Here is a 243793-nt window from a genome sequence, read left to right as displayed (position 1 = left end):
TTAGAAGATGGTGGGTTATATGCTACGTATATCTCATACAAATAAAGCTGCTTTTCACCATTCAGGTCTGCCTCTAAGCAGCATCTGCCTTGAAAGAACCATTTTCTGAGAATCTTTTTCTTCTGTCAGCCAAGGGGATTATACCGCATGATATCTGTCAAGGATAAACGTTAGTTAATTCTTAATTGATAGCTCAGCCACTACAATTGGTTCCATTCTACAGTAATTATTCTCATGTGGTTTGTGGAACTCAATTGTGAGGTCCCTCCTTCCTCCACCCTTTTCAGTGTGTGCATTGAAACAGCAGCCTTAAGGTCTTTAAACGGGTAAATACATTTTTCTTGCTTCAGAGATTCAATTTTACTTGCCCGAGAAGCTTGTGTGGTGTGATTTTCATCGCTAAAAGCAACAGCAGCCACATGGCTGACAACACCACCACTTAACAATTCAAAGCTCGGTCACCGTTTTCAGGAGTCTCTTCCAAATCTTTCTGAAGTGCTTTTGAAGTTCTACATTCCCCGTCTAAGGGAACACCCAGCAGTCCCAGGATAAAAGGGCAGAAGGGTGAGCTGACGTTTTCCTTTATTTGCATGGCTTAAAGCTAGCCATTTTCTACACCACGCGCCGCCGGGCTTGTACATGCCCGTGTGCCTGTGACACCGAGGCAATTGTTTCTCCTTAAAAAGGGGGTTCGCGTGGGTTAGTTTCGTTTCTGATCTGGAATCTCAGTAACTACAAGAAAAGTTTAAAACTCGACCCGCCAGGTTCTTCCCCATCGTATTATCTCCGTTCCTTACAGATAGCAGGAAGGGCAGCATTTTCTTCCATCCACCCACTTCCAGCCCTAGTCTGGCTCAGCGAGGAATGTATAAAATTAGTGGACTCCTCTGAGTGACGTTCCCCGGCTCCAATCAGCGGGCGCGCAGGCGCCCCCGGCCCCGCCCCACTGCTGACTCTCTTTGGCTGATTCCTGCAGGGAGGGAGGAGAGAAGGGCGGCAGTGGGAGGGGGAGGTACCTGGAACTGGGAGTGATGTCAGCTCCCAGCTCGGTGCCTGCCCGGATTCCTGACATGGTGTAGTGCAGGCAGGGTGGGGAAAGGACGGGGAAGGACTCGTGTGCTGCGAGCTGGCGGCCGGGCCGGAGTGCTGGGGCTTTGAACTCCGAGAGGAGGTGGACCAGAACTTTTGGAACTAGTGCCGGCGGCTCTCCACCCCCCAGGTAAGGGCGTTTTGCTCTACTCCGAGACGGGAGGGAAGTGGCACCGTTGTGTGGCTGCAGCTGGCTGTTGCAGCTGCTCCTCCTCTTTCCCGGGTCGATTTTCTTGTGCAACTCACTCCTGTTTCCCAATGGGAACGGGCACTTTTTGGGGGTGGTGGGGGTGGAGGGGTAGGGCTTAACTCCTGGGGCTCCGACCGAGCTTGTACGTGAAGAATACTCCAGGATTGGACGTTTAAGTCTTGTCTGTATCCTTAGACTCCCACACCCTAGGCTCCCGGTAATACCTGAGAACCCCAACCAGAGGGGCGTGTGTGTCTCTCTGTCTGTGTGTATTGGGGCATTTAAAAATGCCACAAAAAATTATGGATCATCGACTCAAAAATTATGCTCGTTGAAAAGAAAAAAAAGTTTTGTATTTTTTTGTCTCCTTGTGGCCTATTATATATTAAAAGAATATCAATGTTAGTCTTATATATCAATGTAAAATATCCTTTTGTGTAATCCAGTCAGGATGTGAGAAATTCACTTGGGGTGTTTATTAATTATGAGCTTGTGGGAAAACTCGTCTCTTGGGGGCACACTTCTAAAACTGCAACTAGTATTCACTCATTTTAACCGAGAAATCCCTTCAGCTGCCAGCTTTATATCTGGAGGGGTTAGGATGGCTGCTGAGAATCTTCAGACCTGTTTCCTGTGGCTGCTTGAGGGGCGGGCTGGTAGTTGTGTTTTCAGGGATCTTTTTTAGAGAAGGGAGTTTTAACAGGGAAACGCGGTGGAAGGCGTGGCATATAAACTCTTAATTATAGGGACGTGAAGTTTTCAACATGTGGGACCAAAACAAATCCTTGCTTTCAGTAAGAACTGCGGAGAGCAATAGAAGGAGAACTTGATTTCAAAGTCCAAGTTTGGTATTTTGAGAAAGCAATTGCGGGAGGAAAAAGATACTTTTAAGAAGTGAAAGAATAGAATTCTGATTTTTGTTTATTTCCTATTTCAAACCCTGTCTTTTTCCTATGTGGAGATTTTGTGTGCCCAGGTCACTAACTGGGTGTGATTGACTTTCTCGAGGGGACGGGGAAATTGACTCCATACACTGATTCAGGACCCTCTCATCAGTGCTTTAAGGCTCTCTTCTGGAGCAGGAAGGGAAAAAAAAAAAAAAAAAAAAAAAAAGTAAGCGCTGAGATTCCTGAGTCAAGTTTCCCCTTTCCTTCACCGAAGTTCCTCCTCAGCAGTGAGGATCCTACTGTTGCCAGGTCTGGAGGAAATGGGAGTGGACTTCATTGTGAGTCAAAATCCATATCCCAGGCCCCTGAAGGGAAAAGGCATTTCCAGGAGATGGAGAAAGAAAGAAGCCACAACAGTAGGTCTAGTAAACCCAAGTCAGGAAATGGGATAGAGGACTATAGATGGGGTTCTCTATCTTTCTAGCCAAATGATCATTAGGTTTCAGAACTAGAAAGAAGTGTTTGGTTGTGCTGTTGTTTATGACATACCTGGGTCTGTATTGTTGTTAGTTCCTGAAAAAATTAAATAGAGTGGATAAAATAGCAGGCTTTTTGAGAAAGGAAAATTCGCTTTATTGGAAAGACAACATTTTAATTTTGGTTTGTATTTTGGCTTAAGACACAGAAATTGCAAATGGCTCTGCAATAATGGTGAACAAGTCTTTTCTATTTATGTTCTATGGGGAGTACATAAAACATACTGTATTTTCCAGTGTACTTTTTCAGTAGGATAGAGCTGTGGGGTGGAGTTCCTGTGGGCTAATGTGAACTCACTGTAGTGTTCCTTGGCTGATAGTGTTCCAACTGCATTTGTAATACCAAAAGATGGGGCTGCAAAAGCCAGACGGTTAAGTAAAGAAGAGTATCTTTAGGATGTTATCCTTATGTGCCAAATTCAGATTTACACTTTCTTTCCAAGAAACTAGTCCTAGTTTAGGGACTTGAATATACCAAAACTCTAAATTTGATTCACAGTTTGAATAATAGCAGTAATTTTACATACTTAATTTAAACCAATATTTCTCTTTCTCAGTCCATGTTTATGAGGCAGATACGGTGTAGGAAAACACGGAATACTTAAAAGATGTTTGAGTTATTGAGAAAGGTAGGATCAGTTTTTGGTTAAATTCCTGTGACCAACAACTGTCATATTTCCAAGAGCAACTTTAAAAATTAAGGTCGGCCAGGCTTGGTGGCTCACGCCTGTAATCCAAGCACTTTAGGAGGCTGAGGCACGCAGATCACCTGAGGTCAGGAGTTCGAGACCAGCCTGGCTAACATGGTGAAACCCCATTTCTACTAAAAATACAAAAAAATTGCCGGGTGTGGTGGTGGGCGCCTGTAATCCCAGCTACTTGGGAGGCTGAGGCAGGAGAATCACTTGAACCCAGGAGGCGGAGGTTGCAGTGAGCTGAGATCTTGTTATTGCACTCCAGCCTGGGCGACTAGAGCAAAACTCCATCTCAAAAATAAATAAATAAAATAAAAATTAAGGTCATCTGGCCTTAATGGATAAATGTTGATTTGAAATCCAGGACACACCGAAGTTCCAGATCAATAGTGCCTAATTTCAAGGGCATCACTGACATTTTTTTGGGAACAAGTTCACCGAGGGACAGTTAATTAACTGTTTATGTAGTCTTTTTGTTGCTCCCTGTTCCACCGTGAGATAAATCAGAACAAGGTCATTTTTCCCCTCAGTTACTGACTAGCTGACTTCTTTTAAAACCTTTCCTATTCATAAAATATTTGTATAAGTAAATTTAGATTATGTTGATAATTTGTTACATTAAAATTAACTTTTCGTTTATATCCCAAACCAGCATAATTTTCAAACTGTTAACTGAAAGAAGACCTCATTCAGCACTCTGTCTTTTCTTTTTTCTTTTTTTTTTTTAGACAGGGTCTCGCTCTGCCGCCCTGGATGGAGTGCAGTGGTGCAGTCTCGGCTCACTGTAGCCTCTGCCTCCCAGGTTCAAATGATCCTCCCACCTCAGCCTTCCCTGGGACTACAGTCATGCACCAACATGCCCGGTTAATTTTTGTATTTTTAGTAGAGGCGGGTTTTCGCCATGTTGCTCAGGCTTGTCTTGAACTCCTGGGCTCAAGCAGTCGACCCACCTTGACCTCCCAAAGTGCTAGGATTACATGAGTGAGCCATGGGTGCCCAGCCTGTCTTTTCAAAGATGTTATTACGTGTCTCTGGCCTAGTTTGAATTACCTTTTCAAAACAATGAAGGAGTGAATTAATGAATGCATATTCATTCATGTTTGGGTCTGTGTCTTGATTCTTTATTAAAGAAACGTCGCTTCAAGGCGAAAACATAGGCAAGAAATGTTGCATAATGACGTTTTTATTTTCAGAGATTTCCTTAGAAAGTCATATTAGCTCCAAAATTAAGAAAAAAAAATCACAGTTGAGCAGCCAGTTGTGAAATCTTTCAGGGAGCCATAATCATAACTATCATGATTATTTTGTTATTTTTAACTGTGGCCAAACAGATGGATTTAAATATGCGAGTCAAAGCTGTTAGGGTTACTGTCTCATTTTGATGCAGGGTATTCTTTGCTTATTTGTTTGTTTGTTTGTTTTTGAGACAGAGTCTCTCTCTGTTGCCCGGGCTGGAGTGCAGTGGCGTGATCTTGCCTCGCTGCAACCTCTACCTCCCGGGTTCAAATGATTCTCATGCCTCAGGGTCCCAGTTAGCTAGGATTACAGGTGTATACCACAACGCCTGGCTAATTTTTGTATTTTTAGTAGAGACGGGGTTTCACCATGTTAGCCAGGCTGGTCTTGAACTCCTGACCTCAGGTGATCTGTCTGCCTCAGCCTCCCAAAGTGCTGGGATTATAGGAGTGAGCCACCGCGCCTGGTTATGCAGGGTATTCTTTGTGAATAAAGGGAACAAAATGTCTTCTGGCCAGCATTTTCTGTTCAACTAAAGGTGGATAACTTCACAATTAAATCAGTTATCAAACTGTCCAAAAACTGCTCTGGGCTCTTGTAATTCAGTGCATCAGTAGTGTGTTAATGTCAGTTATTTTTCAAATTTATTGCAGTGCACGTCAGAACCTTCTTCCTAGTAAAAAACAAAACAAAACCCTACAGCTTTTGTCATATATGTCACTGCCGCAAAAATTGATGCTGCGTTAAATGGAGCTCATAAATTTAAAACTAAACTGAATTATTCCACCCTACAAAATACATAGAATCTTTCTTTTACACCCTTCATTTTAGATATAATAATTACTGATGCTCAATTGGTGTTCAGTGATAATGTTTCCAGAAGCCAAGTGGTGAGCATTTTTTTTCCACTTCAAAAAAAAACCTAACATACCAGACAACTGGATTTTAGATAAAAGAAATATGGGTTCTTCTAGGAGTTTTAAGTTTACGCACTTTTTAGGCAGTTTGGGGGAGGAGGAGAGAGAACCTGAGGTAAATACGTACCAGTCTAAACCCACTGAAGAGTGTCTATTTCTGAAAGGTGGGTTTGGACTCTGAGTGGTCCAAGTGGACGTGTTGTCACAGTTTGTGAGTGCTCTTTGGTTATGCTTCTCCCTGGAACTTGATGGGACTCACATTTTGACTGGCCCACACACACATCCTTGTTTTTGTTGGCAAGTGTAATGAGTTCAGAATAGAAAGATCATGTAGTGGTTTTATGTACAGGGGTGCACCTAACAATGTCCATGCCTGAAGGAATTGTATAAACTCAAATTGCACTGAGTATCCGTCATTCTGGCCAAGGGTCATGTCTTAAATATGGATCATGTAGGAGGAAGATCAAGTACCACCATCACGTTTGGGGCTGGCCCTAGATTTTATGGACACCCTCTGGACTCCACAACAGGCCTGGATATTTTCACCTCTCCTTTAATTTAGAGAAATTATTCATTTGACATGAAAAGACAAGTTCAGAAGAGTAGGTGTGCTCATTCTTAGTGTGTCTTTGTTAAGAGGTGAAACTTCATTTCACCTGGTGAAAGAGGGACTAAGGCTTTTTTCAGTGGCAAGTCTATTCCTAAAGAAGTGGCCAGGCTGGATGCGATGGCTCATGCCTGTAATCCCAGCACTTTGGGAGGCTGAGGTGGATGGATCACTTGGGGTCAGGAGTTCGAGACCAGCCTGGCCAACATGGCAAAACCCCGTCTCTACTAAAAATACAAAAATTGGCCGGGTGTGGTGGCGCATGCCTGTGGTCCCAGCTACTCAGGAGGCTGAGGCAGGAGAATTGCTTGAAGCCGGGAGGCGGAGGTTACAGTGAGCTGAGATCGCGCCACTGCACTCCAGCCTGGGCAACAGAGCAAGACTCTGTCTAAAATAATAATAATAGTAAGTTGCCAAATTTTAATTTTTCCTTTTAGCAATAATAGCTGAACTCTTAAGAAGTGGCCAGATTCTTCAGGCCAGCGAGGTGGTTTTGGGGAAGAACTAGGTAGGCCCATTGGGAAGAGTGTGGACTCTTTTATGGTATGCAGTAATACTGTACCATATCACTAAATGTGCCTGTGTTTTCTTGTATTTCTGTGCCTAGGATCAAGCTCACTGATGTCCTTTTGCTGGCACTTTGTTATCCTTCTCTTCATCCATAGTACTCTACACAAATATTATCTTACTACCACAGAATTGCAAAATTTTTCATGAGGAAAGTTTGTTGTATTTACTTTATTTAGAAAAAAATGAAAACAAGGTTGAAACTCTGTGGTCTACTTTTTTCATCTAGTGACTTGACAGGGCGGCTGCTATTGCATAAAGAATGCCTTTGCAACCGTTATCTTTTTCTAAAGATGCTGCCTCTTATAACAACACAGTGTAGAATTTTCTTTTGTTTGCATTGGAATTTGAATACATCTACTTTTTCTTGTGAATGATGGAAGAGTCGAATGAACCTGTGGGTTCTCGAAATTAACTCTGGGAAGTGAGAGGGTGGAAGGGAAACAGTGACGACTCACAGGAGACACGCTGGTTGAACCTGTGATCTTGCCAGGGCCATTTGTGTGAAGTCACCTGAATCTCGGTGTTTTTCCTCTGGATCAGCTGCCTGGATGGTTTTGTCAAACTTTCAGATCCTTCCATCCTCCACCCCCATCAATGTGTGACTTTGCATAACTGAGAAAGCTACTAAACACAGAATTAAGTTTCTTTTATTGTTTTTCTCTACTAAGGGAATTTGATTCTCTAGGATGACTTGCACTTCGTGTGGGAAAGACACAGCTGGATGCCCAACTGATATCCATCCCCCCTCCTTTTCTGTAACTGAACGCATTTTGTTTAATTCACCACTATGTCCAGTTAAGTGCTAGATTTCCCAGAATCCCTTGCAGCTGGGAGGTGGTTCAGTGACAGTAGTCCTGGCTGATGAGATGTAAATAGCTGGATGCCCCGTTCCCCAAAGCTCTTAAAAGGGGAAGCCTCTGTGAGCTTGCCTGTTAAGCCTTTTGCTCTTTGTACTTCTTCCCTGGAGAAAGTAAGCAGGCCATCGCGTGACCAAAGACAAGATGCTTGAGGGTTAAGGATGAGTGGGTGGAAGGTTAGAAGGAGGCTGAGAAGCTGATAGCATTCTGCAACTGCTCTACTGGACCCATTTCTTGACTCTGTGAGAAAAATAAAATCTCTACTTGGTTAAACCACAGAACTTGGGTCAGTTACTTGCAGCCAAATGTGATCTTAACTGAGTCTAGATGTCTAAAAATCATAGTTCATCTTTTCTTTAAAAATAAAAACGTGTTATTTTGTACGAGAAAAACAGGACTTTGGAGCCATGCAGATCCTCAACTTGAATCCTGGCTTTGCTATTTATTACAGTCTAATATTGGCAAGTAATTTAACCTCTCTGGGTCTCAGCTTTCTCATCTATAAAATGGTAGCTCTGATATATGTGCCATAGCATTGTTTTAAGGATTAGAAATAATTAGAAATTATTATTATTATTTTTTTGAGACAGTCTCGTGCTGTCACCCAGGCTGGAGTGCAGTGTTGCAATCTCGGCTCACTGCAACCTCCACCTCCTGGGTTCAAGCGATTCTCCAGCCTCAGCCTCCCAGGTAGCTGGGATTGCAGGTCCCCACCAGCATGAGCAGCTAATTTTTTTTTTTTTTTTGTATTTTTAGTAGAGACAGGGTTTCACCATCGTGGCCAGGCTGGTCTCAAACTCCTGATCTCAGCTGATCTGCTGGCCTTAGCCTCCGAAAGTGCTGGGATTACAGGCATGAGCCACCACGTCCGGCCAGAAATTATTAATAGGAATAATAATGGCATATTCAGCACATGGAAGATCTTCAACAAATGGTGGCACTGTTACCAAAGGGAAGTGTAGTGGGGAGTCTGAAAGGGGGAGGCAAAGAATTCAGCTCTTTCTCCTAGAAGGTTCTTGGTAGGTTTATAGCTACAATCCCTTGACTCCATCTACTTGGCATTTATTCCACCTCCTGTCTCTTATCCTCATTCCCACCTGCCCACACCAGACTACTTGGAACTTTTCTGTTTTCCAGCTTTGGTTTATAAGGATGTCCTTATAAAAATTTTATTAACTATAGCATAGGGATGAAGGGTGGGGACTCCAGAGTCAGACAGATGTGGATTAGAATCCCCTGTTGTTACTAGCTGTGTGATTTTGGTTAAGTCTTCTGTGAAATGGGAATAATTGGGTGGTTATGAAGATTACATCTGATAATGTATGTGAAGCACTAACAGCTGGTTTCTTGGCACACGACATGCACTGCTTTGATGACAGATATTGTTGTTACTATTTCATTAAGCATGTGTTAAGCAATTCCCAGCCTTGGTACAAGATCCTCTTGGAGACGGAAAGACAAACAAAACATGATCTTTACCTTAAGAGTATTCACATACAGGAGATGGGGGCAGAAAGAGATGGCACACCTTATTCATAACTGTAATAAAATGCAGATTTAGAAAACTGTTTAGCCGTTAAAAAGATTGAATATACTGACTTGTACAGATGTCTATTATATATATTTTAAGAAGTAAAAAACCAAGCACACGTGTATGGTTTACATTTGTCAGTGCATGAAAAACTGCTAAGTGGGATGGCTTATGGGAGTTGGGATGAAGGGAACTTTGTATTTTTTTTTTTTTTACAGTACATTACATCTATGTTACATTACTTGAGAAATACAAAATATGTTAAAATTTTAAACATCTATTTATTGGTCCTTTTGGAGGTTGGTTGGGGAAGAGCATACTGTGAACTAGACTAGTCACCAGAGCAAAGGAAGAGACTGGGTTTCTTGAGGTTTCATTAGAAGAGGTGGGATTTGATTGGGTCTTAAAGGGTGGGGAGGAGATTTTGAGGAGGCAGTGGGGACAGATGAGCATACTTGGGTTTGGAGCAAAATGTAGAATAGAGTGAGATTCGATTTAGAGAAAAGAGAGAACAATATTGTTTGAAAAGACGTAAGCTATATTGGGGCAAATCTTACAGGGTTTTAAAGAGAGTGACAAGTTTATACCTTAAAACAGGATGTTTTTAAGAAAAGAAGAAGTAAGGGAACTATTGTTTTATAAAAATGACTCTGGAAATAGCAGATTGGGTATTTCTAGTGGGTATATATGGGCAAGGGGAGGGAGAAGGACAGAACACCCTAAATCAAGAATGGCCTGTATACAAAAGTTAATTTTCTTTTAAAGATGATGTTTTGCTATGTTGCCCAGGCTGGAGAGCAGTGGCTATTCACAGTTGTGATCATTGTGCACTCATGGGCTCAAGCAATCCTCCTGACTCAGCCTCCCGAGTAGCTGGAACTACAGGCACATGCCTCCATGCCTGGCTAAGTGAAAGTTGAATTTTAGTGGGAAATATGGGTTAAGATTTGAACATCTGGAGTTTGAAATTCCATCATGACCCACATTATCCTTAATTTTCTAATTGTATAAATGGATAAAATAATAATACCTATCTTATCAGGTTTTTAGGAGAATAACAATAATAATAGGTAACACTTACCTGGTAGGTTATACTTTTTATGTACCAAGCACTACTCTAAGCACCTTAAATATTTCAACCTAGATTAATCCCATATTACAGATGAGGAATCTGAGGCACAAGGAGGCTAAATAACTTTCCCAGGGTCACACAGATTATGTGTGTCAGACTCAGAATTTGAACTCAGGCAAGTGCAGCTCCAGGGGTATCTTCAGCCTCTTCATAGTCCTACCTCTGGCATGGTTCTGTACTTGGGGTGTTAAAAGCCAGTATGAACTGTTAGTTGACATTATTCATATGAAGATGTTAAGCAAGAATTTAGAAATTTAGGCTTGGAGTTTAGGCCAAAGCCTGGACTAATGGATCATCTCTATAGGGCTGTTATGTAAAGAGTGAGAATGGTTGAGCTCCCTGAACAAGAGTATGTAGAGTAAAAAGAGAAGCAAGCATACAGTCTTCAGGGGACTCCTGATATTTAGAAATGGTCAGGCAAAAAAGAAGTTAGGAGAGGAGATAGAGCAGGATCTGCAGAGAAGTGGAGGATGATGGTGGCCAAGGGAAGAAGCACAACGTAAGTGAACTAATCATGCCATCCAGTGCAACAGACTTGTTACAAAGCTGCATCCAACAGACTGTCCCTGGTCCTGCTGTCAGGTCAGTTCATGAACCTGGAATCCAGAATGCAAAAAATTGAGGACTACACGGGAGCTGATGAACTGCAGGTGGCCTGGTTAGTTCATCCTTTCAAGGAACTGATCCGAGAGAGACATGGTAGATAGCTTGGGTTTGAGGAAGGCTCAGGTAGAGAGGAGGATATTAAAAGAAGGAAAAGGGAGGAAGGAATGAGTGCATGGTCCAGGGTAGAGAGATGGGGCTAGACCCAAAATCAAGTGGAGGGCAGTGGGTTAGCCTCGAAATCCATAAGAACCCTTCTTCTGATGCGATGGGAGAGAGGATAGGGGAAATGGAAAAAAAAAAAGATGTGATCAGAAGGGATACGAATTGAGTAAGTTCACTGCAGGCGGTCTGCATTGATTTATCAGTAGAGTAGGAAGCAGTGAAAGGAAATTCACAGACAAGTAACTCGGGCTCCTGAGAGGATGGCTCTGGGGATTATTGTTATGGAGGAAAAATTTGAAAGAATGACAGAAGTCTCTCATCTGAACAATACAAACTGACACATTTGCCAGAATGTGTCTCGAGGCAGGAAGTTGGTTTATTGAAGTGGAAAGTAGTGGTTATAAAAAAAAAAAGAGAGAGAGAATGAAATTAGACAAAGGGAAACTTGACTGTCTTTGAAGGAGGAATTTTTAGACAACCAGACTTGATGGTTCACAGGCCAACTTCTTGGGGGAAACCTGAGCTCTGAGTGGTGAGAAACAACTGGTTTTGGAGCCCATAGCTAGGGTTTGGTTAAAACAGATACATCAAAGCACCAGGAAATACTCTGTAGAAAGGAGTTGTCCAACAGAGACAGCACTGGATTAAATTCTCCTCCTGATAAGGTGGTCTCTGATCTTCAGTTTACTTATTTCTAGAAAGATCTTTAGTTGAAAAGACATAGGCTTGTGGCATTTCAGCAGATTTGTTGTGGTAATGACATTAGGGGTATGTGAGAAAAGGATTGAAGAATGCAATAATTAAGAATGTGGTACTGAAAACCACTACCCCATCAGTCCATTGGTGGGTCTTATGGTGGTTGCTTTGAAAGATGTCAGTAAAGGCTTGTTCAAGTGTGTGCAGTATAAATTGATAGACATAATATTCTTGAGTTCAATGGTTTTCAGCTGGGCCAACTATAGAATCCGTGGAGCCTGTTGCAAAATGAAAATGTGTGACCCCTTATTCAAAAGGCAAGAAAAAAGTGCTGTTAAAGGTACTAAAATATGAAGCTTCTTTCCTTTCTCATACAGTTTTTTTCTCTTGACTTGTCATAGTATTGGCTACTTGTCATTCTATGTGAAGAAAAATTAAAAATTAAAATTACAGCGTGAATTCAATTTAAAAATTAAAAAACTAAGCATTGAAGTTTTTAGCATGAATTTACTCTTCATCTTTGTATTATACAATGTTGTTTTTGTTGTTGTTGTTTGTTTTGTTTTGTTTTGTTTTTTGAGACAGGATCTCACTCTGTCACCCAAGCTACAGCGAGGTGGTGTGGTCACGGCTCATTGCAGCTTCTACTTTCTGGGCTCAGGTGATCCTCCCCCTCAGCCTCCCAAGTAGCTGGAACTACAGATGCGTGCCTGGCAATTTTTTTTGTAGAGACAGGATCTCACCATGTTGCTCAGGCTGGTCTTGAAATCCTGGACTCAAGCAATCCTCTTGCCTTGGCTTCCCAAGATGCTGGTATTGCAGGCGTGAGCCACTGCGCCCAGTGCAATGCTGGCTTTAAATGAAAATATAGAGCATTGAATTCATATGCAGAATTACTGAAGTTGTCGACGCATATGTATATTGTTATGAGAACAGTAGAAACACTGCACAAAACTAAACTACTTTTATTTCACTTCTTGACATGTGCACATTCTACTGACACCTACCTACCTTTGGCTTATGGTGTGTAATGAAGGACTGAAAGGAGAAGCAACTATGAGTTGCCTTATCTTTCCTTTTACTTTTGTGCCATCATTTTCAGCGTAAGTGGTTGGCTAATATGGTTAAGTAACATGAGAAAGAGATAAAACACTAAGGCTCCTTGGTCATTTGTGTTTCTTAGAAAGACATTTCTGTATGCAATCAAGTTCTGGTTCAAATGGAAGTCATTGCCTCTTTGGGCAGTCAGCACCCACCTGCCTGCTTACTCAGTTGTATTGGTAACACAGTTACCTTGCACTCGCTTTAAGTCTTGCTAAACTCCCACGCACCAGGAGTTCACGGGAATTCTGAGCTCATGGTGCATTGGGAAAACTGTGTGAATAGAGAGGCCAGGAATGGTGGCTGTACATATTACGTGGTATGTTAGGCTGTTTTGCATTGCTATAAAGGAAAACTAGGACTGGGTAATTTATGAAGAAAAAAGGTTTATTTGGCTCACGGTTCTGCAGGCTGTACGTGAAGCATATTGCCAGCATCTGCTTCTGGCGAGGCCCCCAGGAAGCTTCCGATCATGGCAGAAGGCAAGGGGAACCAGCTTGTCACACGGTGAGATAGGGAGCAAAAGAGACAGAAGGGAGAGGCCCCAGACTCTTAAACAACCAGATCTCCCATGAACTAATTGAGCAAGATTCACCAAGGGGATGGTGCTAAACCATTCATGAGGGATCCGCCCCCATGATCCAGTCACCTCCCACCAGGCCCCACACCCAACAGTGGGAATCTCATTTCAACATGAGATTTGGAGGGGCCAAACATCCAAATCATATCACATCGTTCTCCTCTGCTCACTTGTGGGCTCCATTGTCCCATTGGACCTGACTTACAAAACACAAATTCAAAATTATTATCATTCTCAAGATGGTGACAGTAGAGTATTAAACCAACCATGGGTCTTTTCTGAGCATGGGGTCCTGTGTTACTGCCCAGGTCACAGGTCCATGAAGATGTCTCAGAAGTCAAAGAGCTCACTTTTGAGGCTAAGTTTCCCTTGGTCCTAACGCCTCAGCTTCATTATTAAAGTTTGCAATGTATCAGGTTTGTGGGTGGTAGCCTAGGGGACCCTCTTCTGGCCATCAGCAAGGTCATTTTTGCCTTTCAATAATTTTTTAATCACTCTTCATTCCCCCTACCAGTATATCTGGGTTCGCATCCTCCTCCTCTCTGATACAGACCTTGCCGTTGTCTCCTACTGGAGCCCTGCAGGTAGTCCCTTCTCTCTCTCTCTCTCTTTTTTTTTTTTGAGACGGAGTCTCTCACGGTCACCCAGGCTGGAGTGCAATGGTGTGATCTCAGCTCACTACAACCTCTGCCTCCCTGGTTCAAGTGATTCTCCTGCCTCAGCCTCCTGAGTAGCTGGGATTACAGATGCCTGCCATCATGTCCAGCTAATTTTTTGTGTTTTTAGTAGAGATGGGGTTTCACTATGTTGGCCAGGCTGGTCTCAAACTCCTGACCTCGTGATCCGCCGGCCTCGGCCTCCCAAAGTGCTGGGATTACAGACGTGAGCCACCGCGCCCGGCCCGCCGTTTCCTTATTCTGCACCTTACTGCCAGACAAATTTTCCAAGTAAGTTTGGTTCCAGGCCACCCTGCCTACTCCAAAGCTTTCTTTGACCTCCTGTGAGCCATGGCTTACAGCAGAGTTCTCATCCTGTGTTCCTGGGGTGGAGACTGCATGGAGACAGGGTTGGTTTGGCCTGCGTGTTATTAATAAAGAAGTTTCAGCCAACACTTGCTTTGGGAGGGTTTACTTACTGAAATTCACCTATTGAAATTCAGATTTTAAAAAGAGGTCTGGCCACTGTGGGCTCTTGTTTCCTTGTGCTGTGCTGGTGCCTTAAAGAACAAGATGGACTGGGCATGGGGAGAAAGATGCCCAGTCCATCTTGTTATTGGGTTTACTCTTAAGGCAGAGTGATTCTTTGCTGTGGCAAAATCTTCACTTTTAGCTATGTAAATGGAAAGCAGGTATCTGGCTATTCTTAAGAATGGTGTGAAGCAACCTGAATATTGATCTTTTAGTCTGAGAAATTAAATTCCCCGTTCATAACGGAAATTGGGTGTATGCTTTGTAGCAGCCTTTGGTTGCTTTTTTTAGGAGAAATATTTCTTAAGTCTCGCCTGGCTATTATTACCACTGTGTCATCTTGTGACCTCATCTGATCTTGACCTTTCTCCAAGCTTGCCTTTCCCTGCTCTTCTGTGCAGAGGACTCCGGCTCCAATCCCTGGATGGCTTTAAGTCCAGCAAACCTTTCTGTTTTTCCTATTGCTCTTCTCTTTGCTTAACCTCTCCTCTTTCCTCCAGACCCACTTAAAAGCAGTTCATCAGGAAAACTTAGCTGAGAGTCTCAGTCAGAACTCACTCGTGCAGGAACTTTGCAGGAAGCAGGTAATCAAATTTTGGGGTTTTAACTGCTCAAGTACCAATTGGGTGGTGAGTTAAGGTTGTCTTTGAAGGTTCCTTCCAGCCCAGTGATTTTGAGATCTGGCATCTACTTGTTATTTGAAATTGTACTTTGTGATAGGAACTTTACTTGCAGTATCTCAGTTAATTATGACGCAGCACTAGCATTACCTCCATTTTACAGATGAGGAAACTGAGAATTTTTTCCAGCACTGACTCTCAAAATGGCTCTTTTCTGGATTTGTCTTATTTCTTCAAATAGATTATGGACTAGTTGAAGACCATGATTGCCTTTGTTGACAATGCTTGCTACCCCGTAGGAACTCAGTAAATATGTGATGAGATGATTGGTTCATTCAACCAATATGCATTAGGCCTATACCAGGCTTCATGGAGATGCAAAGATGCCCCAGCTAGAAAATGCAGTATTAGTTATACTCTAAGCTTGGCCTCCTACCTGGGCACGAAGGTAGTATGGAATGGTGGATCTTGGGCTCTGGAGTTAGATGGACCTCATTTGTCAAATAGGGGCAGTAATACTGTATACTTTTGTAGCAGTAGTTTTCAATTGCAGTGATTTTGACCTGTAGCAGTCATTTGGCAATGTCAAGAGACATTTTTTGTGTCACAACCTGGGGGTGGGGGTGCTGCTGGCATTTGGTGGGTACGTTCCAGGGATGTGGCTAACCATCCTACAATGCACAGGACAGCCCCCCACCAATGAAGAATTATCCTGCCTCTAAGTATCAGTAGTGCTGAGGTTGAGAAATGCTGCTTTAAAGAGTTGTGAAGATGAAACAAGATAATGACTGCGAAGAGTTTGGTGTAGTTAGCTGTTACTCCAAGAAAGCCATCCCAAAGACTGCAAAATCATACTTTGAAAGGCAAACACCAAAAGGCTTAATTTCATCAGCATCAGTGATTCTTGCCAGTGAGAAGCCTTATGCTAAGGATTTCATGCTGTCCTGTTTAGGAGTGGTGACAGACTCACTGGAGATTGTTTATGTTACACTGTGTACTACCATGAGCTGGCGTGGGTTTATCAGAGCTGTAAAAGCCATTATTAGTTTTTAGGATATTCCTGGTAAACTTCCTGCTTGCTTTACTAGTTTGTTCTGTGGAGATAATTTTGGTGTGTGGGTTTAAATCTTCTGATGGAAAATGTTTTGACTATCAAATTCCCAAAACCTGTTTTGATACGTGAGACATGAAACGTTTTGGTTTTCACATCAAGAAGCCCTATGTTTTTCTAGCCTTGGATTTTAAACAAAGCAGCTTTCCCTGCTGTTTACTGCCTTACCTGCGTATCTGTGGGAGTAGAAGGGTGGAGAGCTAGCTGCTGGATTTCCATCTATTGTTTATTGTGGATTTATATTTGAAATTGTTAAACTTTTTTTGTAATTATAAAGGTAATATATGTATCTTATAGAAAATTTGAGTAACATAGAAAAAATAGAGAAGACACAGTTAAAAAAAGGCATCAGTAATACTTTCACATGAAGGTATAATTAGCTTTGGTGTGTTGGTGTGTTTTCTTCTTTTTCTATTCATATATTTTTTCCATAGATGAAATATTCTGCGTATGTAATTTTGTGTCCCACTATTTTTAAAACTTCACATTGTTTTATTTTCATTTCCTTACACTACTAAAATGTCTGTAAATATTTCTAAGGACTGTAAAACATTCCATCTGTGGGTGTTTCATTATTTAATCCCATTGTAAAAATATAAAATATAGCCTATTTTCAATTTTTTTTTTTTTTTTTTTTTTTTTTTAGAGACAGGGTCTTCCTCTGTCACCCAGGCTGGAGTGATGTGATTATAGCTTACTGCAGCCTCAAAATACTAGGCCCAAGTGATCCTCCTGCCTCAGCCTCCCATGTAGTAGGATTATAGGCATGTGCCACCATGTCTGGCTAATTTTTTTTTTTTTTTGTAGAGACTCTGTCTCAAAATATCAGTAGTACTGAGGTTGAGAAACGCTGCCTTGAAGGGTTGTAAAGATGAAACAAGATAATGAATGCAAAGAGTTTGGCGTAGTTAGCTGGTACCCCGAGAAAGCCATCCCAAAGACTGCAAAATCATCCTTTGAAAGGCAAACACCAAAAGTCTTAATTTCATCAGCATCAGTGATTCTTGCCAGTGACCCTGTCTCTACAAAAAAAAAAAAGTGATCTTCAGCCTCACAAAGTGTTGGGATTACAGGCATGGGCTATTGCACCCAGCCTATTTTCAATTTTGACGAGCATTTGTGCATTCAGTATTTTCTGTATTTCAGATCATTCCTGTCTATACAATAGATGATCACATGTGGAACAAAAGGATTGGATATGTGTGGATATTTTGATTAGTATTGTTGTCAGCTGCCCCAAAGCTTCTACTAATTTTTGCTCCTGTTAGCACAGTGATGTTCTCATATTAGTAGCATTTGATAATTTTCTAGGAGAAAATAAATTTTGTTTTTCTTTTTAATGTATTTGATATTATTGAGCTAAATCATGTTCATATGACTATTGGCTGTTTCTTAACAAACTGTTCATGTTCTCTGCCCATTTATTGGGAATTAGTATTTTTCTCATTTGTCATAAACTCTAGTTCATGTATTTCACTTATGAATCCTGTATCATAGTTGCTGCAAATATTTTCACCTGCTGTTTCTAATTTTTTAATTCGATTTGTCTTTTATTTTTGTTAGTGATATAGAGGTTTAAAATGTTTATGCAGGCTAATCTATTGATTGTCTTTTGCACTTGCGGTTCTCCAACTTTCCTCTGTCTATACTAAAATGAACCCTTACTGCTCTGGAAGTCTCTATTCTGAATAATCAGTGTTTAAAATTATATCCCAAAGTAGGGTATCACAGGGTTTCCTGATGAGGATAAATGGGCCTGAAGTGCTTATGGGCACCCACTATGTATTATGAGAAAACTTGCACGTGTGTGTGTGTGTGTGTGAGAGAGAGAGAAAAAAAAAAATAGAGAAAGTTGGTGAGAAAAGGGGAGGCTGTTTTTGGGCCGAGGGTTGTTTGTTTGGCTTTTTCATTTCTTTTCCCTTGATAGAAGTGAGCTTACTGAAGGCAGCGGGGCTTCCATAGATTCCTGAAACATCTGAGTGACTGAAACCAGCGGCTTGCTGAGCGAGCTGTGACTACACCTGGCAAGGGGTGTGTTAGGCATGTGGTGAGTCTGTGAGAAGGCAGGCGGAGCAGAGACTCAGGCCACATCCCATCCAGTTCTCACCCGTTAAGTTTTGCTCTTTGAGGCTGCAGGCTGTTGCTCAGCCTCACCCAGGTTGAGTCCTGTGGGAGGACTCATAGGAGCCCACAGCCCTATTGCAGCTCACCAGCTGCACTAACTGTAGCTTGAAGACGAAGGTAGCAACTAGCACTTACCTGGCACTTAGCTGTTTTGCAAAACCCTTTCACTAGGGCTTTTATAGATGCTTCTCACCTCAACCTTATGGGCTTAAATACTGTTTCCATCTCCATTAATTTGGAGGAAACCACCACTCAATAGATGCATCATTAAAATCCAGAGCTTCCGACTCCAGGGCTGACCTGCTCTGCTTCAGAAAGAATTCCGTCATTGTATTTTCTGGTCGTAGTTTCTTGGTGGTACTATTAGGCAGAGGGTGGCACCAACTGTTTTAGGTTTTGGAGTCAGACATATCTTGACTGGAATCCCTACATAGCCCTATCTTGGCACTGTGACTTTGTTACTTACCCATCCTGAACCCTGGTTTTCTCATCTGTAAAATGGAAATAACAATGTGTACCTTGTAGGAATATGGTAGACCCTCTGGATCTGAGGGTTCCACATCTGGGGATTCAACCAATAGCAGATGGAATATATTTGAAAAAACAAAATAACCATACAACAATAAAAATACAAATAAAAAATACAATGCAACAACTATTTACATAGCATTTACGTTGTATTAGGTCTTAAGTAATCCAGAGATGATTTAAAGTATATGAGAGAATGGGAGGATGTGTGTAGGTTATATATGAATATGTAAGGAACTTTAGCATCTGCGGATTTGGGTATGTGTGTGGGTATCCTGGAAACCAATTCCCCATGGATGCTGAGGGACAACTGTATTAAAAAGATTAAGTTGAGATTGGTGCAAAAGTAATTGCGGTTTTTGCCATTACTTGCAATGCCAAAACAGCAATTACTTTTGTGCCCACCTAGTATATGCAAGATGCCTAGTGCAGCACCACTGTGCTCATTCATTGTAGAAGCTCAGTAATGATTGTTTCTGAATCTCAAAGCTGAAAATGCTGCTGTTCTTTTTTTGTTTGTTTAAAAGTTTTAGAATTGTTGGTAGATCTGCACAGACTTGGGAAATTCTAGTGAATATCACTATATTTAGATGCTAGAAACACTTCTTTATCTGATCTATTTATTTTTCTGTTGAGTAGACTTTCTTTTCTGTTGTGGATAAGTCATCTGCATCTCTCAAATCCTTCTGCTTAGAGAATTGCGTGATGACTCCTCAGCTTAGGATTGTGCTCGTAGGCAAAACATGTTTTGTCTACGTGTTCATGTAAAAAGCACAGACGGCTCTCTTGAAGGGCAATAACCCTTCTCTTACACATAGTTGAGATTTTTGGCATCATTCATGGAGTTGTTACTTGCCCAGGCTTCATAAACATTCAGGTACCAGAGCAACATTAAAAAAGAAGATTGTAGAAACTCATGAGAAAAGACAAATCTGTTACATAACCCAGGGGAGGCAAGTTGCTAAGTAAATTTTTATTTTTCATGCCATTTAAAAGTTAGGTTAGATTTGATTGGTCTTTATGCCAGACCTTGTTCAACCACATAAAAAAAGCTCCCTGAAATTAAATCATTTTTGCCTGAAGAATTTCAACATGAGGTTGTCTTGCCATTTAATGTATAATGTGTGTTTATTTAGGCTTTTTCATTTTAATAAATTGAGCCAAGTAACTACTATAAATACTTTAATTTAGAATTATAATCCAATGCAGTCTTTTTTCTACGGAGTTAAAAATACCCTTTGGGAATCCTCTTTAAATGTGTCCTGGACCTTCTTATTTTTTTTATCCCTGCTACCATGGTTGCATTTTCAATAAGAAATCAACATAGTATTAGAATACGAAGTTATGCTAATGTAAGTGGGGCTTTATTGGGTTAAGGGTTAACATTCTTACATCTGTTCTGGGAACTTTAGATCTGTTGCCCTATGGTTTTTTCATTTTTTCCACCTTTTGGTAGGAAGGGAGAGACAATGAGGAGAAAGTCTTTTTTATATGATTTATACAAGTTTATAAATTAGAGTTTTAATATAATTCATGCCATGTATATGCTTCACCTAAAACATAGATACAGTTAAGGTCAGTGATTATGTGAAATTTACATGATTTCTAAGTTTCCTGTCATGTTTAGAGTTCAAGGATCAAATTGAGCATACCGTTGGCTAAATCTTATAACGTTTGCAAGCTGAGTGCAGGACGTTGTGAAATGCCTCACCCAATTGTAATAGTCAGTAGGAAATTCTTTTCCTAAAATTTCAAGCCTGTTGCTTGTCTTTTTTTCCCAGCCCCCCACCCCGCCCCCGCTTTTTTTTTTTTTTTTTTTTAAGACAAGGTCTCACTCTGTTGTCCAGGCTGGAGTGCAGTGTCGTGATCATAGCTCACTGCAGCCTCAACCTCCTAGGCTCAAGCTATCCTCCCACCTAAGCCTCTCAAGTAGCTGGGATTACAGATGCACACCACCATGCCCAACTAATTTTTTGATTTTTTAATTAGACATAAGGTCTGGCTGTATTATCCAGGCTGGTTTCAAATTCCTGGGCTCAAGTGATCCTTCTGTCTCAGCCTCCCAAAGTGCTGAAATTATAGGCCATCATGTCCCCCCTGATTTTTAAATTTGCAGCCAAAATGGACATTTGGAGGCAGAGTGTTTGTGGTGATAATGGTTAGGAGAGAACGGACAAACAAACTTGGTACTGACTTGACTATTAACTGACAGGATACAAAGGACTAAAAAATATGCCTAGTGATGGGCAAAGACTTCATGACTAAAACACCAAAAGCAATGGCAACAAAAGCCAAAATTGACAAATGGGATCTAATTAAACTAAAGATCTTCTGTACAGCAAAATAAACTGTCGTCGGAGTGAACAGGCAACCTACAGAATGGGAGAAAAGTTTTGCCATCTATCCATCTGACAAAGGGCTAATATCTAGAATCTACAAAGAACTTCAACAAATTTACAAGAAAAAAACAAACAACCCCATCAAAAAGTGCGCAAAGGATGTGAACAGACACTAATCAAAAGAAGACATTTATGTGGTCAACAAACATATGAAAAAAAGCTCATCATCACTGATCATTAGAGAAATGCAGATGAAAACCACAATGAGATACCATCTCACGCCCGTTAGAATGGCAATCATTAAATAGTCTGGAAACAACAGATGCTGGAGAGGATGTGGAGAAATAGGAACGCTGTTGGTGGGAGTGTAAATTAGTTCAACCATTGTGGAAGACAGTGTGGCGATTCCTCAAGGATCTAGAACTAGAAATACCATTTGACCCAGCAATCCCATTACTGGGTATATACCCAAAGGATTATAAGTAATTTTACTATAAAGATACATGCACACGTATGGTTATTGCAGCACTATTCACAATAGCAAAGACTTGGAACCAACCCAAATGCCCATCAATGATAGACTAGATAAAGAAAATGTGGCACATACACAACATGGAATACTATGCAGCCATAAAAAAGAATGAGTTCATGTCCTTTCAGGGACATGGATGAAGCTGGAAACCATCATTCTCAGCAAACTAACACAGGAACAGAAAACCAAACACCACATGTTCTCACTCATAAGTGGAAGTTGAACAATGAGAACATATGGGCACAGGGAGGGGAACATCACACATTGGGGCCTGTTGGAGGGGTGGGGGGCAAAGGGAGGGATAGCATTAGGAGAAATACCTAATGTAGATGACAGGTTGATGGGTGCAGCAAATCACCATGGCACATGTATGCCTATGTAACAATCCTGCACGTTCTGCACATGTATCCCAGAACTTAAGTATAATAATAAAAAAAAAAAGCCTAGTGATCCTGAGATAACAATCCAGTTGGGTAGCCTCATGCTGATCCCTTCAAATCATTTTGTCACCAGCCCTTTGAAACAGAGCCAGGATAGTACATATGAGAACCCAGCAAGTTTCACCAGGGATTTCTTGTTGCTGGCTGGTTGGCTCAGGGAGTAAATAGAGTAATTAGTGCTCATTAGCACTCCCACGAGCTATAATGCATCTACCTGAGGCAGAGAGATGCTTGCCTGTATTCCTGAAGCATAGAAATCTCCATGTGATCTCTTCAGTCCAGACATTTTTGCACTGCAGAAACAAATGCCAACTTGGCAAGAGTAAAATCCTCCAAGTGCCTCAAATAACAGTAGGCAAAACCTGTGGACTAGGGACAGAAGGCTTTCCTAGGAACGGTTAGTGTGTCTAAGAAATTGGTGTGCTGTTTAAAGCTTTCTCTTCTCCCCCAACCGGCCGCCTCTCAGTGTATGCGACTGAGGTGAACCAGATTAGTCAGAGATGTTGGACACGGTAGTCATATAACTTGATCCCTCAGCCTCTTGTCAGCTGTACTTCAGAAGCTATAGTCTCCATTAATGGAGGGTCTGGATTGTAGAGTCATTGAGACAGAAGAGAGAGCAACCTTTGACGGTGATCTGCGGCCCTGTCCAGGACCTTGTGCCATTGATAGTTCTTGTTCCTGTGAAATATTAATCTGTGGTATGAAGGTGGGAGTCACAAAGGGAGGAGGGAGCCAAGTTTTGGGGGCTTGGTACACATGCCTGGAGAAACATGTAGATAAGTTGCGAGTTGGCAGATTGTTGTGGGAAAGAAGCCTCAACTAAGAATCTGGCACTCTGATCCCTACATTGATTAGCTGTGTGATATTGGGCAAGTCACTTAAGCAGTTATAAAATTGTTAGAACGATACCAGCCCAGCCCTCACTGGGAGGGCTTTAAGGATCAAATGAGATCACATGTAAAATGCTGTAAAAAATTAAATAATAGTATGATTTTTGAGTTTTTATATGGAGTACATTAGCTACATTTTAGACATCCTCACCCAAACCTCTGGTAAAAGCACCTGCTTTTCCACTGACTTCCAGGCCTGTGACTCTAATTCCATCCCTGTACCCTAAACTAGATTGGAGCCTGTTTGGATGCCAGGTAGTTCCCTTGAAGTTTTTTGGAAGATAGTGCTGTCTCCTGGGCAAGACAATAGCAGGAGCTCCTGATTCCTGCTTTGGCCTGTCTGCAATCCCCTTTCTTGGGAATGCAGTAAATTCTACAAAGTCATCGTTCATCTATCAGTTCCACAGGAATTGTTCCCTGTTATTAAAAGTTTGGAACATTGGCTGGCTGCAGTGGTTCATGCCTGTAATCCCAGCATTTTGGGGAGGCTGAGGTGGGTGGATCACTTGAGCCCAGGAGTTCGAGACCAGCCTGGGCAACATGGTGAAACCCCATCTCTACAAAAAATGCAAAAAACTGGCCAGGCATGGTGGTCCCAGCTACCAGGGAGGATGAGGTGGGAAGATCACTTGAGCTCAGGAGGTTGAGGCTACAGTGAGCCACGATTGCACCACTGTACTCCAGCCTGGGAGACAGAGTGAGACCCTGCCTCAAAAAACAAAAACAAATAACCAGTTTGGAATGTTATGAATAAAGTGTTTAGGACTCAGTTTCATACTTAGGTGGAACTGTTCTTGCTGGGTAGCTTTAGAATGAAGATTTGCTAGGATTTGAGGTTATAAAGTAAATATGTCTTTTGTGGGCAGCCATACTCTGATGGTTAAGGTTGGGAACCCCAGCTGTGGCCTCCTTGGCTCTGGTGGCAGTTTTCAATGCCACATGATGTTGGGACAAGCAAATCACTACCTTTGCTAGGTCTCGCCGCCTTTACTTGTGAACTTGCTGTATTCCTGTGCATTAACTCCTGTCCCTGTTGACTGGGTTGGTGTTCAGACAGTGATCTGAGCTGAATATCAGAAATGTGTAGTTTTTAAACTGAGTGGCTGTATGATGAGTATTTTTCGAAGACTGTTATCAGCCTTTGTACGGCCTCTGAAGGAGCCTGTGACTTCCTCGTACAATTAGAAAAATAATGCTCTGCATTAGTTATCTTAGAAAACTGCTGCTGGTCTTAAATTAGGTTCCCTAGAAGCAGACTCTGAGACCAGGAGTGGGGTGCTGAAGGATTTTGGGGGTGAGCTCTCAGGAGACACCTGTAAGGAAGGAACAAGGCAAGATTGGGCAGAGGAGAAGCTGACTGGCAAATGTGGTTGCATCTGAGACCCCAGCCACTTCTATGGAGAGCGCTGGATGGTTCTTCAGAGCTGTCCCCATTTGAGCAAGGGGCTGGACTTTTGTTTGCCTACATCAGCTAATTCCTGGCAACTGGCCACCCCTTCTGGGATATCACTTTGGGTGAGGCTATGTCCTGCAGCTGGCTGAGGACCTTCCTTGTGAACCATCAGCAGCTGGGGATGGGTGCATTGGCCCTAAAAAGGAAGTCTGGGTGGAGCAATATAGTGTCTACTATACTGTCCCAAAGAATCTAACCCTTTGAGAAATAAACAAGTGGGTAGCGCCAAATGCCTGGCATATGGCAAGTCCCTTTATATGGAAAGTTAGAAAGTTTGGATCCCTTAGCAAAACCGAAGGAAGAGATTATAACTGCTTTGTGAACTATTAAATAAACAGATCTCCAGCCTCTTGGAAGTTTATGAGATCCTTGGAAAATATGTACACCTGATTACGGTGTAACAGGGCTTAGCCTCTATATTTGTGAAATGACTGACCCATAATTGAATAATTTTCCCCAAGCATGAATTACTGCATGTTCAGAATATTCATCCTATGTGTATATAAATGCAGTTGAATGGGTCGCCGTAACAAAAGGCAAGCAAGTGAGTGAGGCACACAAACTCAGACTTAGAACCTTCCAGGGGGCCCTGGGGATGGAGGGCAAATATAGGAGGTTATAGCTTTGGTTCCTGAATCACCTTATGTGATATTTCAGTCATAGTCGAGGATAATGATTTAGGAGTTAAATTGCCAAAGGATAAGTCAATATGCTTTGGCGGGGGGGAGGGAAGAATCAATTTTCTGGCATTTCCAAAAGCCAGTTGCACTGAACAAATGTCTAAAACTGGCATGGTTTGTTGTATAAGTGGGATGAGTAGACAAAGCCAAAGTTATACCTAATCTCTTTCCCAACTGCAGATTAAGTCATATCTGTAAAAGGCAACATGGTTTTTCTTCTGCATTTTCTGCCTTCTAGTAAGTGAAGGAGGCAATGGGTTGTGCTCCTCCATCATCTGAGTAGTTTGAGTGTATTGTGGGGACTGGAGGTGGGGAAGCCTGATGACTTCGTCATGGCATAGAGCAAAGGTGATCGGGGGTGTGTGTTCAGACCATGGACTTCGCTTCCCAGTGAGCCCCCTGGACTCTGTGAATTCTTTGCCTTTATCTGCATTGCCACCTGGAAGCTCTGTAATGTCAAGTCCTGGAAGATGTTACTAACCTGTTTCCATTATGGGTGTAGTGGAAGCATAAGTAGGTCACTGTTCCTAATTCAGAAACTGAACAGAGTCAAGCTGCCATGGTGACAGGTTCTGTATAAAAACACCCACCTCTGAACCTCTTGGAGAGATGTGATGATTTGGTCATTGGATGTGAAGGGGATAATCTACCAGCTGGTTTATTGCATTGGCTAGAAATAGGAGATGCAGAAACTAAAACGCTCTCAAGAAGTCATCAGATGAGAAGGAAATTAATGTAGCATAGTGATTCTGCTGTAGAGGAAAGGCTAAAGGTGAGACTCTTGAATATGTGCACCATTTCTTCTGCAGCTCTTGACTTGGATGATTCTTCTCAGTGTGATCCCACGAGTGTTTGGTGATGATCTGATAGTAGAAAGGGCAGAGCGATTTAACTTTGTGCACATCTTCCTCTGACTTCTCCATCTTTCTAACATGCCTGTACGTGTGCCTTTATCATTGGCATTCTGGAGTTAGGGACATGACCTTTTCTACAGTCCGGATGAGGAATCTCCAACTATGACTTTTCAATGTGACTCACGTCTGCAAAGAATGAATAAAGAAGAATTTGTTGGCCAGGAAGTGTGTACTATGCAGAGAGAAATAATTGTTGTTGGGAAAGAAACTTTTGAAGAACCAGAATTAAAAAAAAAAAAAAAAAAAAAAAGAATGAAGGAAGTCTATCAAGAAAAGGAAGAACCAGAAGTGATCTGCAGGGTGTTGCCTGGAGATATGGGAAATAAATCAAGAACAGAGAAATGGGAAAAGATAAAATAAAAAACATTGCCGGTTAGGACCAGCTGGGGTCCTAGGAAAGTGGCAGTTCCAGCGGGGCTTGGAAAGCTACTGAACCACTCACTTATGCACACACAACTGCCCCGCCCTCTCCCCTTCTTTGGCCCCCATTCACCTGGTGTAGGAGGGTCTGACACCCTCACCAGGGAGGGTGCTATTTGGCTGTTTTGAAGGCGAGACCTTGAAGCGTGGGAGAGCTTTGCCTCTTTCGTAAGCTGATGTTGCGTAACCTCCCGGAAAGTCAGGACATAGTGGTTAAGGACACAGGCTTTGAAGCCAGGCAGATAGGGTGTGACTTAAATGCTGGACCTCAGAAAAATGGCTTATTGTGAAGGGTTTAATGGAGCATAATGAAGTAAGTGCTCAAAACTGTTGTTAATATATGCCAAGAGTTATAACTAAATTTGTAAAAAGCACCTTCTTATACTCTCAGGCAAACTTTGAACCCGAGCTCGGCTTCAACAGGGAGCTGGACTCTATCAGTGGCCCCATGGGGGAGCTGGGCAGTAATCCAAGGCTCCGGGTGGGGTGTTTGAAGCAGCTGCAGATCCTCGTGAAGGGCTCTGGGTGCCCATACATTGTCCCTATGGAGTTTCTGTACTTAAAGCCCCTGATTTTTTTTTTAAGCTGCTCCAGCTGGGATGTCTGCACACTCACACATGTTAACCTAGAATGGATTCAGGAACTATTTTAACATTTACATGGATAATGGGTTGCTTTGTTAAGTCATATGTAAATTTTTATTTAGCTCCTAACCATCTCCTGTACACAAGACACTGGACTCACAGGAGTGCAAAATGCAATGGTGTTAGGGGTTTGTATGGATGTGTTATTCGTGCTTTATGACAACTCAGAGAGAGGTAGGTAATATTACCAGTTTTACAGAGATTAAATAACTTTTCCAAGATCAAACAGAGATTATACCTTACTACATGGACTCTGTGCCACCGCGAATTGTAAGACACATTCCAATATTGGAGATGTTAAATTAACCTTTAAAATTAACGAAATGTGGTAAGTCACAGAGCCTCGATTCTACCCCATACTTGGCTGATTTCAAAGTTTGTGGTTTTTTCCCTCATCACATATAAGGGCTTGCAATCCTGTCTAACTGGTGAACATAAAACAAACACAAATAAGGGGACAATTAACATTTGTAAGACTTGAAAGGGTGGCATTAATAATAACAATAATGGTTGGTGTTTATCGCTCACTTACTCTATGGCAGTGCTTTCATGTGCTTTGTTTGGGGGTGGGCACTAATTTTATATATTATATATATATATATATTTTTTTAACAAACGTGAAAACTGAGATAGGTACTCTTATTCCCATCTTCTAAAGAGAAAACTGAAACAAAGATTAGTTATGTGACCTTGGGAGATCTTCTCCAAGATCACATAGCTTGTATTAAAAGTCAATCTGCACCATGGTAGTTAAGAGTTCAAGTTTATTTATAACCACGACAGACCTGGTTTGGGTTCCAGAAGAGTGTGATCTGATAAAACAGGTGCTCAGTGCTCCAGGAGCACCTAACCCAGCCTTGTGGGGGTCTGCAGGCACTCCCAAAGTGGACGGCACCTAAACTGAGAAGGCAGTGTCCATCTCTCTATCGCAGGCCACCGTGCTGCTAAAAATAATCATGGTTGCCCTATGTTACTGACCTCCACTAGTACTACAAAGGTCTAAACCTGGCATTAGCTAGTAGGAACTGGCTTTATTTATAGTTTACATCCTTTCCACTTCCCAAGAGCAACAGAAGAGGTTTGAAAGGAACATTGTAAATTAGACAGTTGCTGAGAACCAGGATGATGGCTACATAAAAGGTCTTGGAAATCCAAAAAAATAGAAAAAAAATTATTTGATGTTCCATTGTGTAATGTAAGTCTCTGGAGATGAACAGCTAGGTATTTATTCTTCCTACAACTTTTAGGCTACGGCGTGTTGTCTCCGGTGCCAAGAGAGCTCACACACTGGCCAGCCAAAGTCTCTGTAACAACTCAATCACTTGGCTTTTCATGTTCCTCTTAATTCTTTTTACAGAATTAATGATTTTTATTTTGAGTTAACATATTGCTAAAGGATGTGAAGATTGTGTGTCAAGCTGGCATCTTGAAATAAAACAGTATGTTTACAAATGGATAGATATCCTGTCATTAAAAATAAATTTTGACAGACTGTGGTTCATAAGGAGACCCATATTAGAAGACACTGAAAGAGCCTTCAGAACATCGAATCATAATTGCTGAGTAGCAGACTGTGTTCCAGGTCCGTTTCTGCCCCTTCAAGAACATCTGACCCCTAGTTTCCTCATCTTTAAAACAAGGGGGATGGGTTAGATATTCCCAGATTTCTTGAGCTCTAAAATTTGTTTGACTCAAACATTTCTAATGAATTCTAACACAGCGTTTGTTCTGACTAATTCATCAGGGTGCCTGCCTAACAGTAAATGTTGAATTTGTTGGTCTCCGAGTTCTGTTGTCAATGAATTGAAATGGGTGTTATATTTTAAATTCTGATTGTCCACTGATTGCATGTCAAAGAGAATGTATTGCGGGCATTCCTCCTGCATGTCTTTGGAATAGAGAAATTTATTGTTAATGAAGAGAATTGAACCGCTATCAGGTTAGGGGTCAAGAAACCTTTTGGCTGCAGTAATCCCGGACAGTCGACTCCAGAGCCACCGGCCAGCCAAGTTGTCTTGAACTGCAGTCAGAAACGCTGACACTGGATCAAAAGGCAACTGTTTTGGTTAGTTTGAGAGAGGTTCTGCTACAATGGAACTTTGAGGGTGGGACTAAGGAAAAGGCAGGGCTGAGGATGGGAGAGAAAAATTGTACCCACTGTTATGTACCAGAGGTGGAATTCTAGTTGTGATTCCAAATTGATGTTTCTCAGGGAGAAAAAGCTCTTCTCTTTTTCTCTGGTTCAAGACCATCTGACAACACGGAACATAACTCGTTTGATAACTCTGAACTTAAGTTAAAGAAAACATTATTCAATGATACTTGTTAAAGCATGGAACAAAGGATCATTGCTACAGGGCTTTGCAGTGGGGGAGAGAGATTGCGTTTGGTTCTGAATATTGCATGGACAAGTGGGCATTTATAGCCAAGGATCAGGGTGGGAGTCAGTGGATGGAAAAATACTAAGAGGAATGTTGGGGTAAGGGGGATTCTGGCTAAATTAACCTAATAGGATTCTTGCTGAAGATAGGCCAGGGTGATCGGACACCTGGGGGATGGTGGAGGATGAGGAGACTGATCAGATACCAAGAGTGGGAGGTTCTTGCTAAACTGACTTAGCAGGGTTCTTTGCTAAACTTGGATTTTACAAGGAAGTGCACGCAGGGGCCTAGGAGAAGATTTATGAGCCTGACTAAAGTTTGGCCAGAAAAAGAATCTTTGCTACATAACTCATTTGATAACTGAACTTAACTCATTGCCAGATGACCCCATATACTGCCCAGGCTGGGGATAGAGGGTGACTGAAAATAAAGACGAACTCAAGCTTACGATGACATGAAGAGAGTGAAACTACAAGTCTGATCTCTCCCCAGGCCCTCAACAATGCCACCACTGTCACCACTCAGTCCAGCTGGGCCGGGGATGGTGCTCACCCGCACTCTGGATGAATGCTGTTTTGTGCTCTGCTGTGTTGGTTCTTCTGCAGCCCTTTCTGGCTTACCGATAGGTTGCCCCTGCCCCGCAGGAGCCAAGAGTGCCCAGTGAGGCTTTCTCTGTGGATGGGACTGATACACACCATGACATGTGTTGGGAAAGTCCCTGGTGCTGGATGAGTTCTCCTTCAATAGCTTTGAAGTTATGTGGCTGACCCTGTAGGAGTAATTGGTTTCTTATGAGTGATGACCTATGAATTAAATAGGAAGCAATTCTTGTCTACAAAGTTTATCTCTAGTGATAAGGAAAAGACCCCCAAGGAAGCTCATCGATATTCGGGGACTCAGCATTCACAACTGCAGGGGGCACCATTCATACCATTCATGTGGCCCTAATTCAATGCTCTTGTAATTCTTCATACTTCTTAGAACATTTTTGGGTGATCCTCTATTAGAACAGGCAGATGGAGTTAAGCTGGCTGCAGCCAACGATCAAATGGTTCCTCAAGTATTCCTACTTTTCTTCCCTCCTCTTTATCTTCCAATTGAGTAAATAGATGCTTTCTGAATTATACATGTTATTTAAAAAACTGATTAAAGAAGCAGTTTATAAGCAACTCTTGCTAAGTGCCTTGGGTAAACCTGCTGTCTCACGGAATTGAGCAGGGCAGAAAAAGGCATCTTTTGGAATGCCAGTGTTTCATCTAAGTTTAATTTGATACCAAGGGCTGCTTGACAGCACCCATCTGGTTAACACTGAGTGCTTAGATGTATATTACGGTAAATGGCTTAAAACTGGCAACTTCTAGACATTAGCTCACAATCCCGTTAAGATTCCTGTTAAGCCCTGGGGATAATGCACAGCCTGGTGTAATCAAGAAAACTGTAGCAGTTACACTCATCCCAACATCCCAATTATTCCTAACTTAAATGTTGCCATCCGCCAGATTTCTCAGCCTAGTGAAGCTGTTCCCTCCATTTAAAACAATTGCTTTCTGAAAATTTGTGTTTCTTTGGTAAAAAATATACACTAGGAGGAAATGATTTGGAATTTAGAAGTGCTCACTACAGGGTTCTTATTCAGTATTTTTATCAGTGACTGGGAGTTGCAGTTGAAACCAGGCTGGGAGAGACAGCCGATGACAGTCAGAACCCAGAAAATAATCCGTACAAACGATGACAATGGTAAACTGAAGCTGATAATGCTTTAAATAACAAAGCTGTATGTCACACTGTGAATATACTTGAAAAAAAATCAACTGAAAACTGACATGACTTGGTTTGGTAAAAACTCCCTGGAGGTTTGTAGTTCAGCAGAAGCCAAATTTGTGATATTGCTGTGAATGGAAAGTTCATCTAACCATGTTTAGCAAATTTAATGCAAGTTAGTGTCCAGTTTCTGGAGATAATGGTCCCTTTGTGCACCTTTCAGAGACCCTACATCTGGAGTCTTGTGCTTGACTCCATACACTTTAAGAGGGATGTTGCCAAACTGGAATGTTCCCAGTGTTGGGGTGTGGAGATCGTGCTGACACCAGAGGTCTGGAAATTGTGTCCCCTTCGGAGTGGTTTGAAGAACCGGGGCTGTGATGTCCTAGGAAGTTAAGGGAGACAGGGCTGCTATTATAAAACATTCGCCTGCTTGCCAAGCAGAAGAAGGAATAGGCTTGTATTTTTTGATCCCTGAGGACGGACCTCAAATGGCAACAGAGGCTGGGGTGGGGCGTGCATTCTGGTTCCTTCATGGAAGGCAGGCTCTTCCAGTAAGCAAACGAGCCAAGCTGTTGACAGGAGGTGGCAAGATTTATGGAGATGCCTCAGAAAATATTCGGGCTTTCAGCCTAGATGTTGGCTCAGGTCCCCTTCAACAATAAGGTTCTATGGTTTTGTAAAATAGCTAGCACCCCTGGTTCTTTTCAAAAATTATTTTCTTCAGAGAGATAGAATGGTGGAAGAAAGGCACTCTCTGCTGTGGCATAGATCATAGAAAGCACAATAACTGCTTGTTTCTCATGAGAGCTGAAAATGCTCTGGAGATTTCTCTAAATGTGGCTTTTCTTGTTCTTTATTTTCTGCAGATCCTGTCAGGACTATAGATTCCTTATTCCTTTATTTGATTTGGTGTTTCACTCGAGTGGGCTAAATAACAGTGATTATTATATGCAAAAAAGGTTGCTACAGTTATTTTTCCCCCTGATATGAAAGCTAAGCCTTGTTTTCCTCTTCTTGGCAGAAATTGTGCTTTTCTTTGGAGGAAATCATAAATCATGATTGAAAGCAAAAGCTGTTTTGACCCAACTCTTCCCCTTTTCTCTATGGAGAAACAGTCACTTGGCGATGATATAGCACGTACGAGACAGATGATCAGAATTAAATTCTTTTATCTGTTAACAAGCTCATCTTTTCATTGACTCAAATCCTTTCAAGAAATATTATTTTGGGGGAAAAAGCCCCCATTTTGTGTTAATTTTTCTGATCCTTTGACAAATATGTTTATTATTCTTTTAAGCAAGTTGGGCACCATTTTACATAAAATTATAGCTTAAATCAGAGCCTTATGATTGAAAGAGACTTTGCATAAAAAAAGCAATTACTTATTTGTCCATGTTAAACTTAGATGCAGTGTTTAGAACTTAAACTGTGAAGTTTAAGTTGAATTATGAGTAATGAATACAGAATATTTTGGAATTAACAATTAGCCTACTGAATAAAGCTGCTTCCTGAATACGTCTATTGCTTTTGAAGTCAAGTATTTTCTTGGCATCACAACAGGCCAGTTTTGAGTAACCTTGTTGTGGTTGATATGCTAGTTTCAAAATCTGCTGGAGAAATCAAAGCTCGGTGTGGTTTTCTGACTTCCCACATGATTAACTGTAAGATCCCTGCCATATAGATGGCTAATAATATTTTCCATAGTCACCTGGGAGTAACAAAGAGCATTAACATTCATTACTGCATGTTAATGAAACACATAAATATTGAAAATAAATATTGTATGACTTGAATCTTTAGCAAGGTTTCTATTCTTTGCCAGTGATAACGTTTGTTATCATAGAGTGAAAAACCAGTTTCAGGCGTCACACCAAACAGGAGCTATCATGGTAATACCCAGAAAATGTGACAAAAGGCTAACTGTTGTGGACTTAGCTTGCGTTGTTAGTTATACAGATTTTTTGCAGAGATTTGATATGAAGTTGGGTTTATAGGAATTAGGAATTCATGATGGAGTCTCATGTTTATTGCTTCTTGGTCCGCATTGGGAAAGTTGTCAGTTACTGAGGGAACAGGAAATTTCCATTGTGCTTTGCTGCTGGCAGTCTGGATTTGTGTTGTTTTAGAAGTTTTCCTGCTGTAAGCTACTTTTAAGCCAACACACCCCTAATATTCAAGCGTTCAGCAGGAGAGAGCAAGTTAGAAGACTGTCTCTCAGAATTACTAACAAGTCATCTCACCTGTCTGCTTTAAGCTTCAAACAGGTTAATCCTTGGAATTGTTGGGGGCTAATAAATTAACATATGTAGGCCTGTACTTTTAAGGGGAGTGATTATTTTACATTTGCTCAAACATATATGTTTGAAGGGAAGGAGAGAGGGGGATTAAGCTTCCTAAAATCTCAATAAAGACCCCACCCCTCAAAAACAAAACCTCAAAATCTTGAAATAGGTCTTACTGATATGTCTAAGTGGCTTGGATTTTGTTTAATTTCAAAATCTGAAATTGCTTTGAGTCTTTTTATTTGAAAATCCTTCATGACTGGTTTCCATATGTGTTTTAGGAAAAAGAAGGGGGTGTCAGCTTTAGAAATCTCTTCATGGCTTGATTTATTTTGAAATTAATGAAGAACAAGATTTTCTCTCCTTCTGCTGACCTTTTTTGTATCAAGCTAAAGTTTTTAGGAGTAATACCATGGTAACAATTTTTTTTTTTTTTTTGTGACGGAGTCTTGCTGTGTTGCCCAGGGTGGAGTGCAGCAGCGAGATCTCGGCTCTCTGAGAGCTCCACCTCCTGGATTCAAGCGATTCTCCTGTCTCAGCCTCCCGAGTAGCTGGGACTACAGGTGCCCGCCACCACGCCTGGCTAATTTTGTGTATTTTTAGTAGAGATGGGGTTTCACAATGTTAGCCAGGATGGTCTCAATCTCCTGACCTCGTGATCCACCCGCCTTGGCACACGCCTGCTGGGATTACAGGCATGAGCCACCACGCCCGGCTACATCATGGTAACAATATTTAACTTTTAATCTGAAAAATTAAAACTGTGGTGTTTCCCAGGAACCCTAAAAGTCTATAGAATGATATTTAATATAGATGTTGGCATGAGTACATTTACAATATAAAAGAAGTCTGTCTTTTGAACATCAGCTTTTATACTCATGGTATTTTTACCTTTAAGTCAGATCATGAAAAGTCTCCAACACTGTTGGCATAGTACATTTTGTCTATTTAAGTGCTAAATGCCTCCCTATAGGGGTTTTATTTGAAAAATGAGTGATGCAGATGTATTGGGGACAAACCTGGAATTACTGGAATGTGAACTTCCTTCTTATATTTATTTTCAAGCACTCAGGAAAATTCTCTGTCTCTTAGATCTAAATAAATTCTCTAGTTTTGTTTCCTGATAATCCTGGGAGCAGATCACTTGGTTGTTTAAGGGATTCTGTTTTATTTGAAGCTCTATTCCTTTATTTCCAAGAGTCAGTTCTTTTCTTCAACATAGCCTTATCGTACTCCACAAGACTTTGGGTATATGTAGAAAGTGTTCTTTCTACATATGTGGTTCTTAGGACTTTTGTAATCCAGTGGATATATTTGGGTGGAAGTGGATGAGAAATAGTTTGGAATACAATTATTAGACATTTTATGGTTTACAAATGCTTTATTAGTATGCTCACATATTGTCTTTCTTATACCTTTTTCTTTTCCCTAAAGACCTTATGGTTGTTTTTTTTTTAAGATTATTTGGTGCTTGAGACCTGTAACTATGATTTTGAATGAACAGGGCTACTTCCAGTAATTAGATCATATAATGAAGATTTGAAAGTGCTTATTTTCATTTTATCTCCTGCCCTTCCCACAATGGATGCAGTACAGAAAATCAAGACTATATGTAATTACACAGTATGTTACACACACACACACACACACACACACACACACGATATTCTATATAGATCAAGAAATGTCTTACTTCTTTGTGGGCATTGGGGAAAATAGTTTAGGTATATATACTCTTCCTTCCTGCCCCCACCTCTCCACCAACACACACACACACACATACAAACATACACACACGCTGCCTAGAGTTAATTATAAATTATGCGTATGTTTGATCTTCAGCAAAGTGGAAGCATAAAGAATGGTGTTTAAATGCACTGTAGGGCCCCAATTCGGAAGTTGTGTTATTGCAAAGCTTTATTAGCATGCAAAGCCTAATTAGGTTAAACTTACTTAACCTAAACTTGCCATTAACCTATTTTTCTGGATATAAACCATAGCCATAACAGTGATTATTTTTCTTTTTATTTATTTTTATAGAGGAAGGGTCTTGCTCTATTACCCAGGCTGGAGTGCAGTGGCGTGACCACACTCACTTGAAGTTTTGGGCTCAGATGATCATCCTGTCTCAGCCTCCCAACTCTAATAGGTGGGACTACAGACATGTGCCACCACACCTGGCTAAGTTTTTTATTTTTTATTTTTGTAGAAACGGGGCCTCACTCTATTGCCCAGGCTGGTCTCAAACTCCTGGCCTCAAGCGATCCTCCTGCCTTAGCCTCCCAAAGTGCTGGGTTTATAGCCATTAGCCACAACATCAGGCCCTTAATAGTGATTTTTTTTTTTAGACAGAGTCTCGCTCTGTTGCCCAGGCTGGAGTGTAGTGCAGTCTCAGCTCACTGCAAGCCCCGCCTCCCAGGTTCATGCCGTTCTCCTGCCTCAGCCTGCTGAGTAGCTGGGACTACAGGTGCCCACCACCACGCCTGGCTAATTTTTGTATTTTTAGTAGAGACGGGGTTGCACCATGTTGGTCAGGCTGGTCTCGAACTCCTGACCTCGTGATCCGTCCACCTCGGCCTCCCAAAGTGCTGGGATTACAGGCGTGAGCCACCGCGCCCGACCCATAATAGTGATTTTTCAACATCAATGAGTATGTATGATATTCTCATCAGTGCTAAATACTGATATCAGCTGTATTCGCTTAATTCTTTATTTACAAAACAACTTTTTAACTAGAAGATTTTCTCTTGTTTCCTAAGGTTTCAGGAATGTAATGGTTCAAGGGGAAAAAACGCCAACCCAATAACACAGTACCAAAACTCTCTGTGATTTTACAATTGGATCATAAGGATACCTGTGGTATTTGAAAACCTAATTATAGTTATACCTCTTGGCGTAATTATAAGCTCCTCTCCTTCCAGACACAAAAATTAAATGGTGAAATTTTTATGTACATACATAGCACCAATGTGGAATAAACCCTGCTATTTCTCTACATGAAAAATAAATGTAATTGGGCTAAGTTGACATTTTCTAGAGAGGACATATAGGCTAGGAGATGCTGAAGCTGTTTCTTTCTCCCCTCAGAAACAAAACACTGTGATTGTGATTTGAATTAGAATGTACCATGCCAGGGACTGAGGCTTTCTTTAACGATAAAATACAATCTACGTAATGTTCTTCTGTGGAGAGAATTTGTGTTGACAGGTAAGTATTACACATGGACAACTTTACTCAAATGTTTTTAAAATGTACACCCAGAAGTTTTGTCTTTGTGTAAAATATATTACTGCTTTTTTGTCTTTGAAATGCCGAGGTTTTCCCCTGTGTTCTCGGATAGCAGTCAGTAATCCTGCACTTTAAATTCAAATTATTGGCTGGCTTAGATCCTGACTAAAAATTTGGGAGGAATAAAGGATCATGGATTTGCCTGAGGAAAGATGAGTTCACAAAACCTCAGGAATGAATTAAATGCAAAATGAGTCTGTTTTTTTCGGTGGTTTGGATTTGGGGTTCTTTGTAGCAAAACCTCATGGATTCTATCAGTTTGGATTTTGGAAATTAAATTAGATGGGACTAGTATTGTCTTTGAGAGAGACTTGTTGAGGACAGACTGAAGAGGAAAAGCTCAGGTGAACACATGATTTGCATCCAGTACATGTTGTAAATTATTGGCATATTTTGGCTGTTCCTCAAAGCAGGCCTGGCTGCATCTGTGCTTAGAGGTAAAACTAATAGAGGACCACATTTTGGTTCTTCCTGTGAGCTCAGTACTGGGTGAGTGAGTTACTTACATCAACACAGCCATGTGAGTTGAGTATTATTATTACTTCTATTTTAAGATGGGTAGATAGAGGTTGAGAGGGCTTGGGTAATTTGAAAGGGCACAAAGTCAGGATCTAAATCCAGCCCTCCTGGTCCAGAGGTTTATCCTTGTGATCCTGACCATTCTACCCCACAGGAGCTGCTGTTAGCTTTATTTCTCTGTTGTTGAAAACTAACTTAATATCCTATGTACTAAACCTTTTCTTTTAATAACACATAAAACTGGAAAACAAAAGTTCAGAAATAATCACCTCACCTGAAGAGATGATTTTTGCTAGATTTTGTGTATTGTGGAGGAATATTTTTCCTCTAACCTCTTAAGATCCTGTGGGCCTAAGAATTAAAACAACAAAAGACAGAATAACAGAAAAAAGTCTGTGTGTAAGAAGCTTGCCAACTGGTTAAAGCCAGAGACATGTATACCTAACATAGTGGGGTATAGGGAGGGAATAGTGAGGAGAGAGAAAAGGCCTCCGGGAGGGACCACTGGGTTTCTTTATGGAAGGGGAAGGGGTTTCTAGAGATAAGCAAGTTTGTTCTTGCAATTGTGAGTGGTCTTTTGGTCTTTCTGTCTTCTTCATGGTCACAAAAATCCCTGGAGAGGGGATTTATGGTAGGTTTACTCTTGGCCTCCTTTCTGGGGGTAAAAGCCACCTTAAGAGGAAAATTATGGCAGCCTCATTTTCTTTAAATTTCTGCTTCTAGTCCAGTAAAGGAAGCTCCAAGAAAGCTGCTTTTTGTGTCGGTTGAATCTCAGATATCTTTAGCGTAAAATAATCTTTATAACAACTATGGAGTTCTGAGTGGGTCTCTCTGTAGGTGTTTTGATCTTCTATTTTGTATCGTTGGATAAAATGTGTCATTTTCCTTGCCCTCAGAACCCTCTGATGGCGTCTCTTTTCCCTCAAAAGGAAATCAGTCTTTAAAATGGCACAGAAGTTATGCATGGTCTCTCCTCTCCAGCTTCTCCGACCTCTCCTGATCATCTCAACCTTGTTCAGTTTGCTCCAGCCACAGCTGCCTGCTTTCGTTTCTGTAGTTCTCCGAGCACTCCTCTGCCTCTGCACATTTGCACTTGCTCTTCTCTCTGCTTGGGATGCTTTCCCCCAGAGAGCTGCAGAGCTCACTCATTTCCATCACAGCCTTCCCTGGCTAGCTTATGTAAAGCAACAACACCAGGCTGGGCAACATTGTGATAGCCCATCTGTACAAAAAAAAATTAAAATTAAAAATTAGCTGGGCATGTGGTGTGTGCCTGTTGTCTCAGCTACTTGGGAGATTGAAGTGGGAGGTTCACTTGAGCCCAGGAGTTGGAGGATGCAGTGAGCCGTGATTGCCACAGCACTCCAGTCTGGGCAACAGAGTGGTACCCTGTCTTAATCAAATAGTTAATCAACAAAATGAACTAGCGACCCTCCTCTCTGAGCTCTCTTTTTCCCAACTCTGCATTGTTCTCTCCATAGTATCACTGTCTCTTGTATTTTCACTTGTTTATTTATTTATTTGCTGTTCCTAGGCAGTGACTGTGTTTTGTTTATTGCTATATCCTCAGCAACTAGATGAGTGTCTGGCACATAGAAGATGCTCCATAAATATTTGTTGAATAAAAGAAAGAAATGAACATGTGTGAAATCTACACAGACATGCCTGTGCACACACAAACATGCACAATATCATACATGGTATTATGTAGCCTGCTTTGCATTATATCAGGACTAGTATTACATTGTATGGCTATTTTTGTAATTTTTACAATTATTAAGACTTTTGACAGTATAAATTATCTTGGTAAAAATTATTGAGATTTAATTGGAGCTACATAATTTGTTAACCTGGGCTTGTCCTGTAAATGTTAGTTGGCCATGATTTTATTTTTTCCTTTATCTTTAATTTACAAAGCCAGTTAGTTGATAATCCTGTTAGCAACTTTAAACATCAATATTCCCTACTCCCATTACTACTAAGTCACTCTTTTTAAAAGTCATTATTGTGCCATACTTTTAGAAATATTAAAGAAAATGAGCTTTTTAGACTGCTAAAACTGGGTTTAATTCTGATTCTCCCATTGCCAGCTCTTGTGTTCCTGGGCAAGTTATTTGACTTCTGAACCACAATATTGTTGGTTGTTAAGACGGTTATGATAATATTTAACAGAGTCATTTGCAGATTTAATTGAAATAATTCATATAAAAGCAGTGCCAGTTCATGGTTATATCCTGAAAAATAACTGCCAGGCAGATTGGAATACTTGAATCTGTGTTTTTTAACCTCAGAATATAAATGGATATTGTGTGCATAATTCTAAAGATGTCTCCCCACGCAGCCTGTCTTCTGGTTGTTCAAACGCTAATCTAGGCACTGCTGTGAAGGAACTTTGCAGATGGAATTAAGGTTACTAATCAGCTGACCTTAGGTTGGGGATAGTTTTTTGAATGATCTAGGTGGGCCGTATGTAAATAATTACCTAAGCTTTTAAAAGCAGACAATTCAGGCCAGGTGTGGTGGCTCGCACCTTTAATCCCAGCACTTTGGGAGGCTGAGGTAGGCAGATCACGAGGTCAAGAGATCAAGACCATCCTGGCTAACACGGTGAAACCCCATCTCTACTGAAAAAAAAAAAAAAAAAAAATTAGCTGGGTGTGGTGGCCTGCGCCTGTGGTCCCAGCTACTCAGGAGGCTGAGGCAGGAGAATTGCTTGAACCTGGGAGGCGGAGTTTGCAGTGAGCTGAGATAGTGCCACTGCACTCCAGTCTGGGCAACAGAGTGAGACTCCATCTCAAAGAAAAAGGAAAAAAAAGCAGACAACTCAGAGATGAGGCAGAAGAGGGAACCAGTGGAGAGACCGGGCACAAAGAGAAAAGACTTGTAGGGTAAGAGGAGACTCCACCTGCCATTGCCGACTTTGAAGGGACCATAAGCCAAGGAATGCAGGTGATGCCTTGAAGTTGAGAACAACCCCCACAGCCAGCAAGGAAATAATGATAAAGCCTCAAGTTCCCCCATCATGGATCCTGGTGGCACTACTCCCTCCTTAGTGTCTTTCCCCAGGCTGTCAGTCAGAGTTATTCCCTGCATTTAATATGTCATTGTGCATATGTGGGGTTTTTTTTGTTTTTAACATAAAGGGACTTAAGGAATATGCAGACCCCAAAGACTCAGCACTGGGCAAGCCAGCCATAAACACTTCCCTTTTTTTTTTTCTTTTTTGAGACGGAGTCTCTCTCTGTCACCCAGGCTGGAGTGCAATGGTGCGATCTCGGCTCACTGCAACCCCCGCCTCCTGGGTTCAAGCGATTCTCCTGCCTCAGCCTCCTGAGTAGCTGGGACTACAGGCGCGTGCCACCACGACTGGCTAATTTTTGTATTTTTAGTAGAGACAGAGTTTCACCATATTGGCCAGGCTGGTCTCGAACTCCTGACCTTGTGATCCGCCTGCCTCGGCCTCCCAAAGTGCTGGGATTACAGGCGTGAGCCACCGTGCCTGGCCAATGCTTACCTTTTTACATGAATTCAACCTGTGAGACAGTGAGAAATTACTTAACTTTGAACTTTTGTTCTTTCTTCTTCAAAACTTGAGATAATATATACAGTCCTCTGCATGTAAGAAGACAGAATGAGTGTACTTTTTATCTCCAAAATTGTATGTAAGGATATTTGAAAGGGAGTCAAGTGTGTAGTTTAGAAATAGTCTTCTTAAACATTCACATAGCTCCTTTCACAAAAATAAAATTCTCTGAGCCCTTTTCGTTATGATTTACCAAGTCTGGTCTTGTTTTCACTGTTGTTGTTGTTGTTTAAAGAAAATTCTTTTCTAGTTGATTTCTGGAAGTTGAATGGCAGGGAGATGAAGGTACCTTAAAGGTAAATTTTTGCATGACTAACTTGTCCCTCTTTTGCTAATTATACGTGCCTTCATTTTTCTCCAACAGTCTCCAAGTTCATCTTCCCTCTGGCCTTCGATGTGTGTCTGTCAGCTAATATGTTTATACAGATAATATTTTCGAGTTCCTGCCAGAAGAATTCCAGGGAAAACTTTCTCATCTTGCTTTCCAGGTCTCTCCTGCCTCTCTCCCTCCCTCTTCCTAATCTGCTCTTTGTTCTCATGATGTCCTCTCCTATTTTCCCAGGCCACCAGCCCCTTTGACTCCCCGTCAAGGCCAGGTGCTGGCCAGTCACCTCACCGAGGACCCTGGTAGCCCCCAGAACCCTTTGTCTTCCTGTCTTATGCCATGACTGCCCTGTGACCGCTGCTTCCAGGCTGTAGGGCACTGCTAGAAAAAATGATGAATCACTGCTGTCTCTTCAGCAGACTAATTAATAGACAGCAGTCCTTTGATTCTTCATCTCCTGTTGACTTCCCAACCCATTTCCTTCAATAGCTCTTAGAATGCTTTTTACACAGTTTTTAAGTCCCAGTCTGCAGTCTCCACTCAATCTCTAAGGATGACATCACTACCTTATTTTATTGAGAAGATCTGGGTCAGGGGACACAATTCAAATGTCAACAGGGGCCATCGAAATTATTGAAATGAAAGGGTTGTTAGGCAGGGGCTGTTGTAGACTTGCAGGATGCTGGCCTTGCCCAAGGAGGGGCAGCACTCACTGGAGTCCGGGGAAAGCTGGGCTCAGTATTGCCCCATCTTCTGTTTTCTCTAGAAAAATCAAATATCTGGTTTTCTAGTGAAATCTCTACATGTTGAAGTCACATTTTTGGAAATACTGTGTGGGCTAGAACAAAACACATCTGGGAGCTAGTCATCTTGATTCTAGGGCTTCTTTCTTTTTTCACCTCATCATATTTCTCCATATTCATTTGCCAGCATTTCTTTGTCTCCAGGGTCACTTCTTTTCCTTCCTGTCTCACGTGTCCAGTTGTTTTCTCTCTACCTTTTATCTGCATAAAAACATTCAGGATGTCCCCCTTCCTAAGCACATAGCTAATGACTCCTCCTTCTGTGCTACTGCCGGTGTCCTGTCTTTTCTTCATTCTTTCATACTGAGTTTATAAACAGTGAAGGGGTCTACGTTCATTGCTCTTACTTCTTCACTCCTTTTAACACCTACAATCATTTGTCTTCACGACTTCTCTGAAGCTGTCTCATTCCCTGGACCCTATGATTGTACTAACCCGAATTTTCCTCTCTGAACACTACTTTGCCGTCTGTTTTCACCAGTTCATCTTGCTACATCCTAACCATGTTATTTTTCCATCTTACTCACTTTTCCTTCTTAAATAGCCCCCATAACTACCCTTAATTATAAGTTATTTTTTCCTAGTATTTCATCTGCCCATCTCATGTGACAGCCATACCATATTATGTTAGATTACATTATAGGTCATTAATATGCTTCTCCTAATGGATCAAGAAATTTTTTTTTCCCAGAAAGAGACTTTACCTTATTATTAAGTTTTTTTGGTTCCCTATACCATGTAGCCCAGTGGTAGGTATCGAATACATTTTTTAAATGATAACTTTCACATTATTAATAATTAAAACCTAAGACCATAGGATACCTCTGATACCGCCACCACCAAGCCCAGCAGATTAGAACTTATGAAGGTTTTTTTGCCACATGCTAGGTTTGGCCCACGATAGTCAAAGAAAAAACTTTGTCTCTCACTTGAATGCTTCTTCCACAGAAGATTAGCTCTGTGATTGTATTCCAGGACAGCTGACTCCACCTGCTGTTTGCAAAATATGGAAGGTATATTATTTGCATAGCAAGGATGGGTTTTCTTCAGAAGTACTGTTCTAGATAGAAACTGGTAAAAACTCAAGTGAATCAAAAGCCTTTAGGATAAAACCCCATTTAGAATAGTGATGGGGGGCAGGGGTGAAGAAAAGAGGTAGTTCCTCAAAGTTAAGCTTTAGTTTGAGGAGGAGATTTTAACTTTTAATTACAGATAACAACTACTAAAAATGGATAATAATGAGGACTTTTGGGGCAGTGGGTGAGGGCTTATTGTTTGCTAAGCTCTCTATGTGAATTACATCACTTAATTCTCACACAGTAAGTGGGAATTATGGAATCTCCATTTTATAGATAAGGACCCTGAAGCACAGAGAAGTTAAGTCAGCTTGTTTAAGGCCACACGGTCAGCAAGTACTGGAGCTGGGATTCAGCCAAATCCCAGAGCCCATCCTACTAACCGCTCTGTACCAGAAAAGGGAGTTGAGGAGGGAAAGAAAGGATCAGTCTGGAACATCTGTTTCCTACCCCTGTTCCTAGGATCTAAATACTACTTTATAATAAGTCTGTTCCTGCCCCAAAGGCAATTTTGTGGCACCTTTGCACATTGTGCCTCAGTTTATCTTCCATATTACTCAGTGTTAGCAGAAGAGGAAAGCACACTGGTTTTGTTCTGTCTGTCTTTCTAATCTATATCAATAAAGGGCAGAATATCAATAAGGAAAAATTAACCTACGTGAATTTTAAAGGTGAACTGGAATGTATTAAATTGTACCTGCAAATACAATTCAGACCATGGGGTACTCTACAGGCCCAATAACTCAGTTTCTTCAATGAATAACTTGGAAGGAAAAAGAAAAAAGATGAAGAAGGAACCTGTAGATTGAAACATTGTTTAAAGATCTATCAACCAACCACAGTGGTGGGTCCTAATGAAACCCTAATTTAAACAAATGGTTTTTAGATACAACTTTTATAAAATAATTGGGAATGTGATCACTGACTAGAACTGGGGTGATGCTGGCATAGAAATTCCTCTCCCTAACAATAGGAATTATTGCTAATTTGGGGGAATATGATAATAGTCTTACAATTACCTTTTAGACTTATATACTAAAATATTCATAGAACAAATGATAGGATTTCTTGGATTTGCTGCAAGATAATATGGGAGTGTGGGTGGCGGGAGGATAGATGGAACCAGATTGGCATGGGTGCTGATTATTGAAGCTGGTCATGGGTACTTGGCACTTCGTTGTCTTAATCTACTTATGTTGGTACATCTTTGACATTTTCCATAATGAAAGTTTCAGGAAAAAAAATAAACTGGTAAATCCAACTTAAGCAATAAATTGTTTTAAAACTTAAAATACTTAAGGTATTTTAAAGTCTGGAAAGGTTGTTTAGTCTCAGTGAAGTTTAATCCTGGCTCAGCATTCAGATCAAGTAGATATTGTCGGGACACTGATTGAAACCAAAGATAAGTTTATATCCCATATCATTAAGGAGACATTCTGGACTTAAAAAAGTTTAAGAGATGGGGTATTGCTATGTTGCCCCGGCTGGCCTCAAACTCCTGGGCTCAAGCAATCCTCCTGCCTCAGCCTCCCAAGTAGATGGGATTGCAGGCTCTCACCACGGTGCCCAGCCAGACTTTTTAATTTTTAAGGGTAACGGGAAAAGAATAAAATTTGCCTTTAATCTAACTCATCTTTCCTCTTAAGAGACTACATGGCATGGACCCATAGTGGCCTCAAAAAGCTACAGCCCTTGATGGTGCTGTGAAGAAGAAGGGTCATGGGATCTCATAAGAAAGAGAAGTTGTCATTAATGCTGGTCAGGCAGTTAGGCAAATGTAGCCACAGTAATCTTAGAAGTTATTTTTTCATGTTTTCTGGTTCATTAGGGAGATTTTGCTTTTAATCTCAAAAAGTACTGCTGTATTCTTTTTTGTATTGGTTGACTATTTAAAAATCAAAGTTTGCAGGGGAGAGTGTTCTTTTTCTAGAATGTCTTGATATATTAAGCTTAGGATAGTGTGTTTAATTACTGATTTCTGTAGAAGTTAAGAATGCCAGTGTTACATCTTTCTTCACCAAGCCCATCTCATTCAGCTTCCAACTGTGTAAGGATGAGGGATGGAAGTGGAGGGGCCTTGTTTTGCTTTGGAAGCAGATATGATGCCAGGATGTTCTCAATCACGGAGTGCTTGTGGGTATAGTGGGTCACTTAACAGAGCCGGCTTCCCTAGCCAGCCTTCTCCTTCCAGCCTCTCCCAGACTTCTCCCGCCTTCTAGAAACTTCCTTCCTAAAATTATTTAATGGCTTTGCTTCCATGACCTGTGTTCTTTCCCAGTGAATTTATCAATAACCCATCTTGTTGCTGACCACTTTTAAACGGATGAAGTTCAACCATGAATGAACCCAGGGATTTTTACTAAACTTTCTGGACCTGTTTTTCCAACTACATTGTATATGTATTCACCAAGAGGTTCCATAGGCTTTTTGAACTCAAATGTGATAAAAATTTAACTATGCACCCCCTGCCACTTTATTTTATGTCTTCTGAATTCTCTGTTACCACAGAGAAAAAGATCAGAAACCAGAGTCATAGAGTCATCAGTGATGTCTGCTTCTTCATGCCCCAACTGAATCCCCTAAATGCTTTTCTCAGTTTTACTCTTCCCTGCATTCTCACTGCTAGTTCATGGCCCTGAAACCATAATTGCATCCCCTGCCTCCAAATTCATCCTCTGGTGTGGTCTCCAGAATGATCTTTTTGAAATTCTAATTTGATGTTGATTTTTCTTCCGCTTTAAAGCCTTCTGCAGTGGGCTCTGAACCTTTTTCATCAGGGTACTGCTGTCATCAAACTTGTGAGCATCTCCTTCAGTATGTATATTTATTATAAATAATACACACATTATTGCACTGATACATTAAATACTGTAAACACACCTACAAAGTAGAAGTCTCGTATTATCTTTCATACAACATAAATAGTTGTATGGCTATACATAAATAGTTGGATGGCTGACTATGCCTTCTGGTCTGACTGCTGAGGCACTCTTTAATTCACCCCTCTGCTTTCCTGCCCACTGGCTCTCTGTCAAAAAGTCTCCCCTCCTCATTCCCACATGTTCCTACTCACCTCAGTCATTCCTGTGCATATATCTACAATTTTTTGTTTGTTTGTTTTTGAGACGGAGTCTTGCCCTGTTGCCCAGGCTGGAGTGCAATGATACAATCTCGGCTAACTGCAACCTCTGCCTCCCAGGGGGTTCGAGCAATTCTCCTGCCTCAGCCTCCCGAGTAACTGGGATTACAGGCACTGGCTACCATGCCCAGCTACTTTTTTGTATTTTTTAGTAGAGACAGGGTTTCACCATATTGGACAGGCTGGTCTCAAACTCCTGACCTCATGATCCACCTGCCTCGGCCTCCCAAAGTGCTGGGATTACAGGTGTGAGCCACCGCGTCCAGCCTACATTTTATACAGTTTCCAAGTTTAGATATTTTAGATCCTGTTCTCCATGGTCTTTAGCATTATAGCCTTGATAATTTCTTAATTTTATTGCTTTGACTTCCCCAAATTAATTAAACCATTTACCATCCCTCTAATAATGGATATTCAGATATTTCCAATTACTTATTGTTATTTAGAGTTCTACAACATCGCCACTGGTTAGAGTTAGGATTTTTTGTGTGTTTTGGTATATGTAAAATGGTAACTCATGGCTGTTTAATATGCATTTTTGGTTGCCATTGCAGATGAAATTTTCACCATATATTTATTTTCTTTCCCAATAAGACTAGGATTTCAATTTTTTTCTTAAAATATATACACTTAAATAAAGTTGTATTTTACATACTATATGGTAATCATTCCTTTATCGAATATGCAGTTCTGTTAGCTTCCCTAATAATAAAATAGCTGGATACTATTCTGCCTATTTGTTGGATGAGAAAACTTGAGGCTTAGCTAGGCTAAGTAACTTGACAGATCATATAGCTGAAAGTTGTGGACATGGGGTATTAAAAGTCAGGCTGATTGATTTCAAATTCTACCCTCTAAGTCATCTTGCTTGCTTCCTTTGACAAAAACAATACCTAATGTTTACAATAAAATTATAAAATACAGATAAAATGAAAAATTAAATCACATTAATCTGAAATCCTGCCACACAGTAACAACCACTGTCAACATGTTGTTATAGGATAGCATACCTCAGAGGGAGACACAAGACCCACTGACTGGAGGTGGGAAGGGTTTTGAAAAAATGTACATAAGGCCAAAGTGGGCAGATCATGAGGTCAGGAGATCGAGACCATCCTGGCTAACACAGTGAAACCCTGTCTCTACTAAAAATACAAAAAAAAATTAGCCGGTTGTGGTGGCGGGCGCCTGTAGTCCCAGCTACTCGGGAGGCTGAGGCAGGAGAATGGCGTGAACCCGGGAGGCAGAGCTTGCAGTTAGCCGAGATGGCACCACTGCACTCCAGCCTGGGCGACAGTGAGACTCTGTCTCAAAGAAAAAAATAAAAATAAAAAAATAAAAATAAAAAATGTGCATATACCTCTCCTTTCATCTCCCCTCCCACATCTCTCTCTAATTAAAGATGTTACTGGTAGTAGACTGCTCTGGGATCTGTGATGAAGGGGAAGAAGAAAGTGTTGAAAACCATATTCTTCCTGACTTTTATGTGTGTGTATATTTATGAAAAAGCAGATCCTTTAGTATATTATGAGTGTCCTTCTGTGTCATGAATTATTGGTAACCACTCCTGTAACCTGGTTCTGCTTAATATTCTGATGGATGTACCTCAGTGTACAAACATTGGATTGTTTCCATTTTTTAATTATAAATATTATAACATTCTTGTGAAAGGAGTATATATTCATCGTTGCTCATTTTTCCAGGTTTTTCTTGTAAGTCTAATAAATGTAGAATGAAGGGCCAAAGGCTATTATATTTTTAGGGCTTTTGATGAGCATTGTCAATTGCCAATTTACCCACCGAAAAAGCATGTATCAATCTGGTCCATGGTAAAATGAGGGGGAAAATGGGGGAGGAGATGAACCCACCAATCCGTTTTTTTTTCCCTCAAACACACATGATGCAGAGATCATGGTTGTAATCTGACAATGAAAATGTGCCTATTCCATGTGGGGCATTTTATGGGAAAGAGTCTCTACTGTTCTTGCTGGGTCAGTAATGATAGAATTCATAATGAGCCAACCCACTTTTCAGACCTATGATGACCTCACTGGGGTATGTTAGTTCCTGCAGTTCTACTGACATGATAAAGTGTTATATACCAGTGGGCTGAAGTCATTGTTTTTATTCAATCACTATACAAATTTCACATTAGTTCAGAATGGCCTTTCACAATGCTTGTGGGATCTCAGTGGTTTGACTTCATATTTTTTGAGTGATATTTGCGGTAACACATTGGTTAGTGATTTAGTGGAAATACTTGATTTTACAGGATTTCTTAGGTATGGGTGCCTGAATTTTGAGAGTGGCGCAGTCATTTCTCTCACATTTTCAAAAAGATAGAACATATTTCAGGACATTTATAGAATGCTTTTTTCCTCTGAGGACATGATGACTGACTGTAATCCGCAATCTCTGATTTCTACCCTGATGCTTCAAGAAATGTACAAATAATGAGAACATCTACTCTAAAGTTCTTGCCCCCAACTGAATTGAAACCCACTGTTTAAATATATTGTTATGTAATTTTTACGCTATAATTCATATTTTTATATAGTTTTAATACATTGTTATGTAAAATTTTGCACTTCAGTCCATATTATTCTCATATAAAATAAAGTTTTAAAGTATTTGCCACAAAGAAAAATTGGTATATAATTGGTATACCAGGAAGCTGAACCATGTTCTTTCCTTCACTAGGCTGCCAGTACAGTCTCACACAGCATATTACTCTACATATGTTTACTTTTATATAAAACTTGATGGCAGACTTTAATCATTTCAGTCAATTCAGTCAAAATTTTCAAAGAATGACAACTTTTGAATTCCACAATTGCTCAGAATCTTTGAATTAGGATTTTACTGTGGAAAATAAAAATAATTTGGCAGTATTGGCAAAGAAAGCAAGCCATTACTAAACACTTCAAATATGATTGCAAAGCAACATGTTAATTTAAAAACATGTGGGCCTGTTTGATGTAATATGTCAATAGATATTGCAAATACTAAAATTTTGCAACCTCGAGGGAAATTGACTACATTGACTTTTATTTTGGCATGGAAAATGGGTTCACTGAGGACTTTGGGACATGGGATTATCAGATTATTCATTGAGCTAGTATTTACAGCACAGTGCTTAGTACTGTGGGAACACAGAAAAAACTGCACACTAAACCCTTTAAAGCATAAGGCATGAATCCCAAGCCCTCATCCATCCTCAGATTTGCGGATATACCATAACATGTAATTTCTTCATCTCTTTAATGTCTATTTATTTTATTGGCTAAGGGCTATCACTTCCTTGTACCACTTGATCTTCACTTTCATTGCTAGGACTGACCGCTGGCTTTTTTCTAACAATCCCACAAAGAAATAAGTTTGAAGTTTGCTCATAAGAGTTACTAGATAGTCAGAAAACAAAGCTTTCTTGGAATGCAGATGTTTATTGGTTGGCTGGGCTCCATGTAACTAACACAGCCCAAGCTTGTGATTTGAATTTGCTTCTCAGCTAAGTTAGCTCTACTTGTCAAGGACTCTTCATCTACAATTTGAAAATGCCAAGCATCTATTTGAAAGAATCTGTTATTTGAGAAACAATGTCTTATTGAGAAAGCAAAACAGACTTTTGGAATATTTAAACAGTGAACATTAATACATGATTAAATACCCGAATGAATGGGTGGTGGAAATAGTGACGGGTGTTGGCAATGAGAGAAAAGGAAGACTACATAGGGACATAATATGAAAAGGCTTCATGATTTGGGCAAGATCTAAGAAGCCAAAACCATATTTGAGCCACAAATATGGTTTTGAGTGTGTTGCTAGTATAGGTTTTGATGTTGGTAGTAGAGGAGAAAATAGGGTCTTTAACAAAGCGTACAGAATGAGTATGGCCTCAGAAACAGGAGTAGGTATGATATACTGAAGAAAAAGCCGGCCATCCTGGAGGCATGAAGACCAAACATGGAAGGAGATGAGGTTGGAAAAGTTAGAAAGACAAGATGTGGAAGGTCTTTAAAGTCAAACTCAAGGATCTAGACTTTACTCTGCAGACATTGAAAACCAGTTGGAGACTAGCGTGATTAAAAAGAAGGTTAAAGGCTGGCGGGTGCGGTGGCCCATGCCTGTAATCCCAGCATTTTGGGAGGCTGAGGTGGAAGGACTACTTGAAACCAGGAGTTAGAAACCAGCCTGGGTTACAAAGTGAGACCTCATCAGTACAAAAAAATAAAATAATAAACTAGTCAAGCTTGCACACCTGTATTCCTAGCTACTCAGGAGACTGAAGCAAGAGGATTGCTGGAGCCCAGGCTTTCGAGGCTGTAGTGAGTTGTGATTGTACCACTGCACTCCAGCTTGGATGACAAAGTGAGACCCTGTCTCTTAAAAAAAAAAAAAAAAGCCCAAAACAACAAAAAGGTTAAGACCATCTCTGCACATGACTTGGTGATGAGTAATTTAGTGCTATATTTTCTCTCTATTTATTTGGAATCATATAAACCTATCTTTCAGTACAGAAGGGCACTGAGTCACATTTAGGTGACATATTTCCTCCCAAAATCCCAGAGAACTTCAGGAAGTGGTGGGGGTGATTCAGCAAGGGGACATCTTCCTGACCATGTGATGGTTGTGGCTGGATAGAGCTCTTTTTGCCAGGCTATGAGAACAATCTTTCCGTAAAGTCTGTTGATGCTTACTCAACGTTTTCGCAGATGGAAACTTGGTGGGGGGTAAGACTAGATGGGAACAAACTTGGAAGATTTAGAGTCTCTCTGCTAAGTCTTCCTCCTGAAGCCTTTCTGAAGGGCCTGAACTTCCTGGAGAGGCCTTACTTACCAAGGAAAAGATAGATATTGGTCAGTTAGCTTGATTCTTTGATTACTTATGCTAAAAAATAAAGAATGATAAGCTTTTATATTCCCAGTACCCCAAGATTAGCTCTAATCTTAGATGGGTCTTAAAAGTCCATGGAAGTCCATGTATAGTCTTATTTTAGGTATCTTAACCTAAATTATGCAGAGGTATATTTTATTGGATTGACCTAACATAACTAACAGACCTTTTGAGATTTTATTTTGTATAATTTATAAAATGGAAAGTATTATCAATGTAGCATAAAGATTAAGAAATGAGCTCTGGAGCTGGACTGCCTGGGTTCTGGTCCTGATTTCTCCACTACTTAACCTTGGACAAGTTATTTAACCCCTCTGCCTTGATTATCTCATTTAGAAGGTGGAAATAATTTACTTCTTTCCTAGGATATTTGTCAGAATTAAATGAACAGATTTGTTGTTTATTTACTAAGAGCAAAGCTCTTAAAATATTCCCTGGTATATAAGTTCCCAACGAATATCACAATTAGTGTATCATAAATGAAAAAATTAAAGCAGTTAAAGGTTAAGTGACTTAGGTAATTATCCAGCAACATGACTACACCAGGATTAGCATTCCTTATTTTAAGACAGTCCACTGAAGTAGCAGGCGTTTTAGATCAGAGGTCAGCAAATCTTTTCTTAAAAGGCCAGATATAAACATTTTATACTTGTGGATCTTATGGTCTCTGTTGCTACTACTCAACTCTGTCATTGTGTCTTGGAAAAATCAACCACAGACAAAATGTAAATGTATGGGTGTGGCTGTGTTCCAATGAAATTTTACTTACAAAAACAGGTGGCAGACCCACATTTGGCCTTCCTACAGACCCTTGCTTTAGACACTTAAGTCATATCGGAAAGGAGACTATAGATTCCATTTCGTTTTGAAGGCTGAAATATGGCATTATGTATTGTAATAAACAGAAACTTTGATTTTTAATGATTGTTTAACATGTTAGTTTCATGATGGTCATACTTTAGGATAGCAAAGGGATTTAGAAAATAAGCAATAGTAACAAATGTGTTTTTTATCTCAAAGAGATCCATAGAAATCACTTATTTAACAGTTGGAGAATTATCTTGGAATTTGAGACCTGAGGTTGTGGGCAGGATGTTAAGAGTTTGTTTGATTAAATGGACCCAAATATAGACTGGTTTCTTTTTTGCTTCTCTATGTATGGGATAGGTTTGTGAGTCAAATAAAAAGCTATTTGTATTTATGCTTGTCATTTCACTAAGGGTTTTTCTTCTAGAAATGCTGTTTGCATGGGTTTGGATTTTTTTATGGCTTACTTTTCAGTTCGATAATGTGTTCTTGTTTTCAAATTAAACTTGTCATTGAGATTTTTTGCGAGTGGCTATGTTGGTTAGTTAGTATTTATAGCTTAAGTCTGTTTCTGAGGAAATGACTAAAGTCTCTTTTCATTTGATCAAAACTGTAGAACAAAGAACATCTTTGACTTACTTAAACAAGTCCTATGATGAAAACTCAAAAAATATAATGGTTCATGTTTATAAATGTTTTTGTGTATTCAGTCCTGGTTAGGCCAAATAATCAGAGCTCTGTGCTGAGGGAGGGATTGAATATACTCAGTGCCTGTTAGTTAATGTGAATTTCTCTGGAGCACATTCAGGCAATGCTTATTTTCTCATAATCCTCCTCCCATCTCTGCCCCATCCCCCGCCGCTTTTTTTTTCATTTAACATATTGTTTTGAATTGGATTTTATAGAACATAGGTTTTTGTCTTCTTCTTCTTTTTAAACTATTCTACCAATTTTCTCCTTTCTTATTCCTAGCCAAGAGCCCTGATCCAGGTGAAGCGTGTAAACCTTGCACATGGAATTCCCAGCAAAGAGGCTGGTGGGGATCGGGACAGGGCCTGGGAAGTGACTGACTTGCAGAAACCCGCCATGTCTTGTTCTCTGCTGGAGACCTTTGCTTATCCATCTTGTGAACATCTGCAGCCTCCCCCTGCAGCCTAATCTTGCCCTCTTACTGTTGACTCAGTCCTCATGGAAGTATAGGTGCCCTTCCTTCTGCTCATTACGTTCCAGAGCAGGAGATGAGGGGGCTAAGTAGGGAAGAAGAGAAGGCCCAGCTCCTGTCTGCTCAGACCCAGGCTGACCTCTGCCCTGGGACTCAGGCTGGGACTTGTATTTTACCATAAAGGCCCTATGACAGGTGGCGGTTGGATTTTGGTGTTCGATCAGCTGTGTTGTGGACTGACTGGGATTTTCTGCACTAGATTTTAATCTAATTATTCTTTGGTAACATTGATTGTTTCAGCTCTTCATAAGCAACTCAAGGCACCACTTCTCCAACTAAATCTTGGGTCTAAGTGTCTAAGTCTGAAACAGATGAAAGTGAAATCGCTGTGCCCATGGCTGCACATCCACTCACTTCTGCCTCTGCTCTCTGAAGCATCTTAGGGTGGGAGTCCTAGGAGCTCACTTTGAAAACTGCTTATTAACATGACTGTTTACTTTCAGAGCGCACCCTATCCTTAAAATTGAGCTTGCCTGTTTACATATAATAAGTTGCTTAAAATTTGCTGGGATTGGTGTGTATATATGGGCCATATATGAAGCCAGTGGTAGGAGAAAGCAGAATGGACAGATACTTACCTGATGTGATTTGATGGGGTGTTGAGAAATTCCACGATGAAAATCCACACCCCCATTCATTCCTGAAATGCCATAGCCAGTAATGCATTTTATTTCACTGTTAAGCACCTGCCTTTTCTGAAGCTTTTTTTTTTTTTAATAAAAAATGTCCTCATGAAGGATATCCATTAAGTTGTTGCAACCTTGGAGCTGATCCTTTTGCTTCCCTACTTGATTAAACATCTGGGGTTAATGAATCCTCACAAGGACAGATAGAAGGAAGGAAACAGCCACATCCATACGTCATAATTTTGTCTAGAACTGGCCCTGACTCTTTATGCATTTGTAAAACATGTATGGGAATATCTCTGGTATTTAACTTGGAGACACCTTGCTTTCTCCTTTGGATGCAGTTAGTTCTGAAGTATTTGAAGAGAGGGCATCTCAAAAGGAACGTTCACTGTTCTTAAATATTCTTTTAGTACCAAAATATATTTTATTACTGTATCATGGTGAGGATATATGTTCCTGTATATACTAGTGGGGATTTTCCCCTAAGTATGAGTTATTCAAGAGATAAGAGAATCAGAAACGCAAGTCTGAAAAATAGTGTATGTATTTCTACATATTTTATACAACTTGTTCCTGTTGGACAACAAAATAATAAATTGTGGACATTTCCCATTTTTTTTTTTACCTTAACGACAAAATATTGCAAAACCGTGGTTCATTCATTTACTCAACAAACATTCATAGAGTACCTACCGTGTGCTACTACTACTTTGTGCTATAAAAATTAATGATGGTGGCTTCAGCAGAAAAATTAGTCATCAGGGAATATTTGAGGTTGTCCAGTAACTGAGGAAGGAAGGGAGAGAAGGGTGGAGTGCTGGACGGGGAAGAAGGAAGAAGGAGGATAGGAGAGAAAGGATGGATGGAAGGAAGTCCTTAACACGTTTTGTTGTTTTTAATTACACTCATGTTATCTAGTTTAATATTCTTTATATACTCAGCCATTTGCCACTTTTATTTTTTCTGATGTGCTATAATTTTAACTTGTCGTTTTTGTATTTGTTTCTTTTCAGTATAAAAGAACGTGTGGATCACTTTGCTAAGTACATCCAAGATTTGAAGAACTGAAATAAATCAGCTTTAAACCTGCTTTTTAAAAATGTAAGTGAACTCACTTCTGGCCATGGTTCATTTCAGACTCTCTAAAGCCTGCAATTACCTCTCAGTGTATGTGAATTTTTTTCCAGGAGTAAAGTTACTTGACTCTAGTGAGTCTACTCAGTAAGTCTAGGAGTGTTTGTATCTGCTCGCCCTTTTAAAACCTGTAAATTCTAAGAGTAGTATGAATAACATAGGTGGCTGTAGGATTTAGACCCGGCGTGGCAGGCAGTGAGCAAATCTTCATTTGGCACTGAGAAGGAAAATACAGAATTGGTGGAACATAAAATAAAAAGCACAGCCCTCTTCTCAAGTCCTTCATCACTCTTCACCTCACAGACCATTTCACTACCTTATCTACACCAGCGAGAATTGCTAGTTGACCCACTGATGGCCCAGTAGGCTTAGAATATGAGGTGTTAGCTGCCCACAAGCATATTTACCCACTTCCTCCCTATTTCTCTTGCTCAGTAATAATAACTACTATTAATTGAGCTTCTACCAAGTGACAAGCATTTGATTAATTCAATTCCATATTCATTCTACAAATAGTGTTTCTGAATGCTTGCCGTGTACCAGGCATGGCCCTGACACTACTTATTACCTTATCTTCAGGGCACCCTTGCAGGGTAACAGTTAACACTTCAGTGATCTGGATGAGGATACGAGAGAGGTAAGGAGCGTGCTGACAGTCACCTAGCCAGTGAGTGTGAACTGTCTGACTTTCTCTGATTTGCCATATCCTAAAGCGTGCTTAGATGCTTTTCCTGGCATGGATGTCAATAAGAGATTGGAACCTTCTGGATCGTATTCATAATAGGACTGTGATTCTCACCCTTTAAAACCTTGGCTGGAGTCACAGGAAGGAAGTTAGAGAAACATCCTGTCACACAGCTTTGGTACCTGTGTGGGGAGCTAAGAGATCTGATGTCCAGTTCCAGTCCTTTCAGGAATTTCCTCTGTGTCCATGAGCTATCTAAGGTCCATGGGAAACAGTTGATCTTATGCAAACCAAAGGGCACGGACCAGATGCTCTCAAGGGTCTGTCTCAGTGAGCTCTTTGCTGAAGGACCTTATGTGTAGAGGAAAGTGCACACATCATTAAGTGGATAGCTTGAGGGAATAAATGTCACAAAGTGAACACACCTCTTCAATCAGCACCTTGATGAGTAGAAAATTACCAGCACCTCAGAGCCTTCCTCCCCTCATGCTCCAGAAGCAACCGGTATCCTGCCTTGTGATGCCTGTGTTTAGTTTGTCTTTATGAATAGAATCATACAGTGAATATTCTTTTGTGTCTAGCTTGTTTTGCTTATTATGTTTGTGAAATCTACAATATTATGTACAATATTTTTTGCATTCTCTTTGCTCTAATGCTATTCAATTGTATACCTATTTTACAGTTGCTGGACATTTAGATGGTCTCTTGTTTGGGTGTATTACTAATAGCGCTCCTATGAATGTGTTGTGCATATCTTTTGGTGATGATTCTATTTTGTTTGTTCAGGTACTAAAGTCATTTTAATTCGTGGCACTTTGGAATGATGTTGAACTTTAGGTAGCCAAGTGATCTGTCTGCTTCAATGTGATGTTCCAAGCTGCTTACTCAACAGGAACAGATGAAGATGTTTTTGTAGATTACTCTTGTGGGGTGTGGCCAGGTGGAAGCCCTCTCTGATATGTGAGTGATGTGGTGGGGCTTATTGTCCTGGCAGAGAAGGGTTTTGATTGCATGGTACAGGAAGGGACTATGTAGGGGAAGAGGAAATAGATCCAGAAAAGAGATGTGTCTGGATTCCCATAGAAACTGTCAGGATATCTTACCAATCAGATCAAGAACCTGGCTGGAAAAGTAAGAGCCCCAGGGAAGACTCAGCTTGTGAGACCCGATGTGTCTAGGGAGACGAATAGAGAAAGAAAAATTGAGGCAGGCCTGAGCTCAGAAGGAGCTCTCAAAGAATTTTCTGAACAAATTCATTAAGCCTAACTTGTTTTAAGGAAGCTTTGAAAAACCAGTCCCTAAAAGTATGAATCTTGAGCCCAGAATGAACTTAAAAGTATAGAACTAGGAAAAAATGTATTTTCCCAAACAAATATGGGATGTGAGCATATGGGCTTTGCCTTAAGACCTTTCTGCATTCAGATCACAATTCCACCACTTTGTCTCGTGACCTTTCTGGATCAGCTTCCACATCTGTAAAATGGGGATGGTAAAATCTCCGCCTCTAAGATGCCCCCAAAATCTGCTGTAACAATTGACTACAATAGTGTTAGTATTATGCTTCAGGGCACATAGACCTAGCACTAAAAATGATAGTCATTTTATTTCTCATTCTTGTTACTAAGATTACCCATTTGTATCTGATACTTTATGAGCGTTTTCAGTTCACTTTTTAAAAATATGAGACTTCGGTTTTTAATTTAAGTGTAGTGAATACTAACAAAAAAGATTTTTCTACTTGCCTCACCTTAGACTGAAACTCAGAGGAAGGATGCAAGGAAACATTTGTCCATGTGTCCTTGACATGTCCCTCCCCAGGGTGAGTCAGTGAAGACACTCTTGGTTGTCTGAACTGGTTTACTTGTTCAAAAAGAGACCAGTGGAGCTGAGATTTGTGGGAAACTAGGGTCATTTTGCACAAAGGAAATTTGTACTTTTATACATTATACTCTTTTTTTTTTCTTTTAAGAGACAGGGTCTCGGTTTGTTGCCCAGGCTGGAGTACAGTGATGTGATCCTTGCTCACTGGGCTCAAGTGATCCTCCCACGTCAGTCTCCTGAGTAACTGGGACTACAGGCGTGTGCCATCATGCCCGGCTAGTTTTTAAATTTTTTGTGGAGACAGAGTCTTGTTTTATTGCCAAGGCTGGTCTTGAACTTCTGGCTTCAAGTGATCTTCCCACCTTGGCTTCCCACAGTGCTGAGATTATAAGCGTGAGCCACTGCTCCCAGCTGTACTTTCAGTCTTAGGTGTTCTGGCAGGTGGCACGTATATGAAATTTCGTTTGCCTAAGAGTGCAAGCAACACCCTAGTCTCTCCTCTGTGCCAGTGGTCCTTGAGTTCATGGATGATAGTGGTGAATGCTGTCTGGTTGTACCACTTTTGAGGCTGAATGGACCCAGGTACAAGAATGAGGTGGGAGCCACTTGTCCAGCTTCATCTCCGTCTTCTCTGCATTAGGCCAAGGAAGGCTGTGGGACTGTATGGTTAGCTATTCACTCAGGCTTGCCTGTATCATCACTCCACCCTGTAGTGTAGTGGTTTGTAAGTAGGCAATTTGTAGCCACTGAGATAATGTCATCCCCAAAGAAAAGCATCTACTGTGGATTTGTCCTTTGCGCCCTTTTCTCTGTACCCTTTTTGCAGTCTTTGAAATCACTTTCATTATTATGTGGGGATTGGGGTTTTCTATCTCCTGACTGTCTTTTGTGAACTAAATCTTATTTTATGCAATTTGTACTAAAAATTATAAAAATACTGCTTGGGGATGGCAGTCTTATTTGGGATTGTGTCACATGTTGTTTGTTTTGTGCTTAATTGGTTCATGATAACTGGACAATATATAAATGATCTTGGTTTCATCATGTAACTCACAAAATGTTTTCTTTTCCATTTTTTTTTCTTTAGTGCTTTCTCCTTTTCCTACCAAATATCTAGGCTCACTTTTACCATCAGATAGAGATTTAGTTGGGCTTTTAGAACTCTCTCTTCAAGCAGATGCTTTGCGTGTGTGTGTGTGCGTATGTGTGTGTGTGTGTGTGTATGGAGTTTGTGGGCTGTTAGAAGCTATTTGCTCATCTTGTCAAAGCCATAGCAGTCTTTTCATTCTCAGTTGCTTTGCTTTCTCCTCACCTCTTAGGAAATTGGCAGCCAGTGACTTTGATTTTTTTTTTCCTTTATGAGACAGATATGCTAGTGTGTAACTGTAGACAGAGGAAGAGTTTGCACATTTAGCAAATGATCAAATAAGTGGCGTGTGTATGTGTGTGTGCATACATGCTGTCTCTATAACTGAGCAAGTGTTGTTTTTTTCTCTGAAGTCTCCATGCATTTATACATTTAATTAGGAGGCTCAAGTATCTCTGATGACTTTTAAATATATAGCCTCAACAGTTTTTTAAGAAGAGGGGAGAGGGTCCAAGACATTTTTTACACCTATTTAGTGGATGTGTGGTTTAATGTTATGGTATTTTGGGGAAACCTGGGTTCTAACTCCATCGTTTCAGTGAGCCATGGTTTCCCATTGCTTCAGGAGTAGAGAAATGGGGGAAGGCATTTCAATAGTTCTTAAATCTATTATTTAGCAGTAGCTCAAGGCTGTATGCATGGTAATCAAAGAAATGAGATTGGGTTCCCTGGATGTGGTCTGCATTCCTTCTGTACTGTAGCGCTGTTCTAGTCTCCTGGTCAAATCACAGCCCAGAGCTGCTTCAGCCAAGAGGAGACTTAAATTAGGGATGTGCAATTTACAGCCATTGTAGCAGGATCCACTTAGTCCCTAGGCAGAAGATAACATGTGCTATCACTGTAGAAATTATAGCAGCTTTCCGATTGAAATAGCCCTGAGAGTTTCTTGTGACTATTACCTTGAGCTGAGGTGTAATCCCTTACCAGTGGTGTAATCCTAACTACAATACAACAGTTAATTGTCTTCTGTGTTCTTATTTGTGGTTCAGAACACAAATTGTTATTTCCCCATCAGCTTTTCTTGCTTGTTGTTTGTTTTTTACGTAATTCCTTTCCTGTTGTAGTAGTTGTTATATGCTTGGCTTGACATAGTTAGGCTATTTGGTACTGTGATATTAAGATATTTTAGAGGAAAAGGTCATCAGCTGTCTTTCTGGGCTATTCTGGGCATTTTGTACTCTATTTTGGATGTAACTTTTCTTGCTCTTGATTTCTGATTAGCTGTTCTTCCTCCTTGCTTTGGCCTCTCAACTTGCTTGGAAGCTTTTCAACAAATCTGCACTTGGATGACGGCTTTGTTCAACAAATAAACATTATCTCAACCTTGGGGAAGAGTTAAGGAGACACAGGATGGAACACTGTTAGATGCTTCTGGTTCTAAGCATGGAATTCCTGGAACAGGGAAGCTAGCTTCCAATACATTGAAGTCCGGAAGTTGTTTTCCTGCTCGAGGAGGTCACATTTCTACCAAGAGAAATGTGAATTCTAAGGCATTTTCAAAAGTTTTGGATGATTTGGTGAGATTTAAATTGTCTTATTTTTGATAAATTTTTAGAAATTAAAGAATGCATTATTTGCTTAGAAGAGTGGGATTTTTGGTTCTTCATGGTCTATATTGGTCCTTCCTGAGGTCGCACAGAGGCCTTTGAACAAGATTGGGCCTGCTGTGTGGTTGGGATAGTTGAAAGCCAAGTATCAAGCAGGAAATAAGAGTAGCAGACCTTAAAGTATTAGACTTCTCATAAGGGAAAACAGCAACACCCAAGAAAAATCCATTTACATTTACCCACAGTCCTTCTGGCCTGTGGACCTCTTTTCTCCTCTTGTTAGCCAGCAGAACAGCAATCTCTTCTTTGCAAGACTGTGAGTAATTCAAGGGGGACAGAAAAGGACAGAAAACACCAAGTACCTCTATCCAGAGGGTGACTTTTGTTTCCTCACTTTGTGGCCCCACTGAATTCACAGAAGGTAAAGCTGAAAGAACTCAGGGTATATGGCTGGTTTTTTGCACTCTTTACTTGATAAAATCAGTTGATTCTTGTTTTTTGTGGTAGTTGTGCTCTGAAGTGATTGTGAACACTGAATGACCAAATACTTTTCCTAGGGGAAATGCAGAGGGAGGGTCCTGCGAGCCTTTGACCACAGTGTTTTTGCCAACTGATCAATACACAACCTTATTTTATGTGTGTTTCTGTTTAGATACCATTTTCACAAATGTTGTTGAATCATTAACACTGACACACACCCAACAGCTTTGTAACTCAGGCCTGAAGGAAGCTGACCTCACACACTGGTTTTGTCCTTGAGGCACGGCCTCATTACCTCAGGAACACCAGGCAGCGCTTCCACACTGTGCTTGGAGCCATTTTAAACAGCACAAGGGTTGATCGACAAGTACAAACGTGTGAAAAATGTGGCACAGAATAGACCATGAAAAGGACACTTTATGGCAGGAGGGCTGAACTGATGCAGGAAAGTGGAGCATCGTCTTGTTCAACCTGAGCTGGGAACTCTGCCATGGTGACCGAGAATTCTTGCTCCTTTGCATGTGTCTGTGAATGAGTGTGAAGGTACTAATGTGGGGGTTGCAAACAAATTTTAGCAAGTGGGCCAATTCACATGTGTCAACTGTATAATAGAAGCAAAATAATCCCAATTATTGTGGCCAGAAACTTTCCCAGTCCCACTGTGTGGTTCATGTAGAAAACCAATAATTTAAGGTAAAAATGAACTGTAAGCTGGTATAGCCAGACCAATGTTTTTAAATAGGCTCTTGTGAGATGAAGACAGGCAAGGAAAATGTGCCCAAGAAATTGTCATTTGTTGTTGAACAAACGATAATTAGCCCTGCTGCCAGGCTTTGAACATTTAGAGAATGGGAACAACATCACGTGTCCCCATGTCCTTGCCATGAAAGGTAGTAATGGTCAGCACCTAGGGGCACCTCAGCAAGTGAATGAATCCTAAATAAATGAATGAAAGAGCAGGGGGAATTCTTAGTGATGCCTGATGGCCCACCTTAGGGCATCTTAGGAACCTCATGCATCGTTTTAGCCTAGATATATCATTTCCTGCCCACTGTGTTCCTTAAATTAACTTGCATAAATGTGTATCAATGAGCAGAAACAGTAGTGTCTGACTGTGAAAGGTAATCATGTGACACAGAGGTTATGTATCATGCTCATTTTCGTGCACAGCCCCTGGCACGTTAATGTTCATTAAATGAATTTGAATGAATGAATGAATTTAAACATCTAGAATATTTAGAAATGCAATGGCTTTAAAAAATCTTTTTAAATTTAAAGCAGAGGTGACTTTGTAAGTCACTTTGTACTATAAGTCTGTACTCAGAGAAGTAGAAAGATGTGGATATTCTTTTGTTAACCAGCTTTGTCTATTGTATAAAACTGAGCTTTTCCACTCAGGAAACATCTACGCTGCGCTGTGTCTCCCTGCACCCCCCTCATATAAATATCCAGGGATGAGAGTTAATTAAAGTAGAAGCTAGTTAGGTTTTCTGAAAGGAAATGACATTCAATTTCAGATGTTATCCGTTTAAATTATTTCCTGCAGATTAACTGTTCATTTTACGAATTATTTATCATGGAGCTACTGTGTACAAGAAACTGGGCCAGGGGCTTTGGAGCATGCAAAGATAAGCAGAACATAGGGTCTTTTGTCTAGTGGGAGGGAAAGACATAAGTGCACATTTTTGTAAGTCTGGATAAAATGTACACTAACTACAGGTAAAAGTGAAGTCCTGTGGTGGCACAAGGCAGAGTGAGGTTAATTCCAACCTGCTCTGTTCTACGGAGGAGCTTCAATATAACCTGGGTCTTGAATGCCCATTTGGGAGTGGGTGGGCAGCAGGGTAGACTGGAGAAGTAGCACATTAGGGCAGTTCCAAGAAGAGGTGGCAAAAGCATTGGAGCACGAAGGTACAAGGAACAAGTAACATAAAGGTTCTGGAGTGTGAGGGGCAGTGGGGGAGTATTGTGAAATAAGACTAGAAAATTGCCTCAGGATCCGATTATAGAGAGATTCAATGGTAGTTTGCTTGGACTTTATTCTGTAGTCATTAGGAACAATAGCAGATTTTAAAATAGAGGAATCGTGTGACAGCAACTAGCAGCAGCTAAAATTTGTAAGCACTTGTTATGTGCCAGGTACTAATTCTTACCACAGCCTTTTGAGGCTAATACTGTTAGTATTGCAGTTTGTAGATGAGGAAACAGCACAGAGAAGTTAAGTAACTTCCCCAGGATCCACAGCAAATAAGTGGTGGACTGAGAATTGAAGCCAGGAAGTCAAACTTAAGAACCTGGGTTTTTAACCTGGGATGGAAGAATAGGATTTGGAGAGTCTTTGAACTTTTTAAATTATTTGCCAAGTGGTCAGTATATATGAATATGTGCATTAGTTTAAGAGAGGATCTATGGCTTTAATCATGTAAGAGATACATGCTTAAAATGTTAATAAAGACTATATAGGGCAGGCATGGCAGCTCAGGCCTGTAATCCCAGCACTTTGGGAGGCCAAGGTGGGCAGATCACTTGAGGCCAGGAATTCACGACCAGTCTGGCCAGCATGGTGAAACCCTGTCTCTGCTAAAAATATTAGAGTTAGCCTGTGTGGTTGTGTACGCCTATAGTCCCAGCTACTTGGGACACTGAGGCATGAGAATCACTTGAACCCAGGAGGCAGAGGTTGCAGTGAGCAGAGATCATGCCACTGCACCCCAGCCTGGGCGACACAGTGAGACTCTGTCTCAAGAAAAAAAAAAGCCTATAAGAGCACCCTCTTTCACTCTCAGAAGTCCCCCAGAATGCACAATACATTATATAGTGACTATGCCTGTTCTTCTTGTTAGGTAGGAAGAAGCAGAACAATCTGTCACGGCTCAAAATAAAAGAAAATGTCCAAACAATTTGAAGAAATTATTAGTATTGTAAGTGTCAGGCTGTTCTTGATTTGTGAGAAACAAAAAATTTAAAAGATGGTATTTTGAAGGTAGACATCAGATATTCAGGCTTTGAAACTTGCAAAAATTTCAAACGGCAGAGGACCTATCTCCCCATTCGGCAAAAATTATTCTTTTTCATCTCAGCAAAAGCTAGATAAACTCCTGAAATCTTACAAGTTCTGGAAAAATACCTAGATGCTAGTCTGCTTTCAACTGAACCAATTTGCCTTTTTACAGTTAGGACTTGAAGGATGAATATTTACCAATCTATGAGACTGAAAATTCTTTGCAGCCAGCTGTGAACCCAAAGGCAGGTGCCAGAATGAATGAAGGAATCCAGATTAAAGAATTGTCCAGTTTACATCACTTGAGAAGTCAAATTAATATCTAAGTTTTATTTAGAGTAAATGTTTTAATGTTTTAAATATATATAATCTCATAAGATATTACTGTTGGCCAGGCGCAGTGGCTCACGCCTGTAATCCCAGCACTTTGGGAGGCCGAGGTGGGCAGATCACGAGGTCAGGAGATAGAGACCATCCTGGCTAACATGGTGAAACCCCGTCTCTACTAAAAATACAAAAAAAATTAGCTGGGCGTGGTGGCGGGTGCCTGTAGTCCCAGCTACTCGGGAGGCTGAGGCAGGAGAATGGCTTGAACCCGGGAGGCAGAGCTTGCAGTGAGCCAAGATCGCACCACTGCACTCCAGCCTCAGGGACAAAGCGAGACTCCGTCTCAAAAAAAAAAAAAAAAAAAAGATAATACTGTCATACAAGTGTAACAGATGTAATACTTTAATAGAGATCTATACTACTTATTTACTAGAGCTTTTCTTTATATTTTCCCCATCTTTGTTTTCTCTCTGTCTTTTTTTTCCTGGACTATTTGAAAGTAAGTTGCAGATATCATGACACTTCTACCCTTAAATATTTCAGCCTAAATTTCCTAAGAACCTAGTCCACATTCAAAACCAAAATATCCTTTACTATAGTTTTTGTTTTGCTTTTGGTTTTGATCAAAGATTCCATCAAAAATCACAAATAGCAATTGGTTGTCATGTTTCTTTCATCTCTTTTATGAACTCTCTTGTCTCCTGTCTTTTTTGTGTTTCCTTATTTTTTTGTGTTTCATGATGTTAACATGTTTTAAAAGTCAAAGACAGTTGTCTGGTAAAATATCGTATAGTCTAGATTCATCTAACTGTTGGTGTCCTCATAATTAGATTCAAATTAAACATTGCTAGCAAGTGTACATGGCTTCTCTTCAGAAGGTGCATGATATTAGCTAGGCTGAGTTTAATCACTTGGCTAAGTTGGTGTTGACCAGACCTTTCCATTGTAAAGGTGCCTAATCCTCTTGATAACTAAGAAGGCACCTGTGGGGTAATCTTAGAGCGCATGTGCATGTTTTTTTCCCTGACAGTGATTCACCCAATGGTTTTAGCATCTATTTTATGATTCATCTATTATGAATCAATTATTAAGTTGCTGGTTGCAATATGGTACTAACTTGATTTCCAAAGTCATTTTACTGAAGAAAAATTCTCCTTTCCATCCCATGTCCTGCTTGGGGAAAATCTTGGCCCAAAAGACGCATGACAGAAGGATCGATGAAAGTGAAACTTGAAAACAACTATCCAAACACACATTAACTATGAAGATGTTTGAAGGGTTTTCTTTTCCTTTCTGAGTGGGTATGCAGGAAACCTGTACCCTAGGGTGAGAGCTCTTTATTTTAAAGATTTGTACTTAAAATAATCTTTATTGATGCAGGTGAGGAAAAACTAAATAAATTGCTATTTATTTTCTTCTGGACTGAGAGAATTCAGTAGCAATGAGATGAATTTTCTTTCAGTGCCACAATCTGAAAAGCTATGATGTTTACCATACCATTTGAAAATGTCTTAGAAGTAGTTCCTTATAAAGCATATTATATTGAAATCAAATGGGCATTAAAGCCATGGAATTCCTTTGAAAGGTGGAATAAAGCGGAAATTGTTTTGTCTTGGTACTTCTTGATCTAGACTAATAATCCTTTGGGGGAATTTATCCTGAGGCTTTTTACCAATTGTGCTCATGACTGGCTCCCTCAGTGAGTGTTATCTGATGAAGGTCTTATTTCACTTCTGAAAGCACAGCGTTGTTCTATTTGTTTGAGGTATTAGTAGGTAGCAGGAAAAGATCGACTCCAGGTAATGCAATATAAAACCCACCCGTCCATCTTGAAATTGGAGGTTGTCCTGCATGCTATATAAGTTCTCCCACTTGCAATATATAATGAGGAGACATATTTTTGAAGCAATTAACTGTTCCTTCAAAATTGTTCTTTATTGTTGGTGTAAGGACTTTAGCACTCTCTAGGAAATCGTCTATAACTTGCGTCATTTTTCTTTTGTTTTGTAAGAGGATTTTAGACTCTATTCTTGTGGCCCATTAGACTTGGATCCGTGCATCCTCTTGAGCCGTGAATTTTCTGATCTCAAAGTCCCAGGCTCAAGCGATCTTTGCGCCTCGGCCTTCCAAAGTGCTGAGGTTATAGGCATGAGCCACCGCACCTGGCTGATAATGTATTTGACACTATAATTAAGAGATACTGAGATATTTCCTATTTTAAAATACTTCGCCCTGCTTTCTAATATATAGCATGACACCCAACCTCAGAGGGTATGGAAAGCTTACTTTACTGTAAAGGCTTGCAAAGTACATTGCTTATATTTTAGGGACAGGTTCATACCTGCCAAGCAGGTTTATGAAACACTGATGAATAAACACAAGTATGTCAGAAATCTTACTAAAGAACAGTGCATCTTATTCAGTGTAGACAGTCTTCTAAAGTATTTTGGTTGAGTTCGTCCTAGAGCTTAATTACTAGAGTAAGAATTAAAATAATAAAACTGGTTGCAAGTCTTTTGAGAGTAAGATATGTCATCTTTCTTTCAGGCCTATCATAGTGTCTAGTCTAAAGCAACAGTAAGGCTCCTTGCATATTTGTTGAATTAAATTTTCAATTTAGTTTCTGAATTCCTTGGTCCTAATAGATTTCTCAATCGATAGGTTGCCATCTCACTTGACGTCTACTTGATGGCCATGTTCTCTTCTTGTCTGCCTCCCTTTTCACTCCTATTCTTGACCCTACTGACCAGTCTCTTTTGACTTAAAGAATAGCAACTCTTTAAGCTGTTGTATTTCACTTTTTAAAAATTACATGGACAGGGTACATTAAAAACATTTAAAGAATTACATAGAGTCAGAGAGATAGATTACTTTGTACTAAATGCTGTGTTAGGATTTTGTTTTTTTTGTTTTTTTGAGATGGAGTCTCGCCCCATTGCCCAGGCTGGAGTGCAGTGGTGCCATCTCTGCTCACTGCACCCTCTGCCTCCTGGGTCCAAATGATCCTCCGGCCTCAGCCTCCTGAGTAGCTGGGATTACAGGCCCCTGCCACCATACCTGGCTAATTTTTGTATTTTTAGTACAGACAGGGTTTTACCATGTTGCCCAGGCTGGTCTCAAACTCCTGACCTCAAGTGATCTACCCACCTCGGCCTCCCAAAGTGCTGAGATTACAGGTGTGAGCCACCACGTGCAGCCCACTCTGTTAGGATTTGCAATATAAAGGAACTAAGACCTGGTGGTTGCCTTTAGATCTCACAGTCTACAGGTAAAATAGATCTATAAAGAGGGCTGAAAAGTACAAGTCATGGCAAGAAGGTGGCAGAGCAGGGACTAGGGGACAGCTAAAGGAGGGTCATGATGCTTTTGCCTGAGGGATCAATATTGCCCAATAGTAACCCTAGAGCAAGTTCTTTAAGGATGAGTTTCCCAGGCAGTCAGGAAATGGAGAGGGAAATCCCTGCGGTTTTGTGTGTTGGCCCCAGTGAGAAGCAAGTGTGTCCCCTTCAGGAACTTGATGAGTATAGATTTTAAAAAATATCTGGGAGAAGAGAAAGGCAAGGCATGGCAGATGTTACTAGATGTGGTAGACATGCCAAGTTTGGGTAGGAGGTATATGGGTTGGATCTAGAGGGAAGCGGTTAGAAGTTGGGGAACAGGAAGCCTTTTACAACCAACCTCCCCTTGCTGAATGGATTATTACTTCATTAGAACTCAATGTTTACCTACTACAGAATATTATCACTCATAGTCTTTATAGTCATATGTTTGCCTGATTTTATCTCTTAAATAAGGCAATTGAGCCTAAAGATCGAGACTTTTTTTTTTTTTTTTGGACAAGCTAGAAAGGTATCTGACACTCCTATTTGCTAAATATTTGTAGAAGGAAGGAAGAAGAGAGGAAGGAGAGGGATAAGGGAATTGAAATTGAGGAAAGGAAGGAATTTGAAACTGAAGAGTCATATGCTTTGCCACATAAACTCTGAAGGTCACACAGGATGGTAGTGCCAGCAGAAGAAGGAGGACGTTGAGTGAAACTGTGATTGAATGAGGAGGATGGTAGAGATGCTGGGGAGGAGAGAGTCAGGACAAGAAGGCTGAGGGCACCTTCCTCAAAGAAGTTGACATTTAGTGGAACGTTCAATGACAATTGCAAAGGAGTTTCAGAGGGCAGAATGGAATGGATTGGGAGAGGACTTGGTTAAGATTTGCTGAAAACCCTGAACTTTTGGTAAATACTGCTCTGTGTGGGAAATGTTTCAATGAGAATTGACTCTTAATTAACTCTCACTCTTGGATATCCCTTGAACAAGTTGTCTGGAGAGTTCCTCAGGAGAATGTCTACTTGCAACAACAGTAATAATATTTATCAAGTGCTTGTGTTACCTCATAAACTCTCACACTAACCCTGTGAGGTATGTATTATTATCTTCCACATCTTTTGAATGAAGACAGCTAGACTTAGAGTGGTTAAGAAGTGTTCACAGTCGTCACATTGCTCCTAAGTGGGCCACTACTACAGCCAAGGCAACACATGCTAGAACCTGTCAGGTACCTGGGGAATATCGGAACTGCTGTCTGATCTCTGAAATTGAAATTAATTTCCTCAGTGACTCAATACCCACTGCCACTCACTCAAGCCCTGCGAGTTCAAGCCAAATCATCCTGCCACCGCAGGAATCTGATGGGTCACGCGGCTGCCTACTGAAAATGGGGATTTGGGTTAATGATAAAATAGGTTAAAACACATAAAATAGATAAACTAGAGTAAAATACAGTAAGAATGGGTGAGAGGAGAGAAAAAGAATACTTCAGTTTAGGAAGCATACTACTACTTAAAATTTCCTGAGAAAGAATTTCTTCCCTTGGAAGTGCATCTTCCCAGGAGGTTGTGTCCTCACAGGGGGTGTCCTCACACGGGAAATAGCCCACAGAGAGGCTCAGGTTGGAATTGGATTTGGAGCTGTCGTCCTTTATGTCACTGTTAGAGGATGAATATGCAATGGAGTTCAAAGGCACAAATCTCTCTCAACTTGAGAAGCTTCAAAAAAGAACAGCACATATGCTTTCAATGTGAGTCAAGATGGTGTGCTGGAAGAGGAAGACATGGGTAACAAGAACGTTTATTTTGTTTATTGAGGAAAAAATAAACTATTGGGGATTATCAGTGGAATCCTATCTTATGGATTATTTTCAACTTTCCAAAAAGTTTAAAAATCTGTCTATATAGGATGTCCTAATTCAAGGGTTTCTTGAGGTTGAATTCTCTTGCCTCTGTGAAAGAATCGTTTCCTTGGTGCTGGCTGACGGGGACTCTTGGTGGCATTCACAGGGTGATCCCTCCTCAGCAGAGGGGAGAGGATATGCTGCCTCAGCCAGCTGAAGGCCCACCCAAAGTTCAGGCAGCACTGGGCCTGTGTGTGGGAAGGAGTGTCATCCTTCTCCGGCTGCTCTGACAGGATTGAGATCTCTGGAGCACTTGTTCTTTGGCTGGCAGTTGCCTGGCTTATCATCTGCCAAGAAAATAAAGAATATGTTAGGTAGGCGTAACCATGACAGCAGCCAAGTCAACATTTACTCATTTATGGAACTCACATCCTTTTAGCAAAAGTAGGCCCAAGTAGGCCGGGTGCGATGGCTCACACCTGTAGTATCAGCACTTTGGGAGGCCGAGGCATGTGGATCACTTGAGGTCAGGAGGTCGAGACAAGCCTGGCCAACATGGTGAAACCCTGTCTCTACTAAAAATACAAAAGTTGGGTTAGCGGACGCCTATAATCCCAGCTACTCAGGAGGTTGAGGCAGGAGAATCACTTGAACGTGGGAAGTAGAGGTTGCAGTGAGCCGAGATCACACCACTGCACTCCAGCCTGGGCAACGGAGAAAGAATCTGTCTCAAAAAAAAAAAAAAAAAGCCCAAGTGTCAATGCAAAGCTTCAATGTAGATACAGATTTTAGTCCTTCTCCTTGCTTGCTACCCTCTTGTTTCCCTCAGCATTCCTCAGTCTTTTCCCTAAAACTCCACCCTGACTCCTTTCTTCGTTGTCTGTCTCCCACTGGTATCACCTCGGGCCCCTTGGGACCTGCTTCCTAGTGGTCGTAAGATTCTGTGGTTCAACCCAGGCCTATCCATTCCTGTCCTGTGAGGCATCTCTGTGCTCACCTCAGCCAGCTCATGTTCCTTAAGCCTTAGAGGAGTCTGTGGAGACTACATAACATCTTTATTTTCTGGTGGTTTGCACTTGGGCAGGTCTTGACAAGCATCATGTTCTTGATGACTGACCTGAACCATTTCCGGAGGGGAGCTGCCGGACAGCTGGAAATCTGAGTAGTTTCAGGAAACACAGCGTCATCATCTTCATTGTCTTTCAGATTTTCTAGAAATGTCTGAAACTCTTGCACAAGATTATTCAGTTTGCTGACAGATAGTTTTGTCCTCTCTTTTGGGAACTTGTTTATCCACAGGTTGTCTCCATTTAGAAGCCTATTAGCTATTGAGTCTGTGTTGTCAGAGCCAACATCCATGTCCCAGGCCAGGAAGATGCTCAGTTTGCAAAACTGTCTGGTTCGTCCTGAATTTGGTATTGTCTCTTCATGTGTTTCCTTATCCTTTCAGTCCCCCATGCCCCTTGGATGGGAGGGAGAAAGTGGATGGAAGGACCCTTGGAAGGTGCGTCTTCCCAGGAGGTTGTGTCCTCACAGGGGGTGTCCTCACAGGGGAAATAGCCCACAGAGAGGCTCAGGTTGGAATTGGATTTGGAGCTGTCATCCTCTATGTCGCTGTTAGAGGATGAATATGCCATGGAGTTCAAAGGCACAAATCTCTCTCAACTTGAGAAGCTTCAAAAAAAGAAAAGAAGAAAAAAGAAAAAGTAGGTGGGACTGGGGAGAAGAGAATCATGGTACTTAAGCAAAAACATTATCCATCCCCTTTTCTATTTTTTTTTTTTTTTTTTTTTGGGATGGAGTCTCACTCTGTCATCCAGGCTGGAGTGCAGTGGTGTGATCTCTGCTCACTGCAACCTCCACCTCCTGGGTTCAAGTGATTCTTCTGCCTCAGCCTCCCAAATAGTTGGGATTATAGGCACCCGCCACAATGCCCAGCTAATTTTTGTATTTTTAGTGGAGATGGGGTTTCACCATGTTGCCCAGGCTGGTTTTGAACTCCTCACCTCAGGTGATCCACCCACCTTGGCCTCCCAAAGTGCTGGGATTACAGGAATGAGCCACCACGCCCAGCCCCATTCCCTTTTCTATTCAGAACTACCCCATTTAGATTGAAGTCTTATCCTATTTTTATAATCTCCCAGTGAAGGGCAGAAGAGGCAGCCCTCTGCCTTTCAAAACTTACTTCATTGTGTTATAATCCTCTCTACTAAGCATCTCCACCTCTCATCATTTGTCCTATTACAGTTTTAAGATCTTGTATCATAAAAGAAAAAGATCATTATATAAAATTGGAAAAATATAGAAAAGTATGAAGACAAAAACAAACATGCCATGGTCCTACCTTCTAAAGGTAATAACTGTCAAAACATTTTGATGGACTTCCTTTTCTATTTATATAAACACACACATATATATCTGTACATTTATACAATATATCCACATATCCATATATGTGAATGTGGCTATCACATCAGTTGAAACAGATTATTTTATGGCATAGCCTACAACAAACATATATATGGTTACTCTGCAATTTTTAATTCTTATTAATGACCATTAGGTGGTAGTTATTGTTTTACTAAATAAATCTGTAGTAAACCTGCTTTTCCATAAATCTTTGACTATGACCCTTATTTTTCTATGTGTAGGATTAATGGACCAAACATCACAAATATATTACAGTCTTCTGCTAGTTGATACCAAATTACTTTCCAGAAAGGTTTTGCTGTTTAGATGCCCATCCTCCCATCATCTGATGACACTTTTTAGTCCAGCTTTTTCCGTGAAGCCCCGGAAAGCAAGTAGGGCTGGAAGAATGCGTGCACACGCACGCGTGCACAAACACACACACGCGCATACACACATGCGTGTGCTCACACACACGCACGCAAGACTGTCACACCCTGCTCTGGTGGCTGCCCACATGGAAGAAGTGCTGCTAACTCCTGAGGCAAAAAGGGGAGATATGAGAAATCCTTCACATCCCGAGTCTCAGTGGCTAAAAGTCCAGCTATCAGAAGTCTGTGTTCTGAGACTGTTGGTTACCATGGCAACAGAAAGACCTGAATTAGAGCCAGGAATGTGGAGAGAGAAAAGGAAAAACGGGGATAGAAAGCCACAGAATTATCCCTTTTGCTTCCAAAATATTCTATGCCCTAGGCCGGGCGCAGTGGCTCACGCTTATAATCCCAGCACTTTGGGAGGCTGAGGTGGGCGGATCACCTGAGGTCCGGAGTTTGAGACCAGCCTGACCAACATGGAGAAACCCCATCTCTACTAAAAATACAAAATTAGCCGGGTGTGGTGGCCCATGCCTGTAATCCCAGCTACTCAGGAGGCTGAGGCAGGAGAATCACTTGAACCCAGGAGGCAGAGGTTGTGGTGAGCGGAGATCGCGCCATTGCACTCCAGCTTGGGCAACAACAGCGACACTCTGATCAACAACAACAACAAAAATTGAAGAGGATTGAAGAGGATTCCTCTTGAGGGTAGAAGGACGAATGCATGGAGGTTACTTATCTCTTGTCAGGTGGCTAAGGTGTTTCCCGTCCTTAGGAGATTTAGAGCTCTAAATAAGGGGCATGGGTATAAATACACACACACACACACACACACACACACACACACACACACGCTTACAAATGGCAAAAAGCCAAGAAACACTTATCTGACCTAAAAGAACCTCAACGCATTGGAATCTATCAATTTCTAAAGATCTTTTCCAAATATTTGTCTCCATTTCTGCTTAACAAGATTACAGTTAAAGTTTGCCATGACTCAGTCTCACTTTTTTCACTGTAGAACTGGCTTAAATTCGTTTGTTCTGTTAAATAAGATGTTTAAGGAATTCTGATGACATGATAGAAGAAATAGGCAGAGTTAGAGTTAGAAAGAAGCAGATTCTACTACCCAATAGATGCAGCCTGGCAGGTACCCACAGACTGCCCACAACTTCCCTGAGTGATTGTGGACCTGGATTAATCCTGGAGGCTGTTTAAGTCAGAAGTAACATGTTCCCCAGCATTTATTTTATTTTGTTTTATTATTATGTTTTATTTTTAGAGACAGGGTCTCACTCTGTTGCCCAGGCTGGAGTACAATGATGCCATCATAACTCACTGCAGCCTCAAACTCCTGGCCTCAAGCAAACTTCCTCAGCCTCCCAGGTAGCTAAGACTACAGGTGTATATCACCATGCCTGGCTAGTTTTCCCTAGCACTTATTTAACACTTATTATATGCCAGATCTTATACTAAACACTTTACATGTGTCATTTTTTAATCCTCACAGCAACTCAATCAGTTAAGTATCATCATTTGCCCCGTTCAATAGAAGGAGGAACCAAGGCATGAATGGTTGTATAACTCTCTCACATTCCCTGATCCTAAACCCAGAACCTAGATTCAAACATAGCCAGATTCAAACATAGGTAGTCTGGCTTCAGAGCCCATATCCTAACCTCTACACACTCTTCTCTCAGGAGGCTGACCACCCACCTCCTCCCTGGAAGATTCCTGGGGGAATTGATCCAGGCCAAAATAAACCCTTGTTCTGGTTTCTTGGAAGAAAATCCATTGAGGGGAACAGCATGTTCTAAAAGTACTTGCAAGAGGTACATATGGTATACAGGACTGGCTAACAATGGTGTCCATATTTGGGGCAGGCCAAAATGAGATTGATTTATTATTTATTTATTTATTTATTTATTTATTTATTTATTTTTGAGACAGAGTCTCACTCTGTCGCCCAGGCTGGAGTGCAGTGGCACGATCTCGGCTCACTGCAACCTCCGCCTCCTGGGTTCAAGCAATTCTCCTGCCTCAGCCTCCTGAGTAGCTGGGATTACAGGTGCCCAGCTAATTTTTGTATTTTTAGTAGAGACGGGGTTTCACCATGTTGGTCAGGCTGGTCCCGAACCCCGACCTCGTGATCCACCCACCTTGGCTCCCCAAAGTGCTGGGATTACAGGCGTGAGCCACCGCGACCGGCCGCCAAAATGAGATTTAAAATAAGTATTCAGCTTTCTCTTTGGCCTAATGGGATCTGGAGTCCTCTCTCTAGCTTTTCATAAAAAGTTGGTGACTGCCTTCCAGAACTCTGGGGGCCTAAAAAACAATTCATAAGTAGCTTCTTCTCCATGCCGCTGGAGTAGAGGCGGAGGAGAAACTATGTTTTGTCATTACTCATGGAAATGGAGCACTTTGAACTGAATATAAACATTTAAGGAAAAAATGATTTCCCAGCGTAAACCACCAAAGTTTAGAGTGATCCCGAGGATAGAAGAGCTTCAAAGGGAGGCAGCCTCAGAGAAAACTTTAAATTTTATTTATTTATTTATTTATTTTTGAGATGGAGTTTTGCTCTTGCTGCCCTGGCTGGAGTGCAGTGGCACGATCTCCAGCTCACTGCAACCTCTGTCACCCGGGTTCAAGGGATTCTCATGCCTCAGCCTCCCAGGTCGCTGGGATTACAGGCATGTGCCACCACACCTGGCTAATTTTCGTACTTTTAGTAGAGACGGGGTTTCACCATGTCAGCCAGGCTGGTGTCAAACTTGTGACCTCAGGCGATCCACCCACCTCAGCCTCCCAAAGTGCTAGGATTACAGGCATGAGCCACTATGCCCAGCTAGAAGTTTTACTTATTTGTACCATTTCTCTACGATATATTTGTAGAGATACTGTATTAGTCCATTCTCATGCTGCTAATAAAGACATACCCAAGACTGGGTAATTAATAAAGAAAAAAAACTTTAATGGACTCGCAGTTACATGTGGCTGGGAAGGCCTCAAAATCGTGGCAAAAGGCAAAGGAGCAGCAAAGGCACATCTTACATGGTGGCAGGCAAGAGAGAGAGCATGTGCAGGGGAACTCCCCTTTATAAAACCATCAGATCTCATGAGACTTATTCACTGTCATGAGAACAGCATGGGAAAGACCCACCCCCCATGATTCAGTTACCTCCGACTGGGTCCCTCCCACAACACCAGAGAATTATGGGAGCTATAATTTGAGATTTGGGTGAGGACATAGCCAAACCGTATCTGATATATTCTCTATAATCTCTGTGTGTGTGTGTGTGTGTGTGTACACAACTTTGAAAATATACAACTCAGGTAGTGAAAGTACCTGAAACACAATTTCTTGCTCTAGAAAAATATATGATCATTTAGGTTTTTCTTTCTGAAGCATCATAGAAATAGCAATGACACGCATCATCCTTAGGATGCCATGCTGAGGAATGTAGTCACTTCTAAATGGTAACTCCACTTTCACCTCCAAAAGAAGGTCAGGGGATTTGGGGGTCCTCATTAACAATACGGCTCATGTTAATTTTTTTCTTAGGGCCTTAATTAGACTTGCAGATCTAGCTTCCCTTGGATTACAATTTTACATCGTCTAAGTAGTATAAGCTGCCTTTTCTCTTGAAGCAAGATCAACTGTAATAAAGCTTCTTGAAGTTTTAGAAATGATAGTATGTTGTGGATTTATAATGTTTTAGGCCTGAAGCCAATAATAACTAAGAATTGGAACACTTCCTAAGATCCATTTGACTTGATGGGATTTGGAACCTAAATATACAGAGTAGGAAGTTTCTAATTTGGAAGTTAAGCTGTTATGATGCTTAATTTTATGTTTCATCTTGGCTAGGCCATGTGGTGCTCAGATATTTGTTCAACATTATTCTGGAGGTGTCCATGAGGGTATTTCTGTATGGACTAGTATTTGAATCAGTAGACCCAGGAAAGCAGATTGCCCTTCCCAGTGTGGGTGGATATCATCCTATCCATTGAGGCCTGAGTAAAACAAAACACTGAGTAAAGGAGATTTTGCACAGTCCTTCCCTGCTCCTGGAATCAGACTGGCACTTACACTATCAGCCCTCCTGCTTCTCAAGCCTTCAGACTCAGACTGGAGCTATACCCTTGGGTTTTCTGGGTCTCCAGCTTGCAGTTAGCAGATCTTGGGACTTCTCAGCCTACATAAATGCATGAGCCAATTCCTTAAAATCTCTCTCCTTTCTCTTTCTCTCCTTCCCTCCTGCCTCCCTTCCTTCCTTTTTCTTTCATCTTTCTCCTTCCTTCCTTTCATCCATTCATTTCCTATTGGTTCTGTATCTCTACAGAACCTAGACTAATACAGCTATTTATTTTTCATTAATTGAAATTTCATTAATTGAATTAAGCGTACAAAAAAGAGATATCCTGAACGTGTGACGGGATGCACTGAGGGCACAGCATCGTTTCTGTGGTATTCTTGCCAACAATGTATAATCTCAATCATGAGAAAATATCTGACAAACTCCATTTGTGGGACATTTGACAGAGTTTCTGACAAGTGTCAGGTCAAGAAAGGCAAGGAAAGACTGAGGTGCTGTCACAGACTACAAGAGACTAAGGAGAAGGAACCACTAAATGGAATATGTGATTCTAGATAGGATTGTAGAATAAAAAAAGGACGTTAGTGAAAAAACGGGAAATTCCAGTACCATCTTTGTTTTAGTTAATCATGCTGTATCCAAGTTAATATCCTGGTGTGATCATTGTGCTATGGCTGTGTAAGAGGTTAACGTTAGTGGTGTAAGCTGAGAGGTATATGCATACCCTGTACTATGTTTGCAACTACTCTGTAAGTCTAAAATTAGGTCAAAATAAAGAGTTAAAAGAAGGGCTGGGCGCGGTGGCTCATGCCTATAATCCTAGCATTTTGGGAGGTCGAGGCAGGTGGATCACCTGAGGTCAGGAGTTTGAGACCAGCCTGGCCAATGGTGAAACCCCATCTCTACTAAAATACAAGAAATTAGCCGGGTATGGTGGCGCACGCCTGTAGTCCCAGCTACTTGGGAGGCTAAGGCAGGGGAATCACTTGAACCCGGGAGGCAGAAGTTGCAGTGAGCTGAGATCGGACCACTGCACTCCAGCCTGGGCAACAAGAGCGAAACTCCATCTCAAAAAAAAAAAAAATGTTAGAAGAATACATTAACATACAGAAAATGATATGACAAACGCCTGTGTACTTAAGTCTCAGTTTGATCAAGTCTTAGCATTTTGCCATATTTCATTGTATCTTTGAAAAAAAAACATAGATAAAACTTAAGCCCCCTTTTATTTCTTTCCTGAACACCTTCTTTCCCTGCTTCCCTCATGAGCATTATTCTGAATTTGATGTTAATCGTGTGCATGTTTAAATGCTCTTTTACATATTAGTATATCGTTTTACCTTTGAGGACAAAAGCTTATGGAAATTTGAGTTAATACTTAGTATTACAGAGTAGTATATACTTAGTACTTAATACTACTGAACTGTACAGTTAAAAATGATTAAAATTGTATTCTTTTTCTTTTATTAAAGTTATTTTTAATTGACATGTTTGTTTATGGGGTACAATGTCATATTTGGATACATATATATTGTGGAATGGTCATAGCAAGCTAATTAGCATAGCCATTGCTTGAAATATTTATCATTTTTTTGTGGTGAGAACTTTTAAAATCATTTCTTTCAGCTATTTTTAAGTATACAGTACATTATTATTAACTGTCATCACCTTGCTATGCAGTAGAGCACCAGACTTATTCCTCTTGTCTAACTAAAACTTTGTACCTGTTGACAAACATCTTCCCTTTCCCTCTTTACTCCCCAAAATGGTAAATTTTATATGTATTTTACCAGTAAAAACAAGGGGGAAAAAAGAGCCAATGTAAATGGGCTTCAAGTGATGCTCCTCAGAAAGAAGGAAGTTGCCTCATTTCAATTGCTTATTTTGCTTTATAAGAATTATTGTGACAAGGACTTCCTTCTTCCAAACCAAATTCTTAGCTGAAATATTTATAACGTTTATTTTCAGGGGCAGGGAGAGGATGGGTATGATTTCCTATGCTCTGTTTGCATGTTCATTCCCAAACAGATACAACCTTATCAAGGCTCATGCACTTAATTAAAGTGGGGGGCAGGTGGTGAAAATAGAGTGTTTTGGTGTACACAAGGTTAAACTGCATCATACCGCTGCCAAAGGCTACACACTCTGCTTGATGCTTTCCCGTGGTTGATAATTTAATTTTATGACAGTCTCTGAGTTATGTATTTTCATTCTAATATTAAGTTGTGCAATTCAGAGGACCTAGATTTGCCTCCAGAGTCCAGGACTCCCTGCAGCCATGCTGCCTCTTTTGAGAACTGACCTCAGCTGAGTTGTTTATGCATCATGAGTTGACATAGTCCACAGTGCTAATAGAAGGGAACTACAGGTTCCCTCTCCCACAACTTTACCATCTAGCACAGCCATGAACACAACTTACAGACTGAATTCTGCCACACATATAAACATTTAATGGCCAGCAGGCACAAAAACATCACACAACCTTGTTCTGTAAGCTCCCAAACTGCCGTGCAACAGGATGGCCACTAGCCACATGCGGCTACTAAAATTTAAATGGAATTAAACAAAAATTGATTCTTCAGTCACATTAGCCACATTTCAAGTGGTTAGTGACCACCTGAACTAGTGGCTACCTTATTAGTCAGGCGAACAAAATATTTATGTCATCTCAGAAAGTCCTGTTGGAGAGAGCTGCTCTAGACAGTCCCTGTGCTCTGTCCTTTGGTTGGGTCTGGAGAACACTGAACAAAAAGTTTCATTAGAAGCAGATGGGACAATATTCTAGCATCAGGATTGCGCTAACTTTCTTGACAGCATCAGGTGACTAAATTTCCTCCAAAGCATCTAGAAACAGGACTGAAGAGGGTCTTCAGCTGAGGACACCATTTCCCCCTCCCCACCCAGCTTTATTGAGGCATAATTGACAGATAAAAATTGTATATATTTAAGGTATACAGTGTGATGATTTCATGTATGCATACACTGTGAAATGATTACCACAATCAAGTTTATTAACACATATTAACACATCTATCACCTCACTGTGTGTGTGTGTAAAATCTATATTGTAGCAGATTTCAAGTATATAAAAGAATATTAACTATAGTCACCATGCTGTACATCAGATCCCCAGAACTTCAAGGTCTGAGGGCACCCTTTGAAAGACGTAGACAACTGAGCTAGATAGACTCTTATTTTCAGGTTATGCAAGAGTGAGAAAGTCTACAATACTTAGAGCCCATTATGAACACTGAAAAATCATTTGGAGCATTCATTATTCTAAGTAACAACCCTCTGGTATTCATCAGAGATAAACATGGTTGACTTGGTTTTCTGTTTACATGAGCTTTTGATTAGTCATTCAAATGCTAACTACCCCAGGGTATAGGTTAAAAATAATTACTACCCTTGTATCACAAAAATACCCATGTTGTAATGTTTTGAAAAATTGCAGACAATATGATTGCCTGTGTATAGATGGCCTCATTTAGTTTTTGCAACAACCCTTTCCAGTAGAAATTGCAGGTATTAATCTCATTTTTGTCTCTATTGAATTCTCCAATATCCTGTGGCCAGGCTATTGCATGATGGAACCAGTTGCTAAAGAAATTCAAATTGTTCGTATAGCTGCCAAACATACAGCCTTTCTTATTGTATTTTATAATGTCAAGGCTCCTACATACTTGGGGCCAAGCCTGATGGTGCTTCATGCAACACCAAATACAGGCAACCTACAGTCCTCTCCTCGCTCTCTGTTGGAATATTTTCTGTATTTTTCAAATCGTTATTAATTCAGCAACTGTGTGCATACCAGTTGAGTGCCTATCAGGTTCCAGGCCCTGCATCCTGCCACTTCTAGCAGCAGCAGGTTCATTTTTAACCTGGCTTTGCTGCATCTATAAAATAGAGATGATAATGTTGTCTTTGCAGAGTTTTTGAAATGATTATATATGTGAGATGTTCTGTAAATGGTTTATTTTTATTGCATAATTGAGGAGACAAACTCCTTCCTCTCACTTTCCTTGGCAATACCCTTCTGGGAAAAATGTTTGTATTTTATTCTAAAATGTCAGACATAGACTACTTTCCAAACTTGATTCCATATCAAAATCATGTGTGCACACAATAATTATACTTGGATTTATGTGATTATCTGACTATCTCCCCCACTGGATTGGAGCCTCCACCAGGGCAAGGTGGATCCAAGTCATTCTAGGAAGTGTCAGCATCTGCCAACATGGTGCCTGACCAACAAACCCCTCCTGGATTCTGGCCATCATGGTTAGGGAACCACCAGAGTTAGCATCCTTTTGCAATGTTTCAATTGCATGAGAGCCACACTGGAGACCATTTCTAGTGCATCTCTAGTTGGGGTGGAAATGCCCAGAAGGGATCCTTTTGGGCTAAGCAGAGGTTTGGTGAAATGAGTGTCATCTAATCTGGATGTTCAGAGTCAACAGTTGTTCTCCTTTTGGCACCATTCTAAATTGGGCAGACAACCCCCTTGGTGGGAAGAATTTTGCACAAAATATGTTTGTGGGGAAGGAGGAGAGACATAGACTCCCTGGGTACTGTTACTTACATCAGAGGAAACAAGAAAGTACAGATCAAAGAGCAGAGTTGGCATTTTACTACTTATCCTTAAAGGACTAGAAGTCAAGTGATCAAAATGTGAAGACCTTTGTTCTAGTTCTCTAGGGGACTATAAAGAAAAGTGGGGATGGGGTGGAAGTAAGAGGTGGAAATGCTCAAGGTTGATTCTCTAAGTGGGACCCCAAGGGTTCAGAGGCAGACTGACTGGCGTCCAGCTCCAGACTAACCCAGTTGGAGAAAATGGAGATAGGAGGTAGCCTACAGTGTTTTTATTATATTATGGAAAATCAGAAGGATGATATATAGTATCTGAGTGAGTGAAGAATGAATGTAAATAGCAGCAGTAAATGTGAATGCCTGTTATAATTAGTAATTAACTTTAATTTAATTAGAGAATTGAGGATGAGCAGAACCGCAACAGGTGAGTCTGGATTGAGGGGTGGGGTGAGATGAGGGTTGGATGTCTCTTGGCATCTCTCTGGCTATTCTCATCAGTCATCACAGAGTTCCCATTAGTAGACCTGCCTGCGGGCCAAAACCTCCTGCCCTGCTCCTCCTGCCTGTAAATGATTTTGCTGATTTAGTGCTTTATATTTCTGTCCATCCTATTCTTAGCATAAATAAAGCTTTCTCTGCACTTCCCTGAAGCTAAATAAAATTAAGCTATGGGAGGCTCCCTGCCTCTCACATGGATCTCCCAGAGCATCTGTGAATAGAAGCTGTTGTGTGTGCACACAATGGTCTCCATTCAATTAGGAACCACTTGTGTACATCTCCTCTAGGAAGAGAGCTCTTTACCTATATTAGTCTGTTTTCACACTGCTGATAAAGACACACCCAAGACTGGGAAATTTACAAAAGGAAGAGGCTTAATGGGACTTAACAGTTCCATGTGGCTGGGGAGGCCTCACAATCTTGACAGAAGGCAAGGAGCAACAAGTCACATCTTACATGGATGGCGGGAAGAAAAGAGAGAGCTTGTGCAGGGAAACTCCCATTTTTAAAACCATCAGATCTCATGAGACCCATTCACTATCACAAGAACAGCATGGGAAAGACCCACCTCCATGATTCAATCATCTCCCACCAGGTCCCTCCCACAACACATGGGAATTGTGGGAGCTACAAGATGAGATTTGGGTGGGGACACAGAGTCAAACCATATCATTACCCAGAAAGCATTTATGGTGGCCTACCAGCTTGGGAAGTGGTTAACGAAAATGACATTGGTTAATGAAAACTATAGTCAAGGCTTTGAAAAATCTTGTAATGTAAAAACAACTTTAAAAAATTATAAAAACAATACAGTATGGGAAAATTAGAAGCTATAAGACAAAAGGGGGCAATATTTTTTAAAACCTACCAAGAGCAAAACTTTAGAGGTAGAAATTAGATCAGTGGTTGCCAGGAGCCCCTGGGGGTAGGGAAATGGTATAGGCTGCAGAAGGGTAAGGGGAGCACTGTGAGGGACAGAAATAATCCACGTCAGCACTGTCCAATAAAAATGTAATTTGAGCCACAAGTGGGAACCATTAACTTTTATTTTTCTATAGGTAAATTTTTAAAAAGAAAGAGACATGGGAATAGGTAAAATTAATTTTTTGATGTTTTATTTAACTTAATATATAAAATATAATTTCACTCTAAAATAAATATAAAATTATTACATATTTTTGCACTTTACACTTATGACACATTTGATTTTGTGCTGGCCACATTTCAAGGAGCCGTGTGTGGCAGGTCTGTGGGCCACACAATTCAACGCAGTTTTGGTGGTGGTTTCATGGCTGTATACATTTGTCAAAGCCTATCAACTATATGTCTTAAAGAGTCACTTTTATTATGTGTACAGTATATCAATTTTTTTAAAATTCCTGATAGCCATTATAAGCCAATGTATGTTCCATCCTTATATTAAAATTATTATCTTGAAATGAATTTCAGAAATGCAATTTGACAATTCCATTGTCAAATTCCAAAATAAAGTTAAGATCATACATTAGAATCACCTAAGGCTAGTGATTTTCATAGACTTCATGGGGGTGTGGGTGTGTGTGTGTTTCCATTACACAGCTTAGTTTAGAAAGGTCTAGTGAAAATTTAATTAGACATTGCAATTTAATAAGAAAGGATTAATAATTAATTAATAAGAAAAGGATTTGCATATGTTTGGCAAGATAAAGATGAACCCAAATTGCTTTGACAAAGACAGTGCTATTTTAAGAAAGCTTGTCATTTTCTCTTTTGTTTTATGGCTACTTCTCTTGCAGCAGTATTAAAAATCACTGTCTCTTGACTTCCTTCTGTTTCTATTGTATAATGTGTTTTGCAGTAACTGTTTTGACAGTGGATCTGTCTGCAGGCATTTTTGGGGTATGGGGGAGGATGAGTCTCATGTACCCACTTGGTAAGAGAAGGTTGTCGGGGAGTAAGTTTAACTTTCATCACTAAAGCTAGGAAATTTTTTTAGCTCTACGACTGTGTATTAGTAGTTACAAATAATATTGTTTGCCATTTGATAGCTATTTTGATGTTTTCTTTTTTTCCACCAGAAAGTCCATGTTTAAGTTTTGCTGATGCTTACATAAACTTTGACAATTTACAAATGAATACATCTAGGAGAAATAGGCCAAAGGATATCTTCGAAATGGTTTTGAAGCCCAGATGTCTGGGCTGAAAATAAAAACATAAAATTTGTTAGGGTTGAAAAATCAATTCCATAAGTTTGGGCTGGGGAAGACCCAACTGGTAAGAAAATTATCCCACAATATTCGTAGACTAAATCTTAGAGCACAAAATGTGATATAGTTGTTTGAGAACTTCATAACCCGCAGCGTACATTTAACAAGTGGGCCACAGATTAGGCACAAGGTAAACCCTTATCAGGTTATTTCACCTTAGCTTAGAGTTTAGTTCGGTGCTCTGTTAGTTCAAGAAGCAGTTACTCCATCCGTACTTGCTATCAGGATGAATTTTATATATAGCAATGAAAATCAGATTTCAATGTGCATTGAAAATGTAAATCCCTGTGCCCCATTTGTAGGAATTTCTGGTTTAATAAGCAAAGAATGGGGCCTAGAATCTGCACTCTCAGCATGCATTCCATGTGATTCTTATGCCAGCAGACTCCACCCTGAAAAACTCTAATCTTCAACAACCTGTTAAACTTTTACCAGGTTTTCTGTACAGATTAGGCACTGTGATAAATTCAAACAAAAGGCAATTTCTTTGTCATGAACCTGCTAACGTAACTTACAAGGTGGTATGCTGGGAGTGGTACAGCCAGTGCAAATGGGAAGGAGCTCAGAGCCAGGGGCCAATGCCACCAACAATTGATTCAGGTATACAAAAGTGCATGTCCACCTCGTGGGAAATAGCATGAGCTCCAAAAGGGAGAATGGCATTACTAGGGGAAGCAGCTGCACTTAGATATGGACTGCAATGTTGTTGAAGCACTTAGGAAATTTTAACAAGAAAATTGACTATGACAATTAAGAAGCAGATGTGAAAGAAATGCATTTGATCATTGTCAGAGGTTCTTAAACTTGAGTGCACATTAGAATCACCTGGAGGACTTGTTAAAATACAGATTTCTGGGTCCCATACTCAAAGTTCCTGATTCAGTAGGTGTGGGGTGGAGCCTGAGAATTTGCATTTTTCTGACAAGTTCTCAAGTTATGCTGGTCTGGGGGCCACACTTTGAGACCCACTGCTCTTAATGAATTTGGTGTCTTGATTTACCAAAAATCCATAGATGATGATGACGGGTGCAAATTGTTGGGGCAAGAATGGGGAAGCGATGATTATCAGGGCGTGACCTTGAACTCCCACTCATAGGCTATGTTCCTCCCCGCTTTTTTTTCCTTCTATGACTTTTTTACTCTCAGAGCAACTGGTCTAACCAAAAATACTCTGGGGGTGGGGACAGGAATGTGGCTATGGAGAATAATTTGAGAACTATAAATCAGTTTTTTTCTTTCCTAATTGAGGTTTTATTGGTTGTGTTGAGGATCAGTACACAGACATTCCAATTTGTACAAAATTATGTACTGAAACTCTAAAAAGCTATTTTAATTCTTTTTAAATTCATTGCAGTTCTTTTTAAAAGTTATTCCAATGACTCTCCAGCTTAAAATTTGGAAGCAAATTTTCCTTAAGAGGATATCAAGTACTAGTATCTTCAAATGTTGATAAGCTGTTACATATATCATACCAATTCACAATTTAATAACATATACACTGCATACTCAAATTTCAGTCTTTCACAGCATAATGCATTTAGGAAAACAGGACTACCACAAACAAAGATGCTACAGACAGCACACTGTTCTGACAGGGGGAGCCATGACCAAAGAGTAGTATTTTTTAGGAAACAATTCTACTAAAAGCCAACATGAAAATAGAAATAATCACAAATATTCGAGACATTAAATGCAGGACTGTGACTCCATATTGCCATTTACTGTGTGCTTTCTGTTATAGGATATGGAAACTAATCCCCCATCTTTAGAATGTTAAGCGGACTCCCAAGACAGTCAAAGCCTGCCATAATTCAATATCCCACACTATCTTCTGATTGTACCAGAAAATAAAATAAACAACCAGCAAATGATTTCACCTCTTAAGTAAAAGCATTTACCCTTAAAAAATGGGTGAGTTAGGATTCCCTCCTTCTTAAAAATATTTCTAGAACTACTAAAAAACTTGCATTTACAAAATAGTAGATAAAAATATTCCTCTGGATTGTACAAGAAGGGAGACAGGGACACCGATAAAACATAGTGTATGATATCAGTCAGACTTAGTGTCTTTCTCTGTGGCTTCATCCGAGGCTGGACTCTCCTTGTTTTCAGTGTCTCCATTTTCTGCAGATAAATCTTTAGTTTCTTGATCAGCCACTTCAGCCTGTTTTTCTTTTCCTCCTTTTTCCGCTTTCGTTTGTTTTTTTGTTTTGTTTTGTTTTGTCTGAAGATTTATCCTTTCCTGCTGCCTTTTTGGGCTTTGTTTCGCTTTGTAGGAGCAGGTTTAGTGGACCACCTTGCAGATCTCTTCTTGGGGGTCTCCCTTCACCGACACTTCAGCTGAGCTGACCTTCCTCCTGGACATCTTGGCGGCGTGGAGGGTGTGGGCTGGGTGTCTGCAGCCTGTGGTGCACCGAGAGCCTTCCCGAAACTGGGCTGCCTGGCCACAGCTGCTGCATCCGAGAACTACAAATCTTATATTCAGCATGTAGCCAAGTACTTCTAAAACTCTGATCAGAACTGCATGTCTCAGATTTTATTTTAGAAAACCATAGGTATCCACTACTTTATAGAAATCTCAAATCTAAAACTGTACTCATGACGTTAATCCCCAAACTTGCTCCTCCTCCAGTGTTCTTTAGAAATGGCATCCTCATCTGCTCATCTTTTCAGTACCACAGGCTGGCCTTATCCTGGACGTCATTCCTTCTCTCACACACTTTCATTCCTGCATACAGTCACTCAGAAAGTCCCATCAGTCCCATCTCCTAACATATGTTACATCTGTCTACTTCTGTTGCCTTCACTACCTCCACCTTGTCCAGTCTACCAACTCCCAACTGGCTCTTCCCACATCTTCTCGGGATCCCTTCTGGTTATTATTGTATAGGAGGCAGAGAGATTTTTTTTAGAAACACAGATCACATCAAGTCAACCCTGTACTTAAGACCCTTCAATGGCATCCCACTGTTTTTAGGATAATCCTTCAGTTCTCAAAATGGTCCCATGGGCCCTGCATAACATGGCCTCACCCACATTTTCAGCCTCATTTGCTGCCATTTTCCCTTTTGTTCTCTACACTCCAGTCCCACTGACTGTTTCACTTCCTGAACTAAAGGTGTTTAAAGCCACTGCTCTTCACTGAGATAATCCTAGACGAATATCCCAGGGGTATCCATAGAGAAGAGGGTGAATGTGACACTTGCAGATGACATTTTTATTGAGATTAAAACTGACAAATGGCCCTAGTCTATTACTTTTTGTAAACAAGGTCTTGGGGGAAAGAACCACTACTTGTCCTTAGCGAGCCTGTGCAATTTAGAAAATGGTGCCCCTCCAGGTGAATGCAGCCCCCGAGCTGCGTGGATTGGATTTCGGTGTCTATGCACCCAGGGTGAGGTACTCTGTGAAGGACATGACCTGCACAGCCAGAATGGTGACTTTCTCTGGAGATATCAGTTGGTTCGCTTCCAAATTAAAACAGGTCTAAATAGGTTTGTCTTATTTAGAAGCTGAACGATTATGGACAACTTCTGGAACTCCCTGGTAGCCCAGTAGTGATTTTATAATAATAATTAATATGAAAAGCTTTTACAATGAGGCTGTAAAAGTTGTTCTTTGCATGACTAGGATGACATTGTATGTTTACCTTTCCAAGCCAGCATGGTTGTGTCTACACTGCTAGCTCTGTAGCTGTTTTTCAGAGTTGAAGACCAAGTGTGATTTACAACCCAGAATGTCTCTAGCTGCTGGCATCTAAGTTTGGCACTGAGCACTTAAAGCGCCCAGACTATGGTGTTTTACTGTGTGGAGGAAGGCCTCATTGGAGAGGCACAACATTTTTTCATCTGACATGTTTGCTCTTGTGCAAATGGCTTGAATTGAGTCCTGGCAGCAGAAAACATGGGAGGAGACTTAAGTCTTGCTGAGCATGAATCATCCTATACAAATTAAAACTGATCACTTTTAAAAGCAGATTCATTGCTGGTATAAAACTATCCATCAATCATTAGATTGCTTTGATGTGTATATCATATATCTGTGTGTTGCTGCCAGGATCCTAGCATGAACCTCTCCCTGAACAAACACTGAATAAATATTGCCATGATTTTGCTTATTACTTATACTTTTGTCTTTGACTTAGAGACAGTTTAGTTTCTCGTTTTTAACTCCATGTTGAATATGAGTTCAGTTATTTTTCTTTTTTCTTTTTGTATCTATGGAAGTGCCTAAATTTTACTAGGGATGAGGTGGGGAAAATAGGAAAGGTATGAAAAACAACCACACATGCACAATTCCTTTGTAATTTCAAACTTTAATGGACACTCTCTGGAGGTCATTGCCAGATCTCTCAGCAGGAACAGAATTTGAATCTGGGAGCAAGTAATCACTCTGTAAATGTTTGTTATGATACTGGAATTGCCAAATATGCTGTATCTAATTGAATTTCATTACTGGGGCATGAAAGGCAGTTGGTTGAATGTTGTCACTGAAAAGAATATATTGTGGCCAGCAGATTGTTGCCTATATAGTGCTGTAGCTGGGTTTTTCAGGCCAGCTGCACTTTGAAAAGTTCTGGATGCTGAAAGTATTGGAAAGGTTGGGTCCTTCTGAGGGCCAGGAGGGAAGGATCTGTTCCAGGCTTCTCCCCTTGGCTTGTACATGGCTGTCTTCTTTTGCATTCACATCATCTTGAAGTTTGGACACATATTTCTGTGTCCAAATTTCCCCTTTTTGTAAGGATTCCAGTCATACTGGAATTAGGGCCCATCCGAATAATCTTGTTTAAATTGATTATAAAGACCCTATATCCAAATAAGGTCACATGCTGAGGTCCTGGGGCTTAGGATTTCAACATATAAATTTTGAAAGGACATAATTAAACCCATCACATCATCCGTAGTTGAACCGCAACACAAATTAGCCTCAGATATCAAGCTGTATTTATTTTGTGTTTTGTTTTTATTTGCTTTTTAGCTATACTTATTTTGGAATTGTCTATAAACTGAACCAATTTCCATAAAGTAGTTGAATTTTATTTCTTTTTCCCAGATCCGACCCACCAGAGGGCCATGGTATTGGTTCTGCAGTCAACACTGCGCTCACTCTCTCTCTCTCTCTCTCTCTCTCTCTCATTCTTTCGTGCACTCTGTCTCTCATTTGTTTCATGAGTCATTAGGCCAAAAAATGTTAGGTAAATGAAAGCAAATATGACAGCAGTACCTTGAACAAGGGGACCACTTCTTTCCCCCTCAAGTCCATGACGTGTAACATGTCTAACATTCTAGTTCTGAGGATTTTAAATGTAATTCGTTGATCTGTAGTGTGCTTTCACTGGACACCTTGCTTTAGTTACACCATTCTTGCATATCCTTCATTTTCCACATTAGCTTTGTTTAGTTGTGCAGTTTTGACATTCATAGCTCTCCAGTGCTTTGGACTGAATGTTTATTGCAAGAACTTGCAGCTGACTTTCTATCAGGTCATTCTGATGTTGTCCAGGGATGCCATCAGAGGTACAGGTTCTTGAAGCATCTTTTATGCTATCTTCCTTTTCTACTCTGGGCCTTTCCCAGTTTCTGGGAGGTCAAGGTATCTCCCACGCCTCTCTCTCTGCAGCACACTGGCATCAGTCATACTTGTATGCTCCATCTGTACTTTATTGGTGTTTTTTTTTTTTTTTTTTGAGACAGGGTCTCACTCTGTCACCCAGGCTGAAGTGCAATGGTGCAATCACAGCTCACTGAAGCCTCAACCTCCCAGACTCAAGTGATCCTCCAAGTAGCTGGGATCACTTGATCCTCCTGAATAGCCGGGACTACAGATGTGTGCCACCACACCCAGCTAACTGTTTGTTTGTTTTAATAGAGACAAGGTCTCACTATGTTGCCTGGCTGATCTTGAAACTCCTGGGCTTAAGCGATCCTCCCGTCTCAGCCTCCGAAAGTGCTGGAATTACAGGTGTGAGCCACAGCTCCCGGCTCCACCTGTACTTCAAAACTCACCCCACTCCCTGTTCCCGCAGCATGTCATGTGCTAATGTGACTGCTACGTACCCTCTTAGGCTTCTGGGCCCTGAAATACAATCCTATTTTGTTCCCCCTATCCTAACAGATCAGGTGGAATGGAAGATTTTCTCCCTTTTGTATTAAATGGGTCAAATTTTGTCTCTCCTCAAGTATATTCCAAAATATAAGTAATCTGTTAATAAAACGGCTTATCCCTTCAGAAAACAGAATTTAGGGTGGGTTAGATAATACACATAATCTTCATCATCATCATCATCATCATCCATACCTCTCTAAGCCTGTAGCAGGGTGGAATAGCATGAGCTATTGATTGTATCTGAGCAGAGGAACGCCTGGAACCCCATCTCTCCAGAAGAAATTAGGTGGTTTGAGAGCATCTCTTAGATCTGAATAATTTAAGTGCCAAAGACCAAAACCCCTTCATAAGCTGCTATTAGACTCTCCCTGATTGCCATGCCTGGCTTCTGTTGGAGAAAATCCTAGAGGAAACTCCCAAGGAGCTGGGTAGCCAAGAGAGGAGCCCAGACCTTCCATCTTCCATCTGGTGACCTGATGGTTCTGGCATTTGACCTCTCTGAAGGTAAGAAACCCTGGGTATTACACATAAATTCCAATATCTGAATTGACAAAAGTACTCTCTCCAGGGTAGATATGCTATCAGAGCTTAGATGTAAGGATGTTTTAAAAATTTCATTCAGAGATCAGGCGCAGTGGCTCATGCCTATAATCCCAGCACTTTGGGAGACCGAGGCAGTGGATCACCTGAGGTCAGGAATTCGAGACCAGCCTGGCCAACATGGCAAAACCCCATCTCTACTAAAAATACAAAAATTAGCAGGGCATGGTGGCATGCGCCTGTAATCCCAGCTGCTTGGGAGGCTGAGGCAGGAGAATCGCTTGAACCTGGGAGGCAGAGGTTGCAGCGAGCCCAGATCTCACCACTGCACTCCAGCCTGGGCAACAGAGCAAGACTCCATCTCAAAAAAAAGAAAAAAAAAGAAAAAAAAAATACTCACTCAGAGACCTGAAGTGTCAGGCCCAGCAGTAGTTCAGTAGTTCTTTGGCCCTTGACGTCAGTCCTGTGAGCTAGCTCTCCAGCACTAGGGACTTTCTTGTGTTTAGTTTCACCTCCTCTCTTCTTGGGGTAGATCATAATCAAATAGCTCCCATTTCCATCGTTTGGGAAGACAATGACCTTGCCTTCCCCACACACATCCATACAGCACTACTCCTTGGACTCCACACCCCAGGTCCAGAATAGTCAGGGTGGGTACTCTAGGACTAATCTCTCTTCCTATCTCCTGGTAAAATGGTTTTAGCAGACATTTGTCCCTGGCAGCTGTTAGTTTCCCCTCTCATCACTATATTAAGACATCCTTGGCCAAGCATGGTGGCTCATGCCTGTAATCCCAGCACTTTGGGAGGCTGAGACAGGAGAATCACTGGAGCCCACAAGTTCAAGACCAGCCTGGGCAACACAGGGAGACCTTGTCTCTACCAAAAATAAAATAAATTAGCCAAGTGTAGTGGTACATACCTGTGATTCCAGCTACTTGGGAAGCTGAGGCAGGAAGATCACTTAAGCCCAGGAGGTTGAGGCTGCAGTGAGCCGTGCGTGATTGGGCCACCGCACTCCAGCCTGAGTGACAGAGCAAGACTCTGTGTTTAAAAAAAAGAGAATAAAAGACCTCCCAGCCCACGACTTCTTTAACTTTTTGCTTACACATTGAGGCCTTCAGCAAATTAAGAAAAACTTGGTGAGCTCCTGAATAGTGATGCTAGCCTCAGCATGTACAAAGGAGTCCTGGAGTATGTTCATGGTTCTGCTTAGCTTTTAGAGCAGACCTCCTTTTACTGCCAGACTCCTAAGCTACTAATGGGCCAGTTGTCAGGGATGGGTATATGCAGAGAGAGCCGGTCTGCAGATTTTTCTACTCATTCTCTATCGGGTGCTAATTTCAAACAGGCAGAAAAAGAAAGGACAGCCTGCAATGCAATAGAGCTTTCCTTTGGGAGGAATTTTTTCAATAAAAAAAATAGCTATGACAGGTTTTACATCAACAAAGAATTGTTATATAACCGGAATCAAAGATTCTTGCATTTATATTGAAATAAATGTTAGGGTGATTTATTTTCCACAACTTCAAAATGACAATTGCTATTAATTAATTAATGAAACAGAAAAATTCCATGCTAACTAAAAGAAGCAACTGGTGGTATTTGCTGGTATTAATGCCTTCTAGTTGTAAGTTCGCTATCTGAGAAACACTTCTTGATTTGGTTCATTAACCCAATGAATGAATCATGAATAGGAGATCCAGCCACAGAAAACTATAGTTCCTGCAGACAGATCCTAGGAAGGTTTGACACCATGGGGGTTCTGAGCTTGGGCTGCTCACCATATTTATTGCCACTCTTCAGACCCCGAAAGCCTCAGCAGAGTGTATATCTCTTAAGATCCTATTATCCAGCTTTAACTCCCTTTACAAAATCCAGGAAATTATACAAGTTATTTGGAAAATTCCCGTGTCGCATGTTTTCAGTAGGATGTTAAGACGTTAAAAAATGGCACTCCAACTTTGTGTTTTGTTGTATAATAGGAGAAGAGAACAAACAAAGGGTAACATCAAAAAGACCATAATCATGCATGCAAAATGCATGTCCACACCCAACAGAGGGGTGGGTGGAATTCAAGACCAATTTGTGTTGGATTCCAAGATAAAAAGAGACTAAGTGGATGTGCCTGTGTTTCCTCAAGGAGGAATTTATGGTATTTACTAGCACAAAGCAATCGCTTAAAAGTTGAGTCAAATATTCCTGTACTTGCTTATAGGCATAGTCTATAATAAGGTAATGATTCATCTAGTTCCAACTTCACAGTAATAATCTTGGGTTATAGATGTGGAAAAAGGATTACATTTATCTGGTTTAATCTCATTTTACAAACAAGGAAAATGAAGCCTGGAAAGTTTGTTTGAGCAATATGCTCTGTAACATCTCATAACTCCCAGTGGTATCATTTTCCACAAAAGAGGCGGAGTAGAGGGAAGAAAATGGTGTCCACAGGGCAGGGTCAGGGACCAGCCACACTCCAATCCCTGCTGGTGACTGCCCTCAGCCATCCTGGTGGCCTCAGCTGAGACCCAAGCCCTCCCCCAAAAGAGTTGTCCCAGGATAACTCAGGTATCACTAGTCATCTGGTGGAAAAAGGCAAAGTTTGCATGAAAGTGGCAATTTGGGGGGGACATTTAAATGTTTCCCTGCCTCATTTTCCTCTTCTATAAAAAGGGAATAATAGTATGTTTGTTCTAAATCGCTTGGGTACTTACTAAGCACTTAATAAATATTAGTTGTTATTGTTTTCTTTTTTCCGTTCTCACTTCTTTTCCCTCTCTGCCTTCCTCCCTCCTCTTTTCCCTCCTTTCCTTTTTATACCCCATCTGCATTGTTTTCAAGCATAATACATAGGGCATGAGAGATATTTTTCTTTAAAAATCTGGCTGTTTTTGTGCTTTCTTCCCAAAATTTCCAGAACTCAGTTTTATCAGTACATTTTGAGAACCCCACTGGTGGACATTTAGGTTGTTGGCAGGTTTTTTTTTTTTTTTTTTGGTTCTGTTTGAATCCCTCCTCTTCTACTTTGTAGCCCTGTAATCTCTTCAAGAGATGATGATCTTTGATGGCATTTTAGGGGGTGATGTTCAGGTGGCAGCCAGATTGGAGGGGACCGTGGAGCAGACTGTGGGACTACTCATTCCAAGGGCGTCATTGTGGAGAGTAAGCACTGGATCGTAACACAGGAAGGGTGAGGGAAGTGTCTGGGAGTGTTTTTTGTTTGTTTGGGGCTGGGATTTTTAGATCCAGAAGGTTTTCAACATATTTCTTAGTTTAGCAGAACGAAACAGAGGAATGGAAGAGATTGAAGACGTAAAAGAGTGAAGGAATAATTGTCTGAAAGCTTGGCATGAGATCAAGAATAAAAGGGCAGAGACTCTTCCTGTGATGGAAGGCCAGGAGCCAAGAACAGACAAGCAAGTCTACACAGGAGCTTTAGATAGAGGGTTCCCCAGGATTGGCTTTGAGATTCTCAGTGTGGGGGGATCTGGAGTCATCTGCTGAGATTAAGTGTTGGAGGAATAGGAACAGGTTAGGGGAGAGTTTTATAGGAATTTTTAGAGACAGCCATTATGAGAAATGTGACAGGGAGGGAACTAATGATGGATAAAAGGATTCTTGAGTAACATTAAGTGCCCAGTCAAGATTAGACAGCAGGCATTTGAAGTGGAGCCAACTCAACTTCCTCTGGCTGTGCTTGGTACAGCTAAATCAAGAGGCAGCAAGACGTTTCATGTGGAAAAATAAATTTTTAACACTCTATTATTCTTTAACGGAGGGCAAGAATTGAAGCATCCTTATATGAAGATAATTCAAAGACATCCAATAGAGATGGCATAAATACCAAAAATTTGAAAAGTATGTTGTTCCACAGCCTTGTTTTTAGGCTCAAATAAACACCCCATTAAGTAGAATGTATACCCCGATCACTTAGAATACTCAAGTTTCGAGGTGCCACTTAAAAATAAGGCAGATGCTGTACTTAGCTAGGGAAAAGGTATGTCTCTGGCTGGTGGGATCCCTTCACCAGGTCCACAAGATGGACTTAATTGGAAGCAAATACAGAATTGGAGACGGTCAATCAAACGGAAGCTCCTCAGTTCCTAGATCAGTTTCTGGTACATGGTAGGTAAATGAGAAATACTCTGTGAATAAAGTACAATTGTCCCTTGGTATCCATGGAGGATTGGTTCTAGGATCTCCTGAGGATCCCAAAAATCCATAGCGGCTCAATTCCTTATATAAAATGATGTAGTATTTGCCTATAACCTTCACACATCCTCCTGTATATGTTAAATCATCTCTAGATTACTTAGAATACCTACTACAATGCAAATGCTATATAAATAGTTGCTCTACTGTATTTTAAAATTTCTATTTTTTTATTTGAATATTTTAAATCTGTGGTTGGTTAAATTCATAGATATGAAATTCATGGATACAGAGGGCTGACTATATATATGTATATGTATATGAGTAAATGTATAAATTTATTCATGTCACTTTGGAGCACTAGTCCTATGAGACATAGTAAAATATGGAAAATCCTGACTGTATTGATCATTTAGTAGCCCTGCCCACGTCATTCAACATGTAGCTGTGGTAAAAGCAAGTTTTCAAGTTCCTGTCAAGACAACTCAACACATTTACTCTCTTCTGCTTCTCTGCCTCCCTCATTCCCTCTCTCCTGAAAGTTATGGGTTGTCAGAACTTTTATTGAAATGAAAACAAAATCTAAGTTGATACTCTAAGACATGAAAGAGTCAGAGTCTAACAAGTCTATTAATATTTCGTTCTTTCCTATGCAGTACTCCAAAGCATGTTTGGTGGTGACTAAGGAATAGTTTCGTTTTGATGGATATAAGCAGTTATTTATTATTTAGTTCATGATCACCATGGTAAGTGTAAACCAAAAATAAAATTCCAACCACCTGAATGGACCCCTCCTCTCGGCCAAGGGCATTCCAAAGTTAACCCAAAAAACTAGTTTAGGCCATGATGGGAAGGGGGAGCCCAACATGACTCATTATTCCCTCCTTCTTTTTGGAATTAGTGATAGAACAGTCTTTTAAAGTCTGATAAGAAACATTGGCAATCTATTCTCTGAAGCTTCCTACCTGGAGGCTTCATCTGTATGATAAAACCTTGGTCTCCACAACCCCTCATCTTAACCCAGACATTCCTTTCTATTGATAGTAAGTCTTTAGATAATAACAACTTTTTCAACAAATTGCCAATCAGAAATTCATTGAATCTACCTATAATCTGGAACTAACCAACCTCCCTCCCCCAAATTGTGCTCCCTTTCTGGACTGAACCAATGTAGATCTTACATGTATCAATTGATGCCTCACGTCTCCCTAAAATGTATAAAAGCAAGTTGTAGCCTGACCACCTTGGGCACATGTTCTCAGGATCTCCTGAGGGCTGTGTCACAGGCTGTTGGTCACTCATATTTGGCTCAGAATAAATCTCTTCAAAATATTTTACAGAGTCTGCCTCTTTTCATTGCCATAGACTTGATAGAGAAATTTTAAGAGTGGGTCTTTAGTCCTTAAAAAGCTCAATCTATTAGAGACAACATTCCAAGGACCTGGTTAAGTGAGGCTGCTTGCCAGAGATACACTTTTTCCTTAGCAAGTATAACATCTATTAGAGATAACCAGTGGTTCCATATGGTACTTGGTAACAGAGGCTGAGAGAGAATGGGTGTGGGGAGAGACAACAAGTGCTATAGGAGTACTTGATGATGCGGTAATCTTCCTGGAGTATTCTGCCATGACATTCAGTTTTTATATACAAGATCCAGGCGCAGCCGTCACTGGGTATCCACGGGGAGTTGGTCCCACGACCTCCCACAGATATCAAAATCCAGAGATGCTCAAGTCCCTGATATAAAATGGCATCGAATTTGCCTATAACGTAAGAATATCCTCCTGTATACTTTAAATCATCACTAGATTACTTATAACACCCAATACAATATCAATGCTAGGTAAATCTTTGCTGTGTTGTTTAGGGAATAATGACAAGAAAAAGTCTGTAAATGTTTAGTCACAGACACATTTTTTTTTCAAACATTTTCTATTCATAGTTCTTTGAATCCACTGATGATGCACCCACAGATATGGAGGGCTGGCTGTATTTCATCAAATTTCAATGTAAAGGATGACAGGGTAATGACTCACCCAGATGATATTTTTATAGTTCCTCCTGTTTCCTTCCTTTGATGGATGAGGGAAATGCTGTCATACTCAGAAGTTGAGAGTGGGCAGTTAGTTGCCTCAGTAAATGGCCACTCCATCCTCCTATGGCTGAGGCAATAGTCTTGAGTTTGTCCTTTCTCCCAAATGCTATATCCAGTTCTGTTGGCATTTACATCAAAATATACACAGGGCAATAGAAACGTTGCTGTCTTGTTAGGGGTATGTTACATAGGTGTATGCATTTGTCAGAACACATCAAACTGTGCAGTAAAGATCTGTGCATTTCACTCTCTAAATTATAACTTAATTCATATGTGTAATGCATCCTAATATGTATAGTAATATACATTTTGTATTCAGAATATATAGCAATATCCGTTTATATATATACATATATATTTACTATATGTGTATTCACACATACATACATTTTATATATATATTTACGTATATATACACACACACGCATACATACATAGCTAGTGTCCAATCACCATCTCTACTGCTCCCACCCTGACCCGAGCCACCAATAGAACACCTCTCATCTGAATTGTTGCAGTTGTTTTCTGACTGTTCTTGCTTCTACCTCTGTCACCCCTGCAGTGTGTTCTTAGGAAGGATACTTCTTAAAACAGAAATCAGATCATGTCATTCCTTGGCTCAGAACCCTCCAGTGGCCTTCCATCTCCATGCTCAATTGAAGTCAAAGCCTGGCTGCCACGGAGGCCCCAGATCCCACTACCCCACCACTCCCACCACGCCTTCTGTGCCTCTGGGACCACATTCCCTACTAACCCTCTGGCTCACCACCTTCCGGCCCACTGACCTCAAACATCAACTACATGAAGCTCTCCCTCCTAGGGGCCTTTGCATTTACTATTGTTTCTCCCTGGAAGCTCTTCCCAGATATTTCTGTGACTTTCTCCCTTCACTTTCTTCAAGGTTTTAATCAATGTCACTTTATCAGTGGGGCCTTCCATGATTATCTGATCAAAATTCTAAGTCCCTGCCATTCCCTTTCTGCACAAAGAGCTGGCACGGTATATAATTAAGAGGATGTGCTCTGCTGCCAGACTGTCTGACTTCACATCATTTTCTAGCTGTGTGACTTGGTGCCTCAGTTTGATCACTTTCTGTGCCTCAGTTTGATCACCAATAAAGTGGGGATAAGTATTGTGTCCTTAGGGTTATTGTAAGGATTAATTGAATTGATACATGAAAAGCACTAAAAACAGTGCCCGGTACAGAGTAAGCTAATGTTAATGTTATTCCTCTTGCTTGCTTCATTATTTTTCCCATAACACTTATCAATCACCTTCTCACCTGCTATATATTTAAACTGTTTATTTTTTGTGGTTTCTCGCCGTTACAATGTATGCGCCATCAGAGCAACAACTTTTTACTTTTTTTCCTCTGCTATTTTCTTTCTTTTTCTTCACTACTGTACCTTCATCACTTAGAATAGTGCCCGATATGCAGTAGGTACTTAATAAATATTGTGTAATCAGTGGGTGAATGAGAGAAGAGTCTGTGCACTTTCAGGAGGCTGTAGGATAAGGTAGGTTAGGGAAGGGGCTGGAAACATTTTCTGCAAAGAGCCAGATAGTAAATGTTTTAGGCTTTGTGAGTTACAACTACTCAACTTTGCTGTTGTGGCATGAAAGCCACCATAGATGATACGTAAACGAATGAATGTGACTGTGTTCCAAAGAAACTTTATAAAAACAGGCAGTGGGCTAGATTTGACCATAGGTCATAGTTTGCCAACTCCTGGGTTGGGGAATAATTTTTGGCCTTACTTTCCCCCTCATTACTCCTCCCTTCAGCCAGCAATTAGTGCTATTCACTCAGAACTGAAATATGAATAATTTGAAAAGCATTACATTACCCCTTAGTATTTGGCTCAGTATTCGTTAATTGTACAAATTTTCCATATGTCCCTTAATATTGTAATAGGAAATAACAATGTTAAGAATATATTTTGAACTTTCCAGCTGTGCAGTTTCAGGGCTCTGGTTTTCATTTCTCTTCTCCAACAGCCGAAAACTGGTGATTCTGGCCAGGAGCACATATGCTATAAAGGAACAAGCAGTGTTGGCATTCCTCTTACTGTATGGCCAAGAGTGTAACTGACACCCAGTTGGAATAGAAACCAACAGAAATTACCTACAAGACAAACTGTTGAGTTTATAATATTATTTATAAAAACTTATTCCTCCACAAAACTGTTTCCTTGCCCACAGTTTTTACCACTCTTCCCAATCGATTTTATGTGCTCACAAGTTTCTTCCAGCTTTTTAATGCAGTGAGTTTTTGACCATGTGACAAACTGAAACTTTAACACAAAATGTATAGCTTTTATTGTTGTAATTAAAGCAGACCCGAAATTAGACTCATTTTGCTGATATGATCCATTGTAATTAGACATATAAGCAGTCCAACTACATGACTGCAACTGATGTGAATTTGACGCAACCAGAAATGGTTTTTGTGTCACCTCTTCTGAATTTAGCAGCCCATCCTTATTGTCGGTGCTAACAGTTTTCCACTTGCCGTTTAATTTTCTTCATCATTTTATATGTGTGGGAAGAGAACAGACCTGGACCATACTCCCCATTTGTTGGGGTTTTCTTGCTCCCTGTGTTGCGCCTTTTTACAGCTGTGGTCCAGGGCTGCAGTTTCCAATCAGAGTGTGATGTAACCTACTCCCAAGACCAAACCTGGCCAGTTTGCCCCCCCAGAGCAGTGCTGCTCAAACCATCTCTTGGGAAAGACCATTTTGTTTTTCCATCATGAATTGATTCATTTTCTAAAATTCAATTTAAAAAGAAAATTGAATTGCCAGCAGAATTATCACATAATTGGATATCACAGCAAGGCCAAGTTGCGATGTAATTTTTAAAATATTTATTCTCAATTTCTGCACTTACAGTAGACCGGTAACAGTTTGTGCACCAGCTGCAGTCCACAGACCATATTCTAAGCAATGCCACTTTAGTGGTTTTCACTCCAGTGGTTTTCAAACGTTTTTAACCCAGTATAAAGTATGCATTCGTAGGCTGTAAAACACATGAATGTGTAGACACCTGTGCAGACACACACACGCACATACTCTGAAACCACTGGAATGTCAGCCCCCTAAGGGCAGAGCTTTGCTTTTCTTGGTCTTTTTCACTGTTCTGCCTCTAATACCTGGCGCATAGGAGGCCCTCAATCAATATTTGTTGCAGGTACGTGTGTGTGTATGTGTGTGTCTGAATAATCAAATCAAAATTTTCACACGGTAATGCTTAACCTTTACTCCTGATGAAATAGCCTTTTGTTGTCTATTTAATAAAAAGAAATACTGATTTTAGTCTAATAATTCTATTTCAGTACATTCTAATTTTAGGAGTCGTGACCCATGGTTTATAAAACATTCCTTTAGAAGGTGCTCGTGCATAGGAATTTATTATTCTTTTCTTCTTCACAACTTTGAGTAGCTGTTGCTCACTCCTGTCTTCCTATGGGTATACATATCCCAGAACTGTTTACATCTAGGAAGCAGTCCATGTAGCCTGCATACATTAGGTTGGTAGGCCTGTGAAGGAAAATAGAGATAGATGAGTCTCCAGGTTTTTAAGAGCTAAAAAGAAGGGAAGAATGAGGTTAGAGTTAGAGTGGGTAGAGCAATAATAAGTTGAAACAGACCTGCTGATACTCCTCCATAATACTGGGGACTAAGTTTGCAAACTCTTAGGAATAATGTCATTCTAAAATAGTACAATGAATTTGATTCGCCTACATCTCAAAGAGCATGAAATTTCAGTTTTTAAGATTGTGGATAACAAGGCTAATAATAATGATCACGTTTATCTAAATGTATCTTAAAAGTTAAGGTCATGGCTGGGTGCAGTGTCTCCCACCTGTAACCCCAGCACTTTGGGAAGCCAAGGGGAAAGGATTGCTTGAGCTCAGGAGTGTGAGACCAGCCTGAGCTATATAGGGAGACCTGGCCTCTACTAAAAATAAAAATTTTAAAAATCAGCTGAGTATGGTCGCACCCACCTGTGGTCCCAGCTACTGGGGAGGCTGAGGTGGGAGGATCACTTGAGCCCAGAAGGTCAAGGCTGCAGTGAGCCGCGATCATGCCACTGCACTCCATCCTGTGTGACAGAGCCAAGACCTTGTCTCAAAAAAAAACAAAACAAACAAAAAAACAAGTAAAGGTCAAGATGTAGTTTTCTGGCTTATGCAGCTAAGAGGAAGGTGATACTATCAGCCAAAACAGGGCATATGGGAGCCAGCATACTTAAGACATCAGAGTGTGTGTGTGTTTGCGGAGCCACTGAGTCATAGCTGCACACAGCAAGCATTTGGTGTCCACCACACTAGAAGATGCGGAGCAGATAGCAGAAATACAGTCTGTTTTCAAGGAGCGCACAGCTTCATCCAAGAGACAATCACTGTAAAATCAGGGCTGTCATGGAGGTGGAGGTCAGGCTGGCCTTGGAGGAAAGAATGCGTGACCCACCTTGAAAAACATGTGTCCCAGGACAAAGAAGAGGGTCGAAGCAGTAGGGGGATCAGTGCATGTCATGGCACAGAGGGGAGAGGGCAGAAGTGTCTTCTAAGGAGGGCATGTCTTTGCAGTATGGTGGGAGACCAGCAGTCCTGTACATAGTTTATGGTTTGAATTAGAAACTACCGAATGAGTGAGAGGCATATGTGGGAACAATATGGCTTTTGGACTCAAATCTCACTTCTTCAGTGACCTTGAACAAATTCTTAACTTCTCCATGTAGTCATAACAATAGCTAGTACGAGTAGATATGGAGAAATGGAGCTTTCTTTCAACTTGTCACAACTTATCACAAGATCTTTAAATCTACTGACATTTAATACACATCAGTTTTTCAATAGCAGCAGCATCCTTTATTCGAGAAGTAAAAGATCTTGGCTTATTGTATAAACCTTTTCATCAACTCTCTTCTGGTTATTCCTAAGCATTAATAGCAGAGAGCCAGAAGGCTCATTTCCTTTTACCTCATCCTATTTTCCCTTGCTGCTTCATTTATTCGATTACTTACTAGCTTTGCCTCTTTGTATTTTGTGGCATTTCATTGTAGTGAACAAGAGAAGTAACTTTTACTAATGTATTGTCATTAATACGCCCTCTTTTGTACTCTGCCTTACAATCCTCTGTGAGTGGCTGTTCCATTTCCTGAATAGCGTGTGCATGTGTGTGTTTGTATTTGTGAGGGTGGTTAAAGTAACAAGTATTTTATTATTTGGTTTATAAATATTTGGTGAGCCCTTAGTATGCTTGAGGTTATGATAGAGAAATAAAATATCTAAGACAATATGTCATGGTTGAAGGTGTTTGAAAATTTTGTGGTTTAAATACATGGATGAAAAAACTGAAATGTTTTATTATGGAACGCTTCAAATATATAAAAATATAGATAGGATACCCAACTGGGTGCAGTGGCTCACACCTCTACTCCCAGTACTTTTGGAGGCTGAGGTGAGCAAATCGCTTGAGCCCAGGAGTTCAAGACCAGCCTGGGCAACATGGCGAAACCCTGTCTCTACAAATAAGCCAGGTGTGGTAGTCCCAGCTACTTGGGAGGCTGAGATGGGGGGATTGCTTGAGCCCAGAGAGGTTGAGGCTGCAGTGAGCCATGTTTGCGCCACTGCACTGCAGCCTGGGCGATAAAATGAGACTGTTTCAAAAAATATTTGTATAGTGTACCCCTACATACCACCACCCATTTTCAACAATTATCAACTTATGGCTAATCTTGTTTTATTAATATCTTTACCTTTATTTTATTCTATTTTATTTTAAAGCAAATTCCAAATGTTGTATCATTTTATCCATGAGTATTTTGTGACTTGTCTCTAAAAAATAAGGACTCAAAAAAGATAAGTATAATAGCATTATTAATAACCTTAGAATGACAGTAAGTCCTTAATATCAAATACACACTGTTCAAATTTCCAGTTATATCATCCATTCTATACGTATTTTACAGTTTTTTACAGTTTTTTTTTTTTTTTTGGAGACAGAGTCTTGCTCTGTCGCCCAGGTTGGAGTGCAGTGGCACTCCCATCTCAGCCCACTGCAATCTCAGCCTCCCAGGTTCAAGTGATTCTCCTGCCTTAGCCTCCCGAGTAGCTGGGACTACAGGCACATACCACCATGCCCAGCTAATTTTTGTATTTTTAGTAGAGATAGTTTCCCCGTGTTGGCCAGGCTGGTCTCGAACTCCTGACCTCAAGTGATCTGCCCGCCTTGGCCTCCCAAAGTGCTGGGATTACAGGGGTGAGCCACTGCGCCTGGCCTTATTTTACAGTTTGAAGCCTCCTCAGGAGGCTAAGGTGGAAGGATCACTTGAGCCCAGGAGTTTGAAGCTAGCCTGGGCAATACAGCCAGACCCCATTTAAAAAAAAAAAGTGTTGTAACATTAGATATCGCCCCTGCTGCCAACATCCCCTACCTTTTCTGGTTTCACCACCTCCCCTGCCCTTGTTTTGCCCTTTCCAAGTGATTCTGAATTAATTTTCTAGGGATGTTAGAGCAGATTGGTGGTGAGAAGGGCTAATAGATTGGGGAGGAAAAAAACATGTGATGACAGATACAGAGCAGAGAAACAGAAAACAAGGAGGGTTGTATTTAAGAATCTCTAAAATGTTGCACACATAAGTACCTATAGTGGTTGAGGTTTAAAGGGAGAGATTTTTTGAATTAAAACCTGAATGGCTTCTTCAGAGCTGTTATTTTTGGATGTAAAGTAAGAAGCTGAGGCGTGGGGAGAGGAATTCTGCCCTTATTTACCTTGTCAGCCAATTCCCACCTCATCTGGGCAGGGCTTGTTGTCCCAAGGAGGAAAGACAGGCCTCAGTGTGTGTGAGTCTAGTGATTGAGTGCGCCTCAGAGCCAGTGGGAGGGCTCGGAAAAACACAGATTGCTGGGCCTGCCTCTGGTGTTTCTGATTCAGTAGACCTAGGGTGGGGTCTAGGGATTTGCATTTCTTTTTTTTTTGAGATGGAGTCTCACCCTATCGCCCAGGCTGGAGTGCAGTGGTGCGATCTTGGCTCACTGCAACCTCTGCCTCCTGGGTTCAAGCAATTCTCCTGCCTCAGCATCTCCAGTAGCTGGGACTATAGGCTCACACCACCACACCCAGCTAATTTTTGTATTTTTAGTAGAGGTGGGATTTCACCATGTTGGCCAGGCTGGTCTCGGACGCCTGACCTCAAGTGGTCTGCCCACCTCAGCTTCCCAAAGTGCTGGGATTACAGGCGTGAGCCACCATGTCTGGCAGGATTTGCATTTCTTACTAGCTCACAGGTGATGCTGCTGTTCCAAACCACTGAACTAGTACCTGTTTCTCCCTTTAGATCTGGTTTGGCTTTTGTTTTAAATTAATTTTTATGAGTACATAGTAGGTATGTGCCTTTATGGGGTACATGAGATATTTTGATACAGGCATACATCACATAATAATCACATCAGGGTAAATGGGGTATCTATCACCTCAAGCATCTGTCATTTCTTTGTGTTACAGACATTCCAATTCTTTTAGTTATTTATAAATGTACAGTAAATTATTGTTGACAGTTGTCACCCTGTTGTGCTAGCAAATATGATGTCTCTGTTTTTAAGATAGTTTCTCTTTGCTGAGATTGTATTGCTGCACACATTGGCAATCATTGCGTAATTGATTAACCTTCCGAGACAGCTTCTTGGCAGGAAAAAAAATAAAAAAACGAAACTGTTGAGAAAGGTATGAGTAATTTGTGTGAAAACATATTCTATTTTCATAATGACCACAGAATACTGTGGCGTTCTACCAGCATAGTCGAATGTATGTGAACATTCTCCCTTTCTCTGAAGATTCCTTCTTTTAAGTGTCTTAGTCTCAGTGAATTGTATCTATCTTGGGTAAGAAGTTCAGGGTTCTCTTTCAAGCCCAAGCATTTTACCTAAAGAAAGCTGAGAAAGCTAGGACAAATGTTATTCTCACAAAAATTTAAAAGAAGCTTGCTAATTTTCTTATGGCCTTTCTTTTCTTCACAGGAAGACTGGGCAGTGAGCCTGACCTAAAACATCAGTTAGTCAGCAACCCTGCAAAAAATTATGGTGTCCTGCCAATGCTTTAGCCACCACACCCATGCCCGGAACTTTCCTTGATACTTTACCCCATTCAAATCTGCTCTAAATGGGTCCTGACCAAACTTGAAATATACCCTGAACATATTTCTGTTGGTTACCCACCCCCCGCCCCGGTTTAGTCTCTTACTATAATATTTGAATCTTATCCCCAAGAGCTTGCTTATCTAAAACTTTCCTACATTTATTTTTATTAAGCCATTGGAATAGGAAACCGTAGCCCAAGAACTCCTGCAAACGGAGCTCATTTCACCGTTTACATCACCCAACAAATAAGAGGCTTCTCCAGTTCGAACTATGACTTTGAACCCCAGCTTCACTCCTTTGTTGTGGTAGTGATTAATGTATTTCCTGGTACCTTTTTCTTTAGCAAGTCATTCAAAGAAGCATATATTAGCCACTTAGAATCCAGAAATAAATTTGCCATTTTGTGAGAATTATTGGATGGTGAAATTTTTTGTTCTTTAGGATTTTTTTTCTTTACTTTTGAGACAGGTTCTTTATCGCCCAGGCTAGAGTGCAGTGGCACAATCACAGCTCACTGCAGCCTTGGGCTCCTGGGCTCAAGTGATCCACCTCAGCCTCCTGAGCAGCTGGAACTACAGGCACATGCCACCACACCCAGCATATTTTGTATTATTTTTTGTAGAGACAAGGTCTCACTATGTGGCCCAGGCTGGTCTCAAACTCCTGGGCTCTAGCGACCCTCCTGCCTTGGCCTCCCAAAGTAGTGGGATTATAGGTGTGAGTCACTGTGCTTGGCCTTGGATGGTGAGGTTGTAATTTTCTAAGGGGTTTTGTCCACCCAAAGAACTCAACTATAACTAGCAGATTTCTGGGTAAGCAAAGAATGGGAAGAAATGGAGCTGGATATTCTGAGCCTTTTATTTTGGACTATAGGTTCATATAATTGGATTATTCATGATCCTTGATTCATGACATATTGTCATTATAGTCTAAGGTGCAGAGGTCCATGCATGTCCAACTTCATTCATTATTTAGTTCTTTTTTAAAGTGGAATTTTTATTTCTAATTTCTAACAACCAACTTCTCTTTCCTAATTTTTCAAATACCAAAGTTTTATTTGGAAAGTAATCCTAGGAAAGACTTAGAGAAATAAAGAAGAGAACTGATAAATTATGCATTATCAAACAAGTTACCACTCTGAGTAGATCTTAATTGTCTGGATAATTCTGGGAACCAATGTAGATTACATGAATCAGAATTTGCTCTTTCTAGGGAGAAAGTGTGCTGGAATATTTAAAGCTGATAACTTTAAATATTAAAGGGACATTAATTCTCTAGCATTTTCAGACCACCACATCCAATGGCAGAGGGCTCCCTGAAATCTTGGACAGTTAAAAGTTGGGCTGGCATGCATGGAATTACAGAGGGCACCAATTACATCTGCCTCAGTTAGAAGCTAAACAGTATTATTAATTCATCTGTTTCAAAGGCATTCCCAATTAAATTAGTTCCAAATGAATTTTATGCTTTCAACATTTAGCCAATAATGAGTGGTTCCTTCCTAGTTAAAATAAAGAACTTAAATGGGATTGACATTGGGATTCTTTATGCCTGACAAGCTTTAAAGACCATTGCATAGTTTGATGAGTTTTGGCAAATGTATAAACTTGTGTAACCTATATCTCAATCAAGATACTGACCAGAAATTCCACTGGTGTCTCCTTTCAGTCACTCACCATTTTCTGTAAGTAATTATTGCTCTACCTTCTATCATAGATTGCCTGTTCTTGAATTTCATATAAAAATATCATACAGTACATGGTCCTTTCTGTCTGGCTTCTTTTGCTCAACATAATGTTGCATGTATTATTTGTTCCATCTCTCTACTGTAGAATAATATTCCATCGTATTAGAATAATATTTCATTATATTAATTATGTGAGGAAGCCCAGGGAATCTTCCTCTCAGAAATATTTATGAGGACTTAAGAAAGTCTTTTTAGAGACCAGGGGATTTTCTAAAGCTTTTTTATTTAGCCTTTTCATTTTTAAAAATACGTTGACCTAGCCCTGAAAATTAACATAGCTTTATCAACACAGATGCCTGACAAATTAGGCTGCCTCTAAAATAGCTCAAGCCATGGGCAAGGCAGAATTTTAATAAATATGGACGGTCTGTTCTTAGTACTTCACCACTTCAGGTTGTGTGTTTCTTACTCTTCTGTGTAGTTCTTTAAAACCCATTTGAAATTTATCGAAACTGATTCTGTGGCCTTGCATATATGCCTTATCCTGGTGAATATAACGTGTAGACTTGAATGTATATTCTGCATTTGTGTGTTTTGTCCTATAAATTGAATTTGGTCAAGATGGTTGATAATATTTTCAAATCTTGTGTGTTACTGAGTTTTTTTTCCTACCTTACCTGTCAATTCTAAAGAAGGTTGTAAAAGAACAAATGATAGATGGGACAAACAGAAAAGAAATAGCAGGACAATAGACTTAAATCCAACCTTATCAGTAGATTTAAATCCAACCAGGTCAACCATATTTATATTATGTTAAATATAAGTGGATTAAATTTGTCTAATTCTCCCTTAACACCATCAGTTTTTGCTTCATGTATTTGGAAGCTTTGTTATTAGTTGCAAAAACATTTGTGCTTGTTATGACTTCCTGATGAATTAACATCATTGTAAAATAGCTTTCTTTCTAGTCATACTTCCTGATGTGTAGTTTTTTAATAAACCCGCTCCTGCTTTCCTGTGCTTACATATATATGTTATCTCATTTTTCATCCTTTTACTAATTTCTTTATATTTAAAGTCTCTATTAACAGCACATAATTAGGACTTAAACTAATCCGATGATCTCTGGCTCTTATCAGTTTTTATTGCATTTGTACTTAATGTAATTTTAAAAATGTTATTTTAAAAATTGTTTTATTTCAGTAGCTTTAGGGCTACAAGTGGTTTTCAGTTACATGATGAATTGTATAGCGGAAGTCTGGGATTTTAGTGCTCCTGTCACCTGAATAGTGTACATTGTACCTATTTTCATCCTTACCTCCCTCTCACTCTTCCTGCTTCTGAGTCTCCGCTGTTATATACCACTTTGTATGCCTTTGCATACCCATGGCTTACTCCAACTTACACAACACTTAATATGATTATTTATATGCTTCAGTTTAAGTCTACCACCTTGGCTATTGATTTTTCTTTCTCCTATGTGTCCATTGTTCCTTCATTACTGCCTTTGGATTTAATAAAATCGTGGCTGAGTCTGCAGGGTTGTAGGAGCCCAGGAATTCAAGACCAGTCAACCGGCAACATAGTGAGACCTTGTCTCAAAAAACAAACAAAAAGTAAAGGTTCTATGAATTCATATTCTCCACAACACTTGGCTATGTCAATTTTTTTCACTAATTGGGTATAAAGCATTATCACATTCCTTTATACTCCTCATTTATTACTGATACTAAGCAGCTTTTCATATTTTTATTGGTTGAAAACATTTCTGCCAAATGATTGTTCATATCCTCATGCCTCCCATTTTTTCATTGATTTCTAGGAATTCTACACTTGGAATACCACTGAACTGGACCATTTTTATTTGACTACTTTTAACTGATTAGAGAAATCTTTGGCCTTTGATTCTAATGCCAGTCCCTGGCTACCTGTTTAATTTGGAAAGCCTTCCAAATTGGGCCCCCTTATCCTACTCCATTTTTCCCCTTAGCACCTACCACCTTCGCCATGTTACATATGTGTTTATTACTTGTATGTACTGTTTTTCCCTGACTAGTACATGTAGGCTGCTACATGATATAGAGATTAAAAGTTAACGTTTTGAACTTTCATAGCAATTTAACATTTATTTAACATTTAATATTTTTATTAAATGAAGGGATTTGTCTCCAATGAATTGGAAATTTTTAAAGAACTAGTTCTTCACTACTTTGAAAAGCATGGTCTAGATTGTCTCATACCTTCATATAATAGCATTTGAAAGGCTCATTAAACAGAACAGAGAAGAACTCGGTAACTATTATACCTATCGGACTTGAACTGTTTATGCTCTACACAAAATATAGTTGCTAACAAAGATGAATATTTTTTTCTAATTTAGTGAGATGATATGTTTTTCTAACATGGGCATTACTTTGTGTTATTGATATTCCCATGTTTATAGCTGAGCCTGGTATGTGTCTCTTTGTTTTATATAGACACATATATAAGTGGTTATTAAATATGTGTCCTGCTTCTTTGGATGGTGCACTGGCTGAGTGTGTGAATAAATTTTTTGGAATGACCTAGGTTCATAACCTAACTTGTTGATTCCTTGTTTCCTGGGTAACCATAGACACATACCTTGAGTATTTTCATGCTGTAGTATTTCCAGATAAATGGTAGTGATATTTTTCACCTTTGGAAGTGAGTAAAGTTCTGGAAAATCCTTAGGTGAAATGACTTTAAATCAAAATAATATTTTACAACAATTATGTGGCATTATGTTAGAATGAATGCATAATTGGGAACTGATCCAAGAAGTTGATACCGGAACTATAAATATATTTGTGAAAATAAAGTGGTGAGATTTGGCTGCTTGGAAACAGAGGGCAAAGGTTTCTGGGAAACAGCATGCCCTTTATTTCCCAGGTATTTGCTATACCACAGTATCTATAACATAGTAAGAGCTTTATTCGGGTCTATTGGGAGAATCTACTGGGTGCTTAGTCTGGTACCTGATGCATTAATGAATGCTGAAAATCACATTATCTTGACTTTTTCCTGCCAATGACCAAAGTTTTTGCAAGCATTATCTCAATATATTTTTTAACAGATAAACCAATGAGTAGATTGTGATGTAATTTCAGGATAAACCCATCTTCAGATAGGATCAGGTAAACAGAAATTATGTATTATAGTGGAAGTTAGACAGACCTAGGTTAGAAACTGAACTTCGCTGTATTTACTTTGCTGTGTTTCCATGCAAAAATCAAACCATCTTTTATCCTCATTTATAAAATGGAGATGAATTTACACATTTTATAGAGCTGTTGACTAAGGATTATGGATAATTTATGTAAATGTGTAGGAAACGCTATAGGCACTCAATATGTGATAGCTATGGCTCCACTACAAAATGTTTAGTATCAGTAGGGGTGTATGTGTGTGTTTGTGTGTGTGTGCACATACATTTAGTATATGTGTTAGTGAATCCTTTTCTTAGACAAATCTTAAGCCCTTGTACAGAAAGAAAAAACAAAAACAAACAAAAATAAACGAAATTAAGAGAGCAGAGATTGGGTGGGGCTGGTAAAGGGAGAAAGGAGTCTTGTCTGGCCAGTGCTTGTCATGGCCCTCAGCAAGCTTCCATGGCCATCCCTGTTGCCCTTTACAGAGGCCTAGAGTTCTTGAGAACAGCATGGAAACCATGCTAGTGGATTTTAAACACCTCAAGTGCAAGAATGGAATCTTCTTTATTAACTGATATAGGTATCGCATGTGGTCTTGTGCTACAATAGGTGATTGGCCACAGCTTGCTACTCCACTACTGAAGTTTTTGCTCCACATTTGACTACACAGCAGAGTTATCATTTGAAGGTGAATTAGAAACCCATTAGCAAGCCTATGTCATTTAATGGATGTAATGATAACCTTATTTTTTTTCAGATCTGGGTTGGAATTTGCCCCTGACAAATAATAAAATGATGAGTGATGCAAGTGACATGTTGGCTGCAGCGTTGGAGCAGATGGATGGTATCATAGCAGGTGATCTGCATCCTGTGAAAGACAGAATCACAACATTTACTCTCCTCACTTGGCTTTTTCACTACAACTTTCATATTATCTTTTCACTTTATTTTCATTTTTTAGCCCTATGCCTTTTGCTTCCCTGTAATTTCATCTTTGTTCCTCTTCTCCATTTTCTGCCAGCATTATTCTCAAACATTATTTTAAAGTATCAAAAATTTCAGTTCCATCCTAGGTTTCTAATCAAGGATAAAGAATCTGCATCTCAGGTGATTCTGGCGTAGGTGGTCTCTGGACCATACTTTGAGGGACACTTCTCTACCCAGTGAACATGAATGTTCTGATCTGTTTTCTTGAATTCAAAATTCACTTTCCACCAATGACTCCCGTATCTTTTTTTTTTTTTTTTTTTTTTTTTTTTTTTGAGATGGAATCTCTCTCTGTTGCCCAGGCTGGAGTGCAGTGGTACAACCTCAGCTCACTGCAACCTCCGCCTCCTGGGTTCAAGCAGTTCTCTGCCTCAGCCTCCCAAGTAGCTGGGATTACAGGCACCCACCACCACGCCTGGCTAATTTTTGTATTTTTAGTAGAGACAGGGTTTCACCATCTTGGCCAGGCTGGTCTTAAACTCCTGACCTCGTGATCCACCCATGTCGGCCTCCCAAAGTGCTGGGATTGCAGGCGTGAGCCACCGTACCCGGCCATATCTTTTTTTTTTTTTTTTTTTAAGAGAGGAGGTCTTGCTCTGTTTCTCAAGCTGGAGTGCAGTGGCTATTTACAGGCATGATTACCTGTGAATAACATGCATAGTGCAGCCTTGAAATGCTGTGCTCAAGCAATCTTCCCACCTCAAGTACCTGCGATTACAGGCACACGCCACTGCGCTTAGCTCGTTCGCATGTATTTACCTTCCCAATTCTTTGCTAAGCTTCCAGTTCCTATCTCTAATTTCCAACCAGATATCTGTCCAGAAATGTCCTATAGGCACACCAGTATAATCATTTAATGCATTGAGCTCATTATCTTTCCTCAGAATTTAGTCTGATAGTCTTCATCTGGGTTCATTTCATAACCCTTCATCCACAGTTTTTCAAAGCCAGAAATCATTTGGTCCAATATTGGTCCGGAATGGACCAGGTCTAATACTTGTATTTTCTGATCTGCCATTTTCTTATCCATCATCTCCATGAGGCCAGCACACCTCACACCAAAGCCCACCAGGCTCTTTTTCTTTCTATACCCCATGATTGGCCTCCTAGTTACGAATTGGACCATGGATATTTACCATTAACTACATGGTTTTAATTTTTGCACCATGTAACTCTGACTTGGAGAGATTTATGTGATTGAATTCTCTTTTTTCTGTTTCTTTTGATTGTTCCTTACTGTGACTAGACTGGTTTACCACCTTCGGCTTTGGTATTTTTATCTAACATAAATCCCATTGCTCTCTCTGTGATTTTGTTTAACTTAGGTTCTAAGGCTCTGGAATATTCCAATGGGATTTTTGATTGCCAATCTCCCACCTCTCCATTCATGGGAAGTTTGCGAGCTCTGCACCTTGTGGAAGACCTGCGTGGATTGTTAGAGATGATGGAAACAGATGAGAAAGAAGGCTTGAGATGCCAGATCCCAGATTCAACAGCAGAAACGCTTGTTGAATGGCTTCAGAGTCAAATGGTAGGGTCTGCCTGTTATAAATTCTTGTTATAAATCCTTTGTTGCTTATTCCAAAATTTAGAACATAGAATAGCTGATTAGAACAAGAAAAGTTTAGGGCAACAGATATGCTCCGATTTTATTCCTTAAGATATCTTAATTTTCTTTTGACTCTAAGGATAACTTTTTAAAAAGTGCTATTAGTGTACATTTTATAAATACCAACAACAGGTCACCTGATTCTGCCCATAAAAACAGACTGGCTTTTAGATTGTGCCTGAATGACCTACTGTGGCTTAAATCAAATAGTCCTGTAAGGGAAAGAATCTTGCACATGATAGATGATTTCTCAGTCATATTGGGTTATTCACCATAAAGGATCCAATAGCAATTCTAAATGGAAAGCATAATGAAAGACATTCAAAAACCAACAGGATTTACAGCAGTATTTGACCGGAAGTGCCATCTAGTGGTTTATGGCAATCATTTCAGTTCCAGTTCCCGAATTAAATTGTGGAGTTGGGCCTTTAACCCATTTATGCGCAGTGTTCCATTATTGGAACGCTAAGCTTGTGGGAGTTATTTATATCCTGCTCAAAGTCATCGCCAAGGTCTCATTTAAAAAAAAAATCACAACCTCCAGCATAAATGGGTTAATGGTGTTACTCACTGAACAATGAGGCCGCTTTCTAGGCATCCTTCTCAAAAATTGAAGATGTGGCAGAGCTACCCTTTGGGCACGGTTGGAAATACCGTGGTTTTAATCTGTGATGAATACATAAAATCTAAAGAATGTCACAAAAACAGATTCAGTGGAGGACAGAGGAAAGGAGATATTTTGTGCTTAAAGGATATTCAATTTTCAGTAAGATGCACTCATATGCTTATGAGTTAACTGTGTTGATATAAAAGCTAATAAGAATTGTATGAAAGAATCGTGATCTACTTTTGGATCTGTGGTAGACATGAAAACTGCTTGCTTTGGGAACCTTAAGAGTACATCCTACAGTTAAAACATTTTCATATGATGTGACACAAATATTAGAGCTCCCAGCCAGTCCTGTGCTGAATACTCTGTGTTCCCACCTGGTTTACCTCTGCGTTTCTGAGTGCAAATAATACAACCCATCCTTTAGTGGTGGTGCAGCTACACAAACTTGATAATTGGAGACATTTTACTTGTTAAAACACATAATGCCTTACTATTATACTTCATACTTGATCTGCAAATATCTTCTCCAGAGATTGAAAGGTCCAGGTTTGCTGATTTCTTTGGGGATTGCTTCATGCTCAGCAGTTGGTGTTTCCTGGCATATTCCTTAGTCTATTTCAGTGTCCTATCTCACCCCTTCTTTACTGCATGTTCTTCTGACCATTTAGCATGCAGTGAAAAAGTAATTTACTATTGTTAGAAGAACGTATTTCTATCCCACACCCAGAGGCCACCAATGGCAATAGTAGGCTAAGCGTACCTGTAGTTCAGTTTTTGACATGTGTCTAAAACATGTCCATTAACATGTGCTTAATCTGTTCTGTGAAAGTATTTCCAGAAATGATAAAAAGTAATGATGGTTACATCTGAATATAAGTTAGATCATGACACTCACTCCTTTTTTCAGAAACTACCAATGGCATCACATCTTACTCAGAGTAAAAACCACAGTGCTTACTGTGGGCTGCAAGGCCTCGTAGGATTTGCTCCCCATGACTTTCTGACTTCATCTCTTGTCACACATCTCCTTATTTGCTCCACGCCAAGCACATTGGCTTTTTCACTGATTCTTAAACATGCCAGGTACACTGGCCTCAGGGCCTTTGCACTGGCTTTTCCAGGCACTGGCTTTTCACTCTGCCTGGAAAGCTCTTTCGCCAGATATTTGCATGGCTAGCTCCCTCACATTCTCCTGCTGTTTACTCAAAAGTCATGCTCTCAGTGAGGCCTTGTATCACCACCCTAACTAAAATTATACCCATTTATTCCTTGTCTTACATCTCCCTGCTTATTTTGTTCTTAGCATTCACCATTTTCTTATGTGCAATGTGTTTGTGATGTTTATATCATTTATTTTCTGTCTTTCCAATTGGAATGTAAGCATCAGGAATCAGATTTTTGCCCTTATTTTTAAAAAATTACTGTATTCCTGGTGCTTAGAAGACTGCCTGGCTCAGTAGTTATATTTGTAATGAATGATGCTCCATGAATGATAAAGTGGATTGCATGTTTGAATGAATGGAAGTTGTTTTAAATTTATTCTTTGGATGGGTAATGGCTTGTTGATCTGTGTTTTCAGTTGCTTTGTGTCTTATTATTTGACATTTTAACCTTGAGAATCCACAAAATGACAAATATTTTACAGAACTAATGAAGATTCCGTTTTTATCCTAAAAGTAACAATAACAAAATAAACTAGATGTAGATCCAGAGAGATAAGGAATTTTTGTTGTTGTTGCTAAATTTATTTTTATCCATCTAACTTATTTATATGAATTTGTCACCTTGCCCCCAACTTTCCAAATTAAGTGTGTTTTCTCAAGCACACAGAGAATGACAGGATGAAAGAAGAAAGACAGCAAAAGGCAAAAAACAAAGCAAGAAGAAGAGAGGAGGGCTGGCTGTTTGGAACCACAAAAGCGTAGGTGTGAAATTAAGTTGTCACCACACACCTACCACGATAGACTTTATTTTAGAACCAAAAAGCAACTTGGGCCAGCATTGGGAATCCAACAAGTAGAAGATTATATACTTATAATTTAGTAATTTGCTGATAATATTAAATTTTTCCAATTTAATATTTCAGAAGTTGGGATGTGTTTTATGATCTTAAAATGGGTATATGTATACATTTTAGCTCGGATCCTTCCTCGCTTCCTCTCTCCCTTCTTTCCTTTTTTTAGTAATAAGGTACTTAGAATAGTCAAATTTTAGAGACAGAAAGTAGAAGGGTGACTGCCAGGAGCTGAGGGGAGTGGGGAATGGGAAGATAATACTTATTGCACATAGAATTTCAGTTTTGCAAGATGAAAAGAGTTATTTAGATGGATGATGGTGATGGCTGCAAAACAATGTAAATGTACTTACTACCACTGAACTGTACACTTTAAAATGGTTAAAATGCTAAATTTTACATATATATTTTACCACAATAAAAAATTAAAATTGATAGCATCCTAGAATTTAAGGAACACAGAATCCTAGCAAATTCCCCCTTCATATTGAACATGGGAAAACTGCCCAAATAAAAGAGATTATGATGTTTTAAAAAAGGAAGCAGTGAATGATAAGGCAGGATTGTATCTAGGCAGTTTCAAATGCAGGCTGCAGTGACTGCAGACCTGAATTTTAATGTTGGCCCTAACTCTTTGAAGCTTATATGACCTTGTGAAAATGTCTGAAGCTCTGTGTCTTTGTTTTCTGGTCTGTAAAATGGGGATGATGGTTACTGCCACTTAGGATTGTAAGGACCCTGTGAACTAACATATGCTGAGCACTTATTGATATGCCTGGTCAAAGGCTTGTCAGAAAGGTAATACTGAAGAGCAGAGCATAGAGAGTAGAGGGAAAATGTTTAACAGCATCCCTTTGCAATGAGGGAAGGAGTTGGGTCCAGTTGCAATGGGAGTTAGGTTACAAACCACCCGTACATAGTTCACTTCTTGCAATGAAAGAGTACAAACATTCCTCTGACTGAAGAGAAGCTTCTGGGATATTTTAGAAAAACTTAAATTCAAAAATTTTTGGAAATAGTTATGTATCTGTTAATAATAACAGACATATAATTAAGGTTCCATTCATGTTTAATGATGACCAACTTGACCTATACTTTAAGATGGATACTAACCTTTTCATTAGTGCAACTGGGCATTTGCAGTTGAAATTATCATTTTACCTGGGCCAGGGAGATCCCCTGGTTTCTTGTAGGATGCAGGTTATTTCTTTGCTGCTAATTGCTCCTGCCTGTTTGTTTCATATGATCAGACACTGAATGTGATAAAATACCAACACTAGTAGCCTGTTACAGTGAGGGGACATTAAATCTATAAGAATGAATTTATTAGTGTAGCTCTAGGCTTCTGGAAATGAACAAATTTCTTTTAAAATTCAGAAGTGCGTCTCCTGTGGTTAAAAAAAACTGTAGACTATGACATATTTGTTTAATTACTGAGGGTGAATTTTCTGTTTTAATTATAAAATATAATGTGTTAACACAGATATTAATAATGGAGAATTACTTGCTTTATGAAGCTCCAGATTTAAGAAGGAAAATGGAAAAATACGTCTAATTGTTTGAGTTAAGCAAGTAGTTATTTACTTTAGGTCTAACTTGATGAGTTGCCCTAGAACATTCTTATAATGTTTTTTTAACTGAGGATCATGACCTTGATCCATGTCAACAGAGGATCAGGTGGTGAAATCCCAAAGGTGTCTGACTATTTGGCAGTTTTAATTATGAGGCCATCTCAAAGTCAGCAGAAATTACAAAAATACAATTTTCAACAAAGTGAGTGAAATACTAATGGTGAATACTAATCGTAGTAACGCCAAAGCAGGCATCATCACCCATGAGATAGGTAAACAGGTGAAGTGAGGTGTTCTGGACTGGCTTCTGACCTGTTAAATCATCATAATACACTTCTCTCTTATTTTTACATTAAAAGTGAGATAATATTAATCCCAAATGTATATTTTTAAAAGTTGCTATAAAAATAAAAATACTCATAACTTAAAAGAGTTCAGCCATGGGACATGCTCTCTGCAGGGGTGCTGGCTGTTCTCCCTGCGTCCCCGACTCCCAGCCCCACGAAGCAGTCCCGTCCTACCACCCTCCGATCCCTGCTGCTTTCTGACCAGCTTTGCTTTTCATCTGTGCCTCCAGGAAATGTTTTCTCAGGCCTTGGCAAACAAGGTACATCTTAAGATTGTATCCCATATGTGATCACAATTATCTGAGTTATGCGGTGCCTCACTGAGACATCCTAGCTAAAATTAAGGCAGTTTTCCCCTTAGTCTTCAAGTAAACTCCCACGGAAAGTGTTCACAGACACAGAAAAACAAATTGACCAAATCGGCAGAATTCTTCGTTTACAGAGGTAAAAGATGTGCTTTTCATGGAATCCTAGGCCACTGGTATTTGTTAGGACTGAATGGAAAGAGGTTTCCCTGTTCCTTTAGGAAAGTGAGTTAAGAAAGAAAAAGTGACAAGAACAATAGGGACTTTTTCTTGCTCTCATGTTATCCTTCCCAAAGTGGAAGAGAGATTCCTCCTCTAGATCTTTGTATCCTGTCACACATTGCTGGCTTTCAACAAATGTTGAATAAATGAGTGAATGAAGATATTGAGTGAATGAAGTTGCTGCTGTACTGGGATAGGAGCTGGGGCTTCGCTTTTAGGAACACTGGGAACTTCTTTTTTCTCTGTCCTCCCCAAATTCAGGGGACTTAGGTGTGTACCTATGACTAGGGTAATATTATAGTCTAAACATGTACCCGCCCCCCACCCCCGGGTTGCCCACTGCGAAGCTCATGCCCTCATTCCACCACAACCAGTGAGAGGACAGGGGAGCGGAGTACTGCCACTGCCTGGTTGCTTGGTTTCCAGCATCACTGATATCATGTTCTTTGACTCTTTGGACAGTAGTGGTGTAAGATGCCTTATTATGGTATTGAACTCAAATGCAATATGACTGTGCTCTTCATGGCTGAAGGATTCAAGTCTTATCTCAATCTCTCCTCATAGTTCAGAGTCTAGTGGAGAGCAGGCATGCAGGAAATGTTTGCATGCGTGGCAGAGGTATAATTCTGAGTACAAAATGCTGTCATAGTAATTATTTCTTTTGGTAACTAGAGATAATGTTTACTTAAAGGAGATTTCATGGACTGAGCCTTACTCTTCCTTTCTTGATCCTGAATGTTTAAAAACAGAGTTATGAAATCAAGACTGCGTGACAATCTTAATAACTAGTTTTAAAAATAAGTATAATGACTGGCTGGAATGTGGTGTGTGCGTGTATTTGTGTATATGCAGTGTTACTAATCCAGCTATGCTTTAACATTTGTTGACCTTAAAAAGGGGGCTGTTTTCTTTTCCCCATTTTAATTTAGATACTTACCATTCTGATTTAGGAATCTTACACTCAAAATTAGTTTCTGTTTTATAAAATAAATAAGCATTATTGTGGCAAATCACTGCTTGTATGTTGATTTTGGATTTAGACAGGACAGCAGAGCTCAGGAAAGAACAAAGCAAAACAAAGGGGAAACAGGAAAGACAACTGTAGACCAATGCAAACCAATAGAACCCAGAAAATCAAAGGAAAACACAGCATGATGTTATAAGTAAAAACAGCGGGTGAGACTCCTACCTTCCGTGAAATAATAACTATTGAAATGGAATGGCAAGTGCATGGGGTTTCATCACGTGCATTTCTCTACTTTAAATCTATTGGAAATTTTCTGTAATAAAAAACATTTTTTAAACAGACACAAAGGAAAGATGTTAACATTTATTATGTCTTTATGCTTGATTGTAATACTTCATAATTAAAAGGAAGTTGATATAAAAAGAAGGCTTTCTAGGTGGGGAAGGTGACCACACCCACCTCTAAATACGGGGCTTGTAACTGAGCTCACACCCGACCAATCAGGTAGTAAAGAGAGCTCACTAAAATACCAATTAGGCTAAAAGCAGGAGGTAAAGAAATAATCAAATCATCTATCACCTGAGAACACAGTGGGAGGGACAATGATCGGGATATAAACCAGGCATTCGAACCGGCAGTGGCAACCCCCTTTGGGTCCCCTCCCGTTGTATGGGAGCTCTGTTTTCACTATATTAAATCTTGCAACTGCAAAAATAAATAAATAAATAAATAAATAAATAGAAGGCTTTCCACTTAGATGGTGAAGGGAAAAGTAGATGGTGTTCTAATGTTATGTGTAGCACCTGCCATGTAGAGTCAGGGAATTCGTTTTCCGGGTGAGGTTCCTGGCTAGCTCTAAGATTCTGTAATTCTATGAGGGATAAAGCATTTTAGATGTGTTTCTCCCCATTGTGCCAGGAAAACCTGGCAGAGGCCATAAGTTCCTTAATTAAATCAAAGTACCAATGTTACAGTTGAGTTATATCTCCCCCACTGACTCTGCATACACACTATTGGTTGGATACTGTACTGTTGAAGTCCCCAAGTTGACTCCAATTTCGACTTAGCTGGATTGAATGCGGTCAATAAGGGGTTGCACCATGAGCTAAAGTAGAAAGGTAAAGTGATTTAGGCGTCTCTAATATGCTGTGGAAGTCAGATCGACTCAACAAGAGTTTATACTTAAATACATTTTAAGTTACATGCTCAGGATTTTACAAGCACCATGGAAGAATCAAAAGAAACATAAGACGGTTTTGCACTGAGAAACTTAGGCTGAGTGACCAACTCACATAAAATTATTAGTCATCTACCTGAGGCAGAATATGATGAAACACTAAAGAGCACAGTTTAAGACAAGACCCAGAAGGTCAGCCCGTAGATGGGGAAAGGAGAATTGCCCCATGTAAAGAGGAGGTAGACATGGGTTATGAAAGACGGATTGATCTGAGAGGGAGGAGTGGGAGGTGAGCGGAGTGTTGGGTACAAAACCTTGGGATAGTTGTTGCAAAGGAAAATGGAAGAAAGCTCATTAAAAGGAAGAAATGGAAAATGATAAGTAGAAGTGGTGATAACAGGTCCCAGCAAAACAGGAAATCAAGGTTCCAAAGTAAAAGTGGAATGATGAGCTTTCAGGAAGGAGTTAAGAATCAGTTCTCCCAAGCCTGCAGGACGAAAGAAAGGAAAGAAATAAGAGGTAATATATATTATACTATTACGCACTGAGGAAGAAAGTGTCTAAGGGAGCTCACACGAGATGGCCTTAACTATTGTCCATTACAAAGGCTCTGAGATCACCTCCTAAACATAGTGGGAAGAGAGAGTACAGGAGGAAAAAGGAGCCAGTCTAGATAGAGGTCAACCATGGCGTGCATACCAGATTATAGAGGACACATAAATAAAGACCCACTGAGAAGCAAGAAGCGCAGATCAAAACCAAACCTGCAGTCATCTTGTATTCAACCAGTGTTTATTGAACACCTATCGTCATTCTTCCATTCAACAGACATTTAGTTATCACCCACTGTATGTCACATGCCAAGGCAAATCTACTTGCAAAGAATGCAGAGTCTATTAGAAGAGAGAGACATGTATGCAGTCAAGTCTAACCTTAGTGCTTTCAGAGTAATGCCTGCTGTAATGAAGGTTCATGTAGATACTGTCGCTGGCATATAGCAAACAGTGAATTCAAGGAAGACCTCACAGACCAAGCCCCGATAGAGGTGGACCTTAAGGAGTGGGGAAAGAAGAAGAAAGGGTGGGAAAAGATGGTCCGTGCAGAAGGAATAAAAGTAGTGTGTGAAAGAGCATGCCATATATGGGGAGGTTTTGAGTGACCTGGTAGGTAGAATGTGGGAGTTGAAGGAAGAATAGAGACAATAGGGTATTTACCTAATGGATCTTACTGCCAACATTCTTAATGCAAAGGAAACAAAATTGGCAGAAATATAAACACAGGTGGACAGAACAGTCTTTACCTACTTAAGTTAACACAAGGATATAACATTGATCACTCTTAAATTCTGCTTTATGTTCCTATAGTGACTTTTAATATACTAAACTACCCTTGAGCATTATGAGTGCTTGTAAATATCAATACAGTATTGAGAAAAATAAATATGCTCATTCTGAGTCAATTTTCAGTATCTGTTTCTATTTGGGGCTAATTTAGGAGAACTGATTTTGGAACACCTCACTTCCATATCAAAGTAGCTTGGGAGGAAACATTGCTCTCATCTTGCTATAATTTCCTCCAACCAGAAGAAAGATCAGTTTGTTTGTTTTTTTTCTTAAGACAGAGTCTTGCTTTGTTGCCCAGCCTGGAGTGCAGTGGCGCAAACATGGCTGACTGTAGCCTCCACCTCCTGGGCTCAAGTGATCCCCCTCCCTCAGTCTCCAGAGTAACTAGGACCACAGGCGCACACCACCAAGCTTGGTTAAGTTTTTTGTTTGTTTGTTTGTTTGTTTGTTTGTTTTTAAGAGATAGGGTCTTGCCATGTTGCCTATGCTGGCCTCAAACTTCTGGGCTCACACAATTCTCAGCCTCCCGAAGTGCTGGAATTACAGGTATGCACCACCACCCTTGGCCAGTTTTACTTTTTGTCCTCACTAAACAGCAGTTTTTTTCTACTTACTGAAATGTATCTGTTTCCAAACTATTGTTACTTGTATGGGATTTTAAAAACAGATGCCTGTTAATGTCCATAATCAAAATAAGGAATTTAAAGCTCTACAGGGCCTGTCTTGGCACTTTCTTAAGATTGAGAACATGCGTTATTCATCCTGGCTCTTTTCCAAAAAACTGCCCTCGAGAAGTTGTGCACAATTTATTTTTATGTTAGTCCCCAGGAATGGAAGTTGTCCAGGCCACTCCATCACACTCTTCATAATACTTGTAATTTAATGCTGGGCACTTCAGTTAACAATATGAGCAGAATTATGCCGTGGTAATTGTAGAGGTATGTGGCAAAGCAGCTGATTTTAAAATTTTAATCCACTCTAAATATGCATTGCACCCTTACTAAATTAGCCTCTGATTCTTAGTGGCCTTTTGGAAAATGTATTCAGTATGCTAAAGTTTTTAGAAAAAACATTCTGAAATTTTCCTTTTCATTCAAGGCCTGTTTTTTTTTTCCCCCCTTCCCAGCACATGACTTTTATTATTCCAAGAATTGATACTGGAAACTGCATTTATTGGAAATATAGAACAATGGTATCAGTTAATTCTGGAAAAACAGTAGACGTCACATCAGATGTGCCCTGGGCAGTAAAGTTATACAGTTTGTATTTTTTCTGGTTCTAAATCTGAAGGTATTATTTTCTTTTTCAGTTGAACCCTGGGTGGCCCCATCTAACACTTTCGGATTTCAGCTGGCTTTTATTTCTATTGTATTTGAATGAAGAATCAGGAAATTCTATTGGGATTACATTATCTTATGGTTATGTTGAGATTATGAGAGACACCACTTATGCTACTACATACGTTTCAAAATGGTGTTTTTAGGTTTTCTGTTCTTTGCGAGCCTCTTTGTGTGTCTTTTTCATGACTTGCATGTGAGGCAGCTGAGGAAGAAACAATCTATACGTCGTTTCTCAATCTATACTTCCTTTGGCATTTATACCACGCATAAATATACTGAAACATGATTTTTTTAAAAAAGTGTGGGGGGCAGGAGGGAGGGGAAGAAATAGTAAGTAAGCATCAATATACACAGAGCACTGAGCCAGATGCTGGGGAGGTTACCAAACGAATTATAGGCTCTGCCCTGGAATAGAAGGTAACGTTATACAAAGAAGCAAACTCACAAGTTAATAAGATCAGGACAAAAAGTGTTAAAATGGAGATAAGTGAGGCTAGTCTGTGCTACCAGGGGAAGTCACTGTGGCCTGAGTGTTTAAGCTTTTGGAGGAAGAGAGACAGACCTCAACAACTTGGGGTGCCCCCTACACACTCACAAAGCTTTGCCTGCCCCTGGGTGTGTGTCTGCTCTCAGTGAAGAATACCAGTATCCACTGTTCCTTGTGGGTCATTATTTTCTGCTTGATAAGAAATTGTTTACTTTGGCAAAACATGCCTATATGCTTAACATGCCTGTCTTACCTCTTTTGTGGTAAATGAACCAAATTGCATTCTCGTATTTTCTGTTTGACAGTGACAGCTGTGCAGATTCAATTCAGGCCCCTTGGACTAAGGACACTTGTGATTTTCATTTATCTACAATATATCATTCTTAGAGAAGATCAGCCTTACCCATATTATTTCCTTTTTCAGACAAATGGACACCTACCTGGGAACGGAGATGTGTATCAAGAAAGGCTGGCACGTTTAGAAAATGATAAAGAATCCCTCGTTCTTCAGGCAAGTGATTTTTAAATACTGTTCTTTCCTTGCAGCATACTTACAAAGCCTTTTAAATTGGGGTGGCAAATTCAGATTGCTTGCAGCAATCAGACTGCTAATAGAAATAAGCCTGATAAGCCATCTGTACACAATAGGGAGTGGTGAGGATTGGGGCAGAATGATGGTGTTTACACCCAGTTTAAAAGGAGCTACCATTAATCATCCTCAGCTCTTGCAGGACCAGTCTGAATACGGGCACAATGTTGTCTGATCTGTTCTTTTTTTTTTTTTTTTTTTGGAGGCAGGGTCTTGTTACATTGCCCAGGCTAGTCTTGAACTCCTAGGCTCAAGCAACCCTCCTACCTCAGCCTCCCAAGTAGCTGGGATTACAGGTGTGCAGCACCATGCTTCACTGGATCTGATTTTTAAGTATATTTTAATATATAGCAGAAATTCAGATATATGAATATAGCATAACATCTGAATATATGTAAGTTTATATTTCTGAGTCTGAAATCAGAATATATATATTTAATTTTTCAATTTTAAAAATGTTACCCTGTGTGAGACAAAACAAAACAGTGACTAGAACCCTCCTTGTGGGCTAAATTTGAGTTTGCTTCTTCATAATGTTTTAAATGCTTCACAAACATTTTTCTTTGGTATATTGAGCAAAATGAATTGAAGTATATTTACTGAGTGATGATTATTGAGGAAAAACTCAAAGATCTGCTGTAAGCACTAGAGTTGAAGGACTAGCCCAACAGCTCCTCAGGCACCTTTGGGTATATTGAGTTGCCCCCCCTGACTTTGAACACATCTATGATCTGTGTCATCTTCAAAGAGCTCATGGAATTTGAATTCCCTGGGTTTTGTTTTTGTTTTTGTTTTGGACGGAGTCTCGCTCTGTTGCCGAGACGGGAGTGCAGTGGCACAATCTTGGCTCACTGCAACCTCCACCTCCCGGATTCAAGCGATTCTCCTGCCTCAGCCTCCCGAGTAACTGGGATTACAGGCACATGCCCCCACAGCCAGCTAATTTTGTATTTTTAGTAGAGATGGGGTTTCACCGTGTTGGCCAGGCTGGTCTTGAACTCCTGACTTCAAGTGATCTGCCTGCCTCAGCCTCCCAAAGTGCTGGGATTACAGGCGTGAGCCACCATGCATGCTACCTCTCCCCCCTACCCCTGGCCGGGTTCTTTTTCTTATTCTTCTTGAAGTATCAAATTTTTGATAATTTCTATTTCAAACATTGTTTCCTCTCTTATACTATCTCCACCCTGCCCCCTAAAAAGATAACTTCTGTACATGCTGTCTTTCATAAATGGTTGAAGTAGCTTTAACCAAAAAGTATTGTACATTCCTAATCTACACGAGTTTTCTCCAAATTGTATAGGCCTCCTTAAATCAAATAGCAACATATAAATAGGAATGTGAGGGACCACTGTCTTCTTGGTACTTCTCAGATTTTTTTTCTTTATAACCATATGAATGGTAGGATCATTCCTTTTTTTGTTCCATTTAGAGAAATAACATATGCAGTGGGACCCAAATTCTTTTTCACTCATTGCATTATTTTGCTCTAAATACAGGTAAGTGTGTTAACAGACCAGGTGGAGGCTCAGGGAGAGAAGATTCGAGATTTGGAGTTTTGTCTTGAAGAGCACAGAGAGAAGTTGAATGCCACAGAAGAAATGCTGCAGCAGGTATGTGCAGAGGCCAGAACCAAGATCGGATTTCCCTGCTGAACTATTTGAGATGCTGCATTTCTATGTTGTGTTTGCTCTGATGCAGCAGTAAGTTTCTTGATTCATTTAGACCAGCACATTAAAAAAAAAAAAATTGAGAGTAGCATAATCTCAAAACACATGCACACAATATAAAGTGTTTATGTAATTAGAATCTGGAACAAAATGTCAATAGGATTGTGGCTTATTTTAATTTTCTTTTTTTGCATTCAGATGGTTTCCTCTCACCCATAGCATATGTTTTATAATTAAGAAAAAATATAATAGTAAAAAATCTAATAATCCAGTTTAAAAATGGGTAAAATATTTGAATAGACATTTCTCAAAAGAAGACATACAAATGGCAAACAGACATATGAAAAGGTGCTCAACATCATTGCTCATCAGAGAAATGCAAATCAAAACTATAATGAGATACTATCTCACCCCAGCTAAAATGGCTTTTATCCAAAAGACAGGCAATAAGAAATGCTGGCAAAGATGTGAAGAAAAGGGAACCCTTGTACACTGTTGGTGGGAATGTAAATTCATACAACTGCTATGGAGAACAGTTTGGAGGTTCCTCAAAAAACTGAAAATAGAGCTACCGTGTGATCCAGCAATGCCACTGCTGGTTATATACCCAAAGGAAAGGAAATCAGTATATCGAAGAAATATCTGTGCTCCTGAGTTTGCTGCAGCTCTGTTCACAGCCACCAAGATTTGGAAGCAACTTAAATGTCCATCAACAAATGACTGGATAAAGAAAATGTGGTACTTATACACAATGGAGTACTATTCAACTATAAAAAAGCATGAGATTCAGTCATTTGCAACAACATGAATGGAACTGAAGGTCATTATGTGTGAAATAAGCCAAGCCCAGAAAAACAAACATCTCACGTTCTCACCTATTTGTGGGATCTAAAAATGAAACAATTGAACCCATGGAGATAGAGAGTAGAGGGGTGGTTACCATAGGCTGGGTAGGGTAGTGGGGGATGAAGGGAGAGGTGGAGGATGGCGAAGGGGTACAAAATAATAGTTTCCATGAATAAGGCCTAGTATTTAGTAGCACGTCAGGGTGACTATAGCCAATAATAATTTAATTGTACATTTGAAAATAAGAATATAACTGGATTGTTTGTAACACAAAGGATAAATGCTTGAGAAGATGCAGACCCCGTTTTCCATGATGTGATTATTACACATTGCATGCCTGTATCAAAACATATACCCCATAAATGTATATTCCTACTATGTACCCACACAATTAGAAAAGAAAATATCTAACATATAGGAGAGGCTCTGTAAGGTCATGGATGGAGTATGCACTTGAGCAAAACCTCGTAGGTTTCCATTCCTGCTGTGTTTTTATTTTTTCTTTTTCCCTGTATGACATTAGGCCAGTTCCTAACCTCTCTGTTACTATGTTTCCTCATCTTTTGATTAAGGATAATAAGAATTTCTACCTGATAAGTTTTTTGTGAGGATTGAAATAGTATTTGTTACAACCGGTGCCTGGCACATAGCAAACATAGTATCACCATCATCAATGTTATCATCAGACTGAAGTATATATATGGTTTATGCATGTGTATCTACACAACATATGTCTCCCTCAGTAAACTGACATGTGCTTATTTCTGTTCAAAGGAGGGTAACTAAAGTGAATAGTTCTTTTTTATTTTATTTTATTTTATTTTTGAGACGGAATCTCTGTCTGTTGCCCAGGCTGGAGTGCAATGGTGCAATCTCCGCTCCCTGTAACCTCCGCCTCCTGGGTTCAAGTAATTCTCCTGCCTCAGCCTCTCAAGTAGCTGGGGTTATAGGCACCCGCCACTATGCCCAGCAAATTTTTGTATTTTTAGTAGAGACAGGGTTTCACCATACTGTCCAGGCTGGTTCTCAAACTCCTGACCTCAAGCGATCTGCCTGCCTCGGCCTCCCAAAGTGCTGGGATTACAGGCGTGAGCCACTGTGCCCAGCCTCAAGTGAATAATTTTTTAAAAGTGTGTAGATTCAGTAATTATACTTCACTATATCCTCTACTTGATAGGTGCTGCTTTGTGCGATCATAAATGAGGTAAATTCACGTGCCTGTTTATAATAAAAGACTTCTTGAATGTATCTGTTAAATTATAATAGGAGCTTCTAAGTAGGACATCCTTAGAAACTCAGAAGTTGGATCTGATGGCTGAAATATCTAACTTGAAGTTGAAACTGACAGCTGTAGAGAAGGACAGATTGGATTATGAAGATAAGTTCAGAGACACAGAGGTGAGTGATACAGTCTCTCCTCCCTCTCTCTCTCTCTCTGTCACTCTGTCTTTGTCTCTGACACACATACATTCCTAGGGCAAAGTTGAAATTCCCTGGAGGTGTGCAAGGAAGGCAGTTAATTACTACATACCATCATCCTGCTTCATTTTAAGAATAATCTTTCATTACATTGACTTTTTATCACTAAATGCTAATGGCAATTTTTATTTTTAGACTTTTGATATGAAGTATTAATCTTTTTATTAACCTTTAGAAATACTTTTGACTTTAGGATGTTTGGAGCATCCGTCCATCCATACTGTTTTTCTTAATTTTGTAAATAATGGGCTTAAATACATGGTTTCACTAGTAGTTATTATTTAGGCACACTGATTATTTACTATGTAATTGGATTTTGAAAATCTGTATAGAAAACATGCTAACATTCTATACTCACAAAATCACAGACAGAGCTTTTTTGAGGTCTTTTAATTTGGCATTCTACTTTTGGTCTATTCCACATGTAAATCATTCCAATTAAATAAGACTCACTGTACTTCTACAAAAATCAGGGTACATTCTGTAACTTGAAGTATCCATTTTAGTGGCTTAACAAGCTTTATTGTTTGTTCTATTTTGTGAATTCAGGCCTTCTAGTTTGTTTGCTTTGTGACATTTGGCAAGTTCTTAACCTCTCTGTTGATTTTTGGTGGAGACAGAGAGCATATCCATTTGAAACATACATTTGAAATGAAGTATAAAGAGTTGCAGAGATTTCTTTTCTCTGAGGGCCATCTCCCCTCCTTTTTTCTTCCTATTTTGTTTCCTTGGTTGGAGTATGGAAAGGTGTCATGCTGGATTAGAAAATGGGTACCAAGGAGAGAGGAGAGAAAATGGTTTACTTATTTTTCCCTTCTGTTTTTATTTCAATCATGTATTTCACGCTGACTATAAGCCAGCATGATACCAGGCATTACATACATTATCCACCATAGGAAAGTTCTTTATATATTTGGAAATAACAAGTTTTACTCCACTGCTATTTTCAAAATTAAATTTTCTGTCAAAGATTCAATCACAATGGAAAGTCTTGGTATATGTCTTGCTTCCTCCATAGCAAAAGGAAATCTTTCATTTGGTTCATGTTTTAATCTTTTTTTTTTTTTTAAGAGATAGGATCTTACTGTGTTGCCCAGGCTAGTATGGAACTCCTGGCCTCAAGCAATTCTCCCATTTTGGCCTCCCAAAAGCACTGAGGTTATAGGCATGAGTCACCATGCCCAGCCATGTTTTAATTTTAAAACTCTTTGTCAGTCGCCTGTGTGAGCATGTTTCTCATTTGATCGAAGCTGGGGCTCTTAAAACAGGACTTAGAAAGTTACCCAATTTAAAATTCTTGGTTTTGTATTTTCTCTAAAAATCTCTTTGATATTTTCCTCTTTCCCCTCTTTTTGTCAGGTCCTAACCCCATAGTCACAGGTTAAAGTAATAGTAAAACTCAGTCAACAGATGGGCAACATGGCAGTGGAGCTAGCTCTGCTGCAGGGAAGAATTGATGGTAGATATGGATAGAGGTGGTCTTCTACATTGCGTCCACAAAGTCAAGGGGAAATATTCACCTGTTGTTAACTTAATTTGTATATGAGATGTTAACCAAATGTTGGGACTAAATTGCAGTAGATGTGTTACTTATTGTTGTAAGCGCCTAGGGTAATATTTATATCCCTTGAGTTTGGCTGCTTTTTTTAATCAAATTTCTTTTCCCCCACTTTTTCATTGTTTCACTCATGCACTCTCAATCACATGCAAAGTGATCTTGTCATCAAACTTCCAGTACACTCAATCCCTGATAATCTTCTAATAAAAATTCAGTGTTATTTCTAAAACGTATGCACATACCCGGAGATTAGAGTATATGTGGTAAACTTTGTGATGTTACATATGAAAATAATTAAAATAATCTTCAACATTAAACTAACTTGAATATTCTCATGTTCTTGTTATCGTTACCTTAATAAACATATTTTCCTGGGTGTTTCATGAATCCATAATATTTAACTTTCTCTTAGAATTTTAAATTATTTGGATATTAATTTCCAAGAAAATATTGGCATGGGGAAGAAGTATAGGCATTTCCAAAGGACTGAGGGTACAAGTCTTTAAACTTTGGAAGATTCAGGACTTGTCCCTGGAATTGCTAATGGGAGATGATTAGCATCATTCAACAGTGCCCCCTTGTGGTAAGAGCATACATGTCAGAGACTCAGTTCCTGCGGGAGCCCTGAGTTCTCTGAAAGGGAACAGGAATTTTCTTTTTTAAAAGGACTGAACTTCTGATAAGAAATTGATTGAAATAGTTTGTATTCTGTTTCTTAAAGTTTTACATTAGGGAGCCATTTCCAGATTTTCCAGCTTGTGTTGTCAGGGGAAGATGTGATTTATTTCAGGTTGGAAATGTAGACCATATTTAAAGCATTGCCATGAAATATAGTTGAGTCGTTTTTTGTTAAAACAGATACATTATCCCAGTTTACAATTCCATTTTTTTCAGTGGTTTCTTCTTTGCACGAGCAAAGAAGAAAGGAAGCTGTAAAATACAATAGCAGATAAGAATTCAATGGTATTTCTTAGCAATGAGAAAGTAGGAAAATACATATTTAGAAAGATCATATTGATGAATATCACTAAGGACTCATATTATGCAAGGATGATTAGCTTAGATAACTGGGAAAAGCTGATTTTTTTCTTTAGACTTGAATTCTGACCTGTTAGTTGAGGAATCACAAATATGTTACTGAATAATGTCAAACAGTTCGTGACCTAATTCATAAGAAGAAAATAGACATCATCTAAGTGAAGTATTGTGCCATTATTAAGGTGTAATTGTGTAACTATGATAGGTAATATTTTGCCCCATTTTATAAGAGACAACAATTTAAAAGCCTGTGGGTTTACTGGGAAGTGTATTTTATTGTAGCATCCCTTCTCTTAGCCTTTGTGAACTTGAATCATTACACTTGGAAGCTTAAAATAATTCCTGTTTACAAAGTTTTATTTCATATAGCATTGTTCTACTTCTAATTTTTGGCATTCGTGGATAATTTTGTCCTGTAGTCTATGAATTTGTGATGCAGGAATACATGCATGTCTTTGTAAAAAGAGAGAAGCTGGCCGGGCACAGTGGCTCACACCTGTAATCCCAACACTTAGGGAGTCTGAGGAGGGCGGGTCACTTGAGGTCAGGAGTTCAAGACCAGCCAGGTCAACATGGTAAAACCCCCGTCTCTACTAAAAATACAAAAATTATCTGGGCATGGTGGTGGGTGCCTGTAATCCCATCTACTGGGGAGGCTGATGCAAGAGAATCACTTGAACCCTGGAGGCGAAGGTCGCGGTGAGCTGAGATGGCGGCACTGCACTCCAGCCTGGGTGACAGAGCGAGACTCCATCTTAAAAAAAAAAAAAAAAGGAGAGGGAGAGAGAAGCAAAAATATAGTAACCATTGTAGGGATCTTTGTGGCTTGTAGTAAAATAAGTCATCTCCCATGCAGGGTATTTGAGTGTCTCTTTTGGAGGAGTTAATATTGCTTAACACTCTAATTTCCTTTCCTACTCTCTGGGCTCTTGGACAAGTTTTGTGAGCAAATTGGTCCTTTAAAAAGTAGCACTAAAATAAAGTGGCAGTAGAAAAGGTGCAAAATTGTGTTGTGTCACATAAACACTAGGATTGGTTTCTCTTTCATTGTCTAATGATAAAATTAGGTGAACTGCAGGGCCCTCATCCACTTTCCAGTTGAAAATTGTCATTAAACTTACAGTAAACTCAATCCCTGATAATCTCCTAATAAAAATTCAACACTATTGCTAAAATGTATGCACATACCCAGAGAATAGAGAATAGTTGAGAAACTTTGTGATGTTATATATGACGATAATTAAAATAGTCCTCAAAATTAAAACTGATTTGACTATTCTCATGTTCCTGTTATTCACTTAATAAAAATAAAACATTTCCCTGGCTGTTTCAGGAATCTTAAGGATTCATGGCTTAAAGGATTTAATTTTCATTCCATTCTCCCATATTGGGTTGACGAGCAATCCATATTTTTGTGGACAAAGGAAGAAATTACAAATTTTTTTAAATAGCCATGTATCATTGAGAAGGTTCAAAAGGTAAATGGCTTTACTAAAGAATGTGGTATATTTAAAATATGAAATAGCATTCTATGAAATAGAATAGAAATAGCACTCTGTGAAATAGCATAGAGTCATTTTTAGGATAGAAATATCTGACAAATAATAGATATTACGCTACCTTTCTTAATCAAAATTATACTCACCTTTTATTTTCATAAGCCCATCACTTTAAGGCAGACGCATTGGGGATTTAAAGGAATGTTTTAAATGGAAAGATGCTTTCGTTCTTAAGGAGGTACACTTATTTCCATTTGTCTCATCTGATTCATACAACTTTAACTCTAGGAGCTGGTGACTTCTTAAGATTTCCAAGCTGCTATTTTATAGGTATAGGTAACTGTGTTACCACTTTCCTAATGTACTTTCTTGTTTCTTCTTGGACAGGGGCTGATTCAGGAGATCAATGATTTGAGGTTAAAAGTTAGTGAAATGGACAATGAGAGACTTCAGTATGAAAAAAAGCTTAAATCAACCAAAGTAAGTTTTTCTCACAGGTTAACATTTTCAAACAAATGGCATCACTATTCATCTATGCCCAATAATATAAATAAGGTGTTTTCTACTTAATGTATGATAAAGAAGGTATTTTAAAAGTAAATGAAGTTTTCCCCCCAAGCTGGAAACCTTGAATTTAAACACTACTGATCTGAATTTAAAAACAAGGCTTAACTCATCCGACAGAACATAACCTGCCCTTTCTCTGAGTTGTATCTAACCTCCTTTATAAACTGATACTGTTTTCTCGGTTATTTAGCTTGTCTTTTTCTATCTGTAGTTTTCTTTCACTCCTCTGTCTCTCTACCAGTCTTTAATGGCCAAACTTTCTAGCATGAAAATCAAGGTGGGTCAGATGCAGTATGAAAAGCAGCGGATGGAACAAAAATGGGAGTCACTGAAGGTGTAGTAGACGTTGGGTGATGGGGTCCATGGCCTGTTGCTTTCTGGCTTGTGTTGTTTTGCTGTGATGATGTTTTTAGTGGCATGTGCATTCATTCTGTGTGTGTGTCACCTGTTGATTACAAATCACCTCAAGCTGATTGAAGGGACAATGGGATCCCTGATGTTGTTTTCAGAAATACATGAAATAATTGGTGAAAAATAATAAACAGGTAAAAAGAAAGAATTTATAAATTAATCTCTTAGACCATCTGAGACCCAAGCCTAGTAAAATAATTGTAAACATTCGCTTGTGAAAGAATTCTGTTTCGTATCCACAGTAGAGGTCATTTTCCTCTTTAGGGACTTTCTTGATGGTAAATGTACAGCAGTTGATATTATCATGACTGTGAATAGAAATGACTGCTGAGAAGCAGCACGGTGAGAACAGGTTCACACTTCCTGCCAGTGCTACTGAAGACTTTTTGTACTTGTCCACTCTGCTCCTACCAGAAGTCAAAACTATAGGGCCAAGTGCCTCACTTCATTGGAGAACTACATCTTCTCATAGTACTAAATGTAATAAATATATCTTTAGAGATTCTGAAAGTAAAATGTGATGTTGAATATAAAGCTGTACTTCTTAGCATTGCATAGCTGTATTTTCTGTGTTAAGTACAGCCAGCAAAATTTGTTTGCTAAAGCTAATTCTTTACTGAAAGGAAACTGAAAATTTAAACATGAGTACATAGAAGGATGGACTTGAAATCTTATACACAGTTGTATAGTTAAAAATTAAAAGAGGGCTCCACTATCTGTTTTCTAAATTTATTTTTTCCCATTGTTGTAGGAGATTCTGTCCTTGTATCTTAGCGATGAGGGTGAATTATTTAGTTCCCTGATTTGACTAAAATTGTTCATGACTTGCTACCTTACCCATGAATGAAACTCTGTGCTTGTCAAGGAAGCATGAGTGCCAACTTGAAATGCCGAATAAATGTCAAGCTAGTCTTTTCCAATTTGCATTTTATTTTGCTTTTATGACACTAAGTATCTAATTTGATTATCTTCCTTGATTAACTTGGTTATATTTTTAATTTAATGTAAAGATTTAAACCTTAGGGCTATCCCATCCCTAATTACTCTTTAAAAGATCTCTTTTTAATTTGATTACAAAGAAACTTGAAATAATTATACCATAACTATTGTAAACAGGACTTCTACTAATAGTCTTGCTTTTTGCTTTTCATTGCCCTTGTCTGATTTCTGATGCTTGCATCTAAATTCTAGTAGATTTGTTTCATTCATAAAACAAATTGATTTAAAGAGCTAATATGCTCTTTGATGTTCTCTTTTAGTCATGATCTGCTATTTTTAAATGAATTTGTAACTTGTAGGATGAACTGGCATCTTTAAAAGAACAGCTAGAAGAAAAGGAATCTGAAGTAAAAAGGCTACAAGAAAAATTGGTTTGCAAGATGAAAGGAGAAGGGATTGAAATTGTTGATAGAGGTAAGAAGATATATTTCACATTTGTCATCTCATTTTGTTAAAGTCCTCCAAAATCTGTAAAAGAAACCAAAGATAGTCAATGTGTAGTTTTAGTATCAAAGAAAGAGCAGCAGAATCCAGCCAGGCCCAGAACCACAGGGGATTCTCCAAGACTCTTTACTGTGACTGGGAATCCATTAATTTCCTCTTCAGCAGCTGGAAAAGGGGAATTCTGTACTTTATTTGGTGTTTAAGATTACTAGACTGTAAATTCTCATCACAAGGATGGATTTGTCTCAATTGTGATGCAAGGGAATTTATGCCAAAGGAGTTAAAAAGAACCATCCCTGTGTCCCGGGATCGTTGCCCTCAGAACTGAAGTTAGATAAAGTAAGGGACTTAGAAACTGTTCTGCCCTTTTGAGAGAAGAGAAAAATGGTTCTGTATCTTTGGAAAAATTAGTAAAAAATTTATACCAGGGATTGAGCCCTCCACCTTTTAGAAAAATAGGCTAATTCTGTTTTTGGAAAAATGCATGAATTTGTCCAAACTTTTTTCATAACAAAAGAGGTTTGTTCTGAGTATTATATGGACCATAATTTCTAACAAAGCAGATTGTGCATGATAGAAAATAGCCCGAATGAAATACATTTTTAAAATTGTATTTGGAAATATAATGTGCATAATATCTGACAACACTAGGTTAAATTTAACCTTTCTTTGTTATTACGAATGATGACTGTGGCCCTACGAGATACCAAAGCAATTTCTGAGTCATTCAAAACAGTACAAATTCCAGTTAGCGTAGCTTTGTTACATTTTTATCCATTTTATGAAAATTAGTAACATTGTCTGTCCAATGAGGGACTTGAGTTAGATTATCTCTAAAGTCCTTCTTGGCTCTAGAATACCATGGCCTTATATACCTGCAGGTATCACAATTCCCTGTCCGTCAGAAAATTCATCAAACCTGAGGAAAATGGATTCTCGCCGCCAACCGCTTCACCGCCCCACCCTATCACCTACTGTTTGGCATATATATAATTGTGTATTGATAAGGGACATTCAGAAACAGGTCATACTGATCATGCTTTCAGGGTTTTAAGAATAAAATGGGCTGGGTACAATGGCTCACACCTGTAATTCCAGTACTTTGGGAGGCCGAGGAAGGAGGATCGCTTGAGGCCAGGAGTTCAAGACCAGCCTGGGCAACACAATGAGACCCTGTCTCTACAAAAAATTTCTTTTTAAGATTTGAAATTTTTAAATTTCAAATTTCACCAGGCATGGTGGCTCACTCCTGTAATCCCACCTACTTGGGAGGCTGAGGAGGAAGGATCGCTTAAGGCCCAGGAGTTCAAGGCTGTAGTGAGCTATGACTGTCACTGCAGTTCAACCTGGGCAATGGAGCAAGATCCTGTCTCTGAAAAAAAAAAAAGAATAAAATGGCATCACAGGACTTGTGGGCTAGAAGATATTAGAGTATGCTACCCAAAGTCTGATCTGAGGACTCAAACCAACCTGGGAGCTGCGTGTTACCAGCGCCCACCAGCTAACTACGGGGATTGAGAGCAAGTCTTTAGAAAGCTCATGTCAGGGTGATACTGGGATAGCATCTAACTGCATCCTCACTGGACTCATCTTACTGGACAGGAGATAGACCCTTTCAGTGTTGTTGAACTTGAGTGGTGAGTTGCATGTGACACAAGCAGTGTTCTAGTCACATTTAGGAGGACCAGGTATCAAACTGTGATGGAAATATAAAAACAAAGTGACATTAACTAGGTTTTCATCATTTATGGTATAAGAAGTGCTTGTAGTCCATAAACCTAATTTTAATGTGAGAAAATCAAGGTCCAGAAAAATGAAGTGACAGAGGTAGTAACTCAAATTTAGGTCTTCTGTTCTCTTTCTAACCTCACATAGAGCATTATTATACTACCAATCCTGCAGTCACAAAATAGTGCTGAAAAAGTTTTTATGAGGCTAGATTTCCTTTATTTTAGGTAAAAGGAGACTAAATAGTAGTGATTTAAAAATATTATTTATTGTTGTAATGTATGCTAACTTCCAATCCAATGGGTTTTCCTGCACAGATGAAAATTTTAAAAAGAAGCTCAAAGAAAAAAGTAAGGTTTGGTGCATTTCCATCAGCCTTTACATTCACCAAAAATACTACCTTGGACTGTTCTTTGCATGTGTTTTAAAACATTTCTCTCACCAAAGATGTAAAGTTGCTTCATCGATAAGCCCTCCATTTCTTCAGAGTGTACACAATAGAGGGTGGATAATAAAACAATAAGGTAAAAGATTATTTTGAAGATTTTGTCTGATTCAACCTTTCTGCTCTACAGTGTACCACAGGGCACACAGCACTGTGGATGTAAGAAGACATTTTCCCTGCAGTCTAGGTGATACAGGGTCAGAGGAGAAAGTAACTTTTATAGTACGAAAACTCATGATTTTAAAGGTTTACCAGAGTTGAAAGATAATTTTGAAATTTGCTTTTGCTTTTCAATGTTTTGAAGTCCACTATTTGTCTGGGATCTATTAGAAGCTCCTTTGAACATATTCTGTTGTTACAACAGAGATTGAATCCAGCTGATTCATGGAGCCTGAATATTTAATGCAACATTAAGATAAATCCTGCCAGGCATGGTGGGAGGATCACTTTTGAGGCCAGGGGTTCAAGACCAGCCTGGGCAACATAGTGAGATCCTGTCTCTACAAAAAAAAATTTTAAATTAGCTGAGCATGGTGGTGCATGCCTGTAGTCCCAGCTACTCAGGAGGCTGAGGTGGAAGGATCACTTGAGCCCCAGGCATCTAGGAGTTTGAGGCTGCAGTGAGCTATGATCTTGCCATTGTACCACGGCCTGGGCAACAGTGACACCCCATCTCTTAAAAAAAAAATTAACTCCTTAGGGGCTCTTTCCCCCAGACGTTAAATTCTCAATTCCTATAGAATATATCTTAATTGAAAATGTTACACCAATGCTGAATGATGCACCACTGTTTTAAAACTTATCTTAAGAAGACTGGATGTGGTGGCTCACTCCTGTAATCCCAACTCCTCAAGAGGTTGAGGTGGGAGGATCACTGGAGCCCAGGAGTTCAGAGCTACAGTAAGCTGTGATTGTGCCATGCACTCCATCTGAATGACAGAGGAAGATGCTGTCTCAAAAAAAAAGTATTATCTTCAGTAATTTTTTTTTTCTCAGAAGCAGGCAACTTTAGCTGATTTTTTTTTCCTGTTTGAATTTTTTAGTTTGTGATTTCATTTTGGAGTGACTTTTCATTTATTTATTTATTTGAGACAGGGTCTTGCTATGTTGCCCAGGCTGGTCTCAAACTCCTGAGCTCAAGCAGTCCTCCCACCTTGGCCTCCCAAAGTGCTGGGATTACAGGCATAAGCCACCACACCAGGCCCTGGAGTGACTCTTCATCTATAATATATATAAGTTTTTTATTATTCAAGTAACATGCTTTTGTATTTGAATATCAAATTTTAAGGAGAATCACATTCAGCTTACTTTGGCCTTTATGTCTTGAAATCTATCTTAAGGTAGTATTGGAAATGAAGTTTATAGATGAAGCAAAGTACTTATTATCCTTACGTATGGAACTACAACCAGCTTCTTAGCATGACTACTCATGTAAATACTACAAGCCATCAGGCGCTTACCGTTCATTCATGCCTCTATCTTGGTTATAACTATCATTTTCTCTGCTTTTGTCATTTTATATACCATTCATGGCTTTCACGCACTGCTTTATAGATTCCTGTTTTAGAAACGTTATGTTTTTATTACTATAGCACTGAAATTTCATCTTCAGTGTTCTCATGAAGATTCTCTTGTTGCTTTAAGAGAGGATAGCTAGTTCTCACACACCCTTGTTTTCTTTCTAGAGTGGCAACTGTTCAGGTGAGGTAGAAGATGTCCATCTTTTCAGATTTTTCCAAAAGAGAATATGGGTGTTAAATGTGCCCTTTTTAAAGAATAAATGAAAGAAATCATTAACATCTTTACCTTAAAATATTTCAGTCTGGAGAGTAAATAACTTCTTATCACTGTCACGCATGTGAACTAAACTGACTTCTGATTTGATGTTATTTTCAGACATCGAAGTACAAAAAATGAAAAAAGCTGTGGAGTCCTTGATGGCAGCAAATGAAGAAAAGGTATCCAGATGAAATTTAAATATACGTGTGGATGTTTTTTAACACCATTTTGACCATTCCATGCAATTTCATGAGCTATGCCATTTTAAAAGAATATGCCCAGAACACTGCTAGGAGTGAGGGGCAGGTGTGCACACTCCCAGGTGGGCTGTATGCACAGGAATAGGGAGGAGCTGCACTGGCTCCACTGAGAACTCCTGCCCCCATGAATTCAGAAAATGTTCAAACTCTCTGATCAGTTCCGCATATTCACGTGACATGTAAGAGAGAGGATACATTCCACAGTACCTCCTGTATGTGGGCACTGAAAATTCTGGGCTAACTTGTGGGCCCTGAAGGAGCTAGCTTGACAGCCTCAGCTTCATGGTCATGTTGGTTTTGTCCTCCATTTACTCATTATTTCCTTTACACTCCTGGCCTGTTTCACATCTGTGATTGTCTCTGCTCTCCTGAGAGATTAAATACCAGAAAACAGCGGCACGGGCTTTACGTTAGCTACACTGGCTGCATTCCAAGGTTTCCACAGGTTTCCTCCCCCCCAGTTGGTTCTTGTTATCCACATGTGATGTTTTGTCCTGCTAAAGGCAGGGATGCAGTTACTGCACGAAAGCAATGGGTTTCTTCGTGGCTTACCTGACCACGTATCTAGCAGGCAGCCGCAGCTGTGTTCAGCTGATGTCATCAGAACTTCTCTCCCCTTATCTGCCTGAATGAATAGAACCAGGGGACATTTTCCCAAAAAGAAGAGTCATTTCAAGGAAGTAACAAACAACAAAAAGTCAAAGAACTTTAGCTTGATCTTTTTCTCCCATCGTAAGTTTCTTTCTCTCATTCTTGACTCTTCCGTTTTTCTTATCTCCTTGTTTATTTTTGCCTTGCATTCTCTTTATTTGCTCTTTATTGCCTGGAAGTAAACTGATTGTCATATCTACTCATATAGGTTCCTTTTTGCTAATGTTTCCCACTATTGAATAAAAAAAAAAGTAATTAGCAAGCTGCCCACTGTAACTTTTATTTTTTTTTAAATCACTGAAATTCATTTTGTTTTCATTTCTGTCCCTCAAAAAGCCACAGCAAACAAAATTCCCAGTGTTGAATGAGGGCTTATGAGATGCTCAAACTGTTAGAGGGGCACCCAGCATAACATAACTTCCTCGTGGGGTCGGGGATTCAGAAGACTTCAAAGAGGACATAATTTGAGCAAATTCTGGGGAAGAGCAAGAGTTGTTCATCAGGAAAATAAAGGCTTCTTAGGCAAAGGGTCCATGAATCAAAACTTGTCTTGAGACCAGGTTTGAAACAGCGCAGTGCATGCTGGGATTGTGCTGGAACATGAAGTGCAGGTGGAGTAGGGGCGTGGGGCTGACCACAGAGCTAAGTCAGTGGGCAGGCCACTTTGTACACCGTGCTCTTGATTTAGGGTCTTAGCTTGTAAACCTTAGGCAGTGACATGATTACATTGCCATTTTAGAAAGCTAACTCTGGTAGCAGAATGGGAGAGTGAAGACAGACAAACAGTTAAGAGTCAGTTAAAATAGGTGAGAAATGAAGAGGGCTTGAAGTAAGGCAATAGCAGTGAAGTGATAAGGTGGGAAGAGCTTTTAGAGAAATTTACGGGTTGACAAGATTTAAGATATCTGGATTTGAAAAACGAGAGAAAATTTCTGGTTTGGGCAACTGGGTGAATGGATGAATGGATGGTTCTCTTAAGGAGTTAAGGAAATCCAAGCACAGACTCAAGTACTGAAGGGAAAGAATGAGCTTAATTGTAGATATAGTCTATTCAATATGCTTATGGGACATTCTAAAGGAGATTTCTTACAGAAAGTTGGAACACAAATCTAAATTTTAAGATTAATGTAGAACTATAGATTAGTGGGGAGTGAGACCCATCAATTTTAGGAGAAATGCAGAGTTGTAGATTGGTGGGGACTAAGCCACAGTTGATGTGTCAGTTAGCTTTTGCTTTGTGACAGGCCACATTTATTATTTCTTATACTTCTGTGAGTTGGCTAGGTGATTCTTCTGATCTCGGCTGGCTTAGCTGATGTCTACAGTCAGCTGGTGGCTTAGATGAGACTGCATGCATAATTTAGGATAGTGTCACTCACATGTCCAGTGATTGACAGCCTAGTTTAGGTTGGCCCCAGCTGGGAGGACTAGCCTCTTCTCCAGATGGTCTCCCATCCTCCAGTAGACTAGGCTGGACTTCTTCACGTAGTTCCTCAGGGTTCCTTAGAGCCACACCACAGGGCAGCCACAAAGGGCAAATGTTTTTCAAGCCTTTGCTTGAATTACATTTGCTGATATCTCTTTGGCCAAAGCCAGCCACATGGCCAGGCCCAGAATGAGAATGGGAGGTGCTAGGGAGGCCATTTTCATAACACAGTTGAGCACATGGGAAAAGCAAAGAGGGTCATGGACAGAACCTGGAAGCTCTTGCATTTTATAGTCCAAGAAGATAATGGGGGTTATGGAAGTTCAACAGCTATCTGGTCAAAGGATTGAGAAATAAAAATCGAAGAAAAGAAAGAGTGGATGGATAAGTGAAAGGAGAAGGAAAGAGTGGGGTCAGTCAAGTGCCATATGGAGGTCAAATTAGAAAAAGGTTGGGGCCGGGCATGGTGGCTCATGCCTGTAATCCCAGCACTTCAGGAGGCCAAGGTGGACAGATTACTTGAGCCCAGGATTTCAAGACCAGCCTGGGTGACATGGTGAAACCCCATCTCTACAAAAATACAAAAATGAGCTGGGCATAGTGGTGCATGCGTGTACTCCCAGCAACTCAGGAGGCTGAAGTGGGAGGATGACTTGAGCCCAGGAGGTTGAGGCTGCAGTGAGCCAAGATTGTACCACTACACTGCAGCCTGGGTGACAGAGCGAGACCCTGTCTCAAAAAAAAAAAAGAGAAAAAGGATGAAAAGTGTTCATTGTTTTTAATAGATAGGAGGTCACCTTGGTAGAGTGTTTTAAGAGGGGAGAAGCCAGATGGTGATTAATGATGGCTAATAAAGACAGAAGATGGGGGTCTTTCTTTTAAGGTTTGACTTAGAGAGGAGAGTAATTGAAGCTGACTTTTTTCTTTTTTTGTTTTGTGTCTTATTACCTTGTTTTGTTTTTGTTTGTTTAAAGATGGCAGCTAAAGGATAGGATCTCTAAATTTAGAGGTACTTTGCCCATATGTTTAATGTATGTAGGAAACATAGTCTAGTTATTACCAGTTCTCCTAAAGCTTAGAAGTATTCTTTAAATAAGGTAAATAATTCCCATCTGCTTATTCTTTTTTTTAAATGCTCTCTCGGCAGAATCATGCGTATTCTTTATGTAATTACTATTCTTTATGCAATTCTTTATGGAATTACTATTACTCTTTTAAGAACATAGGATTAAAGATTACAATTTATTTTATTCCTAGGATCGGAAAATAGAAGATCTTCGACAGTGCCTGAACAGGTACAAGAAAATGCAAGATACGGTGGTACTGGCCCAAGGTAAAAAAGGTAGAGTGTAGCTCTAAAAGTTTTTCTACTTTGGTTGACTCTAAGTGGCTATAAACTTACACATTTGGCCTCAGTTTCTTTCCTGGCTCATACCCATTGTCCCAAATTAGGTAGCTAATTCATTAATTGAACAATTAGGCAACTGTACTCTGCCAGAAAGTGTCCAGCCTGAGGAGTGAGTGTACTGTAGAGTCATTGGTCGGGGAGTGCCTCTCTAAGGAGTTGATGAGATAGCATTCCAGAGAGAGAAAAACGACAGTATATGCAGAGAGCCTAGGGGGAAAAGAATATGGCATGCTGAAGAACACCAGTGCAACTGCAAGGTGGTGGGCAGTGGGGAGAGGGGATGAGATGAGACCATAATGATGAGCAACCACTGGTAGTGCAAGGGGTGGAGTTAAGCTCTTGCTCAACTGCAGAGGGACTCACTGAAGGGTTTTAAAAGTCAGCAGTGGTCAGGCGTGGTGGCCTACGGCTGTAATCCCAGCACTTTGGGAGGCCAAGGTGGGTGGATCACCCAAGGTCAGGAGTTAGAGACCAGCCTGACCAACATGGTGATACCACGTCTCTACTAAATACAAAAAAATTAGCTGGGCATGGGGGCAGGCACCTGTAGTCCCAGCTACTCAGGAGGCTGAGGCAGGAGAATCGCCTGAACCCGGGAAGCGGAGGTTGCAGGGAGCCGAGATTGCGCTGTTGCACTCCAGCCTAGGCGGCAGAGTGAGACTCAGTCTCAAAAAAAAAGTCAGCAGCATGACCTTTGTAACACGTGGGCCATGGAGGGAAGTGAGCAGTATTGAGAGCCGCAGAAACCAATTCAGAGATTTGCAGTATTCCAAGTGAAAAAATCTAGTAGTTGCTGATTGGGAATATGTTATGGTTGGATTGACACAGTGGTGTAATGAGATAGAGGAGGAGAGTGAAGAAGGGGGAGGAAATCAAGAAAGACATTTCCAACTAAAGCAACTGGGTAGATGATGGTTCCATTGACTGATGTGGGGAAGCCTAGAGAAGGAACATTGGGCTGGGTAAGGGGGATTGAGTTCAGCTTTGAACATGGTGAGTTCAGAAAAACCCTGTAAGACAGGTACATAAAGAGAGTTGTGCATTTTGTTGTGTTTATTATTATTTTATCTGCAGATGGGCCAATTGGCCATCCTCAAATGTGGAGGAAATTTGAAAGTGCTCTTGTTTTTTAGCAATGCATAAATAGATTTATTTGCTTGCAACGTAAGCACTGGATATAAACAATTCTTTTGGAAGGTCCCCATGAAACACTCAGATTTTGAAATTTTAATTTTGATGAGTTCACAGAGAAGGAAAATCCTGCTTTGGATCAGGATTTTTGAAAAAAAAAATTTTGTACACAAGGTCTGGCATAATCGATTTTATAAATATCTGAGTGAGCAAATGAACCTCTAATAATCAGTGTTGACTAGCAATTCTCATCACTCAGCATTTTCCATGCCTTCAGAAGAAGAGTCTCTATCCTATGGAATATTGCAAATTTGTAAGTGATTAATTTTTACATATGCCTGGCATTTAAAATGTTGTTTGATTTTATAGAATTTCAACTGTCCAATTCTTACGTTTAAAACCAAGGCAGAAAAAATTAATTCCTTTAATTAGACTATATTGTAAAACATTTGGAAAATAAAGAAAAGAGATAAAAATCACTCGTAATTGCACTGGCATGATCACTATTGGCATTTTTGTGTATTGTTTATTTCTAGCTTTTTTTCCTGTGCATACAAACATGTAAATAAAAGAGGTAGTTTTTAACAATGTACAGCAGCACAGATTTTCTTAAACCCTTGAAAACTATGTTCTGTTCCAATAAAGAGTTGTATAAACAGTGATTTCTCACTAGGAGTTATATTTAGTTAATCCTTATACAATTCTAATAACACTAAATTCTAATAAAATTAGAATAACATTCTAGTGAAACCTAAATTAAGAAGCTGTGGTCTGATTAAGATCTTTAAACAAGTGTATGATTTACCATGTCATATTATTTGTAGATTAGAGTGTTAAGTATCATTTTTTCCTGTTTTTAAAAAAGAGTATCTGGCACTGTGCTGTTCACCATTTAATCCTTTTGATTTCTAGAGATGTAAAAAAAAATTCTCAAGTTTGCAGCTTTGGTGAATATGTGGTTGGTTTTTTCCATCAGACGTTTTTTGCTTTAAAATGGCATAAAAGGATCCTCTTGAGAGATCAAAGATCATCTGTCTTTTTGTTTTTTCTGTTCTCCTATGTTTTTTCAAGAGCACAGCAGTGATGAAAACTAAGTTGTTTAAATGGGACTTTGTTGCTATTCACAATTCGTTTTTTGTACCAGGTATTCTTCAGTTTGAATATTTCTACACTAAAATTTGTAAGCCCCTGATTTTAAAACAAAGTTACAAGAGAGTTGTTGGAAAAAGTTAACTTTTAATTTTCTTTCAATCTGATGAGTCAATGTATCAAGTATGACTTTGTCTGTTAATATCACAGGTACCCATTGTGGCCCAAGAGCCCTTGGCCTTAGTTTCAAATGCTGTTTCCTAGGTCCTATGTTGTTGTTTTTCAAGGGCTGCCAGGAGAAGCTGACTCTGATTTTTGAGGATCAGAAAAAATTTTATATTCATTATAATTGGGATTCTTATCTTCTTGTAAAAGTGAAATATAAATCAAAAGCTGCTGTTGTCTTCTCTTTGTTTTGTCTTTTCCTAGGCAAAGATGGAGAATATGAAGAGCTGCTCAATTCCAGTTCCATCTCCTCTTTGCTGGATGCACAGGGTTTCAGTGATCTGGAGAAAAGTCCATCACCCACTCCAGTAATGGGATCTCCCAGTTGTGACCCATTTAACACAAGTGTTCCCGAAGAGGTATTAATAGACTTTCAGTATTTCCTTTATGTTGAAGAGACTGTGTTATTGAAAAGTTAAAACACTGCTCATAACATGAAAAACATGGGTTCCTTTCTCAGTTCCATCACCAACTCAAGTGAGGTTATATAAATAAATTGACTTTGGCCACTTCTGATGGTGACTCTGAAAGATAATTGAATAAAATTTTCTTCTGACTTCTTTAGACTTGGAAGAAGCAACTGGAGAGGAGTAAACAGTTATACACTCCTTACTTTGCATCAAACTGGCAGGAAAATCTGTTTGCTCTCTATTGTACACCACACCGAAACTTTGTGGCTTCAATGACAGCATTTCTTTTGCTGATGACTCTGCACTTTAGCAGGGTTCAGCATGAGCATCTCGTCTCTGCTCTACTTGGCATCAGCTGGAGTGGCGTGAAGGCCTGGGCCTGAGTCATCTGAAGGCTAACTCACTCATATGTCTGGTGGTTGAGGCTGGCCGTTGGCAGGGACCTCAGCTGAGGCCCCATTTAGAACAACTACATGTGACCGCTTGGCTTCCTCACAATCCTAAGGGTGAGCATTCCAAGAGGCCCGGGCAACTTTGCATTGCCTGTTATGATTTATCTCAGAAATCACATGGCATCTCTTCTGCTGTAGCCACAGGCCTACAGCCTACCCAGATACAAGGAGAGGAAACATAGACCCTACCTCTTGATGAGCAACTGACAACATTACATTGTTAGGACACGTGGGATGGGAACTATTGGTGCAACCATATTTGGAAAATATAATCTACCCTCTGGCTACACCGCTTTACATCCCTCTCCCATGCAAAATACACTCGCCCCCTTTCCGAAGACCCCTAAGTCCCATTCCAGTGAGGCGTCAGCATCCCAGGATCTTGTCACCCAGACCAGGTCGAGATGTGGGTGAAGCTCCTCAGGTACAGTTCCTTGCGCATAGCTTCTTGAGGACTCTTTCATTGAATTAAAGAGCTGTGGATTTCAAGGACAGTTATCTGCCCTCCACACACCCATACGATGGTTGGATAGGCATAATGTAACTGCAGTAGCCACTCCCATTAAAAAGGGGGAGCTGGAAGGCTCACAGGTGTCACCAGTCCATAGCAATTCCAAAATCCAGCCAGGCACGTGTTGCCAATCCTCTGGGCTATTGGCTCTTCCCTCTAAGTCATGCTTCCTTTGCCTATATTTGCAGATGAGTAGTTTTCTCAGTTTTGTGCCTGCAGAAGTGCCCAAAGATATCCAAATTCATCTCTTCATTTTCCATTATCTCTGTTCCTTTGAGTCTAATTTAGTGTAATACTTTAAACATTTAGAATTTCATACGAATCATGTTATAATTCACTGCATTACAGAAGAACACATCCATAGCTATCTTCACCATAAGCCTATCTCTAGCTAAGGTTCCCTGTAAGGCTGCAGTGGGACATCCCATTATTTTTAGAGCCTTTGATGATTTTTCAGAGGTTCAATGAGACCACACTACTGTAATCTTCCTAAGGTATTTTTTTTCTATTTTTATTTGATTCTAGTCTAGTCCATCCTGAGGTCTTAGCAAAGGGTTTTACAGCCACATCCTTGGCTCACCTGAAGACCATGTTTTCCTGATAGCCCTTGTGCTTGATCTTTGCCATGAAACCATTTCTTAATTTTAGTGTAATTTTTTTTTTGTCTAGAAAGACCGGGAATGGGAAATAGTTTCATTGTTGAAACAATCTTGGCTTCCTTATTTTAGCAGTTCGTTTTTTGGTCATTTCTCTTCTCACATTTTACTATAGGTAGTGAGAAGAAACCAAGTGGCATTTTTACTTTTATATCTGTTGCTGATAATTACACAATAAGAAGATGAAATTTGAATGGAATGAAAATGAATTCAAGGAGAAAACATTGAAAATTTCTCAGTTAAATGTAGGAGAGGGCTGAAATATTTCATTAATCAAGGAATTAGTTAAGGAATAAGAAATACTTTGGTGGAAAATATCCCTTAATTGTTAGATATATATTTATATCAAAAGCAAAAATAATATTTGACAGTCAACGAGTATGCTGCAGTTACAGAACTAGTGTTACATGTAGGGTATACCCAAATAATCCCATATCCTTTTAGAAAAAGTCTTTGCTATGTGAATTGTAGTTTAATTACAGGTTTTAAGTTTGTAACAAGAATGGTTTGATGAGGATTGAGGGAGTTCGGCGACATTTTTAAAGAAAAGCCAGGAGGGAGATCTGAGTTTGGAGTTAAAGTCTTAAAGTTTGAAAAAGATCAAGAAAATTGATCTGTTAGTATAGTTATATTTTCCCCATGATTAGGAATCTCAAGAGACAAATGAACTTCAGGAAACAGCGATGATGGCTAAATAAGTTGCCCAGGATTCATCATAAAGATTCAAACTGAAAAGATTGATGGTTAAATAATCTCCTACTTTATAATAATTCGACTTCACATTTTATAACCTTTTATTGTGTTAAAGGATGAGACCACCACTGAATAACATAAACAAAAATCACAAAGCTGAATGTGTTGCTTACTTAAGTAAGTGAGTGTTCCCAGTCCAGTACATTCTCTTCTAGCTGATCATATGTAGGGTTTTTGGGACGGTTGGAGCTCAAGGATTGGTGGACTTTCTGAGGCAAGTGAGAGTCGACATCCACTGTAGATGTGTGGTTACTAAGGTGAGACTGTTGCTGACTGGTTGGCGTGTAGAAGGGTGTTCACTGGTGTGAGTCCTTATCAGGCAGCTTTCAGAGGTGAAGAACTGTCACTGGTTGACTGGCAGGAGTTCATTGTGGCAAACTTTGTTCATTTTTTTTTTTACTGAATATTTTTCATTTATTCATTTATGATGTGGCCCGCAATCTAACTGCTCTACAGTTGTAAAAAATTATTGAAAACCGAAGTATTAAAATTATTTCACAGACTCCTTCCTTAGGATGCACAAAGCATTTGTTTGAGAAAATGTGTTATGCATTTTATTTGTTGCTGTAATATTATTATTATCATTAAGCAAAGTGTTTTAAGTGGTAGCCACAAAGTCCATTGTAATTGGTTTTAATTACACTTTTCATCAATTATGTTAATTGAAATTAGTCAACTAGTACACACATAGAATAATAATTAACTGGCTTGACCAATGTTCCATATAAGATTAGTAGTAGAAATTAAAGTAAAAATGGAGCTTTTCGCTGGGCACAGTGGCTCATGCCTGTAATCCCACTTTGGGAGGCTGAAGCAGGAGGACTGCTCGAGCACAGAGTTCCAGATTAGCCTGGGCAACATAGGGAAACCCTGTTTCTACAAAAAAATTTTAAACATTAGCCAGCTGTGGTGGCGCACGCCTGTAGTCCCAACTACTCGATAGGGCTAAGTTGGGAGGATCAGTTTAGCCCAGAAGTTCAAGGCTGCAGTGAGCCGTGATCGCAGCACTGTACTTTAGTGTGGATGACAAAGTGAGACCCTGTCTCAAAAAATAATAATAATAATAATAGAGTGTTGAAAGCAAAACGTGTTACCCAAATCTTACATTAAATCATTGCAACCTGCAGGGTAGGCATTGTCATTCTTATTTTACAGAGGGTGAAACTGATGGATGCCTAGCGAAGTGATTTGCTAAGATCACTGATCACTTAGGCATGTGTGTCAGAACCAACATTTCAGCCAGGGCTTAAGGTTGTTAGGATTTATTATTACTAGCTGGGTACAGTGGCACACATCTATAACCTTAGCTACTCAGGAGGCTACGGCAGGAGACTGCTTGAGCCGAGGAGTTCAAGACCATTCTGGGCAACATAGCAAGACGCCGTCTCAAAAAAAAGAAAAAAAAATTACTATTAACTTACTTAATGGTATACCGTCCTATTCACAATATTCAGTGTCTTATTCAGAACCAAGTTAAAAAGTTTCCTTCCTCCAGAATGATTTCCTTGGTTAGTACTTCTTCTATATAGATGTTTATATTCTGAAATCATTTTATACAGTTCTGAACACTGATTATGAGATTTTGTCAATAGACCGTTTAATTTTCTTACATTTATTTAAATTACTCTGTGGCTTGTGTTTTGTTTTGATTGATTGACTGATTTTTTGTAATTACATTACAGTTCCATACCACCATCTTGCAAGTTTCCATCCCTTCATTATTGCCAGCAACTATAAGCATGGAAACTTCTGAAAAATCAAAGTTGACTCCTAAGCCAGAGACTTCATTTGAAGAAAAGTATGTCATTTATTAACAGTGCAATATAAATGTTCAAAAAAGTAGATCAGCCAAAGACAAGGATGTATTGTATTTATTTACAGACACAATTTTTACCTAGAGAAGCAAGAAACTGCAAGACGTCCACTGGGGGATCTGTAATCAGTTCTGTATTATGGAAATAAAAGGTGTGAAGCAGGAAATAATAAGAGATCAGGCTGGTGAGGTAGGGTTGTCCGGTTAGAAAGAGATTTTAAGGAACTTGGCCAGGTGTGGTGGCTCACGCCTGTAATCTCAGCACTTTGGGAGGCCAAGGTGGGCAGATCACTTGAGGCCAGGAGTTTGAGACCAGCCTGGCCAACATGGCGAAATCCCGTCTCTACTGAAAATACAAAAATTAGCTGAGTGTGGTGGCACACGCCTGTAATCCCAGCTACTCGGAGGCTGAGGCACAGGAATCACATAAGCCCAGGAAGCGGAGTCTGAAGTGAGCCGAGATCACATCACTCTACTCCAGCCTGGGTGACAGAGCGAGACTCTGTCTCAAAAAGAAAAAAAAAAGTTTAGGGAACTTGGATTTTTATATCCGAGGTCATAGGTAACTGTCAAAGGATTGTAAACTAAATAGTCACAGTCACGTGCTGTGAGTGCGTTTGAAGGATGGTTCTGAAGGGGACAGGAAAAGGATACGGTAGTTTGTCTCTAAGCAAATAGAATGTTTTGCCAACGTATTCCCAAATTGTCTAGTCTTATTTTAGGCCAAATAAAATAGGACATTTAAAAAAATAGAAATAGCTTCCTTTGCACAATTTTTTGTTTTTGACTTATCTGTTCACTTAGAACATATATGGTCTTTTATTCATGAAGTTAATAAATACCTTTTGTTCTTTACATTTTAGTGATGGAAACATAATCCTTGGTGCCACTGTTGATACCCAACTGTGTGATAAACTTTTGTAAGTTACATTTTATTGAATGTGAAAAATGTGATTGAGGCTAGAGAAAGAGAGTTCTGTTATACTAACAATTACTAATATTAACAGCAAATGACCGAGGCTGTTAAATTACTGAATAAATTAATGTAGCTATAATAATTGGGTGGGGGTGAAGGTGGGGAGCTGTAAGTTTACAAAGAAATAATTTCTCATTTGCTATTATCTCATGCCAGGGTTTTGCAGATCTCATGCTGGGGTTTTGCAGGTCTCTAGCCTTGCTTCATCAGTTTTCATTTGAAGTTCAATGCTTTTAATTCATTTTTGCACTGACATATTTTGAGTCCAGTGGGAAGGCATCACAGGGAATGATGTGATGCTTGGAAAGCTGAGATGGGTTTTTTTGCACTTTCAGTTTTATGAACTGACCTAATATCTGTGTTTATCCAAGTTAAAGTCTGGATTAAATTAGGAAAGTCTATTTTCAGAGCAGTACTCAAAAATGAGATCTTTTCTTTTCTCACCATTATCTTTTACTTTATTTGGTAGTTGATACTTCTGGCAATACACCTAAATACAGAAGAAATGCCTTTTGAAAGTTTGTAAATGTGCATATTTATATTATTCTGTTTCGTAGAGGCAAATACATTACTTCTCTGTCACTCTCTCTAAACTGGTCACATATCTCTACCTTCAAGTTTTTAGTAACACCAGCTCTATATAATTGAATATTAATTATGTGAAAGAGAAAGTCTCTGGATGTTTATAGTGTCTCTTTGCCTTCACTAGGATAGCAAATGAATTATTATGGGCAGCATTAGGGATTCCTCTACTATGCTTTAATTAGAACTATAAAATGAATTGCTTTGCCAGACTCAGAAACGTGATTCCCTTGTGAATTGAAAAGTCAAACTTCCATTCTTTATTTTAATTAGAAGGATTAGATATAAATAGTACATGAGTATTTTTAAAGTTCCTAGTACATGCAGAGGATGCAGCACTAGTCCATGGAAAACACTGCTTTATTTTCGAATATTGACATCACAAGGCTAGTCCTAAGTGCTTTTCCAGCTCTTCTAACATGTGCAGGACAGTTAGAATTATTGGCAGGACAGTTAATCACCCCTGCTTTTAAAAGAACTAAATGTTGTCATTTAGTGAAGCACATAAGTGACTGCCTGATTCCAGATTTTCTTTTATTACCAGGATTCAACCCACACGCAATTTTAGTTTCTTTCCAAGATGTTTTACTTAGAAACAGTGGCACTGGAGCCACTTATTATTAATTGTTATTACTGTTATTTTTAGAACTTCAAGTCTGCAAAAGTCCAGCAGCCTGGGCAATCTGAAGAAAGAGACATCTGATGGGGTGGGTTCTGTGTTTTTTGGTTTTTTTTGTCTGCTATCCTGAGAAAAAACTATTTAGGGATCTTCATCTTTTCCCTTTTTGCAAATAAAACTCTTATGAAGAGCTTGTGGTTTTTAGGGGAAATTATTAGATGTTAGGTTTAACAGTAAATATTAAGAAGTATGAATATGAAGGATTGAAAATAGTATGTAAAACCAAAAATGGAGACTTTAATAAAACATTTTGGAAAATAAACAATACTAAGATTTTGTAGCTTAGAAGTAGATATAAAATTATTTTAACTTATGGAGTTGTATGTGACAAATTCAGAATTATATAAAGGATTTCCCTAACAACCTTAAATATTGTTATTGCTTTGAACAGGAAAAGGAAACTATTCAGAAGACTTCAGAGGTAACTTTTTGTCCAAATTACAATGCAAAAATATTTCTACTTCCATTACACGTAAATTGCTTAAATGTCTCCAGTAGATAAAAACTTTCAGAACCTCTAAAACATTAGGCTAAATGAAGCCAGACACAAAGTTCACATATTATATGATTCCATTTATGTGAAACATCCAGAGCAGATAAATCTATAGAAATAGAATGCAGATCGGTGGTTACCAGTGCTAAGAGGTGGGAAAGATGGGGAGAAGCTGTTTAAGGGTAAGGGGTTTTGCTTTCGAATGATGGAAATGTTTTGGAAGCAGGTAGAGGTGGTGGTTGCACAACATCATAACATACTAAATGCCACTGAATTGTGCACTTTAAAATTGTTAATTTTGTTATGAATTTCACTTCAATAAGTTATTAAAAAACAAAACCATAGTCTCTCAATCATGCTACGTAATGTTCCTAATGACCATAACTGAGCTTCCTTAGACCTCCCCAAAAGCCCTTCTTAGATTACCATTAGATTATACACCCGGTGCCCATCTAAAGCAAACATTTTGCTATGTTCAAAGATGTCATCAACATGTGCTCAATTCTTTTTTTTTTTTTTTTTTTTTTTGAAATGGTATCACTTTGTCGTCCAGGCTGGAGTGCAGTGGTGCAATTATAACTCACTGTAGCCTCGATTTCCTGGGCTCAGGTGATTTTCCCACCTCAGCCTTTCAAGTAGCTGGGATTACAGGCGTGCACCACCATACTTGGCTGTTTTTTTTTCGTTTGTTTTTTTTTTTAATTTATTTTTTAAGTACAGATGAGATCTTGTCATGTTGCCCAGGCTGATCTTGAACTCCTGAGCTCAAGTAATCCTCCCACCTCTGCCTTTCAAAGTACTGGGATTACAGGCATGAGCCACTGTGCCTGTTCTGTCCTCTGGTTTTCTGTCATTAACCTTGTGAAGATTACAGCCTGATAGGCTACTTCCAGATCCAGTCTCTTGACTGTTGGCTCTTAGTGCCTGAGTCATATGTGGATAGAATTGACAAAGCAGCCAGTGGTGACAGCTATAATTAAAATCCTTGTTGTCTTTTCAGTTCAATAAATGGTTAAATGATTTTGACGTCATTGTTGAGCCATGGATGATAATATCACTAAATTGTGCCATCTGTAAATTTTTGGTTTCTATGAGCTGTAGATATATAGAGTAAAATAACCACCTAAAATACCTATATCCCCTCACCCTTTTCTCTGCTTCTGTAAAAAAAAGAAGCAGAGGGCAAGAATTATTTCTACTTCTGCAAAAAAAAGAAGCAGAGGGAAAGAATAGAGAAATGAAAACAAGAAGACAAAAGTATCTTTGTATAAAGTGCCAAGAATATACGGTGGGGAAAGGACACCCACTTCAATAAATGGTGCTGGGAAAATTAGATATCCATATGTAGAAGAACGAAATTGGACTCCACCTGTCACCAAATCAACAAAAATCAACTCAAGATGGATTAAGAACTTACATATAAGACCAGAAACTATAAAACTGCTAGATGAAAACATAGGGGAAACACTTCATGACATTGATCTAGGCAAAGCATCTTTGTATAAATACTAAAATAATATACTGTGTTACAGCCAGCTCTAATTGCCCATTCAAAGAACCAAAAAGCTCAAAATAAAGTTGCTCACTGTGCCTTCATTTTCTTATTCTTTGAGGAGAATATTTAAAATAACTGGAATAGAATTTCCTTATACTGCTGGTATAGAAGTTTGAACTAATGCCTGCTTTGTAGAATAATTAATATTATATTAGGCTTCTATTGACAAAGTTATAATATAAGAATATGAACTGTATTATAGCTAAATCCGTGACATAATTGTTAGAAAAGTCAGAAATCTGCTGCTATTATTCTGGTTATGTAATGTCTCCATGTCTTTTGAGGAATGAGGCAAACAAAATTTAAGAATTTTTGTATCCTAAATATTTAAAGCCCTAGACATATCGATTCTAGATTAGTGATGAACATGTTTTCCTTGTTGCTTTTGTTGTTGTTTCTTAAGCAGCTTTCAGAATTGATTTTTTTTCAACTTCTGATAAGGCATTTGACATTGGTGATCAATGTATTAGTTCAGTTATTCTTTTGAATAAACTCATGGATGTGGCGTGAGTGAGTATTTGCTGTTAGCCTGGCATGTGCTAAGGATGTTGCACCTGAAAGCTGTTTCACTATTCTTATTTGCCTCTCAGGACAGAGCTCCGGCAGAAAGCAGGCCATTTGGGACCCTTCCTCCCAGACCCCCAGGGCAGGACACCTCCATGGATGACAACCCCTTCGGCACTCGAAAAGTCAGATCTTCCTTTGGCCGGGGCTTTTTTAAAATCAAAAGTAACAAGAGAACAGCAAGTGCACCAAACTTGGGTACGTATGGCCAAGATGCCTTTGCCCTAATTCTTCCACAAGGAGGAAAAGAGCAGTGTCTTCCCTTCCCTTACTCTTTCATTCATTGATTCATTTCTCTTTCTCAGAAACGAAGGTGAATGACTTAGGGGAATTTAGCAAAAAATGCCTCCGTGGATTTAATTTAGTGTTGTGAAGATATATAGACTCTCACCCTGCTCTCTCCTGTGGTGTAAACTTAGCGGAAAGACCTAAAATCATGATTCCCTTTGACTTCATCATGGAGTTTCCCATCTGTTGTGATAGTGGATAAATTAACATTGACGTTGAGCCTGTGTGTACCATCAGAAGCACTGTGTGCTGCATGCCTCTCCTCCACGGTGTGTATTTGGCGAGGAGGAGTCTGATCTGTGTTTCATTTTGTCATCTCTGTGTTCTCTCCATTGGGCTGCGTGTGATTGTGTGCGTTGTTGGGATATCTGAAGATCGTAAACGAAGTGCCAGTGCACCCACCCTAGGTATTGTACCCCTGCATGCCAGCCTTCACCAGCACTGTGCTCCAAACCAATCTAATCCCTGCTCTTGGCATCTGTGATCTCTAGAAAGCGATCTGACAGCAATCAGAAAATGTAGCTCTCTATTCCGGAGTGTTCTTTCCACCTTCTGCTAAAAAGGACTCTGTAGAGGCTTCGCTTCCAAGCCTAAATGCTGTTTTAACCAATACTAGTAACACTCACTGTGTGAATAGCTTTGAGAGGACCTAGATGTGTGCAGCATCCCTCAGAGTGCAGGGCAGGAATGTCCTGGCATTGTACATTGCAGCTCTTTCAGCCTTGAAGTGCATATTACCACACACTAACTCCCAGGTCCTTGCAGTCCGTTCTCCATGCTTACATTTCCCCCAGCCTCCAAAAAGAAATTTTTTTGGCCATATAGGGAGGTTTATAGAAGACATTGAATATTATAGTTTTAGGCTTACTTCTCTTAGGGGAACATTCTTCTGACGTTTTATTACTTTGAAGATGGAGATAATATTTAGTGATGACAGAAGCAACTTTACTTGATATCTGAGGCGTTACCCCCCAAAGTGATTTTAGAAGAGGGGCAGCTCAGTTTTCCTCTTTGTAAGGCAGGGGACAAATGGGGAAAAGAGTTCTCAAAATAAAAAAGAGAAATATGGTAGTTTTAAGACGAGGATAAGCTAGGCAGCATTTTCAGGGGCACCTGTACCCATCATGGTTGAAGGATTTGAATTGGGAAAGTTCCTTTGGGTTTTTCCAAAAGGTGCTGTTACCTTGTATAGATATCCACCTATCTATTCACATGGACCAGCAAACGGGACTTCTCTCTCTATCGATATAAATGTCTAGAATGAACACTGGATGCATAAAATAAACTGATCTGTTCAGACAACTATTTTCAATTAGTTTTGTTTTTGCATCTTTCTTAGAAGAACTGTTTTGTTAATGCTAAGAGGTAAATGCTGCTTATTATAACCTATAATCACAGCTCTGCTTTGTAGAAAAATCAACTTTCTGCAACTCATAGATCTTGCTGAAACACTGTTCTTGTGATTTTAGTACAACTTTTACTTTCTTTTATAAAGTATAAAATCTCACACTGAAGACAACAGTAGCCCTTGTGTTTGCTAGTATGGGATTGTCCACTAAGGGACAGCTAAAAGAACTGAAATAGTTAATGCTTGGAGATCTGAGAGTGGCAACTGTGGATGTGATTCTTTTAAGGTAAAATCAACAGGCACTTACTTTATGTCAAAAGAAAAATTAGGCATATCCAGTTCATTCTTCTCTCAGTGCCTAGGATTTAATAGATTGGAATACATTTCAAAAATAAAGAATTGCTTGAACTGGGTAACTGATTTGATGTAAATGCCAAAGGAGAAGGAGTAAAAGGAAAATGACATAGAGTCTGAGCTAGAGTAACAGGGACAGTATTAATTAATATTAACCAAATATCAAATAAGAACATTTAAGAGACGAGGCCAGGCGCGGTGGCTCACGCCTGTAATCTCAGCACTTTGGGAGGCCGAGGTGGGTGGATCACGAGTTCAGGAGTTCAAGACCAGCCTGGCCAAGATGGTGAAACCCTGTCTCTACTAAAAATACAAAAATTAGCCAGGTGTGGTGGCGGGTGCCTGTAATCCCAGCTACCTGGGACACTGAGGCAGAGAATTGCTTGAACCCAGTAGGCGGAGGTTGCAGTAAGCCGAGATCATGCCACTGCACTCCAGCCTGGGAAACAGAGTGAGACTCTGTCTCAAAAAAAAAAAAAAACAAAAAAAAAAAAAAAAAAAAAAAACATTTAAGAGAGAAAAAGACTCTCGGGGAAATTGGATGAGTTTGTGAAGTCCCAGATGTCCCGACACACTGAATTGGGAATATCACAGGCGTTTAGATACAGAGCCTAGAGAGAGAGATTAGGCCCAGAGATTCTGATCCTCTAGAGGGCATTTAGAATATAATCTTAAAGTGGCATGGGGGAAGAAAAAAAAGCAGGGGTGCTACAGCAAAGACACTATCAGATGACAGATGTAGGAGAGTGGTCATGTCAAGAAGCGAAAGGAGATGATTTTGAAGGATGTAGCAGGTAATCAACAGTACCACGTGCTATGGAAAGATTGGGAATAATGCCATTATGAATTGAAATCACTCAAGGAAAGAATGTGGCAATCCTATCACACTCTTTTAATCTCCAAAGGGCTTGTAATTTTATTAAGTTTACACACAGTAAACTATGGAGCAGAATGTATATGTGTGTTCCATTTCTAATATTTACAAGGTGCTCTTTGTAAATCACTGATTATAGACCAACAGAAGAATTCTTAACAGTTCTAGAACCAAGAAGATTAACATCATGTTTATTCCATATTTTAAAATTCATTGTCTGCATTCTGCTCTTGGAGTAGCTGAAACAGAAAAAGAGACAGCAGAGCACCTAGATCTGGCTGGTGCTTCTCGGCCAAAAGATTCACAGAGGAACAGTCCCTTCCAGATACCGCCTCCATCTCCAGATTCCAAAAAGAAATCCAGAGGTATCATGAAACTCTTTGGAAAGTAAGTAAAGCAGTAAACAAGTGGAATGGGCCCTGTCTTACATGTTGCTTAAAAGTGGCTGGACATGGGTATGGACTTTGTAAGGCCTTTGTATTCCTCTTATGGAAGGAAGTTTGGATTGTGATGTGGGATTTATTAACTCATTGGGTCTTAGTTAAAGTTTAAATTTAAATGTCTATGTTAACAACACAAAGAGGATTAGTTCCAGTAGGTGCACTAGTTAAAAATGTTCTGATTAACAAGTCTAAGGCCTCCTCAGGTCTAATACTGGCCATGTGTGTTGTCTTCTTCAGACTTAGGAGAAGTCAATCAACTACATTCAACCCAGATGACATGTCTGAGCCTGAATTCAAAAGAGGAGGGACAAGGGCAACCGCGGGGCCCCGATTAGGTTGGTCTCGAGACTTGGGACAGTCTAACAGGTAAGAAGAGCCAACTGATAGACTTTTGCATCTCTACCAAGCATCATAGCCTCATGAGTCCTGCAGTATTAGTACTGTCATTGGGTTAAACAAAGTCATTGCTTAATGCTGTGCCTAATGAAAGGGGCCATCATCTTTAGAGCCGTGCAATTTGTCAATGGTTGATGAACATACAGAAGGTGAGGGCTGTGCGAACTAGGGGAGAGGCCAGAGCTAAAGTGTCAGCAGCATCTGTGTTAGAATGGCTCTCAGACTTAAATTTTACGTAGATGGTAATTACAAGTACTCTAAAGCATAACTTTGGAAAGATGGGATAGCATAGTGGTTAAGAGTATGTTCTAGAATCAGACCACTTGGATTTGCTTTCTGGCCTTACCACTTTCTACCAGCTGGGTGACCTTGAGCAACAACTTCCACACCCTGTGCCTCAGTCTTCTCATCATCATAATTAGTACCTACCCCAAAAGCTGACCATGAAGGTTAAATAAGTTAATATGTGTTAAATATTTGGCAGATAATAACTACTCAAGAAACATTAGTATGTAACAGAATCTATGAAAGCACTTAAAGACAAAAATGCTATCAGAATCCTTGTATTTATCAGGACTATATAATATTTTATCCATTAAGATTCTAAGAACTGCTCTGACACTCTTAACCAAAGTTTAGGGCTGGCTTAGAACTACTACATTGACTCACTGTGCATAAGAGGGTGGGGTTGGCAAACATAAAGTACAAGGCATTGATACCAAATCTTTTAACAGTATAATAGACTGACTAGAAACCCTTTACATATAGCCCCTCCCATACAGGTGGAACACTGGACATAGGTTACATCAAGGAGGAAACTCTCTTTGGCCTTCTTCAAATACCAAACAGTTTCATTTGCCATATGTTGTCTTTGAACACAGTAGAGCTCCTTGTACTATTTAAAAAAAACCATTCATCTTCTCCTCCACACCCTGCCCCCACCCCGGAACAAGAACACTATTTGTGTATCTAAGTAAAAGAAAACAGGAATTTTGCTTTGATTGTTTCCTACACTCAGTGACAACATATTGCCCTCTTCTCATTGGTTACCATATGGAAAGAAACCATAATTCTGCTAAAGTTAGTTCAAATTAGACTTAAGTTTCTTTCAGTCCAACTGAGTTTCCTGTTTGGGAATCCAATCTTCAAACAACATTGGTTGAAACTGATACAGTGACTTGTGTTTGTCCAATTTAGTCTTTTTCTGTAGCACTTGTTCTTGCTCTATCACATTAAATCTTTTGTGGTTTCATTTGAAATGAAGACAGTTGTCTTAGAAGATAACTTTCAACCAGTTGTTCCTCCAATGTATACTAAAAATTAAGCTTTTCATGGTCAAATGTGTATCACCAGGGAATTTCCATGTCTATTGAATGTATAGTTGTTTAAAACTAATGATAAGCCACAGGATTGGCTTTGGATTATTTTTCATGCAATTACTCATTTTCCTGTAGTGACTTGGATATGCCATTTGCCAAGTGGACCAAGGAGCAGGTTTGCAATTGGCTGATGGAACAGGGCTTGGGCTCGTACCTGAATTCTGGCAAGCACTGGATTGCATCTGGCCAAACGCTTTTGCAGGCGTCTCAACAAGATCTAGAGAAGGTGACTGCTTCTCTATTTTGTTCACACAATGGATACTGAGAAGAAAACAATATGAATGTAGGATTGTTTTATAGTCCAGAAAGGGCCATGAGTGAAGCCAGTAAAAACTCTGTAAACAAAAGTTTGGGTTTTCAATTGCCTCATGCTTATTTTTTCTGGTGGTCTTGGGAGGACCTGGTCTTGATGATTCCTTATGGAACACTTAAAGCCATTGGGCATTTTAATGAAAAAGAATTACATAAGCATAATTCGGTTCATATTTCTCGAAATCATTGTTTGGCTTTATCATTGGCCTGTTTTCTCAGTGTAAGATATGCAATTAACTTCACTTTGCAAAAGGAAAAAAAAAAGCACCCTACAATTTATGTCTAATTATTTAACATTTCTTCCAAATTATTTAATATTTTGTACAAAATAATAGTCAAATTCTTTTTATGCATGCTACAGTTCCTAGCTTACAAAGAAAATGAGTCACTAGGGAATGCCTAACACACCCCTAAGATAATTGTGGTGGTCTTGGCTTTTCAGGGACCTTTTGTTCAACAACACTTTACTAGCCCAAGTTGGGATTGTAATTCAGTATTGAATTGGGTCTTTAATGCTAGCTTCATTTTGGAGAAATTTGCATCCTTTGCCAGTGGCACCCAGCCTATACAGATAGAATTATAAAGTCAATGTTTATTGTTTCAGGAACTTGGAATCAAGCATTCACTTCATCGAAAGAAACTCCAGCTAGCACTCCAAGCCCTGGGATCTGAAGAAGAAACCAATCATGGGAAGCTGGATTTCAACTGGGTCACTAGTAAGAAGTTTTTATTCTAACAAAATGAAATAATTATATACATAGTTGCTTTTTCTTTTTAATCACAAGAACAGATGTTTTGTGGCATGGTAGCAACACTGGCCTCTCTCTTTTAGGATGGTTGGATGACATTGGCCTCCCTCAATATAAGACCCAGTTTGATGAAGGACGGGTTGATGGTCGAATGCTACATTACATGACTGTTGTAAGTGACTCACTCCTGGGGTTTGGGGGAGGAAAACTTTTTTTCTCTGAAAAACACAGGAATTGAGTAAGCCAAACACAGTGTTTTCAGTGATTCCACCAGAGTTTGAAGCTGTTGCTTGAACTTGAGGAGAGTGGCAGGCATATTTCCCATGAGGCTGAAGTTGTAGCATTTGGTGATTGTGATTGAACAGGCTTGGGATAATTTGAAACCCCAATGTAAGCTAAGTGAAGCCTAATTTAAACTAAGCTCTCCAGAAGGTTGATTTTATATGTAATACATTCAACAATGTAAACACTGAAGTGTACACTTTGAATGGGTACATTTTATGGTATGCAAATTATATCTCATAAAGATTTTTTTTGTATTATTTCTTTTGAGATGGAGTCTCGCTCTGTCACCCAGGCTGGAGTGCAATGACGCGATCTCAGCTCACTGTAACCTCTACCTCCCAGGTTCAAGCCATTCTCCTGCCTCAGCCTCCCGAGTAGCTGGGATTACAGGCTCACGCCACCATACCCAGCTAATTTTTTTGTATTTTTAGTAGAGACGGAGTTTCGCCATGTTGGCCAGCTGGTCTCAAACTCCTGACCTCAAGCGACCTGCCTGCCTCGGCCTCCCAAAGTGCTGGAATTATAGGCATGAGTCAACACGCCCAGCCTAAAGATATTTTTTAAATAGAATGTAGAATTTTTAAGCCCAAGCTATCTCTAAGTTATGGGTTTCTATGTGCAATGACCATTTGGAAGAGGCCACCCTTTTGACCTGACATCTTCAAGGACTTGTCTTCTCCTTTCCACTCTGGACAACTGTTACCTGAAACCCTATCACCTGTCTCACTTCAGCCTAGTTCTGCTATAGCAGGAGTTACTGGGGTTAAAGGAGGAGGGAGGAAGGCTAGACTTCCACTCTGGTTCCTTCATTATCGTACATTTCTAGCCCTCCAGCCAATGTGTAGGACTATTCCCTGCTTTACAGCAGTGGGAAAGATGGATTCCAGGAGAGCTTTGTTTTAGGTTCGATACCACTGTTAATGTTCTACTTAAAATTCTCTTTATTTATTTATTTTTATTTTTATTTTTATTTTATTTTATTTTATTTTGAGACGGAGTCTCGCTCTGTCTCCCAGGCTGGAGTGCAGTGGTGCGATCTCGGCTCACTGCAACCTCCCTCTCCTGGGTTCACGCCATTCTCCCGCCTCAGCCTCCCGAGTAGCTGGGACTACAGGCACCTGCCACCATGCCTGGCTAATTTTTTGTATTTTTAATAGAGACGGGGTTTCACCATGTTAGCCAGGATGGTCTCGATCTCCTGACCTCGTTATCCACCCACCTCGGCCTCCCAAAGTGCTGGGATTACAGGCGTGAGCCACCGAGCCCGGCCGTGTTCTACTTAAAATTCTTTTATTTATTTATTTATTTTGGAGACAGAGTCTCACTCTGCTGCCCAGGCTGGAGCGCAGTGGCACAATCTCGGCTCACGGCAACCTCCACCTCCCAGGTTCAAGTGATTCTCCTGCCTCAGCCACCCGAGTAGCTGGGATTACAGGTGCACACCACTGCTCCTGGCTAATTTTTGTATTTTTGGCGGAGACGGAGTTTCGCCATGTTGGCCAGGCTGGTCTGGAACTTCTGACCTCAGGAGATCCACCTGCCTTGGCCTCCCAAAGTGCTGGGATTACAGGCGTGAGCCACTCACTGTGCCCGGCCTAAAATTCTTTTATTTAAACAGCTTTTTGTGAAGTAGGCTATAGACCTAACTACCCTAAGTGTAATCTTTTTCAAGTAAGTAGCAAGTTTTAAACAGCCAACTTAAGTAGGCATTTCTCAATATCAAAAAAATTTGGAGTTCAGTTCATGGATTTTTCTTCTCTATCATTGAACCCAAGCCCCTTACCTTGATGAGCACATCACGTAAACCTGCGTGAAATAATACTAATATGTGTAGTATGTTGCACATTTGCTATGTGTCAAACATCCTTTTAAGCATTTTGTTCATATTAATACTGAATTCTCAATAACCCTTTTAGTTAATATTACTAATGTTATTATAGTGTGTATAATATATATTAAAAAGTTTTTAAAACTTTTTATTTTAAAATAATTTTAGATTTACAGAGGAGTTGCCAAAGCTAGAATTCTGTATACCTTTCACTCAGCTTCCTCTAACGTTTACATCTTACGTAATCATGATTACATTCATCAAAATTAAGAAATTAACGTAGATGTTAATACAATCAACTAAACTGAAGACTATTCACATTTCACCAGTTTTTCCAGTAAGGTCCTCCTTCTGTTCCAGGATCTAATCTAGGACACTACATTAAAACACACATTTTGTGACTTACGACTTCTGGGGTCAAATTTTCCAGGGTCATTTACTCTTTTATAGCCATTTCACATACGCTGCTTGTGATTTTAAGCTTGAATTTATTCACATATATACTATATAATTATGTAATACTGTATATACATAGTATTATACACACATATGTAATACTGTAGATACATAGAGTATATATATATATACACACACATACACATATATGCATGTTTGTATATATGTGTGTGTGTATCCATATATACACACACACACACACTCTGTGTATCTATAGTATTATAATACTATTATTATCCCTACTTTTTTACATGTATAAAGGAAGGAATCGAGAGGTTGGGTAACTTGGTAACCAAGTTTCCACAGTTAGCAATAGAAAGTCATAGAGAGTTTGAACTCAGGCTGTTTCAAGATCCCTGCTTTTAATAGCTCACGATTATGACTAGAACACATTCAGTAAATATTTGCCTCCCTCTCTAAGTGTGAGTATGTTCCCCCTGAGAATGTGAACAAATTCAAGCTTAAAATCACAAGAAGCATCTGTGAAATGGCTATAAAAGAGTAAATGACCCTGGAAAATTTGACCCCAGAAATCCTAAGTCACAAAATATGTGTTTTAATGTGGATTAGATCCTGGAACAGAAGAAGGACCTTACTGGACAAACTGGTGAAATGTGAATAAAGTCTGCAATTTAGTCAATTGTACATTAATTTCTTAGTTTTGATGAATGTAATCATGATTATGTCAGATGTTAACATTAGAGGAAGCTGAGTGAAAGGTATACAGAATTCTATTCTATCTTTGGCAACTCCTCCACAAATTTAAAATTATTTTAAAATAAAAAGTTTTTAAAAAATTGGGAAGAAAATCACTCAGAAAGTCTGTTTTGATATAAAACTTTCTTTTTAAAATCCTTCGAAGTATAAAGAATTTCAAAAATAATTAACATTTTAATCACACTGTAAACATTGTGCATTCAGATATTTTTTTAAGCTGACAGACTAGTTAGATGAAAAGAGTCCAGACTGAAATGTTTGGAATGGGTGTCTCAATCCTAGATTAAAATAAGTACTCTTTCTAACATGTCTTAAGACACTACTTTTAAGGAATTACTCCAGAAAAACTTCAGGAAATAATTTTTGCCTGGTTAGTAGCCTCAAGGATTTAAACTGATTAATATTTTTATTAGATATTTCTGTAGTAGATTACATTTTTAAATTTCTTTCATGAGAAGTGTTTTATCAGAAAGGTGTGTCTAAAATGGATGCTTTCCTTGTTTATTTTCTGGGTGTGTTTGGAAGTAGACTGGTGCTTATCTTCATACTGCCCCCAATATCACCTTCTGAAATAATTTGTTTTGGTGTGTTTGGTATATTTGAAAATATTCCCAAGAGCCACAGACTGGTGAAAATTCTTCCTTGAAGGGGTTGATTGGTAATATATATATGTGATACTTATAACTTCATTTTTCTTCTCTCCTTGACTCTGACCAAAACCTTTGCACTGATTGATATAGTTTTGCCAAAATTGTTCACAATGTCTGCTAGATAAACCATAATAATCTAGAGCTATTCAATAGCAGACAGGTCCTTACTAAAAAATAATTTAGAACTAGAGAATTATTAAGGTCAGGGAATAGTATAATAAGAGCACTGTTCTGATTTTCCCCAAAACTATGATGTGCCTTAGTTCAGAAAACCCAGCCTTGCTAGGAGCGGTGCCTCACGCCTGTAATCCCAGCCTTTTGGGAGGCTGAGGCCGGGGGACTGCTTGAGCCTAGGAGTTTGAGATAGCCTGGGCAGTATAGTGAGACCCTATCTCTCCAAAAAAAAAAAGATGAAAAAAGAAAGCCAACTCTTGATCATGTTCACCAATGAGCATCATTTGCTCTTCACTATCTGCTGAAAGGAAACAGAGAGGGCAGTTTATCCAAAGCCTAAGTACTTTATCCACCGATAAAGTTCTCAAAACTAAAGAGGAAACAAATAAATTCCCTGTTTGTAGTATGTGCAGATCAAGTCAAAGCAGATCACCTTTTGTAGTGACCCAGCAAGTGCTTTTCTAACTGTGTTTTTCAGAGCCCTGGGGTTCTACAGATCTCAGAGCATCTGGAAGAGAGAGAAACAGGTGGAAGTCAGCTTCATTGGCAAAAAATACTAATCTGGGGTTTGGGGGAAGATTTTGTTCCAAATGGGAAAGTGGGTTCTGACAAGACCTTGGGGCATATTGGTTTGAGGGGCTCTTCTCCTTTTACTCCAGTTTTCTGAGATTCCCTAAGAAAGTCCTCCTGCTACAGGCCAGCACAGTGAGCTCCTCCTTTTGTTCTTTTTTGCAGGATGACTTACTGTCTCTGAAGGTTGTAAGTGTGCTACACCATCTCAGTATCAAAAGGGCCATCCAGGTACTGAGGATCAATAACTTTGAACCAAACTGTCTACGGAGGCGGCCATCTGATGAGGTAGTGTTTTAAGATTGAGGTTTATAAGCATGCACTTCCCAGGCATGGGACTGTCCATGTGTCGAAACTAAGAGCCATTTTTCTTGGAGCCTGCAGGAAAAGCCTTAAAATCCAGCCTCATTTACTTCTTAGGCTTTTTCTGTATTCCTTCCTTTTCTCTCCATGATGGTTCCCCTTGTGTAACTAAAGCCAAGGGTTCTTTTTCAGTTATGCTTCTTCCTTTTCTTGGGTGTATTTTTTTTTCCTGACTCTCTAATCAACAGAGATAAATATCACTATGAAGACTTCCTTTTCTGGCCAAGTATAGTGGCCAATGCCTATAATCCCAGCACTTTGGGAGGCCAAGGCAGAAGAATCACTTGAGCCCAGGAGATCAAGACCAGCCTGGGCAACATAGGAAGACCCTGTCTCTACAAAAATAATAATAAATTAGCCAGGCATGGTGGGTGCACGCTGGTGGTCCCAGCTACTCAGGAGGCTGAGGTAGGAGAATCCGTCTGAGCCTGGGAGATGGAGGCTGCAGTGAGCCCTGATTATACCACTGCAACGCCAGCCTGGGTAAGAGAATTAGACCCTGTCTTAAAAAAAAAAAAAAAAGACTTCCTTTCCTAAAGCAATGCTTTATTAGTATATAAGAAAGCTTGAAACTCAAACTATGACAGAAATTCTTTAAAAGAGAATTTTTCCCTTTCTTTTTGCATTTAGTGGGATGTTGAGTAACTGTACTCCATGGAGCAGACTTTTTAGACAGAAAATGCAATTTAATATTTAGGATCCTGGTTGTGTGTTCCCATAGAATACCATTGCCCCATCAGAAGTTCAGAAGTGGACTAACCATCGAGTGATGGAGTGGCTGCGCTCCGTGGACTTGGCAGAATATGCGCCCAATCTCAGAGGCAGTGGTGTCCATGGTGGGCTCATGGTAAAGCTCTGATTTAATTCAAAATTGACTTACTTTGCTTCCTTTAGTCTAGTCAGTAGGATATTATCAATTTTTGCTTATCATAATGCTAAAGTCATCTGACTCAACCCTCCTGCCCTATTTCTAGTAAACCTTTACTTTCAGAGTATTTGTATTGATATCTTATAACTCTAGATTGAATTTAAAGCCAGTTCTCTTTTATTGTCCTCTTTCATGTTGAATAACATGTAGCTGCTTTCTCTCATATCATCATGTTTGAAAATCCCTGCAAGGATGCAGATTGTATTTCTGCATGTTGATGTTGCTTAAGGAGGTGGCTCCCACAGACAGCACCCTAGAGAGGCAGAGCACTGATATTGGGATGCCTGAAGCCTGGATTTCAGGACCAGCTCTATCACTCACTAACTTGGGAGAAATGGAGAAAAGATATGTAAATTAAAGATCAAAGTCCATATTGTGTCTACCTCACCGGGCTGTTGAGAGGATCATTGGAGATAACCTAAGAGAAAGCTTTGCAAATTATAAAGCACAATACAAACATGTATGATTTGTGGTGACTTTTGACAAGCTTTTTTTTTTTCTTTAAACAGGTTCTAGAGCCTCGTTTTAATGTAGAAACAATGGCTCAGTTATTGAACATCCCACCCAATAAGACTTTGCTGCGAAGACATTTGGCCACTCATTTCAACCTTCTGATTGGGGCTGAGGCACAGCACCAGAAGCGAGATGCCATGGAGCTGCCAGATTATGTACTTCTAACAGCTACTGCCAAAGTGAAGGTTGGTTCAGGCTCATACGGTTTAATAATTGCTTGGCGCAAAGGCAACGTTTTGTCGGTTACCTGGTTATTCTGTTTTCTGGGGTTTACTAAATTTTGTGGGTGGGTTCCTTAGCAGCAGATGCAGGAATCCTCAGCGCTTAGTTGTCTTGGGAGAAAGATGTTGGCCAATAGACAGTTGACAGATAGAGAGCTTTATTGAAGGGAAATAGGGAGCAAAGAGCTTATTGTAAGAATAAAAAAAAAGAAGAAGAAGAAGTACAGGGGCTGATCCTGCAGGGAAAACAGCAGGGTCGCAGTAACAATGTTTATTTAAAGGGACAGTACACTCCAAAAACTGAGGCACAGCGGGCTGCTGAAAGAGAATGAGCCCAAGAGTTCTGCGTTGGGTTTTTATGATGTCCAGTTTTTTCTTGAAGCTCTCACCACTGTGTTAAGTCTCTGCCTTTTTATCTCGTTTTCCCGCTCCTGCCTTAAGTCCTTGCCTTCTCCCTGCCTAGTTCCCAACCCAGGCTTGTGGGATCCTCCCTTAACTATAGTTGGTGCGCATGCGTGGGCCGGGTGTTGGCTGCACTTCTACCTAAAGGCTGCATTGCTCATTCCCGCCGCCCCAGGAGGGTTGTATACCAGTCAAATCTATACGTACTGTACCTGCGTTTCTCTTAGGAATTCTCCTTTACCCTCTTCCCCTCTTTATCAGCATGCAGCTAGCTACATTCTGGCAGGTGATCTGCAGAGTGAGTGATTACTGGGCGTCTTAAGGGGCGTTCCTTTCTGCATAGGTATTTCCCCTCCTCTCTGCTCAAATGGAGCATGCATGTTTTGGGTGGTTTCTGGGGTGCGAGATTTTCCAGACCTCTCTTTTCGCAGGGGCTTCCCCTCATGTCTAGCTATCTGCCCACTCTAACAAGTTGAAGGAACAGTTGACCCCTGAAGAACATGAGTTTGAATTACACAGGTCCACTCCTACTCGGATTTTTTTTTTTTCAAGCAAATGTGGAGGGATGCAAACCCCACATATAGGGAGGCCCAACTTTTTAGGTACACGGGTACTGCTGGACTTGAGTATGTACGGATTTTGGTATACATGGGGGTCTTGGAACTAATGCTCTGTGTATACTGAGGGACAACTGAGTATATATCTTTTAAAAGTATAATAATTAAGAGAATGCACCCAGATAGCTCAGTCAGTAGAGCATCAGACTTTTAATCTGAGGGTCCAAGGTTCATGTCCCTTTTTGGGTGTTCCCTCTTAGGTGGGCATGGTGGCTCATGCCTGTAGTCCCAGTGCATTGGGAGGCCAAGGCAGGAGGATCACCTGAGTCCAGTAGTTCAAGGCTGCAATGAGCTCTGGTTGAGCTATGAGCATGCCACTGCACTCCAGCCTGGACAACAGAGCAAGATTCTGCCTCTAAAAAAATAATAATGAACAGCATAATATTGGCTTCCATAATCCATATATTGGCAATGCAGACAGCCCATAACTTGGGTCCAAATATTGATTGCAGTTGTTCTGTTTTTGTAAATCAAGTACAGAAGAGAGATTTCTCTTGTACAGATTTAGCTTCTCTGGCTTATGATTGACCAGCCTCGTAAATAGGAAAATACACTTTAAAAATGACTGAAGGTGGGCCAGAAGAGAATGGGTATTTCCTAATTTACCTGGATTTATGGATCATACCAAATTCAGATTACTTTTTCTTCTTTAAAATTAATCCTAGATTAACTCTTCTAAATATGTTATCTCAACCAACTTGATGGGTTACTGGGTCCTCCAGAAATTTGTGCCAAAGTTCTTTTTAATTTTTTTTTACCCACTCTATCTGCCTGAGTATCCAGTGACCAACCCAGTGACCATCATGGAGTTTCTCTTCTAAATATCACTGATGTTTCCTCTCCAAAAAATTCTTTTAGCAGTCACCAGTCCTGTTATGGAAGCAGAATAGGCATACAAGATAATTATAGCCTCACCCAAAGAAAAAATATAGTGAAGTCTATTCTATTTTGCTACTCTTAGATTGAAAAACCTTACAAAATTGGATTCAGCTGTGAGAAATCTCATTGCATTAAGTCCTGTCTAATCAAAACTATGAAGCCAGGTGCAGCGGCTTGTGCCTGTAGTTTCAGCTACTCCGGAGGCTGAGGCAGGAGGATCCCTTGAGCCCAGGAGTCTGAGGCCAGCCTGGGCAACATAGCAAGATTCTGTCCCTAAAAATAATAGTAATTATGTAATCAAATTATTCTTGCCATATTTTGTTTATCACGGTGACTATTCAGCTATTTGGCATGAATAAGAAGAATAAGATTAATTTCCTGAGATTCATAACAAGGGTCATTTATCATTGCATCATTTATATGCCTAGGATGCCCTTTCATTTTTATCCAAATTTAAACATCCAGCTACTTTTCTCTCTACCATGGGGTAAATAATTAAATTATACATATAGGAGGGAGGGGGCAACGCAAAAAAAAATTACATGTTATCAGGCCTTGATTATATGAATTTTATCAAATCCTTTGGATGTTTTTGTTTGCTTTTCTTTTAAAGCCAAAGAAACTTGCCTTTAGCAATTTTGGGAATTTGAGAAAGAAGAAACAGGAAGATGGTGAAGAATATGTTTGTCCAATGGAATTGGGACAGGCATCAGGAAGTGCATCTAAGAAAGGATTTAAACCTGGTTTGGATATGCGCCTGTATGAGGAAGATGATTTGGACCGGTTAGAGCAGGTAAATCCAACACTATATAACTTTTTGCAAGTTCTTCCATCATTCAGACACTAAATGGGAACTTTGTATACTGTGTCTGATCGAGGACATTTTCTTCAAATAACTAAAAATACAGATTATAATAGTGAACACTTAGAGATCACTTATATCTTCCAGGTACCATCCTAAGCACTTAATGCATACTATGTTTATGGTAACCTTAAGACATGGAGAGCATTGTTATTCTCATTTTGGAGATAAGGAAACGGAGTCACAGAGAGCTAAGTAACTTGCCCAAGGTCCCCAACCTGTCTCTTTGGCTCCAAAGCCTGTGATATTTACCAGTATTTTGCCATCTCTGTATTAAAACATGTTAGGAATGGACAGGTTATTCTACCTAGCCTTTTCAGATTAAAGTCGTAGGACCGCATATTTCCCCTCTAATCAACAATGCTTTGCTACTATTAGCAAAGGCATTAGACTAGCTGTGTCAGTAAAGTGTCTCTTCTAATTTTTCACTTCCGGTTGCAGTGGTGAAAGGAGATTATCACCAGAAGTGTTCTGTTGCTCCTACCCCATTCAGTGCTATTTGCATTATTTCTTCTTAGACTTTTGTTCCTCCTGCTGCACTTTCCCTGAAATTGTGAAAACACTTATGTCATGTTATGGTTTGTTCTTTGCAGATGGAAGATTCAGAAGGGACAGTGAGACAGATAGGTGCATTCTCTGAAGGCATCAACAATCTGACGGTGAGTTTGTGAAATGAATTGAAAATGTTATTCTATAAATGTCTTTTACAACAACCCCAAAGGACCACATGTCTCTTGGAGAATGTGTAGTTCTGAGCTCTTGGCTCTCAGTGTGACTCCCTGTCTCCTTGTTTTCCAGCACATGTTAAAAGAAGATGACATGTTTAAAGATTTTGCTGCCCGTTCCCCCAGTGCCAGCATTACAGATGAAGACTCAAACGTTTGACCGTAGCACCTGGATGAACATTAGGAGTGCTTAGTCTTTTTTCTACTTGCTTTTCCAAACACTCACAGTATATACAACAGGCAGCGGATTGTCTATTGTTTGTTGTTCCAACTTCTGCTGTCGAGAAGTTTAAACAGAAAGCAGGAGTAATGTGCCGATTCTGAAGTTGCCACAAAAAATAAGACACTGGTGAATGAGAGTATAATTGTTTTTCTTCTATTTAATGTAAAAATCTGTGATATATTATATTTAAAGTGTTGCATTTAAGATGAGTATTTTACCAGAGTGTTTCCATTCATATCCGCGGTATGGAGGATTTGAGGAACAGTAACCAGGATGTGAATGATTTTGTTACATCGGTGTTCACTGTAGCTACCTAAGTAGGACATTATATGATTTCAGAATCAATATGTGGAACTCCTTTAAGCATTCAGTGTGCCCACTAAATGCCAGCCACACCTCCACTTGCCTCTTATTGTCTTATTTTTATATATTTTTCTAAATATATGTATATATACAGTACATAGAAAATAGAACTTTTATTTTGTGACCTAAGGACGATGGTGAAAAGATCACGTTTTCAAAACAATCTGGTGATCAGAATGTTCATATACCAGCTGGTTTCTGAAGAGGTCAGAATGATCTTTCTCCATACTGACTTTTAACAATGTTGATCATTGAGGCTAAATTAATATATATGAAATATTCCTTTTTGATGACACCACAAAATTGTTGAACAGTTTAAGAATTTCAACCTTAATATTGGATCCCTTTACCTCATATGGAAGAACTTGAGGGACATTAGTATACTTTTTTTTAAGATGGAGTCTCGCTCTGTCGCCCAGGTTGGAGTGCCATGGCATGATCTTGGCTCACTGCAACCTCCACCTCCTGGGTTCAAGCCATTCTTCTGCTTCAGACCCAAGTAGGTGGGACTCCAGGCATGCACCACCATGCCTGGCTAATTTTTGCATTTTTAGTAGAGATGGGGTTTCACCATATTGGCCAGGCTGGGACTCGAACTCCTGACCTTGTGATCTGCCTGCCTCAGCCTCCCAAAGTACTGGGATTACAGGCATGAGCCACCATGCCCAGCCTGTTATTTTTTTTTATTATTATTATTTTTTAGTGACAGAGTCTCATTCTGTTGCCCATGCTGGAGTGCAGTGGCGTGATCATAGCTCACTGCAGCCTTGAATTCCTAGGCTCCAGTGATCCTCTCACCTCAGCTTCCCTAATAGCTAGGATTACAGGTGTGTGGCCTCCCACCCCACCCCACCCTTCACACCTGGCTGATTTTTCAAAAAGTTTTTTTGTAGAAACAGGGTCTCACCATGTTGTCCAGCCTGGTCTCAAACTCCTGTCCTCAAGTGATCCTCCCGCCTCAGCCTTTCAAAGTGCTGGGATTACAGGTGTGAGCCACTCTGCCTGGCCTACCACTAACTTGAATACATTCAGAATCACCTCCTCTCCCCAAAATTTGTAGAAATAGTTTTTGAGGAAGCCAAAAGCAAAGCAGAAACCTTTACAGTATTGTTTCTTTTCTCTTCGTTAACTATGTCATTACAGCAAAATACTAGCAGTCTGCCTAAACATGTTCATTGTACATTTCTCAGGCTATCAATGAATGGAGGTTTTTAAAAAGTTGAATATTTGTCTGAACATTTTATTTCAAAGTTCAAAAAAACAGAGGCTGCAAAATTCGCTTTATAATGGCTATTTTGTGACGATAAGATGTAGTTCATGTTTTTCTGTAGCACTGGGCCCAAATATTCTTTGTAAAGAAAATCACTGCAGCAAAAACTGTTACTGTGTTTATTATATTTGTAGAAGTGTTAGAAAAATATTCTATTTTTTATTCAGTGCTACGTAATTACCCATGGTAGCCAACCCTACAAAAGACAAGTTTTCACAAATTGAGGTGGAGGTGGGCGGTTCAGTATCTGCCACTGGACTTGATTATAAACCATATTTGAATATCAGTGGTATTATCTTTTAAGTTGTCAGCAAGTTACCAAGGTATTCATTAAAGAACTTGTAATATCAAATTACTATTTATTCATAACAATTGATTTGATGCTAATAATAATTTTCTTTAAACTCTACCATTCATTATGTGGTAACTGTATTGAACTTACTTTATTTGGATTTTATTTTAATGTGACTAGATGTCACCACTTCAGAAAATCAATTTGTTCTTAGAACCTGGTTGAAAATACCAGGAAACTGTTACAGATGCCAAATTTTTTTTTTTTTTTTTTTTGAGACGGAGTCTTGCTTTGTTGCCCAGGCTGGAGTGCAGTGGCACAATCTCAGCTCACTGCAAGCTCCACCTCCTGGGTTCACACCATTCTCCCACCTCAGCTTCCCAAGGAGCTGGGACTACAGGTACCTGCCACCACGCCTGGCTAATTTTGTTTTTGTATTTTTAGTAGAAACGGGGTTTCACCGTGTTAGCCAGGAAGGTCTCAATCTCCTGACCTCGTGAATCGCCCGCCTCGGTCTCCCAAAGTGCTGGGATTACAGGCGTGAGCCACCATGCCCGGCCCAAATATTTTTTATTCAGGATGGTATAACCTAACTGATAATATGTAATAAGGTTAAATTTTTTTATGACGTATTTTATTTACAAATATCATACACTGCTGGTGTTACCATGTGAAAGGAAATAAAGTCAATTGATAATTGCCTCATTTTTATTGCCCTTATTTCATTTTCCGTTGTTCATAGTAACAGGCTTTGTTTCTGATATAGAAAATAACACAATCTCTTTATAAACTGCCATAAATTTGTTCGAATGGAGTTTATAACGTGTATCAACAGATAGGAATTTGAGGCCTTTGTTTGAGAAGCTTCTGTAGGAAAAGAAGCAACTGAGCTGGGGAATGAAGAATCGTGGCAGAAGGTAAAAGAAACAAAAACAAACAAAAAAAGAAAATAGGAAAAGCAAATGGAAATGACTCACCTGCAGACTGGAAGAAGTTAGTTGTAGAAAGAGGTGCATGGATATTTAAAAAACTAACCTAGGGCTGGGTGCAGTGGCTCATGCCTATAATCCCAGCACTTTGGGAGGCCGAGGCGGGAGGATTGCTTGAGCCTAGGAGATTGAGACCAGCCTGGACAACATGGTGAAACCCCACCTGTACAAAAAATACACAAAAATTAGCCAGGTGTGGTGGTATACACTTGTAGCCCCAGCTACTCAAGAGGCTGAGGTGAGAAGATCACCTGAGCCCAGGGAGGTTGAAGCTGCAGTGAGCCATGATTGCGCCACTGCACTCCAGCCTGGGTAGCAGAGTGAGACCCTGTCTCAGAAAACAAAAACAAAAAGAACTAACGTGCTATTTTTACTTCAACTAAAACTTGGAAAGAGGAAACATGCTGGAAGAGATTACCAAAGATTAAAAGTAGAGTGAATATAACCTAGATAGAACAGATGTTTTGTGTGAAATTTAGTATCTTTAACTTAATAAACCAGCAGGAACTGTATGAACACAACACACCCAACTGATAAACAGAGAGAACTAACATGTTTATTTAGCTGTATGTATATATGCTTAACTACACCCGAGGAAGCTGTAGAGTTAGAAAAATATCAACCATTAACAGATGTGGCCTCCTTGCAGAACTTTTACTTTGAAAAAGAAGTACGTCTGAACCAGATTCACATGTTTGATATTTGGATGCAGAGAAAATGGGGCAGAAAGCATCGCAACAGTTGGCTCTGAAGGACAGCAAAGAGGTGCCCGTCGTCTGTGAGGTGGTCGGTGAAGCTATAGTCCATGCAGCTCAGAAACTGAAGGAGTACCTTGGATTTGAATATCCTCCAAGTAAACTCTGCCCAGCTGCAAATACTCTGAATGAGATCTTCTTAATCCATTTCATCACTTTCTGCCAAGAAAAGGGAGTTGATGAGTGGCTGACCACCACCAAGATGACCAAGCACCAAGCCTTCCTGTTTGGTGCAGACTGGATTTGGACCTTTTGGGGATCCGACAAGCAAATAAAGCTTCAGCTCGCAGTACAGACTCTGCAGATGTCTTCACCTCCTCCTGTGGAATCTAAGCCTTGTGACCTTTCCAATCCAGAATCAAGGGTAGAGGAATCTTCCTGGAAGAAAAGTAGATTTGATAAGCTGGAAGAATTCTGTAACTTAATAGGAGAGGATTGCCTGGGTCTGTTTATCATCTTTGGTATGCCAGGAAAGCCTAAAGACATCAGGGGAGTTGTCCTGGACAGTGTCAAAAGTCAGATGGTGAGGAGCCATCTGCCAGGAGGGAAGGCTGTGGCTCAGTTTGTCCTGGAAACTGAAGATTGTGTGTTCATCAAAGAGCTGCTCAGAAATTGTCTGAGTAAGAAAGACGGGCTGAGAGAGGTGGGCAAGGTTTATATCAGCATTCTCTGACTTGGATATGTATTATGTGACTGGCCTGTAAGAGGAAAAGAAAAAAAGATTCTAATAAGCAAGCTCACCTATTTGCATCATTCCAGCATGGGATTTTTTTTCATTTGTTTTCCCATTGATTGAAAATGATTACTGGGATCAAAGTACATTCATGTTGCAATTACAGAGAGAGAGAGAGAAAAAAAGAAAACCCTGGCTCTGCCTATGATTTAAAAACAGGAAAAGTTATAATTTAGTTTAATATTTCATTCACTTATTCAATAATAAAAATGGAAGAGAGATAATAAAGTCACATTTAAAGTTTGATTTGGAAAAAAAGTGTCTGTTTGAAATAATAAGTCTAGCACTCAAAAGTATAAAATGTGTTTTTGCATCTGTTGGTGGGAGATGGGTAGGATAAAGTAGTGGGTAAGGCTACAGAGCAGGTTTAATTACATTTGTAATGCCAGTTTCAAGCCAGGCACAGTGGCTTACGCCTATGGTCTCAGCTACTCAGGAGGCTGAGGTGGGAGGATCGCTTGAGCCCAGGAGTTTAAGGCTACAGTGAGCTGTGATTGCACCACTGTGCTCTAGCCTGGGCAACAGAGTGAATCCTCATCTTTAAAAAAAAAAAAAAAATAGTTTGGGTTCAGGACTCCTGCACAAAACTCACAGCGTTCTTTTCCTCTAACACTTACCTTATTCTGTCTTCTCCCTAGCTGCTGTCTCTGCACTGAGAGGACTTTGATGGGATTTACTTTGAGATTCACTTTAGTGTTAGCTCTGCCTATGATTTAAAAACAGTGACCTATAAAGCTATTCCTTTTAATAATACTTGTTTAGCCTTTGCAGTAAGGAAGGTGTATTCACATATAATAACCATTTTTACTTAAAAGCCAGTGTGGAATTATAACAGTACAAAGAGGAATCACCATTATTTATTGCACTTGTAAGTCAAGTCAGATGCTTTACATATATTAGCGTGATTTGCATGTGTCTTCCATGACTCTAAGAGGTTTCTATTTGCCAAATCAAAGAGGCTAGATAACTCATAAATCTATTAAGTGGCTTGTAACAAAAAAGTAAAGTCTGCCCAGTTACAAAGCCCATATTCTACAGTCGTGTAAAGAAAATTCCCTGTAAGCCTATAAATTAGGTTAAGTAAAAATCAATTAAAAAAAAAAGAAGAAAAGAAAATTCTTTGGCCAGGAAGAGTAGCTGTGATCCCAACACTTTGGGAGTCTGAGGCAGGAGGATTGCTTGAGCCCAGGAATTCAAGACCAGCCTGGGCAACGTGGTGAAACCCCATCTCTACAAAAAATACAAAAAGTCATGGTGATGTGTGCCTGTAGTCCCAGCTACTTGGGAGGCTGAGGTAGGGGGATTGCTTGGGTCCAGGAGGTCAAGGTTGCAGTGAGTCGTGATCGTGCCACTGCACTCCAGCCTAGGCAACAGAGCAAGACCCCATCTCAATAAATACATAAAAAGAAAATTCTCTGATTTTAAACTACTGGAATTGCTGAGACAACAAAGGTGTTCACCTGCAAAAATGCTAGCTGGTTACTGTTGCTCATTTTTCCTCCATTTCCTGGCCTTAATCTGTGGCTACTTTTCCTGTTGTTGAACCACCTGTTCACTGATACGCAGCCATTAGAAACATGGGCTGAATCCTTTCAACTGCATCCAACCTCTTAAAATCATTTCTGTTTCTGACAGTCTTCTTATGGCCTTGGCCTTTTCTGTGTTTTGGAATTTAGGGCATGTTCCTGTGAGGCTGAATTAAGACATATGAGTGCAATGTGGCGTCATGCAGGTATTCCATAGTAAGAAATACATTTGTTGCTGTGATCTGTATAACTGAAGCATGTTGCAGTGCACTCTGATAGTTTGTCCTACATCGGTTTGTAAAATGCTGACTGCAAGCCACCAAATTGATATCATGACCAGCAATAGGCCACAATGCAGAGTCGTAAAAACTTTATCATGGTAGAAGGAGTGAGAGCTTTCGAGTTTAGTTGAGGACAAACCTGCTTAAAATCCCAGCTCTTTTATTTACACTTATCCAACCAAACCTCTGTGCTGGTTATTCTCATTTCAACCTCCACATCTACTCCCCACCTTGTCTGCTTTCTTCTGGGCTCTAACTGCATCACTCTGGCTTCCATCCAGTGGAGAGCACGAGATCAGAAAGGGGACAGGTCTGGAATGTATTAGCCCAACTTTCCCTGCCTCACTATGACGCTTGGTTCCAGACAGCTCCTGTCCAGCTGGCCCTTCTCTGAGACTCCAGCTCCCTCCCCTTCCCCTCTCAGGCCATTGTCCCTTCCAGGGTGCTTCATCATTCTTTGTTAGTTCCTTGCACCCTGCCCCCACCCTGTAGATGTACTTTTTCCTTAGGTAGACTTGAGGGTGCCATTTGATTTCTTCTGCAGCCCTAATGCCTCCTGATTTTCCTATCTAAAAACCGGAGATGACAATACCCACCTCATAGAACTGCTATTCGTTATAGAATTAAGAATAGTCAGCCAAGCACGGTGGCTCACACCTGTAATCCCGGCACTTTGGGAGGCTGAGGCAGGCAGATCACGAGGTCAGGAGTTCAAGACCAACCTGACCAACATGGTGAAACCCCATCTCTACTAAAAATACAAAAATTAGCCGTGGCACATGCCTGTAATCCCAGCTACTCAGGAGGCTGAGGCAGGAGAATCACTTGAACCTGGGAAGTGGAGGTTGGAGTGAGCTAAGATGGCGCCACAGCACTCCAGCCTGGGTGACAAAGAGAGACTCCGTCTCAAAAAAAAAAAAAAAAAAAAAATTAAAAGTACTTGGTACAATAATCCAAATCCACTCTTTGATTCTTTATCCAGCCCAGTAAACAGGATCCACAGTGAATCTAAAGGCACGTCACTAACTTCAATCTAGATTTAGGCTTAAGTGCATGCCCTGTTTTCTTTCCATTGAGCCTGGTGTCCTTCAAACTAAAATACACCTTGCAACATTGGGGAACACTAACCCCCAAATCCCTTCTCTTCAACTTTATCTCCCAAAGAAGTCCTGGGGGAAAGTGAGGAAGGGAGCATTCATAATCCCCATGATGCCTGCAGCTTCAGGAAAGAAGAAAGTGATGTATATTCTCTTCAGCCTCAAGAAATGGCTTTGTTTTCCCTCTTATCAATGTTTATTCACCCCCATAGCCCTCTCCTTGAGGAACCTGGAATAGGAAGAACATATCTGTGGCCTTGTAGTTGTCCTTCATTAGAAACTAGCATGAAAGAGTGTTTAATAAAATGGAGTATTGATAAACACAATTACTTGTCAATTTAAAAGGACTTTTTTAAAAGAAGGTGAGTATTGGCAGAGACGTCTGTTTCTTCTTTTTGGTAGTGAAGTCTCCAATAGCATAGAGTCAAGCTCAGCTTTTGCAATTTGGGTTAATATGTTGCCAAAAAAAAAAAAGGCTTAAAAGTGTAAATGGAAGATAGATTCATTCAAACATAATTGCTGAGTGCCTATTACATGTTGGGCTTGTTCTGTGCCCTGCCAATCTAGCAGTACAAAGAACAAAGTTCCTAGTCTCAGGGAGTTTCTATCTTAATGGTGGAAGACAGACAAACACGTGCAGATGTTTAAATGCATATTTTCAAAACATCTCACGCCTGTAGTAATCCCAGCACTTTGGGAGGCTGAGGCCGGCGGATCACTTGAGTTCAGGAATTTGGAACCAGCCTGGGCAACATGATGAAACCCTGTCTCTACTAAAAATACAAAAATTAGCCTGGTGTGGTGGTGTGTGCCTGTAGTCCCAGCTACTTGGGAGGCTGAGGTGGGAAGATCGCTTGAGCCCAGGAGGAGGAGGTTACAGTGAGCCCAGAACCAGCCACTGCACTCCAGCCTGGGCAACAGTGAGACCCTGTCTCAAATAATAATCAATTTTAAATTACATCATGAGTAATGTAAAGAAAAAGCATGATCAGGGAATAAAGAATGTTAGGAGGTGCTATTTTATATTGGGTGGTGAAGGAAGGCCTCAGTGAGGAGGGGGCAATTAGCTAGAAATCTGAAGGAAGACACTGAGCATCAGTGCAGACATTTGGGAAAGGGTGTTCTAGGCACAAAGAACTGCAAATGCAAAGGACCTGGAATGGGAGTAGATGTGAATGTGGATAGCAAAGGAGGCTGACGTGGACGGAGCAGAGTGAGCTGGAGGCGAGAGGTGGGAGATGAGTTTGCAGAAGTAGCCAGCAAACTGATCAAGCTGGTCAAACTTGTAAGCTGAAGTAAGGACTCAACTATTCTGAGTGATGGGGGAGAGAAACGTCTTGACTGACCTGTACGTTAAAAGCCTCACTTGAAGCCAGGCATGGTGGCTCATACCTGTAATCCCAGCACTTTGGGAGGCCAAGGTGGGTGAATCACTTGAGGCCAGGAATTCAAGACCAGCCTGGCCAACATGGTGAAACCCCGTCTCTACTAAAAACATAAAAATTAGCCTGGCATGGTGGCACATGCTTGTAATTTCAGCTACTCAGGAGACTGAGGCAGGAGAATCGCTTGAACCCAGGAGGCGGAGGTTGCAGTGAGCCGAGATCGTGCCTCTGCACTCCAGCCTGGGTGACAGAGCAAGACTCTGTCTCAAATAAACAAACAAACCCTCACTTGATTAGTGGGGGGAGACTTGATGGTAGAAGAAAAAGAAGAGAAGCAGAACCCAGGTAAGCAGCTAGGAAGCTGTAGTCACCCAGATGAGAGAAAAAGGTGGCCTGGACCACACTCGTACAAGAGGAGGTATGAAGAGGTCAGATTTAGAATGTAGTTGAAAGTAAAGTGTACAGCATTTGCTGATGATTGGATGTGAGGTTTGAAACATGTAACAATTAGATGCTGTATTTCCAAATGTCTTGAATAATAAGAATATATGCAAGGACAGAAATAAATTTGTCTTTGACTTTCCTTTATCCAAAGAAATCAGAAGATGGAGAAAAGCATTTTAGAGAAACAGTGCCAGGGTATGTGATTGCCAGGTGGGCACTGCATGACTGGGTGCCTCACTGAGGAAAAAGTAACTCAACATGGGCAAAGGAGATCCCAAGAGGCAAAAATGTCATTATACGCACTCTTTATGCATACTTGTCAGAAGGAGCACAAGAAACAGCACCCAGATGCTTCTGTCCTCTTCTCAGAGTGTTCCAAAAAGTGCCAGAGAGGTAAAGGACCGCATCTGCTATAAAGGAAAATTTGAAGACTTGGCAAACTCGGGCAAAAGACCCATTAGGAAAGAGAAATGAAAACCTATATCCCTCCAGAAAGAGAGGCAAAACAAAAAGCCCAAGAGGCCTCCTTTGGCTTTTTTCTTGTGTTCTGAGTATTGCCCCTGAATCAAAGGAAAATATCCCGGCCTATACATTGATGATTTTGCAAAGAAACTGGGAGAGAGGTGGAATGACACTGTTGCAGATGACAAGCAGCCGTATGAAAAGAAGGCTGCGAAGCTGAAGGAAAAATATGAAAAGGATATTGTAGCAGACTGAGCTAAAGGAAAGCCTCATGCAGCAACAAAGGGAATTGCCAAGGCTGAAAAAAAAAAAAAGAAAAGAAAAAGAAGAGGAGGATGAGGAGGAAGGAGAAGATGATGATGATAAACGAGTTGGTTGTAGCAGTCTTTCTCTTGTCTATAAAGAATTTAACAACCCCTGTATACAACTCACTCCTTTTAAAGAAAAAAAAATGGAAATGTAAGGCTGTGTAAGATTTGTTTTTAAGCATTAGAGTGTCAGCTGGGCGCGGTGGCTCACACCTGTAATCCCAGCACTTTGGGAGGCCAAGGTGGGCGGATCATGAGGTCAAGAGATCGAGACCATCCTGGCTAACACGGTGAAACCCCGTCTCTACTAAAAATACAAAAAAATTAGCCAGGCATGGTGGCGGGTGCCTGTAGTCCCAGCTACTTGGGAGGCTGAGGCAGGAGAATGGCATGAACCCGGGAGGCAGAGCTTGCAGTGAGCCAAGATTGCGCCACCGCACTCCAGCCTGGGCGACAGAGCGAGACTCCGTCTCAAAACAACAACAACAACAACAACAACAACAACAACAACAAAACAGAACAAAAACAGAAACAAACAAAAAACATTACAGTGTCTTTTTGTACAATTAACAGATTACAAAATGTCTCTTAAGATAGCCCTGTCCTGGTGATATTTTTAATAGACACTAACCTTGCCTGATACAGAATGGGGGTTGTAATTGGCATGGAAATTTAAAGCAGGCCTTGTTGGGGCACAGCACAGATTAGTGATATAGGAGGATAGTTTTTTCATCTTCATTTGTCTCTGATGCAGCTTATACGATATAGTTGTTGTTCTGCTGAGTACCACTCTGTAATTGAAAAAAAAGAAGTTGCAGCTGTTTTGTTGACATTCTGAATACTTCTAAGCAAATACAATTTTTTAAATTAAAAAAGCATTTTAGCCCTTTGCCTTCAGTAAACTGGGCATGAATAAGCCCAGGTGGCATCTTTTAAAGTGTTAAGTAATAACGGTTCCCATGTTCAATGCTTCTGGGAGGTTACAGTACTCAGTCAATTAATGTTTCCTTGGTGTATAGCGACCCCTGTCTGCAGGAATGCTGTGTGGAGTACACTCTCAAGAAGGAGGTGATGTAAAGAACATGCAACTTGGAATCAGATGTGGATTTGAGTTTCAATGCTCATAAGAGCAGAGTCAAGTGGCTTAACTTTTTGCTTCCTTATTTGTAAAATGGGAATGACTTCAACTACAATCATGCATTGCTTAATGGGGATATTTTCTGAGAAATGCATTGTTAGGCAATTTCATTGTTTTGTGAACATAAGAAAGTGTACTTACACAGACCTAGACAGTACAGCCAACTACACACCTAGGCCATGTGGCATAGCTCCTAGGCTACAAGCCTGTACAGCATGTTACTTTACCAATACTGTAGGCAACTGGAACACAATGGTAAATATTTGTGTATTTAAACATATCTAAACACAAAAAAAGGTACAGTAAAAATAAGGTATAAAAGGTAAAACATAGTACACTTATATGGGGCACTTACAACAAATGGGGCTTGCAGGACTGGAAGTTGCTCTGGGTGAATCAGTGAGTGGTGAGTGAATGTGAAGGCCTAGGACATTACTGTATGCTACTGTAGACTTCACAAACACTGTTCACTTAGGCTGTGATACATTTATAAAACAATGAAGTAATTGTGCTATGATGTCACAATAGCCACAATGTCACTAGGGAATAGGAGTGTTTCAGCTCCATTATGGTCTTATGGGACCACCATCATATATGCACAGTGGTTGACTGAAACGTCTTTATGTGGCACATGACCGTAATTCAAAGAAGACAAAGCTTGTGAAAATATTTTATATACTGAAGTGTAAGCTTACCAAAATTTCAGAGAACCTAGTATAAATTGTAAGTATTCATGTTATAAACAGCTGAAAGCCATAAATCAGACTCACCGTGTTTTTTTTTTAAGTGAAAATTAAAATGTGAAGCTTTTGTTGATTTTTAAAATACTGCATACTCATTTAATTTTTTCAAGCTGTATGCTTGGTGTAAAAATTCAAGTACAGAAATGGAGAAAGTGAAGTCTTCAGGTGTCTCCTCTATCCTCATATCCACTGCCTCAAATTTGCTGTTGACCCTTCCAGAATTTGCATTGCAAAAAAATAAAAATAAAAATATAATACACAAATGAGATTACATAATCCATAAATGCCTTATAACCTGCATTTTAAAAAAACTTAACAATATATTGTGGACAATTTTCTATGCTAATAGATTTATATCCACTTCATCCTTGTTAAGGCTGACACCAGTGGTTTTCCATCTTGCCTCAATATTAGATTCACTTGAAGAACTTAAACAAAAAACAAAACAAAACCCTAGTGCTCCAAACACATCTAGACCAATTAATCAGCATCTCAGAGGGAGTCCAGATAATTTTTTTAAAAAATCTTCTGAGGTTATTCTAATGTTTAACCAGGATTGGGGCCCAGGTATCTTAAGTAGTGATGCAGGATTTTTCTCGGCTCCTTTGCTGGACTCCCAGCAGGGGCGCTCTGTCTACTAGGCCCACCACACTCAGCCCCTTGTGGGAGGCAGCACATGAGTGAGTGAGTCCAGGGTCCAGCCTGCCACTTCGCCACCGCAGGAGAAAGCTTTGTGCAGAGCCCGCAGCCAGACCAGTGGTGTCGCCTTGAGGGGAATGCAGTGGCACCCAGGCAAGGATGCCTGAGACCCCAAAGCCCCAGAGGGGGTGGTAGTGTGCTGATGAGCTTTTTTAGTTCTGCCATCCACAGCCCGATGGACGGCAGCATGTTAGCAGCTCGGTTGGCCCCTGGCCCCCTCACATGGGGTGGCTGTCCTCTGCTGACCAGGGCAAAGGGTCAGTGTGACAGCCTTTCTGGGTACCCACACTTGGATCTCAAGCTCTTGTCCAGCATCCAAGAAAAATTAGGTCACCCTTGATAATTGAACGATAGTGAGGGCAGAGAATTTTATTGAGCGATGAAAAAGCTCTCAGCCGAGAGGGGAGCTGGAGATGGGATGGGAAGGGCTGTTCATCTTCCCCTGAGGTCAGGAGGTCTCTTCCCTGAAGTCAGGCCATCTCCCACCTCTACCAACTGAGTCTGGGGTCTTTACAGGCACAGGATGGCGGTGGGGTGGACTGTAGGTAATACTGGAAAAGGCAACATTTGATTGGTTAAAATACATTATTCAGAAAGAACCAACAGGGAGAGAGTGGGCAAACAGGAATAGAAGTTCTCACTCTGGTCCATGGGCTTCAGACTGTTTTTGGCTTGAAGGTCGGGTTTCACCGGAGACCCACCCCTGTCTGCCTAGGATTTCTCTGCCACCTGCCTCTATTAGTAGTACTCTGCATTATATGAATACACCATAATAGATTTAACCCATACTGTTTTGATGAACATTTAGGTTGCAAGGTCTCTGTACCTATTCCTTATATTTGCATATTGTCTACCATACTTGTGAATAGACATACTTTGTTCACCTACTATAAAACAAGTTAGTTTTGAAGGCCGGGTGTGGTGGTTCCCGCCTATAATCCTAGCACTTTGGGAGGCCGAGGCGGGCGGATCACTTGAGGTCAGGAGTTCAAGACCAGCCTGGCCAACATGGTGAAACCCTGTCTCTACCAAAAACACAAAAATTAGTTGGGCATGGTGGCACATGCCTGTAATCTCAGCTACTTGGGAGGCTGAGGCAGGAGAACGACTTGGACCCCGGAGGTGGAGGTTGCAGTGAGCTGAGATTGTGCAACTGCACTCCAGCCTGGGTGACAGAGCAAGACTCCTTCTCAAAAAAGAGAGAGAAAAAAAGAAGAAGTTAGTTTTGATTAAAAGTAGCTTTTTAATACAAAGGATAAACGCTTGAGGTGATGGATACCCCATTTACCCTGATGTGATTATGATACATTTTATGTCTGTATCAATATATATCATATACCCCATAAATATATATACTTACTATGTATCCATAAAGATAAAAAATTAAAAAGTAGCTTTTATTGAATTAATTCAGGTTTAAATATAATAAAAACCAATTGTAAGACAGCTTAATATTTAAAATTGTTCTACACAGGACCAGCTACATAATTTGTAGGTTCCAGTGCAAACTGAAGATGCAGGACTCCTTGTTAAAAAAAGTATTAAGAATTTTAAGACAGCAACAGCAAAGCATTAGGCCAAGCGCAGGCACGTTGTATGTCTATGAAGCCAGCCTAGCTTCTATGATGTGTTAGATTACATGGTCATAAAGTTTGAAGAAAATATTTTTTTTGTTTGTTTGAGACAGGTCTCACTCTGTCGCCCAGGCTGGAGTGCAGTGGCACTATCTCGGCTTTCTGCAACCTCTGCCTCCTGGGCTCAAGTGATCCTCCCACCTCAGCCTCCCCAGTAGCTGGGACTACAGGCACACATCACCATGCCTGGCTAATTTTTGTATTTTTTGTAGAGACAGGCTCTTGCTACGTTGCCCAGGCTGGTCTTAAACTCCTGAGCTCAAGTGATTCCCCTATCTCAGCCTCCCAAAATGTTGAGAGTACAGGAGTGAGCCACTGCACCCAGCAAAGAAAATATTTTTATCGTGAGTGAATGATTGCACCTCTAAGATCACTGCCAAGTGAAAAATTATGTAATCTTAGTAACCCCTATGTGCAAGATAGTACATGCTTTACTCTTTACACTGCACAAGACAGATATTTTTGCTTGTTGATAGCATTAATAGCATTATGAATGAATTTTTAACTTCTACTATAGAATGAAACTTACTGTACTTGATGCCAGGGAAAACAATAAGTATTTTTCTGGCTCCTCTAGCTCTGGTCATCTATCCACTTTAGTCTTAGGGGGAGAGTACAACAAAAGATAGAACGCATAGCAAGGTAGAATGGGGACCTACGTCTTTAATATCTTGCTCAGAAATTAAGAAATATTGTTAGAGTAGGTAGCTAGTCATGAATGAGCAGGGCAGGAGAGGGCTCCCCTTATACACACAGCCCCCTCCACACACACACACACCCCCCCCAGGAATTTCAGGCGACCATCAGGTGACGGTCAGGTGGTTATTAACTGTCTTTCTAAAACAATAATTGGTTGCAGCCAGCACCAGGGAATAGCATTCTCCCAATAGATACAAAAAACCTGAAACTAGTGATCAGCAACTTTCCAGTAAGATCTCAGGAGCTGGGTGAGTGTGCGCAAGCGTGCACATTAAGAAGCAAAATGGCAGAATTTAACTGGTATTTGATCTTCTAGGGACGTGCAACTGCTAATGGAAGAATGCCTCAAGTAAGCATGTATACGACTCCAATAAACACACTATGCATGCTCCCCTCCCAAGTCCTGGCAAGCCACTGTGCATGCAGACAGCCCACCCCAAGGGAAAAATCAGGGGAGAAGGGACATAGACCCCAGAAGTATGCCAACGTATAAAACCCTAAGTCAAAGGTCAAATGGGGTACTTGACTTTCAAGTCGCCCACTTGGGCCTCTTCCCAGTGTATTTCCTTCCTTTTGTTCCTGCTATGAAGCTTTTTAATAAACTTTCACTCCTGCTCTAAAAGTCGCTTCTGTCTCTCCTTCTGCCTTATGTTCCTCGATCAAATTCTTTCTTCTGAGGAGGCAAGAATTGAGGTTGCCGCAGACCTGTACAGATTTGCCGCTGGTAACAGTATGAATATGATCATACTCCTTTTGTCCCTAAATTTCTATGGTATAGGACTTGCACTTTACTAAAATATACAAACTTGCAAGAAAAGGAGGCTGTTGCATTGACCCTACACTTAATGCCAATGCCCACCGTTTATATTTATGCCTTTAATCACGACTGTCGTAAGAAAAATATTATTGCTGTCATTTTCCTTGAAACTGAAACTCAGAAAGATAAGGTAGATTTGCCCAAAATCATAAAGAACCAGAGCCTGGATTCAAACCTCACCTCCATCTGATTAAAAAGGCCATGATTTCGATCTTAAAAATAGTCCGAGGAGAGGAGAGAACTCCATTGGAATATGGGGGCAGAAGGTGACGTGATGTGTCTACCAGCCAAGGAGTGCCAGCAACCATTAGAAGCTAGGAGGGAGGCATGGAACAGATTCTCCCTCAGAACCTCCAGAAGGAACCAACCCTGCCGACACCTGGATTTTGGACTTTCCAGACTCCAGGATTGTGAGAGAGGAAATTTCTGTTGTTTTAAGTCACCCAGTTTACGGTACTTTGTTCTAATCCCCTAGGAAACTCATACATCATGCTTCTATTTTGGAACAATAACAGGATGGTAAAAGTCCAGAAAAGATGAAGATGATGAATATTACAAATGCTTGTCCATCTCATGCTATTTATCCCCCTCCCATACCTTACTGATTGATGTCCATGGTGCACTGAATGTTCACAGCTAGAATATTCTTGGACACCTGCATACCTCTGCTCTACTGGTTGTATGCTTACCAAGAATCGGTTTTGTTTATTTCTAGTTGTTTTTACTGTTATAATTTTGTCACTTTGAGACAAAATAGGGAAATAGGCCAGACCCATGCCTGTAATCCCGACATTTTGGGAGGCCAAGGCAGGAGGATCACATGAAGCCAAGAGTTTGGGACCAGCCTGGGCAACATAGCAAGACCCCCAACTCTACAAAAAACTTAAAAATAGAAAAAATAGGCCAGGTGCAGTAGCTCACGCCTGTAGTCCTATCACTTTTTTGGGAGGCCAAGGCAGGAGGATCGCTTGAACCCAAGAGTTTGAGACCAGCCCTGGCAACACTGTGAGACCTCATCTCTGGAAAAACAATTTTTTTTTTAATTAGCTGGGTGTGGTGGTGCGTGCCTGTAGCCTCAGCTACTTGAAAGGCTGAGGTAGGAGGATCACTTGAGCCTGGGAGGTCAAGGCTGCAGTGGGCCATGGTCCTGCTACCACATTCCAGCCTAGCAACAGAGCAAGACTCTGTCTCAAAAATAATAATGATTAATTAATTAATTAAAATAATTTTTAAAATAAAGAGAAAATAGAGAATTTATTTTATTTTATTTTATTTTATTTTTGAGGCGGAGTTTTGCTTTTATTGCCCAGGCTGGAGTGCAATGGCGCGATCTCGGCTCATCGCAACCTCTGCCTCCCGGGTTCATGCGATTCTTCTCTCGAGTAGCTGGGATTACAGGCATGTGCCACCACACCCGGCTAATTTTGTATTTTTAGTAGAGACCAGGTTTCTCCATGTTGGTCAGGCTGGTCCCAAACTCCTGACCTCAGGTGATCCACCCGCCTCGGGCTCCCAAAGTGCTGGGATTACAGGCGCGAGCCACCGCGTCCGGCCGAGAACTGTTTTATTAAGGCTTGTATGTTAATTCATCCTACCGTAGAAAATTTAAGAGTGTTCATTAAAAGTTTATTTTCTAGGTCCTGATGAGTTCTGACTTTCTGTAATTCTAAGCTGATCTAACAACAAGCTAACCATATATAGCTAAAAGTTATAGGCTACGTACACGCGGTGTTCACTGTATGCCAACGCTGTACACAAATATTTGTCTATGCTAACTTGTCTGAGATCATACATCCCAGAAGTGGTGAAGTCAAGTTTGAAACCCAAGCACTCTGGCTCGGGATACTGCTTCTCTCCCCTTAGCGCATATTACTGGCATTAGTTGAAGACTTCTTTAATCCAAGTAAATGTAGAAAAGCAACAATTATAAATAACAAGAGTCCCTCGGGTAGACCGCCTGACTCTCGGATCAACTGAGGTTCCACCCAGAGCACGCCCGCCTTCAGTGAGCCGCAACCCCTATCCCTACGGTCTTTATCTGCAATTCTCTACGAACTGATTCACTCGATTTTTAAGGATTTTTTTGTTTTCTTTTCATTACTTCTTTCAGTTTGGGGGAATCTTCCTGCACATTTGACTCGGCTCTGAGTGCGCAGACCAACGTGTTTCCTCTTTCTCCAGCCTAGGGCGGTGCCAGCCCAGGGAGCCTGCGCTTAGCGGCCCCAGGCCCGCCCCTGACACTGAACGCCGCTTGTCCCCTCCGGCTTGCCGTCCTCGCAGCCATGGCGGCCGCCGCGCTCCCGGCATGGCTGTCTCTGCAGTCGAGGGCAAGGACTCTGCGTGCATTCTCCACTGCCGTGTACTCGGCCACTCCGGTCCCGACACCTAGCCTGCGTGAGTGTCTGTCTCGTCTTCTCCGGGCTTTGGGGGAGGTGCAAGAGCGGAATACCGGCCTCATGAAGGGTGCCGCGGTGGCTGAGCCAGCGCCGCCCGGGGGAGGCCAGTGCGTCCGCTGCCAGGCCCGTCTCGTAGGAAAACCATGGACGTGGGTCTGTGTTCTGCACCCGCGTTGCCCGGCTTCTAGCCGCCTGTTTCTGCCCTGGGTGCTCTGGGAGTTTGCTCAGAAAGCTTACATTCCCCTTCCCCGTGACCTGCTCCTGTGTTGCCCCCGTCCACAGCCCCTGGCACAGGTTACTGGTGCTGTGTTGTTTATCGGGCATCGGCGCTGTTGAACCATGGATTTCCCCAAACATTAAGAGAGTCATACGGCTGTGCTAGGACAAATTGCTGCTCTGAATTCCAGGCCACCAAATGGGCGGCCTTCATTCAACAGGCGTTGATGACCTCCATTTAACAGAGATTGTAGGGATGCTTGATAGCGTGCTTACCCCGGAGGACTCTAGTGGAAAATACAGACTTATTAGCGGAGAAGTGCTATGTAGGGTGAGAGGCGCTGTGATAGAAGTGTGGCTAGAGTGACAGGAGCGTTGAGGAGGAGCTGGCGTGAGTCTAATCAATCGGCGGATCCTACCTGTGCTACTTCCTGTTATATCTCTAATTTACTCTCCTCATACTACCAACTATCTAGTTCAGGTGACCATCTCATTTCTACAAGTTTTTTTTTCCGTTTCCTGTTTCCCCTCTTGCTCTCCTACATTGAATTCTCAAAACAGCCAAATGAGGTTTTCAAAATTTAGATCTTGTCTTGCTGCTCTCCTGTTCAAGATCTACAAATGGTTTCCCATTGTTTTCAGATAAACTATAAATACATTAATCCTTCATACTGGCTCTTCATAGGTCTAATAATTGTCTATTTTTAAATTTTCATTATTTCATTCTTGGAATACTTAACTCCTATTGTATACCATGCAGTGTTCTAGACACTCACCGGAGATACGGCAAGGTGGGGAAGTCAATAGTATAAACAACCAAACAACTAAATAAGATGTCAGATAGGGTTTAATGCTATGAAGAAAAATAAAGTAGAGTATTGAGAATGATGGATTTGGGGGGAGTAGTGGCCACAGGATGGTCAGGAAAGATCTTTCTGAGGAAGTGACATTTGAACAGGGCCCCAAGCCATGCAGAGATATGGGGAAAGAGCCTTTGGGGTATGGGGAACTATAAGTGCAAAGGCCAAAAGTTGAGAACAATCTGAGGGGTGTGATCAAGGAACGGGAAGAAGGACAATGTGGCAGGAGCTAAGTGTGAGTAGAGGAGAGAGTGGTAGTATAAGACGTCAGAGAGTTAGTTAAGTAATAATCTGATCTCTCAAGAGTTTGTAGACATTTCATTTGGATTTTGGCTTGGGTTTTATATTGAAAGGCTTGGAACAGGGAACTGATATAATGTGATTTACGTTTTTAAAAGATCACTGGCTGCTTTACTGGGGTAAGAGTGGAAGCCAAAGATCTGTTTGGAGGCTGTTGCAGTAATCCAAATGAGGTGATGGTGACTTGGATTAAAGTAATAGTGGAGAAGGGGGTGTGGTTGTATTTGCGATATATTTTGAAGGTAAAGTTCATAGGATTTACTGATGGATTTGATGTGGGGCTTGAGGACAAGTCTCAAAAAAATCCTGTTACATTTTTGTTCTGAGCAATTGGATGAATGATGATTCCATGTACACGAATTGGGAAGACTGGAAGAAGAAAATCAAAAGCCCTGCCAAGGGGCTGAGTGTGGTGGCTCATTCCTGTAATCCCAGCACTGTGGGAGGTGGAGGCCTGCGGATCCCTTGAGCCCAGGAGTTTGAGACCAGCCTGGGCAACATGGCGGAACCTCGTCTCTATTGAAAATACAAGGAATTAGCCAGACGTGGTGGCCCATGCCTGTAGTTCCAGCTACTCCAGAGGCTGAAGTGGGAGAATCACCTGAGCCTGGGAAGTCGATTACAGTGAGCCGTAATCGCACCACTGCCCTCCGGCCTGGGTGACGGGAGTGAGACCCTATCTCAAAAGAAAAAAAGTTCTGCCAAGGATGCATTATAGTTAAGAAGCCTGTTAAGTGCCTTCAGCCTCTTTTCTCTCTGTCTCTCTCTGTTCTGTTCTTAAATTTCAGCCATATTGAATTTGTTCACTTTGATTTTCCATGTGCTCTCACTCTGTCAAAACACTTTTTCTCACCTGCTTGTCTTCATGGCTACGTCCTGCTCATCTTTCAGGTTTTAGCTTAAAGTTCACTTTCTCAGGGAGATTTTCCCCAACTGATTAGAGTTTTCCAGAGAGACAGAACGTAGATGTAGGATAGGATAGATGTAGATGTAGATACATAGACATATGATGGGATTTTTTAGGGGAATTGACTCACCCCACAATAGGCTGTCTGCAAGCTGGAAGCCCATGTCAGTCCAAGTTCAGAAGCCTCAGAACCACAGAAGCCATGTAATTTTCAGGCCAAGGCTGAAGGCCTAAGAACTCAGGGGGCTGCTTGTGCAAGTTCCTGGAGTCCAAAGGCTGGAGCACCTGGAGTTCTGATGTCCAAGGGCAGGGGAAGAGTGTCCCAGGTCCAGAAGAGAGAGAGAGAGAATATATTCTTCTTTCATCTGCCTTTTTGTTCTTTCTGTGCCCTCAGCTGATTGGATGATGCCCACCCACATTGAGAGCAGGTATTCCTCACTCAGTCCACTGACTCACATGCCTGTCTCTCCTGGAAACATCCCCACAGACATGCCCAGAAATAATGCTTTACCACATGTCTATGTATTCCTCAATCCAGTCAAATTGACACAAAGTTAACTATCATGGCTGGGCACAGTGACTCACCCCTGTAATCCCAGCACTTTGGGAGGCTGAGGTGGGTGGATCGCTGGAGCTCAAGAGCTTGAGACCACCAGCCTGGCAACATGGCGAAACACCGTCTCTACAAGAATTAGCCGGGTGTGCTCATGTCTTTAGTCCTAGCTACTTGGGGTGCTGAGGTAGAAGGATTGGCTTGAACCTGGGAGTTCGAGGCTGCAGTAAGCCGAGATTGCACCACTGCAATCCAGCCTGGGCGAGAGTGAGATGACCTTGTCTCAAAAAAAAAAAAAAAAAGAAAGAAAGAAAAAAAAGAAAAAATTCACCGTCACACAAACTAATTGACTAGGTTTCGTTCCCTGCTATATGTGTTCATAATATTTATCACTGTTTATTGAAATTATTTGTTAAAAAGTTGTCTTACTTGACAGACTCTGTAAGAGTCATTTTTTAGATAATGAATTCACTGTATCTGCAGTTCAAATAACTGTAGAATTTTCCTTACTGGGGCTAGGCACAATGGCTCACACCTGCCCACCACACTTTGGGAGACTGAGGCAGGCGGATCACTTCAGGTCAGCAGTTTGAGAGCAGCCTGGCCAACATGGTGAAACTCTATCTCTACTAAAAATACAAAAATTAGCCAGGTGTGGTGGGGTGTACTGGTAATCGCAGCTACTTGGGAGGCTGAGGCAGGAGAATCACTTGAACTCCGGAGGTAGAGGTTGCAGTGAGCCGAGATCACACCACTGCAATCCAATCTGGGTGATACGCCGAGACTCCCTCTGTTTCCAGTTTTTAGTCTTCATTAAGATGATTTTGGTCCCTGAGCTTACCAAAAAAAAAAAAAAGATTGTTTCATTGTTATGTTACTAAATACCTTAAATTGTGTTAGAATAATGGGATCATGATTGATGTTGAACAACTAACTTGACATGATAAAATTCTCTTTAACTACTGTGTTATCTTTTATGTACAGCGGAAAGAACACCCGGAAATGAAAGGCCACCAAGAAGAAAGGTAAAAAGTTCGTATGCTCTACTATCTTAATGGTTTCTGGAGTTCTAAAATGAGGCAGATATTCATTATAAGGCAGAAGGGTGTTACCAGAGAAGACTTCACAAGGTCATGTTTACTGGGTGATTGCCATAGCCCTGGCAGAGGTTAGTCTTTGTTTTTTGTCAGTACCCAGAGAATAGATCATCTTTGAGAGGTTGACTTACTGAGGAACTCCCAGGAAACAGGTGTATAAACCAGAATATGGAACAATTTCTAATGCTATCTTAAGTCCTGCAGCCTGGGACTTATGCATTAATATAACTAGTTTGTTTATTTATTTATTATTATTTATTTGAGATAGAGTTTCCCACTTGTTGCCCAGCTGGAGTGCAGTGGTGCAGTCTTGGCTCACTGGTACCTCTGCCTCCCGGGTTCAAGTGGTTCTCCTGCCTCAGCCTCCCAAGTAGCTGGGACTACAGGCACACACCTCCATGCCTGGCTAATTTTTTGTGTTTTTAGTAGAGAGAGGTTTTCACCATGTTGGTCAGGCTGGTCTTGAATTCCTGACCTCAGGTGATCCACCCGCCTCAGTGCTGGGATTACAGGCGTGAGCTACTGCACCTGGCCTCCCAAAGTGCTGGGATTACAGGCATGAGCCACGGCACCTGGCCGTATTCTAACTAGTTTAGTCTCACCCTGTGGACATTTGGATTCCTTACTTCTATGGAGGAATCTAAACGATAAGGTCAGTTGGTGAGCAATAGTGTCAGAACAAAGACACATTAGTTGGAAGTTAAATGGTATCAAATTACAATCATTAAGAGCAGTCATTTCCTCAGGACTATTACCTGCTTCTAGGATATCGACTACACTGGTTTTGATATTGCGTAGGCGGGGCATGGCTGAATTTTGCCACTATAAACCCTACTTTTGTATGTGGGCCATCCCCTCGTATTTGATGCCATTAAAAATAAATGTTAATGTGATTGACTAAGCTATCAAGTACTAGTTTTTCTCTGGGCCTAGGAGACATATAATTTTTCATTATATATTTATTCAATCAGTTTAACCCTAATTATTTTTTCCTTTTCTTTTTACTTCCAAGTACTTAACGCCCCCTCATGTACTACTGACTTCCATCAAAGAAGTTCGAAAAATTATTTCAAAGTGTATTGTTAATTCACCCTTTCATAAGCAAAATGTAAAAATTTTGCTAAAAGTCTAGTTAAAGAAATTTTTAGTGAAGAAAATGTGATATTAAAGGGGATCCTTGCCAGAGGGTTTGAAGAAACAGTGCAGAGATATTTAGGTAGATTTAGTGTTGTTTTTAAAATTTGGACAGCAGCAGCATTGTGGGAGGTCAGATTTTACATATGTTGCAATTTTGCTTCTATTTCTTGTAATTGTAGCTTTTTGCTTTAAAATTAAAATTCTTTAAGAATTAAAGAATGTGTTTATATTTAAAATACTAAACGATTTTATATTTCTTAGGCACTACCTCCTAGGACAGAGAAAATGGCTGTTGACCAGGACTGGCCTAGTGTTTACCCAGTTGCAGCACCATTTAAACCCTCTGCAGTACCTCTTCCTGTTCGAATGGGTTATCCAGTAAAAAAGGGCGTGCCCATGGCAAAGGAGGGAAATCTAGAACTTCTAAAGGTAAGACAAATTGCTGATTCATTGGCTCAGACTTACATAGAAATAAATGCTGATCTTCCCCCCTATTTCTGCTCTCTTATGCTTCACCGTTCAGTGTATAGCAGCTTAGTGTATTTTAATTTAAATGTTAAAAATAATATAATAGGTTTATTATTATACAACACCAGATAATAATAGGTGTCGTATTTTGATTATCAATGGTAAAGAATACTCAAAGAATCTTAGGCATTTAATAATGTAATTAGTTGGCTGGGCGTGGTGGCTCACGCCTGTAATCCTAGCACTTTGGGAGGCCGAGGTGGGCAGATCACTTGAGGTCAGGAGTTCAAGACCAACCTGCCAACATGGTGAAACCCCGTCTCTACTAAAAACACACAAAAAATTAGCCAGACGTGGTGGTGGGCACCTGTAATCCCAGCTACTTGGGAGGCTGAGAAAGGAGAATTGCTTGAACCCAGGAGGCGGAGGTTGCAGTGAGCCAAGATGGCGCCACTGCACTGCAGCCTGGGTGATAGAGTGAGACTCTGTCTCAGGAAAAAAAAAAAAAAAAAAAGTAATTAGTCAATCTTGTGGCTTCCCTTGTGACCTTTTTCTATTGTATCTCTTCTTTTTGGAGATGGGGGTCAGTATGTTGCCCAAGCTGGTCTTGAACTCCTGGGCTCAAGAGACATGCCTGCCTCAGCATCCCAAAGTGCTGGGATTACAGGTGTGAGCCACCACACCCAGCCTATCATATCTTTTCTATATTGCATCTTTCCCGTGGAATTAAGAAAAATGAAATAACCTAATTTGAGATTAAGAATTGGGAGGTGAAACTTCCAGTTTAAAAAGAGGAATTTAAATTTTTTCTGTCCATAAAGGTAGAATATTATTTAGTATTATTATTATAGTCTACCAAATTTAACTTTATTGCTTGAAGCAAAATAGGTTAAGGCAAATGCTTTGTTTGATAGCATGTATAATTATTTATCATGGGTGTTTTAAAGAAAATATAAATGCTTAGTCTGGGAATGCATATCTTAGATGGTTTCTTAAATACAATGAAAGTTATACAAAGGACAATGAACTGTTTTCCATTAGATGAGAGTCTTTGAAAAACAAAAGTTTGCTAAAAGGTGATGAGAACAAGGAGAATGGGTACTCTGTTGCTGGAGACAGGGGTAAATGAAATTTGGAAATGGGAATGTGAAGATACAAGAAAGCATACATCAAGGAAAACAAATGTTTTCTTTGAATAAAAGAAGATAATTTTGTTTAAAGAGGTCTTTGGAGAATCACTGGGTGAGAGAGTAGTGGTATATTTGCAGTAATGCTAATGGTTGTAAATGACATTTTAATAAACATAAAAATCCAAACATTTAATGCATGCCATTTATTTGTAGTAATGGTGTCATTGAATAAGCTTATTAACTGAGCTAATATATGCAAAGTGCATAGAACTGTGCCTATGTAAGTCCATGCAAATCGTCTGTTGTTTTTTCCTTTTATGATTTTTGAGTTTTACATGTTCATGTTTCAAAAATAAAAGTCTGTCACTGTGATCTGTTAAAAGTAGCCCCTCAACACTAGGGTTTATAATTTTTTAAATGTATAAAAAGGAAAAAACCAAAAAGTATAGTAAATGAAGCTGCCCATCCCCAAATCCCAGTTTTCAGTGCCTATTTTCTCTTGATTAAAACAATATTTTCTGGCCAGGTGTGGTGGCTCACACCTGTAATCCCAGCACTTTGGGAAGCCAAGGCAGGCAGATCACTTGAAGTCAGGAGTTGGAGACCAGCCTGGCCAACATAGCAAAACCGCATCTCTACTAAAACTACAAAAAAATTAGCCAAGTGTAGTGGCGCATGCCTGTAATCCCAGCTACTTGGGAGACTGAGGCAGGAGAATCACTTGAACCCAGGGGGCAGAGGTTGCAGTGAGCCGGGGTCGTGCCACTGCGACAGAGCGAGACTCCATCTCAAAAAGAAAAAACATTATTTTCTGATCAGCCCTCAAGATACTTGGCATAATTCGTGGAGTAACTTCCGGCTTGTTTGAATTTTCTTTCCAAATGAGCCTTTAAGCTCTTTCAGATGTTTAATATTATTCAAGAGATGACCTAATAAATGCTAATTATTTATGTGAAGGAATCAAATCTCTGACCTTTCCTGAATTTTCATTCACACTATGAATGATTCAGTAGCCTTTTAATGTGTCATCATAAATATATTCCTAACTTCATTAAACTATCCAGTTAAGATTTGCTAGCTTCACTTATTAGTTCATAAAATGTTTATTATGTACAAAGTTGAAATACTGTCATGCTATGCAGTCCAGGGGAATTGGGATGATTAAACAATGATCCATATCCTGGCCGGGCACAGCGGCTCACACCTATAATCCCAGCACTTTGGGATACCAAGGCAGGCAGGTCACCTGAGGCCAGGAGTTTGAGACCAGCCTAGGCAACATGGTGAAACCCCGTCTCTACTAAAAATACAAAAATTAGCCGGGCATAGTGGCACATGTCTGTAATCCCAGCTACTTGGGAGGCTGAGGGAGGAGAATTGCTTGAGCCTGGGAGACAGAGGTTGCAGTGAGCTGAGATTGTGCCACTGCACTCCAGCCTGGGTGACAGAGCGAGACCCTGTCTCAAAAAAAAGAAAAAACAGAACAAAAATCCACGTCCTTAAGTCCTTTCAGTTTTATAAAGGAAATATACATGTATACCTGTAGATTTGTGGCAGGAAGAATACTGTAAAAATGATGTTTAGTTTTTTTCATTATGATTGTCATTATAAGATGCTTGGTAAAAGACAAAAGATTTATATGATCTGAAGACAAATCCAGGTATCACTGTAAATTACTTGGTGCTGAATCTATATTTTAAGAAATGTATTTCTTGAATTGACAACATCTGTGACAGAAAATCAATATTGTAAAAAAAACAGATTTTATTTACTACATGTTTTATTGGGCCTGTGATTTAGTTTTATGAGAAGATTATCTTTTTCATGTTTTTAAGACATTTAGCTAATTTATCCTTTAAATTTCTCTATTTAAGATTCCCAATTTTCTGCATTTGACTCCTGTAGCAATTAAAAAGCACTGCGAAGCCCTTAAAGGTAAGTGGTTATTTTCTTATATGAATTTTATATTGACTTTGAACATAAATTTAAGAATCTCTGTTCTGATGTACTGTATAGCTTTATATTCAAGTTGTTTTCAGTGAATTGTTACATGTCAAGTCTGCAAATTGTTTTTGCTAACCACTACAAGGTATTAGGAATAATAATTAGAAACCATGATCCTTGTTCACAGGTAAGTTAGGGACTTACTGTTGAGTTTTAGAAAACATGCACATAAGGCTGAGTGTGGTGACTCATACTTGTAATCCCAGCACTTTGGAAGGCCGAGGCGGGCAGATCACCTGAGGTTAGGATTTTGAGACCAGCCTGGCCAACATAGTGAAACCCTGTCTCTACTAAAAATACAAAAAAATTAGTCCTGCATGGTGGCAGGCACCTATAATCCCAGCTACTCTGGAGGCTGAGGCAGGAGAATCGCTTGAACTCAGGAGGTGGAGGTTGTGGTGAGTTTAAATCGCGCCATTGCACTCCAGCCTGGGCAACAAGAGGGAAACGCCATCTCAAAAAAAAAAAAAAAAAAGAAAACAAACATGTTCCATATAAGAAGACTGAAGTAAATGTTGCAGATACTTCACAGAGAAGAATTATCTTGAAGAATTTATTTAAAATTTTAAAAAATTAGTGACACATGCATGTGGTAAATCAAATAGTAAAAGAGCTTATGATGAAAAAGCACTAACCTTATGTGCTTTCTTTACCATCCCCAGCCCCTCATTTATTTATGTATATATGCTTATATTTATAATACTCTGTAGTATATATATTTATATATACTTATATACTCTCTGTAGTGTGTATGTGTATTTATAAAATAACAGAAGTAATCACTGGAATATGATTACACCTTCAGTTCTGGATTTATTGATTTTGAAAACCTATTGATTTCTAGGTATAAACATAGATTTCATGTACTTACACTACTACTACTCCTTCTCCTTTCTACATGCATGGAGGTAAAGGCAAATAACATTTTTTAACTCATGGTTCTGTGTATGCTTTTATAATTATGTACATATTCCAATTTAAGTTCTGATTGATAGTTATGATTGATTAGATTTATTCAGGAGTTGGTACCTTTGGATAAAGTCTTAATATACTCATGCTGATTTAAAGGTGTTGTATATTACATGCTCAGTATACTTACTAAGGCTTTTCAGGAAAGAATATGAAACCTAGAAACACTTCACAAGTATCCTGATTATGTTGGGAAGGAGATGTGGAATAGTAAACATAATTATGATTAAATTTAAGCTTTTGAAAGGGCCTTCCATTTAAAAATGTAAGGAAGACTATATAAAGAGGTCCTAAAACATAGGAATAATAACCTTACTCTTGAAATGAGGGAGGAAAAATCTGTTGCCTCTTAATAGGTCTTCTACTTTAGGACATTGGGATGCTTTTCTATCCCTTTAGAGTGTGTGTTTCTCTATGCATTTGTGCCTGGAATTAGACTAAAACTGATCACTTCCAAATTTGTGTCCCAGGCTGGGCATGGTGCCTCACACCTGTAATGTTCGCACTTTGGGAGTCTGAGGTGGGTGGATTGCTTGAGCTCAGGAGTTCAAGACCAGCCTGAGCAATGTGGTGAAACCCCATCTCTACAAAAAACACAAAAATATTAGCCGGGTATGGTGGCATGTGCCTGTAGTCCCGGCTACTCGGGGGCCTGAGGCAGGAGGATTGGAACCCAGGAGATTGAGGCGGCAGTGAGCTCAGATCACGCCATTGCACTCCAGCCTGGGTAACAAAGTGAGACCCTGTCTCAAACAATAAAAAAAAAATAAAATAAAATAACAAGTTTTTGTCCCGTTTGCCACAAATCATGTATTAGTATTTGATCATCTGTAAAGCCAGTTAACAAATGGCATTGCACTGTGAAAAATTCCATGTTTCTTCTTTTTAAATGTGACAGGGCGTGGTAGCTCATGCTTTTAATTCCACAGTACAGCACTTTGAGAGGCCAAGGAAAAAGGATTGCTTGATCCCAGGAGTTTGAGACCATCCTGAGCAACATAGTGAGATCATGTCTCTACAAAAATATTAAAAAATTAGCTGGGGTGTGATGGCGCATGCCTGTGGTCCCAGCTACTCTGTAGGCTGAGGTGGACGACAGAGTGAGACCCTGTCGCAAAAAAACATAAAAATAAAAAAGTTTAAAAAAATTAAATGAAAGGCTTTTATACAGCACATTCGGAAGAGTGGCATTATATTTTATAGTATTTAAATGAGTGTCTTAATCTTTCCTTAATTATCCCTTTACACTTGCTGCTGGCCTCCGGATTCAGATTGCGTCTTCCGTATAACTCAAAGGCTTTTCAAGTACTTCTTCTCAGTTTTCTTTCAAAGTAGGTCAGTTCAGATTTTATATCTAACTTGCAAATGGAAAATCTGAAGCATGGGAAAGTTAGGTAATTTACCAAAACTTTAATAATCAGTGGCAGAAGTTAAATACAAACTAAGGTCTTCCAAAGTCTCATCTATTGCTCTACCTATCAGATGAGTAAAGGCTAATAGGAGTCTATTATGTGTTTTCCATTTGGCTGTCTTTTTTTAGACATATAATTTAGGTAATTTAATTTTAAAACTGTAATTATCATTTGATGATTGAAATGACTTATTCACATTTTTTTTTTTAAAGTAAAAGAAAAAAGAGTCAGTGCAAACCCAAGAGCTCACAAAATTCCCCAAACTAGTCTCTCTTATAAAGTGCTTGGAAGTGATGCATCTTATAGTGCAAGATATTGGAGTAAGTTCATGATGGGAATGAAATTCAGCCTCAACAATCTTGCTCTGTTCATATTTTTTCAATGTTACAATGATGTTAATTGCAAAGATACTTCTTTCCCCTCAAAACGACCGGGTATTGATTTTTTAAACAGTGTTCAAGGAATGGAGTGAACTATGTTTAATTTGTTAACATGTTTAGTCCCAGATATCAGAGAGTCTTTGTAATCCAGAGTGACATTTTGCAGACTCTGATTTTAAAGCCTAAATGAGAGCAAAATATTGTTCCTATGATAAGAAAATCGTTAGCCCAAGGAAATGTTATTGGCAAAATAGTTCTCACTGTCCCTTAGACTATCACCTAGAAGAGCTCCCACATCTGCCTGTGATTATGACCAGCCTTTTCTGCAGTTGTGCTTTTTTGGAGGAAGCATGGATCTGTGCAGTCTAATATGTTTGACCCAAGAAACCAGTTACTTTTAGCTGTTCTTAGAGTGAGGCTGTTTAAGAAATGAGATTTCCATTGTGGACAGCCTTATAGTGCCAGAAGTTTTCATCTCAAGCTGAAAGTTCTCTGCCATGCTAACTTGATTGAAACAGGACAAGATGAAATCAGCTCTGATACCTGGGGAAAGCTGGGAGCTACCTCTTTTCCTTTAAGTTTTTTTTTTTTTTTTTTTTTCCCATTAGGGGCCTGAGTTTATGCTTCTGTGTTATGAAGATAGAGAGGCATGTTCACAGTGCTTGGAGCTCCTGTTGTGGCCTAGGTCTCAGACCCAATCCCACTTCCTCTCTATGCTCTCTTGCCCAAATATGAGGACAAGGCTTTCTTCTTTCCATTTAACCCCATTGGCACATAGAAGTCACATAGAAAAAATATCAGTTCTTATAAGAATCCATTTAAGGGCTTAGGCATTTGTACCTGTTTGAGTTGAGGTTCTATTCAGCCAAATTTCTAGACGACTGTTGACTCCATCTCAGTTTCTTCTTAGGGCTTTTTGAGAGCTTTCAATTCCTTTCAGCTGATCTTTAGTAACCTTTAGTAATTAATACTATCTGTTACTTTTTTGAAAACAGTAATGCTGTGGGCACTATGAACTGTTTGCTTTTAGTTGGTACAGAGGAAGTAAACTGTCCAGTAACAGATATGTGCAAAGCTTATAATAAGCTTCCATCAAGGCACAGTTCCCTTTTAACTGAAAATACCATTGCCACCAAACCTGAAATATCCAAAGAATTCCCTAATTAAATTGCCTAATTTAGGATGTACCTGATAGGAAAAGGGATAAGGGATGATGCTATATATGTAAAGTGCAGAAGAGAATCTGTTCTTTCATGTGACTTGGTGATGCTCTCAGTAATTTGGTATTGTCTAGTAGTATGCATTACAATGAGAATTTACTTGCAAAAGTGTAATTGAAATTATTTCTTTTATTCTCAGATTTTTGCACTGAGTGGCCAGCCGCGCTGGACAGTGACGAGAAATGTGAGAAGCATTTTCCAATTGAAATTGACAGCACTGATTATGTTTCATCAGGACCATCTGTTCGGAACCCCAGAGCACGAGTAGTAGTCTTAAGAGTAAGAGTTTTTTTCATTTTTTTTTTTTTTAAATAAGAATCATTCTAATACATTATTTAAAGATGTCTTTGGTGGCTGGCACAGTGGCTCATGCCTGTAATCCCAGCACTTTGGGAGGCCAAGGTGGGAGAATTGCTTGAGCCCAGGAATTTGACGCCAGCCTGGGCAACATAGCAAGAACTTATCTCTAAAAATAAAGAAAGAAATTGATATGTGTGATTATAAAACTGTAATATTTTTCACAGAAATTTTGGAAAATACAAGTTTCAAATTATACACCAGGCATGGTGGCTCCTGCCTGTAATCCCAGCACTTTGGGAGGCCGAGTCAGGCGGATCACCTGAGGTCAGGAGTTCAAGACCAGCCTGGCCAACATGGTGAAACCCCGTCTCTACTAAAAATACAAAAATTAGCCGGGCGTGGTGGTGGGCACCTGTAATCCCATCTACTCCGGAGGCTGAGGCAGGAGAATTGCTTGAACCCGGGAGGCAGAGGTTGCAGTGAGCTGAGATCGCGCCACTGCACTCCAACCTGGGTGACAGAGCAAGATTCCATCTCGGAAAAAAAAAAAAAATTACAAAATTGCCCGTAAATCTACTATTTGTAACCACTGTTAACTATAGTAGCTCATTTTAGTATATAGTCACAGCCTGCCTTTGTGTATATTAATGGGATGATACTGTATGTGTTCAGCAGTCTCTTACTTAACAAGAATTAAACATTTCCCAGTAATATTAAACATTCTTTAATTTAATTTGAATTTTTTTGAGATGAGATCTGACAGGCAGAGAGTAGTGGCACTAACATAGCTCAATGTGGCCTCCAATTTCTGGGTTCAATTGATTGTCCTGCCTCAGCCTCCAAAGTGGCTGGGACTACAGGTGTGAGACACTGCCCAGCCCATTTTCCTAAATTTTTTGTAGATACAGGATCTCACTTTGTTGCCCAGCTTTTCTTGAACTCCTGACTCAAGTGATCTTCCCACTTCCGCCTCCCAAAGCACTGGAATTACAGGTGTGAGCCACTGCACCCAATCTAATTTAATTTTAATGGCTGCATAGAATAACGTATAAATGAGAGATTGTTATGTACCAAGACAGTGTTTGAATCTGGGGGTGTAATGTTGATCACTTCAAACTTAGCCTTTTTTCTGAGACTGAAGTGTGATATATAAATAATTTCATAATACAGGGCTACCATAATTTATCTGTATTATGGAACCTTTAGGCTTTTTAATGGTTTTCTTTATTAGAAAAATATTTTAATGAATATTCTTAGGTATTAATATTTGTATGTATTTCTAATGATGTTCCTAAGATAACTTCCTGAAAGGAGAACTATGAAGTCAAAGGATATAGCTCTTGAAGTTTGTTGATATATATTATAAAATTCCTGCAGGAAATGTAAAAAAAATATAATCCCAGCAGAATGTGAGAAGGCCTGCTTTCCTGTGCTCTCACCAACCTACATATTACCTATCAACTTGATAGGTAAAAAATTTGTCTTATATTTAAAATTTGTATGTCTTTGAATACTAGTGAAGTTGAGGATTTATTCCTTTGCAAAACATGTATTTTTTGTCATTTGCCCATTTTGGTGGTGTATTGATTCCTTGTATACCTTTTTTTTTTTTTTTTTTTTGAGACAGGGTCTTACCCTGTCACCCAGGCTGAAGTGCAGTGGCGCGATCTTGGCTCACTGCAGTCTCTTCCGTCCGGGCTCAAGTGATTCTCCCATCTCAGCCTCCTGAGCAGTAGCTGGAGCTGCAGGAGTGTGCCACCCTGCCTGGCTAATTTTTTTGTATTTTTGTAGAGACAGGGTTTTGCCATGATGCCCAGGCTGGTCTCAAATTCCTGGACTCAGGTGATCTGCCTGCCTTGGGCTCCCAAAGTGCTGGGATTACAGATGTGAGCCACCACTACCGGGCCGTTGTTTCTTTTTAATAATGGCTTTATTGAGACATAGTTCACTTGCTATAGAATTCCCCCCTTAACCATCCTCAAGCCCCTTTTAGCCACTAATCTACTTTTTGTCTCTGGATTTACCTATTCTTGATGTGTTACAGAAATGGAACCATGCAATATGTTTTCTTTCACTTAGTGTAATGTTTTCAATAGGTTTCATCTGTTGTAGCATGTATTATTTTATCATTTCTTTTTATTGCCAAATATTTTATTTTATGAATATACCACATTTTATTTATCCATTCATTAATTGGTGGACGTTTGGGTTGTGTCTACTTTTTGGATGAATAATGCTGTTGAACATTCACATACAGGTTTTTGTGTAGATATGTGTTTTCCATTCTCTTGGGTATATACCTAGCAGTGGAATGACTGAGTTGCATGGCACCTCCATATTTAACATTTTGAGGAACTGCCAAACTGTTTTTGAAAAACACTTTCAAAGTGGCTTCACTATTTTACAATTTCACCAGCAAGTTTGAGGCTTTCTATTTCTCCACATCCTCACTAATGGTTATTACCTGTCCTTTAGTTTTAGCCATTCTGATAGGTATGAAAGTATCATTGTAGTTTTGATTTGTGTCTCCCTAATAACCATCTTTTCATGTGCTTGTTGACTATTTGTATATGTTTGGAGAAATGTCTGTTCATATCCTTTGCCCGTTTTTTAATTGGGTTGTTTATCTTTCGATTGTTGAGTTGTAAGTGTATTTTATATATTCTGGACACCAGTCCCTTCTCAGATATATGATTTGTAAACATTTTCTTCCATTCTTTGGGTTGTCCTCTTACTTTCTTGATGGTGTCCTTTTTTTTTTTTTTTTTTTGAGACGGAGTCTCACTCTGTCACCCAGGCTGGAGTGCAGTGGCTCGATCTCAGCTCACTGCAAGCTCCGCCTCCTGGGTTCACGGCATTCTCCTGCCTCAGCCTCCCGAGTAGCTAGAACTACAGGCACCCGCCACCACGCCTGGCTAATTTTTTGTATTTTTAGTAGAGATGGGGTTTTCACCGTGTTAGCCAGGATGGTCTCGATCTCCTGACCTTGTGATCTGCCTGCCTCAGCCTCCCAAAATGCTGGGATTAGAGGCGTGAGCCTTTTAAGCACAGAAGTTTTAATTTTGATGAAGTCCAATTTATGTAAGTCATGTGCTGCATAATGATGTTTTGGTCAGTGATAAACACATACACAACAGTGGTCCCAAGAGATTATAATACTGTATTTTCACTGCACTTTTTCTATGTTTAGATATGTTTAAATACACAAGTACAATTTTGTTACAGTTGTTACAGTATTTAACAGTAACATGCTACACAGGTTTGTAGCCAAGGAGCAATTGACTATACCATGTAGTCTAGGTGTGTAGTAGGCTGTACCACCTAGGATTGTGTAAATACATAATGATGTTTGTACATGACAAAATCACCTAGCCATGTCTTTGTCAAAAAATATTGTTAAGCGGCGTATGACAGTATTTTTCCTTTTGTTTCTTGTGCTTTTGGTGTCATATGTAAGAAATCATTGTCTTATTCAAGGTCATAAAAGATTCACTCTTGTGTTTCCTCCTAAAAGTTTTATAGTTTTAGCTCTTACATTTAGATCTATGACCTATTGTTTGTTAATTATCATACAATTGTTCCTCAGTATCTGTTTGGGATTGGTTCCAGGAACGCTTGTAAATTCATAGATCTGTGGATGCCTAAGTCCCTGATATAAAATGGCATAGTATTTGAATATTGAATATAACCTAGTACATCCTCCTATATACTTTGTCATTTCTAGATTACTTATAATGCCTAATACAACGTAAATAGTTGTTATACTGTATTTTAAGAATATGCAGTTTAAAAATTGTTATATTGTTATTTTTTCTGAATATTTTCAATCCACGTTCCAATCCACGGTTAGTTGAATCCACAAATGTGGAGCCCGTGGAGACAAAGGGCTAACTGGATATGGTGTGAAGCCAGGGTCCAGCTTCATTCTTTTGCATTCCTTTTGCATGTTGATCCAATACCATTTTTGAAAAGACTATTCTTTCCCATTGAATGGTCTTGACATCCTTGTCAAAAGTCATATAGTTATCTTTTAACTTTTCATTTGGCTACTTTACCAAATTCTCTTTTTTAAATTTTTTATTATGAAAATTTTCAAATGTATGGACAAGTAGAAAGAGGCTAATATAATAAATACCCATACACATGGCGTCTTGATTTAGTAATTAATATTTTGACAAATTTGCTTCATACACATACATACACATCTAAGTACCTTAACATTTCTGACACCTAATGTTTCACACTGAAATACTTCAGTGTGTTATCTCTAAGAATTAAGGAGATGTTTCCTATTTAATTCCAATACTATTACCACATGTAACAAAATTGTCAGTAATTCCCAAATATCATCTAAAATATCTACTCCACACTTAAATTTCCCCTATTGCCTTACAAAATGGTATTTTTTAAGCTCTGTTATTGAAACCAGAATCCCGTCAAAGACCATTGTATTTGGTAATGATGTATCTTATGTTATCTGGAATGGCAAACAACCCCACCTCCCTCCCTTCTTCCTGATGAATTTGACTTGTTAAAGAGACAGGGTATTTATCCTGTAACATTTCCTATCTTCTGAATTTGCCCCATTGCATCTGGATGTCATTTACCTTATTTCTTTATCTCCTGTATTTCACATAACCTGGAAGTTAGATTTAAAGGGCTGATAAGATTCCAGTTAAATATGTTTGGCAAGAATACTTTATAGATATTGCTATGTATTTTATATTGCATCAGGGGCACGTAAAGTCTGGTGGCCTCATTCTCAGTATGCTGAAATTGAGCACTTGGCTAAGAAGCTGACAACCTAATCATTCCTTTGTGAAGATTTTTGTTTTGCTTTTCCCTTGAACAAGTAATCTGTGGGTGGATATCAAGTAAAATCATTATTCTTTTTGGTCCTTGAAGTATATCTATCTTAACTTTGGCCAGTGGGAACTCTTTTAAGTTGGTTCCTGTGTCCTTTTGTTACAATCCTTTAGCATTTGAAAGTTTCCTTGTATTTTGACACAAGATGGTTCAGGCTCATTTTTATAAATTTCTTATCCCGGACCTGGAATCAGCCATTTTTCAAGGAGCCCTAATACCTGCCAGTGGACAATGGTGTTTACAGACCATGATCTGGATGCTAGGACTTCTCAGCTGATTCTTTCGGAAATTTCTCAAGACATAATAGATAAATAATGGTAGTTTTAATTCCCCTTTTCAAGTAACCATAGCTTGTTTTTTCTTTTTGTCTTTTGCATTAGATAAAATTTCTGAAGTCATATTTCTGTAGTTCCTTATGCTGTTGCATACTTTAATTGTCTGTGCCTCTAGTGTTTAACCTCAAGTATGAGGTAGGATTTCAGTGAGATAATAGTGTTTATTATGTTAATGGTGTATCCTATTCTTAGATTACTAGCATTTATGAAATTACCTCCTTTGAATTATTGAAGTCATAAATTACATCAATAGGTTTTCAATATACTGATGCATTTCTGAACCCTGGTCAGTTCATAGTGTATCATTCTTTTATTCTACTGCTGATTTGCTGTGCTCGAATTTTACTTAGGGTCATTTGTCCGGATGCCATATTGCTTTGGAGAAACATGAGATCCCTGCTGTTACTCACCTGGACCACGCCACGTGCCATTGCACTTCCAAGTGTCTGCCCTAGGAACTTCTAATTTAGTATTTGAAGTCACTGTTTGTTTCCTTTGTCAAAGAAATCTTGGTACACATGGCATATCTTTTTCACACAGCAGTCATGGAGCAGTTACCTGATATACTTTTTAAAATTAAACTTTTTATTTTAGAATAGTTTTAAGTTTACAGAAAGGTTCCAAGAATAGTAGAGAATTCCTATGTATTTCAGACCCAGGTTCCCCTGTTATAAACATCTTAAAATATATTATGGTACGTTTGTCACAACTAGTGAATTAATATTGATACTGAATCAATATTGAATTTATTGTTATTAAAGTCCCTACTTTGTTCAGATTATCTTAGTTTTTTTCTAATACCCTTTTTCTGTTCCAGAATCCCATCCAGTTTACAAATCACGTTTAGTCGTCATAATTTCTTAGGTTTCTCTTGGGTGTGATGTTTCTCAGACTTGACTTGTTTTTGATGACCTTAACAGTTTTGAGAAGTACTAGTTGTATATTTGGTAGAATGTCTTTCAACTTGTTGTGTGTTTGGGGAGAAAAACCCCAGAAATAAAGTGCCATTCTCATCACATCATATCGAGAGTATAGGCTATTAAGATGATTTGTTTTGTTTGTTTTTTTGAGATAGTGTCTCATTCTGTCACTTACGCTGGAGTGCAGTGGCACAAGCACGGCTCACTGCAGCCTCAACCTTCCCAGGCTCTGGTGATCCTCCCACCTTTGTTTCCCCAGTAGCTGGGACTACAAGCGCAAGCCACCACGGCTAGCTAGTTTTTGTATTTTTTGTAGAGATGAGGTTTTGCCATGTTGCCAGGGGTTTTTGCCATGTTGCCAGGGCTGGTCTGGAACTCCTGGGCTCAAGTGATACTCTCACCTCAGCCTCCTAAAGTGCTGGGATTACAGGCAGTGAGCCACTGTGCCGGCCATGATTTGTCAGTGATGATGCTAATCTTCATCACCTGGCTGAGGTAGTGCTTGTCCATTTTCTTCACCATAAAATTATACTTCCTCCCCTCTTTCCCACACTGTACTCTTTAGAAGAAAGTTACTATGCAGAGCCCACACTTAAGGATCAGGAGGTATGCTCCACTTCTTTGAGAAAGAAGTATCGCATAAATTATGTACAGTCCTTTTATATGGCAAATTTGTTCATTCTCCCCTATTTATTAATCATTTATTTATATCAATATGGACTCATGGATATTTATTTTACACTATGTGTCATAATCCAATAAAACATTATTTTTTTGCTCAAATTATTCTGAGTTTAACCATTGGGAACTCTTTCCAGTGACTCTTCTGTTCCTTTGCCATGCCCCTGTCATTTGTTTTTAAGCAATTTCTTATTTTCTGGCACTACAAAATGCTCTGGGCTCTTTCCCTGTCCCATTCCTAGAATCAGCATTTCTCCAAGGAGCCCTTACTGATGTGCTTTTGATTTGTCTGGAGGGTGACTACTACCTCTTTGAGGTGCCTCCTGGGACCCTCAAAATATTAACTTTCATACTCTGTGTAGCCTGTACTTTAAGCCAGAACATTCAAAGTACACTGAAGAAATGTGTTGAAAATCTATGCAACCATTTTCGCATTATGTACTAGCAAATAAACAATCTTTAATTTCTGGAATTTTCCATTTTCCTCAGTGATATTGTTGATTGATTTGTAGTTTTCTTTCTTTGCTAGGTTTCAGTATCAGGGCTGTACCAATTTTTTTCTTAATTTAATATAACTTTATTTTTTTGAGACAGGGTCTCGCTCTGTTGCCCAGGCTGGAGTCCAGTGGCGCGATCTTGGCTTACTGCAACCTCTGCCTCCATGGTTCAAGCGATTCTCCTGCTTCAGCCTCCCAAGTAGCTGGAATTATAGGAATGCTCCACCACACCCAGCTAATTTTTGTATTTTTAGTAGAGATGGGGTTTCACCATGTTGGCCAGGCTGGTCTCGAACACCTGACCTCAAGCGTTCTGCCCTCCTTGGCCTCCCAAAGTGCTGGGATTACAGGTGTGAGCCACCGCATCTGGCCTGTACCATCTTTATGAAGTGAATTATGAAGCTTTCCAATCTTTTTTATTTTGTAGAACAGTTTAAGTATCACAACAATCTACTAAGTTCTTAGATTGAAGCTGTATTTAAATCACAAAGACAGTATATGTTTACTGTATAAAATTTCAAAAATCCCAATAAAAGAAAAAAAAGAATTGAAAGTTCAGCCATGCTTGTACCATTCCACGGGTTCATATTTTTAAGAACATATTAAATGTTACCTATTTTTCCTAATAATGGTAACAACTACAACCAACAGTTGTTGAGCTCTGTTGTATGTTGAAAAATCTCTGAACTGAGAGTCAGAAAACCTAGATCCTAATTTACGTTATTCACCTCAAGTTTTGTGGGCCTCCGTCTTCAGTCCTAGAATTGACATCCGATGTACCTACTGGTTCTAAGTTTGCTTATTTTATTTCACACAAAAATAATCTCATTGCTTTATTTGAAGGATGGCACCAGATTTCATTTCTTGTATCATGCTTTTCCTCTTGTCCTCTCTGTGCCTTGTGCTAGCCTGTGATGCCTTCATTGCTCCCTTGTACCCCTTCTGCTGACTTCATGTCTGCCCTGCTAGACTCTGCACCCCACCTGCTGGCTGTTGAGGCTCAATGGTGGTGTCCTGGATGTGCCATGTAGTTCAAGGGTAAACGTAGGTCAAACAGGTGGACTAAAGCACGTGCAGTCCAGCATGATTAAAGCAATATCGTGAAGGTAGTCAACTGTTAGAAACTACTATTGGACATACTCAAATGTTTTAATGCACAGAAAAAAAAATTTTGATAGTCATAAAAGTTTAGGATTAAAAACAACTTATATATAACTTTACTTCAAAAGTGCTTTATTCTATTAATCTCATTTATTTCTGACAAAAATTCTGGAATTAAGTGTTCTTGAGGAAACTGAGTCTCAGGGAGGTAACATGATTTAAGGTAACATTAAATGGCAAATCTACAAATCAAACCAATTCTTGTCTTTTATGTAATACCAGCATTCTTTAACTAACCATATCATACTTGCATATAGAGAAAATATTTCACAAGTTTAGACATTTCCGAATTTATGTAGCTCTTTTTGTGTTAAAATGTAGTCATTTGAAGATATATATATATATATATAACCAGCACCTCCTGTGATTTGAAATATTAGTGTTATTTTGGGGATAATGTTAACAGTATTATATCGATTCTTTGAAATGTAGCAACTGAGGGCAAAATATCTAAGTACTTTGAATTTTGATAAAAGACAGTGAATGCCACTCAGCCCAGGTTAAAGTATTAGCCCAGATTAAAGACTACAATGTTGCAGTGCCTTTGAGTGCTACCAGGTGGCGTGAGTGCACCACACAACTGTTCCTGAAATATTTATGATTTTTGGCATAAACTCCATATAGTTATTGAACATTAAAATGTTAATGTTAATGTGAGTTTTAAATTAATGTGAATGTGATCTTACATTACATCGTTGCAGTAATGATCAGCTTTGCTGCCTTTTTTTGGACCACTTCTTATATAAAAAGCTAGAATACTTTAAGCTTTTGAAACTTTTAAATTTATTGTTAGACATTATTATGATTTCATTGAAGGGAGGTTTAAAAAAGGCAAAATCACAACATTCTCACTATCCTAATGTAAAAACTATTTATTTTTCTCTCCCTGTTCCTCTTTATACATGCATATGTGCATATATTTGTGTATTCATAATCATAATAAAGGTATATTTTATTTTTTGTAAAAAATTCTTCATATTGGTTTTAATCAGAGTATAAAATGGCTTATTTTATCTGTCAAGTCAGTAACCTGGTAGTTGATACATTCTCTTTCCAGAAAACTGTGGTGATTCACATTGTCTAATTGAGAGTTAATAGTCAGTATTCATATTACTTGAGTTGTTTTTAAGAGTGCATTTATATTTATCTATTTTCTCTACTTCAAATACAAAATACAAAAATTCACAGTGCTTTAAAAAACAATGTATCCTCCCTTTTAAAAATTTATGTATTCATTCAGCAAATATTTGTTGCATGCATTTTAAGTGTTAAGCCATTGCCAAGAACGAGATAGCATCATTCTTACCCTCAAGGGTTTCAAATCAGTGGGGAAAAAATGGGAAAATAAATAGGCTACTATACTGTGATGTCTTGAGGGAAGTGTACAGTTATTGAAGCTACAGAAAACCAAATAGATTTCAAAATCCTATTTAGCTTTTTTTCTTCTTGATATAGTTACAGCTCTTTTTTATTCTTAATGCTCTCCATAGAAGATTAACCTATACTTTACCTTATTTAACTGTATTCTGGTGTGTAACCTAACCTATCTTCTTTTTTTTTTATTTATTTTTTTTTTTGAGGCAGAGTTTTGCTCTTGTTGCCCAGGCTGGAGTGCAATGGCGCGATTTCAGCTCACCAAAACCTCCGCCTCCTGGGTTCAAGTGATTCTCTTGCCTCAGCCTCCTGAGTAGCTGGGATTACAGGTATGCGCCACCACACCTGGCTAATTTTGTATTTTTAGTAGAGATGGGTATCTCCATGTTGGTCAGGCTGGTCTTGAACTCCTGACCTCAGGTGATCCGCCCGCCTCGCCCTCCCAAAGTACTGGCATTACAGGCATGAGCCACCGTGCCTGGCCTATCTTCTTGTATCAAATGTATTCATCTCTAGATAATACCTTTAGCCCATGCCCTTATTCTCTGCAAATTAAAAAGTGTGTTCATTTGTTCTAGCACTTCCCAAAATATGTCTAAGGAAGACTACTGTTGTGAACCGTTCCTTGAAAAGTGGAATCTGACGTCAAATAAAATTGAGAATCATTGCATATTAACCCTGCATTTTGAAATTTCAAGATGCTTATTAGCATATTATCTGTTCTAAAAAATGCTACCTTAAAAAACCCAATTTACCTCAGCATTTCCTAAACATTTTCAACAGAAAGAGCCTTTTAAAAAAATTCTTCTTAGCCTGTGGGAGTAGTGTTAACATTTTGAGAAACGTTGAGCTAAATGAATTTTTCAATTGTTTTGATCCTTCCCTGATGCTGTATTCCAGCTTCCATGAGATATCTGTAGCTTTTTAAAAAAGCTTGTTGCAGTGATACAAGTCTCATAATTGCATGGTAGAACTTGTTGTAATGATGCAAGTCTCATAATTGCATGATAGAAATTTCTTAAAGCCCTTATGTTTTATCTATTTATTTCTATATTCCAACTTTACTAACGCTAATTGAGTTTAATTCTATTAGTGCTACTCGTAAGCATCATACTTTCATTTATTTAACAGATATGTCGTTAGTTCTTTCAGGGAAGGCATTAATGCCCAGAACTTTCAAAGAACTTCAAACAGTATGTTGCCTTCCCTTTTTCTGTTTCCATGAGTAAGATCAGGGTTTATAATATGTCCCAACTGCTTGCTCTGTATAGAAAGGAGTTTGGAAAGCTTTCTTTTTAGTGGATTTAATGTTAATAGGAATAACATTGCTACCTTTTTTTCACTAAACAATTATATGAAATTATTTTTTCAAATAACTTTTCTTATTTTTAAGGTAAAGCTTTCCAGTTTGAATTTAGATGATCACGCAAAGAAGAAATTAATTAAACTTGTAGGAGAGCGATACTGCAAGACCACAGATGTGCTTACCATCAAAACAGATAGGTAATGGAAAAAATGTTCAGCCGACTGGTCACGTGTGTTTCCTCATTGTCCTCCAGTTCCTTGGCAGTCCTTTTTAAAGAAACTATATTGAAGATGGAGGAGGGCGTAGCCTTTTCTTATTAAGCAGAGTTCTCTAATTCATATTTTTAATATCCTCACACTGGCCTACTATTGCTGTGATCTTTATGCAGCGGCATGCTTAGCTAATTTAATGTTATTTTTAACCTTGATTTTAATATTTCCATGTATATAAAACTCAAGAGAGAGATTAGAAGAAAAAAGTGTGGTTTGCTAGTGATTAATACTTAAGCGGGCTTTTACACATTCAAAGCATATAAAAATCTTGTAGTTCAAAAGTAAAATTATTAAATGATCTATGGATCTATTTGGAAATTGATGAAGGCACATTCGTAAATAATCAAAATCTCAGAGCCAGGACAGATGTTTATAAAGGCAATATTAAATTTTATCATATATGAATTTATAAATTGCATAATTTTTTATTTGAAGTAAAGAAAGGTTATTGGTATGTTTTCACTAAATGGCTATTTTATTTTTAGAATTATACTTTAGCTGTTTCCAAATTATGTCAAAATATAAAAAGACCCACTTTTAGAGATAAGTAAGTGGGCCGATCTGCTGTCTTCCTGCCCATCCCTGTTTGAAAGCATCTGGAGGTGTCAGTATCGATTAGGTCTCATGATTCGCAGTGGTGGGAAGAAGGAGCCTGACACACATGCAGAGATTGCAACAGTGTGGAGGCAGAAAAAGCTCAGGACCATGGTTTGTGATTATTACCATATGGGAGAAAGTAGATTTGAAATGTATTAGGAATAGTCTTTTTACTGTCTTCAGATAATGTTGGCTTTTCTAGTTCATGCAACTTTAAAAAATGCCTTTAAAATGTTATTATTTGAAATTCTGTGAGTATCCAATAATGTTGCTTTTTTTTTTTTTTTTAGGTAGTTTTACAAGTGTTAGTGTATGGATATGTTTTATGGTAACTATTTAGAGTAGAGGACTTAAATAAATATAAGTACAGAATAAGCAGTATAGTTGAAGTTATTTGTCATATGATGGTTTTATTTGATATTTAAAGAAATTGGAAGTAATCGTATCTTTCTGTATATTATTTTATTATCCTTAAAGCTCAATGTGTCATCTCATGTATGTAGAAGTTTTACCTAATTTTAAGTTATTAGTTCCATTTTAAATACAGCAGCAACAGCACAGCATTGTATAGTGTAACTCATTTTTAAAAGAATCAGCTCTAGGAAAACCAAGATTAACATCTATCATCTTTCTATATCTACTTCTTATTTTTATTTTTAAATTTTTTTAGAGATTGAGTCTCACTCTGTCACCCAGGCTAGAGGTCAGTGGCACAGTCATAGCTCACTGAAGCCTTGAACTCCCGGGCTTATGCAGTCTCCTGCCTCAGTTTCCCAAGTAGCTAGGACTACAGGTGCGCATCACCATGCCTGGCTAATTTTTTAATTTTTGTAGAAACAGGGTTTTTGCTGTGTTGACCAGGTTGGCCTCAAACTTCTAGCCTCAAGCAACCCTCCCACCTCACCCTCCGGGATTACAGGCATGAGGTACATGCCCAGCCCTATGTCTACTTTTTAGATGAACTCATCAGATATGTTCATGCTATCTGGCAGATTCTTAGCACTGAGATGGTGAAGGGAACTTATATTGGACACAATCCTAGTAAAAGTAGCGTAAGCTATTGTTATCTACAGATAACTCCATTAGTAATGAAAACAAAGAGATACTCGAAATTAAGTTAAAATAACACCGGTGTTTAGCTTCCTCAAGTAATGAACTACAAAGACTATTTTTATTCCAAAAACAGTTTTCCTAAAGCAGAAAAGGAATACCTGAAAACATTATCTTCTGTATTTAGTATATTGCATATTTTGCAAATTATTCTATGTACTGAGTTTTTAGAATTTTGACTTCTCCCACTTTCTCTTTAATAGGTGCCCTTTAAGGAGGCAGAATTACGATTATGCAATGTATCTACTAACAGTGTTATACCATGAGTCTTGGGTAAGTGTGTGTGAATATTTAATGATTTTGTCATTGTAATTTAGATGATGTTAACCTTTCAAAATACTCTGTGTGGCAAGTACTCAACTGAGTATTTTGTGAACTGCTAAATAATCTAAGTATGTATGAAATGTCATAGGTAGCTTCTACTGACTTTAAAAGTAAAGGTCTTGAAATAGGATTATTCAGTTCATCTCAGGACCTTGCTAAAATCATATTCCTAAAATGCCTTGAAACTTCAGAGTTTCTGACTTTGTTTTTCTTTTTTCGACTTTGGGTGAAAGTTGTCAGCTATGAAGAGAATAATAATTATCTGTATAATTTGAGAATTTATAATTCATTCTCTTTAAATAAACTGCAGAGCAAAACTTTATAGAAAGGTATTTTAAATGTTTATTGAAATTTTTAGTTAACACATAACATTTTGTGTGAACATTTGACTGTTATACATTAGATAGAACTAAGGGCAATTAATTATAGCTTGAGTATTCTTTATCCAAAATGCTTGGGACCAGAAGTGTTTCAGACTTTAGATTTTTTCAGATTTTGGAATATTTGCATATTAATATATAATGAGATATCTTGGGGAGGGGACCCAAGTCTAAACAGGAAATTCATTTATGTTTCATATACACTTTATACACATAGCCTAAAGGTAATTTTACACAATATTTTCAGTAATTGTGTGCATGACAATTTTGACCGTGCTCCATCACATGAGATCAAGTGTAAATTTTCCATTTGTGTGTCATATCAGTGTTCAAAAAGTTTTGGATTTTCAAGCATTTCAGATTTTGGATTTTCAGATTAGTAATGCTAAACCTGTATTTAAATAATATTAAAAATACTCGAGTCTGAATTCACAGAGTTTTCATATAAGTATGTACATTTATAAGGAAGATTTTGCCATGCTTGAGCAACACTTCATCTGATTTGAAGTTGGTAGCCAATATGTTTAGGTAACTCAAAGTTTGAAACAGTAATTTTTAAAATTAAAATAATTTTAGGTATGCATTTAAATTAAATTTTTTGTGCCTTACCCAACACAGGGGACTCAATAGCATTTCATACTAGGAACATTCAGAGGAATAAAGTTAGCTGGAGAAGGGGGTCATGTTCTTTAGAAAGGACTTCATATGTCAGTGTCTACAGAAACAGTGAAAAAAGGAAAAAGAAGTAAAGAAAAATTGAAAAAATAAAAGTTTTCATATGGAAGAGGGCTTACATTTGTTTTTAATGACTCTTAGAGATACAACAAGGTAGTGACAATAGTAAGACGGAGACAGACTTTGGTTTACTGATAACTTTTTTTTTTTTTTTTTAAAGTCTCACTCTGTTGCCCAGGCTGGAGTGCAGTGGTGCGATCTTGGCTCACTGCAACCTCCGCCTCCCAGGCTCAAGTGATTCTTCTGTCTCAGCCTCCCGAGTAGCCAGGATTACAGGCATGCACCACTACTGCCTGGCTAATTTTTGTATATTTAGTAGAGACAAGGTTTTGCCATGTTGGCCAGGCTGGTCTCGAACTCCTAACCTCAGGTGATCCACCCGCCTCGGCCTCCCGAACTGCTGGGATTACAGTTGTGAGCCACCATGTCCAGCCCTCCCAAGGGGAACTTTCTAAGAGAGCCATCATAAGATGCAATGAGCTACTTCAGTAGGTAGAAAACATTCCATCCATTGGCCACTTAGTGAAGATAGGCAAAAAAAATATACTCCTTGAATAGGTAGTTAAATTCCATGGCCTTTGGAACCTCCTTTCAGCCCAAGTTACTGTGATTCTGTGAATACATGCAGCTGTTCTCTAAACTGCTCACAGCTTTCCCTTCATATTATGATAAAAGAGTTTTCACACAAGAGGATGAATGGAAAGTGAAAGAAAAAAACTTGGTTGTGAGATTAGTAAAAGATAAAAAGTAGCTGGTAAGCTCTTCTCTTCTTTACAATTATTTCCATTATTATAATTTATCTGGATTTTCTAGTTCTGGCTTTAAGAGCAACATCAGAATAGCAGTTAATCTCTTTCCTACACAATTGATTTTAGAAATGCTGTTGGCTTAAGATAATTAAGTTTCCTTTTGAACCAGCAACATGGCTGAATTAGCTACAGCTTTATGGCTGTTGCTGCTTAAAGATTTAATAACTAACAATAAATACAACCCATTTTGACTTTCTTATTTTGCCAGTATCTATTAGAATGAATTTGCCCAGAAGGAAATGATAGGCATAAATTCAGTGGAAGTTGATTTATGGGATTCTTTCTGTGGTTCCGTGACTTAGAATCCAAACAGGGTTGCATTCTGGATTCACACAGAAGCCTTTGATCTTTAGTGCTGATTACTTTGATGCCAGGATAAGTAGCCACATACAACTGTCCAAACAAGTATACTTGAAGAATTCTATATTACCGTTGTTTCTTGGTGCTTTCTAAACATGTACCATCAGTGAAGAAGATTTTGAATACAGATGAGCCGTGAAATTTTGCGGAGCTGCTAGAAAAGAATTTTTATTGAATTGAAATTCATTTTCCCTCACCAACATGGAATTCATACTTGAAATTGATGTTATCACCGTTATTTAATCAAATAGAGAGCCTCTTTTTAATCCATTGCTTGATTTTTTTATAGGCTAGCTTCTGAGCATTTAATACCCAAATATATGCTTCCTTTGGCTTTTTTTTTTTTCTTCGAGTCAGGGTCTTGCTTTGTTGTCCAGGCTGGAGTGCAATGGTACGATCATGGCTCACTGCAGCCTTGGCCTCCTGCGTTCAAGTGACCCTCCCACCTCAGCCTCCTGAATAGCTGGGACTACAGGTGCATGGCACCATGCCCAGCTAATTTTTGCATTTTTTTTGTAGAGACGGGATTTCACTGTGTTGTCCAGGTTGGTCTTGAACTCCTGGGCTCAGGCAATCCATTCACCTTGGCCTCCCAAAGTGTTGGGATTATAGGCATGAGCCACTGTGCCCTGCCTTCCCTTGGCTTTTTAACCTTCCCCTAGAGGTTACCTCTAAGTAGCACTGAGGGGAAAGTAGCTGCTAATTTTATGTAGCTTGTAGTACTGAAATCCCTCTGGAGAAGTGATCACCTAGACTCCAATAGAAGGATATTACTGTTGTATACTATTCAAAACAGTTTAACTATAGAAGTGTCAAAGTAGATTTCAGTAAGCATAGACATCGCAAAGCATAAGCTTCAGGCATAAAGGCTTAATACTGCCTCAAAGAATAATTATTTCAGTGCTGGGAAGGTGATAAGAGACACATATTCACTGGACCATTCATTTATCCTTCAGCAGTTTAAAGAAGCAAGGAGGCTGGGAGCACTTTGGGAGGCAGAGGCAGGCGGATTGCCTGAGCTCAGGAGTTCGATACCACCCTGGGCAACATGATGAAACCTCGTCTCTACTAAAAATACAAAAAATTAGCCAGGCATGGTGGTGGGTGCCTGTAGTCCCAGCTACTTGGGAGACTGAGGCATGAGAATCGCTTGAACCCGGGAGTCGGAGGTTGCAGTGAGCCAAGGTCGCACCACTGCACTCCAGTCTGGGCGACAGAGTGAGACTCTGTCTCAAAAAAAAAAAAATAATAATAATTAAAAAATAAGGAGAGTTGTAGAGATTTGGTGTCCTATTTTAGTATTACGTATTGTTAGCATTGGAATGAATTTTTAACCTTTGGAGCCAGACAGACATGGATTTGAATTCCAGGGCCATTACTTAGTACCTGTGTAACAGCCTCTGACTATTTAACCTCTGAGGTTCAGTTTTTTCCTAAGGATTTTTGGATGGATCAGGGAGAATTTGTGTAAAGTGTCTGGCAAATAGTGGGCTCTCCATAAGCATCTATAAATAATGTTGATATTAACAATAATAAAATGAGGAAAGATTTTTTTCTTAGAATTTTAAATTCATGGTTTCCCAATTTCTATTAATATATACAGCTTATATTTAATTTGGCGGAGTTTGTACAAGTAAAGTCAGATCTATACTCTTTAGGATGTGTATCCTACTCACAATTTGACATAATTGATGATAACACAACTTCCTTAATTTTAACTTTTTAGTGATTTTTTAATAATTGAAACCTTCCGTAAATGATTAGGTTGAGAAATAATGAGTCAGTTTGCAAAGTGACTTGCACAAAAGATGAGCACAAATACTGGGGAAGAGAAAAAAACAGTTGCTTTAGAAAAGTTAGAGATCTGAAATCAAATTTCAGAGATTCATGGATGATTTTGATATTGAATTACTAATGGTTGCTTTTTTACATTTTAAAATTTCGGCTGTCTTATTTGGATTTCATGATAGTCTTATTGTCAGAACTATGTCTAGCTTTGTAATAAAATGGTTCTGAAAAGTCATGTAACAAACATTTCTAATTTAGCCAAGCAGTGTTGCACTCCTGTAGTCCTAGTTTCTCTGGAGGCTGGGGCAGGAGGATCTGTTGAGCCCAGGAATTCGAGTCCAGCTTGGGCAAATAGCAAGACCCCCACCTCTAAAAATAAAAATTTCTAAGTTGGAGAATTTTATACTTACTAAGAGTTTGTTTTAAAGGGGACATTATTACAGATATTTCTGATAAAAATTAATACTTTTGCAGAGCCATAATCACCATTTAATCTGTCGGATTTATGAGTTCATTTTGATTGTGTATGCCTACACACCTGCATTTCCACTGGAGAATGCTTGAGCAATGTTTGCTATGTTTGTTCTCTTTTGCATTCAACAACTATTTAGTTCTTGTGTACAAGATATGTTGCTAGGTGCCACTATCAAAATGAATGACCCCCTGCCTTAGGTACCTTGATTTCTGGAGGGAAACTGTTGGTTATAATATAGTCTGTTGAGTTTAATGGAAGTAGGAACACAATGCTGTGAGAGCCACAGACAAGGGTTAACTCCCCCTGAAAACATCACAGGAATGATGATGGGTTTTAGAAGATGAACAGAAGTACGTGGTACAGAGTGGGTGAAGAACTTTCTAGGCCTTGTGGGTTTAAAGAGCAGGCAGAAGTTTGGTGTAGCCAGGGTATAGAACTAACAGGGCCAAGAAAGGAGATGAGGCTGGCAGTAAGTCAGAGACAGGCTGTGAAGCTCGTCGTAGTGCTTATTTGCAAAATGTAGATTTGTAACCAGAGGGCAACATTGAGCTGATACAGTATTTTACTAGTTATTTGAAAAAGTACTTCTCACTATTTTTGTTTCATTTTATTTTATTTTGGGGGCTTGTGTGTGTGTGTTTTACTAGACAATTTTAAAAGTTGATTTTCTCTTTGAAGACTGAGTTTTGCTTTATCACCCAGGCTGGAGTGCAGTAGAGCAATCATAGCTCACTGCATGCAGCCTCTACCTCCCAGGCTCAGACGATCCTCTCACCTCAGCCTCCCAAGTAGCTGGGACCACAGGCAAGTGTCACCATGCGGAGCTAATTTTTTTATTTTTTGTAGAGGTGAAGTCTTGCTCTGTTCACCACACTGTTCTCGAACTCCTGGGCTCAGGTGATCCTCCTGCCTCTGCCTCCCAAAGTGCTGGAATTACAAGTGTGAGCCACCACATCCAGCGCCCCCTCACTGTTTCACTGTTCATGAAAGAGTAAACCATCCTGTGTCAAATGTCAAGTGCACTTTCATTAAAAATGGCAAATGTTGGCTGGGCACGGTGGCTCACGCCTGTAATCCTAGCACTTTGGGAGGCCGAGGCGGGTGGATCACCTGAGGTCAGGAGTTTGAGACCAGCCTGGCCAACATGGTGAAACCCCATCTCTACTAAAAATATGCAAATTAGCCGGGTGTGGTGGCGGGCACCTGTAATCCCAGCTACTTGGGAGGCTGAGGCAGGAGAATGCCTTGAACCCAGGAGGCAGAGGTTGCAGTGAGCCGAGATGGCGCCACTGCACTCCAGCCTGGGCAACAAGAGTGAAACTCCATCTCAAAATAAATAAATAAAATAAAATGGCAAATGTTTATTAATTGTCTATTTGCTTGGGTTGCTGGATATGAAAGTTAATAAATCGTGGGGAAACCATCGTCTCCAACTGAAGAACACTCTAGTGGGAGCAAGGAGGTGTAATAATAAATATCACAAAAGTGTTAAGGTTATCTTAGTTTGCGCTATCATAACAAATTACCATAGATTGAGTGGCTTAAATGATAGAAATTTATTTCTCACAGTTCTAGAGGCTGGGGAGTTGATCAGGGTGCCAGCATGGTTGGATTAGGGTAAGGGCCCTCCTGGTTTGCAGATGGCTGTCGTCTTACTGTGTCCTCACTTGGAGAACAGAGAGAGAGGAAGGAAATTCCCTCCTGTCTCTATCATATTAAGGGTTGGGATTCCAATATCTGAATTTGGTGGGGAGACACAAACATTTGGTCTGTAGCACGGGTTCTATAATTTACCATTTCATTTTTAATTCTTCTCTACTTCTTCATTTCTTATGTATCTTTCGACCTGCTTTGAGGCTGTTACTCTTTGTCTGACTTCTACTTTGTATAGATAGCAAGTTATTATGTCTTATTTTAATTTCTATGCTGGTCACTAGAACACCTGACTGCAGTTAGTTGTCTTAGTCACGGATTGTTCCATGTATGTTTTGTTTTTCTAGCTTTAGGGCCTCATTAGCAGGGATCTGACCTATTGTAGTTTGCACTTCAAACTATCTAGGTCAGTGCTAGGTAAGAATACTAAATGTTTCATAGCAGCTATTGAGGCTGGGCGCGGTGGCTCACACCTGTAATCCCAGCAGTTTGGGAGGCCGAGGCAGGCAGATCACTTGAGGCCTGGAGTTGGAGACCAGCCTGGCCAACACAGCAAAACCTCATCTCTACTAAAAATACAAAAAAAAATTAGGAAGTATTTTAAAAAGTATTTGAATTCTACATTACTTCGTAAGTTCTCCACAAATACTTGCTTCTGTGAGTTCAGTTCATGATGCAAATTTACAGTTGACAATGTTAATAGAATCTATATTCTAAAAAAAACTGGCTCTTCCTGGCAAGACGCATCTCTTTAACATGAAGCGTATGTTTTTATTTAGCACTTTATGCATAAACTTACTAATGTTACAGTGTTCGTTAAACAACTAACTATACACATGCAGTGAACTCCCATGAGTCCGAGCATTAGTGGTTGGCCAGTAATGGTAAAGTGTAACTACGTGCCACAGTTTTACTTGATTTCAGACAAATACATCTGGCCTTTGTTCTAAAAAGTGGACCTGTGGTGTTGCTCTGAGAGTTAACTGGGTCTCTGTCTCTGACTTTCTTTCTTTTTTTTAACTCTGTGCTGCTTCAATGATCACCTTGCATTAACATAAAAAGGACACGAAAAAGGGGGTAAAGTAGTTGTTCCATCTCTCCCCCGCAACACACAGTGAGGCGGGGTCTCACTCTGTCGCCCAGACTGGAGTGCAGTGGCGTGATCTCGGCTCACTGCAGACTCTGCCTCCCAGGTTCAAGTGATCCTCCCGCCTCAGCCTCCCAAGTAGGACTACAGGTGTGCCACCACACCCCCAGCATGTTCCATCTTTTAAAAGTGCTTCAAAATACTTTGTCTTTTTTCTTTTTTTTAACACAAAGCATTTAGTGCAGCCATCCATTTTGAATTAGGGCTAACTTTGAAGGTCAAGAATCAAACAGCTTATCTTATTATAGCCTTTTCATTTTATACACTGAGAAATTAAGATTTAGAGGAAAGGTCAGGTACTTTGCCCAAGGTTACAGAGCTTTTTAGTGGAGGAACTCAGACCTGAACTGCAGCTTCAGTGTATCATATTCTTTCCATGCTATCATATTATTTAGTTTTATTCAACTTTGACTTTCAAAATGTTATGAAATAAGAGATGAAATCAAATCTGACTTTAACTGCTAGTTTACTCTCCTTTCAAAATGAACAACTAATTGAAAATTCATCTATCTCCATAACCTGTTTTCAGCTGGGGGTTGTATCAGTGCCACCTGGGAAGCTTTTTTTTTAAATTATACTTTAAGTTTTAGGGTATATGTGCACAACATGCAGGTTAGTTACATATTTATACATGTGCCATGTTGGTGTGCTGCACCCATTAACTCGTCATTTAACATTAGGCATATCTCCTAATGCTATCCCTTCCCCCTCCCGCTCCCCACAACAGGCCCCAGTGTGTGATGTTCCCCTTCCTGTGTCCCTGTGTTCTCATTGTTCAATTCCCACCTATGAGTGAGAACATGCAGTGTTTGGTTTTTTGTCCTTGCGATAGTTTGCTGAGAATGATGGTTTCCAGCTTCATCCATGTCCCTACAAAGGACATGAACTCATCATTTTTTATGGCTGCATAGTATTCCATGGTGTATATGTGCCACATTTTCTTAATGCAGTCTATCATTGTTGGACATTTGGCTTGGTTCCAAGTCTTTGCTATTGTGAATAGTGCCACAGTAAACATATGTGTGCATGTGTCTTTATAGCAGCATGATTTATGTGGAAGCTTTTAAAACTACAGATGCTTAGGCCCTGCAGAATCAGAATCTCTAGCTGTGAGACCCAGGTTTTGATAGTTTTAAAAGCTCCACAGGTGATTCTGGTGCTGAGCTCTGATTGTGAATAATTTCTCCAGTCTTTGAGTGTTGTAAATAAGGAAACTGATTAGGTTGGCTTGTCTTTTTTAAGACAGTTTTTGTACATGTAAGTTTGAGTATCCCTAATTTGAAAATCTGGTATCTGAAATGCTCCAAAATCTGCAACTTTTGAGCACCGACATGATGCTCAAAAGAGCATTTCACATTTCAGATTTGGAATGCTCAACCAGTCAGTATAATGCAGATATTCTAAAATCCTTTAAAATATCAAAATCTGAAACACTTATGATCCTAAGCATTTTGGATAAGGGATACTCAACCTATATCTAATATCAGAGCTTGAGGGTAAGGGGTGGTAATTAGAATGAAAGGGGCAGGCAAGAAAATGGAGGGATTTTTCTGTTGTCCATAAATAGGAATTTAGACTTGATGTGATAGACAGTAGGCAGTGTTCTAGATCCCTGAGTGGGATGGTGCTACCCAGAAGGTGACAAGCTCATACCTTTTTGCCTTCATGCAGGACTTCATTTTATTATATACTTAAAAGACCTTTAAGAAAAACTCACGTTCTCCTTCCCCACCCAGTGGCTGAAGTAATAAATTTGAGAGTTACAGTTTTCTTCCCTCTCTCTTGATACCAAATAAATTACCAAGTCTTTCGGTTTTCGCTTTTAAATATCGGTTAAAGCTGTTTCCCCCTTTTTATCCCTACTGCTACAGTCTAGTATAAGTTTTCATCATCATTTACCTGAAAACTACAATAGGCTTCTAATTGATTTCCCTGTCTCATCCACCTTCTATATTACTGTTAGAGTAATTGTTCAAAAAAACAAGTCTCTTGTACCATATTCCTTTACAAAATCCTTCAGTGGTTTCCCATTACTTAGGATAAAGTCTGAACTCCTTAGCATGCCATTCACAGCAATTTGCCACCTCATTACCAGCACTCAGGAAATATACATTATATAGCCTGTACCTTAGCCATAATGAACATAATATGTTCTTTCATAACTTTGCCTATGTTATTCTCTTTGCTTAGATTCTTTTTTCAAATTGATCAGCCTTGCAAATTCATATGAATCTTTTAATACACCTCAATTGTAACCTCTCTGTTTCCTGCCCATCCCTTTTCCCTCCTCTAGTTAACATTCCTTTTATTACTTTTCTGGTAATTGCCTGTATACGTGTCTGCTCACCCCATTAGACTGTGAGATCACTGAGGACAAGGAGTATATATTCATTCATCTTTATATTTTCAGCATCTAGTACAGTGTCTGGCAAATTTGCATTCAGTAAATGTTTTTTAAAACTTAATTGAATTCCTTGACATAGTTAAAAATTTAGCTTTGGTAGCTGAAAGAATTGACAGTAATTCTTTTTTCACTTTTTATGAATATTTGCCTCTTCGTATTTTTTATGATTTTCAAATTGCTTGGGATTTTAAAAAATGGTTAAACTGTTTTCTCTCATACAGCACAAGGCCTTACTTGTAATCATGAGAAGTGGAATATTACTATGATTCATGTCCTAGGCAAAGAGAGTTGTAAATAAGAAGGTAGGAGGTGACAGGCTTGTGTGTTCAGTGGAGCAGATATTTCTTTGCCTTCTGTTACAGCAGAATACATTGACCCTTGCGTGAATTAGCTATTATGTTTTTCTTTGTATTAAATTCATACAAGGAAAAAAAAAGATGTTAGGTTCAAGTTATGTTATTATATTTTTTGTTACTCCTTTTATCATGCCTCGAGGTTCCTTAGAACATGTTGTTCTAACACTAACGAGCAGTGTGGTTTTGGGCAAATTATTCAGTTGCTCTGGGCTTCAGCTGCCTGATCTGTAAAACAGGTGATAATAGTACTAACTCACTCCTAGGTTTGTTGTGAGAATTAAATGAGTTAATACCTGTAAGGCACTTAGAATAGTGCCTGGCATGTAGTGAGTGTTCCAACAGTTTTTCAGCCTCAGCCCATGCCACTTCCGTCTCATTGGCCTTCATTCATTTCCTCGATTGTGTTAAGCCCTTTCCGGCTTCAAGGCCTTTGTGGATGCTTCTCCTCTACGGGGATCACAATATTCATCTGACTGGCTCACAGTCAACTTCAAGTCTCTCATTAGACTGAATGTTCCCAGAGAACACTATGCCTGGCAGAATAGTTGTGCAATAAATATTTATTGAATGAATAAGTAAGTGAATAATCGAGCTAACTGGAAAAGAGAACAGGATCACATGGAATGGAAAATTGCTTCTTCAGGGGTTGGGGGTCAGGGCAGATTCTCATTGCAGGCAGGAAGGAAAAGAAAAGTGGTGTGTGTGTGATCCATATTTATAAATTAAATGGTGAAATTGTAAATATTTAATGGTCAAAGCATTAAAATAGGAGTCGACAAATTAATTGAATTCTTTGCCTAAGTGATGATCAATTTGAGCTTAAAATGGTATTTTTAATTGCCCCCAGTAATTTGAATATGCTGTTGTTTGTGCTTTAAAATTAATATATTCCAACTACACTTCAATAAAATAAATTTTTTTTGTGTGACAAGGTCTGGCCCTGTCACCCAGGCTGGAGTGCAGTGGTGTAATCTCGGCTCACAGCAACCTCAGCCTCTTGGGCTCAAGCAATCCTCCCACCTTAGCCTTCTGGCTACAAAAAAAAGAAACTGAAACAGCTAACGACTTCAATGCTGGGAGTGGTTTTAGGAGCTAAAATGTTGATAGTAGGAGCCAGGCATGGTGGTACCCGTCTCTAATTCCACCTACTTGAGAGGTGAGGTGGGAGAATCACTTGAGCCCAGGAGTTCAAGGCCAGCATGGGCAACATAGTAAGACTCCACCTCTTTCAAAAGGAATTGATAGTGAACTATAAGTCAGGGCACAAAATTGTAAATAAAATGTAATCATAGCAGGGTTTTAAAAAACGGATTTAAGATATACACCAAGTGTTACCAGTGTTAATGGGCCATCTTTGGGTAACAGAATTATGGATGATTTTTTTTTCTTCTACTTTTTAGTAATTTCCATCTTTTCCATGGAGATGTATTTAAAATTGCAACCTGCTGATACTATATCAGAATTCAATTCTGGATTATTATTCCATTAGTATTAACCTCCTATTTTTAATATGACACTGAACGTTTGCTAAAAGACCAGGAAGTTAAAAGTGTTAAGGAAACTTACCAAAAAAAAGCCATTTTAAGTCTCATATACATAAACATTTCAAAATTGTTATTTTTAATTAAACATCTTGGAAAGATACTGCTTATTTGCAAATAGTATGGAGTCAGTGACAAAGAAATAAAGACCTCTTGTTTCTGTATATTTTATCTAATTTTGTAAATATCACTATATGATTTTGTGAGTGGGAATAATATAGTGAAACATTTGGACAGTTGTGTATTTACATTTACCTTTGAAGTTTTAGTTTACTGCTTCATAGTCATGGTGGAGTACATGTCATGTACACTTTGAAGCCATTCTGCAGGTTTGTGGAACCCCTTACTCCCAATGCTTCGCCTCAAATCCTTGGCATAGGTACATAGGTTTTAGAGGTAGGGAAATGTGGGTTTGAAAACCCACTCCTCTTTGAAGTTGTATTATTAACAACAACATTTATGTAATGTTTACTATGAGCCAGGTCCTCTAAGTACATGGATATTCCTTACCTCTTTTAATCTTCAGAACAGCCCTGTGAAGTCGGTTCTTACAGAGATACAAGTTCAAGGAACTCACCTATTACAGTAATAAATGATGAAAGTTAGGATTTAAACTGAGGTCTGGGAAATACCAAAGCTCACGGTAAATACCATCTTATACTAACTTCCTGGATGACCTTGAGCAAAACTTAGCTGCTTCAGCCCTGCATCTGTAATTTAGAAACCCAAAAAGCTTTAGAAATTGTTAGTCTTTCCGTAACTTATTTGGTGACAAACATGTGACCTGAATAGATGAGAGGCTATTTATATTTTTTGTTCATTCCATTTAGTGTAAATATTCATGTATGTTGCATTAAAAATTATGTGTTGGATTAGGTGATGCTGCTATAGGCCCCTCTCTAGAGGTGTTAAAAAATATATATGCACCATAATTCACTTTCTAAAATACAAAAATTTCTGAAATCCCCCAATAGATTGTGGACCTTTGTTTAACTTCCATAATACTCAGTTTTCTTATCTATGTAATTCTTAAAATCTATCCCAGTAAATCTTAACAACAATTATATGTAATATACATAAGCATTTGAGATACCTGATATATAATTAAGTATTCAATTTGTTGGGATTGTTACTGTCATTATCTTGGAATTCTTATTCAGCTGTGCAGAGTTTGGATCCTAAAGCTAGACCATATAGAAAATGTGAATTTGGTTGGGCACAGTGGCTCACACCTGTAATCCTAACATTTTGGGAGGCCAAGGCAGGTGGATCACTTGAGCCCAGGAGTTTGAGAATAGCCTGGGCAACATGGCAAAACCCCGTCTCTACAAAAAAATGCAAACATTAGCAGGGCATGGTGGTACTCTCTGGTAGTCCCAGCTACTCCGGAGGCTGAGGCAAGGGGATTGCATGAGCTTAGGAAGTTGAGGCTGCAGTAAGCCAAGATAGCGCCACTGCGCTGCAGCCTAAGTGATAGAGGGAGACCCTGTTTCAAAAAAGAAAAAAGAAGGCCAGGTGCAGTGGCTCATGCCTGTAATCCCAGCACTTTGGGAGGCCGAGACTGGCAGATCACCTGAGGTCAGGAGTTCAAGAGCAGCCTGGCCAACATGGTGAAATCCCATCTCTACTAAAAATACAAAAATTAGCCGGGCGTGGTAGTTGGCGCCTGTAATCCCAGCTACTCGGGGGGCTGAGGCGGGAGAATTGCTTGAACCCAGGAGGCGGAGGTTGCAGTGAGACGAGATCATGGCACTGCACTCCAGCCTGGGTGACAGAGTGAGACTCCATCTCAAAAAAAAAAAAAGAAAGAAAAGAAAAGAAAACAAAAGAAAAGAAAAAGGAAAAGAAAAAAGAAAATGTGAATTTTGTTTAGTTTGCAACTGAGGCTGAACACTGCATTGTTTTCAGTACAGGATAGGAAGCCAGGCCTTTTACAGAATGTAGTTTGTTTTCCTTACTAGTGACTTTAAACCATAGTGATTTTCTTCTATAAATATACATTATTCCATAGTGCAGGGTTTCCTGTCCTTTTTGTCAGATCCCGGGGTCTGGGTCCAGCCCATGCTGAAGTCCGAGGGGCGTGGGTGGATGAGCAGAAAGAACACTTGGGGGGGCTGTAGGCAGGTGAAAGATAGTTTTATTCAGCAGCAGCTCAAATTAACAGCTTTCTTACACTAGCTCTCTTATGAACAGCTTTTCTTACACTGTCCACCTTTATCTCGGCGGTTTGCTCCGGCTGTGTGGCTCCCGCGACCCCCATGCCTGCGGCTTCCCAGAAGGCTCTGCCCTGCCTTCAGGGTCAGCAGCTTAACCCTTTATCTGGGCATGCGCAAGCCGAGCTGTGTCCTGGCTCCCTCCTGTCCAGACGGACAGCTTTGGCTGTCTCTCTTTCTCTGGGCACCAGTGCCTGCACAAGAGCCATGTTGAGTCAAGCTGCGCCCCAAGAGCGCCTCTACAACGGTAGCAGGGCAATTATACCTTTTACAGACAACAGTGGCTCAGAGCCAAGGATGTACTTACACAAACAGGTTATATAACAAGTGGGGGTGTGCGCCTGCACGCCAAACTCGCTGAGTCATGCAGGCCTGGATATCCACCTTGGCCTACCTCCATGTACCTTTTCATGTGATTACACACTTAGAAAATCATTTACTGGCCAGGTGCGGTGGCTTACACCCTGTAATCCCAGCACCTTGAGAGGCTGGGGCAGGAGGATTGCTCTAGGCCAGGAGTTTAAGACCAGCCTTAGGCAACATAGCAAGACCCTGTCTCTACAAAAAAAAAAAAAAAATTAAAATTAGCTGGGCATGGTAGCGTGCACCTTAGTCGTAGTCCAGCTAATCAGGAGGCTGAGGCAGGAGGGTCCTTTGAGCACAGGAGTTGAGCCTGGCGGTAGGTAAGCTTTGATCACACCTGAGATGAATGAAAGAGGAGGGTGCTTCATTCTGCTGCCAGTATTCGAGGCTCACCTGGCTACAAGGGCTGAGGGAATCAATATCTTGGCATACCTATAATACATCTTGGCAAACCAGTGTATAATTATATACACCAAATGTAAGGGGAAGAGACATGAAATGTGGGAATTATTAGTGGATTTACTTTGATTAACCGTTAAGAAAATTCAGATAAAACATGTGAAACTTAAAAATACTAAATAGTTAAGTGTCTTAATTGCCTGTCTTCTAGCAGTCAGGCAGTTGAGTCAGGAATGAGATGGAGTGACTGTTTTACTTAACGCTTTATAAAATGTATTTGTCGGTTTTTTAGATTAAGTATATTTTACCCTGTAAGTTTGAATTGTGAAAAAACTATGACATTGTCTTGAAACCTTTAAAACATTTCTAAGAGTAGATAGAACCAATAATGTAATTAATTTAGGACATTTATTTTTTAAGGGGCTGACATTTATTCCTTTCTCAAGTATTACAGTAAAAATTAGGTGGGGTAGGATAATTTTGCCAATTTTTTAAAATGCGCAGATTCAGAGTTTGTTAGAAATTATTTGCAGCAGAGTTGTGGGCGAGAGGCATAACAAGTTGTTTCAGGCTGGTCTAAAGGTAGTGAGTTATCTCAGTTGATTGTTCACAGTCAGTTACAGATTGAATTCCTTGTTCTGCTCTTACCCCGTTCTCACTACTCGACTAGCCTAAAAAATAATAATAATAAAATAAAAAGAAGTTGTTTCACATTATGCCTTCCCTGCCAAGCCTAAAACCTCCCGACCAGATTTTTTTTAAAAGAGGACACAGAGTTGGTTCTCAACTGGATATTTCTAGAACATATGCTGAGACGCTGTGCACAGCCATAAATTTATTACAGGGAGGTGGGGCAAACATGCAGGAATTGTAAGTGCAAATATACCCCACTTGGCTCAGGAATTTGGGGGCCAGGGAAGACATCCTGCATCTTACTGGTTTCCCTTGAAGGAATGGTACCCAGTTTGAAGGATGCAAAGGAGAATTTCTTCTCCTAAGTCTCTTCCTTTCGCCTCGGTGATCTGAGCAGGGTTTGCTGACTCGGTGTTGTCCCCAGTGGCCTATTTGTGATCGGTGGGGCTCCTCTTTACCCTTGGAGGAACACATCTCCAATGCTTTCTTTTCATAGGCACTTGTAGTGGGGATGGGGGTGGGAGGGTGGCACGGGTGGAAACCTTACCTGCTTCTTGGTGCCCACTCAGCTCTGCAGAGCCTTGGAGCTGTCTACTCAAGCTGGGATCTCTTTGAAGGGGATTTTCTAGAGGTAGAATAGTATTTCTGACAGCCTCACAAATATACTCATCTTTTAATATTTTGCCACCTTTAAAAGTTGTTATTCAGAATAATAGATGATTCCATAGCAGCCTGTAGCTCAGAATATTATTATGTGTTAATTTGGAAAAAAATGTGACTAGTATTCAGCACTTCTTTGAACCAGGGTATATTACTTATTAGCTGTGTTGCTTGATTTTTCACAGACTGTTACATCTCCATTTAAATCATAAATCTGAATTATGCTGTATTACTGTAAAGCCTACCAGTGTTCCCTAGAATAGCATGGTAATAATTTTTGTAAGAAAAAACGAGTAGTAACAAAACATTGTTCACATTATGGGAACAGAAAGATAATAACAAAATAAAATTCCAGGATAGGCTGGGTGTGGTGGCTTACGCCTGTAATCCCTACACTTTGGGAAGCCAAGGCAGGCGGATCATTTGAAGTCAGGAGTTTGAGACCAGCCTAGAAAACATGGTGAAACTCCATCTGTACTAAAAATACAAAAATTAGCTGGGCGTGGTGGTGAGCGCCTGTACTTCCAGCTACTCAGGAGGCTGAGGCAAGAGAATCGCTTGAATCCAGGAGGCGGAGATTGCAGTGAGCTGAGATCGCCCCACTGTACTCCAGCCTGGGCAAGAGAGCAAGACTCTGTCTTGGGGGGGGAAAAAAGAAAATTCCAGAATATATGAAGTCATTATGACTAAAAACCACGTATTATGTACATCATATTCTTAATTTTATTTTAATAATTAATTAGTCTTCCTCATCATCCCACAAGTATATCACAGAAATAAATACAGTCTCCTCTCAGCTCTCATTATTTTTAATAATGATCTCCTTGGTACTAAAGAAGTTGAAGATTACAACTCAGAAATGCAAAATGTTGGGCCAGGCGCAGTGGCTCACCTCTGTAATCCCAGGACTTTGAGAGGCCGTGGCAGAATAATCACTTGAGCCCAGGAGTTTGAGACCAGCCTGGGCAACATGGCAAAACACCATCTCTACAAAAAATACAAAAAGTAGCCGGGCATGGTGGTGGGCGCCTGTAGTCCCAGCTACTCAGGGGCCTGAGGTGGGAGAATCACCTGAGACTGCAAGGTCGAGGCTGCTGTGAGCTGTGATTGCGCCACTGCACTCCAGCCTGGGTGACAGAGTGAGACCCGTCTCAAAAAAAAAAAAAAAAAAAAAAAAGTGAAATCTTGATGTATTAGGGTTTAGAGAATAGCTGCAAAAAGTTATTTTCTATATCTGCTGGAAAACAGCATGTCTTTGTAAGTACAGATTGTAAGGCAGACAGATTGTAATTATGTGGATAGAGTAGCGAGTGGTAACAGAGCTTGACAGACCAGTGTTCACGTGACAGAGTGTGCAGCCCTCAAGCGCAGGTGCAGGTGGCTAACAGTGCGGGGTTAAGGGGCCAAAGTGCACAGACAAGGTGTTGGCCAGGGCCTCTCCACATTTTGCAAACTTCTCTTCCCTTAAAAAGGAAGGGGAAAAAAAAAAAAAGAAAGGAAGAAACAAACAAACATTTGATATTTCTCAGAATTCAGAACTCATTTTTTTTGTTTTGTTTTGTTTTGTTTCAGAATACTGAAGAATGGGAAAAAAGTAAGACTGAAGCAGACATGGAAGAGTATATATGGGAAAATAGCTCATCAGAAAGAAATATCCTGGAAACACTTCTCCAGATTAAAGCTGCTGAGAAAAATATGGGAATAAATAAAGAAGAGCTCCTTGGTACTAAAGAAATTGAAGAGTACAAAAAGTCTGTTGTTAGTCTTAAAAATGAGGAGGAAAATGAAAATTCCATTTCTCAGTACAAAGAATCTGTGAAGAGACTATTAAATGTGACATGAATTATGGAGTAGAAAAATCTGCTTGATTTATTAATTTTATGATATATGTGATGAGTATCTAATTTGATATAAAATTGAAAATGTTAAAAAATCATTTTTTTTCCTCAGAGTTAAAATTATTTCCCTCATACTAATGCTTAATGGCAATGATTACTCCAGAGTTTTTTTATTTTTACACTGGGGCAATAGACTAGGAGGTCTCTGATTTCTTCTTGGTCTAAAGTGTTTTGATTTTATTTCTACATAATAGCTTTGGTATTCATGTATATACATGCATTTAATTGTGATTTTATCACCTTCCCCATTTCTTTCCCCACAAGCTGGCATTTCAGTAGCTGCTTTTGAATAATGGTTTTGGTTACCTGGGAAGGCAGGCCCAGAACCCATTTCCTTGACTTGCAGTTCTGGGCTCTGTTCACATGACTGCTGCCTAGCTGATGCATTTTTCACATTCGTCAACTCTGGTTAGAAACAGGTCCTCAGGTGTATTCTCTAACCTGATATTTTCTAAAAAGATATGTTGAGTCAACCTTGTTTAGCATCCTACTTTCTAGATTGTGGGGCTCATTTTGCCAGGGCCAAGCTACCAGAAAAGTAGAAGTGGAGATTACCTGGTATGTATCTCTCTGGGTGCCCCAGTTAGAGCTGCCACAGCTCAGGAAAAAGATGAGGCATAACGACCTTGAATGTAATTGGAGTAAGTGACAAACTAAGAACTACCCTGGGAAACCCTGCATTCAATGTAGCTGTCAATTCAGTATTTTTAAGTACACCTGTCAGCTGTTTCTTACCACTTCGATGGTTGTGATTAATTTAAAATCAAAATAAAGGAATTACTGAGTTTATTTGCCTAATAGACTTATTTTGCCTAGAAGAATTAGAGAGTATAAATGAAAGCCAAAATGGAATTTCACAACGATTTCCTAAACCATTTGTGTGAAATGAAGGTATGATCTGGTGTGATTGAGGCCAGGAGTCTGTAGGTTATGAAGGACAATATGGCCTTGAGTACAAAAAGGAGAGAAAGAGGCATGTCGTGCCCTGCTGGGGCACCCTTATACTACTTATCATTTTAATCCTAGGGCTGACTTATGAATGAACTCAAAAGGGGCTAGACTGAGCTGAATTGGTAAGTAGTAGATGAAAAGCAGTACAGATAAAAACCAAAATTTTAGATCATGTTTAGAGCATATTTCAAGAAACATACCAGTACATTTAGAGACTCATTCGGAGTTAAGAAAAACTCAGATTCCTAACAGGATTGAAGAAGGAAACATTTTGAAAACAGTAGAAGCTGAGAAGAGATGATCATTTGGGAACATGTAAAGGAGCGGTAGCTTAGGGTGGTTTATCCTGTGTAATAATACAGTGCAGATGAAAGCAAAGAGGAGGATGTGTAATAAAGAATTTGACCTTACTCAGAGGTCTGGCCTTTGCCCTTGGCTTCTGGGAGGTAATCTGTATCGTACCTGATAGGACTGTCTTTGTTTAGTGGGGTAGCTGGCCCCAAAAGATCTCAGGATGGGACCAACATACCAGAAAAACCTACCATGTGATTTAGGGTGGGGGCTTTCAGTCACATGGTATTAGTCCACCTGGCAGCCGAGATGACTCAGCAGACAATCAGCAATCATACCTACATAGTGGAGTCCAGTAAAATCTTTGGGCCAGGCGCGGTGGCTCACGCCTATAATCCCAGCACTTTGGGAGGCCGAGGCGGGTGGATCACAAGGTCAGGAGATTGAGACCATTCTGGCTAACACAGTGAAACCCCGTCTCTACTAAAAATACAAAAAATTAGCCAGGCGTGGTGGCGGGCGCCTGTAGTCCCAGCTACTTGGAAGGCTGAGGCAGGAGAAAGGCGTGAACCCGGGAGGCAGAGCTTGCAGTGAGCCGAGATCGCGCCACTGCACTCCAGCCTGGGTGACAGAGCGAGACTCCGTTTCAAAAAAAAAAAAAAATCTTTGAACACGGAGGCTTGAGTAAGCTTCTCGGGTTAGCAATACTCCATGCATGTTGTCACACATTGATACTAGGAGAGTAATGTGTCCTGACTCGTAGGGGAGAGCACTAGAAACTAAACATTTGAACGCTTCCTGGGCCTCAACTTACGTATTTCTTCTGTTGGGCCACTTTAATGTATCCTTTCCCTGAAATAAACTGTAATTGTGAGAATAATAGCTTTCATTCAGTTCTGAGTTCTAGTGAATTACTGAGCCTGAGGGTTGTTTAAGGAATCCCCCACAAACTTACAGTTGGTGTCAGAAGTAGGATGGCCTTGTAGAGGACTCTACCCTCTTTTGCAGTTTGGCCAACTCCAAGTAACCTGAAGACTCTTAAACAATTGTTGATGCCTAATGGCAAAATCGTAGAGCTGACGGATTAATACAAAACTGCCTCAAAAACAAAACAGTTGGACCCGATGCAGTGGCTCATGCCTGTAGTCACAGGACTTTGGGAGGCTGTGGTGGGAGGATGGCTTGAGGTCAGAAGTTTGAGACCAGCCTAGGCAACATAGCAAGACCCTGTCTCTACTTTAAAAATGTATATATACATATATATCTGTATGTATATATAAAACAGTTGTTGTTATTGTAATTTTAGCAAAATTAAGCAGCACTATTTGTCATTAATCAGATCCTTGTCCTTTAAAATCTGCTAGTTGACAGAATGTATGCAATTGGAGCATTATATTCATCTTTATAATGAAAATGCTAGGGGATACTTTGCTATATTAATGCAGTCATTTCTGACTTTAAACTTAAATTGTATAGCCCAGAAGTTGCTTAAACACATAGGCAACTAAGATGTAGATCAGATCTCTTTTCTTAATTGTAGGGTGCTTTAATTCTTTTGCATATTTATGCAATATTGGTGTTTCATAATACTAAACAGTTACAGACTTTTTTTTTTTTTTTTTTTTTTTGAGAAGCTGGATGCAGTGGCTCATGCCTGTAATCCCAGCACTTTGGGAGGCCAAGGTGGGAGTATTGCTTGAGGCCAGGATTTGGACACCAGTCTGGGCAACAAAGTGAAACACTGTCTCTACATAAGATAAAAATTACCCAGGCATGGTGGCACACGCCTAGCAACTTGGGAGGCTGAAGTGGGAGAATTGCTTGAGACCAGGAGTTCAAGGCTGCAGTGAACTATGATCACACTACTGCATTCTAGCCTGGGTGACAGAACAAGAACTTGTCTCCAAAAAAGGAAAAGGAAAAAAAGAAAAAGAAACAAACAAACTGGACCCTGGGGTCCAGTCAATAACTAAGGCCAAGGTTGTGACACCCACCTAGGAAGTAACCATGAAATCTTTCCAACGTTGTCCCTTTTTTTTTTTTTTTTTGAGACACGGTCTGCTCTGTTCCAGCCCAGGCTGGAGTCTGGAGTGCAGTGGCACATTCATGGCTCACTGCAACCTCAACCTCACGGTCTCAACCGATCCTCCCACCTCAACCTCCCAAGTAGCTGGGACCTCCAGCTACTCCCAACCTCCCAAGTAGCATGCCACCATACCTGGTTAATTTTTTATTTTTGTAGAGATGGGGTCTTGCTATGTTGCCTGAGTTGGTCTGATTGTTTCTTAATAAAATTTAAAATTTTATTCGGAAGTTCTGTTTCGTCTCTGGCTCCCAGTAAGAAAGCAGTTTCTAGTCTCAGTTGTTCTAGTTCTTAACTGATTCTGGTCTGTTGTCTCTCCAGTCCAAATTTACTCAATTTATCTAATGGTCAGAAGGGCTGAAGAAGAAAAGGAATTTGTTTTCTTAGAAGGTAAATATACTTTTCCCAAATTAAGGTCATTTATATGAAATTATCAGCTTTAAGGAATGAGTAAAATTCTGAGAAGCCCCAAGGGGAAAAAAAGCCTTTTTAATTCTAGCAGCCCTAGTCTATTGGAAAACCTCTAAGCAATTCACATATACTTAAAAGTAATGATTTTCGGCCTGGCGTGGTGGCTCACACCTGTAATCATAGCACTTTGGGAGGCCGAGGCAGCAGATCACCTGAGGTCAGGAGTTCGAGACCAGCCTGGCCAACATGGTGAAACCCCGTCTCTACTAAAAAATGCAAAAATTAGCCAAGCGTGTTGGCAAGAGCCTTAATCCCAGCTACTTGGGAAGCAGAGGCAGGAGAATCGTTTGAACCTAGGAGGCAGAGGTTGCAGTGAGGCAAGATCAAGCCATTGCACTCAAACCTGGGGGACACGAGCGAGACTTCTCTCAAAAAAAAAAAAAAGTAATGATTTTCTAAATGTATGTACAAAAATGTATAAAGACAGCTTACTGAATTATTTCTGTAAATATAATTTTAGGGTAATTTAAATCTTGCTCCCCCCACCCCCTGCTTCAAATAGCATGGGTTTTTTTCCCCCTAATGTATTAGGGAAGAAATTGATAAAATTTATGACACCTAATTTTATGAATTATCACAAGTTAAGGTAAATTGATTTTTTTTTTTTTTTTTTGAGACAGAGTCTTACTCTGTTGCCCAGGCAGGAGTAAAGTGGCATGATCTCGGCTCACTGCAACCTCCGCCTCCTGGGCAGCCTCAACCTTCCAGGCTCAAGCAATCCTCCCAACATAGCCTTCCAAGTAGCTAGGACTACAGGTGTGTGTCACAATGCCTGGCTAGTTTTTTAATTGATTATGTATTTATTTATTTAAGGCAAGGCCTCACTCTGTTGCCCAGGCTGTTGCCCAGGCTGGAGTGAAGTGGCACGTTCATGGCTTGCTGCAGCCTCGACCTCCAGAGCTCAAGTGATCCTCCCACCTCAGCCTCCCAAGTAGCTGGAACTACAGGGACACACCACCACACCCCCCTAATTTTTTTTCTTTTCTTTTTTTTTTTTTGAGATGCAGTCTCACTCTGCCACCTAGGCTGGAGTACAGTGGCTAGATCTCGGCTCACTGCAACCTCCACCTCCCAGGTTCAAGGGATTCTCCTGCCTCAGCCTCCCGAGTAGCTGGGACTACAGGCTCATGCCACCACGCCCGGCTAGTTTTTGTATTTTTTAGTAGAGAGGGGATTTCACTGTGTTAGCCAGGATGGTCTTGATCTCCTGACCTCAGGTGATCCACCCGCCTCAGCCTCCCAAAGTGCTGGGATTACAGGTGTGAGCCACCGCACCTGGCCAATTTTTGTATTTTTTGTAGAGACGGGGTCTTGCCATGTTGCCCAGGCTGGTCTCAAGCTCCTGGGTTCAAATGATCCTCCTGCCTCAGCATCCCATAGTGCTTGGATTACAGGTATGAACCACCATGCCTGGCCTTTTGATTAAATTTTAAAATCAGACTTTTAGCTGTGGTTAGTATTCAACTGCAAGAGATTTTATATTTTTCTTTTGTATTAAAAGAAATAGTCATTCTCTTTTTCCACCCGTATTAATACCAGGGAAAGAAAAGGAAATATAAGCCACTGGACTTAGAAAATTTGGGTTTTCTTTTTCTTTCGAAATTAAATGTTTTATTTTTATGGATTTAGGGGTACAAGTGCAGTTGTGTTACATGGATATATTGCATAGTGGTGAAATCTGGACATTTAGTGTACCCATGGACAGTTCGTTTTAACATATGAGGAAACAGTACTATATTATAAGTATTATAAATAGGATTTCCCCTTATTTATTTTATTTTATTTTTTTTGACAGAGTCTCGATGTTGCCCAGGCTAGAGTGCAGTGGTGCAATCTCAGCTCATTGCAACCTCTACCTCCCAGGTTCAAGTGATTCTCCTACCTCACCCTCCTGAGTAGCTGGGATTACAGGCATGTGCCAGCATGCCCTGCTAATTTTTGTATTGTTAGTAGACACAGGGTTTTGCCATGTTGGCCAGGCTGGTCTCGAACTCCTGACCTCAGGTGATCCTCCCGCCTCAGCCTCCCAAAGTGCTGGGATTACGGGCGTGAGCCACTGTGCCCAGCCCCTTATTTATTCTTTATGCTTATTATCTGTCTTTTAATATCTGTTCTCACATTAAAAACAGGTTTCAGGAATGAGAATAGGGGCCTAAAAAGCTTAAGTTTATTAGAGACTTGAACTACAGTATTCCACACTTAACAGTCTTCTAAGATTTAGGGGGTAAATCTGGTGTAAGATTTGGACAGAACTGAAACACCTAGAGCTAATCTTTACACCTGGGAAAACAGAATGTATACAAGTGAGGGATGTAACTAAAACTAAAACTCCCAAGCTTTATTCAACAGAAATCAACACAAGAAGCTCAAAGAGCTCCGTAGCACAATTATTGAAAGGAAGATGAAGACGGGTTGGGATTGAGAAGGATTAATCAATTGAAAGTAGAAAGCTAGATTAAGATCAGGAAGCATTTGCTTATGGGTTAGTAACTGTTAGTAACTGTTCTTTTGCTCACATTACTACATGATTGCATTACTATATGTGACAATAATTTGACCTTGACTGGGAGGCCAATATGATGAGATTGTGGTGTTTTCTTCCTGGTATTGTTTTTTCATGCTTTTTGGGAAAACATAGGCTCTGAGTCTAACAGTGATTTTGAGCAGGGACTTGAACGAGACTGTCTGTGTTTAATTAAGTCCTGACTTCACTACTTAATACTTGTGTGTTTTTAGGGAAGATGTTTAACCTCTCTTCACCTCAGTTGCCTCGTCTGTAAAATGTGATAATAATAGTATCATGGTTAATAGCAGTACACCCACCTCTCAGGGTTGGAAGGATTCAGTGAGTTCATGCCTCTAAAGCACTCGAACAGTGTCTCTCAGTAACAACTATAAGGATCAGAATTTTGCAACTCTGGCAGAGGGAACACTACTCAAAAAATAGAAATAACAACAAAGAAAGCAGTTATGTTTATCAAGCATTAGCCTTTTTTTTTTTTTTCACAGATTGGTAGGAGTGAGCATCCTGTGTTTTCTTTTGAGACAGGGTCTGGCTCTGTTGCCCAGGCTGGAGTGCAGTGGTGCAATCACAGCTCACTGCAGCTTTGACCTCCTGGGCTCAAGCAGTCCTCCCACCTCAGCCTCCTAAGTAGCTGGGACCACAGGTGCATCATATCGCCCCATGTGCTTTTTTAAAATTATTTTTCATTTTATAGAGACAGAGTCTCACTATGTTGCCCAGGCTGGTCTCGAACTCCTGGGCTCAAGCAATTCTTCTGCCTTGGCCTCCCAAAGTTTTGGGATTACAGGCATGAACCACCACGCCCAGCCTATTTTTTCTTTCTTAACCAAACTGCCTTTTCTTACACAAAACTAAAAATGATATCCTTGAAAGCATATAATCTTGCTACAGTTTTTACTATGAAGAGTTCTCCTTCATATGGTTACGGTTTTTAATTTGCAAGGATCCTGATTTTCTCTGTCCTGGTTTATACTGGCCCTGCTGCTTTCCACAGCATCCAGATGCCAGGATGACTATACAACAGCCGAGAAAGATGACAGAGGTGCAAAGGGCCACAGAAACCAGCCAAGTCTTTGAAGTCACAGATACCTCATCTTCATTTGCAGATGTGTGGTTTCTGCTATTGTATCCTTTGGTTTTGTTTAGTAATTGTTTGCTACTGTTGAGTCGGGGTGGAACAGGCATATGAGAAAGTTTTGTGTCTATGGGTTCAAAGAAAGGAGAAATAGTCTTATTATCTGGATTGCTGATGAAATCAGTACTTGGTGACACCTTATTTATCTTTGTGGTAATGGACTCATTCAGGGAAGTAAATCTTGCCCAAAAATCTGTGGTTAATTCCTTAGAATAACTGGTACTGTTTGTGTTTACAACCAAATCTTGATGCGTGGTTGAGGATGGAGCCTCTGTGGATGGCAGCATACCATTTATCATGGTGGTTTGTTTATCTAAATTCATAGCTTTTAGAATCCTTAGTCTGTCCCATCTATTGGATGAAGAACGAGTATTTAGATATGTGGGAGATTGTTCAAAAACCAGCAAATCCGGATCTATACCTGAAAAATAAATAAGGCATCATTCATTTTATTTTTACTTTCAAAGCAAAAACCTTAAAGCACAGTTTGGAGAAGGGGTTGGCTTTTGCCGCTATGAGTTATCGAGCGAAGCTAAATTCACGTTCTACTACCACATACTTCTCAAAGGCTTCCAAGCATACTGGCTACATTTGAATTTATCTTAACTTTCTAAAACATTTTTTTTTTTAATGAACAAATTTGACTACACCCAAGGAGAAGGCTTTGTGTCTGTCAGGGTTTCTGTACAATAGTGAGTGTTACTTTGAGAACTGTAGAAACAGTAACGATTTGAGACACAATATAGCGTTTATTATTTATTTATTTATTTTTTGAGACAGGGTCTTGCCCTATCACCCAGGCTGGGGTGCAGTGGTATGGTCTCGGCTCACTGCAACCTCTGCCTCCCAGGTTCAAGCAATCCTCTCACCTCAGTCTCCTGAGTAGCTGGGATTACAGGCGTGCGCCACCACGCCCAGCTAATTTTTGTATTCTTTTGTAGAGATGGAGTTTTGTCATGTTGCCCAGGCTGGTCCCAAACTTGTGAGCTCAAGCGATCTGCCCGCCTCGGCCTACCAAAGTACTGGGGTTATAGGCAGGAGCCACTGCACCCAGTAATATAGCATCTTTAAATCAAGTTAAGCAAAATAGGGCCTGAGAAGGGTGACTATAAGCGAAATCATGAGCAAAGCCTTAAGTCTCATCCCTTTTCGACCTCTGAAGGTCTTGCTTTGTCTTTAGTATTTTCTCCCTTGTATACTAACTCCTTTCCCTCTAACTTCAGACATGAACAAATACTGCTTTGTCTTTGTAGGAGAAGAGAAAAAAACTCTCAACAGCTTTCCAATGGTCCCTGCTGGTGATCTCTCTCTCTCTCTTTCTCTCTGCGCAAACATGCCAGCATCCGTTGCTTCTGAGGTAGTCAATTGTTTCCTTACTTCCTGATCACACCCGTCACCTTGCTTTGGCTTCTCTCTTGTCCTTGATACTGCCGGCCACCTTCTTGAATTCTTCTTCCATGACTCCCCGGACCCCGGACCCCCTTGGCATTTTCTCCCAGACTGCCTGCCTCTCATTTTTACTTTCTTTTGCTGGTTCTCTTGTACAAGTTCACTGGTTGTGTGGTTTCCATAATCTTCAGTCCTTGGTTTTCAGCTGTATTTTCTCTTCACTGCCCTCTCCCCTCCAACACATACAAAGAGATTGTGCTCAATTGGCACCACTACATCAATGGTATTGAAACCCATATCAGTATGTTTTCCCCTCTTTCTTGAGCTCTGATCTCATTTATCCAGTCTTCTATTGGAGGTTTCCATCTGGACCTCTTACATCATCTCTTAATATGCCCAAAGCCAAAATCATTACCTCTGCCTCCTTGTCTCCTTCATTGGCATCATCATTCTTCCATCACCCACACTGAAATCTACACTGTAAGGTGATTTTTTTTTTAAGAGACAGCTGTTACTCAGGCTGGTGTGTGATAGTGCAATCATAACTAACTGTAACCTTGAACTCCTGGGCTCAAGTGATCCTCCCACCTCAGCCTCATGAGTACCTGGGACCAACCACAGGCACACACCACCTTGCCTGGCTAATTTTTTTTGTAGAGATGGGGGTCTCTCTGTGTTGTTCAGGTTGGTCTTGAACTCCTGGGCTCAAGTGATCCTCCTGCCTCAGCCTCTCAAAGTGCTGGAATTACAGGTGTGAGCCACTGCACTCAGGCTTGCAAAGTGATTTTTGACTCCACTCCATTTCCTTTTATTAAAAAGGTGATTAAGTCCTTATTCAATCTTCCCAATGCTCTGGTAATTATCCCTTCTCTTCATTTCAACTACGGTCACTTTGTGCAGACTTTAATGCTTCCCTGACTAGATTTTCTAATCTGTACCTGCATATAATTTTCCTGGACTAGGACAAATAGATATCACTTCACATGTTTTTTCATTAAATGCCCTTGTTCTCTGACAAAGTCAAATCAAAACTCTACTCTGTCCATGGCCCTTACGATACCTGTCCCTACCTTATGTTAGCCATATTTTCATTGCAACTACATGTCTCCTTATTGTGGCCAGATCTGTTTGCTTACTCTCCTGTGGCATAATATAGAACTCATTATCTTCTTCTGCCTGCCTTCTTCCATGAACCTCCTCTGAATACGCTGACTTTCACTAGCCTCCCCTTTGAAACTTTGCACTGAGGCAGCTTCACATATTTTTGTATTTAGTTGTGTCTTAACAATAATTGTAAGATTTGTCACATCATCTAGATTATAAAGGAAATTGAGAGCAGAGATATGGCTGCAATCTTCCACAGTGTTGATTCTAGCCTGGAGCATGAGGTGTTCAATACATACAAACTGATAAAGAAATTTATCTCCTTCGCATTTTGATGGCAAAAATCTGTTCTTTTATGGTCACTAATTTACACCCTGAGATTACATAAATGAGCACGAAACACTTATATTTCTAAAATAAAATACACTGGTTATCTTGGGACCAATGATATGCTAATGTATGTCAGCACATGGTGGTAAGTTTCCCTGAACCTGACATCCCTCTTTTCCAAATCCTGTGTGCAGTCTCCATGGCCCTCAAAACTTCCATTTAGCATTTTCTTTATCTCCTAGTGGCCCCTCAGCCACCACAGGACCTTTTTTTTTTTTTGAGGCAAATTCTTGCTCTGTCACCATGCTGGAGTGCAGTGGCATGATCTCGGCTCACTGCAATTTCCGCCTCCCAGGTTCAAGCAATTCTCCTGCCTCAGCCTCCTGAGTAGCTGGGACTACAGGCGTGCGCCACCACGCACAGCTAATTTTTGTATTTTTGGTAGAGACAGGGTTTCACCATGTTGGCCAGGATGGTCTTGATCTCTTGACCTCGTGATCTGCCCACCTTGGCCTCCCAAAGTGCTGGGATTACAGGCATGAGCCACCGCGCCTGGCCGAGAAACGCTTCCTTTGGCTTTGCTAAGAGTTCTTGAGATTCATGAAATACAGTGGGTAAGCTCTTGTTCAATCATGTATGATTTATAATCTGGAGTGAACTCTTTGCTGAACACATCAAACTAAAGAGAATTTTCTTTCAGTTTTCTGTCCTAGATATCCAAAATTTTTCCCAAGTTCACTGGAAAATAATGATTTTAGGGACTCACATATGGCTATTGCCAGCCAGTTTCTCAGCTATATGCCTCTACTAGAATATCGCCAGCATTCTTTTAAAGTCTTGAAATATGTAATCATTACCGTCTGTTATGTTGTACAAAATGGCACTGGTTCCAGGCTCTAATATGCAGCTCTCCAGTGTTGGGCAGTGAACATGGAGGCAGTTGATATTGTCATGAATAGGACTGTGGTAGAAGACAGCCAGGTTACAGGAAACTGAAAGGGAAACAAGCGAAGTACATCTGCAGATGGTCTCAATTTCCACCAATTTCATAAACTCTGAGTAACTTATATTTGTTTCAGGAATACTGGATTAACAGTATTTTTCAGGGCAATATGCAGACATTTTGCAGAACGTTTATATACTATTGTAACTGCTTCTGTGAATATGGAAAATACTTTTTTTTATTTTTTGAGACAGGATCTCGCTCTGTCACTCAGGCTGGAGTGCAGTGGTGCGATTACAGCTCACTGCAGCCTAGACCTCCCGGTTCCAAGCAATCCTTCCACCTCAGTCTCCCAAATAGCTGGGACTAGAGGCACGCATCACCATGCTGGGCTAATTTTTGTATTTTTTTGTAGAGGCAGGGTTTCACCATGTTGCCCAGGCTGGTCTCAAACTCCAGAGCTCAAGCAATCTGCCTCCCCCAAAGCTGGAATTACGGGGAGGAGCCACCACACCCAGCCAGAAAATGCCTTTTTAAAATAAAATACTGATTTTCTCAAAGTAATCTTTCATACTTTCCATCCCACACAGGATATTTGGAATCATTCATTATTTCCTGGTCCCAGAATTTTGTGTTCATGAAAAGTTAGATTAGCTACAAAAAAACCTCTGGCGGCCCGGAGTGGTGGCTCATTCCTGTAACCCC

At 39.9% G+C, this 243793-nt stretch overlaps 4 protein-coding genes and 1 pseudogene across 29 annotated transcripts in view; 3 read left to right on the top strand and 2 right to left on the bottom strand.

Moving 5' to 3' along the window:
- The first annotated feature begins 285 nt into the window (after positions 1-285).
- PPFIBP1 (PPFIA binding protein 1) lies at positions 286-172256 on the top strand. 25 transcript variants are annotated; one of them, XM_016923737.4, is made up of 31 exons: positions 962-1219; positions 55002-55089; positions 110163-110261; positions 111718-111923; positions 122812-122898; positions 124473-124586; positions 126756-126887; positions 131451-131543; positions 131872-131964; positions 133340-133454; positions 135530-135562; positions 137554-137615; positions 141031-141106; positions 143831-143985; positions 148091-148206; positions 149085-149141; positions 150426-150486; positions 150850-150879; positions 153097-153268; positions 153733-153765; positions 156174-156321; positions 156615-156743; positions 158228-158378; positions 159069-159180; positions 159297-159385; positions 164059-164181; positions 164978-165103; positions 165694-165882; positions 168430-168609; positions 169272-169337; positions 169477-172256. In XM_016923737.4, the coding sequence occupies exons 3-31, from the start codon at positions 110198-110200 to the stop codon at positions 169561-169563; spliced, it is 3099 nt and encodes a 1032-aa protein (XP_016779226.4). In that variant the 5' UTR covers positions 962-1219; positions 55002-55089; positions 110163-110197; the 3' UTR covers positions 169564-172256. The 25 variants fall into 25 exon arrangements, with proteins under 25 accessions (XP_016779232.4, XP_003313818.5, XP_016779234.4 ...); XM_016923735.4 differs by having other exon boundaries at positions 141031-141115; XM_016923736.4 differs by lacking the exon at positions 962-1219 and adding an exon at positions 14957-15163 and having other exon boundaries at positions 141031-141115.
- On the bottom strand, positions 69234-71011 carry LOC738308 (uncharacterized protein C12orf71-like; annotated as a pseudogene).
- A 193-nt stretch (positions 172257-172449) lies between the features above and the next one.
- Positions 172450-174278, top strand: REP15 (RAB15 effector protein). Its single transcript, XM_054664403.2, has one exon. It carries the CDS (start codon positions 173258-173260, stop codon positions 173966-173968), a length of 711 nt encoding a protein of 236 aa, XP_054520378.1. The 5' UTR covers positions 172450-173257; the 3' UTR covers positions 173969-174278.
- Positions 174279-187312: 13034 nt separating this feature from the next.
- On the top strand, positions 187313-232656 carry MRPS35 (mitochondrial ribosomal protein S35). Of its 2 annotated transcripts, XM_016923733.3 has the most exons (8): positions 187313-187655; positions 191478-191518; positions 192989-193156; positions 196200-196260; positions 200450-200589; positions 211838-211947; positions 213933-214002; positions 231542-232656. In XM_016923733.3, exons 1-8 carry the CDS (start codon positions 187544-187546, stop codon positions 231809-231811), a joined length of 972 nt encoding a protein of 323 aa, XP_016779222.1. In that variant the 5' UTR covers positions 187313-187543; the 3' UTR covers positions 231812-232656. The 2 variants fall into 2 exon arrangements, with proteins under 2 accessions (XP_016779222.1, XP_016779223.1); XM_016923734.3 differs by lacking the exon at positions 211838-211947 and having other exon boundaries at positions 187478-187655.
- Positions 232657-237988: 5332 nt separating this feature from the next.
- The window catches only part of MANSC4 (MANSC domain containing 4), a 9992-nt gene continuing 4187 nt past the window's right edge, over positions 237989-243793 (bottom strand). The window contains exons 2-3 of the mRNA XM_003313769.6: positions 243003-243137; positions 237989-239743 (exon numbers count right to left, since the gene is read on the bottom strand). Coding sequence (XP_003313817.1) covers positions 239085-239743; positions 243003-243137 — 794 coding nt within the window. The 3' untranslated portion in view covers positions 237989-239084. The remainder of the gene's footprint in view (positions 239744-243002; positions 243138-243793) is intronic.

This window comes from Pan troglodytes, chromosome 10 (genome assembly GCF_028858775.2).
Source record: "Pan troglodytes isolate AG18354 chromosome 10, NHGRI_mPanTro3-v2.0_pri, whole genome shotgun sequence".
NCBI lineage: Eukaryota > Metazoa > Chordata > Mammalia > Primates > Hominidae > Pan > Pan troglodytes.
The sequence above is the reverse complement of the archived record's forward strand: the minus strand, read 5'-3'. Positions and strand labels throughout refer to the sequence as shown.

What these genes read in the sequence shown, in the direction of transcription:
- PPFIBP1 (XM_016923735.4), top strand. Translation starts at nt 110,198, where the DNA reads ATGATGAGTGATGCAAGTGACATGTTGGCTGCAGCGTTGGAGCAGATG. An exon ending in AATGGCTTCAGAGTCAAATG is followed by an intron (nt 111,924 to 122,811) that starts GTAGGGTCTGCC and finishes TTCCTTTTTCAG; the next exon opens with ACAAATGGACACCTACCTGG. An exon ending in AAGAATCCCTCGTTCTTCAG is followed by an intron (nt 122,899 to 124,472) that starts GCAAGTGATTTT and finishes CTCTAAATACAG; the next exon opens with GTAAGTGTGTTAACAGACCA.
- REP15 (XM_054664403.2), top strand. Translation starts at nt 173,258, where the DNA reads ATGGGGCAGAAAGCATCGCAACAGTTGGCTCTGAAGGACAGCAAAGAG.
- MRPS35 (XM_016923733.3), top strand. Translation starts at nt 187,544, where the DNA reads ATGGCGGCCGCCGCGCTCCCGGCATGGCTGTCTCTGCAGTCGAGGGCA. An exon ending in CTTACCATCAAAACAGATAG is followed by an intron (nt 211,948 to 213,932) that starts GTAATGGAAAAA and finishes TCTCTTTAATAG; the next exon opens with GTGCCCTTTAAGGAGGCAGA. An exon ending in TGTTATACCATGAGTCTTGG is followed by an intron (nt 214,003 to 231,541) that starts GTAAGTGTGTGT and finishes GTTTTGTTTCAG; the next exon opens with AATACTGAAGAATGGGAAAA.